Here is a 282610-nt window from a genome sequence, read left to right as displayed (position 1 = left end):
TCAGCCAGCAACGCCAAACCAGAGCTGCAATACATCAAAATAGGCTGGCTTTAGACTATTTACTGGCCGAAGAAGGCGGTGTGTGCAGGAAGTTCAATACATCGGACTGTTGTTTAAAAATTGATGACAATGGGGATGCCATTCTAGATATGGCCAACCAAATCAGAAAAATAGCCCATGTACCAGTCCAAAAATGGGAATCAATGATGTCTGCTAACTGGTGGGATGGCATATTGGGGAAAGAATGGTGGAAGAAGCTAGGTTTCTTCCTCTTATGTGCTACAGCTAGTCTAATATTTCTCCCTTGCTTGATCCCCTGCTTTATTCGGCTAATAACCAGCATAGTTCAAGGCATGCAAGTTGTGGCAATGCCTACTGACCCAAAGTTGGCTATGTCTGGAACAGCACAAAAAATTATGGTATTAAAAAGACAAAGTGATACAAAAGACCCTCTTGAAGAAGCCAAATTGATCTGTGAAAAGAACGAACAGACATTAGAAGCCAAGAAAAAAGAATTATTGCTCAAGCCAAATGATTTATAAAATAGAAAAGGGGGGATTGTTATAAACATATATTATATTAGCTTCTCGCAAAGTATAAAGTAGATATTATATAACGTTAGAAATGCTTTCTGCTGTGTGGATGTAGTTTTCTCTCTTTTTAGCAAGAATGTTAGCAAGTGTGAGCACGTAAGATAACCTCCAAACGAACAGAGGATGAGGCCCGAAAAGCTGCTAATCAACACTTTGTCTAGGGAGCAAAAGGGCCCAAAGGCTACTCCGCCCGGAGAACGGGCGGCCAGGAGAGTCCGGGAGATTTTATCACCACTCTGCCCGGAGAGACGAAGAGGCCCAAAGCTGCAATCCGCCCTGACTGTCTGGAGAATTAAGAAATCCACCCTACCATCGACTCTTGCCTAGCGGGCCCAACCCCAAGAATCAAGAGAAATAAAACCACAAGGCAGAAGACTAGGCACGCTCTAAAAAGGCGGAACCAAGGAGTGGCCATGCAGAACAGCTCCAGGAAAAGTTTTAATATGAATAAAGAACAGACAGTAAAAACGGTATAAAAAGGACTGACCTCTGGCATCAGGTGTGCTCTTGGCAGAGCGCCAAGGCAACTGGCTGTTACCCCGTTGCTTTATTTGATGTGTCTCTTATTGTCTTTATATTAAACCCCTTTAAATTCTCACAGGAGAGTGAACTTCGTTTTTCACAGAGAGAAGTTGTTCCCCCTGACAGCTAAGCTCCAACTACGGTGTCGCTTATGTCCTTCCCAGGACGGGCGGGAAAACGCCTCGGCGCAGCGCAGCGCTGGCCGGGAGCGGCCGGCACGGCACCGAGCGCGCTCCCCACTCCCTCCCGCCCGCGCCGCTGCGGAGACCCCGGGTTCGCCGGAATCGGCCACATGCTGCACGGAGGGCAGCGCGGCAAAGGCGGCCTCCCCTCGTCGCCCGGGGAAGGCCGGCCTCGGATCCCCGCTCTCTCCACCGGCACGGGCAGTGCCAGCAGCCTCTCGCTGTGGCCGCCGCTGGCCGAAAGCCTCGCCGCGCACCGCCCGGCCGGCCCCGCCGCTCCGCGGGGTCACACGGCACCTGCCGTGGGCGGCCGCCGAGCGACAGGAAGCAGAAGCGCTCACCGCCGCGCCGCTCGCCGCCCCGCCCGGGCGCTCCTCTCCTCGCGCTACCACGATGGCGCCGGCCCGCCCCGCCTTCCCCGTCGCCTGCGGCGCAACGCGGCTGCTCCGAGCCACGCAGCACGCGTGCGGCCGGGCCCTGCCGAGCTGCCGGCGGAGCCGGGGCACAGCCCGGGCGGGAGAGCTTCCGGCGAGGCTGGGCGGGCGGCGAGCGCGGCCGAGCGTGAGCGCGCCAGGCGGGCGGCGGGCGGCGGCGTGATGGAGAGCTAGATGGAGGCGGCAGCACCGCGCGGCATAAAATAGCTGATCGTCCGGCAGCCGCCCGCTCCGCAGCCCCTCGGCTGCTGTCGAGAAGGGCCCCGGCCCTGGCCGCGCCGGTGGCGAGGCGGCTCCGCAGCCCGCGGGCAGCCCTGGCGGGGCAGGGGAGCACTGCGGGCAGCCCCGGGGCCGCGCAGCCGTCTGCAACGCGCGGTGGGAGCCGCTGGGAACTATTTTACACGTCCCGGGGGGCTGGAGAGGAGCACGGAGACCACGCGGCAGGTCGCTGCCGTTAGGGAAAATTAATCCACGATGCCTGAGGTTTATATCCGAAAAGGAGACAGAGGAGTCCTGCAACATTCTTCGACTACAGGGAGAGTCCATGGGGCTTTTCCCATGGCGTCTGTCAAACGGTTGCGGGATGCAGCCCCCTTTTGATGCCAAGTTCCCGGCCACAGCACCCTCTTCCTTTTCCCCACTGGCTGAGGTATTCGGGAGATACAGACTTCCGGAACTGCCTACTCTATGCGCCCCCCTCTAATATGCACCCCCCTCTTGGCATCGAGAAGAAAGAAAAGAACCCCATTCCTAATGCTCTTAAGTCTTTGTTGCCTTGCTCTAGGTTCAGGAATTTAACACGGCCTTGATTAATCAACAGTCTCTGATGATTAGTAACAGTTCTAGAGAACTCCTAGTTTCTTCTGTTACTTCACTAGCCATAACTTCCTAGCCTTGTCTACAGGCCGATTCACACGGTCTCTTTGTAAAGACTCATCCATCTCATTCCTTTTAATCCCTCCTCTTTTTATTTGCTCTGTATTTGTCTTTACAAACCTTAATTACCATGGATTTAATTTTTTCTTCTGGAGTCTTCTTGGGTTTTGCTATTATTTGCAGTGACATTCTTTTCTGTCCTTTTGTAGTCATTTCTGGATCAGGTAGGCATGGCTGCTAGCGGCATCCCCTTGAGCACCTGCTGAAAGAGCTGCAGCCAGCATGGTGTCACGCATGGTAAAAAGATGAGAATTGCGATAGCATATAAGAGGAGAAATCGTATTCATTTAGCCCATAGCTGGCCAGTTAACTATGAAAATATGTCCCATTCCCATCCTTTCAACATTTGGACAGGTCCACGAGCTGACGTTATTTCCTTTGTTATTTGTTTGACCACTTTTCCGCTGTCATCTGCTTGCAAACAGCAGCTCGAGTCATTTAATTTCCCACAAACTCCTCCTTCTTCTGCCAACAGATAATCTAATACCATCCAATGTTGAAATACCGCTTTCCTCATTTAAGTGGGTTGCTCAGCAAAAAGGTCAAGCGCTGTGGCTGGCTGGTTGGTAATTATTTCCGAGACAGCTTGTAACCTAATTATCTCCTTCAAATGATAAATGGGTTCCCAGGCATCTGGGATTAATTCCTTAGGTTTCCAAGGGGCTGGTCCATCGTGTTGGGTAACTTGTTCTGTTGGCCGTTCATCATTTCCCCGTTTTGGGGTGCTCCCTCCAGCCAGGGCTGCATCAGCTGACTGCTTTTCTCTAATTAAATCATCACAGATTTTGATTCCTAAGCGATTTCCCAGAACTTGTAGTAGCAAAAAGAACAACAGTCTACTAAATATACCATATCCCTGACCAGTTTGGAGGTAACCTGAGCTAAGCATGTTGGCCACAAATCCAATACTGTCCTTTCAAAGCCCGTGTTCCATTAGCAAAGGAACCTACCCATGGTCATCAATTGGTGGCTCAAAATACAGCAGGATTCCCGGGCCTAACGGTCCTCCAACAAGAGTTGCCCCACCATAAGGGTCCCAGCATTTGCATTTCCAAGCTCCCGCACAGGGTTCCCACCTACATTTACATCTGCAAGCTGCTTGGTTGGATTTGGAGCAGAACTCACTAAAAGGCTTTGAGTTCCAATCCGGTGTGGCCATTCCCACTGATAATCACAAACAACATGTCTTCTACTTGTGGAATTTTTGTGGGGACTGCTCAAAAACAGGTGGTCAAAAAAACCCCTTGTCCCTCCCCATTGCTTTACAGGCTTCCAAATATTTTTGGTAAGTGTGATAAGAACGCCTTACGCAGCTACTGTTAGTGAGCCGAACAGGTATTTGATTGCATTTGCCTTGATATTTGGAACAATTGGAAGGAGGGCAATTGGGGGTCCAAACCCAGTTGTTCAAGCCCAGAGGGAAAGTCAATTGACAATTGCCTTTTCCTACATAGACACGCCCTATCCTATTAGGCAATAAGTGCCTGTTGGAGAAGAATGAAGTGGCCGTGAACTTCCTTCTTTGGCCCCAAATCCCATCCCACTGTGGGCCCTCACATTGACCCACCATTTAGGTTCAGCTGGGCTAGCCAACTATGGCCACTCTTCAGATCCTCCTGGCCTTCCACAGAGCCAGCAATTGCTAAGGTTAAAAACTTTTGCTACTTCTTCTCCTAAGGCTGCAAATTGATTCTCCCACTCCTGGCCTAAACTCAGCTGACCATATCAAAGTAGAATTAGTAAGGAAAATGTTTTAATAGTGTCATCTAATTAGCTAGTCTAATTTTCCCGTTGTCTTCTGCAGCACCTGTGGCAATTGAAGACACAGAAACCACTTAACGTAACAAAATGGCCACAAGTATTAGCCCCCAAGTGAGTGGAGATTCTAGAGGAGGGATGCCTTTACAGTCTATTTCAGCAGACGGTCTGAAGGTAGGACTGCGGGGCTTCTTCCGATGTCGAAGCACTGCCTACTGCTCCGGCCCACTCCTGCAGAGTGTCAGTCACGGCCTCCCGGCCTTCTCCTCCAGCTGAGATGTGCAAATCTCTGAGGCTTCAGAGACCTTGACCCGAGAGGGACGGGTTCACCTGTGTTCAGCTTACTTGACGGCTGTTTCTGTCGTCAGTGACACTTGGAATGGGCCACGCCATTTCACCAGCACTGGCGCTTCTTTCTACTCCTTAACTAGGACTCAATCTCCTGGTTGGATGTTAAAAGCAGCAAAGTCCAAAGGCCGGGCTTGCGCCAGCTGAGTTTCCTGTTGAAGGGGTTTCACAAGAAGCAGGATCCTGGCCACAGATAGTTTTAAAAATGCATCACTTGCCTCTACCCCCCCCACTGGGTGGAGACTTACCAGGAGGGCAATTGCAAACAACGATTGAAAGGGAGATAACTGAATCTCTCTTCTGGGTTGGGCCCTCATTCTCACCAAAGCCAATGTCCAAAGCCCTACCCATGGCATCTTGGTTTCTATTACCAGCTTCAAAAGGTGTTTATTTCTCTCTTCATTGTTTTCTACCCGAGCCGAGCTCTGGGGGTGCCAGGGCCTATGGAGGTTCCATTGTGTTCCTAAAGAAGCCAAAACCCCTTGAAGGATCTTTCCTGCAAAATGAGTTCCCCTATCTGAATCTATTGCTTCTACAATGCTGTATCTTGGAATGATTTGTTCCAAAAATGCCTTAAGAACTGATCCTGTCATTACTGAAGTAGTTGGAAATACTTCTGGCCACCTTGCTAGCTGACATACGATTACCAGAAGATATTAAGCCTTGCCACTTGGGGCATCTCCGGAAAATCCACCTGGCATCTTTGGAAGGGCCATGCAGCCCAAGGCCTCCCTCCTCTAGCAAGTTACTTTGTAACTTGGCTGTTGGCTTTAGCACAGATCAAGCAACCTTCAACAGCTCCTTTTGCCAGTCTAAAAAGACCCCCAGCAACATACATCATGAGATAGGCTTCTGCCAATCCTCAGGAAGTGCAAGAACTCTCTTAATGGAGTTGCTTTAATATTGGTAGGGCCAAAGGTTCTGGTATCTCTTGTTTGCCATCCCTTGGAAACCAATTCTTGCCTTTTTTCTCTGCCACACGACTTTTAACTGTATGTCAAACTGCTGTGGTAGAAAAGACAGCTTCCTGGGCAGTGATGGAGTCACGGGGAGCAAAGGGGGCATCTTGGAGAGTTCTGGCAGAAGTGTGGCTTTCTGAGTTTCTTCATCCACCAAAAAGGAGACAGAGGAGTCCTGTAACATTCTTCAACTCCAGGGAGAGGCCATGGGGCTTTTGCCATGGAGTCTCTCAAATGATTGCGGGAAGCAGCCCCCTTCTGATGTTAAGTTCCTGGCAACAGCACCCTCTGAGGTACTCGGGAATTACAGACTTCCGGAACTGCCTACTCTACGCCCCCCTCTAATATGCAGTCCCCTTTTGGAATGGAAAAGGAAGAAAACCAAACTATTCCTAATGCTGGGAAGTCTTTGCTGCCTTGCTCTAGGTTCAGGAATTTAGCAGGGCCTTGGCTGAGCAACAGTCTCTGTTGATTAGTAACAGTTTCTAGAACGAATACTTTCTTCTGTTACTTCCCTTCCTGTAAATTCCTAGCCTTGTCTAAGGAGAGATTCACACGGTCTCTTTGTAAAGACACATCTATCTTACTCCTTTCACTCCCACACCTTCCTTGCGGTGGAACGGCTCTCCCCGGCACAGCACCTGGCACAAAACCCCCGTATACGCACCCACACACCTGCAGTTACCCTGCACTCCACTGCACACACACACACACACACACCTCCCGCACACTAACACCCCCTCCACATCCCCACCATGCTACTTGCAGTGGCCCCGCCCCTGCCATCCCCACCGGCTGGCAGCACCCACTCCTCGCATGCTTCCCCATGCCTTGCATTTCCTTGCTGCCCCCTCTGTAGCCTTCCCTCAACCTGCCTTTTCTCCCCTGCCTTGCACTGACTTGCTCACCCATCCCCCACCTGACTTCCTTTCACATTCGTCTAGGTCTGGCCTCACCTTTCCTTTTCCTTCTAGGACCCTCATTGCCTTGCCTCGCCTCGCAAAGCCACCACTTGCCTTGCCTTGCTCTTGAACCCCTCCCTTGCCTTGCATGACCTTGCTCACCCCTCCCCCACCTGGAATTCAACACCCCTTTTCAATGACATTTCTGGGCCTTGCCCTGCCCTTTCTGCTCCTCCGAGGAATCTCAAAGCTCTCAAGCATCTCCGGTGTTTCAGGATCCCATGAGAGGAAGACCAGGGGAGGACGCATGTTGCCACACTCATCTCTGTGGGCAGCCTTTGTCTGGGAGCAATCCTTGCATGTCTTGAACCTTGGAGGGGCAATTCACATTTTGCCCTTGAGCTCGGGGACCAGAAAGAGAGTTCTTTTGCATACAAGGGAAAGCAGGTAGCTCAAGTCTTTTAGGTACAGAGGAGAGATGACCCACGCGGGATCAAGGCCACACAGAGCACTTGGTCCTGGCCACTTTTGTGTACCAGCAGTCCTTGAATGTACTTCTCACCTGCCTTGCCTGGCCTTGCCTTGGCAACACAACAGTTGCCTTGCCTTGCCCTGCTAGCCCTCTGGAGCCTTGCATTCCTTTGCACGGCCATGCCCAGCACATGACCTGCCTACTGTTTTCCTCCAGGGCCTTGGCTTGCTGAGCCCTTCCTGTTTCTGCCTGGCCTTCCCATCAGTGGCCCTTCCTTCCTACAGCCAGCCTTGCCTCTAACTTCTGGACCTTCTCTTGTCTACCACTCCATTTGCTTTCCCCTCACTGCTCTGGCCTTGCCTACCTCTCCCTTGACTTGCCCACAATTGCCTGCACTCGGTTTGCAGCGCCTTGCCTGCATGGAAGGCAAGGGAAAGAGTGGTAGGCCGGGCAAAGCAAAGCCAGCAAGTTGTAGGCAGTGCGAGGCAAGGCAGACGTAGGCAAAGGAAGCAGAGCAAGGGTACCTTAAGAAGAACTAGACAAGGCAAGGCCAAGAGACTCGGAGTGCCTTTCCTTGGGAAGGCAAGGACATAGTGCCAGTGTTGCTGGAGCAGATGTTAAGGTACTGTGGGGAGGAATAGTCCAGCAAGACATTTCTCTTCTGGCCCCTGTGCGTGTGGGGGCAATTGTTGGACATATTCAATACTGGAGGCGGATCAGTCGCTGGATGTGTTGTATTTTGGAGGAGGGGATGCCGTTTCTTTGGAGATGGGCTTGTAGTTGCTCTCTTTGGCAAGGAAGGCAGGTTTGGATGTGCACATCAGGTACTCCTAGGGATTTTAAAGGCTTTTCCCAACAGGCAGAGCTCTCTCTGGGTTCGAGCTGTTGAGCTGTCAGTGGGAATGCAAAGGCCAAGCTCTTAAGCTATTTGTCCTGGTGCCTTCAGTGTGTGAGCAGTCCCTGGTGCCGTTGCCTTTGGATCCTGACTCTGGGAGAGGGAAGGCTTAGGATGGTACCTAGAGCTGAGAAGGAGAGTGCTGAGAACAGCGTGTGTGCTGCTAGTTTGAGGGGTGCAGGTGAAGTTGTAGGCAGCAAGATCTTCCTCAGCTGGCACTGTTTTGAGCCCTGTTTTTGCCAGATGGTTTCAAGTTGGTGGGCGGAATCTGCGAGAGGGAAAAGATTTGTATGGGCCAAAGAGGTGTGGTGTAAAGAAGAGTGTGCTCTTGGAAGGGGAAGATGAGGGCAACCTTTTTGTCCTGACACCGTTGATTTGAGTGCAGGGCCGTTTGCAAGTTGCCTCTGTCTGCCCTTGGGGTGGTTTCGAGCTGGGCCAGGTGCTTGGCCTTCTTTTGCAAGTCTGCAGCGCCGTCGTGTGGTTGTTTCCATGAGCGCTGACAGTGCCCGGCAAAAAGCGCTTGGCTGGCGCGGCCCCAGTCGTGTGGAAGCAGTTGGTGGAAGAGCTCCGCTGTGCATCCTGCCTCTTGGAGACATAAAAGGATGTAACCCTGCGCGTAGCGGGGAAGCAAGACGAATCTTTTCATTGTTGGCTGAGCAGTTTCTAAGCGGCAAAAGTAAAGGCAGTTTCAGCACGGCCTCTTTCTTTCAGAACCTTTTCTGTGCCATCATGAACATGCTCAACATGCCACTCGCACCCGCTGAACTGCATCAAAGGCCCTGGAGATAGGCGCTTTCCTTCAAGCTCTCTGTAGCATCGTACCCTCCACCTCTGGCGGATCCCAAAGCCCTTCCAAACATCCAGCAGCTGCACGCAGAGAACAAGTGCTAAAACAAGGCGTTGGCCTTCCTAGTCCTTTTAAAGTCTGTGAACTAGGCGAAACATTCCAGTGAGCAGCACTTTCCTTCGCAACTATATCTAGAGCATCATCACATTCTCTCCAAGTGGGTAAGTCCACCCTTGCAGCGCAGCGTTTGCAGCCACAGTTCGGACTGAGAGATAGGCCAGGTGAGAAAGCATTTCTTGACTATCCCTCTTCTCTGGAAGACTTGATACTCGCAGCGCAACCACGTCCACACACCTTCAGTGTGGCCAGGTTCAAGCAGCTAGAGCTCCCAGAGATGGGAGAGTCAGGAGAGAAGACGTTCCAAAAGTACCGTGTACTTACAGCAGCATTAAAACTGTGCACAGCAGTCTGCAGCACTGTAGACTGCGGCTTCTCCGACAGACGAGCCATCCCATTGTTGCCTCTCGCAGCCTGCTTGCTAGCTGCTCTCCTGAAGAAAAGAACTAGAAGAAAAAGCCAATGCTGGGCTGCACCTTCCCCTTGCCTTACGTAAAGCCACCTAAACTCCCCGCTGCACTCTCTACTTCCCCTCTCCTTGGAAGCGACCACTGTGTTTGCTGCATCTCGAAGCCTAAAGTTAAGCGCCAAAGTTTCCAAGGATGGTTGGAAGAAGGATAAGTAGTAGCACAAGGAAGTAGTTGTCGTTGAACTTCCTCCTTCTCAATGCTAACGTGAATTGGGCAGGCAGGCGAGTGCTAGCCACGCTCCTTTCTCAGTTTGTACGCTGCGGACACGAGTCCGGTGCTCTGCGCCTTCGTTCGGCCTCTTTAGTACCCATGTCGCTCTTTCATTCAGCCGGAGTCGAAGCGTCGTCTACTTCTCGCCCAGAGAGCACGGTGCCGGCAGCGAAATGCCCCAGCCGACTGCTTCTGCCGACACACGCCTGGTCTATGCACTTTCCCTCGCAGCGACATACAGCAGCACTTTCGGTCTTTCTTGTCGTCCAAATGTAAAGGGAAAGATTCTCTGCTATGTCCCGCCCAGAGAACAGTTTTAGGTCAACCAGCACGCCCAGAGCTTGCCCTCGACGCGTGGAAACTTGTGTTTGCACCACATTCAAGTGGCTGCCGTCTTTCCTTTACAGCCTGCAGAGTACCGTCAGACCGCCGTGCTCTCTGCACCTGCCTTCTCAGTTCTAAGTACTACCGCGCCTCTTACAGCCTTGCAGGAAGCAAAGACACGGGTAGTCATCTCGCAGAGAAGAACGTGGAAGGACGAAAGGATGATCTTCCTTTCTCCTGCTTCTTGCCTGAATTGTGGTGCTGTATTGAAAGTCTTGGCTAGCGAAAAGCTCATCCAGCAAGTGCCTCATTCCTGACGCATCTCGCTGAGCGAGAGTTTCACGAAGAGTTTAGACTCTGGAAACAGCAAGAAAATGATTGTACGTCGAGCTGAGGAAAATCCGTGCACAGCACACTGTGGATGCGTGCAGTGTTCGCGCTGAAGAGCGCCAAAACGCAAAGCCATCGCTGGGCTTCAGTTTTGTCCAGACCGCAGAAGGCAAAGAACGAAGCAACTGGGCACCGCGTTAACGTACTCAGTGGACCGAATTTCAAATGTCCAGCCAAAAGCTGCTTCATAAGCAGATTCAGCTGAGAATGCTCTGGCTGCTTCACAAAGTAAGGCGCAGCCGTTTCCATTCATCACACTACCTGGCCAGAAGCAGTATCCTACACCTTCAATGCTGCAGCGTCCATGCAGCTGGAGCACACGCAGTAGGACGCGTCGAGATAGAAGGCGGTCTTCAAGTACCCCCCTCCTCCAAGCAGCCTTGAAACTGAGCACAACACACTGCGGCTCGGGAGCTTCCTTCTCAGATAGACGTGCCGTCACGTTATTCACTCTCGCAGCTCCGTTGCCCACTTGCAGCAGCTGCTACCAAAGCAAAATGCTCCAGAAGTAAAAAGCACTGCCGGGCTGCACTTTCCCTTGCCTCACGTAAAGCACCATAAACTGTCCGCTGTGCTCTGTATTTCCATTCTCCGCCGCATCTACCACTGTTATCTCTGCATCTCGAAGCATAAAGCTCGGCACAATTCCTCCCAGGGAACGCTGGAAGAGAAATAGGCAGCAGCACAAGTAGCTGCAAGTGGAACTTTCTGTTTTAAAACGCTAACGTGAATCCGGAAACAAGCGAGTGACAGCCAGGCTTCCTCTTGCAGCCTGTGCGATGCACACACCAGCTCGGTGCTCTGCCCTCATTCTTTAATGCTCTTCGTACCATGTCGCGCTTTCATTCTGCCGGAGTCGAAGCGTCGTCTACTTCTCGCCCAGAGAGCACGGTGCCAGCGGAGAAAGGCTCCAGAAAAACGCTCCAGGCTGCTGATTCTTCCCAAACACACCAGGGCTATGCACTTTCCTTCGCAGCGCTAAGTAGCATCACATTCTGTTTGCGTTGGAGCCGGAATGCAAAGGGAAAGATTCTCGGTTACGTCTCACTCAGCGCCCAGTTTTAGGTCACCAAGCTTACCCGGAGCTTACCCGCGACGCGTGGAAATTGGTATTTGCACCATATTCAAGTGGTAGCTTTCTTTCCTTTACAGCCTGCAGAGCGCCGTCAGATCGCGGTGCTCTCTGCACCTGCCTTCTCCCTTCCAAGTACCACCGCGCACCTTACAGCCTTGCAGGAAGCAAAGACGTGGAGAGATGTCTCGCAGAGAAGATCGTGCAAAGACGAAAAGATGTTCTTCTTTGCTTTTCCTCGTCGCCCAGATTGTGGTGCTCTACTGAAAGCGTGGGCTAACGAATGGCTAATCTAGCATGTGCTTCCCTTCTAATGCATTTCGCTGAGCGAGAGCTGAGGAAAATCCTTGCACTGTACACTATGGATGCGTGCAGTAGACACGCAGAAGAGCGGCACAGCTCATAACCATCGCACACTCCAGCCCAGAGCTCTGGGGCTGCGTTCTTCTCAATTTCCGGCGCTGGACAGAACTGAGACATTGAGCTTTGGCTCTCTTTAGTGTGTGTACTGCACGCATCCAGAGCGCGCTGTGCACAGATTCTCCTCAGCGCTACGTGCAAGCACAGACTTTCTGCTTCGCAGAGCCCAACTGTCCGCCGAAGCTCTCGCTCAGAGAAATGTGTCAGGAGAGAAGCACTTGCTGGATTAGCCTTACACTGGCCAACAGTTCCAAAGAAGCACCATAGTCTTCTTGCGAGAAAGAATAATAAAACACATGTATTGTCCCAGCAAAGTTCTCTGTGCTAGCCGAAGCCGAGAATCTTTCCCTTAAGATTAAGACCACAACGCAGACAGCATTTTGTGCTACTTAACGCTGAGAGGGATAGCCCAGGCGTGTTCCGGCAGAGGCAGAAGCCCGGAGCGTTTCTCTGCCGGCACCGTGCTCTCAGGCGAGAAGTAGACGACGCTTCGACTCCGGCAGAATGAAAAGCGCGACATGGTACGAAGAGCATACGAATGAGGGCGCAGAGCACCGAGCTGGTGTGCGCATCGCACAGGCTGCAAGAAGAAGCGTGGCTGCCGCTCGCTTCTTTGCGGATTCACGTCAGCAGTTGAAAACAAAAGTTCCACTTGCAGCTACTTGTGCTGCTACCTATTTCTCTTCCAGCTTTCCCTGGGAAGAATTGTGCTGCGAGAGTGAATAACGTGACGGCACGTCTATCTGAGAAGGAAGCTCCCGAGCCGCAGTGTGTTGTGCCCAGTTTCAAGGCTGCTTGGAGAAGGGGGTACTTGAAGACCGCCTTCTATCTGGACGCGTCCTACTGCGTGTGCTCCAGCTGCATGGACTCTGCAGCATTGAAGGTGTAGGATACTGCTTCTGGCCAGGTAGTGTGATGAATGGAAACGGCTGCGCCTTACTTTGTGAAGCAGCCAGAGCATTCTCAGCTGAATCTGCTTATGAAGCAGCTTTTGGCTGGACATTTGAAATTCGGTCCACTGAGTACGTTAACGCGGTGCCCAGCTGCTTCGTTCTTCGCCTTCTGCCGTCTGGACAGAACTGAAGCCCAGCGATTGCTTTGAGTTTTGCCGCTCTTCAGCATGTGTACTGCACGCATCCGCAGTGTGCTGTGCAAGGATTTTCCTCAGCTCTCCCTCAGCGAAATGCATCAGGTGAGAAACACTTGCTGGATTAGCCTTTCGCTGGCCATGGCTTTCAGTACAGCACCACAATCTGGGCGACGAGGAGGAGCAAAGAAGAACATCTTTTCGTCTTTGCACGTTCTTCTCTGCGAGACGACTATCCGCGTCATTGCTTCCTGCAAGGCTATATTCTGCGCAGTGGTACTTGAAAGGGAGAAGGCAGGTGCAGAGAGCACCGCGATCTGACGGCGCTCTGCAGGCTGTAAAGGAAAGAGGGCTGCCACTGGAATGTGTGCAAACACAAGTTTCCACGAGTCGCGGGCAAGCTCTGGGCATGCTTGTTGACCTAAAACTGTTCTCTGTGCCCGACATTGCTGAGAATCTTTCCCTTTACATTTGGACGACAAGAAAAGACCGAAAGTGCTGCTGTATGTCGCTGCGAGAAAAGTGCATAGCCCTGGTGTGTTTCGGAAGGGCAGTCGGCTGGGGCATTTCTCTTCCGGCACCGTGCTCTCCGGGCGAGAAGTAGACGACGCTTCGACTCCGGCAGAATGAAAAGCGCGACATGGTACGAAGAGCATACGAATGAGGGCGCAGAGCACCGAGCTGGTGTGCGCATCGCACAGGCTGCAAGAAGAAGCGTGGCTGCCGCTCGCTTCTTTGCGGATTCACGTTAGCAGTTGAAAACAAAAGTTCCACTTGCAGCTACTTGTGCTGCTACCTATTTCTCTTCCAGCTTTCCCTGGGAAGAATTGTGCCGAGCTTTATGCTTCGAGATGCAGAGATGACAGTGGTAGATGCAGCGGAGAATGGAAATAAAGAGTGCAGCGGACAGTTTACAGTGCTTTACGTGAGGCAAAGGAAAAGGTTTGCTCAGCAGTGCTTTTTACTTCTGGAGCATTTTGCTTTGGTAGCACCTGCTGCAAGTGGGCAACGGAGCTGCGAGAGTGAATAACGTGACGGCACGTCTATCTGAGAAGGAAGCTCCCGAGCCGCAGTGTGTTGTGCTCAGTTTCAAGGCTGCTTGGAGGAGGGGGGTACTTGAAGAACGCCGTCTATCTGGACGCGTCCTACTGCGTGTGCTCCAGCTGCATGGACTCTGCAGCATTGAAGGTGTAAGAAACTTCTTCTGGCCTGATAGTGTGATAGAGTGCAACGGCTACGCCTTACTTTGTGAACCATCCAGAGCATTCTCAGCTGAATCTGCTTGTGAAGCAGCTCTTGGCTGGACATTTGAAATTCGGTCCACTGAGTACGTTAACGCGGTGCCCAGCTGCTTCGTTCTTCGCCTTCTGCCGTCTGGACAGAACTGAAGCCCAGCGATGGCTTTGAGTTTTGCCGCTCTTCAGCATGTGTACTGCACGCATCCGCAGTGTGCTGCGCAAGGATTTTCCTCAGCTCTCCCTCAGCGAAATGCATCAGGTGAGAAACACTTGCTGGATTAGCCTTTCGCTGGCCATGGCTTTCAGTACAGCCCCACAATCTGGGCGACGAGGAGGAGCAAAGAAGAACATCTTTTCGTCTTTGCACGTTCTTCTCTGCGAGACGACTATCCGCGTCATTGCTTCCTGCAAGGCTATATTCTGCGCAGTGGTACTTGAAAGGGAGAAGGCAGGTGCAGAGAGCACCGCGATCTGACGGCGCTCTGCAGGCTGTAAAGGAAAGAGGGCTGCCACTGGAATGTGTGCAAACACAAGTTTCCACGAGTCGCGGGCAAGCTCTGGGCGTGCTTGTTGACCTAAAACTGTTCTCTGTGCCCGACATTGCTGAGAATCTTTCCCTTTACATTTGGACGACAAGAAAAGACCGAAAGTGCTGCTGTATGTCGCTGCGAGAAAAGTGCATAGCCCTGGTGTGTTTCGGAAGGGCAGTCGGCTGGGGCATTTCTCTTCCGGCACCGTGCTCTCCGGGCGAGAAGTAGACGACGCTTCGACTCCGGCTGAATGAAAAGCGCGACATGGTACGAAGAGCATACGAATGAGGGCGCAGAGCACCGAGCTGGTGTGCGCATCGCACAGGCTGCAAGAAGAAGCGTGGCTGCCGCTCGCTTCTTTGCGGATTCACGTTAGCAGTTGAAAACAAAAGTTCCACTTGCAGCTACTTGTGCTGCTACCTATTTCTCTTCCAGCTTTCCCTGGGAAGAATTGTGCCGAGCTTTATGCTTCGAGATGCAGAGATGACAGTGGTAGATGCAGCGGAGAATGGAAATAAAGAGTGCAGCGGACAGTTTACAGTGCTTTACGTGAGGCAAAGGAAAAGGTTTGCTCAGCAGTGCTTTTTACTTCTGGAGCATTTTGCTTTGGTAGCACCTGCTGCTAGTGGGCAACGGAGCTGCGAGAGTGAATAACGTGACGGCACGTCTATCTGAGAAGGAAGCTCCCGAGCCGCAGTGTGTTGTGCTCAGTTTCAAGGCTGCTTGGAGGAGGGGGGTACTTGAAGAACGCCGTCTATCTGGACGCGTCCTACTGCGTGTGCTCCAGCTGCATGGACTCTGCAGCATTGAAGGTGTAAGAAACTTCTTCTGGCCTGATAGTGTGATAGAGTGCAACGGCTACGCCTTACTTTGTGAACCATCCAGAGCATTCTCAGCTGAATCTGCTTGTGAAGCAGCTCTTGGCTGGACATTTGAAATTCGGTCCACTGAGTACGTTAACGCGGTGCCCAGCTGCTTCGTTCTTCGCCTTCTGCCGTCTGGACAGAACTGAAGCCCAGCGATTGCTTTTAGCTGTGGCTCTCTTCAGCATGTGTACTGCACGCATCCGCAGTGTGCTGTGCAAGGATTTTCCTCAGCTCTCCCTCAGCGAAATGCATCAGGTGAGAAACACTTGCTGGATTAGCCTTTCGCTGGCCAAGGCTTTTAATACAGCACCACAATATGGGCGACGAGGAGAAAGGAAGAACATCTTTTCGTCCTGGCACGTTCTTCTGAGCGACATGACTATCCGCGTGTTTGCTTCCTGCAAAGCTGTATTGTGCGCGGCGGTATTGGAACTGAGAAGGCAGGTGCAGAGAGCACCGGGATCTGACGGCGTTCTGCAGCCTGTAAAGGAAAGACGGCTACCACTTGAATGTGGTGCAAACACAAGTTTCCACGCGTCGAGGGCAAGCTCTGGGCGTGCTGGTTGACCTAAAACTGTTCTCTGGGCGGGACATAGCAGAGAATCTTTCCCTTTACATTTGGACGACAAGAAAGACCGAAAGTGCTGCTGTATGTCGCTGCGAGGGAAAGTTCATAGACCAGGCGTGTGTCGGCAGAAGCAGTCGGCTGGGGCATTTCGCTGCCGGCACCGTGCTCTCTGGGCGAGAAGTAGACGACGCTTCGACTCCGGCTGAATGAAAGAGCGACATGGGTACTAAAGAGGCCGAACGAAGGCGCAGAGCACCGGACTCGTGTCCGCAGCGTACAAACTGAGAAAGGAGCGTGGCTAGCACTCGCCTGCCTGCCCAATTCACGTTAGCATTGAGAAGGAGGAAGTTCAACGACAACTACTTCCTTGTGCTACTACTTATCCCTCTTCCAACCATCCCCAAAACCACTGGCGCTTAACTTTAGGCTTCGAGATGCAGCAAACACAGTGGTCGCTTCCAAGGAGAGGGGAAGTAGAGAGTGCAGCGGGGAGTTTAGGTGGCTTTACGTAAGGCAAGGGGAAGGTGCAGCCCAGCATTGGCTTTTTCTTCTAGTTCTTTTCTTCAGGAGAGCAGCTAGCAAGCAGGCTGCGAGAGGCAACAATGGGATGGCTCGTCTGTCGGAGAAGCCGCAGTCTACAGTGCTGCAGACTGCTGTGCACAGTTTTAATGCTGCTGTAAGTACACGGTACTTTTGGAACGTCTTCTCTCCTGACTCTCCCATCTCTGGGAGCTCTAGCTGCTTGAACCTGGCCACACTGAAGGTGTGTGGACGTGGTCGCGCTGCGAGTATCAAGTCTTCCAGAGAAGAGGGATAGTCAAGAAATGCTTTCTCACCTGGCCTATCTCTCAGTCCGAACTGTGGCTTCAAACGCTGCGCTGCAAGGGTGGACTTACCCACTTGGAGAGAATGTGATGATGCTCTAGATATAGTTGCGAAGGAAAGTGCTGCTCACTGGAATGTTTCGCCTAGTTCACAGACTTTAAAAGGACTAGGAAGGCCAACGCCTTGTTCTAGCACTTGTTCTCTGCGTGCAGCTGCTGGATGTTTGGAAGGGCTTTGGGATCCGCCAGAGGTGGAGGGTAGGATGCTACAGAGAGCTTGAAGGAAAGCGCCTATCTCCAGAGCCTTTGATGCAGTTCAGCGGGTGCGAGTGGCATGTTGAGCATGTTCATGATGGCACAGAAAAGGTTCTGAAAGAAAGAGGCCGTGCTGAAACTGCCTTTACTTTTGCCGCTTGGAAACTGCTCAGCCAACAATGAAAAGATTCGTCTTGCTTCCCCGCTACGCGCAGGGTTACATCCTTTTATGTCTCCAAGAGGCAGGATGCACAGCGGAGCTCTTCCACCAACTGCTTCCACACGACTGGGGCCGCGCCAGCCAAGAGCTTTTTGCCGGGCACTGTCAGCGCTCATGGAAACAACCACACGACGGCGCTGCAGACTTGCAAAAGAAGGCCAAGCACCTGGCCCAGCTCGAAACCACCCCAAGGGCAGACAGAGGCAACTTGCAAACGGCCCTGCACTCAAATCAACGGTGTCAGGACAAAAAGGTTGCCCTCATCTTCCCCTTCCAAGAGCACACTCTTCTTTACACCACACTCCAAGAGCCAGACCAAACAAATGGCCCAAACAAATCTTTTCCCTCTCGCAGATTCCGCCCACCAACTTGAAACCATCTGGCAAAAACAGGGCTCAAAACAGTGCCAGCTGAGGAAGATCTTGCTGCCTACAACTTCACCTGCACCCCTCAAACTAGCAGCACACACGCTGTTCTCAGCACTCTCCTTCTCAGCTCTAGGTACCATCCTAAGCCTTCCCTCTCCCAGAGTCAGGATCCAAAGGCAACGGCACCAGGGACTGCTCACACACTGAAGGCACCAGGACAAATAGCTTAAGAGCTTGGCCTTTGCATTCCCACTGACAGCTCAACAGCTCGAACCCAGAGAGAGCTCTGCCTGTTGGGAAAAGCCTTTAAAATCCCTAGGAGTACCTGATGTGCACATCCAAACCTGCCTTCCTTGCCAAAGAGAGCAACTACAAGCCCATCTCCAAAGAAATGGCATCCCCTCCTCCAAAATACAACACATCCAGCGACTGATCCACCTCCAGTATTGAATATGTCCAACAATTGCCCCCACACGCACAGGGGCCAGAAGAGAAATGTCTTGCTGGACTATTCCCCCCCACGGTACCTTAACATCTGCCCTAGCAACACTGGCACTATGTCCTTGCCTTCCCAAGGAAAGGCACTCCGAGTCTCTTGGCCTTGCCTTGTCTAGTTCTTCTTAAGGTACCCTTGCTCTGCTTCCTTTGCCTGCGTCTGCCTTGCCTCGCACTGCCTACAACTTGCTGGCTTTGCTTTGCCCGGCCTACCACTCTTTCCCTTGCCTTCCATGCAGGCAAGGCGCTGCAAACCGAGTGCAGGCAATTGTGGGCAAGTCAAGGGAGAGGTAGGCAAGGCCAGAGCAGTGAGGGGAAAGCAAATGGAGTGGTAGGCAAGAGAAGGTCCAGAAGTTAGAGGCAAGGCTGGCTGTAGGAAGGAAGGGCCACTGATGGGAAGGCCAGGCAGAAACAGGAAGGGCTCAGCAAGCCAAGGCCCTGGAGGAAAACAGTAGGCAGGTCATGTGCTGGGCATGGCCGTGCAAAGGAATGCAAGGCTCCAGAGGGCTAGCAGGGCAAGGCAAGGCAACTGTTGTGTTGCCAAGGCAAGGCCAGGCAAGGCAGGTGAGAAGTACATTCAAGGACTGCTGGTACACAAAAGTGGCCAGGACCAAGTGCTCTGTGTGGCCTTGATCCCGCGTGGGTCATCTCTCCTCTGTACCTAAAAGACTTGAGCTACCTGCTTTCCCTTGTATGCAAAAGAACTCTCTTTCTGGTCCCCGAGCTCAAGGGCAAAATGTGAATTGCCCCTCCAAGGTTCAAGACATGCAAGGATTGCTCCCAGACAAAGGCTGCCCACAGAGATGAGTGTGGCAACATGCGTCCTCCCCTGGTCTTCCTCTCATGGGATCCTGAAACACCGGAGATGCTTGAGAGCTTTGAGATTCCTCGGAGGAGCAGAAAGGGCAGGGCAAGGCCCAGAAATGTCATTGAAAAGGGGTGTTGAATTCCAGGTGGGGGAGGGGTGAGCAAGGTCATGCAAGGCAAGGGAGGGGTTCAAGGGCAAGGCAAGGCAAGTGGTGGCTTTGCGAGGCGAGGCAAGGCAATGAGGGTCCTAGAAGGAAAAGGAAAGGTGAGGCCAGACCTAGACGAATGTGAAAGGAAGTCAGGTGGGGGATGGGTGAGCAAGTCAGTGCAAGGCAGGGGAGAAAAGGCAGGTTGAGGGAAGGCTACAGAGGGGGCAGCAAGGAAATGCAAGGCATGGGGAAGCATGCGAGGAGTGGGTGCTGCCAGCCGGTGGGGATGGCAGGGGCGGGGCCACTGCAAGTAGCATGGTGGGGATGTGGAGGGGGTGTTAGTGTGCGGGAGGTGTGTGTGTGTGTGTGTGTGCAGTGGAGTGCAGGGTAAGTGCAGGTGTGTGTGTGCGTATACGGGGGTTTTGTGCCAGGTGCTGTGCCGGGGAGAGCCGTTCCACCGCAAGGAAGGTGTGGGAGTGAAAGGAGTAAGATAGATGTGTCTTTACAAAGAGACCGTGTGAATCTCTCCTTAGACAAGGCTAGGAATTTACAGGGAGGGAAGTAACAGAAGAAAGTATTCGTTCTAGAAACTGTTACTAATCAACAGAGACTGTTGCTCAGCCAAGGCCCTGCTAAATTCCCGAACCTAGAGCAAGGCAGCAAAGACTTCCCAGCATTAGGAATAGTTTGGTTTTCTTCCTTTTCCATTCCAAAAGGGGAGTGCATATTAGAGGGGGGCATAGAGTAGGCAGTTCCGGAAGTCTGTAATTCCCGAGTACCTCAGAGGGTGCTGTTGCCAGGAACTTAACATCAGAAGGGGGCTGCTTCCCGCAATCATTTGAGAGACTCCATGGCAAAAGCCCCATGGCCTCTCCCTGGAGTTGAAGAATGTTACAGGACTCCTCTGTCTCCTTTTTGGTGGATGAAGAAACTCAGAAAGCCACACTTCTGCCAGAACTCTCCAAGATGCCCCCTTTGCTCCCCGTGACTCCATCACTGCCCAGGAAGCTGTCTTTTCTACCACAGCAGTTTGACATACAGTTAAAAGTCGTGTGGCAGAGAAAAAAGGCAAGAATTGGTTTCCAAGGGATGGCAAACAAGAGATACCAGAACCTTTGGCCCTACCAATATTAAAGCAACTCCATTAAGAGAGTCCTTGCACTTCCTGAGGATTGGCAGAAGCCTATCTCATGATGTATGTTGCTGGGGGTCTTTTTAGACTGGCAAAAGGAGCTGTTGAAGGTTGCTTGATCTGTGCTAAAGCCAACAGCCAAGTTACAAAGTAACTTGCTAGAGGAGGGAGGCCTTGGGCTGCATGGCCCTTCCAAAGATGCCAGGTGGATTTTCCGGAGATGCCCCAAGTGGCAAGGCTTAATATCTTCTGGTAATCGTATGTCAGCTAGCAAGGTGGCCAGAAGTATTTCCAACTACTTCAGTAATGACAGGATCAGTTCTTAAGGCATTTTTGGAACAAATCATTCCAAGATACAGCATTGTAGAAGCAATAGATTCAGATAGGGGAACTCATTTTGCAGGAAAGATCCTTCAAGGGGTTTTGGCTTCTTTAGGAACACAATGGAACCTCCATAGGCCCTGGCACCCCCAGAGCTCGGCTCGGGTAGAAAACAATGAAGAGAGAAATAAACACCTTTTGAAGCTGGTAATAGAAACCAAGATGCCATGGGTAGGGCTTTGGACATTGGCTTTGGTGAGAATGAGGGCCCAACCCAGAAGAGAGATTCAGTTATCTCCCTTTCAATCGTTGTTTGCAATTGCCCTGGTAAGTCTCCACCTAGTGGGGGGGTAGAGGCAAGTGATGCATTTTTAAAACCATCTGTGGCCAGGATCCTGCTTCTTGTGAAACCCCTTCAACAGGAAGCTCAGCTGGCGCAAGCCCGGCCTTTGGACTTTGCTGCTTTTAACATCCAACCAGGAGATTGAGTCCTAGTTAAGGAGTAGAAAGAAGCGCCAGTGCTGGTGAAATGGTGTGGCCCATTCCAAGTGTCACTGACGACAGAAACAGCCGTCAAGTAAGCTGAACACAGGTGAACCCATCACTCTCGGGTCAAGGTCTCTGAAGCCTCAGAGATTTGCACATCTCAGCTGGAGGAGAAGGCCGGGAGGCCGTGACTGACACTCTGCAGGAGTGGGCCGGAGCAGTAGGCAGTGCTTCGACATCGGAAGAAGCCCCGCAGTCCTACCTTCAGACCGTCTGCTGAAATAGACTGTATAGGCATCCCTCCTCTAGAATCTCCACTCACTTGGGGGCTAATACTTGTGGCCATTTTGTTACGTTAAGTGGTTTCTGTGTCTTCAATTGGCATAGGTGCTGCAGAAGACAAGGGGAAAATTAGACTAGCTAATTAGATGACACTATTAAAACCTTTTCCTTACTAATTCTACTTTGATATGGTCAGCTGAGTTTAGGCCAGGAGTGGGAGAATCAATTTGCAGCCTTAGGAGAAGAAGTAGCAAAAGTTTTTAACCTTAGCAATTGCTGGCTCTGTGGAAGGCCAGGAGGATCTGAAGAGTGGCCATAGTTGGCTAGCCCAGCTGAACCTAAATGGTGGGTCAATGTGAGGGCCACAGTGGGATGGGATTTGGGGCCAAAGAAGGAAGTTCATGGCCACTTCATTCTTCTCCAACAGGCACTTATTGCCTAAATAGGATAGGGCGTGTCTTTGTAGGAAAAGGCAATTGTCAATTGACTTTCCCTCTGGGCTTGAACAACTGGGTTTGGACCCCCAATTGCCCTCCTTCCAATTGTTCCAAATATCAAGGCAAATGCAATCAAATACCTGTTCGGCTCACTAACAGTAGCTGCGTAAGGCGTTCTTATCACACTTACCAAAAATATTTGGAAGCCTGTAAAGCAATGGGGAGGGACAAGGGGTTTTTTTGACCACCTGTTTTTGAGCAGTCCCCACAAAAATTCCACAAGTAGAAGACATGTTGTTTGTGATTATCAGTGGGAATGGCCACACCGGATTGGAACTCAAAGCCTTTTAGTGAGTTCTGCTCCAAATCCAACCAAGCAGCTTGCAGATGTAAATGTAGGTGGGAACCCTGTGCGGGAGCTTGGAAATGCAAATGCTGGGACCCTTATGGTTGGGCAACTCTTGTTGGAGGACCGTTAGGCCCGGGAATCCTGCTGTATTTTGAGCCACCAATTGATGACCATGGGTAGGTTCCTTTGCTAATGGAACATGGGCTTTGAAAGGACAGTATTGGATTTGTGGCCAACATGCTTAGCTCAGGTTACCTCCAAACTGGTCAGGGATATGGTATATTTAGTAGACTGTTGTTCTTTTTGCTACTACAAGTTCTGGGAAATCGCTTAGGAATCAAAATCTGTGATGATTTAATTAGAGAAAAGCAGTCAGCTGATGCAGCCCTGGCTGGAGGGAGCACCCCAAAACGGGGAAATGATGAACGGCCAACAGAACAAGTTACCCAACACGATGGACCAGCCCCTTGGAAACCTAAGGAATTAATCCCAGATGCCTGGGAACCCATTTATCATTTGAAGGAGATAATTAGGTTACAAGCTGTCTCGGAAATAATTACCAACCAGCCAGCCACAGCGCTTGACCTTTTTGCTGAGCAACCCACTTAAATGAGGAAAGCGGTAATTCAACATTGGATGGTATTAGATTATCTGTTAGCAGAAGAAGGAGGAGTTTGTGGGAAATTAAATGACTCGAGCTGCTGTTTGCAAGCAGATGACAGCGGAAAAGTGGTCAAACAAATAACAAAGGAAATAACGTCAGCTCGTGGACCTGTCCAAATGTTGAAAGGATGGGGATGGGACATGTTTTCATGGTTAACTGGCCAGCTCTGGGCTAAATGAATACGATTCCTCCTCTTATATGCTATAGCAACTCTCATCTTTTTACCATGTGTGACACCATGCTGGCGGCAGCTCTTTCAGCAGGTGCTCAAGGGGATGCCGCTAGCAGCCATGCCTACCTGATCCAGAAATGACTACAAAAGGACAGAAAAGGATGTCACTGCAAATAATAGCAAAACCCAAGAAGACTCCAGAAGAAAAAAATTAAATCCATGGTAATTAAGGTTTGTAAAGGCAAATACAGAGCAAATAAAAAGAGGAGGGATTAAAAGGAATGAGATGGATGAGTCTTTACAAAGAGACCGTGTGAATCGGCCTGTAGACAAGGCTAGGAAGTTATGGCTAGTGAAGTAACAGAAGAAACTAGGAGTTCTCTAGAACTGTTACTAATCATCAGAGACTGTTGATTAATCAAGGCCGTGTTAAATTCCTGAACCTAGAGCAAGGCAACAAAGACTTAAGAGCATTAGGAATGGGGTTCTTTTCTTTCTTCTCGATGCCAAGAGGGGGGTGCATATTAGAGGGGGGCGCATAGAGTAGGCAGTTCCGGAAGTCTGTATCTCCCGAATACCTCAGCCAGTGGGGAAAAGGAAGAGGGTGCTGTGGCCGGGAACTTGGCATCAAAAGGGGGCTGCATCCCGCAACCGTTTGACAGACGCCATGGGAAAAGCCCCATGGACTCTCCCTGTAGTCGAAGAATGTTGCAGGACTCCTCTGTCTCCTTTTCGGATATAAACCTCAGGCATCGTGGATTAATTTTCCCTAACGGCAGCGACCTGCCGCGTGGTCTCCGTGCTCCTCTCCAGCCCCCCGGGACGTGTAAAATAGTTCCCAGCGGCTCCCACCGCGCGTTGCAGACGGCTGCGCGGCCCCGGGGCTGCCCGCAGTGCTCCCCTGCCCCGCCAGGGCTGCCCGCGGGCTGCGGAGCCGCCTCGCCACCGGCGCGGCCAGGGCCGGGGCCCTTCTCGACAGCAGCCGAGGGGCTGCGGAGCGGGCGGCTGCCGGACGATCAGCTATTTTATGCCGCGCGGTGCTGCCGCCTCCATCTAGCTCTCCATCACGCCGCCGCCCGCCGCCCGCCTGGCGCGCTCACGCTCGGCCGCGCTCGCCGCCCGCCCAGCCTCGCCGGAAGCTCTCCCGCCCGGGCTGTGCCCCGGCTCCGCCGGCAGCTCGGCAGGGCCCGGCCGCACGCGTGCTGCGTGGCTCGGAGCAGCCGCGTTGCGCCGCAGGCGACGGGGAAGGCGGGGCGGGCCGGCGCCATCGTGGTAGCGCGAGGAGAGGAGCGCCCGGGCGGGGCGGCGAGCGGCGCGGCGGTGAGCGCTTCTGCTTCCTGTCGCTCGGCGGCCGCCCACGGCAGGTGCCGTGTGACCCCGCGGAGCGGCGGGGCCGGCCGGGCGGTGCGCGGCGAGGCTTTCGGCCAGCGGCGGCCACAGCGAGAGGCTGTTGGCACTGCCCGTGCCGGTGGAGAGAGCGGGGATCCGAGGCCGGCCTTCCCCGGGCGACGAGGGGAGGCCGCCTTTGCCGCGCTGCCCTCCGTGCAGCATGTGGCCGATTCCGGCGAACCCGGGGTCTCCGCAGCGGCGCGGGCGGGAGGGAAGTGGGGAGCGCGCTCGGTGCCGTGCCGGCCGCTCCCGGCCAGCGCTGCGCTGCGCCGAGGCGTTTTCCCGCCCGTCCTGGGAAGGACATAAGCGACACCGTAGTTGGAGCTTAGCTGTCAGGGGGTACAACTTCCCTCCATTGGCGACCTCCTTTTCCCTCTGATTCAGCTACCTTGTGGTAGGTGCGATGGTGCTGAAGAAGGGTGGCGGCTTGGCACAGTTGCTGTCATAGGTGGTGCGAGAGCTCCACGCAAGGAGCTTTGAGTGGCATGTGTGAGGGTAGGAGGGTACGGCACCCATAGCTGAAGGCAAAAAAGGTCAGGGCATGTCATCAGCCGCAGTCGTGCTAAGTTGTTCATCTTTGCAAACTGCTTGCCGAGTTGTTCCTTTCTTAGGTAATGGGGTTTTGTATCAACCAGAACTGCAAATGGTCAGTATTTGCAGAGAAGGTTACTTGGACTGTTGTTGAAGTGAGTGTAGCAGTTTCTATGGCATTCTGCAAAAAAAGTGACAGGTCTCCCTGTGTTCCCCAGTTCTTAACAAAGATGAAGTTAACAAACCCCTGAAAAGAGGTTTTGCAAAACTTCAGGGATATTTTCCTACTAGTACTGTAGAGACAACCATAGTCACCTTGTCTTTCCAAAAGTGAAGGTTCCCTATTTTTGTCCAAGAGCATCAAGTGCTTTTGATCAGCGTTTGTGTGCATGCATTAGCCTTGTTCTTGCTCTTCCTTGGAGAACTTTTACAATACTCACATGATCTGTGTAGGCTGCAGACTGCAGTGGTGAACTTCAAGGCTTCCAGCAGAAGGGAGATGCTATCCACATTTTGGATTCTCCTTAGCCTGAACCTTCAACGTCCAAGGCTTCACTTTTCAAGCAGTTGGAAGAGCTCCAAATTAAGACATGAACAGGTCTTAATTGACCTTGCCACCGCCTCAGTTAGTCAAGTAATGCTGTGCATTGGATTTGACTAGTGCAACATGTGCTTAAAATATGTAGAGTAACTCCTCGATTACCCTCTCAGAAGGGTTGGAATGGAGAACAAGGAGTTCCCAAGACAAATATTTGGTGTACGAGGAGTAGAATTTAGGAGTTGATTGCAGAGCACTGCATGCACAAATGTCTAAGGAGAATCCATCTTTTGATGTCCCATCTATGCTTGTTCTCATTTGAAATCCTGCACATTCTGCAGGCTGGTTTTGTTAGGCTTGGGGCTGGGGAAGGAGTGATGGTGGGGGAGGAGTGGGTGTTGGTTTTGGGTTATTTTTTTGTTTCCAGAATAGTGTACACAGAACTTGTGCCCAAAACCAGCAGTAGGAAACAATGCAGGTATAAAAGAAGGTCACAGAAATGTCAGATAATACGAATCTGAAAGCGCTTCAGTATTTTACTCAGGAGTTTCACTCTAACAAGGTGATTTTCCTTCACAGAAATGTAGTGGCAGGCTTATGCCATGCTAGAAGTGATGACCTTTCTCTGCCCCAAATTGAGCAGCAAAAGGTTTTGGCTCTTAATTTGAACCCCTGAGCCAGCTGTGTTTCAGGCTGCAGAAGCTGCAGCTGTTGTGGCAGACGCGGGGTGCAGCCCTGCCTGCCAGTTCCGAGCTGGCCTGCGCTGGTGGCAGCCGTCAGCGCCCGGGGTCCCCTGTGCCACCCATGCCAGGGCTCTGCCTGCCTGCCTCGCAGCCCTGGTAGCCTCAGGGAAACATCGCACTACTCCATCTGCTTTAAAAACAAACAAGCAAACAAAAAGCTCTCTGTAAATATATGTAGAAGTCTTGAAACTAATTCTCAGCGCTTGCTCGGAGTTTGTTGATGGAGCAAATGGATTTTGGATAAACTGCTATTGCTAGTACTACTTAGGTTCCTAAACTTCAGAAGGGAGGCTATGGTGGTCACGTACCCCTGAGGAATGTTGGGAACAGTAAGACAGCTCAGTCATTTCAAGGTGGCCAGAAAATGGGTGTGGCAGTGGAGTGGACACTCTGTGAGTAGGTAGCCTTAAGTCATGTAACGACATGCACTTCAGTGGGAATTTTGCATCAACACCAAGAGATTGTGTCATGATGTGTTGCGTAACAACAAATTGGGCCAAAATTCTGCTGATTTTGACCAAGGTGGATGGGCCACCTTCACTTAAGCTGGCAAAGGGACATAAGTCAATGATGTTTGAAAAACAGCCATGAAACATAGCCCCTTTAGTTTGTTGCTCTGTTGCAAGTCTGCAAAGCTCTGTTGACAGGTCATTGGAAGTAGCTGTTGGAATCTAAGTGCAGTTGGACGCTTTGTCAGTCAGCATCAGCAGGAGGCTTAACGGTTTAGGTTGAGAGGTGGTGCATGGTTTTTTTTCAGAGGAATGGCCCAGTGAAGAGCAGTGTTCACTGCCATGACTACCGTTGTAGCCTTCAAGAGCAATGGTTCATTCAGAGAGAACTTCCTTGGTTCTGCTGGTTTGGTTTCGCAGCTGGAGCAAAGGTACAGCACTGGAAGCAATTCCTAGGGCAGAAGCGGGAGATATCCGAAGCTCTGGACTTCGTTGCCTAAGTGAGCGTAGTCTAATTGGAAGAGTGGTGAGCATCAGTGATATCAGATTTTTTACAAGTTCTTAATTCTGTCAAAACAAGAAAGAAGGAGAGTGATGAAGATGAAATCCTTTCCTCTTCAATCTGCCTACGCAACAACTTCAGCTGTAGTTGTAATGTGTATTCACCTATTTTGAATTGCCCAAAACCAGGCCTAGAGATGCTTCAGAGTCAGAGAAGCGGGTATTTGCTTTATTCGGCGCTGGGTGCATGGGGGATCACTCCTCCTAACACACACACACAGAGCACTCCATACAGTCCAGCATTATGTGTAAAAGTTATGAACATTCATCACAATTCTTGGGATAGGAGTGGTTCTAGAAATTACTTCTCGGAAGTCATTAATATCATTAGCATACGTGCCATGCATGCGCTGTGTACGCTGATGGGCGCACTGAGGAAGGCTCCTCTTCTTCCTCGAGGGTCTTTCTGATGAAGATCAGTAGTCTTTGTCACAATGCACTTTTTACCTTTCTTTCTGGAGCATGCGCAGTTCTTCGGTGGCTGATGCAGCGATCTCTGTGCCGGTTTTCAAAAGATCCTGTTCCTCTTATCTTGACAAGATTAAGGCGAATCCTGCTGCTTAGGTTTTGTGATTAACATTTGCTGTCTCCTAGTAGTTCACTCGTGTTTACATGAGTTAACTATGGATCAACCCCCTTCTCAATTTTAGCACTGAAAGGATATTAGAGTCATTTAAAGAGATGTCTCCTATGGAGTACTATAAAACTGCCATAATGGTAAGACGTTTTCATACAGTAGTTTTAGCACAGAAGTAATATATGTACAATCTTGGATGTTTCATCCTGCTGGCTCAGGAGCCAGTATTGAGCTTTTCTCCTTTAAATCCAGTCTTAGAGCTCTGCAAGGATCACTGCAGCATGACGTTGTGACAAGGGGATGCTGATTCATGCATAAACCTTTGACGCTTTCCTTCTATCTTCAAGCAGCTTTGAAAACCAGTGATTATCTGGCATGTTGCGACTTGAGAGTCATGGTAAAGGTTTCACCAAACACTTTGTAATATCAGGCTACAGCTTTCATTCCTAAGGAAAGAGCATTGAGCAGATTGCTGGCAAAATGCTGAAAGAATGAGCCAAAACCAAAATCCTTTAATGGGAAAGATGGAAAAAATTTAGATGTGTTTATTTGAACTAAAAATAATGTGGACCAAGCCTAAATGTATTTCACACTAAATTCTTAGAACTGATTTTAAGGGAAGAAGTGAGAAAGATGAATTCCCAAGCGGAATTTTCAGCAGCATAATATTGAGCATTTATTAGTAGAACAAAGGCATATCACAGTGCAGGAGCACTTAGCAATATTGCTAGAGGCGTGGCTCCATTCATTTTACTGTGAACTTTAGTACTTCTTTAAACATAGTCCTTAAGCCCAGAAAGTCATTTACACTTCACTCAACTTTCCCCCCTCCGTCTCTGCCCCCTTGCGCCAGCACACGCCAGCACACTGCCACCTCGGTCCTCTGAGTAGCTCCAGAATTGAAGGCAGGCACCCCCCTCCGGTGCCTCCTCAGTCTCCAACCTAATTTGTAGTTGATGGGTTCTTTGGGAGGTGTGAGTTTTGATGAGATAACAGACTTCCTGGGATGCATGCGGTTTATCTTCTTTGTTTCTTGAAGATGTCTTGGTTTCCACCTCTGTAATTTCTCAACTGAAAGGACATTTATTATCATGTGTTTCTTCCTACGTTTCCCAACATGTTACCACTCATTCGAAGTTACAATTTACTCTAGTCTTGTTTTTACTTACCTATATTTTACCTTAACACTATTTCTACATAGTACATTCTCACTTCTAAATGTTAAAGTGATAGATGCGAAAGACAAAATTTATCGTTCACTCATTTATCACAGGAGGAATGTGTTAGCTGCTTGTGTTGCAGTTCACTTGTAATTGTGGTCTATTACCGCAGGCCTGGGCCCTAGGGTGTATCACTGTGTCCCGCAGCCATAGGGAGGAGGAGGAGAGAAGATCCAGCAGGCAGGAATTGTGCACCAAGATTTATTCATTTAATTATTTCACAAACTCTTTTACAGACTTTTTTCTTCATAGTCTAATTGGACAAAGGATCAGCCCCCCCCCTTGGGGTGATTGGCTAAAATCCTAAACCATCCATTGTCAAAATATTTTTCTACTAGACCATAAACCAGACTTTTCAAGGTTGCAGGTGGCTTGGTTGTTTACATACTCTGCTACCTCTTCTGTGAGAGAGAAAAGTCTCTCACAGACTTAGAAAATAGCAAGAAAATCCTCGCTAGCAGCATTTTGGTATCTACAATTCCCCCTTTTTGTTTGATAAGATAACAACTCCACTATTAATCCTAAATAGAAATTTACATCAGTTATTAATTCTAAATATGTCCTTAAGGCTTTAACGATCTGACTCCATAACAAGAAATTTAAAGTTCAGTCTCTGCTTGTGGAAGGACCATCCCAGTCTCTGCTTGTAGAAGGACCATCTGCCTGATGGTCAGCATCTTGGTCATCATCAGAAGAGTCTGATGGCTGATGATCTACATTCTGGTGGCCACTTGGATGGTTGGTGTTCTGGTCATCATTTGGAGGTTGCCTGTTCTGCCTCTGGTGCCGTAGGGCAGGGCGAACACATTTTGCAGCTAGCCACCGTACCCCAGTATCTGTAGAAACGCAAGCATAGCCACGACCCCAAACTATAAGTTCCCGCAGGCCTTCCCACTGGTTAGTGAGTAAATTCCACACCCAGACTTTTGCCCAGGGCAGTTGTCTCTTGCCTGCAGATTGCAATGAGAGAAAGTGATTCAGAAGAACAGGATTCTTTGAATTTTGTGGTACCGTAAGGTGATTAATTGTATACGAGCTTTTGCTAGTCGGCTTCAGTAACCAAATTCAAAGGTTCCTGTGAGAATCGTTGAAAAGCCATGATAACAGCCCTTAATTCAACTAACTAAGCAGAGTCTGACTCGGATTGGTGTGTTAATCAACCACTGCAAAGGCAGTGTAGGATACTGTGCACCTTTGCGCACAGTGACCCCTGCTAAAAATTTGTCCCGATCCGTATGCCCCAGGCTGCCAACACATCCCGTCCCCAAAGGTTAAGGGAAGTGGTAGTAACATAAGGCCTAATTGTAGCTGTGTGCCCCTCTGAGTCCTTCACCGTCACAGGCCGTTCGCTTCAATAGCTCTGTGTGGTTCATCCTCATCCTGTGATGGCCGATCCCACTGGGGGTAAAGGCCATGAGGGAGGCCACGCAGAGAAGGAGATGATAGTTACATCAGCACCAGTATCAATCAAACCTTGAAGCTGAGTCCAGGGCGGACGGGCGTTCGGCAGGATCAGGGTACACGTCATCTGTGGCCTTTGGTCAGAGATGTCTGCAGTCCAGAAGGCCTGCAGAAGTCCTGTAGATCCACTGCTGTTATCTTTGTGAGTTTGTTGTTCTATCCTGGGGACACAAGACTTAAAAGGCACTAATTTAGCAAGGCAGGTCTTTTCAGGAATAGTTACAGGGGGTTTTCAAATTCCCTATAAAACTGAGGACAAGGCTCCGAGGAGCGGATTCCCATCAATCCGACCTCATCCTCATCCTATCGCATTAAACCTGTTAGAAGCCAGACCTGAACAGCCCCTCTCTTCCTTTGTCTCTGAGCTAACGTGAGCCGACATCAACGGCTCCTGCCGTGTTTCCCTCTGCAAAGAAGCCAGCTAGCTAGCCCAGCAAGCTCTTTTCCTGATCCCGAAGTCGCTTCAGCGACGCGTGGAGGTAACGCAGCTGGACTGTCTCTGACCAGGGGCACGCCAGAGTCAGTGCCTCGAGCACCAAACGCTGCGTTATTGGACATTGAAGGTTCAGGCTAAGGAGAATCCAAAACGTGGACAGCATCTCCCTTCTGCTGGAAGCCTTGAAGTTCACCACTGCAGTCTGCAGCCTACACAGATCATGTGAGTATTGTAAAAGTTCTCCAAGGAAGAGCAAGAACGAGGCTAATGCATGCACACAAACGCTGATCAAAAGCACTTGATGCTCTTGGACAAAAATAGGGAACCTTCACTTTTGGAAAGACAAGGTGACTATGGTTGTCTCTACAGTACTAGTAGGAAAATATCCCTGAAGTTTTGCAAAACCTCTTTTCAGGGGTTTGTTAACTTCATCTTTGTTAAGAACTGGGGAACACAGGGAGACCTGTCACTTTTTTTGCAGAATGCCATAGAAACTGCTACACTCACTTCAACAACAGTCCAAGTAACCTTGTCTGCAAATACTGACCATTTGCAGTTCTGGTTGATACAAGCCCCCATTACCTAAGAAAGGAACAACTCGGCAAGCAGTTTGCATAGATGAACAACTTAGCACGACTGCGGCTGATGACATGCCCTGACCTTTTTTGCCTTCAGCTATGGGTGCCGTACCCTCCTACCCTCACACATGCCACTCAAAGATCCACCTGTGACAGCAACTGTGCCAAGCCGCCACCCTTCTTCAGCACCATCGCACCTACCACAAGGTAGCTGAATCAGAGGGAAAAGGAGGTCGCCAATGGAGGTGTTATAAACATATATTATATTGGCTTCTCGCAAAGTATAAAGTAGATATTATATAATGTTAGAAATGCTTTTTGCTGTGTGGATGTAGTTTTCTCTCTTTTTAGCAAGAATGTTAACAAGTGTGAGCACGTAAGATAACCTCCAAACGAACAGAGGATGAGGCCCGAAAAGCTGCTAATCAACACTTTGTCTAGGGAGCAAAAGGGCCCAAATGCTACTCCGCCCGGAGAACAGGCGGCCAGGAGAGTCCAAGAGCCGTTATCACCACTCTGCCCGGAGAGACGAAGAGGCCCAAAGCTGCAATCAGCCCTGTCTGTCTGGAGAATTAAGAAATCTACCCTACCATCGACTCTTGCCTAGCGGGCCCAACCCCAAGAATCAAGAGAAATAAAACCACAAGGCAGAAGACTACGCATGCTCTAAAAAGGCGGAACCAAATAGTGGCCATGCAGAACAGCTCCAGGAAAAGTTTTAATATGAATAAAGAACAGACAGTAAAAATGGTATAAAAAAGACTCACCTCTGGCATCAGGTGTGCTCTTGGCAGAGCACCAAGGCACCCGGCCATTACCCCGTTGCTTTATTTGATGTGTCTCTTATTGTCTTTATATTAAACCCTTTAAATTCTCACAGGAGAGTGAACCTCGTTTTTCACAATTAAGGGCTCGTCCCGGAGCTACACCTCGCCTCTGAAAAGCGTGGGAGGATTCAAGAAGCAAGGGTAAGGCGCCTCCCGCCCAAGTTGGCAGGACCTTTGCTTAGCATCCTCTGGCGTGATTTGGTGGCAGCAGGGCAACACCCGGAGGACAAGAAAGACACAAAAATAAAGCAAATGAAAGAGAGCGCTCTCGACAAAAATCCCACAGACACTGGAAAAGAAACAGGACTGGGAAGTATTGTCCAAAGAAAAAGGGGGTGGTTACGGGAGATGAGCGTGTGTGAATGAGACGTGGGCTGGTTGCCCCCAGATCTGCGAAGCGAGTGTGGCAGTCTCTGAGTGCTGCCGTTCCGTCTTGTTCACGAGAACAGCGGCCAGCGAGGAGACAAAGCGAGAGATAAGCGGAGTGAAAGAATCTCCGGGGGTGACTGGGACGGGGTCCCAGAGAAGGGGTTGCAAAGTGGGAGCTACCCCCCCATATGCTGGGTTGAGGAAAACCCCAAGAGCACCCAGGGCCTAAAAGTACCCCAAGAGAGGTTGGGGTTTGGATGCTAGCAATGCTGGGTTGAGGGAAATCCAAGAGCACCCAGAATCCTGAGGATTATATCATACCCATGGGTGGATACTAACAAGTGACTTGAAAGAGGTACCTTATTATTCTGTTGTGAGTAGGAATGAGTGAGTGAACAAATATTAAAAAAGAGTGAATGTGTGAATGAAAAACTGTGTAATTCGAAGTTAACTTTGTTTTTGGGGAAGGTGGGCTCTAATAAATTTTTTGGTGTTTTTTGTACTGTGAAAGGGTGGGTAGTATTTTACAGCAGTGAAGATTGGTGTTTTAAAGGAATGAATTAGTATTTCAAAGGGGGGGATAAATTGGTATTTTGAGTAATAGAGAACTCCTGGAAAAATGGGACAACAACCTAGTAAATTAAGTTCAAATTATAAAAGGGTGCCAGAGGATATACCCCGAGACAGTCCCCTCGGGGTCAAACTCGCAAACTGGGAAACTGATCCTTCTACAAAAGGAAAAGAGAAAGTAAAAATGATTCAATTCTGCATGAAAGAGTGGGTAAAAAAGGAAATCAGATCTGATCATGTGTACTGGCCAAAATACGGGTCTGATGAGGCATGGATTTGCCAGGCTCTAAATGTATTTGTAAATTCAAAAGAGCCATCTCACCCTGAGGAGAGAGAATATGCTTCTTGCTGGACAGGAATTACAAAACCTCTGGGAACCAAAGTCTTCAAAATATCAGAAACCGCAGAGGAAAAGCAAACAGAAGAGAAAAAAGGCTGAGACCCTTTAGAAGTATTGCCTCCGCCGCCAGCACCAGAAGCTGCCCTCCTCCCCCTGGCTCCGGGGCTTCCCCCGCCAGCCCCCCCTCCGCCCGCACCGGGGGCCTTTCCCCCGGCAGCCCTCCCGCCCCAATGGAGCTGGGGGGGAGCCCTGCCCCCGCCCATGCCGGGGATCCCACCCTTCCCATATATCTCGGGAATCCCAGCACCCTCAGTTGCATCAAGGGAAAGGTCACACGTCCCGGCTTCAGCCCCTACCTCTCCTGCCTTGAGAAACCCGGCTTTAGCCCCGGTGCCCGCCTCCTGTGCTCCGGAATATCTGGCTTCACTGCCATACCCCACCCCCACCCTCTGCACCACAGAATATTCAGCTTCAGCGCCAGACTTTGAATCTGCCCCTCCTCCCCAGGGGAGTTCGGTGCTTTCTTCCCAAATCAACCCTCTTCTTAACGAAGGAGCACCATACCAGAATACAGGAGGTGCCATTAAGGCTCCGAGGCAGCCCAACAAGCCCTCCATTGCTAAACAAACAGAGGGAAGCCGAGAAATTCATTTCTTTCCGTTAAGAGAAGTACCTACGGGAGGAGGGGGAAGCGGCTTTGTGAGTGCTCCTCTAACCTCTACAGAGGTTAGGAATTTCAAAAAAGAAATTAAAGGATTATTAGAAGACCTCATAGGTACAGCTGAAATGTTGGACCAGTTCTTAGGTCCCAACATTTTCACTTGGGAAGAAATGCAATCAATAATGAAAATAATATTCTCCCAAGAAGAAAGAGAAATGATTAGAATTGCTGGAATAAAAATTTGGGGAAAAGAAAACCAACAAGGTCCACCCGGGGATCAGAAAATGCCCATTACACCTCCTAACTGGAACCAAAATGATGAAGCTGGGAGGGGACATATGAATGATTATTGTAATTTGATAATCAAGGGAATAAAAGAGGGGGCACTCTGAGGACAAAATGTCAGAAAGGCCTTTGAGGGGCAGCAAGGGAAGGAAGAAACCCTGACTGAGTGGCTGGAGAGGCTCCGAAAGAATATGAAACAATATTCTGGGAGAGACCCGGAGTCCCTAGCAGGGCAAGCCCTGCTAAGAGTTCACTTTGTCACTCATGCCTGGCCAGATATTAGAAAAAAATTGGAAAAAATAGAAGATTGGTATGAGAAACCTTTACAAGACCTAGTAAGGGAAGCTCAAAAGATATATATGTCCGGAGGGATGAAGAAAAAGCCAAAGTGGGAGCAAAGATCATGATAGCCACTATGCGAGAGAGTACCTTCCAAAAAAAATCTAAAGCCCTCAGGTAACACTCCTAAACATTCCAGATTTAGAAATGGTGGAAAAGAGAAAAATAAAACCTCAGCACAATCAAGATTCCAAGAACAACCCAGGGATGCCTGTTTCTATTGCAAGGAAGAAGGGCATTATCAAAGAGAATGCCCCCACCTGAGGAGGGATCTGAAAAGATTTCAAGAGACACACACAGAAGAAAAATAGGGAAATCATGGGCTCTATTTTTGGGGGGATAAATACCATCTGGAGCCTTTGATAACTTTAAAAGTAGGCCCCGAAGAGGAAGTATTGGAATTTATAGTTGACACTGGGGCAGAAAAGACTTGTGTGATGAATATTCCAAAAGGGTGGGATGTAAGTAATGATATGGTAAAAGTAACAGGAGCAAAGGTGTAGAGAGCTTATCTGAGGAATGGCTGCGCAGCAGAGGACATGATAAGATAGAGCCTTGCAGGATGTAGGAGTTAGCCTGTCGTGGGAAAAGGGGTTTCTTATCAACAAGGTGTCCAACAGGACACAAGCCAGAGCAGATTGGAATGAAGAAACCATCACCGCGGGGTGTGTTGTTCCCACGAGAGAAGATGACCAATCGTGAGCTCAGGTTTTGCAATATGTATGAGCTGTTTAAGTGTTGTATAAATAAGAGATGAAAAGACAATAAAATCGAGGCTTGCCGATCATGAAATCATGAGCTCGTCTCCCGCGCCTTTCCCGACATCTGACGCCCGAACAGAAGGCACGTCATGTACCCCCCCCTACCCCCACTTCCACAAGGAAAGGTGCGTTGGGTTCAGGTCCTGCAGCTAGAGGGACGGCAATAAGAGCGGAGGACAGCTGTGTTCCCGTCTCCGTGCCCGAACGACCACACCGGTGGGTTCGCTGATACGTGCTGCCGAAGCCTGGAGGGCTAGCAACGGTACCGTAAGTATGGATAGGCAAGCAGCACAGGATTTATTTAAAGTCTTTCTTCTTATGCTTTACTTTAAAGCCTTTAACTTAGAAAAAGACCTCCCTTCCCTACTAACTCACTCGCGTTCCTATGGCTCCTTTCCCGACCCTCACAGCATTCACGAATTAGCAGAATGGCGGAGGTACGGGGATGAACTTTTTAGCCTTGTTTTAGACGATGATAAGTCAGCCAACAAAATAAGCAAACTTTGGAAAGCAGTTCATAATGAGTTACTGTTAGTGCAGGCAGAGAAGCGAGCAGTCATAGGCATTAAGATAGCGCATTCCCGTAACCAAGATAATGACTCCTCGGTTTTCCCTACGGCCCCCAACCCCCCCGCCTTTGCCACTATTGAGATTCCGCCAGAGCCACCCCCCGCTGACAGTCAATCCCCCGCGCTGCCTAACCCCCTGCCTGCTCCTCCGCCTTCCGCTTCAATCGCCGCTTCTGCATTAACCCCCTCATGCCCGCCGCTGCCGCCCGACCCTTCTAATGCCACAAAGCCTGTCCCTGGGGCAGAATCTGACCCGGCGGAGGCTATGGCAGCAAGGAGGAGAGAGTTGTGGCAGGCGCTTGCCCGAGACGGCATGGAAAGGGGAGATTCCGAGCTCCTAGCAGCGGCACAAGAAGCGATGGCTTTCCCTGTTGTTTTCACTACTAATGCGCAAGGGGGTCAGAACGCGCAGTTTGCCCATCTCGACTGGAAACTCCTGTCCCAGCTGAGAGCAACAGTCAGTAACTTTGGGGTGTCTAGTGAACCAGCTAAGCAGATGTTAGATTATCTTTTTAATGCCCACATTCTTCTGCCTGCCGACATCCTGGCTATCACGAAACTCATTTACACCCCCTCTCAGAGATTGCTTTTTGAGGCAAGGTGGAGAGAGGAAGCGGCAAGTAGCACTAACCTCCCCAGACCCCAAGGGGACCCCTTAACAGACCTTACTGTAGACGAGCTTATGGGACAGGGCCCGTATCTCAGAGTTGAAGCTCAAGCTGGACTAGGGCCGCATAAACTTAGGGAGGCAATGGCAGTAGCTAAGAGAGCAATAGATAAAGTCAGGACATCGGGAGGGACCCCCCTATATATGAGCATCAAGCAGGGTCGTGATGAATCGTTAAGCTCCTTTGTTGATAAGGTTATGGATGCTATCTCTAGGGCAGGGATACCCGATCATATGCAAGATGCTATTTTAAAACAGTGCATTTTGCAAAATAGCAACCCTAGCACCAGATCTTTGATTACCTCTATACCTGGTGATTGGACCACTCAGGCATTACTAGATAAAGCTGCGACCTTGCCCACAGGTGCTCAAGCCTTTTTAGTCCACGCGTTAGAAAAGCTGGGGGAGGGATTGAAGGAACAAGCAGCTAGTGCTCAGATGCAGGTAATGGCCGCCCTTGCTCCCCTCCAAGCAGCAGCCACGCGCCCCCGGTTGCCTCCAGAGGGAAACAGAATGAGATGCTATCGATGTGGCCAGTCGGGTCACCTTCGTCGGGAGTGCTCAGCATCCGGAGTTTGGTGCAACAAATGCCAATCCAACACGCATAACTCGAATGCCTGCCGTAACAAGAAGCGGGGAAACTCCCGGAGCAGCGCGTCCAGCAGCCGCGCAGGGACACAAGTAGCAGCTGCAAACCCTTGCCCTGCCTCCAGCCAGCAACAAGTGGCAGCATCGGTCTGGACTTGGCAGCCTCAGTAGACTGTGATCTCCTGACGTCTGAAATCCATAACATCCCTACAGGACTCACAGGACCCATCTGCCTCAATGGTACACCAGTAGGAGGCTTGATTCTTGGCCAATCATCTGCCACTGCCCTAGGACTATTCGTTCAACCAGGCGTGGTGGACGCTGACTCACAAGGTGATATCTTCATACTGGCTTATACTGTTCATCCACCTGTAAGGATTCCTAAAGGCCAAAGACTAGCTCAATTTGTACCTTTGCCTCAAGCCACACAAGGCATGCAACCCTTGCAGGCTCAACCAAATGCTCATACAGGCTACGGCTCAACTGGGGAACTAACCTTGCTCACCATCGATCTTAATAGCCGTCCACGGAAGCCGTGTGCCCTAACCTATAAAGGAGAAACAATCACGTTACAGAGTCTCCTAGACACAGGGGCAGACTCCAGCATTGTCGATGTGAACACATGGCCCTCACATTGGCCTCTTCTGCCAGCAATGACAGCCATCACTGGTGTCGGAGGAATGAAACTAGCACACAAATCTCCGCTGATAACTGTAGAAATTGAGGGCAAGAAAACTACCGCAACCTTTTCTATCGCCCCTCTACCCCCCACAGTTGACTGCCTCATTGGAAGAGATGTATTGGCCCAAATGAGTTTTGTGCTTACCGATGATCGCCATTTCTGCTAAGGGCCGTTGCTTGGAATTTCCCGCTGCCACTAAGATGGACTGACAATAACCCTGTAGTGGTTAAGCAATGGCCTTTAAAACGGGAAAATCTGCTTCAAGCACACGCTCTAGTCAATGAGCAGCTTCAACAAGGACATCTCAAGCCGTCGACAAGCCCATGGAACACCCCAATTTTTGTCATCCAAAAGAAAAATGGCACGTTTCGTCTGCTACAAGACCTTCGAACTGTCAATGCTCGTATGGAGCCTATGGGAGCGCTGCAGCCAGGACTCCCTAATCCAGCAATGTTGCCACAAGATTGGCCTCTTCTTATTATCGACTTGAAAGATTGCTTTTTCACAATTCCACTACATCCAGATGATACGAAGCGATTTGCCTTTTCATTGCCTGCTCTTAATCGTGGTGAACCAGACAAACGTTTTGAGTGGACTGTATTGCCGCAGGGAATGCGCAACTCTCCCACCATATGTCAATTGTATGTCGATGCAGCGTTGCAACCGCTGCGACAAAAGTTACCTCAGACCATCATTTATCATTATATGGATGATATTTTGTTTGCGCAGAAGGAGCCTTTTGACCAAACAGAAATTCAGCTTATTACCTCCTCTCTTCAAGAATGGTCCTTAGTAATAGCTGCTAACAAAATTCAAATATCCTCCCCGTGGAAGTATTTAGGATGGGTCATCACCAATCAAAGAGTGAAGCCTCAAAAACTGCATATCCAAGCCTCAATCACCACTTTAAATGACGCTCAAAAACTGTTAGGTGATCTGCAGTGGTTAAAGCCAATAGTAGGAATCCCTAATGTTCTTTTAGACCAGCTCCGTCCCTTACTAAAAGGATCAGATCCATGCACACCGGTACACCTAACGCCGCAGCAGCGAGAAGCTCTACAACAAATCACCACCTGTATCACAGACGGTTTTGTTTCGCGTCTTAATCCAGACATCCCCCTCTCTCTTACTATTTGGAATTCTGAAACTCACCTCCTCGGCGCAATTACGCAGCTAAAGAAAACGGGGGAGCTGACGGTTTTAGAATGGATATCACCACAGTTGCAGCAACGAAAAACTATTACCACAAAACTTGAAAATTTGGCTAATTTAATTAAGAAAGGACGTTTGCGCATTCTGGAAATTGGAGGACAAGAACCTGAGTGCATCAATCTCCCAATGGAAAAACCTGCCTTGGACTGGTACTTGCTAAATTCTTCATCACTCACGGAAGCGCTGTTGTCCTCAGGAGCCAAAATTCAGACTGGTCCCCTGTTTCCCAAGGCATTACAGTGGATAGGAGCATGGAACTGGATTTCAAAACCCTTGCGAGAAGATAAGCCTATCCACAATGCCATTACTGCATTCACAGACGCCGGAAGAAAGACAAGGAAAGCAGCCGTCGTATGGAAACAAGACCAGCAATGGCATCAGCATTTAATAAACGCCTCGTCAGATGATACCCTGCAAACCTTAGAATTACTTGCAGTCGTTTGGGCAGTAACCCACCTCACAGGACCCTTAAACGTAGTTTTGGACTCGCTGTATGTAGTGGGCGTCGCCTCAAGAATTGAGGATGCAGTCATTAAGGAAGTACAAAACAAAAGGCTTTATGAACTCTTTCTGCAACTAAAACGCGCCCTAAGAGAACGGTCACACCCCTATTCCATTCTCCATATTCGCAGCCACATGTGGAATGAAGGCCTGGGTGAAGGAAACGAAAGAGCAGATAAACTTGTCTCGCTTGCCCAAAACATTCTCCCGAAACAAACAATGGCGCGAGAAAGCCATGCTATTTTTCATCAGAATTCCAAAGGCTTGTCAAGGGAATTCGGTATCCCAATCGAAGAGGCAAAAGCCATAGTTAAAGCGTGTCCCGTGTGCAGTTTCCACAATAAGGGGCTAGGTTTGGGAGCAGGTGTTAACCCCAGGGGCCTAAAGGCTAACGAAATTTGGCAAATGGATGTCACTCATGTCGCCAGCTTTGGACGGCTAAAATATGTTCATGTTACTATAGACACCTATAGTCATTTTATGTGGGCAACTGCACAAGCAGGAGAAACAGCCAAACATGTTGAACGCCATATGAATAGCTGTATTGCTATTATGGGAGTCCCTATAACAGTTAAGACAGACAATGGGCCCGCCTATTGCAGTATGCGAATAGCCAGATATATGACCCAATGGAATATTGTCCACAAAAGGGGAATTCCTCACTCCCCCACGGGTCAAGCAATTGTGGAAAGAGCACACGGTACATTAAAACAATATCTAGAAAAATATCCTGACATTCCTAATACCCAAGACAAGCTACTGAAATGCTTATTTGTTTTAAATCATCTTTGCATTTTTGGAGATAGACAGTCTCCTCCTGCCATAATCCATTTTACCCCACCTTCTAATCCGCAACCAGAAGTGTGGGTCAGATTTAAAGACCCCCAGTCAGGATTATGGCAGGATCCAGCCAAAGTTTTGTACTGGGGCAGAGGTTATGTTTGTGTTTCTACCCCGACAGGACCGCAGTGGATCCCTGCCAAATGGACTAAGCCAGCTTATACGCAGGGACAGTCCGCGACAGAGGAAGAAGAGACGACTCCAACAGGTGGTCTCACAAGTGCTACATAACACCGGAGAGGAATTCCATACTAAATTTCTAATAGACTCTGAACGGGAAATTGAAGAGTCCCTCATTCCCCGATTATACGCGGACTTTTTGCCACATTGCTAACGCTCATGCATTGTTTGTTATAATCGTTGCCATTTAGCTCGGGTTAGAATTCATTGCAGAGGTTGTAATTTACAGTGGTGGATCTTTCAGCGACAAGTGTCCACAGAGTTAAGGTGTCTCAATTGTGAGTTTCAGTGGAATCGAGCATCAGCTCAGGAAAATCTTGGTAAACTAACGGGAGTACCTCTAGATCAGAGTTTAGCGTTACTAGAAAATATTGAAGACCTCCACCTAAGAGAATTGCGGTGGGAATTAAAGCATATTGCAGAGAAAATACTAGCTAACAAACGTTCCGCTATCCTAGAAGCCCGTCGCAAGACAGGCCTTGATGTCCCAGAGCTGTGGCAGGTTAAACCCCGTGACTGGGACAATGTGTGCCGCCGGTATACTCGCCGTATTGGGTCTTCTAAGCGTCCCAGGCACTTTGGCCCTCAAGCATAGCTACCCTCCTAAGCTATTCGATCCAAGGCAAAATGTTTGGGTATCTTTGGCACACGAATTAAATACAACTACGTTCTGTGCCAGCTTAGCTACCCCAAGTACTCCTTTTCTTACGTGCCTAATAGGAGTCCCCCTAACATATACAACTTGGCTCCATTTCAGGTCAGCCGCCAATGATACAGGGTTCCGATCAGGCCGAATTACTGGCAATAACATCATTGAAAGTTTCGAGCAGTATGACGTTTGGGATGACCGCCTCCCATTTGGGCCTGAGCCGCAAGAGATTGAATTGATTGATTCTTTAAACGCCACTAGTTGCTTTTATATAGATAGCAGGAATTCACACTGCTCTGAAGGCACGCATACCAACTGCTGGAAAAATGTATCTACTCCTACTTGGTTGTCTCCCATAGGGAACAGTTTAGAATGGGAAAAATCGTGGTGCAACCACACTGGTAGGACACAGGAAAAACCTGCACCAGGCACAGTCATACCCAGAAGGCTGCCCCCTGGATATTTTCTAATTTGCGGAAATCGTGCTTGGTCCGGCATCCCTACCTTGCCCGTTGGCGGTCCGTGTACAATCGGACAGCTTAGTTTAGCCCTTCCACAACACCACCCAAATAAAACCCACCCCACCAGATGGCGCAGAGACCTATCCCAGACCCTCCAATCAAATTGTGATGATGAATTGACCTTGTGGAACAAGTGGGAGGTAATTTTTTCATCACTATTTTTGCCTGGAGGGGCAGCAGCTCGAGCTCATCGCAATATAGAGAGATTAAGCTGCTGGGTAGTGAAGCAAGCAAATGAAACAAGTAGAGTACTGTCCGCACTTGCAGATGATTTAAGCACAGTCCAACATGCTGTATTACAAAATAGAGCTGCTATTGATTTTCTGTTGTTAGCTCATGGACACGGGTGTGAAGAATTTGAGGGATTATGCTGCATGGATCTAAATGATCATTCTCGCTCTATTCATGCAGAGATTCAACAACTTATAAATCACTCTCAAAAAATTAAGGAAGATACAGGTTTCTTTGGCCTAGATGGGCTGGTCAGTGAACTGGGATTGGGTGGTTGGGTAAAAAGCATGGTAAAAACATTGTTTCTCTTATTGATCATGGTTTTGGTAGGATTAGTCCTGTTCAGCTGCGCTCTAACTTGTATCAAGAGGGTACTCCTAAAAACAACAACTCTGAGCATGATAGCACATAAAGAAAACGGGGGAAGTGTAGAGAGCTTATCTGAGGAATGGCTGCGCAGCAGAGGACATGATAAGATAGAGCCTTGCAGGATGTAGGAGTTAGCCTGTCGTGGGAAAAGGGGTTTCTTATCAACAGGGTGTCCAACAGGACACAAGCCAGAGCAGACTGGAATGAAGAAACCATCACCGCGGGGTGTGTTGTTCCCACGAGAGAAGATGACCAATCGTGAGCTCAGGTTTTGCAATATGTATGAGCTGTTTAAGTGTTGTATAAATAAGAGATGAAAAGACAATAAAATCGAGGCTTGCCGATCATGAAATCATGAGCTCGTCTCCCGCGCCTTTCCCGACACAAAGGGGGAAGGATTTAAGGTCCCTGTCATTAAAGATGTGGTTATTGAAGGGGAAACAAAAATAGGGATAGGGGATGCTTTGTTAGCTCCTGAGGCTGGCAGCAATTTATTGGGAAGGGATTTACAAATCCAACTGGGGATTGGAGTCATACCAGAAGAAGGGAAAATGACGGCCAAAGTGTTTAAACTTAGCCAAGAAGATGAAAGCAAAATTAACAGAGAGGTTTGGGCTAGGGAAGGGAATAGGGGTGGACTAGATCTTGACCCCATAAGGGTCACAATTGAAAAAGAAGAAGGTCCCATTTGTGTACATCAGTACCCTATATCTTTAGAAGGGAGAAAAGGCTTAAAACCAGTGATAGAAGAATTAATAAAGGATGGGACACTAGAACCTTGTAAATCCCCTCATAATAGCCCTATTCTCCCAGTAAAGAAATCTGATGGAAATTATAAATTAGTGCAAGATTTAAGAGAAGTAAACAAAAGAACACGGGCCTGCTACCCTATGGTTCCTAATCCCTGCACTCTTTTAAGCAAAATTCCACCTCAACATCAGTGGTTTAGTGTGGTAGATCTTAAAAATGCCTTTTGGGCCTGCCCACTGGCAGAGGAAAGCCGAAATATTTTTGCCTTTGAATGGGAAGATCCAAACACAGGGAAAAAGAACCAGTTGAGGTGGACTAAACTGCCACAGGGCTATTGTGAGGCCCCAAATTTATTTGGGCAAGCCTTGGGAGAAATACTACAAACCTTCCCCACTCCCCCAGGAATACAATTTATCCAATATGGAGATGACCTTCTAATATCAGGAGAAGATGAAATGAAAGTTAAAGGAGCTACCATAAAGCTTCTAAATTTTCTTGGGAAAAAGGGACTAAAGGCATCAAAAAGGAAATTACAGTTTGTGGAATCAGAAGTAAAATATCTCGGCCACCTGATAAGCAAAGGTAGCTGACAACTAAGTCCTGAAACAATTACAGGGATTTTATCCCTCCCTCCTCCCTCTTCAAAAAAGGAGGTTAGGAGACTGCTGGGGCTACTGGGATATTGCAGATTATGGATTGAAAGATATACACAAGCAGTAAAATTTTTATATGAAAAATTAACAGGGGGAGACAATATACAATGGACCAAAGATGATGATGATAATAAATTAGAAAAACTGAAGTTGAAACTAGCCTCGGTACCAGCCCTAAGCTTACCCTCACTAGAAAAACCCTTTCATTTATATGTGAATGCAGAAAATGGAGTAGCTCATGGTGTATTAGTCCAGGAATGGGGAGGGGTGAGAAGACCAATAGCTTATTTAGCTAAACTATTGGACCCAGTAAGCCGTGGCTGGCCAGTATGCATTCAAGCCATAGCAGCTACCGCTATTTTGGTAGAGGAGAGCCGTAAGCTCACCTTTGGAAGTAAACTGATTGTATACACACCCCATGCGGTCCGAAATGTGCTAAATCAAAAAGCTGAAAAATGGTTAACAGACTCCAGGCTATTAAAATATGAAGCAATTCTGATTGACAGTAATGATCTAACTATAGAAGCAAGCAAAAGCCTCAATCCGGCCCAATTCCTGTATGGAGAACCAAAAGATGACCTGGCACATGATTGCTTAGAAATTACTCAATACCAAACAAAAGTTCGAGAAGATCTAGCTGAACAAGCCCTCTTAGAAGAGGAAAGAATATATGTGGATGGTTCATCCAGATGCTTGCAAGGAAAAAGAATGTCAAGATATGCCTTAGTCGATGGGATAAATATGCAGGCCATCGAAAAAGGAAAACTACCTTCAAATTGGTCGGCGCAGTCTTGTGAATTATACGCTCTAAAGAGAGCACTGGAGCATTTAGCACACAAAAAGGGGACCGTCTATACTGATTCAAAGTACATACCTTTGGAAAGATCTGGGAAGAAAGGGGTTTACTAAATTCAAAGGGGAAAGAACTGATACATGAAGGCCTGATTTCAGAAGTGTTGGAAGCATTAAAATTGCCTGAAGAAATAGCCGTAGTGCATATCAAAGGACACCAAAAAGGGATGACCCCAGAAATAAGAGGGAATAACCTAGCAGACCAAGAAGCCAAAGATGCAGCAGAAAATGGGACTGAACCAATTCTGTTAATCCTGACCCCAGAAAGGGGAGAATTGGAAATCCCCAAATTTAGTAAAGAAGAAGAAAAAGAATTATTTAAGATAGGGGGAGAACAAGATCAATCTGGAAAACGGAAACTTCCTGATGGGAGACAGTTACTTAATAAGCCACTCACTAAGAGAATATTAGAAGATATGCATCAAAAAACTCATTGGGGTACTCAAGCTAGCTTGTGTGATCATTTTCTAAAAAATTATGGGTGTATTGGAATCTTTGGGGTAGCAAAACAAATAACTGGGAACTGTAGAACTTGCCAAAGAGTGACTAGGAAAATAATGAGAAAAACAACATTAGGAGGCCACGAGTTAGCTCTGCGACCATTCCAAAGTATCCAAGTAGATTTCACTAAACTTCCTCAAGTACAGAGATGGAAGTTCCTATTAGTAATAGCAGACCACCTAACTTGTTGGGTAGAAGCAGTTCCTGCTACTAGAGCTACAGCTAACATAGTATGCAAAACCCTTCTGGAACAAATTATTCCCAGATATGGAATGGTTAATAAAATAAACTCAGGTAGAAGAACACATTTTACATCCAAAGTCTTACAACAAATAACTCAAGCCTTGGGAATAAAATGGGAATTACATACCCCCTGGCACCCACAAAGTTCAGGCCAAGTAGAAAGAGTGAACCAGACTTTGAAAAAAACTTTAACAAAATTAATGATTGAAACTCAAATGTCATGGGTAAAATGCTTACCTTTGGCTCTGTTGAGAGGCCGAACACAGCCCAGGTCAGACCTGGGAGTGTCTCCTTATGAGATGATGTTCGGATTACCCTTCCTTACTGCTCAACATGAAACAGCCACTTATGAAGTAGGAGAAGTAAGTGTCAAAAAATATGTCACCGCAATTGCCAGAACACTTGAAAATTTGCGGCTGAAAGGAATGATCCCTCAAACCACAGCTTTGGAGTTCAAAATTCATAATATCCATTCAGGGGAATGGGTACTAGTAAAAACATGGAAAGAACAATCTTTGACTCCACAATGGGAGGGTCCTTTTCAGGTACTGCTGATGACTGAGGCCGCAATCCAGACCAAGGAACGAGGGTAGATCCATGCCAGCAGAATCAAAGGACCTGTAAAAGAACCTGAAGAGTGGACTGTAATATCCAAACCAGGTGATACCAAATTGATTCTTAAACGGAGACCAGGTGGCAATGAGCTAGAACAATCTAAATAATCCAAGGGATATGCAAAGAATCACACCTAACTGAGAAGTAAAAGCCAAATTTATATCAGTGGCCCCTGGACAAATTCTGGGACATCGTGGAGAAGAATATTCTCACTTCAAACAGGAAGGGTTGGGACTGGATCAAACAGGGAACTCTCATGTCCTGATTCTAGCCTGTGATTTGTATTAAGAAGGGGGAGAATCACAACTTCCATCAGTGCCACATCATATACCCTGTTTGAATCATTCTAACACGGGGCATGCCAACCACGTCAAATATAAGTAATTAATCTAGAGGGAAATTGGCATTTCACACCGTCGACACCCTAGTTGTAAAGGGTGTCAAGCACAAAATCGACCCCCTATCCAGACAAAATCATAAGCAACAAAAGCAATAACTTTGCTCTGCAGATGGGAATTACTAGTGCCTGTTGAATGGGAAACACCTAAGATACGATAAGATACTACAGTTAAAAAGGTGCCAAAAGAAATTTGCCTAAAAGCTACAAAGGAAGTGACAAGGAAATAGAGGGCAAGACCGGGTCGGCCACTGTACTCGCCACCGAGAAGATCCAATACACCTGCTATGGGTTGCAACCTCATAAGCCATGCCGGACCTCTGTTATTCCTTCTTTTGTCACTTCTCCTGGTCCCTTTTGGGACACCGGCAAGACCATGTTACAAATGCTATCGAAAGCTCTACATGGAAAGACACCGGGGCTTCTTTCTTATTACTCATACCCATATCAACAGTCACTGTTATGACTCATCCAAATTGGGTATTTGCATGCATAAGGGAGAAAAATATTGGATTACAGAAAATTAAGGAACAAGTGGAAACAGACTAAGAAGCAATTGTCCAAAAGGAGAAAAATAGATTTGCTCCACAGCTGCCACCAGGGGAACAGTCCAAGATTTGGTAAAAGAGCAAGTGGTAAGTAAAGATACAAAGCCAGCACAGCAACCTCGCCCTATATTCACCTCACCACGCCAGGACCTGTATGCAAAGCTCAAACAACAAAGAGGAAAAAACCCCAAGGTTAGGAAAAAACCTGTTTGTGGAATTGGGGGAGAGGATAGGTAAAGAACTTAACATAACCAACTGTTGGGTCTGTGGAGGAGCTTTAATGACAGAAGAATGGCCACGGAAAGGTAGCAGCGTAGGCCCGGTAGAACTCCTTAAATGGAACCGGACAAATATAAGAGGGGGGAACCGACCTGAGGGGTGGATTTTAAGTTCAACAGTGATAGGGGAAGAATGCCTCTGGCGAACTGGGATAAACTTTCTTAATGAAGTAGGAAACACTCCCTGTAAAAGCTATAAAGTGAGTAACAAAACTTCAAGGTGGTGGGTCCCAGAAAAACCAACTTGGTATTGAGCCCAGAAAAAAGGAAAAGACTGTGTATATGATCATGAAGTTGGACTCTTTCAGTGTAATGACACGAGGAAAAATCCTTATTTTGGAATCCCAGAAATAGCCAAATTTGGGGAGAATATAAATCAACAAGAAGGTGATTATTGGAAAGCACCAGATGGCTTCTTTTGGATATGTGGGAAAAGGGCATCCCCAAGACTCCCTTCACATTGGAAAGGGAGTTGTACACTAAGAATCATTCAACCAGGGTTTTTCCTTTTCTCAGAACCAGTGGGAGATCAATTAGGTATACCTCTCTATGAAGACTTCAAAAGAAAGAAAAGAGATTTAATTGGAGGATTCCAAAAATGGAAAGATGAGGAATGGCCCCCTGAACGAATATTAGAAACAGATGGGCCAGCTACCTAAGCACAAGATGGAAGTTGGGGATATCAGACCCCAATTTACATGCTGAATCGTATCATCAGACTCCAAGCTCTTGTAGAAATCATAACCAATGAAACAGCTGGGGCTATGGAATTAATAGTCAGCCAGCAACGCCAAACCAGAGCTGCAATACATCAAAATAGGCTGGCTTTAGACTATTTACTGGCCGAAGAAGGCGGTGTGTGCAGGAAGTTCAATACATCGGACTGTTGTTTAAAAATTGATGACAATGGGGATGCCGTTCTAGATATGGCCAACCAAATCAGAAAAATAGCCCATGTACCAGTCCAAAAATGGGAATCAATGATGTCTGCTAACTGGTGGGATGGCATATTGGGGAAAGAATGGTGGAAGAAGCTAGGTTTCTTCCTCTTATGTGCTACAGCTAGTCTAATATTTCTCCCTTGCTTGATCCCCTGCTTTATTCGGCTAATCACCAGCATAGTTCAAGGCATGCAAGTTGTGGCAATGCCTACTGACCCAAAGTTGGCTATGTCTGGAACAGCACAAAAAATTATGGTATTAAAAAGACAAAGTGATATAAAAGACCCTCTTGAAGAAGCCAAATTGATCTGTGAAAAGAACGAACAGACATTAGAAGCCAAGAAAAAAGAATTATTGCTCAAGCCAAATGATTTATAAAATAGAAAAGGGGGGATTGTTATAAACATATATTATATTAGCTTCTCGCAAAGTATAAAGTAGATATTATATAACGTTAGAAATGCTTTCTGCTGTGTGGATGTAGTTTTCTCTCTTTTTAGCAAGAATGTTAGCAAGTGTGAGCACGTAAGATAACCTCCAAACGAACAGAGGATGAGGCCCGAAAAGCTGCTAATCAACACTTTGTCTAGGGAGCAAAAGGGCCCAAAGGCTACTCCGCCCGGAGAACGGGCGGCCAGGAGAGTCCGGGAGATTTTATCACCACTCTGCCCGGAGAGACGAAGAGGCCCAAAGCTGCAATCAGCCCTGACTGTCTGGAGAATTAAGAAATCCACCCTACCATCGACTCTTGCCTAGCGGGCCCAACCCCAAGAATCAAGAGAAATAAAACCACAAGGCAGAAGACTAGGCACGCTCTAAAAAGGCGGAACCAAGGAGTGGCCATGCAGAACAGCTCCAGGAAAAGTTTTAATATGAATAAAGAACAGACAGTAAAAATGGTATAAAAAAGGACTGACCTCTGGCATCAGGTGTGCTCTTGGCAGAGCGCCAAGGCAACTGGCTGTTACCCCGTTGCTTTATTTGATGTGTCTCTTATTGTCTTTATATTAAACCCCTTTAAATTCTCACAGGAGAGTGAACTTCGTTTTTCACAGAGAGAAGTTGTTCCCCCTGACAGCTAAGCTCCAACTACGGTGTCGCTTATGTCCTTCCCAGGACGGGCGGGAAAACGCCTCGGCGCAGCGCAGCGCTGGCCGGGAGCGGCCGGCACGGCACCGAGCGCGCTCCCCACTCCCTCCCGCCCGCGCCGCTGCGGAGACCCCGGGTTCGCCGGAATCGGCCACATGCTGCACGGAGGGCAGCGCGGCAAAGGCGGCCTCCCCTCGTCGCCCGGGGAAGGCCGGCCTCGGATCCCCGCTCTCTCCACCGGCACGGGCAGTGCCAGCAGCCTCTCGCTGTGGCCGCCGCTGGCCGAAAGCCTCGCCGCGCACCGCCCGGCCGGCCCCGCCGCTCCGCGGGGTCACACGGCACCTGCCGTGGGCGGCCGCCGAGCGACAGGAAGCAGAAGCGCTCACCGCCGCGCCGCTCGCCGCCCCGCCCGGGCGCTCCTCTCCTCGCGCTACCACGATGGCGCCGGCCCGCCCCGCCTTCCCCGTCGCCTGCGGCGCAACGCGGCTGCTCCGAGCCACGCAGCACGCGTGCGGCCGGGCCCTGCCGAGCTGCCGGCGGAGCCGGGGCACAGCCCGGGCGGGAGAGCTTCCGGCGAGGCTGGGCGGGCGGCGAGCGCGGCCGAGCGTGAGCGCGCCAGGCGGGCGGCGGGCGGCGGCGCGATGGAGAGCTAGATGGAGGCGGCAGCACCGCGCGGCATAAAATAGCTGATCGTCCGGCAGCCGCCCGCTCCGCAGCCCCTCGGCTGCTGTCGAGAAGGGCCCCGGCCCTGGCCGCGCCGGTGGCGAGGCGGCTCCGCAGCCCGCGGGCAGCCCTGGCGGGGCAGGGGAGCACTGCGGGCAGCCCCGGGGCCGCGCAGCCGTCTGCAACGCGCGGTGGGAGCCGCTGGGAACTATTTTACACGTCCCGGGGGGCTGGAGAGGAGCACGGAGACCACGCGGCAGGTCGCTGCCGTTAGGGAAAATTAATCCACGATGCCTGAGGTTTATATCCGAAAAGGAGACAGAGGAGTCCTGCAACATTCTTCGACTACACGGAGAGTCCATGGGGCTTTTCCCATGGCGTCTGTCAAACGGTTGCGGGATGCAGCCCCCTTTTGATGCCAAGTTCCCGGCCACAGCACCCTCTTCCTTTTCCCCACTGGCTGAGGTATTCGGGAGATACAGACTTCCGGAACTGCCTACTCTATGCGCCCCCCTCTAATATGCACCCCCCTCTTGGCATCGAGAAGAAAGATAAGAACCCCATTCCTAATGCTCTTAAGTCTTTGTTGCCTTGCTCTAGGTTCAGGAATTTAACACGGCCTTGATTAATCAACAGTCTCTGATGATTAGTAACAGTTCTAGAGAACTCCTAGTTTCTTCTGTTACTTCACTAGCCATAACTTCCTAGCCTTGTCTACAGGCCGATTCACACGGTCTCTTTGTAAATACTCATCCATCTCATTCCTTTTAATCCCTCCTCTTTTTATTTGCTCTGTATTTGTCTTTACAAACCTTAATTACCATGGATTTAATTTTTTCTTCTGGAGTCTTCTTGGGTTTTGCTATTATTTGCAGTGACATTCTTTTCTGTCCTTTTGTAGTCATTTCTGGATCAGGTAGGCATGGCTGCTAGCGGCATCCCCTTGAGCACCTGCTGAAAGAGCTGCAGCCAGCATGGTGTCACGCATGGTAAAAAGATGAGAATTGCTATAGCATATAAGAGGAGAAATCGTATTCATTTAGCCCATAGCTGGCCAGTTAACTATGAAAATATGTCCCATTCCCATCCTTTCAACATTTGGACAGGTCCACGAGCTGACGTTATTTCCTTTGTTATTTGTTTGACCACTTTTCCGCTGTCATCTGCTTGCAAACAGCAGCTCGAGTCATTTAATTTCCCACAAACTCCTCCTTCTTCTGCCAACAGATAATCTAATACCATCCAATGTTGAAATACCGCTTTCCTCATTTAAGTGGGTTGGTCAGCAAAAAGGTCAAGAGCTGTGGCTGGCTGGTTGGTAATTATTTCCGAGACAGCTTGTAACCTAATTATCTCCTTCAAATGATAAGTGGGTTCCCAGGCATCTGGGATTAATTCCTTAGGTTTCCAAGGGGCTGGTCCATCGTGTTGGGTAACTTGTTCTGTTGGCCGTTCATCATTTCCCCGTTTTGGGGTGCTCCCTCCAGCCAGGGCTGCATCAGCTGACTGCTTTTCTCTAATTAAATCATCACAGATTTTGATTCCTAAGCGATTTCCCAGAACTTGTAGTAGCAAAAAGAACAACAGTCTACTAAATATACCATATCCCTGACCAGTTTGGAGGTAACCTGAGCTAAGCATGGCCACAAATCCAATACTGTCCTTTCAAAGCCCGTGTTCCATTAGCAAAGGAACCTACCCATGGTCATCAATTGGTGGCTCAAAATACAGTAGGATTCCCGGGCCTAACGGTCCCCCAACAAGAGTTGCCCCACCATAAGGGTCCCAGCATTTGCATTTCCAAGCTCCCGCACAGGGTTCCCACCTACATTTACATCTGCAAGCTGCTTGGTTGGATTTGGAGCAGAACTCACTAAAAGGCTTTGAGTTCCAATCCGGTGTGGCCATTCCCACTGATAATCACAAACAACATGTCTTCTACTTGTGGAATTTTTGTGGGGACTGCTCAAAAACAGGTGGTCAAAAAAACCCCTTGTCCCTCCCCATTGCTTTACAGGCTTCCAAATATTTTTGGCAAGTGTGATAAGAACGCCTTACGCAGCTACTGTTAGTGAGCCGAACAGGTATTTGATTGCATTTGCCTTGATATTTGGAACAATTGGAAGGAGGGCAATTGGGGGTCCAAACCCAGTTGTTCAAACCCAGAGGGAAAGTCAATTGACAATTGCCTTTTCCTACATAGACATGCCCTATCCTATTTAGGCAATAAGTGCCTGTTGGAGAAGAATGAAGTGGCCATGAACTTCCTTCTTTGGCCCCAAATCCCATCCCACTGTGGCCCTCACATTGACCCACCATTTAGGTTCAGCTGGGCTAGCCAACTATGGCCACTCTTCAGATCCTCCTGGCCCTCCACAGAGCCAGCAATTGCTAAGGTTAAAAACTTTTGCTACTTCTTCTCCTAAGGCTGCAAATTGATTCTCCCACTCCTGGCCTAAACTCAGCTGACCATATCAAAGTAGAATTAGTAAGGAAAATGTTTTAATAGTGTCATCTAATTAGCTAGTCTAATTTTCCCGTTGTCTTCTGCAGCACCTGTGGCAATTGAAGACACAGAAACCACTTAACGTAACAAAATGGCCACAAGTATTAGCCCCCAAGTGAGTGGAGATTCTAGAGGAGGGATGCCTATACAGTCTATTTCAGCAGACGGTCTGAAGGTAGGACTGCGGGGCTTCTTCCGATGTCGAAGCACTGCCTACTGCTCCGGCCCACTCCTGCAGAGTGTCAGTCACGGCCTCCCGGCCTTCTCCTCCAACTGAGATGTGCAAATCTCCGAGGCTTCAGAGACCTTGACCCGAGAGGGACGGGTTCACCTGTGTTCAGCTTACTTGACGGCTGTTTTCTGTCGTCAGTGACACTTGGAATGGGCCACGCCATTTCACCAGCACTGGCGCTTCTTTCTACTCCTTAACTAGGACTCAATCTCCTGGTTGGATGTTACAAGCAACAAAGTCCAAAGGCCGGACTTGTGCCGGCTGAGCTTCCTGTTGAAGGGGTTTCACAAGAAGCAGGATCCTGGCCACAGATGGTTTTAAATATACATCACTTGCCTCTACCCCCCCCCCCCACTAGGTGGAGACTTACCAGGGTAATTGCAAACAACGATTGAAAGGGAGATAACTGAATCTCTCTTCTGGGTTGGGCGCTCATTCTCACCAAAGCCAATGTCCAGAGCCCTACCCATGGCATCTTGGTTTCTATTACCAGCTTCAAAAGGTGTTTATTTCTCTCTTCATTGTTTTCTACCCGAGCCGAGCTCTGGGGGTGCCAGGGCCTATGGAGGTTCCATTGTGTTCCTAAAGAAGCCAAAACCCCTTGAAGGACCTTTCCTGCAAAATGAGTTCCCCTATCTGAGTCTATTGCTTCTACAATGCTGTATCTTGGAATGATTTGTTCCAAAAATGCCTTAAGAACTGATCCTGTCATTACTGAAGTAGTTGGAAATACTTCTGGCCACCTTGCTAGCTGACATACGATTACCAGAAGATATTAAGCCTTGCCACTTGGGGCATCTCCGGAAAATCCACCTGGCATCTTTGGAAGGGCCATGCAGCCCAAGGCCTCCCTCCCCTAGCAAGTTACTTTGTAACTTGGCTGTTGGCTTTAGCACAGATCAAGCAACCTTCAACAGCTCCTTTTGCCAGTCTAAAAAGACCCCCAGCAACATACGTCATAAGATAGGCTTCTGCCAATCCTCAGGAAGTGCAAGGACTCTCTTAATGGAGTTGCTTTAATATTGGTAGGGCCAAAGGTTCTGGTATCTCTTGTTTGCCATCCCTTGGAAACCAATTCTTGCCTTTTTTCTCTGCCACACGACTTTTAACTGTATGTCAAACTGCTGTGGTAGAAAAGACAGCTTCCTGGGCAGTGATGGAGTCACGGGGAGCAAAGGGGGCATCTTGGAGAGTTCTGGCAGAAGTGTGGCTTTCTGAGTTTCTTCATCCACCAAAAAGGAGACAGAGGAGTCCTGTAACATTCTTCAACTCCAGGGAGAGGCCATGGGGCTTTTGCCATGGAGTCTCTCAAATGATTGCGGGATGCAGCCCCCTTCTGATGCTAAGTTCCTGGCAACAGCACCCTCTGAGGTACTCGGGAATTACAGACTTCCGGAACTGCCTACTCTATGCCCCCCTCTAATATGCACTCCCCTTTTGGAATGGAAAAGGAAGAAAACCAAACTATTCCTAATGCTGGGAAGTCTTTGCTGCCTTGCTCTAGGTTCAGGAATTTAGCAGGGCCTTGGCTGAGCAACAGTCTCTGTTGATTAGTAACAGTTTCTAGAACGAATACTTTCTTCTGTTACTTCCCTCCCTGTAAATTCCTAGCCTCGTCTAAGGAGAGATTCACACGGTCTCTTTGTAAAGACACATCTATCTTACTCCTTTCACTCCCACACCTTCCTTGCGGTGGAATGGCTCTCCCCGGCACAGCACCTGGCACAAAACCCCCGTATACGCACACACACACCTGCACTTACCCTGCACTCCACTGCACACACACACACACACACACACACACACACACCTCCCGCACACTAACACCCCCTCCACATCCCCACCATGCTACTTGCAGTGGCCCCACCCCTGCCATCCCCGCCGGCTGGCAGCACCCACTCCTCGCATGCTTCCCCATGCCTTGCATTTCCTTGCTGCCCCCTCTGTAGCCTTCCCTCAACCTGCCTTTTCTCCCCTGCCTTGCACTGACTTGCTCACCCATCCCCCACCTGACTTCCTTTCACATTCGTCTAGGTCTGGCCTCATCTTTCCTTTTCCTTCTAGGACCCTCATTGCCTTGCCTCGCCTCGCAAAGCCACCACTTGCCTTGCCTTGCTCTTGAACCCCTCCCTTGCCTTGCATGACCTTGCTCACCCCTCCCCCACCTGGAATTCAACACCCCTTTTCAATGACATTTCTGGGCCTTGCCCTGCCCTTTCTGCTCCTCCGAGGAATCTCAAAGCTCTCAAGCATCTCCGGTGTTTCAGGATCCCATGAGAGGAAGACCAGGGGAGGACGCATGTTGCCACACTCATCTCTGTGGGCAGCCTTTGTCTGGGAGCAATCCTTGCATGTCTTGAACCTTGGAGGGGCAATTCACATTTTGCCCTTGAGCTCGGGGACCAGAAAGAGAGTTCTTTTGCATACAAGGGAAAGCAGGTAGCTCAAGTCTTTTAGGTACAGAGGAGAGATGACCCACGCGGGATCAAGGCCACACAGAGCACTTGGTCCTGGCCACTTTTGTGTACCAGCAGTCCTTGAATGTACTTCTCACCTGCCTTGCCTGGCCTTGCCTTGGCAACACAACAGTTGCCTTGCCTTGCCCTGTTAGCCCTCTGTAGCCTTGCATTCCTTTGCAGGGCCCTGCCCCGCATATGACCTGCCTACTGTTTTCCTCCAGGGCCTTGGCTTGCTGAGCCCTTCCTGTTTCTGCCTGGCCTTCCCATCAGTGGCCCTTCCTTCCTACAGCCAGCCTTGCCTCTAACTTCTGGGCCTTCTCTTGCCTACCACTCCATTTGCTTTCCCCTCACTGCTCTGGCCTTGCCTACCTCTCCCTTGACTTGCCCACAATTGCCTGCACTCGGTTTGCAGCGCCTTGCCTGCATGGAAGGCAAGGGAAAGAGTGGAAGGCCGGGCAAAGCAAAGCCAGCAAGTTGTAGGCAGTGCGAGGCAAGGCAGACGCAGGCAAAGGAAGCAGAGCAAGGGTACCTTAAGAAGAACTAGACAAGGCAAGGCCAAGAGACTCGGAGAGCCTTTCCTTGGGAAGGCAAGGACATAGTGCCAGTGTTGCTAGGGCAGATGTTAAGGTACTGTGGGGAGGAATAGTCCAGCAAGACATTTCTCTTCTGGCCCCTGTGCGTGTGGGGGCAATTGTTGGACATATTCAATACTGGAGGTGGATCAGTCGCTGGATGTGTTGTATTTTGGAGGAGGGGATGCCGTTTCTTTGGAGATGGGCTTGTAGTTGCTCTCTTTGGCAAGGAAGGCGGGTTTGGATGTGCACATCAGGTACTCCTAGGGATTTTAAAGGCTTTTCCCAACAGGCAGAGCTCTCTCTGGGTTCGAGCTGTTGAGCTGTCAGCGGGAATGCAAAGGCCAAGCTCTTAAGCTATTTGTCCTGGTGCCTTCAGTGTGTGAGCAGTCCCTGGTGCCGTTGCCTTTGGATCCTGACTCTGGGAGAGGGAAGGCTTAGGATGGTACCTAGAGCTGAGAAGGAGAGTGCTGAGAACAGCGTGTGTGCTGCTAGTTTGAGGGGTGCAGGTGAAGTTGTAGGCAGCAAGATCTTCCTCAGCTGGCACTGTTTTGAGCCCTGTTTTTGCCAGATGGTTTCAAGCTGGTGGGCGGAATCTGCGAGAGGGAAAAGATTTGTTTGGGCCAAAGAGGTGTGGTGTAAAGAAGAGTGTGCTCTTGGAAGGGGAAGATGAGGGCAATCTTTTTGTCCTGACACCGTTGATTTGAGTGCAGGGCCGTTTGCAAGTTGCCTCTGTCTGCCCTTGGGGTGGTTTCGAGCTGGGCCAGGTGCTTGGCCTTCTTTTGCAAGTCTGCAGCGCCATCGTGTGGTTGTTTCCATGAGCGCTGACAGTGCCCGGCAAAAAGCGCTTGGCTGGCGCGGCCCCAGTCGTGTGGAAGCAGTTGGTGGAAGAGCTCCGCTGTGCATCCTGCCTCTTGGAGACATAAAAGGATGTAACCCTGCGCGTAGCGGGGAAGCAAGACGAATCTTTTCATTGTTGGCTGAGCAGTTTCCAAGCGGCAAAAGTAAAGGCAGTTTCAGCACGGCCTCTTTCTTTCAGAACCTTTTCTGTGCCATCATGAACATGCTCAACATGCCACTCGCACCCGCTGAACTGCATCAAAGGCTCTGGAGATAGGCACTTTCCTTCAAGCTCTCTGTAGCATCGTACCCTCCACCTCTGGCGGATCCCAAAGCCCTTCCAAACATCCAGCAGCTGCACGCAGAGAACAAGTGCTAGAACAAGGCGTTGGCCTTCCTAGTCCTTTTAAAGTCTGTGAACTAGGCGAAACATTCCAGTGAGCAGCACTTTCCTTCGCAACTATATCTAGAGCATCATCACATTCTCTCCAAGTGGGTAAGTCCACCCTTGCAGCGCAGCGTTTGCAGCCACAGTTCGGACTGAGAGATAGGCCAGGTGAGAAAGCATTTCTTGACTATCCCTCTTCTCTGGAAGACTTGATACTCGCAGCGCGACCACGTCCACACACCTTCAGTGTGGCCAGGTTCAAGCAGCTAGAGCTCCCAGAGATGGGAGAGTCAGGAGAGAAGACGTTCCAAAAGTACCGTGTACTTACAGCAGCATTAAAACTGTGCACAGCAGTCTGCAGCACTGTAGACTGCGGCTTCTCCGACAGACGAGCCATCCCATTGTTGCCTCTCGCAGCCTGCTTGCTAGCTGCTCTCCTGAAGAAAAGAACTAGAAGAAAAAGCCAATGCTGGGCTGCACCTTCCCCTTGCCTTACGTAAAGCCACCTAAACTCCCCGCTGCACTCTCTATTTCCCCTCTCCTTGGAGGCGACCACTGTGTTTGCTGCATCTCGAAGCCTAAAGTTAAGCGCCAGTGGTTTTGGGGATGGTTGGAAGAGGGATAAGTAGTAGCACAAGTAAGTAGTTGTCGTTGAACTTCCTCCTTCTCAGTGCTAACGTGAATTGGGCAGGCAGGCGAGTGCCAGCAACGCTCCTTTCTCAGTTTGTACGCTGCGGACACCGCCCGGTGCTCTGCGCCTTCGTTCGGCCTCTTTAGTACCCATGTCGCTCTTTCATTCAGCCGGAGTCGAAGCGTGGTCTGCTTCTCGCCCAGAGAGCACGGTGCCGGCAGCGAAATGCCCCAGCCGACTGCTTCTGCCGACACACGCCTGGTCTATGCACTTTCCCTCGCAGCGACATACAGCAACACTTTCGGTCTTTTCTTGTCGTCCAAATGCAAAGGGAAAGAGTCTCAGCTCCGTCTGGCACAGTTTTAGGTCAACAAGCTTACCCGGAGCTTACCCGCGACGCGTGGAAACTTGTGTTTGCAACACATTCAAGTGGTTGCCGTCTTTCCTTTACAGCCTGCAGAGCACCGTCAGATCCCGGTGCTCTCTGCACCTGCCTTCTCAGTTCTAAGTACCCCCGCGCCCCTTAAAGCCTTGCAGGAAGCAAAGACACGGATAGTCATCTCGCAGAGAAGAACGTGGAAGGACGAAAGGATGATCTTCCTTTCTCCTGCTTCTTGCCTGAATTGTGGTGCTGTATTGAAAGTCTTGGCTAGCGAAAAGCTCATCCAGCAAGTGCCTCATTCCTGCCGCATCTCGCTGACGAGAGTTTCACGAAGAGTTTAGACTCTGGAAACAGCAAGAAAATGATTGTACGTCGAGCTGAGGAAAATCCGTGCACAGCACACTGTGGATGTGTGCAGTGTTCGCGCTGAAGAGCGCCAAAACTCAAAGCCATCGCTGGGCTCCAGTTTCGTCCAGACGGCAGAAGGCAAAGAACGAAGCAACTGGGCACCGCGTTAACGTACTCAGTGGACCGAATTTCAAATGTCCAGCCAAAAGCTGCTTCATAAGCAGATTCAGCTGAGAATGCTCTGGCTGCTTCACAAAGTAAGGCGCAGCCGTTTCCATTCATCACACTACCTGGCCAGAAGCAGTATCCTACACCTTCAATGCTGCAGCGTCCATGCAGCTGGAGCACATGCAGTAGGACGCGTCGAGATAGAAGGCGGTCTTCAAGTACCCCCTTCTCCAAGCAGCCTTGAAACTGAGCACAACACACTGCGGCTCGGGAGCTTCCTTCTCAGATAGACGTGCCGTCACGTTATTCACTCTCGCAGCTCCGTTGCCCACTTGCAGCAGCTGCTACCAAAGCAAAATGCTCCAGAAGTAAAAAGCACTGCCGGGCTGTACTTTCGCCTTGCCGCACGTGAAGCACCATAAACTGTCCGCTATACTCTTTATTTCCCTTCTCCGCCGCATCTACCACTGTCATCTCTGCATCTCGAAGCATAAAAGCTCGGCACAATTCCTCCCAGGGAAAGCTGGAAGAGAAATAGGTAGCAGCACAAGTAGCTGCAAGTGGAACTTTCTGTTTTAAAACGCTAACGTGAATCCGGAAACAAGCGAGTAACAGCCGGGCTTCCTCTTGCAGCCTGTGCGATGCGCACACCAGCTCGGTGCTCTGCCCTCATTCTTTAATGCTCTTCGTACCATGTCGCGCTTTCATTCTGCCGGAGTCGAAGCGTCGTCTACTTCTCGCCCAGAGAGCACGGTGCCAGCGGAGAAAGGCTCCAGAAAAACGCTCCAGGCTGCTGATCCTTCCCAAACACACCAGGGCTATGCACTTTCCTTCGCAGCGCTAAGTAGCATCGCATTCTGTTTGCATTGGAGCCGGAATGTAAAGGGATAGATTCTCGGCTACGTCTCACTCAGCGCCCAGTTTTAGGTCACCAAGCTTACCCGGAGCTTACCCGCGACGCGTGGAAATTGGTATTTGAACCACATTCAAGTGGTAGCTTTCTTTTCTTTAAGCCTGCAGAGCGCCGTCAGATCGCGGTGCTCTCTGCACCTGCCTTCTCCCTTCCAAGTACCACCGCGCACCTTACAGCCTTGCAGGGAGCAAAGACGTGGAGAGATGTCTCGCAGAGAAGATCGTGCAAAGACGAAAAGATGTTCTTCTTTGCTCTTCCTCGTCGCCCAGATTGTGGTGCTCTACTGAAAGCGTGGGCTAACGAATGGCTAATCTAGCATGTGCTTCCCTTCTAATGCATTTCGTTGAGCGAGAGCTGAGGAAAATCCTTGCACTGTACACTATGGATGCGTGCAGTAGACACGCAGAAGAGCGGCACAGCTCATAACCATCGCACACTCCAGCCCAGAGCTCTGGGGCTGCGTTCTTCTCAATTTCCGGCGCTGGACAGAACTGAGACATTGAGCTTTGGCTCTCTTTAGTGTGTGTACTGCACGCATCCAGAGCGCGCTGTGCACAGATTCTCCTCAGCGCTACGTGCAAGCACAGACTTTCTGCTTCGCAGAGCCCAACTGTCCGCCGAAGCTCTCGCTCAGAGAAATGTGTCAGGAGAGAAGCACTTGCTGGATTAGCCTTACACTGGCCAACAGTTCCAAAGAAGCACCATAGTCTTCTTGCGAGAAAGGATAATAAAACACATGTATTGTCCCAGCAAAGTTCTCTGTGCGAGCCGAAGCCGAGAATCTTTCCCTTAAGATTAGGACCATAACGCAGACAGCATTTTGTGCTACTTAACGCTGAGAGGGATAGCCCAGGTGTGTTTCGGCAGAGGCAGAAGCCCGGAGCGTTTCTCTGCCGGCACCGTGCTCTCAGGCGAGAAGTAGACGACGCTTCGACTCCGGCAGAATGAAAAGCGCGACATGGTACGAAGAGCATACGAATGAGGGCGCAGAGCACCGAGCTGGTGTGCGCATCGCACAGGCTGCAAGAAGAAGCGTGGCTGCCGCTCGCTTCTTTTCGGATTCACGTTAGCAGTTGAAAACAAAAGTTCCACTTGCAGCTACTTGTGCTGCTACCTATTTTTCTTCCAGCTTTCCCTGGGAGGAATTGTGCCGAGCTTTATGCTTCGAGATGCAGAGATGACAGTGGTAGATGCGGCGGAGAAGGGAAATAAAGAGTACAGCGGACAGTTTATGGTGCTTCACGTGCGGCAAGGCGAAAGTACAGCCCGGCAGTGCTTTTTACTTCTGGAGCATTTTGCTTTGGTAGCAGCTGCTGCAAGTGGGCAACGGAGCTGCGAGAGTGAATAACGTGACGGTACGTCTATCTGAGAAGGAAGCTCCCGAGCCGCAGTGTGTTGTGCTCAGTTTCAAGGCTGCTTGGAGAAGGGGGTACTTGAAGACCGCCTTCTATCTCGACGCGTCCTACTGCGTGTGCTCCAGCTGCATGGACGCTGCAGCATTGAAGGTGTAGGATACTGCTTCTGGCCAGGTAGTGTGATGAATGGAAACGGCTGCGCCTTACTTTGTGAAGCAGCCAGAGCATTCTCAGCTGAATCTGCTTATGAAGCAGCTTTTGGCTGGACATTTGAAATTCGGTCCACTGAGTACGTTAACGCGGTGCCCAGCTGCTTCGTTCTTCGCCTTCTGCGGTCTGGACAGAACTGAAGCCCAGCGATGGCTTTGAGTTTTGCCGCTCTTCAGCATGTGTACTGCACGCATCCGCAGTGTGCTGTGCAAGGATTTTCCTCAGCTCTCCCTCAGCGAAATGCATCAGGTGAGAAACACTTGCTGGATTAGCCTTTCGCTGGCCATGGCTTTCAGTACAGCCCCACAATCTGGGCGACAAGGAGGAGAAAGGAAGAACATCTTTTCGTCTTTGCACGTTCTTCTCTGCGAGACGACTATCCGCGCCTTTGCTTCCTGCAAGGCTATATTGTGCGCAGTGGTACCTGGAAGGGAGAAGGCAGGTGCAGAGAGCACCGCGATCTGACGGCGCTCTGCAGGCTGTAAAGGAAAGAGGGCTGCCACTGGAATGTGTGCAAACACAAGTTTCCACGAGTCGCGGGCAAGCTCTGGGCGTGCTTGTTGACCTAAAACTGTTCTCTGTGCCCGACATTGCTGAGAATCTTTCCCCTTACATTTGGACGACAAGAAAAGACCGAAAGTGCTGCTGTATGTCGCTGCGAGAAAAGTGCATAGCCCTGGTGTGTTTCGGAAGGGCGGTCGGCTGGGGCATTTCTCTTCCGGCACCGTGCTCTCCGGGCGAGAAGTAGACGACGCTTCGACTCCGGCAGAATGAAAAGCGCGACATGGTACGAAGAGCATACGAATGAGGGCGCAGAGCACCGAGCTGGTGTGCGCATCGCACAGGCTGCAAGAAGAAGCGTGGCTGCCGCTCGCTTCTTTGCGGATTCACGTTAGCAGTTGAAAACAAAAGTTCCACTTGCAGCTACTTGTGCTGCTACCTATTTCTCTTCCAGCTTTCCCTGGGAAGAATTGTGCCGAGCTTTATGCTTCGAGATGCAGAGATGACAGTGGTAGATGCGGCGGAGAAGGGAAATAAAGAGTACAGCGGACAATTTATGGTGCTTCACGTGCGGCAAGGCGAAAGTACAGCCCGGCAGTGCTTTTTACTTCTGGAGCATTTTGCTTTGGTAGCAGCTGCTGCAAGTGGGCAACGGAGCTGCGAGAGTGAATAACGTGACGGTACGTCTATCTGAGAAGGAAGCTCCCGAGCCGCAGTGTGTTGTGCCCAGTTTCAAGGCTGCTTGGAGGAGGGGGGTACTTGAAGAACGCCTTCTATCTCGACGCGTCCTACTGCGTGTGCTCCAGCTGCATGGACGCTGCAGCATTGAAGGTGTAGGATACTGCTTCTGGCCAGGTAGTGTGATGAATGGAAACGGCTGCGCCTTACTTTGTGAAGCAGCCAGAGCATTCTCAGCTGAATCTGCTTATGAAGCAGCTTTTGGCTGGACATTTGAAATTCGGTCCACTGAGTACGTTAACGCGGTGCCCAGCTGCTTCGTTCTTCGCCTTCTGCGGTCTGGACAGAACTGAAGCCCAGCGATGGCTTTGAGTTTTGCCGCTCTTCAGCATGTGTACTGCACGCATCCACAGTGTGTTGTGCAAGGATTTTCCTCAGCTCTCCCTCAGCGAAATGCATCAGGTGAGAAACACTTGCTGGATTAGCCTTTCGCTGGCCATGGCTTTCAGTACAGCACCACAATCTGGGCGACAAGGAGGAGAAAGGAAGAACATCTTTTCGTCTTTGCACGTTCTTCTCTGCGAGACGACTATCTGCGCCTTTGCTTCCTGCAAGGCTATATTGTGCGCAGTGGTACTTGGAAGGGAGAAGGCAGGTGCAGAGAGCACCGCGATCTGACGGCGCTCTGCAGGCTGTAAAGGAAAGAGGGCTGCCACTGGAATGTGTGCAAACACAAGTTTCCACGAGTCGCGGGCAAGCTCTGGGCGTGCTTGTTGACCTAAAACTGTTCTCTGTGCCCGACATTGCTGAGAATCTTTCCCCTTACATTTGGACGACAAGAAAAGACCGAAAGTGCTGCTGTATGTCGCTGCGAGAAAAGTGCATAGCCCTGGTGTGTTTCGGAAGGGCGGTCGGCTGGGGCATTTCTCTTCCGGCACCGTGCTCTCCGGGCGAGAAGTAGACGACGCTTCGACTCCGGCAGAATGAAAAGCGCGACATGGTACGAAGAGCATACGAATGAGGGCGCAGAGCACCGAGCTGGTGTGCGCATCGCACAGGCTGCAAGAAGAAGCGTGGCTGCCGCTCGCTTCTTTGCGGATTCACGTTAGCAGTTGAAAACAAAAGTTCCACTTGCAGCTACTTGTGCTGCTACCTATTTCTCTTCCAGCTTTCCCTGGGAAGAATTGTGCCGAGCTTTATGCTTCGAGATGCAGAGATGACAGTGGTAGATGCGGCGGAGAAGGGAAATAAAGAGTACAGCGGACAATTTATGGTGCTTCACGTGCGGCAAGGCGAAAGTACAGCCCGGCAGTGCTTTTTACTTCTGGAGCATTTTGCTTTGGTAGCAGCTGCTGCAAGTGGGCAACGGAGCTGCGAGAGTGAATAACGTGACGGCACGTCTATCTGAGAAGGAAGCTCCCGAGCCGCAGTGTGTTGTGCCCAGTTTCAAGGCTGCTTGGAGGAGGGGGGTACTTGAAGAACGCCTTCTATCTCGACGCGTCCTACTGCGTGTGCTCCAGCTGCATGGACGCTGCAGCATTGAAGGTGTAGGATACTGCTTCTGGCCAGGTAGTGTGATGAATGGAAACGGCTGCGCCTTACTTTGTGAAGCAGCCAGAGCATTCTCAGCTGAATCTGCTTATGAAGCAGCTTTTGGCTGGACATTTGAAATTCGGTCCACTGAGTACGTTAACGCGGTGCCCAGCTGCTTCGTTCTTCGCCTTCTGCCGTCTGGACAGAACTGACGCCCAGCGATGACTTTTAGCTGTGGCTCTCTTCAGCATGTGTACTGCACGCATCCGCAGTGTGCTGTGCAAGGATTTTCCTCAGCTCTCCCTCAGCGAAATGCATCAGGTGAGAAACACTTGCTGGATTAGCCTTTCGCTGGCCAAGGCTTTTAATACAGTACCACAATATGGGCGACGAGGAGAAAGGAAGAACATCTTTTCGTCCTGGCACTTTCTTCTGAGCGACATGACTATCCGCATGTTTGCTTCCTGCAAGGCTGTATTGTGCGCGGCGGTATTGGAACTGAGAAGGCAGGTGCAGAGAGCACCGGGATCTGACGGCGTTCTGCAGCCTGTCAAGGAAAGACGGCTACCACTTGAATGTGGTGCAAACACAAGTTTCCACGCGTCGAGGGCAAGCTCTGGGCGTGCTGGTTGACCTAAAACTGTTCTCTGGGCGGGACATAGCAGAGAATCTTTCCCTTTCCATTTGGACGACAAGAAAGACCGAAAGTGCTGCTGTATGTCGCAGCGAGGGAAAGTGCATAGACCAGGCGTGTGTCGGCAGAAGCAGTCGGCTGGGGCATTTCTCTTCCGGCACCGTGCTCTCTGGGCGAGAAGTAGACGACGCTTCGACTCCGGCTGAATGAAAGAGCGACATGGGTACTAAAGAGGCCGAACGAAGGCGCAGAGCACCGGACTCGTGTCCGCAGCGTACAAACTGAGAAAGGAGCGTGGCTAGCACTCGCCTGCCTGCCCAATTCACGTTAGCACTGAGAAGGAGGAAGTTCAACGACAACTACTTACTTGTGCTACTACTTATCCCTCTTCCAACCATCCCCAAAACCACTGGCGCTTAACTTTAGGCTTCGAGATGCAGCAAACACAGTGGTCGCTTCCAAGGAGAGGGGAAGTAGAGAGTGCAGCGGGGAGTTTAGGTGGCTTTACGTAAGGCAAGGGGAAGGTGCAGCCCAGCATTGGCTTTTTCTTCTAGTTCTTTTCTTCAGGAGAGCAGCTAGCAAGCAGGCTGCGAGAGGCAACAATGGGATGGCTCGTCTGTCGGAGAAGCCGCAGTCTACAGTGCTGCAGACTGCTGTGCAGTTTTAATGCTGCTGTAAGTACACGGTACTTTTGGAACGTCTTCTCTCCTGACTCTCCCATCTCTGGGAGCTCTAGCTGCTTGAACCTGGCCACACTGAAGGTGTGTGGACGTGGTCGCGCTGCGAGTATCAAGTCTTCCAGAGAAGAGGGATAGTCAAGAAATGCTTTCTCACCTGGCCTATCTCTCAGTCCGAACTGTGGCTGCAAACGCTGCGCTGCAAGGGTGGACTTACCCACTTGGAGAGAATGTGATGATGCTCTAGATATAGTTGCGAAGGAAAGTGCTGCTCACTGGAATGTTTCGCCTAGTTCACAGACTTTAAAAGGACTAGGAAGGCCAACGCCTTGTTCTAGCACTTGTTCTCTGCGTGCAGCTGCTGGATGTTTGGAAGGGCTTTGGGATCCGCCAGAGGTGGAGGGTACGATGCTACAGAGAGCTTGAAGGAAAGTGCCTATCTCCAGAGCCTTTGATGCAGTTCAGCGGGTGCGAGTGGCATGTTGAGCATGTTCATGATGGCACAGAAAAGGTTCTGAAAGAAAGAGGCCGTGCTGAAACTGCCTTTACTTTTGCCGCGTAGAAACTGCTCAGCCAACAATGAAAAGATTCGTCTTGCTTCCCCGCTACGCGCAGGGTTACATCCTTTTATGTCTCCAAGAGGCAGGATGCACAGCAGAGCTCTTCCACCAACTGCTTCCACACGACTGGGGCCGCGCCAGCCAAGCGCTTTTTGCCGGGCACTGTCAGCGCTCATGGAAACAACCACACGATGGCGCTGCAGACTTGCAAAAGAAGGCCAAGCACCTGGCCCAGCTCGAAACCACCCCAAGGGCAGACAGAGGCAACTTGCAAACGGCCCTGCACTCAAATCAACGGTGTCAGGACAAAAAGATTGCCCTCATCTTCCCCTTCCAAGAGCACACTCTTCTTTACACCACACCTCTTTGGCCCAAACAAATCTTTTCCCTCTCGCAGATTCCGCCCACCAACTTGAAACCATCTGGCAAAAACAGGGCTCAAAACAGTGCCAGCTGAGGAAGATCTTGCTGCCTACAACTTCACCTGCACCCCTCAAACTAGCAGCACACACGCTGTTCTCAGCACTCTCCTTCTCAGCTCTAGGTACCATCCTAAGCCTTCCCTCTCCCAGAGTCAGGATCCAAAGGCAACGGCACCAGGGACTGCTCACACACTGAAGGCACCAGGACAAATAGCTTAAGAGCTTGGCCTTTGCATTCCCACTGACAGCTCAACAGCTCGAACCCAGAGAGAGCTCTGCCTGTTGGGAAAAGCCTTTAAAATCCCTAGGAGTACCTGATGTGCACATCCAAACCTGCCTTCCTTGCCAAAGAGAGCAACTACAAGCCCATCTCCAAAGAAACGGCATCCCCTCCTCCAAAATACAACACATCCAGCGACTGATCCACCTCCAGTATTGAATATGTCCAACAATTGCCCCTACACGCACAGGGGCCAGAAGAGAAATGTCTTGCTGGACTATTCCCCCCCACGGTACCTTAACATCTGCTCCAGCAACACTGGCACTATGTCCTTGCCTTCCCAAGGAAAGGCTCTCCGAGTCTCTTGGCCTTGCCTTGTCTAGTTCTTCTTAAGGTACCCTTGCTCTGCTTCCTTTGCCTGCGTCTGCCTTGCCTCACACTGCCTACAACTTGCTGGCTTTGCTTTGCCCGGCCTTCCACTCTTTCCCTTGCCTTCCATGCAGGCAAGGCGCTGCAAACCGAGTGCAGGCAATTGTGGGCAAGTCAAGGGAGAGGTAGGCAAGGCCAGAGCAGTGAGGGGAAAGCAAATGGAGTGGTAGGCAAGAGAAGGCCCAGAAGTTAGAGGCAAGGCTGGCTGTAGGAAGGAAGGGCCACTGATGGGAAGGCCAGGCAGAAACAGGAAGGGCTCAGCAAGCCAAGGCCCTGGAGGAAAACAGTAGGCAGGTCATGTGCGGGGCAGGGCCCTGCAAAGGAATGCAAGGCTACAGAGGGCTAGCAGGGCAAGGCAAGGCAAGTGTTGTGTTGCCAAGGCAAGGCCAGGCAAGGCAGGTGAGAAGTACATTCAAGGACTGCTGGTGCACAAAAGTGGCCAGGACCAAGTGCTCTGTGTGGCCTTGATCCCGCGTGGGTCATCTCTCCTCTGTACCTAAAAGACTTGAGCTACCTGCTTTCCCTTGTATGCAAAAGAACTCTCTTTCTGGTCCCCGAGCTCAAGGGCAAAATGTGAATTGCCCCTCCAAGGTTCAAGACATGCAAGGATTGCTCCCAGACAAAGGCTGCCCACAGAGATGAGTGTGGCAACATGCGTCCTCCCCTGGTCTTCCTCTCATGGGATCCTGAAACACCGGAGATGCTTGAGAGCTTTGAGATTCCTCGGAGGAGCAGAAAGGGCAGGGCAAGGCCCAGAAATGTCATTGAAAAGGGGTGTTGAATTCCAGGTGGGGGAGGGGTGAGCAAGGTCATGCAAGGCAAGGGAGGGGTTCAAGGGCAAGGCAAGGCAAGTGGTGGCTTTGCGAGGCGAGGCAAGGCAATGAGGGTCCTAGAAGGAAAAGGAAAGATGAGGCCAGACCTAGACGAATGTGAAAGGAAGTCAGGTGGGGGATGGGTGAGCAAGTCAGTGCAAGGCAGGGGAGAAAAGGCAGGTTGAGGGAAGGCTACAGAGGGGGCAGCAAGGAAATGCAAGGCATGGGGAAGCATGCGAGGAGTGGGTGCTGCCAGCCGGTGGGGATGGCAGGGGCGGGGCCACTGCAAGTAGCATGGTGGGGATGTGGAGGGGGTGTTAGTGTGCGGGAGGGGCGTGTGTGTGTGTGTGTGCAGTGGAGTGCAGGGTAAGTGCAGGTGTGTGTGTGCGTATACGGGGGTTTTGTGCCAGGTGCTGTGCCGGGGAGAGCCGTTCCACCGCAAGGAAGGTGTGGGAGTGAAAGGAGTAAGATAGATGTGTCTTTACAAAGAGACCGTGTGAATCTCTCCTTAGACAAGGCTAGGAATTTACAGGGGGGGAAGTAACAGAAGAAAGTATTCGTTCTAGAAACTGTTACTAATCAACAGAGACTGTTGCTCAGCCAAGGCCCTGCTAAATTCCTGAACCTAGAGCAAGGCAGCAAAGACTTCCTAGCATTAGGAATAGTTTGGTTTTCTTCCTTTTCCATTCCAAAAGGGGAGTGCATATTAGAGGGGGGCATAGAGTAGGCAGTTCCGGAAGTCTGTAATTCCCGAGTACCTCAGAGGGTGCTGTTGCCAGGAACTTAGCATCAGAAGGGGGCTGCATCCTGCAATCATTTGAGAGACTCCATGGCAAAAGCCCCATGGCCTCTCCCTGGAGTTGAAGAATGTTACAGGACTCCTCTGTCTCCTTTTTGGTGGATGAAGAAACTCAGAAAGCCACACTTCTGCCAGAACTCTCCAAGATGCCCCCTTTGCTCCCCGTGACTCCATCACTGCCCAGGAAGCTGTCTTTTCTACCACAGCAGTTTGACATACAGTTAAAAGTCGTGTGGCAGAGAAAAAAGGCAAGAATTGGTTTCCAAGGGATGGCAAACAAGAGATACCAGAACCTTTGGCCCTACCAATATTAAAGCAACTCCATTAAGAGAGTCCTTGCACTTCCTGAGGATTGGCAGAAGCCTATCTCATGATGTATGTTGCTGGGGGTCTTTTTAGACTGGCAAAAGGAGCTGTTGAAGGTTGCTTGATCTGTGCTAAAGCCAACAGCCAAGTTACAAAGTAACTTGCTAGAGGAGGGAGGCCTTGGGCTGCATGGCCCTTCCAAAGATGCCAGGTGGATTTTCCGGAGATGCCCCAAGTGGCAAGGCTTAATATCTTCTGGTAATCGTATGTCAGCTAGCAAGGTGGCCAGAAGTATTTCCAACTACTTCAGTAATGACAGGATCAGTTCTTAAGGCATTTTTGGAACAAATCATTCCAAGATACAGCATTGTAGAAGCAATAGACTCAGATAGGGGAACTCATTTTGCAGGAAAGATCCTTCAAGGGGTTTTGGCTTCTTTAGGAACACAATGGAACCTCCATAGGCCCTGGCACCCCCAGAGCTCGGCTCGGGTAGAAAACAATGAAGAGAGAAATAAACACCTTTTGAAGCTGGTAGTAGAAACCAAGATGCCATGGGTAGGGCTTTGGACATTGGCTTTGGTGAGAATGAGGGCCCAAGCCAGAAGAGAGATTCAGTTATCTCCCTTTCAATCGTTGTTTGCAATTGCCCTGGTAAGTCTCCACCTAGTGGGGGGGTAGAGGCAAGTGATGCATTTTTAAAACCATCTGTGGCCAGGATCCTGCTTCTTGTGAAACCCCTTCAACAGGAAGCTCAGCTGGCGCAAGCCCGGCCTTTGGACTTTGTTGCTTGTAACATCCAACCAGGAGATTGAGTCCTAGTTAAGGAGTAGAAAGAAGCGCCAGTGCTGGTGAAATGGCGTGGCCCATTCCAAGTGTCACTGACGACAGAAACAGCCGTCAAGTAAGCTGAACACAGGTGAACCCGTCACTCTCGGGTCAAGGTCTCTGAAGCCTCAGAGATTTGCACATCTCAGCTGGAGGAGAAGGCCGGGAGGCCGTGACTGACACTCTGCAGGAGTGGGCCGGAGCAGTAGGCAGTGCTTCGACATCGGAAGAAGCCCCGCAGTCCTACCTTCAGACCGTCTGCTGAAATAGACTGTATAGGCATCCCTCCTCTAGAATCTCCACTCACTTGGGGGCTAATACTTGTGGCCATTTTGTTACGTTAAGTGGTTTCTGTGTCTTCAATTGGCATAGGTGCTGCAGAAGACAAGGGGAAAATTAGACTAGCTAATTAGATGACACTATTAAAACATTTTCCTTACTAATTTTACTTTGATATCGTCAGCTGAGTTTAGGCCAGGAGTGGGAGAATCAATTTGCAGCCTTAGGAGAAGAAGTAGCAAAAGTTTTTAACCTTAGCAATTGCTGGCTCTGTGGAGGGCCAGGAGGATCTGAAGAGTGGCCATAGTTGGCTAGCCCAGCTGAACCTAAATGGTGGGTCAATGTGAGGGCCACAGTGGGATGGGATTTGGGGCCAAAGAAGGAAGTTCATGGCCACTTCATTCTTCTCCAACAGGCACTTATTGCCTAAATAGGATAGGGCGTGTCTATGTAGGAAAAGGCAATTGTCAATTGACTTTCCCTCTGGGCTTGAACAACTGGGTTTGGACCCCCAATTGCCCTCCTTCCAATTGTTCCAAATATCAAGGCAAATGCAATCAAATACCTGTTCGGCTCACTAACAGTAGCTGCGTAAGGCGTTCTTATCACACTTGCCAAAAATATTTGGAAGCCTGTAAAGCAATGGGGAGGGACAAGGGGTTTTTTTGACCACCTGTTTTTGAGCAGTCCCCACAAAAATTCCACAAGTAGAAGACATGTTGTTTGTGATTATCAGTGGGAATGGCCACACCGGATTGGAACTCAAAGCCTTTTAGTGAGTTCTGCTCCAAATCCAACCAAGCAGCTTGCAGATGTAAATGTAGGTGGGAACCCTGTGCGGGAGCTTGGAAATGCAAATGCTGTGACCCTTATGGTGGGGCAACTCTTGTTGGAGGACCGTTAGGCCCGGGAATCCTGCTGTATTTTGAGCCACCAATTGATGACCATGGGTAGGTTCCTTTGCTAATGGAACACGGGCTTTGAAAGGACAGTATTGGATTTGTGGCCAACATGCTTAGCTCAGGTTACCTCCAAACTGGTCAGGGATATGGTATATTTAGTAGACTGTTGTTCTTTTTGCTACTACAAGTTCTGGGAAATCGCTTAGGAATCAAAATCTGTGATGATTTAATTAGAGAAAAGCAGTCAGCTGATGCAGCCCTGGCTGGAGGGAGCACCCCAAAACGGGGAAATGATGAACGGCCAACAGAACAAGTTACCCAACACGATGGACCAGCCCCTTGGAAACCTAAGGAATTAATCCCAGATGCCTGGGAACCCATTTATCATTTGAAGGAGATAATTAGGTTACAAGCTGTCTCGGAAATAATTACCAACCAGCCAGCCACAGCGCTTGACCTTTTTGCTGAGCAACCCACTTAAATGAGGAAAGCGGTATTTCAACATTGGATGGTATTAGATTATCTGTTGGCAGAAGAAGGAGGAGTTTGTGGGAAATTAAATGACTCGAGCTGCTGTTTGCAAGCAGATGACAGCAGAAAAGTGGTCAAACAAATAACAAAGGAAATAACGTCAGCTCGTGGACCTGTCCAAATGTTGAAAGGATGGGGATGGGACATGTTTTCATGGTTAACTGGCCAGCTCTGGGCTAAATGAATACGATTCCTCCTCTTACATGCTATAGCAACTCTCATCTTTTTACCATGTGTGACACCATGCTGGCGGCAGCTCTTTCAGCAGGTGCTCAAGGGGATGCCGCTAGCAGCCATGCCTACCTGATCCAGAAATGACTACAAAAGGACAGAAAAGGATGTCACTGCAAATAATAGCAAAACCCAAGAAGACTCCAGAAGAAAAAAATTAAATCCATGGTAATTAAGGTTTGTAAAGACAAATACAGAGCAAATAAAAAGAGGAGGGATTAAAAGGAATGAGATGGATGAGTCTTTACAAAGAGACCGTGTGAATCGGCCTGTAGACAAGGCTAGGAAGTTATGGCTAGTGAAGTAACAGAAGAAACTAGGAGTTCTCTAGAACTGTTACTAATCATCAGAGACTGTTGATTAATCAAGGCCGTGTTAAATTCCTGAACCTAGAGCAAGGCAACAAAGACTTAAGAGCATTAGGAATGGGGTTCTTTTCTTTCTTCTCGATGCCAAGAGGGGGGTGCATATTAGAGGGGGGCGCATAGAGTAGGCAGTTCCGGAAGTCTGTATCTCCCGAATACCTCAGCCAGTGGGGAAAAGGAAGAGGGTGCTGTGGCCGGGAACTTGGCATCAAAAGGGGGCTGCATCCCGCAACCGTTTGACAGACGCCATGGGAAAAGCCCCATGGACTCTCCCTGTAGTCGAAGAATGTTGCAGGACTCCTCTGTCTCCTTTTCGGATATAAACCTCAGGCATCGTGGATTAATTTTCCCTAACGGCAGCGACCTGCCGCGTGGTCTCCGTGCTCCTCTCCAGCCCCCCGGAACGTGTAAAATAGTTCCCAGCGGCTCCCACCGCGCGTTGCAGACGGCTGCGCGGCCCCGGGGCTGCCCGCAGTGCTCCCCTGCCCCGCCAGGGCTGCCCGCGGGCTGCGGAGCCGCCTCGCCACCGGCGCGGCCAGGGCTGGGGCCCTTCTCGACAGCAGCCGAGGGGCTGCGGAGCGGGCGGCTGCCGGACGATCAGCTATTTTATGCCGCGCGGTGCTGCCGCCTCCATCTAGCTCTCCATCGCGCCGCCGCCCGCCGCCCGCCTGGCGCGCTCACGCTCGGCCGCGCTCGCCGCCCGCCCAGCCTCGCCGGAAGCTCTCCCGCCCGGGCTGTGCCCCGGCTCCGCCGGCAGCTCGGCAGGGCCCGGCCGCACGCGTGCTGCGTGGCTCGGAGCAGCCGCGTTGCGCCGCAGGCGACGGGGAAGGCGGGGCGGGCCGGCGCCATCGTGGTAGCGCGAGGAGAGGAGCGCCCGGGCGGGGCGGCGAGCGGCGCGGCGGTGAGCGCTTCTGCTTCCTGTCGCTCGGCGGCCGCCCACGGCAGGTGCCGTGTGACCCCGCGGAGCGGCGGGGCCGGCCGGGCGGTGCGCGGCGAGGCTTTCGGCCAGCGGCGGCCACAGCGAGAGGCTGCTGGCACTGCCCGTGCCGGTGGAGAGAGCGGGGATCCGAGGCCGGCCTTCCCCGGGCGACGAGGGGAGGCCGCCTTTGCCGCGCTGCCCTCCGTGCAGCATGTGGCCGATTCCGGCGAACCCGGGGTCTCCGCAGCGGCGCGGGCGGGAGGGAGTGGGGAGCGCGCTCGGTGCCGTGCCGGCCGCTCCCGGCCAGCGCTGCGCTGCGCCGAGGCGTTTTCCCGCCCGTCCTGGGAAGGACATAAGCGACACCGTAGTTGGAGCTTAGCTGTCAGGGGGTACAACTTCCCTCCATTGGCGACCTCCTTTTCCCTCTGATTCAGCTACCTTGTGGTAGGTGCGATGGTGCTGAAGAAGGGTGGCGGCTTGGCACAGTTGCTGTCATAGGTGGTGCGAGAGCTCCACGCAAGGAGCTTTGAGTGGCATGTGTGAGGGTAGGAGGGTACGGCACCCATAGCTGAAGGCAAAAAAGGTCAGGGCATGTCATCAGCCGCAGTCGTGCTAAGTTGTTCATCTTTGCAAACTGCTTGCCGAGTTGTTCCTTTCTTAGGTAATGGGGGCTTGTATCAACCAGAACTGCAAATGGTCAGTATTTGCAGAGAAGGTTACTTGGACTGTTGTTGAAGTGAGTGTAGCAGTTTCTATGGCATTCTGCAAAAAAAGTGACAGGTCTCCCTGTGTTCCCCAGTTCTTAACAAAGATGAAGTTAACAAACCCCTGAAAAGAGGTTTTGCAAAACTTCAGGGATATTTTCCTACTAGTACTGTAGAGACAACCATAGTCACCTTGTCTTTCCAAAAGTGAAGGTTCCCTATTTTTGTCCAAGAGCATCAAGTGCTTTTGATCAGCGTTTGTGTGCATGCATTAGCCTTGTTCTTGCTCTTCCTTGGAGAACTTTTACAATACTCACATGATCTGTGTAGGCTGCAGACTGCAGTGGTGAACTTCAAGGCTTCCAGCAGAAGGGAGATGCTATCCACATTTTGGATTCTCCTTAGCCTGAACCTTCAACGTCCAAGGCTTCACTTTTCAAGCAGTTGGAAGAGCTCCAAATTAAGACATGAACAGGTCTTAATTGACCTTGCCACCGCCTCAGTTAGTCAAGTAATGCTGTGCATTGGATTTGACTAGTGCAACATGTGCTTAAAATATGTAGAGTAACTCCTCGATTACCCTCTCAGAAGGGTTGGAATGGAGAACAAGGAGTTCCCAAGACAAATATTTGGTGTACGAGGAGTAGAATTTAGGAGTTGATTGCAGAGCACTGCATGCACAAATGTCTAAGGAGAATCCATCTTTTGATGTCCCATCTATGCTTGTTCTCATTTGAAATCCTGCACATTCTGCAGGCTGGTTTTGTTAGGCTTGGGGCTGGGGAAGGAGTGATGGTGGGGGAGGAGTGGGTGTTGGTTTTGGGTTATTTTTTTGTTTCCAGAATAGTGTACACAGAACTTGTGCCCAAAACCAGCAGTAGGAAACAATGCAGGTATAAAAGAAGGTCACAGAAATGTCAGATAATACGAATCTGAAAGCGCTTCAGTATTTTACTCAGGAGTTTCACTCTAACAAGGTGATTTTCCTTCACAGAAATGTAGTGGCAGGCTTATGCCATGCTAGAAGTGATGACCTTTCTCTGCCCCAAATTGAGCAGCAAAAGGTTTTGGCTCTTAATTTGAACCCCTGAGCCAGCTGTGTTTCAGGCTGCAGAAGCTGCAGCTGTTGTGGCAGACGCGGGGTGCAGCCCTGCCTGCCAGTTCCGAGCTGGCCTGCGCTGGTGGCAGCCGTCAGCGCCCGGGGTCCCCTGTGCCACCCATGCCAGGGCTCTGCCTGCCTGCCTCGCAGCCCTGGTAGCCTCAGGGAAACATCGCACTACTCCATCTGCTTTAAAAACAAACAAGCAAACAAAAAGCTCTCTGTAAATATATGTAGAAGTCTTGAAACTAATTCTCAGCGCTTGCTCGGAGTTTGTTGATGGAGCAAATGGATTTTGGATAAACTGCTATTGCTAGTACTACTTAGGTTCCTAAACTTCAGAAGGGAGGCTATGGTGGTCACGTACCCCTGAGGAATGTTGGGAACAGTAAGACAGCTCAGTCATTTCAAGGTGGCCAGAAAATGGGTGTGGCAGTGGAGTGGACACTCTGTGAGTAGGTAGCCTTAAGTCATGTAACGACATGCACTTCAGTGGGAATTTTGCATCAACACCAAGAGATTGTGTCATGATGTGTTGCGTAACAACAAATTGGGCCAAAATTCTGCTGATTTTGACCAAGGTGGATGGGCCACCTTCACTTAAGCTGGCAAAGGGACATAAGTCAATGATGTTTGAAAAACAGCCATGAAACATAGCCCCTTTAGTTTGTTGCTCTGTTGCAAGTCTGCAAAGCTCTGTTGACAGGTCATTGGAAGTAGCTGTTGGAATCTAAGTGCAGTTGGACGCTTTGTCAGTCAGCATCAGCAGGAGGCTTAACGGTTTAGGTTGAGAGGTGGTGCATGGTTTTTTTTCAGAGGAATGGCCCAGTGAAGAGCAGTGTTCACTGCCATGACTACCGTTGTAGCCTTCAAGAGCAATGGTTCATTCAGAGAGAACTTCCTTGGTTCTGCTGGTTTGGTTTCGCAGCTGGAGCAAAGGTACAGCACTGGAAGCAATTCCTAGGGCAGAAGCGGGAGATATCCGAAGCTCTGGACTTCGTTGCCTAAGTGAGCGTAGTCTAATTGGAAGAGTGGTGAGCATCAGTGATATCAGATTTTTTACAAGTTCTTAATTCTGTCAAAACAAGAAAGAAGGAGAGTGATGAAGATGAAATCCTTTCCTCTTCAATCTGCCTATGCAACAACTTCAGCTGTAGTTGTAATGTGTATTCACCTATTTTGAATTGCCCAAAACCAGGCCTAGAGATGCTTCAGAGTCAGAGAAGCGGGTATTTGCTTTATTCGGCGCTGGGTGCATGGGGGATCACTCCTCCTAACACACACACACAGAGCACTCCATACAGTCCAGCATTATGTGTAAAATTTATGAACATTCATCACAATTCTTGGGATAGGAGTGGTTCTAGAAATTACTTCTCGGAAGTCATTAATATCATTAGCATACGTGCCATGCATGCGCTGTGTACGCTGATGGGCGCACTGAGGAAGGCTCCTCTTCTTCCTCGAGGGTCTTTCTGATGAAGATCAGTAGTCTTTGTCACAATGCACTTTTTACCTTTCTTTCTGGAGCATGCACAGTTCTTCGGTGGCTGATGCAGCGATCTCTGTGCCGGTTTTCAAAAGATCCTGTTCCTCTTATCTTGACAAGATTAAGGCGAATCCTGCTGCTTAGGTTTTGTGATTAACATTTGCTGTCTCTTAGTAGTTCACTCGTGTTTACATGAGTTAACTATGGATCAACCCCCTTCTCAATTTTAGCACTGAAAGGATATTAGAGTCATTTAAAGAGATGTCTCCTATGGAGTACTATAAAACTGCCATAATGGTAAGACGTTTTCATACAGTAGTTTTAGCACAGAAGTAATATATGTACAATCTTGGATGTTTCATCCTGCTGGCTCAGGAGCCAGTATTGAGCTTTTCTCCTTTAAATCCAGTCTTAGAGCTCTGCAAGGATCACTGCAGCATGACGTTGTGACAAGGGGATGCTGATTCATGCATAAACCTTTGACGCTTTCCTTCTATCTTCAAGCAGCTTTGAAAACCAGTGATTATCTGGCATGTTGCGACTTGAGAGTCATGGTAAAGGTTTCACCAAACACTTTGTAATATCAGGCTACAGCTTTCATTCCTAAGGAAAGAGCATTGAGCAGATTGCTGGCAAAATGCTGAAAGAATGAGCCAAAACCAAAATCCTTTAATGGGAAAGATGGAAAAAATTTAGATGTGTTTATTTGAACTAAAAATAATGTGGACCAAGCCTAAATGTATTTCACACTAAATTCTTAGAACTGATTTTAAGGGAAGAAGTGAGAAAGATGAATTCCCAAGCGGAATTTTCAGCAGCATAATATTGAGCATTTATTAGTAGAACAAAGGCATATCACAGTGCAGGAGCACTTAGCAATATTGCTAGAGGCGTGGCTCCATTCATTTTACTGTGAACTTTAGTACTTCTTTAAACATAGTCCTTAAGCCCAGAAAGTCATTTACACTTCACTCAACTTTCCCCCCTCCGTCTCTGCCCCCTTGCGCCAGCACACGCCAGCACACTGCCACCTCGGTCCTCTGAGTAGCTCCAGAATTGAAGGCAGGCACCCCCCTCCGGTGCCTCCTCAGTCTCCAACCTAATTTGTAGTTGATGGGTTCTTTGGGAGGTGTGAGTTTTGATGAGATAACAGACTTCCTGGGATGCATGCGGTTTATCTTCTTTGTTTCTTGAAGATGTCTTGGTTTCCACCTCTGTAATTTCTCAACTTAAAGGACATTTATTATCATGTGTTTCTTCCTACGTTTCCCAACATGTTACCACTCATTCGAAGTTACAATTTACTCTAGTCTTGTTTTTACTTACCTATATTTTACCTTAACACTATTTCTACATAGTACATTCTCACTTCTAAATGTTAAAGTGATAGATGCGAAAGACAAAATTTATCGTTCACTCATTTATCACAGGAGGAATGTGTTAGCTGCTTGTGTTGCAGTTCACTTGTAATTGTGGTCTATTACCGCAGGCCTGGGCCCTAGGGTGTATCACTGTGTCCCGCAGCCATAGGGAGGAGGAGGAGAGAAGATCCAGCAGGCAGGAATTGTGCACCAAGATTTATTCATTTAATTATTTCACAAACTCTTTTACAGACTTTTTTCTTCATAGTCTAATTGGACAAAGGATCAGCCCCCCCCCTTGGGGTGATTGGCTAAAATCCTAAACCATCCATTGTCAAAATATTTTTCTACTAGACCATAAACCAGACTTTTCAAGGTTGCAGGTGGCTTGGTTGTTTACATACTCTGCTACCTCTTCTGTGAGAGAGAAAAGTCTCTCACAGACTTAGAAAATAGCAAGAAAATCCTCGCTAGCAGCATTTTGGTATCTACAATTCCCCCTTTTTGTTTGATAAGATAACAACTCCACTATTAATCCTAAATAGAAATTTACATCAGTTATTAATTCTAAATATGTCCTTAAGGCTTTAACGATCTGACTCCATAACAAGAAATTTAAAGTTCAGTCTCTGCTTGTGGAAGGACCATCCCAGTCTCTGCTTGTAGAAGGACCATCTGCCTGATGGTCAACATCTTGGTCATCATCAGAAGAGTCTGATGGCTGATGATCTACATTCTGGTGGCCACTTGGATGGTTGGTGTTCTGGTCATCATTTGGAGGTTGCCTGTTCTGCCTCTGGTGCCGTAGGGCAGGGCGAACACATTTTGCAGCTAGCCACCGTACCCCAGTATCTGTAGAAACGCAAGCATAGCCACGACCCCAAACCATAAGTTCCCGCAGGCCTTCCCACTGGTTAGTGAGTAAATTCCACACCCAGACTTTTGCCCAGGGCAGTTGTCTCTTGCCTGCAGATTGCAATGAGAGAAAGTGATTCAGAAGAACAGGATTCTTTGAATTTTGTGGTACCGTAAGGTGATTAATTGTATACGAGCTTTTGCTAGTCGGCTTCAGTAACCAAATTCAAAGGTTCCTGTGAGAATCGTTGAAAAGCCATGATAACAGCCCTTAATTCAACTAACTAAGCAGAGTCTGACTCGGATTGGTGTGTTAATCAACCACTGCAAAGGCAGTGTAGGATACTGTGCACCTTTGCGCACAGTGACCCCTGCTAAAAATTTGTCCCGATCCGTATGCCCCAGGCTGCCAACACATCCCGTCCCCAAAGGTTAAGGGAAGTGGTAGTAACATAAGGCCTAATTGTAGCTGTGTGCCCCTCTGAGTCCTTCACCGTCACAGGCCGTTCGCTTCAATAGCTCTGTGTGGTTCATCCTCATCCTGTGATGGCCGATCCCACTGGGGGTAAAGGCCATGAGGGAGGCCACGCAGAGAAGGAGATGATAGTTACATCAGCACCAGTATCAATCAAACCTTGAAGCTGAGTCCAGGGCGGACGGGCGTTCGGCAGGATCAGGGTACACGTCATCTGTGGCCTTTGGTCAGAGATGTCTGCAGTCCAGAAGGCCTGCAGAAGTCCTGTAGATCCACTGCTGTTATCTTTGTGAGTTTGTTGTTCTATCCTGGGGACACAAGACTTAAAAGGCACTAATTTAGCAAGGCAGGTCTTTTCAGGAATAGTTACAGGGGGTTTTCAAATTCCCTATAAAACTGAGGACAAGGCTCCGAGGAGCGGATTCCCATCAATCCGACCTCATCCTCATCCTATCGCATTAAACCTGTTAGAAGCCAGACCTGAACAGCCCCTCTCTTCCTTTGTCTCTGAGCTAACGTGAGCCGACATCAACGGCTCCTGCCGTGTTTCCCTCTGCAAAGAAGCCAGCTAGCTAGCCCAGCAAGCTCTTTTCCTGATCCCGAAGTCGCTTCAGCGACGCGTGGAGGTAACGCAGCTGGACTGTCTCTGACCAGGGGCACGCCAGAGTCAGTGCCTCGAGCACCAAACGCTGCGTTATTGGACATTGAAGGTTCAGGCTAAGGAGAATCCAAAACGTGGACAGCATCTCCCTTCTGCTGGAAGCCTTGAAGTTCACCACTGCAGTCTGCAGCCTACACAGATCATGTGAGTATTGTAAAAGTTCTCCAAGGAAGAGCAAGAACGAGGCTAATGCATGCACACAAACGCTGATCAAAAGCACTTGATGCTCTTGGACAAAAATAGGGAACCTTCACTTTTGGAAAGACAAGGTGACTATGGTTGTCTCTACAGTACTAGTAGGAAAATATCCCTGAAGTTTTGCAAAACCTCTTTTCAGGGGTTTGTTAACTTCATCTTTGTTAAGAACTGGGGAACACAGGGAGACCTGTCACTTTTTTTGCAGAATGCCATAGAAACTGCTACACTCACTTCAACAACAGTCCAAGTAACCTTCTCTGCAAATACTGACCATTTGCAGTTCTGGTTGATACAAGCCCCCATTACCTAAGAAAGGAACAACTCGGCAAGCAGTTTGCATAGATGAACAACTTAGCACGACTGCGGCTGATGACATGCCCTGACCTTTTTTGCCTTCAGCTATGGGTGCCGTACCCTCCTACCCTCACACATGCCACTCAAAGATCCACCTGTGACAGCAACTGTGCCAAGCCGCCACCCTTCTTCAGCACCATCGCACCTACCACAAGGTAGCTGAATCAGAGGGAAAAGGAGGTCGCCAATGGAGGTGTTATAAACATATATTATATTGGCTTCTCGCAAAGTATAAAGTAGATATTATATAATGTTAGAAATGCTTTTGGCTGTGTGGATGTAGTTTTCTCTCTTTTTAGCAAGAATGTTAACAAGTGTGAGCACGTAAGATAACCTCCAAACGAACAGAGGATGAGGCCCGAAAAGCTGCTAATCAACACTTTGTCTAGGGAGCAAAAGGGCCCAAAGGCTACTCCGCCCGGAGAACAGGCGGCCAGGAGAGTCCAAGAGCCGTTATCACCACTCTGCCCGGAGAGACGAAGAGGCCCAAAGCTGCAATCAGCCCTGTCTGTCTGGAGAATTAAGAAATCCACCCTACCATCGACTCTTGCCTAGCGGGCCCAACCCCAAGAATCAAGAGAAATAAAACCACAAGGCAGAAGACTACGCATGCTCTAAAAAGGCGGAACCAAGGAGTGGCCATGCAGAACAGCTCCAGGAAAAGTTTTAATATGAATAAAGAACAGACAGTAAAAATGGTATAAAAAAGACTCACCTCTGGCATCAGGTGTGCTCTTGGCAGAGCACCAAGGCACCCGGCCATTACCCCGTTGCTTTATTTGATGTGTCTCTTATTGTCTTTATATTAAACCCTTTAAATTCTCACAGGAGAGTGAACCTCGTTTTTCACAATTAAGGGCTCGTCCCGGAGCTACACCTCGCCTCTGAAAAGCGTGGGAGGATTCAAGAAGCAAGGGTAAGGCGCCTCCCGCCCAAGTTGGCAGGACCTTTGCTTAGCATCCTCTGGCCTGATTTGGTGGCAGCAGGGCAACACCCGGAGGACAAGAAAGACACAAAAATAAAGCAAATGAAAGAGAGCGCTCTCGACAAAAATCCCACAGACACTGGAAAAGAAACAGGACTGGGAAGTATTGTCCAAAGAAAAAGGGGGTGGTTACGGGAGATGAGCGTGTGTGAATGAGACGTGGGCTGGTTGCCCCCAGATCTGCGAAGCGAGTGTGGCAGTCTCTGAGTGCTGCCGTTCCGTCTTGTTCACGAGAACAGCGGCCAGCGAGGAGACAAAGCGAGAGATAAGCGGAGTGAAAGAATCTCCGGGGGTGACTGGGACGGGGTCCCAGAGAAGGGGTTGCAAAGTGGGAGCTACCCCCCCATATGCTGGGTTGAGGAAAACTCCAAGAGCACCCAGGGCCTAAAAGTACCCCAAGAGAGGTTGGGGTTTGGATGCTAGCAATGCTGGGTTGAGGGAAATCCAAGAGCACCCAGAATCCTAAGGATTATATCATACCCATGGGTGGATACTAACAAGTGACTTGAAAGAGGTACCTTATTATTCTGTTGTGAGTAGGAATGAGTGAGTGAACAAATATTAAAAAAGAGTGAATGTGTGAATGAAAAACTGTGTAATTCGAAGTTAACTTTGTTTTTGGGGAAGGTGGGCTCTAATAAATTTTTTGGTGTTTTTTGTACTGTGAAAGGGTGGGTAGTATTTTACAGCAGTGAAGATTGGTGTTTTAAAGGAATGAATTAGTATTTCAAAGGGGGGGATAAATTGGTATTTTGAGTAATAGAGAACTCCTGGGAAAATGGGACAACAACCTAGTAAATTAAGTTCAAATTATAAAAGGGTGCCAGAGGATATACCCCGAGACAGTCCCCTCGGGGTCAAACTCGCAAACTGGGAAACTGATCCTTCTACAAAAGGAAAAGAGAAAGTAAAAATGATTCAATTCTGCATGAAAGAGTGGGTAAAAAAGGAAATCAGATCTGATCATGTGTACTGGCCAAAATACGGGTCTGATGAGGCATGGATTTGCCAGGCTCTAAATGTATTTGTAAATTCAAAAGAGCCATCTCACCCTGAGGAGAGAGAATATGCTTCTTGCTGGACAGGAATTACAAAACCTCTGGGAACCAAAGTCTTCAAAATATCAGAAACCGCAGAGGAAAAGCAAACAGAAGAGAAAAAAGGCTGAGACCCTTTAGAAGTATTGCCTCCGCCGCCAGCACCAGAAGCTGCCCTCCTCCCCCTGGCTCCGGGGCTTCCCCCGCCAGCCCCCCCTCCGCCCGCACCGGGGGCCTTTCCCCCGGCAGCCCTCCCGCCCCAATGGAGCTGGGGGGGAGCCCTGCCCCCGCCCATGCCGGGGATCCCACCCTTCCCATATATCTCGGGAATCCCAGCACCCTCAATTGCATCAAGGGAAAGGTCACACGTCCCGGCTTCAGCCCCTACCTCTCCTGCCTTGAGAAACCCGGCTTTAGCCCCGGTGCCCGCCTCCTGTGCTCCGGAATATCTGGCTTCACTGCCATACCCCACCCCCACCCTCTGCACCACAGAATATTCAGCTTCAGCGCCAGACTTTGAATCTGCCCCTCCTCCCCAGGGGAGTTCGGTGCTTTCTTCCCAAATCAACCCTCTTCTTAACGAAGGAGCACCATACCAGAATACAGGAGGTGCCATTAAGGCTCCGAGGCAGCCCAACAAGCCCTCCATTGCTAAACAAACAGAGGGAAGCCGAGAAATTCATTTCTTTCCGTTAAGAGAAGTACCTACGGGAGGAGGGGGAAGCGGCTTTGTGAGTGCTCCTCTAACCTCTACAGAGGTTAGGAATTTCAAAAAAGAAATTAAAGGATTATTAGAAGACCCCATAGGTACAGCTGAAATGTTGGACCAGTTCTTAGGTCCCAACATTTTCACTTGGGAAGAAATGCAATCAATAATGAAAATAATATTCTCCCAAGAAGAAAGAGAAATGATTAGAATTGCTGGAATAAAAATTTGGGGAAAAGAAAACCAACAAGGTCCACCCGGGGATCAGAAAATGCCCATTACACCTCCTAACTGGAACCAAAATGATGAAGCTGGGAGGGGACATAAGAATGATTATTGTAATTTGATAATCAAGGGAATAAAAGAGGGGGCACTCTGAGGACAAAATGTCAGAAAGGCCTTTGAGGGGCAGCAAGGGAAGGAAGAAACCCTGACTGAGTGGCTGGAGAGGCTCCGAAAGAATATGAAACAATATTCTGGGAGAGACCCGGAGTCCCTAGCAGGGCAAGCCCTGCTAAGAGTTCACTTTGTCACTCATGCCTGGCCAGATATTAGAAAAAAATTGGAAAAAATAGAAGATTGGTATGAGAAACCATTACAAGACCTAGTAAGGGAAGCTCAAAAGATATATATGTCCGGAGGGATGAAGAAAAAGCCAAAGTGGGAGCAAAGATCATGATAGCCACTATGGGAGAGAGTACCTTCCAAAAAAAATCTAAAGCCCTCAGGTAACACTCCTAAACATTCCAGATTCAGAAATGGTGGAAAAGAGAAAAATAAAACCTCAGCACAATCAAGATTCCAAGAACAACCCAGGGATGCCTGTTTCTATTGCAAGGAAGAAGGGCATTATCAAAGAGAATGCCCCCACCTGAGGAGGGATCTGAAAAGATTTCAAGAGACACGCACAGAAGAAAAATAGGGAAATCATGGGCTCTATTTTTGGGGGGATAAATACCATCTGGAGCCTTTGATAACTTTAAAAGTAGGCCCCGAAGAGGAAGTATTGGAATTTATAGTTGACACTGAGGCAGAAAAGACTTGTGTGATGAATATTCCAAAAGGGTGGGATGTAAGTAATGATATGGTAAAAGTAACAGGAGCAAAGGGGGAAGGATTTAAGGTCCCTGTCATTAAAGATGTGGTTATTGAAGGGGAAACAAAAATAGGGATAGGGGATGCTTTGTTAGCTCCTGAGGCTGGCAGCAATTTATTGGGAAGGGATTTACAAATCCAACTGGGGATTGGAGTCATACCAGAAGAAGGGAAAATGACGGCCAAAGTGTTTAAACTTAGCCAAGAAGATGAAAGCAAAATTAACAGAGAGGTTTGGGCTAGGGAAGGGAATAGGGGTGGACTAGATCTTGACCCCATAAGGGTCACAATTGAAAAAGAAGAAGGTCCCATTTGTGTACATCAGTACCCTATATCTTTAGAAGGGAGAAAAGGCTTAAAACCAGTGATAGAAGAATTAATAAAGGATGGGACACTAGAACCTTGTAAATCCCCTCATAATAGCCCTATTCTCCCAGTAAAGAAATCTGATGGAAATTATAAATTAGTGCAAGATTTAAGAGAAGTAAACAAAAGAACACGGGCCTGCTACCCTATGGTTCCTAATCCCTGCACTCTTTTAAGCAAAATTCCACCTCAACATCAGTGGTTTAGTGTGGTAGATCTTAAAAATGCCTTTTGGGCCTGCCCACTGGCAGAGGAAAGCCGAAATATTTTTGCCTTTGAATGGGAAGATCCAAACACAGGGAAAAAGAACCAGTTGAGGTGGACTAAACTGCCACAGGGCTATTGTGAGGCCCCAAATTTATTTGGGCAAGCCTTGGGAGAAATACTACAAACCTTCCCCACTCCCCCAGGAATACAATTTATCCAATATGGAGATGACCTTCTAATATCAGGAGAAGATGAAATGAAAGTTAAAGGAGCTACCATAAAGCTTCTAAATTTTCTTGGGAAAAAGGGACTAAAGGCATCAAAAAGGAAATTACAGTTTGTGGAATCAGAAGTAAAATATCTCGGCCACCTGATAAGCAAAGGTAGCTGACAACTAAGTCCTGAAACAATTACAGGGATTTTATCCCTCCCTCCTCCCTCTTCAAAAAAGGAGGTTAGGAGACTGCTGGGGCTACTGGGATATTGCAGATTATGGATTGAAAGATATACACAAGCAGTAAAATTTTTATATGAAAAATTAACAGGGGGAGACAATATACAATGGACCAAAGATGATGATGATAATAAATTAGAAAAACTGAAGTTGAAACTAGCCTCGGTACCAGCCCTAAGCTTACCCTCACTAGAAAAACCCTTTCATTTATATGTGAATGCAGAAAATGGAGTAGCTCATGGTGTATTAGTCCAGGAATGGGGAGGGGTGAGAAGACCAATAGCTTATTTAGCTAAACTATTGGACCCAGTAAGCCGTGGCTGGCCAGTATGCATTCAAGCCATAGCAGCTACCGCTATTTTGGTGGAGGAGAGCCGTAAGCTCACCTTTGGAAGTAAACTGATTGTATACACACCCCATGCGGTCCGAAATGTGCTAAATCAAAAAGCTGAAAAATGGTTAACAGACTCCAGGCTATTAAAATATGAAGCAATTCTGATTGACAGTAATGATCTAACTATAGAAGCAAGCAAAAGCCTCAATCTGGCCCAATTCCTGTATGGAGAACCAAAAGATGACCTGGCACATGATTGCTTAGAAATTACTCAATACCAAACAAAAGTTCGAGAAGATCTAGCTGAACAAGCCCTCTTAGAAGAGGAAAGAATATATGTGGATGGTTCATCCAGATGCTTGCAAGGAAAAAGAATGTCAAGATATGCCTTAGTCGATGGGATAAATATGCAGGCCATCGAAACAGGAAAACTACCTTCAAATTGGTCGGCGCAGTCTTGTGAATTATACGCTCTAAAGAGAGCACTGGAGCATTTAGCACACAAAAAGGGGACCGTCTATACTGATTCAAAGTACATACCTTTGGAAAGATCTGGGAAGAAAGGGGTTTACTAAATTCAAAGGGGAAAGAACTGATACATGAAGGCCTGATTTCAGAAGTGTTGGAAGCATTAAAATTGCCTGAAGAAATAGCCGTAGTGCATATCAAAGGACACCAAGAAGGGATGACCCCAGAAATAAGAGGGAATAACCTAGCAGACCAAGAAGCCAAAGATGCAGCAGAAAATGGGACTGAACCAATTCTGTTAATCCTGACCCCAGAAAGGGGAGAATTGGAAATCCCCAAATTTAGTAAAGAAGAAGAAAAAGAATTATTTAAGATAGGGGGAGAACAAGATCAATCTGGAAAACGGAAACTTCCTGATGGGAGACAGTTACTTAATAAGCCACTCACTAAGAGAATATTAGAAGATATGCATCAAAAAACTCATTGGGGTACTCAAGCTAGCTTGTGTGATCATTTTCTAAAAAATTATGGGTGTATTGGAATCTTTGGGGTAGCAAAACAAATAACTGGGAACTGTAGAACTTGCCAAAGAGTGACTAGGAAAATAATGAGAAAAACAACATTAGGAGGCCACGAGTTAGCTCTGCGACCATTCCAAAGTATCCAAGTAGATTTCACTAAACTTCCTCAAGTACAGAGATGGAAGTTCCTATTAGTAATAGCAGACCACCTAACTTGTTGGGTAGAAGCAGTTCCTGCTACTAGAGCTACAGCTAACATAGTATGCAAAACCCTTCTGGAACAAATTATTCCCAGATATGGAATGGTTAATAAAATAAACTCAGATAGAAGAACACATTTTACATCCAAAGTCTTACAACAAATAACTCAAGCCTTGGGAATAAAATGGGAATTACATACCCCCTGGCACCCACAAAGTTCAGGCCAAGTAGAAAGAGTGAACCAGACTTTGAAAAAAACTTTAACAAAATTAATGATTGAAACTCAAATGTCATGGGTAAAATGCTTACCTTTGGCTCTGTTGAGAGGCCGAACACAGCCCAGGTCAGACCTGGGAGTGTCTCCTTATGAGATGATGTTCGGATTACCCTTCCTTACTGCTCAACATGAAACAGCCACTTATGAAGTAGGAGAAGTAAGTGTCAAAAAATATGTCACCGCAATTGCCAGAACACTTGAAAATTTGCGGCTGAAAGGAATGATCCCTCAAACCACAGCTTTGGAGTTCAAAATTCATAATATCCATTCAGGGGAATGGGTACTAGTAAAAACATGGAAAGAACAATCTTTGACTCCACAATGGGAGGGTCCTTTTCAGGTACTGCTGATGACTGAGGCCGCAATCCAGACCAAGGAACGAGGGTAGATCCATGCCAGCAGAATCAAAGGACCTGTAAAAGAACCTGAAGAGTGGACTGTAATATCCAAACCAGGTGATACCAAATTGATTCTTAAACGGAGACCAGGTGGCAATGAACTAGAACAATCTAAATAATCCAAGGGATATGCAAAGAATCACACCTAACTGAGAAGTAAAAGCCAAATTTATATCAGTGGCCCCTGGACAAATTCTGGGACATCGTGGAGAAGAATATTCTCACTTCAAACAGGAAGGGTTGGGACTGGATCAAACAGGGAACTCTCATGTTCTGATTCTAGCCTGTGATTTGTATTAAGAAGGGGGAGAATCACAACTTCCATCAGTGCCACATCATATACCCTGTTTGAATCATTCTAACACGGGGCATGCCAACCACGTCAAATATAAGTAATTAATCTAGAGGGAAATTGGCATTTCACACCGTTGACACCCTAGTTGTAAAGGGTGTCAAGCACAAAATCGACCCCCTATCCAGACAAAATCATAAGCAACAAAAGCAATAACTTTGCTCTGCAGATGGGAATTACTAGTGCCTGTTGAATGGGAAACACCTAAGATACGATAAGATACTACAGTTAAAAAGGTGCCAAAAGAAATTTGCCTAAAAGCTACAAAGGAAGTGACAAGGAAATAGAGGGCAAGACCGGGTCGGCCACTGTACTCGCCACCGAGAAGATCCAATACACCTGCTATGGGTTGCAACCTCATAAGCCATGCCGGACCTCTGTTATTCCTTCTTTTGTCACTTCTCCTGGTCCCTTTTGGGACACCGGCAAGACCATGTTACAAATGCTATCGAAAGCTCTACATGGAAAGACACCGGGGCTTCTTTCTTATTACTCATACCCATATCAACAGTCACTGTTATGACTCATCCAAATTGGGTATTTGCATGCATAAGGGAGAAAAATATTGGATTACAGAAAATTTAGGAACAAGTGGAAACAGACTAAGAAGCAATTGTCCAAAAGGAGAAAAATAGATTTGCTCCACAGCTGCCACCAGGGGAACAGTCCAAGATTTGGTAAAAGAGCAAGTGGTAAGTAAAGATACAAAGCCAGCACAGCAACCTCGCCCTATATTCACCTCACCATGCCAGGACCTGTATGCAAAGCTCAAACAACAAAGAGGAAAAAAACCCAAGGTTAGGAAAAAACCTGTTTGTGGAATTGGGGGAGAGGATAGGTAAAGAACTTAACATAACCAACTGTTGGGTCTGTGGAGGAGCTTTAATGACAGAAGAATGGCCACGGAAAGGTAGCAGCGTAGGCCCGGTAGAACTCCTTAAATGGAACCGGACAAATATAAGAGGGGGGAACCGACCTGAGGGGTGGATTTTAAGTTCAACAGTGATAGGGGAAGAATGCCTCTGGCGAACTGGGATAAACTTTCTTAATGAAGTAGGAAACACTCCCTGTAAAAGCTATAAAGTGAGTAACAAAACTTCAAGGTGGTGGGTCCCAGAAAAACCAACTTGGTATTGAGCCCAGAAAAAAGGAAAAGACTGTGTATATGATCATGAAGTTGGACTCTTTCAGTGTAATGACACGAGGAAAAATCCTTATTTTGGAATCCCAGAAATAGCCAAATTTGGGGAGAATATAAATCAACAAGAAGGTGATTATTGGAAAGCACCAGATGGCTTCTTTTGGATATGTGGGAAAAGGGCATCCCCAAGACTCCCTTCACATTGGAAAGGGAGTTGTACACTAAGAATCATTCAACCAGGGTTTTTCCTTTTCCCAGAACCAGTGGGAGATCAATTAGGTATACCTCTCTATGAAGACTTCAAAAGAAAGAAAAGAGATTTAATTGGAGGATTCCAAAAATGGAAAGATGAGGAATGGCCCCCTGAACGAATATTAGAAACAGATGGGCCAGCTACCTAAGCACAAGATGGAAGTTGGGGATATCAGACCCCAATTTACATGCTGAATCGTATCATCAGACTCCAAGCTCTTGTAGAAATCATAACCAATGAAACAGCTGGGGCTATGGAATTAATAGTCAGCCAGCAACGCCAAACCAGAGCTGCAATACATCAAAATAGGCTGGCTTTAGACTATTTACTGGCCGAAGAAGGCGGTGTGTGCAGGAAGTTCAATACATCGGACTGTTGTTTAAAAATTGATGACAATGGGGATGCCGTTCTAGATATGGCCAACCAAATCAGAAAAATAGCCCATGTACCAGTCCAAAAATGGGAATCAATGATGTCTGCTAACTGGTGGGATGGCATATTGGGGAAAGAATGGTGGAAGAATCTAGGTTTCTTCCTCTTATGTGCTACAGCTAGTCTAATATTTCTCCCTTGCTTGATCCCCTGCTTTATTCGGCTAATCACCAGCATAGTTCAAGGCATGCAAGTTGTGGCAATGCCTACTGACCCAAAGTTGGCTATGTCTGGAACAGCACAAAAAATTATGGTATTAAAAAGACAAAGTGATATAAAAGACCCTCTTGAAGAAGCCAAATTGATCTGTGAAAAGAACGAACAGACATTAGAAGCCAAGAAAAAAGAATTATTGCTCAAGCCAAATGATTTATAAAATAGAAAAGGGGGGATTGTTATAAACATATATTATATTAGCTTCTCGCAAAGTATAAAGTAGATATTATATAATGTTAGAAATGCTTTTGGCTGTGTGGATGTAGTTTTCTCTCTTTTTAGCAAGAATGTTAGCAAGTGTGAGCACGTAAGATAACCTCCAAACGAACAGAGGATGAGGCCCGAAAAGCTGCTAATCAACACTTTGTCTAGGGAGCAAAAGGGCCCAAAGGCTACTCCGCCCGGAGAACAGGCGGCCAGGAGAGTCCAAGAGCCGTTATCACCACTCTGCCCGGAGAGACGAAGAGGCCCAAAGCTGCAATCAGCCCTGTCTGTCTGGAGAATTAAGAAATCCACCCTACCATCGACTCTTGCCTAGCGGGCCCAACCCCAAGAATCAAGAGAAATAAAACCACAAGGCAGAAGACTAGGCACGCTCTAAAAAGGCGGAACCAAGGAGTGGCCATGCAGAACAGCTCCAGGAAAAGTTTTAATATGAATAAAGAACAGACAGTAAAAACGGTATAAAAAGGACTGACCTCTGGCATCAGGTGTGCTCTTGGCAGAGCGCCAAGGCAACTGGCTGTTACCCCGTTGCTTTATTTGATGTGTCTCTTATTGTCTTTATATTAAACCCCTTTAAATTCTCACAGGAGAGTGAACTTCGTTTTTCACAGAGAGAAGTTGTTCCCCCTGACAGCTAAGCTCCAACTACGGTGTCGCTTATGTCCTTCCCAGGACGGGCGGGAAAACGCCTCGGCGCAGCGCAGCGCTGGCCGGGAGCGGCCGGCACGGCACCGAGCGCGCTCCCCACTCCCTCCCGCCCGCGCCGCTGCGGAGACCCCGGGTTCGCCGGAATCGGCCACATGCTGCACGGAGGGCAGCGCGGCAAAGGCGGCCTCCCCTCGTCGCCCGGGGAAGGCCGGCCTCGGATCCCCGCTCTCTCCACCGGCACGGGCAGTGCCAGCAGCCTCTCGCTGTGGCCGCCGCTGGCCGAAAGCCTCGCCGCGCACCGCCCGGCCGGCCCCGCCGCTCCGCGGGGTCACACGGCACCTGCCGTGGGCGGCCGCCGAGCGACAGGAAGCAGAAGCGCTCACCGCCGCGCCGCTCGCCGCCCCGCCCGGGCGCTCCTCTCCTCGCGCTACCACGATGGCGCCGGCCCGCCCCGCCTTCCCCGTCGCCTGCGGCGCAACGCGGCTGCTCCGAGCCACGCAGCACGCGTGCGGCCGGGCCCTGCCGAGCTGCCGGCGGAGCCGGGGCACAGCCCGGGCGGGAGAGCTTCCGGCGAGGCTAGGCGGGCGGCGAGCGCGGCCGAGCGTGAGCGCGCCAGGCGGGCGGCGGGCGGCGGCGCGATGGAGAGCTAGATGGAGGCGGCAGCACCGCGCGGCATAAAATAGCTGATCGTCCGGCAGCCGCCCGCTCCGCAGCCCCTCGGCTGCTGTCGAGAAGGGCCCCGGCCCTGGCCGCGCCGGTGGCGAGGCGGCTCCGCAGCCCGCGGGCAGCCCTGGCGGGGCAGGGGAGCACTGCGGGCAGCCCCGGGGCCGCGCAGCCGTCTGCAACGCGCGGTGGGAGCCGCTGGGAACTATTTTACACGTCCCGGGGGGCTGGAGAGGAGCATGGAGACCACGCGGCAGGTCGCTGCCGTTAGGGAAAATTAATCCACGATGCCTGAGGTTTATATCCGAAAAGGAGACAGAGGAGTCCTGCAACATTCTTCGACTACAGGGAGAGTCCATGGGGCTTTTCCCATGGCGTCTGTCAAACGGTTGCGGGATGCAGCCCCCTTTTGATGCCAAGTTCCCGGCCACAGCACCCTCTTCCTTTTCCCCACTGGCTGAGGTATTCGGGAGATACAGACTTCCGGAACTGCCTACTCTATGCGCCCCCCTCTAATATGCACCCCCTTCTTGGCACCGAAAAGAACGAAAAAGAAACCATTCCTAATGCTCTTAAGTCTTTGTTGCCTTGCTCTAGGTTCAGGAATTTAACATGGCCTTGATTAATCAACAGTCTCTGATGATTAGTAACAGTTCTAGAGAACTCCTAGTTTCTTCTGTTACTTCACTAGCCATAACTTCCTAGCCTTGTCTACAGGCCGATTCACACGGTCTCTTTGTAAAGACTCATCCATCTCATTCCTTTTAATCCCTCCTCTTTTTATTTGCTCTGTATTTGTCTTTACAAACCTTAATTACCATGGATTTAATTTTTTCTTCTGGAGTCTTCTTGGGTTTTGCTATTATTTGCAGTGACATTCTTTTCTGTCCTTTTGTAGTCATTTCTGGATCAGGTAGGCATGGCTGCTAGCGGCATCCCCTTGAGCACCTGCTGAAAGAGCTGCAGCCAGCATGGTGTCACGCATGGTAAAAAGATGAGAATTGCTATAGCATATAAGAGGAGAAATCGTATTCATTTAGCCCATAGCTGGCCAGTTAACTATGAAAATATGTCCCATTCCCATCCTTTCAACATTTGGACAGGTCCACGAGCTGACGTTATTTCCTTTGTTATTTGTTTGACCACTTTTCCGCTGTCATCTGCTTGCAAACAGCAGCTCGAGTCATTTAATTTCCCACAAACTCCTCCTTCTTCTGCCAACAGATAATCTAATACCATCCAATGTTGAAATACCGCTTTCCTCATTTAAGTGGGTTGGTCAGCAAAAAGGTCAAGAGCTGTGGCTGGCTGGTTGGTAATTATTTCCGAGACAGCTTGTAACCTAATTATCTCCTTCAAATGATAAGTGGGTTCCCAGGCATCTGGGATTAATTCCTTAGGTTTCCAAGGGGCTGGTCCATCGTGTTGGGTAACTTGTTCTGTTGGCCGTTCATCATTTCCCCGTTTTGGGGTGCTCCCTCCAGCCAGGGCTGCATCAGCTGACTGCTTTTCTCTAATTAAATCATCACAGATTTTGATTCCTAAGCGATTTCCCAGAACTTGTAGTAGCAAAAAGAACAACAGTCTACTAAATATACCATATCCCTGACCAGTTTGGAGGTAACCTGAGCTAAGCATGGCCACAAATCCAATACTGTCCTTTCAAAGCCCGTGTTCCATTAGCAAAGGAACCTACCCATGGTCATCAATTGGTGGCTCAAAATACAGCAGGATTCCCGGGCCTAACGGTCCCCCAACAAGAGTTGCCCCACCATAAGGGTCCCAGCATTTGCATTTCCAAGCTCCCGCACAGGGTTCCCACCTACATTTACATCTGCAAGCTGCTTGGTTGGATTTGGAGCAGAACTCACTAAAAGGCTTTGAGTTCCAATCCGGTGTGGCCATTCCCACTGATAATCACAAACAACATGTCTTCTACTTGTGGAATTTTTGTGGGGACTGCTCAAAAACAGGTGGTCAAAAAAACCCCTTGTCCCTCCCCATTGCTTTACAGGCTTCCAAATATTTTTGGCAAGTGTGATAAGAACGCCTTACGCAGCTACTGTTAGTGAGCCGAACAGGTATTTGATTGCATTTGCCTTGATATTTGGAACAATTGGAAGGAGGGCAATTGGGGGTCCAAACCCAGTTGTTCAAACCCAGAGGGAAAGTCAATTGACAATTGCCTTTTCCTACATAGACATGCCCTATCCTATTTAGGCAATAAGTGCCTGTTGGAGAAGAATGAAGTGGCCATGAACTTCCTTCTTTGGCCCCAAATCCCATCCCACTGTGGCCCTCACATTGACCCACCATTTAGGTTCAGCTGGGCTAGCCAACTATGGCCACTCTTCAGATCCTCCTGGCCCTCCACAGAGCCAGCAATTGCTAAGGTTAAAAACTTTTGCTACTTCTTCTCCTAAGGCTGCAAATTGATTCTCCCACTCCTGGCCTAAACTCAGCTGACCATATCAAAGTAGAATTAGTAAGGAAAATGTTTTAATAGTGTCATCTAATTAGCTAGTCTAATTTTCCCGTTGTCTTCTGCAGCACCTGTGGCAATTGAAGACACAGAAACCACTTAACGTAACAAAATGGCCACAAGTATTAGCCCCCAAGTGAGTGGAGATTCTAGAGGAGGGATGCCTATACAGTCTATTTCAGCAGACGGTCTGAAGGTAGGACTGCGGGGCTTCTTCCGATGTCGAAGCACTGCCTACTGCTCCGGCCCACTCCTGCAGAGTGTCAGTCACGGCCTCCCGGCCTTCTCCTCCAGCTGAGATGTGCAAATCTCCGAGGCTTCAGAGACCTTGACCCGAGAGGGACGGGTTCACCTGTGTTCAGCTTACTTGACGGCTGTTTTCTGTCGTCAGTGACACTTGGAATGGGCCACGCCATTTCACCAGCACTGGCGCTTCTTTCTACTCCTTAACTAGGACTCAATCTCCTGGTTGGATGTTACAAGCAACAAAGTCCAAAGGCCGGACTTGTGCCGGCTGAGCTTCCTGTTGAAGGGGTTTCACAAGAAGCAGGATCCTGGCCACAGATGGTTTTAAAAATGCATCACTTGCCTCTACCCCCCCCCCCCCCCCCCACTAGGTGGAGACTTACCAGGGTAATTGCAAACAACGATTGAAAGGGAGATAACTGAATCTCTCTTCTGGGTTGGGCCCTCATTCTCACCAAAGCCAATGTCCAGAGCCCTACCCATGGCATCTTGGTTTCTATTACCAGCTTCAAAAGGTGTTTATTTCTCTCTTCATTGTTTTCTACCCGAGCCGAGCTCTGGGGGTGCCAGGGCCTATGGAGGTTCCATTGTGTTCCTAAAGAAGCCAAAACCCCTTGAAGGACCTTTCCTGCAAAATGAGTTCCCCTATCTGAGTCTATTGCTTCTACAATGCTGTATCTTGGAATGATTTGTTCCAAAAATGCCTTAAGAACTGATCCTGTCATTACTGAAGTAGTTGGAAATACTTCTGGCCACCTTGCTAGCTGACATACGATTACCAGAAGATATTAAGCCTTGCCACTTGGGGCATCTCCGGAAAATCCACCTGGCATCTTTGGAAGGGCCATGCAGCCCAAGGCCTCCCTCCCCTAGCAAGTTACTTTGTAACTTGGCTGTTGGCTTTAGCACAGATCAAGCAACCTTCAACAGCTCCTTTTGCCAGTCTAAAAAGACCCCCAGCAACATACATCATGAGATAGGCTTCTGCCAATCCTCAGGAAGTGCAAGGACTCTCTTAATGGAGTTGCTTTAATATTGGTAGGGCCAAAGGTTCTGGTATCTCTTGTTTGCCATCCCTTGGAAACCAATTCTTGCCTTTTTTCTCTGCCACACGACTTTTAACTGTATGTCAAACTGCTGTGGTAGAAAAGACAGCTTCCTGGGCAGTGATGGAGTCACGGGGAGCAAAGGGGGCATCTTGGAGAGTTCTGGCAGAAGTGTGGCTTTCTGAGTTTCTTCATCCACCAAAAAGGAGACAGAGGAGTCCTGTAACATTCTTCAACTCCAGGGAGAGGCCATGGGGCTTTTGCCATGGAGTCTCTCAAATGATTGCGGGATGCAGCCCCCTTCTGATGCTAAGTTCCTGGCAACAGCACCCTCTGAGGTACTCGGGAATTACAGACTTCCGGAACTGCCTACTCTATGCCCCCCTCTAATATGCACTCCCCTTTTGGAATGGAAAAGGAAGAAAACCAAACTATTCCTAATGCTGGGAAGTCTTTGCTGCCTTGCTCTAGGTTCAGGAATTTAGCAGGGCCTTGGCTGAGCAACAGTCTCTGTTGATTAGTAACAGTTTCTAGAACGAATACTTTCTTCTGTTACTTCCCTCCCTGTAAATTCCTAGCCTTGTCTAAGGAGAGATTCACACGGTCTCTTTGTAAAGACACATCTATCTTACTCCTTTCACTCCCACACCTTCCTTGCGGTGGAATGGCTCTCCCCGGCACAGCACCTGGCACAAAACCCCCGTATACGCACACACACACCTGCACTTACCCTGCACTCCCCTGCACACACACACACACACACACACACACACCTCCCGCACACTAACACCCCCTCCACATCCCCACCATGCTACTTGCAGTGGCCCCGCCCCTGCCATCCCCGCCGGCTGGCAGCACCCACTCCTCGCATGCTTCCCCATGCCTTGCATTTCCTTGCTGCCCCCTCTGTAGCCTTCCCTCAACCTGCCTTTTCTCCCCTGCCTTGCACTGACTTGCTCACCCATCCCCCACCTGACTTCCTTTCACATTCGTCTAGGTCTGGCCTCATCTTTCCTTTTCCTTCTAGGACCCTCATTGCCTTGCCTCACCTCGCAAAGCCACCACTTGCCTTGCCTTGCTCTTGAACCCCTCCCTTGCCTTGCATGACCTTGCTCACCCCTCCCCCACCTGGAATTCAACACCCCTTTTCAATGACATTTCTGGGCCTTGCCCTGCCCTTTCTGCTCCTCTGAGGAATCTCAAAGCTCTCAAGCATCTCCGGTGTTTCAGGATCCCATGAGAGGAAGACCAGGGGAGGACGCATGTTGCCACACTCATCTCTGTGGGCAGCCTTTGTCTGGGAGCAATCCTTGCATGTCTTGAACCTTGGAGGGGCAATTCACATTTTGCCCTTGAGCTCGGGGACCAGAAAGAGAGTTCTTTTGCATACAAGGGAAAGCAGGTAGCTCAAGTCTTTTAGGTACAGAGGAGAGATGACCCACGCGGGATCAAGGCCACACAGAGCACTTGGTCCTGGCCACTTTTGTGCACCAGCAGTCCTTGAATGTACTTCTCACCTGCCTTGCCTGGCCTTGCCTTGGCAACACAACAGTTGCCTTGCCTTGCCCTGCTAGCCCTCTGGAGCCTTGCATTCCTTTGCACGGCCATGCCCAGCACATGACCTGCCTACTGTTTTCCTCCAGGGCCTTGGCTTGCTGAGCCCTTCCTGTTTCTGCCTGGCCTTCCCATCAGTGGCCCTTCCTTCCTACAGCCAGCCTTGCCTCTAACTTCTGGACCTTCTCTTGTCTACCACTCCATTTGCTTTCCCCTCACTGCTCTGGCCTTGCCTACCTCTCCCTTGACTTGCCCACAATTGCCTGCACTCGGTTTGCAGCGCCTTGCCTGCATGGAAGGCAAGGGAAAGAGTGGTAGGCTGGGCAAAGCAAAGCCAGCAAGTTGTAGGCAGTGCGAGGCAAGGCAGACGTAGGCGAAGGAAGCAGAGCAAGGGTACCTTAAGAAGAACTAGACAAGGCAAGGCGAAGAGACTCGGAGTGCCTTTCCTTGGGAAGGCAAGGACATAGTGCCAGTGTTGCTGGAGCAGATGTTAAGGTACTGTGGGGAGGAATAGTCCAGCAAGACATTTCTCTTCTGGCCCCTGTGCGTGTGGGGGCAATTGTTGGACATATTCAATACTGGAGGCGGATCAGTCGCTGGATGTGTTGTATTTTGGAGGAGGGGATGCTGTTTCTTTGGAGATGGGCTTGTAGTTGCTCTCTTTGGCAAGGAAGGCAGGTTTGGATGTGCACATCAGGTACTCCTAGGGATTTTAAAGGCTTTTCCCAACAGGCAGAGCTCTCTCTGGGTTCGAGCTGTTGAGCTGTCAGCGGGAATGCAAAGGCCAAGCTCTTAAGCTATTTGTCCTGGTGCCTTCAGTGTGTGAGCAGTCCCTGGTGCCGTTGCCTTTGGATCCTGACTCTGGGAGAGGGAAGGCTTAGGATGGTACCTAGAGCTGAGAAGGAGAGTGCTGAGAACAGCGTGTGTGCTGCTAGTTTGAGGGGTGCAGGTGAAGTTGTAGGCAGCAAGATCTTCCTCAGCTGGCACTGTTTTGAGCCCTGTTTTTGCCAGATGGTTTCAAGCTGGTGGGCGGAATCTGCGAGAGGGAAAAGATTTGTTTGGGCCAAAGAGGTGTGGTGTAAAGAAGAGTGTGCTCTTGGAAGGGGAAGATGAGGGCAATCTTTTTGTCCTGACACCGTTGATTTGAGTGCAGGGCCGTTTGCAAGTTGCCTCTGTCTGCCCTTGGGGTGGTTTCGAGCTGGGCCAGGTGCTTGGCCTTCTTTTGCAAGTCTGCAGCGCCATCGTGTGGTTGTTTCCATGAGCGCTGACAGTGCCCGGCAAAAAGCGCTTGGCTGGCGCGGCCCCAGTCGTGTGGAAGCAGTTGGTGGAAGAGCTCCGCTGTGCATCCTGCCTCTTGGAGACAAAAAAGGATGTAACCCTGCGCGTAGCGGGGAAGCAAGACGAATCTTTTCATTGTTGGCTGAGCAGTTTCTACGCGGCAAAAGTAAAGGCAGTTTCAGCACGGCCTCTTTCTTTCAGAACCTTTTCTGTGCCATCATGAACATGCTCAACATGCCACTCGCACCCGCTGAACTGCATCAAAGGCTCTGGAGATAGGCACTTTCCTTCAAGCTCTCTGTAGCATCGTACCCTCCACCTCTGGCGGATCCCAAAGCCCTTCCAAACATCCAGCAGCTGCACGCAGAGAACAAGTGCTAGAACAAGGCGTTGGCCTTCCTAGTCCTTTTAAAGTCTGTGAACTAGGCGAAACATTCCAGTGAGCAGCACTTTCCTTCGCAACTATATCTAGAGCATCATCACATTCTCTCCAAGTGGGTAAGTCCACCCTTGCAGCGCAGCGTTTGCAGCCACAGTTCGGACTGAGAGATAGGCCAGGTGAGAAAGCATTTCTTGACTATCCCTCTTCTCTGGAAGACTTGATACTCGCAGCGCGACCACGTCCACACACCTTCAGTGTGGCCAGGTTCAAGCAGCTAGAGCTCCCAGAGATGGGAGAGTCAGGAGAGAAGACGTTCCAAAAGTACCGTGTACTTACAGCAGCATTAAAACTGTGCACAGCAGTCTGCAGCACTGTAGACTGCGGCTTCTCCGACAGACGAGCCATCCCATTGTTGCCTCTCGCAGCCTGCTTGCTAGCTGCTCTCCTGAAGAAAAGAACTAGAAGAAAAAGCCAATGCTGGGCTGCACCTTCCCCTTGCCTTACGTAAAGCCACCTAAACTCCCCGCTGCACTCTCTATTTCCCCTCTCCTTGGAAGCGACCACTGTGTTTGCTGCATCTCGAAGCCTAAAGTTAAGCGCCAGTGGTTTTGGGGATGGTTGGAAGAGGGATAAGTAGTAGCACAAGTAAGTAGTTGTCGTTGAACTTCCTCCTTCTCAGTGCTAACGTGAATTGGGCAGGCAGGCGAGTGCCAGCAACGCTCCTTTCTCAGTTTGTACGCTGCGGACACCAGCCCGGTGCTATGCGCCTTCGTTCGGCCTCTTTAGTACCCATGTCGCTCTTTCATTCAGCCGGAGTCGAAGCGTGGTCTGCTTCTCGCCCAGAGAGCACGGTGCCGGCAGCGAAATGCCCCAGCCGACTGCTTCTGCCGACACACGCCTGGTCTATGCACTTTCCCTCGCAGCGACATACAGCAACACTTTCGGTCTTTTCTTGTCGTCCAAATGCAAAGGGAAAGAGTCTCAGCTCCGTCTGGCACAGTTTTAGGTCAACAAGCTTACCCGGAGCTTACCCGCGACGCGTGGAAACTTGTGTTTGCACCACATTCAAGTGGTTGCCGTCTTTCCTTTACAGCCTGCAGAGCACCGTCAGACCGCGGTGCTCTCTGCACCTGCCTTCTCAGTTCTAAGTACCACCGCGCCCCTTAAAGCCTTGCAGGAAGCAAAGACACGGATAGTCATCTCGCAGAGAAGAACGTGGAAGGACGAAAGGATGATCTTCCTTTCTCCTGCTTCTTGCCTGAATTGTGGTGCTGTATTGAAAGTCTTGGCTAGCGAAAAGCTCATCCAGCAAGTGCCTCATTCCTGACGCATCTCGCTGAGCGAGAGTTTCACGAAGAGTTTAGACTCTGGAAACAGCAAGAAAATGATTGTACGTCGAGCTGAGGAAAATCCGTGCACAGCACACTGTGGATGCGTGCAGTGTTCGCGCTGAAGAGCGCCAAAACGCAAAGCCATCGCTGGGCTTCAGTTTCGTCCAGACCGCAGAAGGCAAAGAACGAAGCAACTGGGCACCGCGTTAACGTACTCAGTGGACCGAATTTCAAATGTCCAGCCAAAAGCTGCTTCATAAGCAGATTCAGCTGAGAATGCTCTGGCTGCTTCACAAAGTAAGGCGCAGCCGTTTCCATTCATCACACTACCTGGCCAGAAGCAGTATCCTACACCTTCAATGCTGCAGAGTCCATGCAGCTGGAGCACACGCAGTAGGACGCGTCGAGATAGAAGGCGGTCTTCAAGTACCCCCCTTCTCCAAGCAGCCTTGAAACTGAGCACAACACACTGCGGCTCGGGAGCTTCCTTCTCAGATAGACGTACCGTCACGTTATTCACTCTCGCAGCTCCGTTGCCCACTTGCAGCAGCTGCTACCAAAGCAAAATGCTCCAGAAGTAAAAAGCACTGCCGGGCTGTACTTTCGCCTTGCCGCACGTGAAGCACCATAAACTGTCCGCTGTACTCTTTATTTCCCTTCTCCGCCGCATCTACCACTGTCATCTCTGCATCTCGAAGCATAAAGCTCGGCACAATTCCTCCCAGGGAAAGCTGGAAGAGAAATAGGTAGCAGCACAAGTAGCTGCAAGTGGAACTTTCTGTTTTAAAACGCTAATGTGAATCCGGAAACAAGCGAGTAACAGCCGGGCTTCCTCTTGCAGCCTGTGCGATGCACACACCAGCTCGGTGCTCTGCCCTCATTCTTTAATGCTCTTCGTACCATGTCGCGCTTTCATTCTGCCGGAGTCGAAGCGTCGTCTACTTCTCGCCCAGAGAGCACGGTGCCAGCGGAGAAAGGCTCCAGAAAAACGCTCCAGGCTGCTGATCCTTCCCAAACACACCAGGGCTATGCACTTTCCTTCGCAGCGCTAAGTAGCATCGCATTCTGTTTGCATTGGAGCCGGAATGTAAAGGGAAAGATTCTCGGCTACGTCTCACTCAGCGCCCAGTTTTAGGTCACCAAGCTTACCCGGAGCTTACCCGCGACGCGTGGAAATTGGTATTTGAACCACATTCAAGTGGTAGCTTTCTTTTCTTTAAGCCTGCAGAGCGCCGTCAGATCGCGGTGCTCTCTGCACCTGCCTTCTCCCTTCCAAGTACCACCGCGCACCTTACAGCCTTGCAGGGAGCAAAGACGTGGAGAGATGTCTCGCAGAGAAGATCGTGCAAAGACGAAAAGATGTTCTTCTTTGCTCTTCCTCGTCGCCCAGATTGTGGTGCTCTACTGAAAGCGTGGGCTAACGAATGGCTAATCTAGCATGTGCTTCCCTTCTAATGCATTTCGTTGAGCGAGAGCTGAGGAAAATCCTTGCACTGTACACTATGGATGCGTGCAGTAGACACGCAGAAGAGCGGCACAGCTCATAACCATCGCACACTCCAGCCCAGAGCTCTGGGGCTGCGTTCTTCTCAATTTCCGGCGCTGGACAGAACTGAGACATTGAGCTTTGGCTCTCTTTAGTGTGTGTACTGCACGCATCCAGAGCGCGCTGTGCACAGATTCTCCTCAGCGCTACGTGCAAGCACAGACTTTCTGCTTCGCAGAGCCCAACTGTCCGCCGAAGCTCTCGCTCAGAGAAATGTGTCAGGAGAGAAGCACTTGCTGGATTAGCCTTACACTGGCCAACAGTTCCAAAGAAGCACCATAGTCTTCTTGCGAGAAAGGATAATAAAACACATGTATTGTCCCAGCAAAGTTCTCTGTGCGAGCTGAAGCCGAGAATCTTTCCCTTAAGATTAAGACCATAACGCAGACAGCATTTTGTGCTACTTTACGCTGAGAGGGATAGCCCAGGTGTGTTTCGGCAGAGGCAGAAGCCCGGAGCGTTTCTCTGCCGGCACCATGCTCTCAGGCGAGAAGTAGACGACGCTGCGACTCCGGCAGAATGAAAAGCGCGACATGGTACGAAGAGCATACGAATGAGGGCGCAGAGCACCGAGCTGGTGTGCGCATCGCACAGGCTGCAAGAAGAAGCGTGGCTGCCGCTCGCTTCTTTTCGGATTCACGTTAGCAGTTGAAAACAAAAGTTCCACTTGCAGCTACTTGTGCTGCTACCTATTTCTCTTCCAGCTTTCCCTGGGAGGAATTGTGCCGAGCTTTATGCTTCGAGATGCAGAGATGACAGTGGTAGATGCGGCGGAGAAGGGAAATAAAGAGTACAGCGGACAGTTTATGGTGCTTCACGTGCGGCAAGGCGAAAGTACAGCCCGGCAGTGCTTTTTACTTCTGGAGCATTTTGCTTTGGTAGCAGCTGCTGCAAGTGGGCAACGGAGCTGCGAGAGTGAATAACGTGACGGCACGTCTATCTGAGAAGGAAGCTCCCGAGCCGCAGTGTGTTGTGCTCAGTTTCAAGGCTGCTTGGAGGAGGGGGGTACTTGAAGAACGCCTTCTATCTCGACGCGTCCTACTGCGTGTGCTCCAGCTGCATGGACGCTGCAGCATTGAAGGTGTAGGATACTGCTTCTGGCCAGGTAGTGTGATGAATGGAAACGGCTGCGCCTTACTTTGTGAAGCAGCCAGAGCATTCTCAGCTGAATCTGCTTATGAAGCAGCTTTTGGCTGGACATTTGAAATTCGGTCCACTGAGTACGTTAACGCGGTGCCCAGCTGCTTCGTTCTTCGCCTTCTGCAGTCTGGACAGAACTGAAGCCCAGCGATGGCTTTGAGTTTGGCCGCTCTTCAGCATGTGTACTGCACGCATCCACAGTGTGCTGTGCAAGGATTTTCCTCAGCTCTCCCTCAGCGAAATGCATCAGGTGAGAAACACTTGCTGGATTAGCCTTTCGCTGGCCATGGCTTTCAGTACAGCCCCACAATCTGGGCGACAAGGAGGAGAAAGGAAGAACATCTTTTCGTCTTTGCACGTTCTTCTCTGCGAGACGACTATCCGCGCCTTTGCTTCCTGCAAGGCTATATTGTGCGCAGTGGTACTTGGAAGGGAGAAGGCAGGTGCAGAGAGCACCGCGATCTGACGTCGCTCTGCAGGCTGTAAAGGAAAGAGGGCTGCCACTGGAATGTGTGCAAACACAAGTTTCCACGAGTCGCGGGCAAGCTCTGGGCGTGCTTGTTGACCTAAAACTGTTCTCTGTGCCCGACATTGCTGAGAATCTTTCCCCTTACATTTGGACGACAAGAAAAGACCGAAAGTGCTGCTGTATGTCGCTGCGAGAAAAGTGCATAGCCCTGGTGTGTTTCGGAAGGGCGGTCGGCTGGGGCATTTCTCTTCCGGCACCGTGCTCTCCGGGCGAGAAGTAGACGACGCTTCGACTCCGGCAGAATGAAAAGCGCGACATGGTACGAAGAGCATACGAATGAGGGCGCAGAGCACCGAGCTGGTGTGCGCATCGCACAGGCTGCAAGAAGAAGCGTGGCTGCCGCTCGCTTCTTTTCGGATTCACGTTAGCAGTTGAAAACAAAAGTTCCACTTGCAGCTACTTGTGCTGCTACCTATTTCTCTTCCAGCTTTCCCTGGGAAGAATTGTGCCGAGCTTTATGCTTCGAGATGCAGAGATGACAGTGGTAGATGCGGCGGAGAAGGGAAATAAAGAGTACAGCGGACAGTTTATGGTGCTTCACGTGCGGCAAGGCGAAAGTACAGCCCGGCAGTGCTTTTTACTTCTGGAGCATTTTGCTTTGGTAGCAGCTGCTGCAAGTGGGCAACGGAGCTGCGAGAGTGAATAACGTGACGGCACGTCTATCTGAGAAGGAAGCTCCCGAGCCGCAGTGTGTTGTGCTCAGTTTCAAGGCTGCTTGGAGGAGGGGGGTACTTGAAGAACGCCTTCTATCTCGACGCATCCTACTGCGTGTGCTCCAGCTGCATGGACGCTGCAGCATTGAAGGTGTAGGATACTGCTTCTGGCCAGGTAGTGTGATGAATGGAAACGGCTGCGCCTTACTTTGTGAAGCAGCCAGAGCATTCTCAGCTGAATCTGCTTATGAAGCAGCTTTTGGCTGGACATTTGAAATTCGGTCCACTGAGTACGTTAACGCGGTGCCCAGCTGCTTCGTTCTTCGCCTTCTGCGGTCTGGACAGAACTGAAGCCCAGCGATGGCTTTGAGTTTTGCCGCTCTTCAGCATGTGTACTGCACGCATCCACAGTGTGCTGTGCAAGGATTTTCCTCAGCTCTCCCTCAGCGAAATGCATCAGGTGAGAAACACTTGCTGGATCAGCCTTTCGCTGGCCAAGGCTTTTAATACAGCACCACAATCTGGGCGACAAGGAGGAGAAAGGAAGAACATCTTTTCGTCTTTGCACGTTCTTCTCTGCGAGACGACTATCCGCGCCTTTGCTTCCTGCAAGGCTATATTGTGCGCAGTGGTACTTGGAAGGGAGAAGGCAGGTGCAGAGAGCACCGCGATTTGACGTCGCTCTGCAGGCTGTAAAGGAAAGAGGGCTGCCACTGGAATGTGTGCAAACACAAGTTTCCACGAGTCGCGGGCAAGCTCTGGGCGTGCTTGTTGACCTAAAACTGTTCTCTGTGCCCGACATTGCTGAGAATCTTTCCCCTTACATTTGGACGACAAGAAAAGACCGAAAGTGCTGCTGTATGTCGCTGCGAGAAAAGTGCATAGCCCTGGTGTGTTTCGGAAGGGCGGTCGGCTGGGGCATTTCTCTTCCGGCACCGTGCTCTCCGGGCGAGAAGTAGACGACGCTTCGACTCCGGCAGAATGAAAAGCGCGACATGGTACGAAGAGCATACGAATGAGGGCGCAGAGCACCGAGCTGGTGTGCGCATCGCACAGGCTGCAAGAAGAAGCGTGGCTGCCGCTCGCTTCTTTGCGGATTCACGTTAGCAGTTGAAAACAAAAGTTCCACTTGCAGCTACTTGTGCTGCTACCTATTTCTCTTCCAGCTTTCCCTGGGAAGAATTGTGCCGAGCTTTATGCTTCGAGATGCAGAGATGACAGTGGTAGATGCGGCGGAGAAGGGAAATAAAGAGTACAGCGGACAGTTTATGGTGCTTCACGTGCGGCAAGGCGAAAGTACAGCCCGGCAGTGCTTTTTACTTCTGGAGCATTTTGCTTTGGTAGCAGCTGCTGCAAGTGGGCAACGGAGCTGCGAGAGTGAATAACGTGACGGCACGTCTATCTGAGAAGGAAGCTCCCGAGCCGCAGTGTGTTGTGCCCAGTTTCAAGGCTGCTTGGAGGAGGGGGGTACTTGAAGAACGCCTTCTATCTCGACGCGTCCTACTGCGTGTGCTCCAGCTGCATGGACGCTGCAGCATTGAAGGTGTAGGATACTGCTTCTGGCCAGGTAGTGTGATGAATGGAAACGGCTGCGCCTTACTTTGTGAAGCAGCCAGAGCATTCTCAGCTGAATCTGCTTATGAAGCAGCTTTTGGCTGGACATTTGAAATTCGGTCCACTGAGTACGTTAACGCGGTGCCCAGCTGCTTCGTTCTTCGCCTTCTGCGGTCTGGACAGAACTGAAGCCCAGCGATGGCTTTGAGTTTTGCCGCTCTTCAGCATGTGTACTGCACGCATCCGCAGTGTGCTGTGCAAGGATTTTCCTCAGCTCTCCCTCAGCGAAATGCATCAGGTGAGAAACACTTGCTGGATTAGCCTTTCGCTGGCCAAGGCTTTTAATACAGCACCACAATATGGGCGACGAGGAGAAAGGAAGAACATCTTTTCGTCCTGGCACGTTCTTCTGAGCGACATGACTATCCGCATGTTTGCTTCCTGCAAGGCTGTATTGTGCGCGGCGGTATTGGAACTGAGAAGGCAGGTGCAGAGAGCACCATGATGTGACGGCGCTCTGCAGCCTGTAAAGGAAAGACGGCTACCACTTGAATGTGGTGCAAACACTGGCGTGCTTGTTGACCTAAAACTGTTCTCTGGGCGGGACATAGCAGAGAATCTTTCCCTTTACATTTGGACGACAAGAAAAGACCGAAAGTGCTGCTGTATGTCGCTTCGAGGGAAAGTGCATAGACCAGGCACGTGTGGGCAGAAGCAGTCGGCTGGGGCATTTCGCTGCCGGCACCGTGCTCTCTGGGCGAGAAGTAGACGACGCTTCGACTCCGGCACAATGAAAGCGCGACATGGGTACTTAAGAGGCCGAACGAAGGCGCAGAGCACCGGGCTGGTGTCCGCAGCGTACAAACTGAGAAAGGAGCGTGGCTGGCACTCGCCTGCCTGCCCAATTCACGTTAGCACTGAGAAGGAGGAAGTTCAACGACAACTACTTACTTGTGCTACTACTTATCCCTCTTCCAACCATCCTTGGAAACACTGGCGCCTAAGTTTAGGCTTTGAGATGCAGCAAACACAGTGGTCGCTTCCAAGGAGAGGGGAAGTAGAGAGTACAGCGGGGAGTTTAGGTGGCTTTACGTAAGGCAAGGGGAAGGTGCAGCCCAGCATTGGCTTTTTCTTCTAGTTCTTTTCTTCAGGAGAGCAGCTAGCAAGCAGGCTGCGAGAGGCAACAATGGGATGGCTCGTCTGTCGGAGAAGCCGCAGTCTACAGTGCTGCAGACTGCTATGCACAGTTTTAATGCTGCTGTAAGCACACGGTACTTTTGGAACGTCTTCTCTCCTGACTCTCCCATCTCTGGGAGCTCTAGCTGCTTGAACCTGGCCACACTGAAGGTGTGTGGACGTGGTCGCGCTGCGAGTATCAAGTCTTCCAGAGAAGAGGGATAGTCAAGAAATGCTTTCTCACCTGGCCTATCTCTCAGTCCGAACTGTGGCTGCAAACGCTGCGCTGCAAGGGTGGACTTACCCACTTGGAGAGAATGTGATGATGCTCTAGATATAGTTGCGAAGGAAAGTGCTGCTCACTGGAATGTTTCGCCTAGTTCACAGACTTTAAAAGGACTAGGAAGGCCAACGCCTTGTTCTAGCACTTGTTCTCTGCGTGCAGCTGCTGGATGTTTGGAAGGGCTTTGGGATCCGCCAGAGGTGGAGGGTACGATGCTACAGAGAGCTTGAAGGAAAGTGCCTATCTCCAGAGCCTTTGATGCAGTTCAGCGGGTGCGAGTGGCATGTTGAGCATGTTCATGATGGCACAGAAAAGGTTCTGAAAGAAAGAGGCCTTGCTGAAAGTGCCTTTACTTTTGCCGCTTGGAAACTGCTCAGCCAACAATGAAAAGATTCGTCTTGCTTCCCCGCTACGCGCAGGGTTACATCCTTTTATGTCTCCAAGAGGCAGGATGCACAGCAGAGCTCTTCCACCAACTGCTTCCACACGACTGGGGCCGCGCCAGCCAAGCGCTTTTTGCCGGGCACTGTCAGCGCTCATGGAAACAACCACACGATGGCGCTGCAGACTTGCAAAAGAAGGCCAAGCACCTGGCCCAGCTCGAAACCACCCCAAGGGCAGACAGAGGCAACTTGCAAACGGCCCTGCACTCAAATCAACGGTGTCAGGACAAAAAGATTGCCCTCATCTTCCCCTTCCAAGAGCACACTCTTCTTTACACCACACCTCTTTGGCCCAAACAAATCTTTTCCCTCTCGCAGATTCCGCCCACCAACTTGAAACCATCTGGCAAAAACAGGGCTCAAAACAGTGCCAGCTGAGGAAGATCTTGCTGCCTACAACTTCACCTGCACCCCTCAAACTAGCAGCACACACGCTGTTCTCAGCACTCTCCTTCTCAGCTCTAGGTACCATCCTAAGCCTTCCCTCTCCCAGAGTCAGGATCCAAAGGCAACGGCACCAGGGACTGCTCACACACTGAAGGCACCAGGACAAATAGCTTAAGAGCTTGGCCTTTGCATTCCCACTGACAGCTCAACAGCTCGAACCCAGGGAGAGCTCTGCCTGTTGGGAAAAGCCTTTAAAATCCCTAGGAGTACCTGATGTGCACATCCAAACCTGCCTTCCTTGCCAAAGAGAGCAACTACAAGCCCATCTCCAAAGAAACGGCATCCCCTCCTCCAAAATACAACACATCCAGTGACTGATCCACCTCCAGTATTGAATATGTCCAACAATTGCCCCCACACGCACAGGGGCCAGAAGAGAAATGTCTTGCTGGACTATTCCTCCCCACAGTACCTTAACATCTGCTCCAGCAACACTGGCACTATGTCCTTGCCTTCCCAAGGAAAGGCACTCCAAGTCTCTTGGCCTTGCCTTGTCTAGTTCTTCTTAAGGTACCCTTGCTCTGCTTCCTTTGCCTACGTCTGCCTTGCCTCGCACTGCCTACAACTTGCTGGCTTTGCTTTGCCCGGCCTACCACTCTTTCCCTTGCCTTCCATGCAGGCAAGGCGCTGCAAACCGAGTGCAGGCAATTGTGGGCAAGTCAAGGGAGAGGTAGGCAAGGCCAGAGCAGTGGGGGGAAAGCAAATGGAGTGGTAGGCAAGAGAAGGCCCAGAAGTTAGAGGCAAGGCTGGCTGTCGGAAGGAAGGGCCACTGATGGGAGGGCCAGGCAGAAACAGGAAGGGCTCAGCAAGCCAAGGCCCTGGAGGAAAACAGTAGGCAGGTCATGTGCTGGGCATGGCCGTGCAAAGGAATGCAAGGCTCCAGAGGGCTAGCAGGGCAAGGCAAGGCAAGTGTTGTGTTGCCAAGGCAAGGCCAGGCAAGGCAGGTGAGAAGTACATTCAAGGACTGCTGGTGCACAAAAGTGGCCAGGACCAAGTGCTCTGTGTGGCCTTGATCCCGCGTGGGTCATCTCTCCTCTGTACCTAAAAGACTTGAGCTACCTGCTTTCCCTTGTATGCAAAAGAACTCTCTTTCTGGTCCCCGAGCTCAAGGGCAAAATGTGAATTGCCCCTCCAAGGTTCAAGACATGCAAGGATTGCTCCCAGACAAAGGCTGCCCACAGAGATGAGTGTGGCAACATGCGTCCTCCCCTGGTCTTCCTCTCATGGGATCCTGAAACACCGGAGATGCTTGAGAGCTTTGAGATTCCTCGGAGGAGCAGAAAGGGCAGGGCAAGGCCCAGAAATGTCATTGAAAAGGGGTGTTGAATTCCAGGTGGGGGAGGGGTGAGCAAGGTCATGCAAGGCAAGGGAGGGGTTCAAGGGCAAGGCAAGGCAAGTGGTGGCTTTGCGAGGCGAGGCAAGGCAATGAGGGTCCTAGAAGGAAAAGGAAAGATGAGGCCAGACCTAGACGAATGTGAAAGGAAGTCAGGTGGGGGATGGGTGAGCAAGTCAGTGCAAGGCAGGGGAGAAAAGGCAGGTTGAGGGAAGGCTACAGAGGGGGCAGCAAGGAAATGCAAGGCATGGGGACGCATGCGAGGAGTGGGTGCTGCCAGCCGGCGGGGATGGCAGGGGCGGGGCCACTGCAAGTAGCATGGTGGGGATGTGGAGGGGGTGTTAGTGTGCGGGAGGGGCGTGTGTGTGTGTGTGTGTGTGTGCAGTGGAGTGCAGGGTAAGTGCAGGTGTGTGTGTGCGTATACGGGGGTTTTGTGCCAGGTGCTGTGCCGGGGAGAGCCGTTCCACCGCAAGGAAGGTGTGGGAGTGAAAGGAGTAAGATAGATGTGTCTTTACAAAGAGACCGTGTGAATCTCTCCTTAGACAAGGCTAGGAATTTACAGGGAGGGAAGTAACAGAAGAAAGTATTCGTTCTAGAAACTGTTACAAATCAACAGAGACTGTTGCTCAGCCAAGGCCCTGCTAAATTCCTGAACCTAGAGCAAGGCAGCAAAGACTTCCCAGCATTAGGAATAGTTTGGTTTTCTTCCTTTTCCATTCCAAAAGGGGAGTGCATATTAGAGGGGGGCATAGAGTAGGCAGTTCTGGAAGTCTGTAATTCCCGAGTACCTCAGAGGGTGCTGTTGCCAGGAACTTAGCATCAGAAGGGGGCTGCATCCCGCAATCATTTGAGAGACTCCATGGCAAAAGCCCCATGGCCTCTCCCTGGAGTTGAAGAATGTTACAGGACTCCTCTGTCTCCTTTTTGGTGGATGAAGAAACTCAGAAAGCCACACTTCTGCCAGAACTCTCCAAGATGCCCCCTTTGCTCCCAGTGACTCCATCACTGCCCAGGAAGCTGTCTTTTCTACCACAGCAGTTTGACATACAGTTAAAAGTCGTGTGGCAGAGAAAAAAGGCAAGAATTGGTTTCCAAGGGATGGCAAACAAGAGATACCAGAACCTTTGGCCCTACCAATATTAAAGCAACTCCATTAAGAGAGTCCTTGCACTTCCTGAGGATTGGCAGAAGCCTATCTCATGATGTATGTTGCTGGGGGTCTTTTTAGACTGGCAAAAGGAGCTGTTGAAGGTTGCTTGATCTGTGCTAAAGCCAACAGCCAAGTTACAAAGTAACTTGCTAGGGGAGGGAGGCCTTGGGCTGCATGGCCCTTCCAAAGATGCCAGGTGGATTTTCCGGAGATGCCCCAAGTGGCAAGGCTTAATATCTTCTGGTAATCGTATGTCAGCTAGCAAGGTGGCCAGAAGTATTTCCAACTACTTCAGTAATGACAGGATCAGTTCTTAAGGCATTTTTGGAACAAATCATTCCAAGATACAGCATTGTAGAAGCAATAGACTCAGATAGGGGAACTCATTTTGCAGGAAAGATCCTTCAAGGGGTTTTGGCTTCTTTAGGAACACAATGGAACCTCCATAGGCCCTGGCACCCCCAGAGCTCGGCTCGGGTAGAAAACAATGAAGAGAGAAATAAACACCTTTTGAAGCTGGTAATAGAAACCAAGATGCCATGGGTAGGGCTCTGGACATTGGCTTTGGTGAGAATGAGGGCCCAAGCCAGAAGAGAGATTCAGTTATCTCCCTTTCAATCGTTGTTTGCAATTACCCTGGTAAGTCTCCACCTAGTGGGGGGGGGGGTATAGGCAAGTGATGTATATTTAAAACCATCTGTGGCCAGGATCCTGCTTCTTGTGAAACCCCTTCAACAGGAAGCTCAGCCGGCACAAGTCCGGCCTTTGGACTTTGTTGCTTGTAACATCCAACCAGGAGATTGAGTCCTAGTTAAGGAGTAGAAAGAAGCGCCAGTGCTGGTGAAATGGTGTGGCCCATTCCAAGTGTCACTGATGACAGAAACAGCCGTCAAGTAAGCTGAACACAGGTGAACCCGTCCCTCTCGGGTCAAGGTCTCTGAAGCCTCAGAGATTTGCACATCTCAGCTGGAGGAGAAGGCCGGGAGGCCGTGACTGCCACTCTGCAGGAGTGGGCCGGAGCAGTAGCCAGTGCTTCGACATCGGAAGAAGCCCCGCAGTCCTACCTTCAGACCGTCTGCTGAAATAGACTGTATAGGCATCCCTCCTCTAGAATCTCCACTCACTTGGGGGCTAATACTTGTGGCCATTTTGTTACGTTAAGTGGTTTCTGTGTCTTCAATTGCCACAGGTGCTGCAGAAGACAACGGGAAAATTAGACTAGCTAATTAGATGACACTATTAAAACATTTTCCTTACTAATTCTACTTTGATATGGTCAGCTGAGTTTAGGCCAGGAGTGGGAGAATCAATTTGCAGCCTTAGGAGAAGAAGTAGCAAAAGTTTTTAACCTTAGCAATTGCTGGCTCTGTGGAGGGCCAGGAGGATCTGAAGAGTGGCCATAGTTGGCTAGCCCAGCTGAACCTAAATGGTGGGTCAATGTGAGGGCCACAGTGGGATGGGATTTGGGGCCAAAGAAGGAAGTTCATGGCCACTTCATTCTTCTCCAACAGGCACTTATTGCCTAAATAGGATAGGGCATGTCTATGTAGGAAAAGGCAATTGTCAATTGACTTTCCCTCTGGGTTTGAACAACTGGGTTTGGACCCCCAATTGCCCTCCTTCCAATTGTTCCAAATATCAAGGCAAATGCAATCAAATACCTGTTCGGCTCACTAACAGTAGCTGCGTAAGGCGTTCTTATCACACTTGCCAAAAATATTTGGAAGCCTGTAAAGCAATGGGGAGGGACAAGGGGTTTTTTTGACCACCTGTTTTTGAGCAGTCCCCACAAAAATTCCACAAGTAGAAGACATGTTGTTTGTGATTATCAGTGGGAATGGCCACACCGGATTGGAACTCAAAGCCTTTTAGTGAGTTCTGCTCCAAATCCAACCAAGCAGCTTGCAGATGTAAATGTAGGTGGGAACCCTGTGCGGGAGCTTGGAAATGCAAATGCTGGGACCCTTATGGTGGGGCAACTCTTGTTGGAGGACTGTTAGGCCCGGGAATCCTGCTGTATTTTGAGCCACCAATTGATGACCATGGGTAGGTTCCTTTGCTAATGGAACACGGGCTTTGAAAGGACAGTATTGGATTTGTGGCCATGCTTAGCTCAGGTTACCTCCAAACTGGTCAGGGATGTGGTATATTTAGTAGACTGTTGTTCTTTTTGCTACTACAAGTTCTGGGAAATCGCTTAGGAATCAAAATCTGTGATGATTTAATTAGAGAAAAGCAGTCAGCTGATGCAGCCCTGGCTGGAGGGAGCACCCCAAAACGGGGAAATGATGAATGGCCACCAGAACAAGTTACCCAACACGATGGACCAGTCCCTTGGAAACCTAAGGAATTAATCCCAGATGCCTGGGAACTCACTTATCATTTGAATGAGATAATTAGGTTACAAGCTGTCTCGGAAATAATTACCAACCAGCCAGCCACAGCTCTTGACCTTTTTGCTGACCAACCCACTTAAATGAGGAAAGCGGTAATTCAACATTGGATGGTGGTGGGGTTTTTAATTTTGTCCTAGTTTTTTTTTCTGTTAGAGGAATTTTCTCCCATATGCATGTTGCTAGGGGAGAAATGACTATACTTAAGAAAGACAAAAGCAGAAGAGCAGCCCATTTTGGGGGTGGGGTGGGCCTGGCTACTCTTTGTTTCACCTGGGCGTGTTGGGAGTTCGCTCTCAGCGTCTGGAGAGAGAAGCCGCAGAGAGAAGAGCTGCTGGTTCCCGTTTTCGGCGTCTTTCCTTTCTGCTGGAAACAACACCGGGATCCCAAGGCTGCTTTCCCTGCCCTGCTGGAGGCTGGGGCTGTGGCCGCCCTGCCCCGCTGCTGTTTCGAGCCTTCGCTACGCTGTAGCCATGCTCACCCTGCCTGCCTGGAGCCCGGGGGGTTCCCCTTTTGGATACATCTCGTCTGCCACCCGGGATTTGTGTTTGTGCCTGCCGCTCCGGCCTGCCATTCCAGCCTGCTGTTCCGGGAGTCCAGGATCGGCTGCCCAGCGGTTTGTGAAGCTCCTTTGTTCCACCCTTCCCCGGGATCCCAGGGCCCCATTGCCGCGTGTTCCCCGAGCTCGCTCCGGAGCGCCCCCTGCAGCCGCGGGGGAACCATCGCACCTGCCCTGCTCACCAGGAGCCGCCAGCGATCCCTGCCGGCTGCGAGCGGAACTGCACCCGAGGGGAAAGGGCCTGACAGCCGAGAAGGCTGGGACTGGGTTTGGGATTGGTGTTACTGTCATAGTTGTTGTTGTTTTGTTCTACTGGTTATCTATCTATCTATCTATCTATCTAGTAAAGAACTGTTATTCCTATTTCCCACATCTTTGCCAAAGACCCTTGATTTCAAAATCATAATAACTCAGAGGAAAAGGGGTTGTATCTGCCACTTCAAGGGGGGCTTCTGCCTTCCTTAGCACACACCTGTCTTTCAAACCGAGACAGATGGTATTAGATTATCTGTTGGCAGAAGAAGGAGGAGTTTGTGGGAAATTAAACGACTCAAGCTGCTGTTTGCAAGCAAATGACAGCGGAAAAGTGGTCAAACAAATAACAAAGGAAATAATGTCAGCTCGTGGACCTGTCCAAATGTTGAAAGGATGGTAATGGGACATATTTTCATAGTTAACTGGCCAGCTATGGGCTAAATGAATACGATTTCTCCTCTTATATGCTATAGATATGCTATAGCAATTCTCATCTTTTTACCATGCGTGACACCATGCTGGCTGCAGCTCTTTCAGCAGGTGCTCAAGGGGATGCCGCTAGCAGCCATGCCTACCTGATCCAGAAATGACTACAAAAGGACAGAAAAGAATGTCACTGCAAATAATAGCAAAACCCAAGAAGACTCCAGAAGAAAAAATTAAATCCATGGTAATTAAGGTTTGTAAAGACAAATACAGAGCAAATAAAAAGAGGAGGGATTAAAAGGAATGAGATGGATGAGTCTTTACAAACAGACCGTGTGAATCGGCCTGTAGACAAGGCTAGGAAGTTATGGCTAGTGAAGTAACAGAAGAAACGATGGGTTCTCTAGAACTGTTACTAATCATCAGAGACTGTTGATTAATCAAGGCCGTGTTAAATTCCTGAACCTAGAGCAAGGCAACAAAGACTTAAGAGCATTAGGAATGGTTTCTTTTTCTTTCTTTTCGGTGCCAAGAGGGGGGTGCATATTAGAGAGGGGGCGCATAGAGTAGACAGTTCCGGAAGTCTGTATCTCCCGAATACCTCAGCCAGTGGGGAAAAGAGGGCGTTGTGCCCAGGAACTTGGCATCAAAAGGGGGCTGCATCCCGCAACCGTTTGACAGATGCCATGGGAAAAGCCCCATGGACTCTCCCTGTAGTCGAAGAATGTTGCAGGACTCCTCTGTCTCCTTTTCGGATATAAACCTCAGGCATCGTGGATTAATTTTCCCTAACGGCAGCGACCTGCCGCGTGGTCTCCGTGCTCCTCTCCAGCCACCCGGGAGGTGTAAAATAGTTGCCAGCGGCTCCCACCGCGCGTTACAGACGGCTGCGCGGCCCCGGGGCTGCCCGCAGTGCTCCCCTGCCCCGCCAGGGCTGCCCGCGGGCTGCGGAGCCGCCTCGCCACCGGCGCGGCCAGGGCCGGGGCCCTTCTCGACAGCAGCCGAGGGGCTGCGGAGCGGGCGGCTGCCGGACGATCAGCTATTTTATGCCGCGCGGTGCTGCCGCCTCCATCTAGCTCTCCATCGCGCCGCCACCCGTCCCCCGCCTGGCGCGCTCACGCTCGGCCGCGCTCGCCGCCCGCCCAGCCTCGCCGGAAGCTCTCCCGCCCGGGCCGTGGCCCGGCTCCGCTGGCAGCTCGGCAGGGCCCGGCCGCACGCGTGCTGCGTGGCTCGGAGCAGCCGCGTTGCGCCGCAGGCGACGGGGAAGGCGGGGCGGGCCGGCGCCATCGTGGTAGCGCGAGGAGAGGAGCGCCCGGGCGGGGCGGCGAGCGGCGTGGCGGTGGGCGCTTCTGTTTCCTATCGCTCGGCGGCCGCCCACGGCAGGTGCCGTGTGACCCCGCGGAGCGGCGGGGCCGGCCGGGCGGTGCGTGGCGAGGCTTTTGGCCAGCGGCGGCCACAGCGAGAGGCTGCTGGCACTGCCTGTGCCGGTGGAGAGGGCCGGCCTTCCCAGGGCGACGCGGGGTGGCCGCCTTTGCCGGGCTGCACTCCATGCAGCACGTGGCCGATTCCGGCGAACCCGGGGTCTCCGCAGCGGCGCGGGCGGGAGGGAGTGGGGAGCGTGCTCGGTGCCGTGCTGGCCGCTCCCGGCCAGCGCTGTGCTCCGCCGAGGCGTTTTCCCGCCCGTCCTAGGAAGGACATAAGGGACACTGGACTTGGAGCTTAGCTGTGAGAGGGAGCAACTCCCCTCCATTGTCGATGTCTTTTTCCTGCCCTCCGATTCAGCTACCTTGCGGTAGGTGCAATGGTGCTGAAGAAGGGTGGCGGCTTGGCACAGTTGCTGTCATAGGTGGTGCGAGAGCTCCACGCAAGGAGCTTTGAGTGGCATGTGTGAGGGTAGGAGGGTACGGCACCCATAGCTGAAGGCAAAAAAGGTCAGGGCATGTCATCAGCCGCAGTCGTGCTAAGTTGTTCATCTATGCAAACTGCTTGCCGAGTTGTTCCTTTCTTAGGTAATGGGGTTTTGTATCAACCAGAACTGCAAATGGTCAGTATTTGCAGAGAAGGTTACTTGGACTGTTGTTGAAGTGAGTGTAGCAGTTTCTATGGCATTCTGCAAAAAAAGTGACAGGTCTCTCTGTGTTCCCCAATTCTTAACAAAAATGAAGTTAACAAACCCCTGAAAAGAGGTTTTGCAAAACTTCAGGGATTTTTTCCTACTAGTACTGTAGAGACAACCATAGTCACCTTGTCTTTCCAAAAGTGAAGGTTCCCTATTTTTGTCCAAGAGCATCAAGTGCTTTTGATCAGCGTTTGTGTGCATGCATTAGCCTCGTTCTTGCTCTTCCTTGGAGAACTTTTGCAGTACTCACATGATCTGTGTAGGCTGCAGACTGCAGTGGTGAACTTCAAGGCTTCCAGCAGAAGGGAGATGCTGTCCACATTTTGGATTCTCCTTAGTCTGAACCTTCAATGTCCAATAACGTAGCGTTTGATGCTCGAGGCACTGACTCTGGCTTGCCCCTGGTCAGAGACAGTCCAGCTGCGTTACCTCCACGCGTCGCTGAAGCGACTTCGGGATCAGGAAAAGAGCTGCTTGCTGGGCTAACTAGCTGGCTTCTTTGCAGCGGGAAACACAGCAGGAGCCGATGATGTCGGCTCACGTTAGCTCAGAGACAAAGGAAGAGAGAGGCTGTTCAGGTCTGGCTTCTAACAGGTTTAATGCGATAGGATGAGGATGAGGTCGGATTGATGGGAATCCGCTCCTCGGAGCCTTGTCCTCAGTTTTATAGGGAATTTGAAAACCGCGGTGAAAGGGGAAAACAACCATGAGTTACAAGCCAGGGGGAGGATACAATGAAACAAGAACCACTGTGGTAAACCGAGAGGCGGGAGGTATAACAGAACCAATGAACGACCGAGTAACCGAAATTTTTCCCCAACCGGGGGAGGTGGCTTGTACCCGGGTGTGGCTTAGGCTTCTGAGCCGCCCGCTGAGTCTGAGTCTTGGGGGAACTCGATCCAGGGGAGGGGCTGGGATTGATTGGCATTACCCAGCTTCAGCCCTGCAGTGGGCTGGGTCACCCCAACAGTCCAAGGCTTCACTTTTCAAGCTGTTGGAAGAGCTCCAAATTAAGATATGAAGAGGTCTTAATTGACCTTGTCACCGCCTCAGTCAAGTAATGCTGCGCATTGGATTTAATTGACTAGTGCAACATGTGCTTAAAATATGTAGAGTATCTCCTCGATTACCCTCTCAGAAGGGTTGGAATGGAGAACAAGGAGTTCCGAAGACAAATATTTGGTGTACGAGAAGTAGAATTTAGGAGTTGATTGCAGGGCACTGCATGCACAAATGTCTAAGGAGGATCCATCTTTTGATGTCCCATCTATGCTTGTTCTCATTTGAAATCCTGCACATTCTGCAGGTTGGTTTTGTTAGGGTTGTAGCTGGGGAAGGGGCAGTGGTGGGGGAGGGGTGGATGTTGTTTCTGATTTTTTAAATTTCCAGAATAGTGTACACAGAACTTGTGCCCAAAACCAGCAGTATGAAACAACGCAGGTATAAAAGAAGGTCACAGAAATGTAGGATAATATGAATCTGAAAGCGCTTCAGTATTTTACCCAGGAGTTTCACTCCAACAAGGTGATTTTCCTTCACAGAAATGTAGTGGCAGGCTTACGCCATGCTAGAAGTGATGACCTTTCTCTGCCCCAAATTGAGCAGCAAACGATTTTGGCTCTTGATTTGAACCCCTGAGCCAGCTGTGTTTCAGGCTGCAGAAGCTGCAGCTGTTGTGGCAGACGCGGGGTGCAGCCCTGCCTGCCAGTTCCGAGCTGGCCTGCGCTGGTGGCAGCCGTCAGCGCCCGGGGTCCCCTGTGCCACCCATGCCAGGGCTCTGCCTGCCTGCCTCGCAGCCCTGGTAGCCTCAGGGAAACATCGCACTACTCCATCTGCTTTAAAAACAAACAAGCAAACAAAAAGCTTCCTGTAAATATTTGTAGAAGTCTTGAAACTAATTCTCAGCGCTTGCTCGGAGTTTGTTGATGGAGCAAATGGATTTTGGATAAACTGGTACTGCTAGTGCTACTTTTAAATTAGGTTCCTAAACTTCAGAAAGGAGGCCATGGTGGTCACGTACCCCTGAGGAATGTTTGAAAAAGTAAGACAGCTCAGTCATTTCAAGGTGGCCAGAAAATGGGTGTGGCAGTGGAGTGGACACTCGGTGAGTAGGTAGCCTTAAGTCATGTAACGACATGCACTTCAGTGGGAATTTTGCATCAACACCAAGAGATCGTGTCATGATGTGTTGCATAACAGCAAATTGGGCCAAAATTCTACTGACTTTGATCAAGGTGGACGGGCCACCTTCACTTAGCCCAGCATAGAGACATAAGTCAATGATGTTTGAAAAACAGCCATGAAACATAGCCCCTTTAGTTTGTTGCTCTGTTGCAAGTCTGCAAAGCTCTGTTGACAGGTCATTGGAAGTAGCTGTTGGAATCTAAGTGCAGTTGGACGCTTTGTCAGTCAGCATCAGCAGGAGGCTTAACGGTTTAGGTTGAGAGGTGGTGCATGTTTTTTTCAGAGGAATGGCCCAGTGAAGAGCAGTGTTCACTGCCTTGACTGCCGTTGTAGCCTTCAAGAGAAATGGGGTAGGCTTAGAACTGTGTGGGAATTCTTGGTCCATTCAGAGAGAACGTCCTTGGTTCTGTTGGTTTGGTTTCACAGCTGGAGCAAAGGTACAGCACTGGAAGCAATTCCTAGGGCAGAAGCGGAAGATATCCAAAGCTCTGTACTTCATTGTCCTCAGCACAGTGTAAGTGAGCGTAGTCTAATTGGAGGAGTGGTGAGCATCAGTGATATCAGATTTTTTACAAGTTCCTAATTCTGTCAAAACAAGAAAGAAGGAAAGTGATGAAGATGAAATTCTTTCCTCTTAAATCTGCCTACGCAACAGCTTCAGGAGTAGTTGTAATATGTATTAACCTATTCTGAATGGCCCAAAACCAGGCCTAGAGAAGCTTCAGAGACAGAGTCAGAGAAGCAGGTATTTGCTTTATTTGGCGCTGGATGCGTGGGGGATCACTCCTCCTAACACTCACACACACAGAGCACTCCATACAGTCCAGCATTATGTGTAAAATTTATGAACATTCATCACAATTCTTGGGATAGGAGTGGTTCTAGAAATTACTTCTCGGAAGTCATTAATATCATTAGCATACGTGCCATGCATGCGCTGTGTACGCTGATGGGCGCACTGAGGAAGGCTCCTCTTCTTCCTCGAGGGTCTTTCTGATGAAGATCAGTAGTCTTTGTCACAATGCCCTTTTTACCTTTCTTTCTGGAGCATGCGCAGTTCTTCGGTGGCTGATGCAGCGATCTCTGTGCCAGTTTTCAAAAGATCCTGTTCCTCTTATCTTGACAAGATTAAGGCGAATCCTGCTGCTTAGGTTTTGTGATTAACATTTGCTGTCTCTTTATAGTTTATTCGTGCTTACATGAGTTAACTATGGATCATCCCCCTTCTCAATCCTCCCTTTTCCTTGATCGTTTGTAATTCTTTACAAACCTTGCATGTCTTGAATGTAAGTACTGTTCTCTATCTTGTTTCTATGTTTGTGCTTTTGCCATTGTGTATACGCATTGAGTTACTAAGCACCTAATATCATATAACAATAACTACTAATACAATCAGTAAATAAGAACGTCACGAGACATATAGCTATTACAAACAATTGTTTAAGCCAGGATAAGTTGGGTAACCATGCTGTGAGTTTATCTTCTATCTCTTTAAACTTGCAAGAAGCGTTATCTAATGTAATCTGATGCAGCGTTCGCGTTTTGTCCCAAATTGTAAGGTCCTTCCCGTTTTTCCTGGAGTGGATTTCCGGAAAGAGACTTAATATAAACCGAGTCTTTTGGATTCATATTATGGAAGGGTTTATCAGGTGGTGGTGGTTGACAATGAACAACTGTAGCGCATATTGATTGTAATTCTGGACGTAAATTCTTAGCAAAGCCATGGGCAGAGCCTGATACCAATAGAAATTAGTTTTTTTACAAATTTTGGCTCATTGTTGCTTTATTAAGAGACTCATCCTTTTTGCTTGTCTACTTGCTTGTGGCCTATATGGTGTATGTAGTTGCCACTGAATACTTAGTAGATGACTCACTCCTTGCACTACCTAGGCTACAAAGTGTGATCTCCTATCAGAATTCATTTCCCTCGGTACCCCAAATTGTGGAAGAATTTCTTGTACTAAAGCTTTAATAATTTCTCTAGCCTTATTTGTTCTACAAGGGAAAGCTTCTGGCCAACCTGAAAAAGTATTTGTGAGGACTAAGAAGTACTTGTATGTCCCTTTTCTAGGGAATTCAGAGAAGTCAATTTGCCACACATCTCTTGGTAAAATTCTTTTAGGGATAGTCTCTGTGTTTAGCCTAACAGTGGTATATTAGGGTTGTTTTTCCTCCTTTGTCTCCTTTAATTTCAGTGCTATTACTTTTTCTTCTCAGTGGTTATGTAAGGCGTCAACTCCCTAATGTGTTTTAGAATGTTTGCTTTGGATAAATAATTTTAACAGTTTTCTGGGTATGACTATGAGATCTTTTATTTTAGCCCACCTGTCTGTTCTTACTTGTCACATTTCTTCCTGTATCCAATTTAAATCATCAGTGTTGTATGGTGGGGGTTTTTTATTCCTAAGGATGCTAGAAGGGATTCAAGCTAGGGCTTGAACTTGAACCTTACTAGCCACTGCCTTTGCTGTTTTGTCTGCCATAGCATTTGTCAGTTCAGGGATGGTGTTACCTTGGGAGTGTCTTTTACAATGCATTATAGTCACTTTTGAAGGTTTTGACAGTGCTTCCAGCAAGTGTAAAATTTCAATAGCATGCTTGATTTGTTTCTTCTGTGGGGTCAATAAACTTATTTTTTTTCAAATAGCCCTGGGAGCATGTACTACTCCAAAAGCATACTTTGAACCAGTCCAAGTGTTGATAGGTTTTCCTTCAGCTGATACTAAGGCTCCATTTAGGGCTGTTATTTCAGCCTTATGAGCTATGTCCGCACAGGTAACAGATCTGCTTCAATGACAGCATCTGTGCTTGTAATTGCATAGCCAGCAAACTGCTTACCATTCTTGACATAGCTGCTTTCATCAGTGAACCAGTTGTCTGCATTTTCTAGTGGAGAGTCCTTCAAGTCTGGGTGGCTAGAGTAAACTGCCTCCATGGTTTCAGTGCAGTCATGCTGTACAGGCTCCTCAGCGGCCTTGCCCTGGAGGTAAGCTGCTGGATTGAAGATGTTAGTTACTTGGATACTCACGTCCTCCGATTCTGTTAGGACCGCTTGGTGTTTGAGAAAGCGAGATGGGGTTAACCAGTGATTTCCTTTCTGTATGAGCACTGCTGACACTGTATGTGAGACAAAAATGGTTAGCTGCTGGCCCATTGTGAACTTGAGGGCTTCCTCTATGTTCAGTACCGCGTCTCCCGCGGGTGGCACGGGCCCAGCGCACCCCACACAGCGGGGTGCCTCTGGCATCTGCAGCAGGTGCTTTTGCAAGCTGAGCAGTTCCAATAGCTGTCGTGATATATGCGGCAGTTCCGTCAACAAAGGCAAATGACATAATAGAAGGTCGACTGCTTGGGTCTGCGACTGCGCAGAACAGTCTGGCACTACGGAGGGTGATGGGCCGCACCCGGGCATTCTCGGTGCAGCAGACGCATGCGCAACATTGCCCAGGGCTACGCGGGGCAAGAAGGTACATCCAGGCATTCTCAGCGCAGTAGACGCATGCGCAGACTGGCTAGAAGCTGCCATGGGGGTCCAAGAGGCTAGACCGCTGACCCGCAGCCCTGGATAAGCCGTGGCCACCGCTAAGCCAAACGGCAAGGTGGGCTGCACGCCCTCTTGCTGCCCCAATACCCCCACCAGTTCATCTGTTGGCGCGGAGTCCTTGGGGGGCGTGGAGCCCTGTGACTGTGCAGGGTGACCCGGTGCAGGCTCCAGGGCAGGCTCCGCCCGTGGACCCGGAGAGGATTTTTCATATCCACCACCACGCGCCCCTGGAGCCCGGTCAGTGGGGTCCACGTCAGATATCTCTCCTTCACTCTCCACCAAGACAGGCAAGCCAGCTCTGCTGCCACAGTTAAGGTCTGTCAGCAGAATAAACATTGAATGCCAAGTCTGGAATAATTCCAACACTGCCAGGTCCCCAAACGAGAGCTCGTGCCATATAGCACAGCCGAGTTCCTGCCACAGCCCAAAGTCCAGGGCAGTGTCTCTGTCCATGGGAATGCCATGCAGGGCAGCCCAGTCTAATAACTCACAAAGTGAGTTTTCAGGAATGGAGGTGTGCATTATACTGAAAACACCTTTCCAGACCGTTACCACAGCATCGGTTTATGAGCCGCTCTTCACCATTTTCTCAGTCCTGTCGGACCTCCCGGTCCCGGGGGGGGGGAAAAGTGTAGCTCTAGAGAAATTCGGCTTGGCTTGCAGCAGCAGGACACTTCGCAACGTGCAGATCACGTCGGCGTACACCAAATATTAGTGCAGTAAATATTACCGTACCCTGTCACGACGGAGGGAAGGCCTGGACACTCAAATATGAGGGATCAGCAGGATTCCATTTATTAATCATACTAAAGTTTCTTATATACTATCGATAATAGGTTTATGAATATTCGTAAAGGCGCATTCTATGTGGTTCACGTAGTCTTAGCTGACTTCTTAACCCCTCCTAGCTCCTCTTCTGTGGTCAGCAATTCTCTTTCTTCTTTGTCTTTTCTAACCAACAGTATTTTATTGTTTTACTGCCAAAGACTAACCTTGTTAACTCTGCAATAAAACACTTAGCTCAGCAATAAGAACTCAATGGAAGCCCAGTTGTTAAGCAGGAAAACTGTAGCTTTTTGCAACTTCATTTGTTACACAAGATGCGTGCGATCAAACCGCAGGGGTTTTATGTGCCCTTTTTTACGTAGCCAATCTTCCACAATATTCCCTTTCCCACAATCTTCCTCAATATTTCCCCCGATAGTACCCCGCAGCTGCAGGGAGGAGGAGAGAAGATCCAGCAGGCAGGAATTATGCAGCAGGATTGATTTCTTTAATTATTTTACAAACTCTTTTATAGACTTTTTTCTTCATAGTCTAATTGGACAAAGGGTCAGCCACCCCTTGGGGGTGATTGGCTAGAATCCTAAAACATCCATTGTCAAAATATTTTTCTACTGTACTATAAACAAAGCTTTTTCAAGGTCGCAGATGTTCATGGTTTACAAACTCTGTGAATATCTTCTCTGAGAGAGAAAAGTATCCCACGACTTAGAAAATAGCAAGAGAAATTCTTGTTAGCAGCAATATCGTATGCATACAGATGCGTACCATAGAGTGCCGGCAGGCGCGCATCACATTGTGCGTATCCACTTCACCCCTGACGAGAACAAGGTGAGACTGGAGGAGCGTTACCTCCAAAGCCATGGTTTCCATTGCACTCTGGGTACAGCCCGTTCCATTCGCTTCAGGCCCTGGGCAGGCAGCCTGCAGCCAGTCACACCTTGGCATGTGCTGTCAGGCACTGCATGCAGGCCTGGCAGGCTCTGCTTCCCCTCCCTGCACATGGCTGAGCATTCCCAAGGGCAGATGCACAGGGAACAGTATGAAAATGACAGAGGAGTGTTGATATGTGTTCAGCCATCTCTAGGCACAGTGGAAGGGGTTTAATTATTGTGGAGAATACCAGAGGAACAAAAAGGTCAGAGAGCTTTCCTCCTTCCCAACTGGCAACAGCTTCCCTGCCTCACCCTGGACTGGAGCACAGACAGTGCTTTTTCACACCCTCTGTTCTCCAGCCTTGCAGCTGTGCTGTCCCAGATGCATGATACTGACCATGATACTACTGCAGGGCCAGGGCAGAGGATGTGCCATGCCTGTGGCAGGGAGCCAGCCTGGCACAGGCACACTGATCTCTAGGTGCCCTTAGTCAGCAGAAGGTTGGTGAGCTGCAGGTGACTTAGACACCTGCCTGAAAGAGCTCGTGTAGGGCAGGTACAACCTGCAGGCAGACAGACCTGTGACCCCAGAGCCTGTGGCAGTGACACTGCTGTGGCTCTGTCTTCATGCCTGTCACTGTGGTTGCTCTGTCAACTAGCACCCATTCTGTGCCAGACGTGCTTTTCCTTGGAGGTTTGAACAGCAGTGCTGAGGCCCTGGCAAGTCTGATCTCAGTGCTGTGATTTGAAGGGTTGATGCTGTGATCTGGGACTCGTTCATACAGAAGGGTTTAGGACATGGCGTGGAAGGGAGGATGCCTTGCAGGGAAACAAAGAGAGGCTCTTTCCAACAGCATCCTGCTACCTCTTAGCACTGTTCTTCTCCTGATTTGGTTGGACAGGCAAAGTTAGAGGAAAGCTCTGAGACAACTGATGTTTCTACGCCAGGCCAGAGGTGCAGGATCTCTTTGGGTGCAGCTGTTTTCTCATCTTCCTTTTGCTGCTTAGAGTCAGTTTAACACTTTGTCCTATTCTCAAACAGCAGGAATATAGAAACCTAAAGAGGAATGTCCTGTGTTCCCTAGCTCCATGTACCTTTGAAGAGACTTAGGAATTATTTAACATCATTAAAATTTAGAGTAAAAATTATGGTGGCGTAGGGCAGTTCTCTGTATGACACAAGAGCTTAATGCCACCGAGACAGGTTTTGCAAAGTGCACTGGTGCCTTTAAAATGCGACATATTAGTAGGACTTAATGTTGATTTTGGGGGTGGAAGTGGTAAATTGATGCCCTTGAAGGGTTATAGGAAATGGTTTTTCTTCTGCCATGGAGATGGCACTAAATGCCCTGTGCTGAGCCAGTTTCTTTTCCTGCAGGATTATTCCCATGAGCTCTCCTGCACCAGTGGAAAGGAAAGGATAGTTGTGCCAATTCAGGCCATTGGTGGCCGACCTATCCTGGACTTCCCTGACCAGCTGGACTTCCCAGTCTGTATAGTCAAATGCAGCAGTGAGAAGACTCTGCTGGAAAACACTGGAAACCTGGAAGCTCATTAGGAGATGAGCACCAAGAGGTGAGGCAGCTCATCCATTCTTATGCAACACACCTTTGGGTGAAAACAGAGTTGGGAAAGAGTAACAAAAGGAAGCAGAGCATCGGAGCTGCTGCCCTGAAGCCCTGGCTGGAAGTGAGCAGGATGGGTGGCATCTGCTCTTGTTTCCAGTGTTCTTAGCAGGATGCAACCTTTGAGCTTTCTCTGTCCCAGGTTTCCTGGAGGGTGCTGGAACATGTTAGTAGCTGGCTTGCACCCTCCTGAGCACAAGCAGCTTCTGAAATGGTTACTCAGCACTGTCAGCCAAATAGACAGGAGTAGGTAACCAAATTCTCTGGGAAGACACAGGCATGTGGCATTCCAGCAGTCCCCACATTTGATGCCCAACATGAGCTATGTTGTGGGCAGCCTGTGCAGTTCCTGTTACTTAAAGCTGATCTGATTTCCCTTGTCAGCTGAGGGCATCAGTCACCTCTTCTGTTCCATGATGAACCTTTGAAAGCCAGTTTAAAATTTCGAACAGATGATTTAAATCTCTGAATAAGGTCGGGCCCCCTTTCATTGAGATTTCTTTGTAAATACTCTGAAGTTCCTGTGTTTCTGCTCTGTTTTTCAATTTTGTTTTGTGTTAAATGTTTGCCATAATTTCATGAATTCTTCATTGGGAACTTTCATAAAGGTCGAGCTCCTCTAATGCCTGTCAGTATAGCACGTGCCCATAGGTATATGCACAGGTGTGTAGGAAATATGACACATTTAGAGAATATGTGAAAAGCAATTGGGCTGATTTAGAAGAAAAAAATATAGAATAACTTTTGCTGGAAGGGACCTCTGGAAATCATTTGAGCAAACACACTGCTCAAAGCAAGACCAGTGTCTGGGGCTTGCAAGGTGCCCGTGGGAGATCTGGATGTGTCTTTGGATGCCATACAAGAAAACAAACATCCAAATGGATCTAGTTAAAAAGCCGAAGAAAGCAAGCCATTAGAACCCCCTTCATACCTTACCTTTTCTGCCTGTCAGGTGCAGTAGTGATTCATGGAAAGGGTAGATCTAACAGGATGAGAACTATCTCAAGGAACAGCTCACAATGAACAGATAAAAGGCCGAAATGTAGCCTGCCAGCCCCATCTCTTGGCAGTGGTTTTCATTTGGTTATTACAGTGACAGGGATGTCTCCTTCACAGCTCTTCGTATGTGTGGGCTCAGGGAAGAGCTTAGTGATGTTGGCTGAAATTCAGAGGAGTTAAGTTTAACTGCAGAGCTTGTGTCCTTGGGTCTTGGGGAGCCAAGTCTATATGTGAGAGACGACTGCTACAGCAGTAACAGAGGAGTCTGGTGGGTACAGCCTAGGTTGGGATGTAGGAGATGCAGGGGTTGATTTGCACTCAGTTTTTCAGTCCTGACAGCTGAGTTCTGAGCTTGGATGGATCCTCTTCTGAAAATTTGGAAATGAGAAGATACCTTCTTTCTCAGGCAACCCCTGAAGTCACCCCCAGGAGTGTTATTTCCCATCCTGCTAACTGAGGGCAGGAGTATGTAGACATGGGACAGGAGTGGGAAAGGGATGGGATGGAAGGCAGCGCTGAAGTGTGGCCAGAGATTCCCTTAACTTGCAGCTTCTCTGTTCTGGTGCAATCTCTGGAAAAAGAATAAGAAAAAAATCCTGTGCCTTGCCCACACCAGGCACTGATCCCCCCTAGCCTCAGCAGAGACCTGCAGCAGTCCTGGCACCACCCCTGGGGCAGATGCAGAAACACGTACAGTAATCCAGCTCTGGGGCTGGTGGGGCCTTGTCTTTCCTCCCCTCTCTCCAAAGTCTCAGGTCCAGCACATAAACATTTCTGGCCCAAGGCTTCTCCATCAGCCAGTAGTGATGCTCTCACTACTGGTAATGGGAACAGGCCAGGCCCATAATTGCAGCAATACGTCCTTAATGAGCAGAACCTGAAGCACCTTCATCAGCTGTCACTACTGACATGAATAAAGTTCAGCTTGCCAGATGTTCTCCTTATTTTTGTGTGTGATGCATTCATCACCAAACTCCCCAGAACACACTTTTAAGGTGACAGATTGACCACTAGCAAAGCACCAAGGCCAGGAACTTTTATTTCCTCAGTGACGCTCTGCAGGAGCACAAAGCCCAGCAGCTGCTGGGCAGAAGCACATTTCACCTGACCTGTCCCTGTGCATCAAAGCACGGAGTCTTGTGTCTATCAGGCAAGAGCTGTTTACCTGGTGACCAATCTTAATTGCTCCTGTTAAATCAAAGTGCACCAACACATTTGCATAATTATTTCCAACACATTGCACAGAGTTTGTCTGGGGGGCCAAGCAAACAGTTAACCAGCCTGGATGACAACCCAGAGTCCCAGACTGCATTGCTGGTAAATACACAGAAACCTTCTGTTCTGTTTCCTTGATGTGCTCCTGGTAATGGTGCTTCATTTAACTGGGACTGGATCCTTCAGATTGTAAATGGCATCCTCCTTTTGGGTCTTGTTTCCATGCCACTGTAGTCCTCTAATGTGCATTTGTACTCTTTCAGAGTGTTGATTGCTCCTTTTCTTAAAACAGCTTTCATTGAAATGCTGATAAAATGTGCCCTTTTTAGGCTAAATCAGGTAGAAGAAACCTTTCTTCAAGGTAGAAGAAATCAAAGAACCACACTGCAAATTCAACAGTAATTATTCCTTGGTCTTCAAGGAGGAGCTCCTTTTCCCTGTCTGATTCCTAGGCTGTAATCTCACAGGGCAGGTAGTGCCCTAACATTTGCATCTCTTGAGATGAGGTTTATAGGCAGCAGGAAAAAAGAAATTCCTGAGGCAGTCAGTGTCAAATTGTGCATGCAGATAGTTCTTAACCCTCTCTGTGCTTTTCACAAACCATTCTCTGATGGGATTGCTGACGGTCAGACCCTTGATTCTCCACTACTGTGTGGCTATATCTGGGTGAAGTTTTATTTTATTCCTGGGCAGTGCCGTGTGTGAGGTGTCCATCAGACTCACTCCAATGCAACGTATTTCTTGCACGCTTCTGTCCTGTATGCTGCTTCTCCATTGTCTTGTCACGGATGCTTTTTCTATGTTGCCCTCTACACGTGTGTAATTTCTGTCTCATAACATTTTCAGGCCCTCGAGTTCCTATTTGATAACAAATCAAGACAAATTTTTCCTCATCCCCATTCCCCAGGCCACTCATGCTGTTGCAAACCTCTCCCATCTATCTCCCATTTGATTTCCAGACTGAGGAATCCCATTCAGTCTTCATATAGAAGCTGCTCTCTACTTATTAATCTTTCCTTTGTCCCTTTTTTATTTAATTTGAAATGCTCCAGCTTGGTTTTTGAGATGAGAACAATATCAAATATTTCAAGACTGATGTGGCTGTGCATTTGGACAGAGAGATGATGATTTTCATGGTGTTCATTTTGTAGTTGTTTGTCATATTGCAGAGCACTGGCTTGTGTTTCCTTGCTCGTGTCCCCTCCTGCTGTGGGCTGTCACTTCACTTGTTCCTCTGGGCCTTCCTTTTCTGCCCACATGCCCCCAAGCATATTTTCTTGTCAGCAACAAGGGATCAGGAGAGACAGGAGTCTCGCAGGACGCCCAGGGAAGACCCTGGGCAAGCCAGGACTGAACAGGGCTCCTCAGCGTCACCTGAAGGACTTTGATGCAGAATTCCCAGTGATCAGCATGGGTCACCTGAGCACATCTGACAAATCCCACTGTAAATACTGTCACCTTGGGGCCAAATCTCTACAAACACACTCGGAAATAAAGCGTTTAAAGAGGTGCCCAGGACATCCTCACTCTGTACACACAGAGCTGTCAGGATGTGATAAATGTACTGATCCATAGAACTGCTTATTCAGCTAAAAGCTGTGACACTTTCTTCTGTCACCTGTGGCTTGCTCTGTTCCTTGTGCTTCCATCAGTGCCTGAGCTGAGCAAAGACTCCTCTTTGCTTTGTTCCAGATGAAACTATCCAGACAGAACTTCATGGAGAAGCTATAGATCTCAACGTTGGGTTGAGCACATACTCCGTGGAGCTTGAGAAGTCTTACATCACCATGTTGTGCCACACAACCATGGTCATCGAAAACAGGAGTGACACCACAGCCCATTTCCAGTGGAGGACTTATCCTAATGAGGAAGAAGAGAATCAAAAGAAGATGAGGTGGGTTTGAAAGATGCATTTCAGTGAAATACGTGGCCCAAGACTAAAACTAATGTATGGCCTTAGGGGTTTGTTGGTGCTTTTGAATGGTTTAGGTCAAGTAAACCATCTCTGAAATTAGGGTGTGTGTCCCTGGGCTTCAGGAGCTCAGCACTTTGCATTCCAGTTCCATTTATACTCCAGCCAAGGATGGCGTTTTGGGGAGGAAAGGTTGATCTCAATGACTGGATTTCCTCAAGTTCTAATTGGGCTTTTGCCTCTCTAATTTTCTTCCTACGTGACCTGGCAACATCCTTAAACATTTCCTGAGTTGCCTGCCCCTCTTTCCAAAGGTCATACACCCTCTTTTTTTCCCTTAGATCCTTCAAAAGCTCCTTGCCTATCTGGGCTGGTTGTCTTCCCCATCAGCTCGTCTTTCAGCACATTGGGACAGTCTGTTCCTGTGCCTTCAAGACTTCTTTCTTGAAGAATGTCTATCCTTCCTGGACCCCTTTGTTTTTAAAGGCTGTTTCCCAAGGTACTCTCCAAATCAGCCTCTTGAACAGGCCGAAGTCTGCCCTCCAGAAGTCCAGAGGAGAAGTTTAGTTGATGCCTCTCCTTGTTTCACTGAATATTGAGAACTCTATTATTTCACAGTCACTGTACCCCAGATGGCCTCCGACCACATCTCCCACCAGCCCTTCTCTGTTTAGGAACAGCAGGTCCAGCAGAGCTCCACCCCTTGTAGGATCACTCACCGGCTGTGATAAGAATCTCTCCTCCATATACTCTAAGAACCTCCTAGATTGCCTCTTCTCTGCTGTGTTGAGTTCCCAGCAGACATCTGTCAGGTTAAAGTCACCTACAAGAACAAGTGCTGGCAATCTTGAAACATCCTTCAGCTGCTTGTAGAATAACACATCCACCTCTTGGTCCTGGTTGGGTGTTCTATAACAGACTCCCCCCCTGGGATGTCAGCCTTGTTGTCCTTCCTCTGATTCTCACGCACAGGCACTCAACTTTATCATCATTAATCTCAAGTTCCATGGCGTCAAGAGCCTCCCTAATATACAGAGCCACCCCTCCACCTCTTCTCCCTCTCCCATCTCTTCTGAAGAGCTTGTAGCCATCCACTGCAGCACTCCAGTCATGCAAGTCGTCCCACCATGTTTCCACGATGGCGACTACATCATAGCTTTTCTGCTCTACCATGACTTCCAGCTTCTCCTGTTTGTTACGTGTGTCACTAATGCGTGCATTAGTGTACGTGCACTTCAGCTGGGCTGCTGACTTCACCCCTAACTCTGGCATACCGCCCTTAGGCTCCTCTCTGGAGAGTGTGGTTTCATCCCCTTTCCCTTCAAATCTAGTTCAAAGCCCTCTCAATCAGACCTGCCAGCTCAGGGGCTCTAGCAGGCCAGGTGCCGTAAAAGTTGCCCCCGATCAAAAAACCCAAAATTTCACCGATGGTACCAGTCCTTAAACCACCTATTGATGATGTTTTCTTGTTCCTTTCATCATTCATCCCTGCTCCTGAAAGAACTGAGAACACCACCTGTGCTCCTGCCCCATCAACCAGTTGACTCAGAACCTTGAAGTTCTTTTTAATTACCCTGGTGCCTTTCCTGTCAGCCTCATCACTGCCAGCCTGGACAACCAACAGAGTAATAATCAGAGAGCTGATTTAGTTCATTTAGTTATTAGGGAATCTTCTGGTGATATCTACTACCTGTATCCCAGGGAGGCAGCAGACTTCCCTGTGGAATGTATCCGGTCAACATACAGGGCCCTCAGCTCCTCTTAGAAGGGAGTCACATACTGCAGCTACTCTTCTTAACACTTGAGATTGTGATTTGTCTGACAGACAAAGTGTAACTGAAAGACTCTCCAGACAGAATTTTTTCTTTAGTGTCATCTGCCTGACCCTCTGGATCCAGGGCCTCGTACCTCTTCTGTCAGGGCATCTGGGTAGGTGATGGGGGTCAGGATGGAATTTTATTACCTCCCCAGAAGGGACCCATTTCCATTCCCCACCATCTCCTAGGTCTTCTCCTTCTGCCTGGTGGCAGGAAGGGCAGGGCTCCTCTGACTGCTGCTGAGCTTCTCTCAGGGTTGGAAGGGTATAACTCCACCAGCCTTTTTCCCTTTCCCTCTCCCTAATACTCCCTCAGCCTTTCCACTTCTTCCTTAAGCTCTGCCACCGGACAGAACAGATCATCCACCTGCTCACACCACACACAGGTGTCTTGTGCGCTGTCCTCTGGCACTAATGCCAGGCTCAGACCCTCCCTGCAGCCAGGGGCCTGCACAGCTGCATCCTTCCTGGGGGTTCTGTTTGGGTTAGTACACTCTTGCTGGCAGCAGCAGCAATGGCTTTTGATAATTTGTAAGCCATTCCTGGGGAGAGGGGGAAATGCAAGCTCCTCAGAACCAGCAAAAAGACACGAGCCACTACCAGGAGGGTAGGTGGCTGCACCCTTTCTGTTCAGCCTGCTTGCGTGAATGGCCACGCAAAAACCGACAAACTGCGTGCCAAAACTGCCGTGCCAAAACTGCCATAGCAAGCCCCTGTTTGCTGCGGTCTGGGTCACTCCCACTCCCCAGCGCCATTTTAAATTGTCTGCCAAGGACCAGGCGATCGACCCTTGCCAAGCTTGAATGGATGGCAAGAGGGTCCTTTAGTGCCCTGGGCTTCTTGGTTTTCTACTGTTCTCTATCTACTTACACAGTATCTGACTTCCATGCAAGCTCTGTGTGTTAAAAGAAAACCCCCTGACATTCTCTGGCTACTTCCCTGGACTGTTTATTTCCATTTTTTCCCACTTGCCTGCCTCAGCCTGGACCCCAAGTGATCCACTTTCCCCTCAGAAGCAACTAGGTTTCCCCACAGTTAACTTCAGCCTGGTTTTGGTTTTGTGGGTTTTTTTCCAATTACATTTGTTTTCATGCCATTTTGTGTCCTAGACTTTGACCATGACGTTTTGTTCTTCCTTACTTCCAGTCTTAGGGATGGTTTTAGCTCCAAGGCTACTGTCCTGCTGTGAGATCTCAGAGCAGAGAGGACATTTTTATGAGAGGAGACAGTGCACGATCCTTTCCCTCTCAGCACATTCTATGAACATGCACTGGGATGGGACCCAAAAAGCCCTGGATCATGAAAAAGTCTCTCCAGGAGTTTGCTGTCTCCCTCCTGCACAACAAAAGTCCCTTCCCTTCTCAGGGCCTCTGTTTTCATGCATATAAAACCTTGAATGTCACTGAAGGGATGCAATGTCTGAATTCATCAATTGCCTTTGGAAGTGCTCTGGGATGCTCTCATGGAAGGCAGAATAGGGAACAGGGCAGGTTGAAAATGAAAGAAACAAAGAGTGATGCTGGTGACCTGTAGCTGCAACCCAGCTTAGTTTCCTCTTCCCAGAGAAGTCCTGCAATGGATACTCCTTGATCTTGATCTGCCTCCCCTGAGTAGCTTAGCTTATGGAAAAGCCATTTGGGGTGGCTGGTGGATTCCCCTCAGCTGTGGCAGAGGTTTTGAGCCAGAAGGTTCTCTTGAGGGCTGCTGGCTTTCGAAACCTCTCCTGAGCTTGTAAGTGTGGAGTAAAACTGCATGCCATGCCAGTGAACAACAAGTGATCCTCTGATCCATTTGGGACCCCGTGGGTCGGAGTCAGCCCCTTGCTGAGGAGCTGCTGCTGCTACTCTCCAGGTGCTTTGCTCTCCTGCACTTACACTGATCTCTGCAAATATGTGGCTTATTAAATGATCTGCTGGGTTCGTCTCTCCCTGCGGCTGCAGGCTCTATCATTTGCTTAGTCTGGAGAAAGGGGTCTGGCTGGAAAATTTACTGGAGGAGAAAAAAGTAATGGAGGAGCTGGGCACTCGTGAAGATCGCACTGCCATCCTGAGCGACATGGTCGATGAGGAGATGGCAAAGGTGCAACAAGACTCCATACTGTTCTCCGATGAAATTTTTTTCATTGAGCCACTGCTGAGTAATAGCTGAGAACCTCATCTCCTCTTCCTCCTCCCTCCCCCCTTCCCGTCACCTCCCCCCCCATGTGGTCACTCAGCAGATCCTCAGCTGGCTTGATGTGCTGACAGGGAAGACATCCATTTTCTGATGAGGCTAGAGAGCTCACTACTAAAAGCATTTCTGCCCTGCGGGCTCAAGGCAGGGGTGGGAGCCTGAAAAAGCCAAGGCCTGTCCTTGCCGTGTCCACAGGGACCAGTTATTGTAGGTAGGGGCTACCCCGTGGTGTGTGGGGTTTAGCAGGGGTGCTGGAGCACTGCCAGTTCACATATTGACCTGAAGCATGCAATGGTTCACTGGGAAAAGGAGGCCAAATTCAGCCCAAGGTTAATCATAGAAATGCCAATCCCTTCGTATAACCACGACTTGCACTAAGTTTCTGAGTCTCCCTTCCAGTGTCATCTGCGAGCCTGGACACAAGGCTGGCAGGTTCAAATGGGCTTTTTGGGTTCTGCTGCACACAGGGACAGAAAACCTTTTCCTTTTCTGTTTATGCAAACAAAGCCCCACCTCCTGCCATCAGCCAGAGCCCTGATTCTGAGTACTGGCACAGTGAGAGATGATGAATGCCTAATGTCTGCACAGTGCAAAATCCCTTCTCATCTTGGAGTAAACCCTAGAATAACCCCAACCACCTCTGCTTTCTTTCAAAACAGGTTAAACTAATATTTTTATTTCCAAGGAAGGTGTTAGGATCAGAGTTAGGAAAAGTTGGCTTTCACAAAGTTGTTGGTTAATTGTTGAAATAAAAATTGGTAATTAGGGGATAAAGAAAGTTGTTAATGAGTTGGTTGAGGGTTTCCACAGTTGAGCAATTGTGCATTGATCAGGTTTTAATTGTTGTAATTTATTCAAGGTTAAAAGTCATTAGTTACTGTGTTAATTATATTTATTGTTAATAAAAATCATTATAGGGATTGTGGTACAAAATGGGGAACAGGAGAATGTTCCAGAACCTCTATGAGGTAACCAAAGAGGGAGGTCCCCCGAACCTATGAGGTAATCAAAAGGGAGGGCTTCAGCCGTTATCTACATAAGGGTGGAAAAGAAGGACTTTTACTGGATGTACCCCGGAGCAGTCAGAAGACCCCAGACAACAGCCAAAGGACAAGGAGCCAACCAAAGGACTCTAGACATGGGATAGGCAAGCAGGATGCTCTGGCTGGGCGGGGAAAGGGGCAGCCGGGAGGCGGGCACTAGGGGGATAAAATGTGTCACCTGAGGCTGGGAGAGGAGCCTTTTATTTGCCCCGGCCTGCGTCAAGCTTTCAGTGCTGCTCCCTTTGTCTTGTGTGAGGCAACTAGCCACAAGTGGTCTCTTACTGTCTTTTATTTCTTGTTAATAAGTTTATTTTAAAGCTCAATCCTGAGCCCATTTTTAACAAAGGAGATCGTGTTCTCTTCTTGGTTACTCCTGTGGCCCATCTAAGGCCAAGAGCTGCCAGTGCACAATGGCAGTTACACACCACTGTAGCTGACAGCAGCGTGAAATCACCAAGAGCTTGTGTAAGAGCAGTAGGAATATTGTGGAGAGTGGGAGCTCATCGGCTGAGCATTAAGAGCTCCCAGCGGTGTGTTGAGCTTGGTTTGGTTTCCGCGGGCTCCTTGTGTTGTTCACTCCTGCCTCAACATTGATGCTCTAAATAAAGGTTTACAGGACTGTGGGTAAAAACAAGAAACGTGATATTATAATATAAGTGGTTTGCTGTCTCTTTCTTGTTTTAGGAGGGAGAGATCGGGCCAAATTGTTCGGCCAAAGTCAAGGTGACCTTTAAACCCCAAGAAGTGCTAGAGTATCAAAGTGTGGCTTACTGCAACATATCAGGTACAGCTCCTTTCCCCTGCTCCTCTCGCCCACAGTGAAGCCATGGTGCAAGCCCGAGCCTGTTGGGCTCCCACGTAACTGCTGGGAAGAGTCCGTGGTCAGCGGGGCAGTGCTGGCACATCCCCACTGTCCCTGCAGCTTCCAGGGAGTCTCCTGTGCAAGGCCAGGGCTCAGAGCACCTGTGTCTGGATTACTGATCCCAGAACAACCCAGGCAGTGCAGGGAGAAGCTTTCATGCCATGGCTTTGCCAGCATTTCCTCAAAGGCCAAAGAGCTACAGAGCAGAAGAGCTTTAGTGAATGAGCACTAAGTCCTTCTAGACCACTGACCTCCAGGATGGGTCCATTTTACATGGATCCATCATCAGGCAGTGGGAGCTGAGTTAGAAATGTGCTCCCTGACCCTGGATCACCTCCCACTGCCCAGACATCACCAGACCAGAGGTGGCTGAGGCCCGCAGAGCCTCGGGTGTTTGTGGAAGGACCACCCTTGGCCAGCACCTGCTTCTCTCCTGTGTGGGAATTGTCACCTTACAGCTCTCAGTCTGTGGAAATAGAACACAGTGCTGAGTGTCAGAAGTTGAGGGCTTTGGCAACAGAGTCCTGTGCTGCTGGGCCACCTACAAAACCCAATGTGCCAGGTAGCAATTGCCAAACTCTTTATGAGCTTTGTGCCTTCACTGGATGGATTTCAAAGCTCCTCTAAGTGCATGGGAAGGAACCCATAGAATCACGTTAAGTATGTTAAGGATGGAATGGACTTTAAAGATCCCCTAGTCCCAAGCCTCCTGCCATGGGCAGGGCTATCTGCCACTAGACCAGGTAGCTCCAAGCCCCATCCAGCCTGGCTTTGAACACTTTTGGGGCTGGAACCTCCACAAAGTCCCTGGGCAGCCTGTTCTAGTGTCTCACCACCCTCACAGTAAAAATTTCTTCCTAGTATCTAACCTAAATTTCCTTTTTTTTCAGTCTGTACCCATTACTCCTTGTCCTGTCACTACAGGACATCAGAGATGTTTTAAACTCAGCAAACTGGTGGCTAAATTAGAAACCAGCCCAAGGAATGGGTTAGAAATTGGAAGTCAGCCCTAAGGGATATCTCCTGAGGGAAGAAAAGGGTCCATATCTTCTCTTGGAGCATCAGGAGCTGGTTGCATCCAGCTCAGAGTCAGGGACTACCATTGAGGCAGCCTGGAAAATACAGGATAACAGAGAGAATTATTGTACTGAAATGGACATCCTTCCACAGGCTGTGAGACCAGGCTGCCCTTGAAGCTCAGATGGGAAGGCAAAGGACCCTGGGTTGAAGTCAGCTATCATACACTGAACCTTGGGAACATATATGTCAACACACCCCACGCTCATAGAGGTGAGTAGCAGGGTTGGGGTGGATCCTGATGCCTCCTGAGGCAGCAGCGAGCCTGGTGGACCTGTGGAATTCCTGGCAACTTGGGCAGTTGTGAGCAGGGAATATTTGATGTACTGCTCAAATCTGGAGGGGTCAGGAAGGCATGTCTGCTGTTCATGAAGCCCCAAACCCTGCTTTTTGGCAGCCTTCCTTGGCCATCAGCTGGGGAAAGCCTTGCCCCATGAAAGCAACACTGGGTCAAAAAGCTGCATGTGCAGAGGCTTTTGTTCCAGTCCCAGACACAAATCAGCTTTGTGCTCAGGCTGTCCAAAAGCAGCTGGAACAAACTGGCTGCATTTGAGTTCGAGTCCATTGAAAACAGTCCAGTGCCTCCTGCCTATTCCTGGCAGTCGGAGGAAAGCCATCCACTCTCCTGGCTCAGCACTGGTCAAGGGGGCTTGGGAGTGCTTTCTCTTGCTGAACAGTCCCTCACCACACTTCAGCCTTGGTGCATCTCTGGCTTTAGAAAAAGTGTTCCTGGAAATAAAGTAAAGGAATTTTCTACCTATTTGCCTCCACCCCAATATTGTCAAGTTTGCAAAACAAAAAAACAAAAAAACCAAAGAGAGCAACTGAAATAGGTAGGAAATGAGGTACTACATCATGCCAGACACTTTCAAAAGCTTGGCTGTGGAAGGAAAAGGTGGTGATGGTCTATACAGTTTCATGCTGGTGCCTCATTGTTTATCAACGAATTGTTTCCGTGATCTGAGAAAAGGCGAATGAGTAGATGGTACTGTTGGAGCTGTGCTAACCGGGGCAGCAGCAGCAGCTCTGTGGTGATTCACTACGCAGCTGCAATCACCTCACGTTGCTCCCAGGGCCAGGTCTGAATGAGCTTGGTGATGCTGACCAGAGGCGGACTGCTCTGGGATAACCCCAGGGTGACTCTGGTTATGTGAAGTTACCATTGCTTTGCATGAAAACCCAAAGGCAGAACTTGTCCTGTTGTATTTTTTTGTCTTCTGTCGTTCAGCAGCAGAAAGCATCTTCTGCCCTTTCCAGGTGTCAGTTGCTTCATTAGAAAATAACTCCCAAGAAGGGAAGATTCCACATGTAGTTCCATTTTGCTTTCTTGCTGCTGCAGGTGGATCTGATTAACAAGGGCCCTACTGATGCTCACTTCACCTTCATGCCTCCAACTGCACACGTGGCCTACTGCTTCGAGCTTGCGCCCAGGAAGGACATCATTGCACCAGACGAGAGACAGACTATTCAGATCTCCTTAAAAGCCACCCTGTTGGGGATGTTTGATGAAGAATTCGAGTTCAGTGTGGCTGGATCTCCTATGCCTGCAGCACTGAGAATCAAGTAAGGAGTCTGGGAGCTTGGTGGGCACATCTGTAGCTGACTCTGGGACATCCCCCACTTACCTCATTTTGGGGTGGAGCAGAGAAAAAAGGTGTTTCCTGAGGTCATAATCTCTGCTCTGATCCTGACATTGCCTTAGTGTGAGGATGCCTGCTGCCCTGTGTGGGTACCCAGGAGCTGGAGTGACTCCTCCCTGCAGGGATCTCCCTCTGCCTTGAACCATGGCAGGCAGTGGGATGGATCAGCTTTGGGCAGTAGCTGCTCCGGCATGTCCCACCTGAATAACAGCCAGCAAGGCCTCCAGGGCTTTGGAGATGGGCCAGCCTGGGTGATTGTGCGCCAGAAGCAGCATTTTAAAATCCTCTGATAATAATTGGTCCTAATGGGGCAGCAGCAGCCTCACCTCAGCTCTCATGCTCATGCATGGAGACAGGCTGAGCTCCCAACTCGTGTGCAGAGAGTGCTCTGGTACCTCCTTTCCACAGCCAGGAAAGGGCTGGTGTGGGACAGGGAACTCTGCAGCAGGGACTGTCACAAGAACTTGGCCTTCATTCCATGGGCTGGTGCCATTGCAAGAGATAATCCTTGCCTAGCAAAAGGGAGAAGGGGTGATAATAGGGGAGGCAGAGCTCACGTCTCAGAACCACAGCAGTGTGAGGGCTTGTCCCTGCTAGCCTGAGCCATGTGCGGGTGGGATAATGTAGTGTAAGCAGGAAAGCTGATGCTGGCTGCTCTGGAGCTTTGGAGCTAGGCTGCTGCTGTTGGGGGGCACTGGGTTAAGGCAGTAAAGAAATGAAAGCAATCTGCAGTTGATTGTACCTTGTATCGATAAGGGAAAATGGATGAAAGAGAACAAGAAGGTTATTACTAAGCGAGAGACAAGTGGTAAGTAGGTCTGCCCATAGTAGAGAAACAATTCTGCTGGCTTTGTTTTTGGAGGAAAAGTGCTGGGTTTTTATTTTGGAAATCAAGAGGGAACCTTTTAACATCAAATAATTGATTCTCCTCTGTCCCTCCCCCAAACAGGTCATGGGCTGTTATTGCATAAGCAGCTTTCTCCTTGAGCAAGGCGTCTCTTGTTGACATGTGTAGAGCAGAGCCAATGGCAGTCCTGTGAATACAATAGAAGGCACAGTTCACTGGTGCTTGATTTTTAACCAGAAGCTAGAGTGGGCATTGATTGGCATCAACCATGAAATAAACTTGTGAGTGTTGCTTCAAGTGCTGATTTCAATGGGTGTTGGTGACTTTTGGAGCCTGTGTCTGCTGAGTTCAAGGGCAGGTGAGGTGGTGTGGTAGATTGAGGACACCCATGTTTGGTTGTTTAAACCATTGCTCTTGGCTGTGTCAGCTGATGCACTGGGGACAAGCTGGTCCTTTCCTCTTAAGATTCATCTGTTCACTGTGTAGGATTGCTGCTGCTCTTTTCAGAAGATGTTTGGGGCTCCCCTGGCTTCATGTCTCAAAACTCTGTCTGTAATTACTGTGTGGGTCCTGAGAAAGCTCCATGGAAACACCAGTTACAGCTAAGAAGTGGCAAATCAGGGAAGCTGTGGCTGGAAAGGCTGGTTACAGAAGTCCATCACATTTCAGATGGGGAAACTGGCACAGAGCCATGTCTGGGTGTGTGTTCAGGGTCCTTCGTGGGACCAGCAGCAACTCCAGGGCACTTCCTGCCTGCCCTGTGCCCAAAGCCCCATCAGGGGCTGTTGGCTGCTGACCACTTGGCTTTGGCTGCCTCCTGTCCACATGGACACTGTGCTGAGCAAATGGTGGTGTGTTGGTTTGAAACCCATGGTGCCCCTGACACCAGGTTTTCTGCCCCTGAGCCACGACAGGCGGATGCTTTGCAATTCCCTTTAACCAAGCCATTGCCTCCTCTGTCCTTGTTATTGCAGGGGGTGCATTGATGGACCGAATTTACACTTGGACGTCAAAGAGATCGACTTTGGTGACATTGCCTTTGGTGAGTGTTCCCTGGGCTTGGATGCAGTGTGAGGGGTCTGTGCATTCCAAAATTGAGCACGTAAGAGCATCCATCACTCACGTTCTGCCTCTTCAGGGTGTGAACTGCAGGGCTGCTGGTGCCTCAGGTAGCATTTTGCCATCGTCAGATCAAATAGAACCAAGGAATAGAATGTCGGTATGTTCTGGTGTGTCTCTGTCCTGGTTTAAAAGACAGATGTCTGCCAAGAAAGGCAGGAATCTTCATGGAATGGAAAGATGACCCCCTCCCTCCAAATTATTGTACCTTTGAAATTACAGGGCTTCCAGGCAAACATCTGGGAAAAGGAATAACAGGTCTTTACTAGAATAGATCAGGACAGCACAAACAACAACACAATAACAGAAGATTCCAACCCACCGAGTACTGTGTTTTCCTTTGGGTGTGATTATGATCCCAGGCAGGAGGAGCTGTTGATTCTGGTAGGGCAGTGATCCTCTCCCAGCTGGCATCGGCAGGGAAGGAAGCGGGGAAATCACTCCTTTTGCAAACTCAGGGGCAGCAGGCGATCTCGGCACTGCTGAACAGCAGCAGGCAGGAGGGGGGAAGGCAGGCAGGTTCGATCGTAGTGCCGAGTTGCAGCGTAGCGGAGTCCCGGGGCCGAGCACACAAGCTCCTGCAGCACCACGTGGCCGACCTTCCCGATCCCTGAGAGGAAGGAACGAAAGGTCCGCTCCCTGCGAAATCTCAGGTCCGAGTTCACAACCGCTCGTGGCATCACACCACAATTCCTGAAAAACCCCGAACGCAAAAGCCCACCCCCACAGCCAAAATCCTCCAAAACCTCTATCCCCCTTCCCAGACCAAGGGAAAAATTTGCTACGAAGCCTGAACTCATAACAATGAAGTTCATGAACTTTTTAAAGAAAATTCATTGCCTTCCTGAGCTGCTTCTTCCCCTCCCTGCATCAGCACTGAGGCACTTGTTAAGCTGCCTTTTGAATAAATGAAACAAGAAAGGCAGCAGGTAGAAACATGTTTCTGTAATAGGAGATTCATCCTGCTTGATCCAATTTCATTCCTAAGGTCCCTTCAGCTGAAGGCAGCTGTTGTGTCTTTGCTTCTTTTCAACTGTTGTCTGCATGTGGTGACCTCAGCCTCGTTTGAGGTTGTGACATCTGTGTTTGTCCTTTTTGTGCCCCTCTGCCTGTGTGCTGGAGTCACTGCTGGAGCCGGCAATGGTCACTGTTGATGGGCACGGAGGAGCTCTGGGCTGTGCCTGCTGTTGGTTTTTCCCCCCCACCTGTGTTCAAATGACTCTTGGTGAGAAGCCCGGGGAGAAGTCTCCTCTCCACAGAGCTGGCCAGCCAAGCCAGATGTCCACTGCAGAGCAGGTTGTGGCTGGTGTTTGCGCTCTGGGGGGCCACCCCCACCATGCATGGCTGTATCTCTGGCTTTCCAGTATGGAAAGCAAATCTCAGAGCTGAAGTGGGGTAAACCCTTGCAGGCAGCAATCACAGTGAGCAGCATGGGTGTGATGTCCCCATTTGTTGGGTAAGGTGCGATATGGTTCCTAACTGCGAATCTTGAAGAAAGGCTCAGGTTTGTCTCCAGTGGAGTGGGCCTGAGCTGTCACGTGCTCAGGCCCAAACCAAGAGATGCCTTAAGGATCCTGCAGAGAGAAACTGCATTAGGGTGCTTTGCAACACGTTCTGTTTCCTGATTCCATCCTCACTTTCTTTTGCTGTAGCTTCTTCTCAATGACAGCTCATTGCTGATACATCTTGATAACAGTGGCAGTGTTGGCAGACTTAGCAGGGAATTTTACAGCTTGAATTTTCAGAGGTAAGTGCTCAGTCTGGGTGCACACTCATCAGTGAGAAATAACTGGTGCTGGTTTGGAGCAGGTGAGGGAGCTTCTCCCCATGTGAAAGAGAGAAACTTGTGGTGTTCAGCAGGGCTAAGAGTGGGCATTTTCAAGGCAGCAGTCTGGGATCAGTGTCAAAGGGAACTAAGTGACGATTAATTCCTCATGCAGCTGCTCGGTGAGCTGTAGTTCAGATAACAAAAAGCTGAACTCAATAGCCAGAGATCTGCCAGGATGAACCACGCTTCTCATAGAGATATGATGGAACTCCTTTTATTCTATTGTCAGTCCCATAGTTATACTCTAATTCCCCAAGCACGCATAAGCAAGCTCCATACTATTGGATTACAGCTACTGTTCACATGGCCTTTAATAGCAAGCGATTGGTTAGAGATTAATATGCACGCGACTAACTAACATAAGTCTTCCTCTCTCTGTGGTCAGCATCGCCCTCCCCAACATCCTGTTGGCTTGCCACATCAGCATTGCTCCTCTCTTTTTTCCTTAGTCAAGGACAGTTCACTAATATAGCTTGGATTGTGCACGTATACATGTCCCTGTTCACTCAGCCATTTCTCTACAATTCCCCCTTTTTCTTCTTGCACAAGCCAAGCTCGATGAACAACTTTCTCTAAAGCTTTCCATATGCACCCCAAAACACAGCAAATTATTATTGCCACAATTACTAGTGTAGCTAGCAGACGTAATCCTTCTTGAACCAGATTTCCTAACCATCCTGTCAGACTGAGTGAGGACAGCCACTCAGAGAAGCTGTCTGTATGGATCTGTATCTTCTGAAAAGCATCTTGCAGTTCTGAGAGCTGTCGATGGATACTCTGGGAATGGTCTGATAGGTTCATACAACACATACCTTCAAACTCTTTGCAACCATGGCCGCGAGCTAGCAATAAAAAATCAATCACAGCTTGATTTTGTAGTACAGCATGCCTAATGCTATCTACATCAGTTGAAAGCTCATTTAATATATGGGAAGTCCTATTAAATTCCTTTTCTGACCAACAGGCCAACTTTTTCAGATTGTTATAGCCATGAGCTACAGCACCCCCTGGGTTAAAAATAGCCAATGGTATAAACGCACTCAAACTCATAATGTTTACCTTATCATTACAATCTTTATCAAATGTGGAAACACTACGCTGGTATCTATTCCACATCCTACTTTTCCAACTTTTCGATGCCGTAATGTTTTTCCGTGCTCGTATAGAAGGGGCAAACATAGTTAGCTTTCCCAGGTAGGAAGGACCCCCAATCAGACTATGTGGAATCCCATTCCATGCTCTATCTCTGCATATCAAAAACACTCCAGGAGGTAAAATCTTTCCTCCAGTTGTGTCAATAGACTCAGCTCCTCCCAATGTGGCCGGCACGTTCCAGCCTGGATGGAGTGTCCTGATACATTCTGTTTCCATGGAAAGGAGCCTATGCCCTGTCGTGCCTGGTAGTCCTCTGTCCGTTTCTCGCGCTTTCACTTGTCGGAGGAAAATAACTTTAAGGGATGGGACTATGCAACTGCACGAATTTATTGTTTAAAATAACAAACGCATCAGTCGAGGCGTGAGATTTTACAACACCTCCGAGTAATGGCGACTAGTCACAAGATTTAGGGTTACATCGTAATTTATAACTTTCTAATCCAATAGATACTTAAAACGACATTTTGTTTTAGATTAATGACCTATCACCTGTGGCACTCCTCACTGCATTGCAGCTATGTCTTGACCAATAACTTCTCATGTCACGTACACACAGTTGTCTCTCTTGTACCATCTACATTCTTAACTTAAGCTATATAAAATCACACTATTATATTTTAAAACCCTTCCCCAAAACACCCAGTGTACAATTTTACTTATAATGAGAGGAACACAAGTTTGTAATCCTTTTGCTTAAAGTCCACAAATCTCTGTCAATTAAGCCAGACCTAGTCTCTTCCAGGGTTGTAAATCAAAGCCTCCTTTAATTGCAGGAGTTTCTACTCGTCTGTCTCCCACAGTCCTCCCAAGGATCTCCATAGGAGAAAACCCCAGACCCATTGGCATATTGCATTGGAGGCACCACATTGGAACAGTTGGTCCATGGTGTTACGTTAACAAGAGTACTGGGAAGAAGGGATCCATAAAGCTGTAGCTCTTGAAGAGGCAAGTTTGCATTTTTTGTTAAATTGGCAATAATACGGGTTTGCTGCAAGGAGTGCCAATAACTAGACCAACAGCCTAAGCACTCACCCCAGTTTCTTTTGTTTTGCATTTGTTGCTCCACTTCTTCATTGATTTTCCCTATATCTGTCACCCATTTTTGAAATGTGTCCTCGAGTGAGATCCATGGCATGCCAATTAGACGTGCGAAATGGATCTGCTGCCGATGCCACGGCCAGACAGAAGTCTGTCTGGTTCGCCTGGTGAGCCCATGTTACCCACACATTTTCTCTTTCTGACACTGAAGTTATCACAGCTTTACTCAGGGTGAAAGTACTTGAGAGGAGGAGCCATGTAGGGCACCATGCCTGGGTTACAGTGGTCTTTTTACTCACTTACAGACGTCTGATGGCTTCCTTCCCTGCCCACACTTCCAAGCTTCATACAAACTCATGTGGATCCCTGAATGAGCTAACTCTTATCTGTTGTGGTGGAATTCCAAACACAATAGATGCACACTGCCTAAAACTTCTTGTCTCAGGCACTTGATAACATTCTCCGCATAAACTACCTCGCTCATCTACATTCCAAGTTCCCCTAGTAAGCTCTTCCCCACAGCCCCCACAGCACAAGTGCAAGCACAAGCTATTATAACAGCATAAACAATTTTTGCAGCGATTAGCATGCACACTTGCTGACTGTTCCCAGACTCCGAGTGGTCGTACAAATGTGAGGTCGTCGGCCACCAAGCAAAGGTTCACTTCCCAAAGGTTGGGAACATCTGCTGTACATGCCACGTCCTGGCTCAGTTGCTCATGCACTCGCTGGAGCCGCTTTTGTCGACAGCGGGACTGGGAGCAGGCTTGGTCCATCTGCTAGGAACCCATATTGGTCCGGTATCTGTAGAAACACAGCTATAACCTCGATCGTTAAATAACAATGGAGCTGCCCCCCCCCATTGTCCCATCCATGGGTCTTTATAACAAATTTGTACCCCTGGGGTGGCTTGTAACCTAATACGTGCGACTACGGGGGGGCTGTTCGGCATCTCCTGCCAAACTCAAAAAATTTAGAGTGAACAGTACCTGTTGCAGCCTAATTACAGGATCCGTTTGCTCGGTACCCTTCTGTTTAGCTAAATACTCCTTGATTGTCCGATGGGCCCGTTCTTCAATAGCCTGTCCTGTAGACACATGAGGAATGCCGGTACTATGCTTTAACACCCCATAGCTGTAAAAACTTTCGCACTCGATCCCCCACGTAAGCAGGCCCATGATCAGTTTTTAAGGAGTCTGGTATACCCATGATGGCAAAACATGCAGTTAGGTGGCGAATCACATGGATTGCCTTCTCTCCTGCCTGTGCAGTAGCCCATTATCATTTTAGAAAAGGGATCTACAGTGACATGCATGTATTTTAAACGCCCGAATTCAGGCACGTTTGACATCCATCTGCCACAGTTCGCACGCCTGCAGCCCTCTTGGGTTCACTCCGAGGCCTAAACTTGAGCCGTGCTGGCTGCACTGTGGGCAGGCCCTCACAATCCTGTGTGCATCAGTGTTGGTAACGCGGAACTGTCTTTGCAAGGCCTTTGTGGATTGGTGGAACATAGCATGACTGTTATGGGCTGCTGCAAAAGAGTCCTGAGGTGCCTTCAATAGTGGGCTAACCAAGGCATTGGCTCAGGTATTGCCTTCGCCTAATCCTCAGTCAGAGAGGTGACTTCTGATGTGCAGTATACTGCATGGCTCAGTCCGATCATACTTGCCACACTTCAAAGAACAACTGTCCAAGTTGTGGGTTGCTGGGTGGTTTAATCAAAGCATCCTTGATTCTCATCACTACATCCACCACGTATAATGAATTGGATACCACATTCAATGGTTCTGTTCTCCACTGTATTAGTGCCCACGCTACTGCAGCTAATTCAAGTGTCTGTAAAGAGTCCTGATCAGTTCCATACACCAGGTGATGCTTCCATGTGGTCCCCTCTAGCCACATGCAGGCAGCTTTTCTACTTTGTTTGCCTGCATCAGTAAATACCGTACGTCCCTCTACAGGACGCTTGGACACCTTTGCAGTCTCAAGCCATAGTTGTTTTCCTAACATTTGGAGTCGTGCATCCTTTGGGTACCGATCAATAACATCTCCGGGGTAGGCCAGTAACGCCACTTGTAGCGGTTCAGAGTGTTGTAACATCCATTCTTTCGACTCTGCTTTCAGAGGTAAAGCTATGAATGCAGGTTCCATAGCACCAATTTTAAGAGTCCTAGTCCTGGCTTTGCAAATCAAGTGGGCAATTGCCGCTGTTCTGGCCCAAATGCTCATTGGAGGTGTGTGCGACGTAAACACCCATTCCAATAGGGCAAATTTGTCATCTGGAGTTTTCAGTCGCTTTGTTGTTGCTTTGTCGGGTGCTTGTGTTTGTTGCTGTTGTCGCTGCAGCCTGGCACTACAGATTGTGTTATCAACAGGGTCATTTCCCCCCTTTTCCTTTTGCCAGGCCGGCCACTGACAGAGCATTGCAAAAGGGGAAGCCTCTTGGTTAAATACAAGCACCCCTATGGGTTCATCTGGGAAGCAGTGATCAGCAAAGGCACCTGTTATCTTGTTCCCAAGATGCTGCAAACAGCAGCGCTGGTCGTCGCTAAGCTGGACAGGGCATTGAGGAGAGGTACCGTGTAATAGGGGCATTAGTGGAGCTATTTCATCATTCCGGAGCCCTGTTATGTTGCAGACCCATTGTAAGTCACCAGTTACGGTCTGAGCATCGTGTAGGCTGGTGACATCAGTGGCAAGAGTAACTTTTTGAGGGTGTACAGAGCTAGAGGTAAGCACCCATCCAAAATACTTCCAGGGGCTTGATTGTTTCACTTTTTCTGGTGCCACTATAAGATCTCTGTTCTGTAGCAACTGAGTGATGTAAGAAACATCTTCATCAGTAAAGGGTTGTTGCCGACAAAACAGAATATCGTCCATATAATGGTAGATGATGGTGGCAGAAAAGTGCTCTCAAACTGGTTCCAATGCCCAATGCACGTATAACTGACACATAGTGGGAGAGTTTTTCATGCCTTGAGGCAGGACAATCCATTCATATCTTTCCGTTGGGGCGCTTTTATTGACAGAGGGCACTGTGAAAGCAAAGTGCACAGTATCTTCGGATCGTAAGGAAATAGTGAAAAACCAGTCCTTAAGATCAAAAACCAAAATTTCCCAGTCTCGAGGCAACATAGTAGGAGATGGCATGCCAGGCTGGAGGGCGCCCATAGGCCACATTTGTTCATTTACTGCTCGTAGATCATGCAAAAGGCGCCACCTTCCGGATTTTTTGGGAATTACAAAGATGGGTGTATTCCATGGACTGATGGAGGGCTTTATGTGGCCTGCTTGCAATTGTTCATGTATCAGGTGCTTAGCAATCTGGAGCCACTCTTCATTTAACGGCCACTGCTCTACCCATACAAATTTATCAGTTTTCCATGGAATTCTTGGGGTAGATGGCTGTTCTGCAGTGGCTGCACCTAAAAAGGTGTTGGCACATTTAATGTGGCCCCTATCTGGCTGAGGATGTCTCGTCCAATGAGACCTCCCAAGCCCCCTGGAAGGGTCATGACATATGGGCAAAGAGTAATTTCTTGCCCTTCTGGCAACTTTATTTTATTGCTTGCAAACTGTGCATGGGGGTGGTTTCTCCCCCTACACCTTGTACTGCATCAATTGCAGGGCACAGAGACCACCATCGAGACCACTTGTCTCTGCTGATGTTTGTAACATCAGTGCCTGTATCCATCATTGCAGTAATTTGATGTGCCTTGGTGTCATTTAACATGGTAATAGTGACCATGGTCCAAAGTTTCATTTGCTGTACAAAATTGATGACTGTTTCCCCGGTGGACCCAAAGCCACGGTCTTTGCGATAAGGACGAGTATGAATTTCTTCTCCTGCGGGCTTGTCTATAAACATGAGCTTGTTGTCCGCTTTAACGGACAACAATCCGTTGTCCCGCTTTAACGGTAAGAGGGGGAAACAAGGTATAAGCGCAAATCATAATTTCTCCAGTGTAATCAGCATCAATGACTCCTGGTAAGACTATTAGTACAGCAAGTCCTGTTGATGATCTCCCTGATAGCAATGCTCCAAATGAACTGTCCACTTCTACCACAGGGCCAAAAACACCTGTGGGAATTTTGTGGACAGTGCTGTCCTTTAAGGTGATATTCACTGCTGCTGCCAAATCGACTCCCAGGCTTCCCCTGGTGGTGGGGGGGGGAAGGTCTTGAACACTGATGCCTGACCGACTACTTGTGTCGGAGTGTGGTAAGGCCTCACACTGGATTTCCTGTTTTTTGACCTCTTGCATACGGTTGTAGAATGGGTATCCTTTTGGCATTGGTCACACCATACAGCCACCTTGCAAATGCGATGAAAATGTCCTTTTTGGCCACAGTGAAAGCAAATTCCTGACTCTTCTCCTTGTGATTTAATGCCCATCTTTGTAACTGCAGTGGCCAGGAGCTTCGTAGCAGGTTTTATGGCCTCTGCTACCATACTGGCCATAACTTGTCCTTGTTGTTGTTGCACTGCTCGACTGGCTAGCTTGAGCATATCACTTACTTCCGCACCCCTTGGAAGGGTGGTGAGGACACGTTTCGTATTTGGATTTGCTCCTTCAAAGACCAACAACTTAAACATACTCTGCTTTGCGTCCTCTGTCATGTCTGATTGGCTGGCCAGAGCTTGCCAAAGCCTATCGATGAAATGCGAGTATCCTTCAGAATGGCCTTGTTGGATGGTGGCGAAGCTGGGTTGAGGCCGGGAATCAGGTACTGCGTTGAAGGCTTGGCGGGCAAGCTATGCTGACAGATGATGTACGAGCAACGGGTATTGAAGCGGCACTTGTAAATGTCCATATACTCCAGACCCGGTCAACATGTCTGGGTTAATACCGTATAGAGGTTCATTCTGCTGTTGCGGACGATTGGCCTCCATCTGTGCTAGTCTTTTCCACTCTCGCTCCCAGTGAAGGAACTGGGAAGGTGTCAACAGAAACCTTGCCAGGTTAGTGCTGTCTATAGGAGAGTTGGTATCTGCTGTAAAAATCCAATCCAAGGCCATGCGGGTGGCCTCAGATTTTATTCCATGATCTGTTACAGACTTCTTGGCTTGTTGTAAAATTTTCCAGCAATGCTGCTCATATCGTCATTCACCATTCTGGAATATGATGGGGCAGGCAATTTGCTCTGCCGCTTCCCAGTCTCCCTCCAGGATAGCACCTTTTATAATTCCAGACCACCTCTGTCCCAATTGAGAAGTAGTGGAAGCGCCTGTGACACAGGGTGGAGGTGGTGTGTTATCAAAGTCGGGAGGTGGAGTGGAGGGCTCTACTTGAGCCCATTCCTGTAGTTGCAGGGCTGTCTGGGCCACACCCTTTCGGGACACAGTGGGACCCTGTTGTGGCTCGTGCTTCCGATGGAGCTTTTCTTCCATAGAAGACAGAGCACAATCAAAGTGTGGTTTCATTTGATGCATTGCCTCTTCTACTTGATGAGCCCATCTTTCCAATGCTTGTGGGTTCTCACAAGATCCTGGGGGATGAGCAGGTAGCTCATTTGTCGCCTCTGTCATTGGTATGTCATCATCTGGCAGAGGAACAGTCTGTGGCTCTGGCCGAAAAACAGTCTGTGGCAGAGAAGCAGTCTGTGGTCCGGGATGAATCTCTGCTGGCAGCGGAGGTGGAGGGGGTGGGCAAGCAGGGTAGAGGCGCGCTTGACAAGAAGGACCGCCCGTTGCTCTGCCCATTGACTGGTTGACTGTAACTTCCGCGTTTGCCTTCAGTTTGCTCTGAGGCGCGGTGGCGGTAACTTCCTCTTTTGGCTCTGATTGCAAGAGCTCTTTCTCCTGCTCCCGCAGGAGCTCACTGACAGTCTCAAAGTGCTTCTCTGCTTTCTGCCCTTTTATCGCGCTTGGGCTTTTAAACAGTCCACTCAGCCCCCTGCGCTGCATAGCTCGGGCAGGAGTGACAACCCCAGCCGGTGTTGCAATTGCCTCCACCGCAGCTGCAGCTACTTTTGACTCGGCTTGCATATTTTTCAAGGCATTTATAACAGTTCTCCAGGTGGGCCCTAAGTTTGTCATTTCTTTCCCTTTTCCCTGGATTGTACAGTCTCACAGGTGATCCCCTACTTCCCTCCACTTGGCTGCATCGAAGAGGAGGGGGGGACTCGCAAATGTCCATGCTCCCGTGTAGGTACAAAAATGCTGTTAGCGAGGATTTTCTTTCTATTTTCTAAGTCCATGAGAGACTTTTCTCTCTCACAGAAGAGGTAGCAGGGAATGTAAACAACCAAGCCACCTGCAACCTTGAAAAGTCTTGTTTATGGTACAGTAGAAAAATATTTTGACAATGGATGTTTTAGGATTTTAGCCAATCACCCCCAAGGGGTGGCTAGTCTCTTGTCCAATTAGACTATGAAGAAAAAAGTCTATAAAAGAGTTTGTAAAATAATTAAAGAAATCAATCCTGCTGCACAATTCCTGCCTGCTGGATCTTCTCCTCCTCCCTATGGCTGCAGGACACGGTGATATACCGTAGGAACCAGGCCGGCGGTAATACTCCCGCGCCCATAAAACGAGCTTATTTAGATCCTTTTCCTTGACCTCCTCCCCTCGCTTAGTGAGGATACTGAGGAGTAATTCCTGTGCTGCTGCAAACTCTAAATCCATGCTAGCAGGGTATCATGGAGGGAAGGTAGCGACCCTTCTTACTGGCCTGACCGACGTCCTTTGATTCGCGGTTGACACTCTCTGCCTGCAGCGTCTCTGTCGCTCGTCATCGTCACCCTTCTTTCAGTGATCAGCGAGCATATCTTCCTCTGAGGAACGGTCCCTGGTCGGACGCCAGAAATAGCCAGAGATCTGCCAGGATGAACCACGCTTCTCATAGAGATATGATGGAACTCCGTTTATTCTATTGTCAGTCCCATAGTTATACCCTAATTCTCCAAGCATGCATAAGCAAGCTCCATACTATTGGATTACAGCTACTGTTCACGCGGCCTTTAATAGCAAGTGATTGGTTAGAGATTAATATGCACGCGACTAACTAACGTAAGTCTTTCTATGGTCAGCATCGCCCTCCCCAACATCCTGTTGGCTTGCCACATCAGCATTGCCCCTCTCTTTTTTCCCTAGTCAAGAACAGTTCACTAATATAGCTTGGATTGTGCACGTATACATGTCCCTGTTCACTCAGCCATTTCTCTACAAAACTCCAAGCACACTTTCATCCTACCAAGATATTCACACCAGGAGTCACGATGTAATTGGTGCCTGAATGGATATTTGTGTCCTTTTCGTAGGCCTTCCCTACACCAAAAACTTTTGCCTCACTAACACCTCTTCGGCGTCCCTGACATTCAAGCTCTGCATTCCGGACGATGGTTCAGGGCCTGTTGTTACCTGCTATGACCAAATGCACAACAATACTGACCCATCCTGGAGGAAGGGAATTCATTTTTATGTGGAGCCAAAGGAGTTTACAATGACTCCCAGCCAAGGGACCATCCTCCCCCAGGGACACCAGGATACTGAGGTATGGGAAGAGTCCAGCTGGTGGGGCTGAAACTTCACTGGAGTGTGGGAGTGCTTTAGCTCTGCCAGCTTTGAGCATCGTGTGCGTGAGAGACCTGTGTGGATACAAAAATGCTGCTAGCAAGAATTTTCTTGCTATTTTCTAAGTCTGTGAGAGACTTTTCTCTCTCACAGAAGATAGTAGCAGAGTTCTATAAACAATGAAACACCTGCAACTTTGAGAAGCCTTGTTTATACTATAGTAGAAAAATATTTTGACAATGGATGTTTTAGGATTCTAGCCAATCATCCTCCACCAAGGGGTGGCTGATCTCTTGTCCAATTAGACTATGAAGAAAAAAGTCTATAAAAGGGTTTGTAAAATAATTAAAGAAATCAATCTTGCTGCACAATTCCTGCCTGCTGGATTTTCTCTCCTCCTCCCTACGGCTGCAGGACACAGTAATATTTTACGGCATTAATAGACCTGCACCGATGTGAGGCCTCTGTTAGCTGGGTTACTGGGGATGCTCCTGAAGGAGCTGTTTTGTCTCCAAAATCACAAGCTGAAACCGTGTACCAGATGATCAGTACAGAAGCCGTTCTTGTACTTTTGAGAGAGATTTCTTTGATTGAAAGTGGGTAGAGGAAGGATGAGGACAGGAGGTGGCTATTAGAGAGATGTTACTGTATAAAGCAGTTTGCTTTTCTTCCTGGTCTCATTTCTCCTCTCCTGGAGCAGATGAGCAGATGAGTTGTGTTCACTGCAAGGATCTCCAGGGGAGACAGAAAAAACTGCAGCCATGAACTGCCCAGCACCTGCTGGGCCACACTTTGCCTTCAATTTCTTGCTGTAAAGCTGGACTAGTTCTGTTCAAGTCAGCAGACTTCCTCTGCGTTTATGTCATTGCAGTCAGATGAAAAATTGGCCCCTTAATTTGAATACAGTGGTGCACAGAGCTTTACTCTAATGTTTCAATTTAGCTGACCTATGCCCTGATAGAAGGGTGTGTTTAACAAATCCGGTATTGCCAGAAGGCTTGTGTTACTCCCAGAGACTGTGCTCTACACATGGACCAGCAGAAGAATTAAGGCAAAATCCTCCCCTTCCATGCCATGAAACAAGAACTGGAGGACACCACACATGGGCAATGAGCTTTTGCAAGGAGGAATTTACTGCTCTTCTCTTCCACCAGGTGACCCTGTGTTCCAACACTGTGATGGAATACTACCAGTGTATCCTGGTGGTCATGGAGGGTGTTGGTGAGGGAGTGTTGGCACTGAACGTCATGGGCAGGTATCAGCATTTCCCTGGTCTCCCCCAGTGCCTTGGGGTGACCTTATGATGTGTATCCCATATCGCTGCCTATGCCCCGAAATAAATTCCTGTGCCTTTCTATGCCTCTAAACTGAGCCTGAGAGAGGGAAGGAAAAAAACTGAGCAAAACTTTTTCAAAGCAGTTTGCAGCTTGTTCAAGGTCACACACAGATAGCAATTTGTTTCCCAGCTGCAGCAGGGAAGGGAGGAAGCACCCGGCTTGCTGCGCCCAAGGCAGTTTTTTTTTGGCGAGTTGTTCAGCTGCTTTGTTCTCCGGAGAGAGACCGAAGTTGAATTTTTCCTTCCCTGGAATTTCGGATTTTCTCCCTTTTCTACTGGACTGCTTGATTGCTTTAACATCAGAGCACATCGGGAGGACTTTCCACCGGGCACAGAGGGCCTGGCCCTGGGCCAAGCCGCAGCTCCGAGGAGACCAAAGGCAGGACTCTAACACTTTCCCAGGTTTTTCCTCCACAGCAAAAGATTTTATTATTTAGCATTATTTTCCTTTCTCGTGTGTTTGTTAAATAAATAGTTTTATCTCCTTCACTTTCCTTCGAGGAAAATTTATTTTTTCCCGACCCTGGTGGGGGAGGGGTGATTGTGCCTTCTCTCAGAGGATATATTTCTAAATTTGGCCAAACCGGAACACCCAGCACACTGCCATGCACAGGCTTCGCTGGCTGCAGCTCCCAAGGAGAAGTGTTGCTTAATGACCTTGTGTTCTGTCCAGCTGGACATGAGAACAGCAGTACTTGGAAAGCAGCCTGTGGTGAAAAGCACCCCTGCTTCCACCCCAGCATGACCCTGGGCCTTTTTCTAAAAGGAACAGGAATGGTATAATTTATTGGCCTGGTTTTTGGTGCTTGAGGTGGAACAAATTTCCCGAGGGCCTCTTCTCCTTTTTCCTGCAAGAGGTGGAGTTGTGCTGGGTTGTGAGCACCCTGCAGCATTGGTTTGGGGAGCAGCTTGCCGAGAGTCAGGGTCTGGTTCTGTTAATGAGGGCACTTGCCAGTGGGGAAGTGGCTCACAGCGAGGGTGGTTGAGGGCAAGATCTTATGAAGGGAAAACAGCCCTTAATGTGGCAGGTCAGCTCTAGTTTTTCTCCTTCCCTCTGCTTCCCATTTTGAGCTTTACTGTTCTCAGGCTTAACCCAGAAGTTGTTCTTGCTGCAGCCAAATTCCATCCTGCTATGCTGCTGTGGACATCAGTTTAATGACAAGAGGGATGCAGCTCCCTCTCCCAGGCAGAGCCGTCTGGTCAGTGCCTGGGCAGCAGTTTTGTCAAGCAAGTGCAAATGGGGACAGTCAGTGTAGAGAGCCGTGGGGTGAAGGACCAAGGGAGCTGTAGGAGGTGGGAGAGGGTGATCACCCACTCTGTAGGGCAGGTGGTGGCTTGTGCCCTCCAAGGCTGGGGCAAGCCAGCTGACTTCTCAGGCCAGGGCAACAGCGCCATGGGAGAGAAGGGAGTTCTTTTTACTGAGACACTGTAGTCTTGTGTTCTTTGAGCCTTGGTGAGCACTGGTCCTTGTTGGCAAGGCTCCCCCAGAGCTCATGGATCACTGGGACTGTTACAGGAGTCCTTTCAAGCCTTCTTGGGTAAAGGAGGGGCTGAGGCAGCTGTGGGACAAGTGCTCTGCCTGGGGCACTTGGCAGCCTCTGGGTGCTGCCTTTCAGGGTTTGCCCTTCCTTGACAAGACATGTTTGAGTGGGAAGACTTTGAAGGCAATTTATCACTGTAGGGCTGTTAAATGTTGATTTGACAGAGACAAATGTGTTACGCTCCATTTCACAACCTTCAGGGGTAAACGTTCTCCATTCTCAGTATCTCTGATTCCCTTGGGGTCATCTCTTTCCCCAGATGCATCGTTCCTAAGCTGACAGCGTGCCCCTACATCCTGTGCTACGATGAGTGCCATCTGAAGGAGCCATACGAGAGGAAGTTCCTCATTGTGAATAACAGCCACATTCCTGGCTGCTACGGGCTTATTGCCCAGGTTTGGCATCGCATCCACCTCCTCCTCTCCAATATTATTGAGGAGATTATTGGGGGAAAAAAAGGGTTTGGTTTGCTGGTTTCTATTCAGTCTTAAAGATCTGCTGAGAACAAGATCCTACCTGAATGTAAACTTTAGGGTGCAGTTTAACCTCCTGAGGAAGCAGTTCATGTTCTAGTCTTCGGGATGTGGGAGATCTTAGAGGGTTGTGAAAAGCTGCTGCATTCACAGACACCAACGCCTGTGCTGGCAGCCTCCTTGCAGGACCCCCTGAGAATGCTAAACCTACAATTCTTGCATCTTGTTTGTGCCTTTCACCTTTTTCCTGGGGATTTTTAGAAGTGTGTGTGAGTTGCCATTGTGGTGGATGTTAAGGACTTTAAAGTTTCTTCAGAGGTCCCTCTGAAGTTGCATTTGATTCTGTCCCTTCTAGAAACGCAAGGAAGATACTCCTGTGTTCTACTCCAGCTCCGAGCCCTGTGGGATTGTCCAGCCTTTCAGCATAGCAGAGATTCCAGTTACAATCGAAGCCCAAAAATTGGGCAAGTATGACACCAGTGTCCTTATTGGCGTGTTCGGGGATGAAGGAAACTTGCTGGTGAGTGCAAGGGGAGACGTGTGCCTTTGTGCAACTCATCCTGGCAGGGTGCAAAGCGTACAGGGATTCTTCCAGAGAAAACAGGCACAGGCTGGTATGGAGAAGGACAGAAGGGATTGGTGGCATACACAGCTCATGCCTTATAGGTGGTAATCTCAGTGTCTGACACAGCATATAGTTCATCTAAGCTGGAATCAAGGATAATTTTAGTTAATTAATCTTTAAAATGCCATTAACTTTGGAAACATCTGTTTAAAAATGTCATGTCATCTCTCTGAGCACAAAAGAGAATGTCAGAAGATTTCTGGAAACCTTGAGCTTTCTGTAAAAGAAAGGAAAGCTGGCATTTGGAAAGTAGTTGCAAGGATCCAAACATATTAAGACATACGGAAATGATGATGCCAAATCCCCTGGATGGCACCATCACACTGGGCCAGTATTACAGCTGGTGGTGGGGTCCGTGGCTCTGACCCAGGAAGAGGTGACTGGTCCGGAGAGATGGTCCCGAAAGGGATCGCCGTCCCGAGGCCCAGTGTCTTCCCTCAGCTGCTGGCAGGAGGGCCCTTGCAGGGGCTGTCAGCTCTTTAGTGATTGTCAGCTCGTGACTTCAGCTCAGCTCTGCAGGGCAGCCTCCAGGCCAAACCAAACCAGAGAGAGACGAGAAGGCCCGTGTGGCTGGTTCCGCACAGAGGTAGCTTTATTGTTGGTTCCCTCTGGCGAAGGGGAAAGCCAGGGACGAGCTCTCTCCCCCACAGAGCCAGGGGGCTTCCTTTTATAGGGATACAGGGGATCAGCAGGGGACCAATGGGTTACAGAGGGTCTGGGACAGACCAATGGGTTACAGAAAGATCTGCATAGTGTCTCCCAAAGGATTGTGGGTCCACTTTTCCTCGCCATGACCAAGAAGTGGCTGCCTTTTCAGGGAGTCCTGCTGGGCAATTGCAAAATCTCTTGTCTCAGCAGAGATCCCTCCAGGGCAAGGGCTGGGCATATCCCACAGGCCAGTGTGGCACTGCATGTAAGTCAGTCAACAGGAGGGCCAGGCAGTGCAGGCTGTGGCAGGGAGCCTGAAGTTTGACAAAACAGTTGCTTTTAACTATCACGCTCCTTACCTTAAAGAGGAGGGTTTCTCCCCACTAGAATAACCAGTTGTTTAACTGTCAGCCTGGTCTTAATTACAGATTTCTTGAAAAGCTTTTACCTTTGGGCCAATAATTTGTAGTTTGAAGCTTTCTCTTACCTTAATCCTTTTTAATTTGGAGGTGAATGTATAGGGATTCCTTGTGGAACAGGGGCGTATGATAGCCCAGGAGAGTTGGGGCAACCCAGGACTGCTGCAGAAGCACCCCTGAAGGGGCCTCAGGCTGCAGATAGGCCAGAAAGACACCTGGCAGCAGGCAGCCTTGAACAGCCTTGGGAAAAGTTACATGCTGGTCGGCTCCCCTGCTGCTTAGAGGCTGTCCTGTGGAAATAGTGCGTGAAGCTTTGTAGATATAAGTGAGTGTAAGTAAACAATAAAGGAAGCACGATGCTCAAATAGTATTGGTGTTCGTATCGTGACTTTGGCCGGCTCCCCTGCGCTCGGAACCACCCCCCCCCCCCCGCTAAAGGTGAATGTGTCTTTTTTTTTTCCCCCAAAAGCCCAGTATTTCAGCTGGAGAGTGGTAGTTGTCCCTAAAGAAATAACTTGAGCAGGATTGAGCTGTTTAAGCTTTTTAGCTTTCCCTGTTGTGGTTTGGTTTGGTTTTTTTTTCAAATCTTTCTTGCCTACTTTCTGGAACAGAGACAGGTGTTACGGAGCACTGGAACGCGGGCGGATATCTACCCAAGTCCAAGACTGATAGAATTTGTCATGATCCCAGCGCTACGTTGTAGTACACAAACCTTTCACCTCGTCAATGAGGGTTTTGTTGCTGCAGACTTCAGGATGGCGGTCGTACCCCCCCTACAGGGTCCCCAAGTGCAGGATCTCAAAGATTGAGTAATAGTTTTAGGCGCAGATTAATGCAAAATACAGTAACAGGATGAATCACCCCAGAACAAACATTTTGGAGGAAAACACCAGGTCCTGTCAGCATCTCCTGGAAAATGCTACATTGCCGTTATAAACATATTTTTCTTTGCAATGATGACATCAGAAGGGCAGATTATCAGACACTGTTTCTGGTCCACATTAAGACCTGGAAATGAAGACAGTCTCCAAGCTATTAACACCTCAAATTGTTCATTGGGAGCAATCTGATGACCAGGGAAATATAGCTACTCCCATACTGTTTTCCATCTTGTCTTCTCTTCTAGCCTCATTCCCTGCTTTTGTTGGTTCAAATTCACAAACGGGGGCTACCGTTTCCATTGGCTCTACTGGACCATGGAATGTTACAGACCACCTGAGGAGGAGGGCCAGAGCCTCACATCTGTCAGTAGCTCCAAGGACGAAGAGGATTCCCAGAGCCCCTGTTTCAGCTGCAGCCACGGTCAATGGAGCTGCAGCCAGACGAGTCAGCTCACATGGTGGTGCAAGGCTTCTCCAGCGTTCGGCAGGTGAGGTCCCCACCAAGGGCTGAGCCTGGGGAACCATCAGATCCCCTCCCCTGGGCTTGTTCCACAGTCCCTTGACATTTGCCTGAGGGAATGAGCAGGGGCCTTCAAGAAACTGGCTTAAGGCCACACGTTTCCATGGCAGCACCAGTTGCTTTCCTTGCTGGCCACCATCAGGCCAGCTACGGCTTTATCGTGATTTCACATCTACCAAAACCCAGTGCTGATCCCAAAATAGGGGTGGAAGGAAATACTGCTCTTTTGGGCAAACAGTGTTGCATGCTGAGTCAGCAAGGAAAGACAGAGAAATAAGTTACACTTAGACTAGGAGCCCAAGAAGAAAGTGAATTAAACAAGTGCCAAGTGGTTTATCTGGGGTATGCACAGAGTAAGACAAAAGCTGTGTGAGAAGGGAGGGAGGGTCTCCCAAGTGCCTTTTGTGGCTGTTGGGGTGCAGTGTTAGAGACAATTGAGTGCAGAATAAATAAGCTGGAAGAAAAGGGGGCAGTGACCATAACTCTGGGGCAGGAATAGGGCCCGTGGTGGGTGGTGAGCCAATTTGCTGGATGCCAGCAGCCACTGGTGACAAGTGTCTCTTGCAGGCAGGAGGTGCAGGATTACGTGCTGTGTGAAGCCACCATTGGGGAAAGCACAACCGCAGAGCCAATAACAGAAACAGTCCTTACTTGTGAGTTTATTGATCTCTCTATAGAAGTATCAGCCAAAGAATTCCCTTTCTGAGTGGAGAAGGTAAGTCTCTGGACTGCAACCTGGCATTTAACAGCACAGCTGAGGAGGGTGTGTGCTTGTGTTAAAGCCCCTCTTTTTACCCTTCCTGAGGCACTTTGTAAAGTGAGTGAGGATGCTTTTAGAGATGAGACTGGTGTTTAACTTCCCCAAAGTAAAACTGCAGTAACAGCTGCACTGCCAAGGGGGATTGTGGCCACTTACAGAGAAATACCAGTTTCTCTGCTCACTATAAAGGGAGATTTTTGAAGATCCTCTAAGGCAGGGTGATGTCTAAACACTGATACTGTAGGGAAGCTGGGGAAAATGGGAATTCCTGTGAATTCCTCAGGCTTACAAGGAAAAACCCATCATCTCCTGTGTCTCTTTGCCTTCTCTGCTGTTGGCATGAATTCTTTATGGTATAGCTATATGGTATAGCTCTGTGCCCCCAAGCCTCACCTGCCTCAAAGGACCCCCAGACATCCTGCAGCTGCAGTGATGATAACACTGGGGCAGAGCAGGTGCCCTTTAGTCTCTGGATCCCAACTCCTGCATCATCTTTCCCTCTCCTGCAAGTTGTCTGAAAAAGAGATGTTTCATTATTTGGTTTCTGTAGTTTCAGGCCTCTCCTCTGGTTCCCAGGCTTCCACTGAATCACAGAATCCCTTGAACAGGCAGTTCAGATGTAATTAGAAGCTTTTCAGCTCTCCCTGATTCTGCCTGGCTTCTGCTCAATGCCACACACATTGATTTATCACATACTATAGCACAGCACCTGTTTGGTATCAGTACATCCAGAACTAGTTTCCCAAACTCTCTGGTTTCTTTAAACCATGCAGGAAGCCCAGCACAATGCATAGACAGGAAAGAAGAGCCTAGGCTGATCAGAGCTTTGAAGCCACAGACACCTTGTCCCTGTAGCAAGGGCAGCAGGACACATGTTGCAGATGAACTGCTTTTATGAGGCTGCTAGAGCCAATAAGGTTGTAAGAAATGACTGTACGTGAGTGAAGATCATCTAGTGCTGTTCTGCTCAATAGAGAGACAAAACTAGAGACAAATGCTCTGGATTCCCTTTCTGCTTTAGATCTTGTTCAAGCAGCTGCCTCCTCTCAGGGGCCTATTCCCTCATCTGTATGTGGGAGTGTTTCCCTGTCCCCCAGAGGATGCTGTGGTTTCTAAACATGAAAAGCATCTGCTATAAAGAAAAATCTCCTGGAAGGGTAGAAGCAAATAGAAAGGGTAATAGAGATGGATGAACTTCTGGGGCTGAAAAATGTGAAATGCAGCAGAAGCAGGAGGAGGTCTGTGGCCACTTGAGGTTGTTTTTCCTTGTCTCCCTCCCTTGCTGGACAGGAGGTGCTATGAGCATTCAGGGATTCTTTGTTGGCATAGCAAAGTCTCCAGAAGGCAGCTGGGGAGAAATACCACTCCTTCCACCCAGTGTTCTAAAGCTCTGGGCTACATGGTACAACAAAGTTATCAAGAGTTGCTCTGTTACATAACACAACTCCCGAATGTGAGATGGGGTTAGAGGCTGGTAACACCAGGGGGGTTCCCTTGGAGTCCCTAGGGATCACTTTCTCTGCCGCTCCTTCCTCGGCAGCGGGGGTCTCCTCATGCTCTTTCCCTGCCCCAGTGTGGGAGGCTGAGCCTGCTGGAGCGTGTCTATCTGCCGTAGAGTCTCTTTCAGCATCTGTGCATCCCTGCACAGCTCCTTTAGATGCTGCTGTCCCCTAAATCCAGGCAGACCGGGCTGCATTTGCCTGCTGCCAGTGTGAGGGGAAGAAAGAGCAAGAGTTCATTAGGGCTTGACCTGAAATGATGTTTTGGCGTTTCTGCTTCTTCTCACAGCTTTGGCAGGTGAGCAGCATCTCTGTCCCTGCCGCCTGCTGGCCCTTGGAATGCACACATGAGCCCAGGTATCACTTCTGGTGAACCCAAGTGGCCGCGTCAGTTTGAAAGGGCGGCTGTTGTTTCACTGTTACCTTTCTAGGCTGGTTACAGCTCCTCCTGCCTGTACTACAGCCTGTGCTTGAAGACACAGAACTACCGTCCTGGAGAAAAGGCATCAAAAGCTTGACAAAGGCTGAAGAGAACACTCTGATTACCCCTTTTCCCAAGAGGGTTCTTTAGCTGAAGTTGCTAAACAGGACCAGACTTGACACCCCGGCATGGGTTTGTGGTTGTTTTATTTCTCGAGCCCTCAGTCCTGCATGGGACTCGGTAATCGGGTGCTGCAGAGGCTCTGGCAAGGCATCAAAGACGCCTGCCCCGCACCCAAGGGTGGCGCAAGATCTCCTCCAGCGCTGGCCTGTCCGCAGGGTGCTTGGACAAACACCAGCGGATCAGATGTTGGCACTCTGGGGAGAGAAACCAGAAAGCGCCGGTCACTTGCAGAAGGCTCCTGCCCAGCTGCTCCCGGCGCCTCCAGGGCCCGGGCTATGCTGCGTGTGCTCAGAGCTGTGCCAGCCTCCCGGCTGACTCTGCCCTTTGCGGGACAGTGGCACGGCAGGACACGCGCCACCTCCTTCAGCCAAGCAGGCCACACCGACCACGTCGTCACGGGCTGCCTCCTGCGGCCAGCTCTTGAGGGCAGATGGGCCTCCCGCGCAGCTGCGTGAGGGCCACGCTGGGCTGCGCGGTGCCATCTGCCAAAGCCTGCCTTCTTGAGGCCAGACACCAACCTGGAGAGACCTGCTGCCAGAAGAAGAGCTGCCCCGACACGATGTCACGGTCCTCCTGGAAGGGCATGTTCCCGCAGACCATGACGTACAGCAGCACACCCAGGGACCAGATGGTTGCCGAATGGCCGTGGTAGCAGCCAAGGCAGATCCACTCGGGTGGGCTGTACATGTGTGTTCCTAGGGGAGACAGGTGGCGCTGTCCAGGTGCAGGCTGCTGGCTTCCAGAGCCTGGTGCCAGCCTCCTGGCGGAAGCAGGGGCTGCACCGGTGGCCACAACTTCCCCCCGAGGCCACCGGGCGTTCCCCAGCCAATTGGCCAAAGCCAAGAAACCGTTCTGCAAGGCAAACAAGGCCAGCGGAGCAGCCCAAGCCCTTGCGGGCCTGCCAAGCCGAGCGGCCGGGGCCTGGCTTTGTGGGCAGGGCTGGCAGCTGGCTCCTGGGGCACAGCATCTGCCCCGTGCCAAAGGGCAGGCGGCAGCCGGCTGAATGCCGCAGCCCACAGCCCAGGAGGGAATGGGGCCGTGCAGTGCCTGGCACTGGGAGCAGGGCCTCGCCTGTGGGCTCACCGGCAAATCGCGTGAAGGCCTGCTCCTGGAGGAAGGTGCCGCAACCGAAGTCGATGAGCTTCAGGTCGCCGCTCTCCGGGTCCACGAGGAGATTCTCTGGCTTGATGTCCCGGTGCAGGACGCCGCAGGCGGTGCAGTGCCGCACGGCCTCCAGCACCTGGCAGAAAAGCCAGCGCGCCATCTCCTCGCACAGGAACCCCTGCTCCAGCAGGAAGGCCAGGAGATCCTGCGATGGCTCCAGACGCTCCATCACCAGCAGGAAGCTGTCAGGCAGCTCAAACCAGTCGAGGAGCTGGATGATGTTGTGGCAGCCAGAGCCCACCTTCTCCATGAGCACGATCTCCATGGGAACACGGGTGCCGTCGGGCTGTGAGGAGGAGACAGTGCCTCCAGCAGGCCTGATACTGCCCTGTGGCTCCGCTGCCTCGTGCCTGGGATGCCCCAGTGCCCCCTTGGGCAGCCTCCCTGGTGCTTGGGCTTCCTCCCGCCCAGGGGATGCTTCGGGGGTGCCCCCCTGCCCGGCCCCATCACCAGTGTTTGGCATCCCCGGGCCCGCGATGCTCCGGCTCGCACGCTGAGCCCACGCCCGCTCCCCCCGCCCTGCGCCGCCTCCCGCCCTGGGGCCCTGGCCTTATCCCTGCCCGCCACGCCCCGCTCTGTCGCGGTGGCCCCGCTCACTCACCAGCTCGTACCACCGCAGGACGCTCTCCCGGGCCACGCGTTTGATGGCCACCTGCAAGCCCACGAGAGACGGGGCTGAGCTCAAGCCCTGCCCCGCCCCGCCCCTGGCCCTCCTCCCGCGCCCCGCCGTCTCGGCCACTTTACCGGACTCCCGTCTGAGAGGCGGATGCCCGAGAAAACGGTGCCGAAGCCACCGCTGCCCAGCTGAGGGCCCAGCTGGTACAGCTCCTGCAGCTTCTTCTTTTGCCCTGCGACCGAGACCGAGCCATCAGCCTTGCGCCCAGGGCCCCCCCGGCCAAGTGCCCGCGAGTAAAGCGAGCCGAGCCACCGCGGGCCACGTTGCTCTGACCTGCTTCCTGCTGCGCGCCGGGCAGCGGCCACCGCCTTGCAGCCGTCGGGCAGGGGAGCGGCAGAGCTGGGGCAGGGGAGCGCGCAGAGGCGGCTGCAGGAGCCGGAGGGCAGCGGGGCAGGGCGTCACCGTCGCTGTCCCCGGCGTCGTGGGCTGGACTCTGCTGTTGAGGACTGCCGGGGCTACAGCCCGAGGACTCGCACAGGGGGGTGTCAGGAGCAGCTGCAAACCAGGGAGGGGTTTTTTGAAGCCGTGGCATCAGAAGCACTGGAAACAGCCAGAGACTCTGCTGCTCTCAAGGGCCCTGGCCTGGCCTGTGGATGCCCCTCAAGAGCCCCGAGGGAGCCTCAGACAGCTCCTCAGAAGATCTCACCTGCTACCAGAAAGGCCTTCCTGGTAGTCGGTGGCCGTCTTGGAGCAGCTTCCTGGAGATGGAGGAACCTCCTGGGTCTCTTGAGGGTCATCTCTGCCACCAGGCACGGGCTGTTGCCAGCTGGCACAGCCGGCACAGCGTCCTGGGAGCTGTGGGCCGGCAACTGCTGGCTCCAGCTCACTTGCTGCTCCGCCACCTGCTCCTGAGAAGGCTCCCCTGGATCGGGCTGGGCTCCCACTTGGACTTCTGGGCTTTCCCTGGCCACGTCAGTTGTCAGGGTTGCGCCCGTATTGTTGAAGTCCGTGAGTCCAAGGGAGCTGGGAGACCTGTCCACAGGCTCTGCACCTTCTGCAGGCTGACAGGTCTCACTGAGCGTCTGCGGGGGATAGAAGCTGTCAGAGATAGCGGAGGCTCGTGGCAGGATGGAGGATCTCTGACAGCCTGAGCTTCTTGCCTGGATGGTGGGTCCCTCATGGTGTGCCGTCCTTGCAAGGGTTGAGGCTCTCCCAGGGATGGATAATCTTGCTGGGAGCGGCCTCTTGAAGGGATGGAGGCTCCTGGAGGAGCTGGACGAGCCACAGCAGGGCAGGTGGCCTCGCTTCACCAGCTCCTCCAGTTCTTTCCACAATGCCTGCCACATCCCAGAGCAGAGCGGCACCCATGTCCCATTGCGAGCCCAGAGCAGCAGCATCAGTTCCTGCAGCTCCTGGGCCACTGCCACGCAGGGGCCGCAGCTGCAGGGGCTGTCCAGAGGGCTCGCGGGAGCACGTGGCCGCTTGCGAGGGGTCACCCGAGGCCTGGAGGACCTGGGAGCCACAGGGGCTCCTCGCTTCCTCCGTGAGCCTCTGGGCTGCACCCCCGGGCGCTTGCGCCTCTTCGATGTCCGTGCCTGCCGCCTCCGTGGTTGCCAGTGGCCAACGGCCCACCAGACAGCCACAGTGGCCAGCAGCAGGACAAGCACAATCACCAGGACGCCACCGTCACACATGGCTCCGGCGCGTCCCATCGCGACTGCACTGGCAGCTGCAGGTGCTGGCAGTGTTACATAGCGACTGCGCGGTGATGTCACAGTGCTGTGGGCCAGGACAGCCGGGTGACATCCCAGCCCTGCCTCTCGCCAGCGCTCAGCCCCTTTGTGCCGTCACAGCCCTGTGCCCACCTCAGGGATCAGCAGAACCAGCGCATCTCTAAAGATGCACATGGCCAGAAAAAGCCTGGCAGTAAGAACAGCTCAGCCTGCTGCAGTGAGTCATTCCCTGCAGCAAGTGGCACATCAGGAAGAGTGCTGCTGCCACCAGTGTCAAGCCCATGGCTCCCAGGACACTGCAGCAGTACCAACTGGAAACACTCTCTGTGCCTGAGAAATCTTCCAGAGACAAAGGGAGTTGAAGTTCCTGTGTCTCTGGGGAGCTCTCCTGAACTGGCTGTCGATGGCAGGAAGAGTTTTCTGTAACAGCTCACCGACTTCTGCGTTGCCTCTGTTCTAAATAAGTCAGGATTTCCCAAGGAGTGCTCATAGTGCTCCCACTGCTCTGGTTTTGACGGGCATAGGGCTCCTTTTTTCCCAATTGCTGGCACACGCTGGGTTCAGATTCATGATGGGAATGCTGTGGATCAAACATGAGTGGTTTGGTTTCTGCTGAGCAGGGCTTGCCCTCTTCAAGGATTTTGCAGTGTCCCTTGGTACAGTGCATGTTTTCCACTGGGAAGGGAGGGAGGAGTGTTGAAGACAGAGGCAAAGAATGCATTAAACACCTGTGCTGTGTCCCTGTCCCTGTTTGTGAGGTGACCATCCACATCCTGGAAGGGGACAATGTTATTTCTACAATGTTTTTTTCCATTAATATATTTAAAAACACTCTTTATTGTGCCCCACACTTCTGGCCACCTTCCTCTCCAGCTGAGCTTTCACTGCACCAAAGTTCTCCCTACAGTGGCAAGAGACATCTCTGTGGAAGGAATGAGGAGGAGGTGTCTTTACAAACTATCTGTGGGCATGATGGTAGATAAAGCCAGATACTGATAGGTGAAAGAAGCAAAGGGAGGAACCATAAATTCCATAGGAATTCCACTAATTGACACAGACTGTTACTCACTCAAGACTCTGCTAATCCCTGGATTTAGAGAAAAAGAACAGAGACACAAGGAAAAGAATGAGGGTGGGGGGTGCACATTAGAAAGGGGGTTTGTATTAAGCCATTCGGGAAGTCTGTACCTGTCAAGTACCTCAGCCACTGGGGAAGGAGAGAGGAAAATGCAGCCGGGAAATCAGGAGAAAAAGGAAGCTGCGTCCTCTAACAATTTGAGAGATCCCATGGGAAATGCCCATGGCCTCTCCCTTTATTCGAATAAAGTAACAGGATTGCTCTGTCTCTTGTTTGGACATAAACCTGTGGTGTTTGTGGATTAATTTTCCTGACATCTGTATTCTTCTGCTGACCTTGCTTCCACTGGGCACACAGCTTTCTTTTCCATCCTCTTTCCCAGAGAAGATGCCTTCTGCCTCGTCTGCTTGGATTCCGACATTTGGGACTCTCCTACTCCTGTGCCCTTAGGAGGTGATGTTTCAAAATTGACCAGCACTGATGGACCCCAGCACCTGCAAAAGCATTGTCCCTGGAGACCCTGCTTACCAGTTCCCTGAGCAGTCTGAAGTCTGCTCTCCTCATGCCCCGAACTGAGGTTTTGCTGGCCCTTTTCCTCTTGTCAGAGGTTGGAAAGTCGATTTATCTGTGGTCACTGTGGCCAAGACGGCCACCAGTCCCCACTTGGCTCAGGGCACGTGGGACTCAGACGGCGGCCTGGCTCCAGGGGGGCTGAGCTGGAGAGTCCTGGGCTGTGGGGGGCTCCCCCCTTACCTGGGAGGAGGCTCCCTGGGGAGGAAGAAGGGTCTGGCATGAGCCACAAGGCCCCTGGCCAAAGGACAGTAGCAGGGGACATGTCCGTAGCAGATGCTGTCTGGGAGGAGCTGTGGCAAGGAGTGGGTGTGGGGCTGGGGCTGTCACAGAGCTCAGAGAGGGTGTTCCCCCAGCCCAGCAGGCAGAAAGCCGCTGGCTCACAGCAGGAGCCAAGTTCCAGGTCACCAGAAACAGCCCCCTCCCTCACCAGTGCTCCCAGCCTCCCAGAAAGGTTGGTTATGCTCATGGGTGCCCAAGGTTCCCCATGAGAACAGGGCTGGACACCCTAAAAAGGGGGGTGAGCACCCCAGGGGCAAAGTCAGGGCAGGGGGGAATGAGTGGGATGAGTGTGAGAGGACCACCTCTACCCCTCCCATCCTGCGCCAGGGAGCAGGGACCTTCCTGGGACAGCTCCAAGAGGATATTCAGTACCATCCTTGCCTGGGACAGGGGTGCCAAGGAGATCCAGGAGGGATCAGTGTCCAGCTCTGTGTCCTGGGACACCCTGCACCCTGTTCCCCACAGCCCTGATTTTCAGGAAGGAGCCACAGGAGTCTCCTGGCCATTGATGGATTTTTCTTTCAGGAATTCACTGTGGAGCTCGTTTCTCTTTTTTTTTCCTCTTTCTGAGCTCCTGTAAACACGGCATACAGCTGGAAGGGGCGGGGCGGAGAAGACCCAGCTGGGGAAGTCTTGAGGGGTTCTGTGTCTCTGGCACCCTGCTTTCCTCCTCTCCCTTTCGTGGAGGTGTGGGCTGGCAACGGAGCATCTTCCCCGGGTGGCCGCGGTGCCCCGAATCCCTGCCCTGAGTGGAGGGACAACACTGGGCGTCTCTGGTCTGCCCCACGCAGCCAGGGTGTCCCACAGAGCTCCTCCAAACCCCTGCTCTTGGCCGCCAGGGGCCTAATTAGTGACGTATTAACGAGGGACGAACTAAGGGCGCTAATTAGGGAAGGGAGGGCGGGGAGCCGGTCCCACCAGGACGGTGGGCGTGGCCAAGGCCTCAGCGGCGCCGAGGGGGCGTGGTCTGAGCGGGGGCGGGGCCAGCGCTGAGGGGAAAAAGGGCGGGGAAAAGGCTCGGTGCTGCTGAGGGGAAGCGTCGGGAAGGAGGGGATGGAGGGATATTGTTGGGAAAAAGGGAGACACAAGAGCTCTTGGGGGCCTGAAACCACTAACAGTGGTGGAGGGGAGCCCAACACACTCCTCCTATGTATCCCTATCCTTTACACAGGGGAAGCCGTGGCTGAAATCCAGGAAAAACAGCGCTGTGGATCCAAGGAATCAGAAGCAGGATCTGTGTGGAGGGTGTCCCTCACGGGAGGCACATGAATCGAATTGAGCGAGGCTGAGGCAGGAGGGTCACGCCGAGCAGAGAAGGGCGTCCATGCCAAGGCCCAGGGCAGCCCTGTCCCGGGAAGTGCGCAGGGAGCGGATCCTTGAGCTGCTGCACGTTCGCGCTGCCCTCGCTCAGCCGGGAGCCCCCTCGTTGCCCAGGGGGAGCTGGTGGCAGTGGGGAGTGGGAGAGGGAAAGATCTGTCCTACACCTCCATGGACTCTGATGCCGCATTCCTGGACTGCGCCAAATGGCTGCCCTGTTGGGAACAGAACCAGAGACTTCCCATCAACATCCTGATTTACTGCTCCAGAAAAAGAAAAATCCCAAACATTAATTCCAAGGGGGATAATTTAATATCTCCTCGGCATCTGGAGATCTATTACCTGAATCCAGTCATGAGTTTCCTTCAGGTCTCCTCCCTCGGGACCAGTTAAACAGGAGGTGGGGTTAAACCCTTCCCCCCTACTTAATTCTAAATCCTCCTGTTCCATGAGAGGCTCTTTTGGTCAACAAAGCCTTAACTTGATGTGAAGCTTAAGGGTTAGAGAGCCTCCTGCCGTCCTCAGTTACCATGAAAACCGTGGCTGCACAATTTTGCAAACGATGGGGCCACCCCTCGCCGAGGGGTCTAACATTTCAGAAGAACGGGCCATCGGTCTTCAAGTACCGCCCCGTGGTGTTCTTGCACTAGAACTCCTCTGGCGTGGTCCTGTTCAACATCCACATAAAATGCAAATACTTCTTCCCTGTTTGGAAGGGCTAGGGCAGGAGCCTCAGTTCATCTGCTTTTTAACACTTTAAAATTCTGCCAGGTTCTCACCTTGAAGGATAGCAGTGTTATAGGGAAACATCCGTGGCTCCAAAAGACCTGCCTTTAACAGGGACTCAGTAAAAGGCTGTAACCCCTTCCTTCCCTCCTGAAAGAGGGTATTGCTTTTTAAACACCACTTGTCCTGGTGGCTTCAAAGTGATTTGGAGAGGTTCCATATCTAATTTTCCACATTTCCCTGGGTCTACTTCAGCATAGGTCTTCTCAGGCATTTGACAGACAGTTACAGCAGTGGTAGCTTCCTTATCACCTTTCACAATAGTAATTTACATTCCCAGTTTAGCCATCAAATCCCTTCCCAGTAAATTACAATCACAATCAGGAAGAAACAGAAATTCATGCCTTTCAAACCTATCCCCCACATTTACCAATAGTGGTTGAATAAAATGCAGCTGCTTCTCTATCCCACTTGGTCCCTGAATAATCAAAGAACTTCTTGACACTTTCCCCCCTTAGGCCTAAAGTTGCAAGTGGATCGAGAGGTCCCGTGTGTCCCAGGGAACTGACTTGCTCTCTGTCTGCACCAACCCTGCCTGTTAGCAAGGGCCCCAGTGTGGTGAGTCCCTGGTACGATGGGAGCCCCTGACACCCCTACCAATCCATTTCCATCAAACGGTGGCTCTGCGGTCACTCCCGCGTCCAGTGTCCTTCTGCCCTGCAGATGGCACTGATCCCTTCCCCATCGCGGTTTCGATCGGCTCTGCTCTGTGCTGCCCACCCCGTCCCCTGGATCCTGGGGGTCCCCTTGATCCCTGAGGTTTATAACCCAAATCCTCCACCCTGGCCCCACAAGCCAATCTGGTGCAGGGTCATCTGCTGGATCCCTGCCACCTGTGTCCTAGGGGCTCTTGGTGTCTTGTACTGGCTTCCCCCTCCAGTTAGGCCAGGGTGGGACTGTAGGAACAATACCTCCTTGTTTTCCCTGCCCTGGAAGCTGGGGATACAAGGGACCTCCTACTTTGTGGCACTGTCTGCCACTCCCAGGGTCACACAGAGATACCCAGGGACATGCTGGAATGACACTTCCTTGCTCCATGGCGGCTCCCAGTGTCTTTCAGTGGCATCAGTAGGAGCTGAAGATGGCCTGGATACGCTCCCCAGCTGGTGGCCACCCTGGGCCACCCATCTTCATCGAGGGTGTCCCCAGCACTGTGGCACTGCCAGTATGTCCTGTCATCCATGCTGGAAGCCAGCTCGTGGATGGAGACCACAACCATGGGGCCCCAGGACGTTTGGAAGTAGCCAGGAAGATGGAGTGGGCTCCAGGCTGGGTGGTGGGATGCCCAACCCCACTGCCACAGCCCCTCTGGCTCTCACCTAAAGGTTTCAGGGTTCTCCTCTGCCACCACCTCCAGCACCCTGAGCAGCATGGAGCCACCTGGGACCCTTACTGAGGTGGAGTAGTGGAAGTATTTTCCCTGAACTGTGTTGGCAGAAGAGGAGGACAAGGATGTGCAGAGCCATCTGTCCCAAGGTCATGGCTGTGAGGACAAGAGAACAGCCGGGGAACATGGTGGGATGGCACCTGGCACCACCTTGCCCATCCAGGGCACCCTGAGAGCCAGCAGTGCCGAGCCTGCAGTGCCTGGTCCTCTGAGACCAAGTGCGTGGTCCTCCCTTTCCCTTCCCAGCCCCTCATCTCCTCCCCTCCCTGCCTTGCTGGGCTCTCCTCACTGCCTCCTCTTTGACCTCCTGGAGCAGCTGCTTATGGATGGACTCTCAGTGGAGACCCCCAGACAGGTCCATGGCAGGACGCTGGGGTTTGGCACCTTGTCGGGATTGAGGGGTCCCTCCAGGCACTGAAGCAACTGGAAGACCAGTTGTTACGGGGCCACTGGAAGGACAGGTGTGGCCACCATGTTTGCACTGGGGGCGGGAGGTCACTGGGATCCCACGTCCTGTCCGCAGTCTTTCTCCCAGCTTTTCGTGGGTGGCGGACACTCAGCTCAGCCCTCCACGGCTGTGCAGCCCACCAGGGCCAGCAGGACTGCAATGCCCAAAGCCATGGCAAGCATCTTCTCAGGACAGGCTGACCCCCTCAAGATGGCAGAATCCTGTGGGAATTGGGCTCTCTGGGCATCCTCTCTGCTTTTAGCTGTTGCCAGTGTCCTTGTCCCACAGACCCTGGCTCTGCCAAGTACCACCAGCTTCTCTGGGTGCTGAAGGGTGTCCAATGGAGGAGGCAGAGTGGTGCGAGGGACAGTGATCTTCCATTTGGGATTGCTGGGGACAGCTTGGACCAGAACAATATCCATGAGGCTGTGGCATTGGATGGGATTCATCCCAGTATGTCCCAGAAGGAACCCCCTAAATCATCTACCCAAGCTCCTGAAAGCCCAAGGAGGTCCATGCTGGCTCAATGCTCTCCAGCTGTATGCGACTTGACAGCAAGTGCTTGGACTTTCCAGGAAACTCCAGCCCTCTTAATCTAATCTTGATAGCAGGAAAAATGGTGGAGAAGGTCATGCTTGGCACTACTGGGAAGTGATGGGAAGGACAGTGCCAGTGTCAGCCGTGGGCAGCGTGAGATAACAGAGGGAAATTCTGGTCTAACTGATTGATTATCCTGCTGCCATAAGGTCACCTGTCTCATGGGTGATGGGAAGGCATTGCAGGTTGTATTTCAGGATTTTAAGAGGAGTTTTGATCCTGTCCCTCACAGAATCCTTCTGGAGCAGGTGTCCAGATGTGAGATGAGCAGGGACAGGGTGTGCTGGGTGAAGAACTGGCTGATGTACTGGTTTTCAATGGGATAGGATCCATTTTCTTCCCAGGAAGTGGGACAGAGTTGGATTTGGATTCAGGATGGGAATGCGGTGGATAGCATGTGGGTGGTTTGGATGTTGCTGAGCAGGGCTTGCTCTCCCCAAGGACTTTACAGTGTCCCATTGGGCAATCCATGTCCCATGCTCTGCAAGCAAGGAGGTGACACCACCATTGTTCCCTCCTCATCCCTATGTCCTACTTATACAAGAATCTTCCACCCACTCTGCTCCAGAGGGCCCTCAAGTGCCCACAGGGAGTCCCTTTCTTCCTCCTGTGGCACTAGAGAGCGCTGAGGTGGGCACAGGGCTGTGACGGCACAAAGGGGCTGAGCGCTGGCGAGAGGCAGGGCTGGGATGTCACCTGGCTGTCCTGGCCCACAGCACTGTGACATCACCGCGCAGTCGCTATGTAACACTGCCAGCACCTGCAGCTGCCAGTGCAGTCGCGATGGGATGCGCCGGAGCCATGTGTGACGGTGGCGTCCTGGTGATTGTGCTTGTCCTGCTGCTGGCCACTGTGGCTGTCTGGTGGGCCGTTGGCCACTGGCAACCACGGAGGCGGCAGGCACGGACATCGAAGAGGCGCAAGCGCCCGGGGGTGCAGCCCAGAGGCTCACGGAGGAAGCGAGGAGCCCCTGTGGCTCCCAGGTCCTCCAGGCCTCGGGTGACCCCTCGCAAGCGGCCACGTGCTCCCGCGAGCCCTCTGGACAGCCCCTGCAGCTGCGGCCCCTGCGTGGCAGTGGCCCAGGAGCTGCAGGAACTGATGCTGCTGCTCTGGGCTCGCAATGGGACATGGGTGCCGCTCTGCTCTGGGATGTGGCAGGCATTGTGGAAAGAACTGGAGGAGCTGGTGAAGCGAGGCCACCTGCCCTGCTGTGGCTCGTCCAGCTCCTCCAGGAGCCTCCATCCCTTCAAGAGGCCGCTCCCAGCAAGATTATCCATCCCTGGGAGAGCCTCAACCCTTGCAAGGACGGCACACCATGAGGGACCCACCATCCAGGCAAGAAGCTCAGGCTGTCAGAGATCCTCCATCCTGCCACGAGCCTCCGCTATCTCTGACAGCTTCTATCCCCCGCAGACGCTCAGTGAGACCTGTCAGCCTGCAGAAGGTGCAGAGCCTGTGGACAGGTCTCCCAGCTCCCTTGGACTCACGGACTTCAACAATACGGGCGCAACCCTGACAACTGACGTGGCCAGGGAAAGCCCAGAAGTCCAAGTGGGAGCCCAGCCCGATCCAGGGGAGCCTTCTCAGGAGCAGGTGGCGGAGCAGCAAGTGAGCTGGAGCCAGCAGTTGCCGGCCCACAGCTCCCAGGACGCTGTGCCGGCTGTGCCAGCTGGCAACAGCCCGTGCCTGGTGGCAGAGATGACCCTCAAGAGACCCAGGAGGTTCCTCCATCTCCAGGAAGCTGCTCCAAGACGGCCACCGACTACCAGGAAGGCCTTTCTGGTAGCAGGTGAGATCTTCTGAGGAGCTGTCTGAGGCTCCCTCGGGGCTCTTGAGGGGCATCCACAGGCCAGGCCAGGGCCCTTGAGAGCAGCAGAGTCTCTGGCTGTTTCCAGTGCTTCTGATGCCACGGCTTCAAAAAACCCCTCCCTGGTTTGCAGCTGCTCCTGACACCCCCCTGTGCGAGTCCTCGGGCTGTAGCCCCGGCAGTCCTCAACAGCAGAGTCCAGCCCACGACGCCGGGGACAGCGACGGTGACGCCCTGCCCCGCTGCCCTCCGGCTCCTGCAGCCGCCTCTGCGCGCTCCCCTGCCCCAGCTCTGCCGCTCCCCTGCCCGACGGCTGCAAGGCGGTGGCCGCTGCCCGGCGCGCAGCAGGAAGCAGGTCAGAGCAACGTGGCCCGCGGTGGCTCGGCTCGCTTTACTCGCGGGCACTTGGCCGGGGGGGCCCTGGGCGCAAGGCTGATGGCTCGGTCTCGGTCGCAGGGCAAAAGAAGAAGCTGCAGGAGCTGTACCAGCTGGGCCCTCAGCTGGGCAGCGGTGGCTTCGGCACCGTTTTCTCGGGCATCCGCCTCTCAGACGGGAGTCCGGTAAAGTGGCCGAGACGGCGGGGCGCGGGAGGAGGGCCAGGGGCGGGGCGGGGCAGGGCTTGAGCTCAGCCCCGTCTCTCGTGGGCTTGCAGGTGGCCATCAAACGCGTGGCCCGGGAGAGCGTCCTGCGGTGGTACGAGCTGGTGAGTGAGCGGGGCCACCTCGACAGAGCGGGGCGTGGCGGGCAGGGATAAGGCCGGGGCCCCAGGGCGGGAGGCGGCGCAGGGCGGGGGGAGCGGGCGTGGGCTCAGCGTGCGAGCCGGAGCATCGCGGGCCCGGGGATGCCAAACACTGGTGATGGGGCCGGGCAGGGGGGCACCGCCCAAGCATCCCCTGGGCGGGAGGAAGCCCAAGCACCAGGGAGGCTGCCCAAGGGGGCACTGGGGCATCCCAGGCACGAGGCAGCGGAGCCACAGGGCAGTATCAGGCCTGCTGGAGGCACTGTCTCCTCCTCACAGCCCGACGGCACCCGTGTTCCCATGGAGATCGTGCTCATGGAGAAGGTGGGCTCTGGCTGCCACAACATCATCCAGCTCCTCGACTGGTTTGAGCTGCCTGACAGCTTCCTGCTGGTGATGGAGCGTCCGGAGCCATCGCAGGATCTCCTGGCCTTCCTGCTGGAGCAGGGGTTCCTGTGCGAGGAGATGGCGCGCTGGCTTTTCTGCCAGGTGCTGGAGGCCGTGCGGCACTGCACCGCCTGCGGCGTCCTGCACCGGGACATCAAGCCAGAGAATCTCCTCGTGGACCCGGAGAGCGGCGACCTGAAGCTCATCGACTTCGGTTGCGGCACCTTCCTCCAGGAGCAGGCCTTCACGCGATTTGCCGGTGAGCCCACAGGCCAGGCCCTGCTCCCAGTGCCAGGCACTGCACGGCCCCATTCCCTCCTGGGCTGTGGGCTGCGGCATTCAGCCGGCTGCCGCCTGCCCTTTGGCACGGGGCAGATGCTGTGCCCCAGGAGCCAGCTGCCAGCCCTGCCCACAGAGGGGGGCTGCCAAAGCCAGGCCCCGGCCGCTCGGCTTGGCAGGCCCGCAAGGGCTTGGGCTGCTCCGCTGGCCTTGTTTGCCTTGCAGAACGGTTTCTTGGCTTTGGCCAATTGGCTGGGGAACGCCCGGTGGCCTCGGGGGGAAGTTGTGGCCACCGGTGCAGCCCCTGCTTCCGCCAGGAGGCTGGCACCAGGCTCTGGAAGCCAGCAGCCTGCACCTGGACAGCGCCACCTGTCTCCCCTAGGAACACACATGTACAGCCCACCCGAGTGGATCTGCCTTGGCTGCTACCACGGCCATTCGGCAACCATCTGGTCCCTGGGTGTGCTGCTGTACGTCATGGTCTGCGGGAACATGCCCTTCCAGGAGGACCGTGACATCGTGTCGGGGCAGCTCTTCTTCTGGCAGCAGGTCTCTCCAGGTTGGTGTCTGGCCTCAAGAAGGCAGGCTTTGGCAGATGGCACCGCGCAGCCCAGCGTGGCCCTCACGCAGCTGCGCGGGAGGCCCATCTGCCCTCAAGAGCTGGCCGCAGGAGGCAGCCCGTGACGACGTGGTCGGTGTGGCCTGCTTGGCTGAAGGAGGTGGCGCGTGTCCTGCCGTGCCACTGTCCCGCAAAGGGCAGAGTCAGCCGGGAGGCTGGCACAGCTCTGAGCACACGCAGCATAGCCCGGGCCCTGGAGGTGCCGGGAGCAGCTGGGCAGGAGCCTTCTGCAAGTGACCGGCGCTTTCTGGTTTCTCTCCCCAGAGTGCCAACATCTGATCCGCTGGTGTTTGTCCAAGCACCCTGCGGACAGGCCAGCGCTGGAGGAGATCTTGCGCCACCCTTGGGTGCGGGGCAGGCGTCTTTGATGCCTTGCCAGAGCCTCTGCAGCACCCGATTACCGAGTCCCATGCAGGACTGAGGGCTCGAGAAATAAAACAATCACAAACCCATGCCGGGGTGTCAAGTCTGGTCCTGTTTAGCAACTTCAGCTAAAGAACCCTCTTGGGAAAAGGGGTAATCAGAGTGTTCCCTTCAGCCTTTGTCAAGCTTTTGATGCCTTTTCTCCAGGACGGTAGTTCTGTGTCTTCAAGCACAGGCTGTAGTACATGCAGGAGGAGCTGTAACCAGCCTAGAAAGGTAACAGTGAAACAACAGCCGCCCTTTCAAACTGACGCAGCCATTTGGGTTCACCAGAAGTGATACCTGGGCTCATGTGTGCATTCCAAGGGCCAGCAGGCGGCAGGGACAGAGATGCTGCTCACCTGCCAAAGCTGTGAGAAGAAGCAGAAACGCCAAAACATCATTTCAGGTCAAGCCCTAATGAACTCTTGCTCTTTCTTCCCCTCACACTGGCAGCAGGCAAATGCAGCCCGGTCTGCCTGGATTTAGGGGACAGCAGCATCTAAAGGAGCTGTGCAGGGATGCACAGATGCTGAAAGAGACTCTACGGCAGATAGACACGCTCCAGCAGGCTCAGCCTCCCACACTGGGGCAGGGAAAGAGCATGAGGAGACCCCCGCTGCCGAGGAAGGAGCGGCAGAGAAAGTGATCCCTAGGGACTCCAAGGGAACCCCCCTGGTGTTACCAGCCTCTAACCCCATCTCACATTCGGGAGTTGTGTTATGTAACAGAGCAACTCTTGATAACTTTGTTGTACCATGTAGCCCAGAGCTTTAGAACACTGGGTGGAAGGAGTGGTATTTCTCCCCAGCTGCCTTCTGGAGACTTTGCTATGCCAACAAAGAATCCCTGAATGCTCATAGCACCTCCTGTCCAGCAAGGGAGGGAGACAAGGAAAAACAACCTCAAGTGGCCACAGACCTCCTCCTGCTTCTGCTGCATTTCACATTTTTCAGCCCCAGAAGTTCATCCATCTCTATTACCCTTTCTATTTGCTTCTACCCTTCCAGGAGATTTTTCTTTATAGCAGATGCTTTTCATGTTTAGAAACCACAGCATCCTCTGGGGGACAGGGAAACACTCCCACATACAGATGAGGGAATAGGCCCCTGAGAGGAGGCAGCTGCTTGAACAAGATCTAAAGCAGAAAGGGAATCCAGAGCATTTGTCTCTAGTTTTGTCTCTCTATTGAGCAGAACAGCACTAGATGATCTTCACTCACGTACAGTCATTTCTTACAACCTTATTGGCTCTAGCAGCCTCATAAAAGCAGTTCATCTGCAACATGTGTCCTGCTGCCCTTGCTACAGGGACAAGGTGTCTGTGGCTTCAAAGCTCTGATCAGCCTAGGCTCTTCTTTCCTGTCTATGCATTGTGCTGGGCTTCCTGCATGGTTTAAAGAAACCAGAGAGTTTGGGAAACTAGTTCTGGATGTACTGATACCAAACAGGTGCTGTGCTATAGTATGTGATAAATCAATGTGTGTGGCATTGAGCAGAAGCCAGGCAGAATCAGGGAGAGCTGAAAAGCTTCTAATTACATCTGAACTGCCTGTTCAAGGGATTCTGTGATTCAGTGGAAGCCTGGGAACCAGAGGAGAGGCCTGAAACTACAGAAACCAAATAATGAAACATCTCTTTTTCAGACAACTTGCAGGAGAGGGAAAGATGATGCAGGAGTTGGGATCCAGAGACTAAAGGGCACCTGCTCTGCCCCAGTGTTATCATCACTGCAGCTGCAGGATGTCTGGGGGTCCTTTGAGGCAGGTGAGGCTTGGGGGCACAGAGCTATACCATATAGCTATACCATAAAGCATTCATGCCAACAGCAGAGAAGGCAAAGAGACACAGGAGATGATGGGTTTTTCCTTGTAAGCCTGAGGAATTCACAGGAATTCCCATTTTCCCCAGCTTCCCTACAGTATCAGTGTTTAGACATCACCCTGCCTTAGAGGATCTTCAAAAATCTCCCTTTATAGTGAGCAGAGAAACTGGTATTTCTCTGTAAGTGGCCACGATCCCCCTTGGCAGTGCAGCTGTTACTGCAATTTTACTTTGGGGAAGTTAAACACCAGTCTCATCTCTAAAAGCATCCTCACTCACTTTACAAAGTGCCTCAGGAAGGGTAAAAAGAGGGGCTTTAACACAAGCACACACCCTCCTCAGCTGTGCTGTTAAATGCCAGGTTGCAGTCCAGAGACTTACCTTCTCCACTCAGAAAGGGAATTCTTTGGCTGATACTTCTATAGAGAGATCAATAAACTCACAAGTAAGGACTGTTTCTGTTATTGGCTCTGCGGTTGTGCTTTCCCCAATGGTGGCTTCACACAGCACGTAATCCTGCACCTCCTGCCTGCAAGAGACACTTGTCACCAGTGGCTGCTGGCATCCAGCAAATTGGCTCACCACCCACCACGGGCCCTATTCCTGCCCCAGAGTTATGGTCACTGCCCCCTTTTCTTCCAGCTTATTTATTCTGCACTCAATTGTCTCTAACACTGCACCCCAACAGCCACAAAAGGCACTTGGGAGACCCTCCCTCCCTTCTCACACAGCTTTTGTCTTACTCTGTGCATACCCCAGATAAACCACTTGGCACTTGTTTAATTCACTTTCTTCTTGGGCTCCTAGTCTAAGTGTAACTTATTTCTCTGTCTTTCCTTGCTGACTCAGCATGCAACACTGTTTGCCCAAAAGAGCAGTATTTCCTTCCACCCCTATTTTGGGATCAGCACTGGGTTTTGGTAGATGTGAAATCACGATAAAGCCGTAGCTGGCCTGATGGTGGCCAGCAAGGAAAGCAACTGGTGCTGCCATGGAAACGTGTGGCCTTAAGCCAGTTTCTTGAAGGCCCCTGCTCATTCCCTCAGGCAAATGTCAAGGGACTGTGGAACAAGCCCAGGGGAGGGGATCTGATGGTTCCCCAGGCTCAGCCCTTGGTGGGGACCTCACCTGCCGAACGCTGGAGAAGCCTTGCACCACCATGTGAGCTGACTCGTCTGGCTGCAGCTCCATTGACCGTGGCTGCAGCTGAAACAGGGGCTCTGGGAATCCTCTTCGTCCTTGGAGCTACTGACAGATGTGAGGCTCTGGCCCTCCTCCTCAGGTGGTCTGTAACATTCCATGGTCCAGTAGAGCCAATGGAAACGGTAGCCCCCGTTTGTGAATTTGAACCAACAAAAGCAGGGAATGAGGCTAGAAGAGAAGACAAGATGGAAAACAGTATGGGAGTAGCTATATTTCCCTGGTCATCAGATTGCTCCCAATGAACAATTTGAGGTGTTAATAGCTTGGAGACTGTCTTCATTTCCAGGTCTTAATGTGGACCAGAAACAGTGTCTGATAATCTGCCCTTCTGATGTCATCATTGCAAAGAAAAATATGTTTATAACGGCAATGTAGCATTTTCCAGGAGATGCTGACAGGACCTGGTGTTTTCCTCCAAAATGTTTGTTCTGGGGTGATTCATCCTGTTACTGTATTTTGCATTAATCTGCGCCCAAAACTATTACTCAATCTTTGAGATCCTGCACTTGGGGACCCTGTAGGGGGGGTACGACCGCCATCCTGAAGTCTGCAGCAACAAAACCCTCATTGACGAGGTGAAAGGTTTGTGTACTACAACGTAGCGCTGGGATCATGACAAATTCTATCAGTCTTGGACTTGGGTAGATATCCGCCCGCGTTCCAGTGCTCCGTAACACCTGTCTCTGTTCCAGAAAGTAGGCAAGAAAGATTTGAAAAAAAAACCAAACCAAACCACAACAGGGAAAGCTAAAAAGCTTAAACAGCTCAATCCTGCTCAAGTTATTTCTTTAGGGACAACTACCACTCTCCAGCTGAAATACTGGGCTTTTGGGGGAAAAAAAAAAGACACATTCACCTTTAGCGGGGGGGGGGGGGGTGGTTCCGAGCGCAGGGGAGCCGGCCAAAGTCACGATACGAACACCAATACTATTTGAGCATCGTGCTTCCTTTATTGTTTACTTACACTCACTTATATCTACAAAGCTTCACGCACTATTTCCACAGGACAGCCTCTAAGCAGCAGGGGAGCCGACCAGCATGTAACTTTTCCCAAGGCTGTTCAAGGCTGCCTGCTGCCAGGTGTCTTTCTGGCCTATCTGCAGCCTGAGGCCCCTTCAGGGGTGCTTCTGCAGCAGTCCTGGGTTGCCCCAACTCTCCTGGGCTATCATACGCCCCTGTTCCACAAGGAATCCCTATACATTCACCTCCAAATTAAAAAGGATTAAGGTAAGAGAAAGCTTCAAACTACAAATTATTGGCCCAAAGGTAAAAGCTTTTCAAGAAATCTGTAATTAAGACCAGGCTGACAGTTAAACAACTGGTTATTCTAGTGGGGAGAAACCCTCCTCTTTAAGGTAAGGAGCGTGATAGTTAAAAGCAACTGTTTTGTCAAACTTCAGGCTCCCTGCCACAGCCTGCACTGCCTGGCCCTCCTGTTGACTGACTTACATGCAGTGCCACACTGGCCTGTGGGATATGCCCAGCCCTTGCCCTGGAGGGATCTCTGCTGAGACAAGAGATTTTGCAATTGCCCAGCAGGACTCCCTGAAAAGGCAGCCACTTCTTGGTCATGGCGAGGAAAAGTGGACCCACAATCCTTTGGGAGACACTATGCAGATCTTTCTGTAACCCATTGGTCTGTCCCAGACCCTCTGTAACCCATTGGTCCCCTGCTGATCCCCTGTATCCCTATAAAAGGAAGCCCCCTGGCTCTGTGGGGGAGAGAGCTCGTCCCTGGCTTTCCCCTTCGCCAGAGGGAACCAACAATAAAGCTACCTCTGTGCGGAACCAGCCACACGGGCCTTCTCGTCTCTCTCTGGTCTGGTTTGGCCTGGAGGCTGCCCTGCAGAGCTGAGCTGAAGTCACGAGCTGACAATCACTAAAGAGCTGACAGCCCCTGCAAGGGCCCTCCTGCCAGCAGCTGAGGGAAGACACTGGGCCTCGGGACGGCGATCCCTTTCGGGACCATCTCTCCGGACCAGTCACCTCTTCCTGGGTCAGAGCCACGGACCCCACCACCAGCTGTAATACTGGCCCAGTGTGATGGTGCCATCCAGGGGATTTGGCATCATCATTTCCGTATGTCTTAATATGTTTGGATCCTTGCAACTACTTTCCAAATGCCAGCTTTCCTTTCTTTTACAGAAAGCTCAAGGTTTCCAGAAATCTTCTGACATTCTCTTTTGTGCTCAGAGAGATGACATGACATTTTTAAACAGATGTTTCCAAAGTTAATGGCATTTTAAAGATTAATTAACTAAAATTATCCTTGATTCCAGCTTAGATGAACTATATGCTGTGTCAGACACTGAGATTACCACCTATAAGGCATGAGCTGTGTATGCCACCAATCCCTTCTGTCCTTCTCCATACCAGCCTGTGCCTGTTTTCTCTGGAAGAATCCCTGTACGCTTTGCACCCTGCCAGGATGAGTTGCACAAAGGCACACGTCTCCCCTTGCACTCACCAGCAAGTTTCCTTCATCCCCGAACACGCCAATAAGGACACTGGTGTCATACTTGCCCAATTTTTGGGCTTCGATTGTAACTGGAATCTCTGCTATGCTGAAAGGCTGGACAATCCCACAGGGCTCGGAGCTGGAGTAGAACACAGGAGTATCTTCCTTGCGTTTCTAGAAGGGACAGAATCAAATGCAACTTCAGAGGGACCTCTGAAGAAACTTTAAAGTCCTTAACATCCACCACAATGGCAACTCACACACACTTCTAAAAATCCCCAGGAAAAAGGTGAAAGGCACAAACAAGATGCAAGAATTGTAGGTTTAGCATTCTCAGGGGGTCCTGCAAGGAGGCTGCCAGCACAGGCGTTGGTGTCTGTGAATGCAGCAGCTTTTCACAACCCTCTAAGATCTCCCACATCCCGAAGACTAGAACATGAACTGCTTCCTCAGGAGGTTAAACTGCACCCTAAAGTTTACATTCAGGTAGGATCTTGTTCTCAGCAGATCTTTAAGACTGAATAGAAACCAGCAAACCAAACCCTTTTTTTCCCCCAATAATCTCCTCAATAATATTGGAGAGGAGGAGGTGGATGCGATGCCAAACCTGGGCAATAAGCCCGTAGCAGCCAGGAATGTGGCTGTTATTCACAATGAGGAACTTCCTCTCGTATGGCTCCTTCAGATGGCACTCATCGTAGCACAGGATGTAGGGGCACGCTGTCAGCTTAGGAACGATGCATCTGGGGAAAGAGATGACCCCAAGGGAATCAGAGATACTGAGAATGGAGAACGTTTACCCCTGAAGGTTGTGAAATGGAGCGTAACACATTTGTCTCTGTCAAATCAACATTTAACAGCCCTACAGTGATAAATTGCCTTCAAAGTCTTCCCACTCAAACATGTCTTGTCAAGGAGGGGCAAACCCTGAAAGGCAGCACCCAGAGGCTGCCAAGTGCCCCAGGCAGAGCACTTGTCCCACAGCTGCCTCAGCCCCTCCTTTACCCAAGAAGGCTTGAAAGGACTCCTGTAACAGTCCCAGTGATCCATGAGCTCTGGGGGAGCCTTGCCAACAAGGACCAGTGCTCACCAAGGCTCAAAGAACACAAGACTACAGTGTCTCAGTAAAAAGAACTCCCTTCTCTCCCATGGCGCTGTTGCCCTGGCCTGAGAAGTCAGCTGGCTTGCCCCAGCCTTGGAGGGCACAAGCCACCACCTGCCCTACAGAGTGGGTGATCACCCTCTCCCACCTCCTACAGCTCCCTTGGTCCTTCACCCCACGGCTCTCTACACTGACTGTCCCCATTTGCACTTGCTTGACAAAACTGCTGCCCAGGCACTGACCAGACGGCTCTGCCTGGGAGAGGGAGCTGCATCCCTCTTGTCATTAAACTGATGTCCACAGCAGCATAGCAGGATGGAATTTGGCTGCAGCAAGAACAACTTCTGGGTTAAGCCTGAGAACAGTAAAGCTCAAAATGGGAAGCAGAGGGAAGGAGAAAAACTAGAGCTGACCTGCCACATTAAGGGCTGTTTTCCCTTCATAAGATCTTGCCCTCACCACCCTCGCTGTGAGCCACTTCCCCACTGGCAAGTGCCCTCATTAACAGAACCAGACCCTGACTCTCGGCAAGCTGCTCCCCAAACCAATGCTGCAGGGTGCTCACAACCCAGCACAACTCCACCTCTTGCGGGAAAAAGGAGAAGAGGCCCTCGGGAAATTTGTTCCACCTCAAGCACCAAAAACCAGGCCAATAAATTATACCATTCCTGTTCCTTTTAGAAAAAGGCCCAGGGTCATGCTGGGGTGGAAGCAGGGGTGCTTTTCACCACAGGCTGCTTTCTAAGTACTGCTGTTCTCATGTCCAGCTGGGCAGAACACAAGGTCATTAAGCAACACTTCTCCTTGGGAGCTGCAGCCAGCGAAGCCTGTGCATGGCAGTGTGCTGGGTGTTCCGGTTTGGCCAAATTTAGAAATATATCCTCTGAGAGAAGGCACAATCACCCCTCCCCCACCAGGGTCGGGAAAAAATAAATTTTCCTCGAAGGAAAGTGAAGGAGATAAAACTATTTATTTAACAAACACACGGGAAAGGAAAATAATGCTAAATAATAAAATCTTTTGCTGTGGAGGAAAAACCTGGGAAAGTGTTAGAGTCCTGCCTTTGGTCTCCTCGGAGCTGCGGCTTGGCCCAGGGCCAGGCCCTCTGTGCCCGGTGGAAAGTCCTCCCGATGTGCTCTGATGTTAAAGCAATCAAGCAGTCCAGTAGAAAAGGGAGAAAATCCGAAATTCCAGGGAAGGAAAAATTCAACTCTCGGTCTCTCTCCGGAGAACAAAGCAGCTGAACAACTGGCCAGAAGTGATACCTGGGCTCATGTGTGCATTCCAAGGGCCAGCAGGCGGCAGGGACAGAGATGCTGCTCACCTGCCAAAGCTGTGAGAAGAAGCAGAAACGCCAAAACATCATTTCAGGTCAAGCCCTAATGAACTCTTGCTCTTTCTTCCCCTCACACTGGCAGCAGGCAAATGCAGCCCGGTCTGCCTGGATTTAGGGGACAGCAGCATCTAAAGGAGCTGTGCAGGGGTACGCAGATGCCAAAAGAGACTCTAGGACAGATGGACACGCTCCAGCAGGCTCAGCCTCCCAAGCTGGGGCAGGGAAAGAGCGGGAGGGGACCCCCGCTGCCGAGGAAGGAGCGGCAGAGAAAGTGATCCCTAGGGACTCCAAGGGAACCCCCCTGGTGTTACCAGCCTCTAACCCCATCTCACATTCGGGAGTTGTGTTATGTAACAGAGCAACTCTTGATAACTTTGTTGTACCATGTAGCCCAGAGCTTTAGAACACTGGGTGGAAGGAGTGGTATTTCTCCCCAGCTGCCTTCTGGAGACTTTGCTATGCCAACAAAGAATCCCTGAATGCTCATAGCACCTCCTGTCCAGCAAGGGAGGGTTCTCCCTGCACTTGTGCACCCCAATACGGTATATTTTTGTCAGCTCTGAATTTTCCCTTCTCCCCCTTCAGGATGAGAAAAAAGCCTGACTTTGTCTCTTAGCTTTCCTGCTCATTCACAACTGAAAGCTGTTGACATCCTGGACTTGCTCCCATGGTGTTGGGCCCATTGTGCCCCTCCCAAATATCTTCCTCTACCGTAAAAACAACTGATGGAGATGGAAAGTGCAGTAACGAGTCTAGTTACAGGAATAGGCCCGGGTGCCAGCTACAAATCTGTGCTACCTTCTGTCTACTGCCCTGACCTACTGAAACAGGGGTCGGTAAAAAAAAGGGTTTTTTCATAAATGCGCCTGCTCTTTCATTTTTCTTTTCTTTTCTGAGGGCTGCCAACCCTCTTGTGCCCTGAGTGGCTCTCCAAGTCTCTACCCAAAGTCCTGACCCGAGCTGTGATGCTTCCAGCCAGGATCCCACCGTGAGGGGATGGCGAGAGTCCTATGTGTCAGCCCTGGTCTGGAGGGTGAGCTGGGGGTGACAATTATCCCTTTTCCGATGGCCTGTGAGCAGTGACTGCCAATTCTCCAAGGGCCGTGGCACGTTTCCTCCGGGAGCGGGAGGTCCATTGTTACAAAGCTTCCATTTTTACAGAGGAAACATCTTCAGTTTCATTTTCTCCCTGTAGTGGAAGAAGAAACATCACTTACAGCTACTATTGTAAATAAACCAAAAGCATTTCAGACAGATTTGTTAAGTAGAAGTTTCTACTCCTCAAGGCACAGCCCCACTCTTTTTACAAGGTTTCCATTGAATGCAATGTGGAATCTGCTCAAGTAGGAACTGCTGGGTGATGCTTATTGAGATGTATTTTTTCTTTAGGATGCGACTGTCTCCAAACTGGAGGATATTTAACAAACGGTAAGTAAATCGGTGTTGTCTCATTTAAGGTATGGAATGGCAGAGCGATGCAAAGAACTGGTAGAAGCAGGATATGATGTTTGCCAACCAGACAAAGAAAATGTGACTCTTCTTCACTGGGCAGCAACAAACAACAGATAGGAGCTGGTGAAGTAAGCCGGGAGTCCCTGTGACAGTAACACAGCGTATTCTGCCACTGTTACCTATAATCGCTTTGTTGCTTTTGTACTTGAAGACAGAGGAACGCACTGCCTGAGAAGAAAAGGGCAGACAGCCCGGTTTCTTTAGATGTGAAATCATGTAGTACATGAAATCATGAAATGTTCCCGGGTTTGTTTTTTTTTAACAAAGTGTCCTGTTTTAAAAGTTAAATGTCTGCTAAGGAAGTGGGAACCTTCCTGGAATGGCAAGAAGACTGCTCTCTCCAAATCATTATAACTTCGAAAATTATGGGGCTTAAAAAATATAGGAAAGGAGTAGCAGTTCTTTAGTACAGAACATGCCCGGAACAAAGCCCAGCACAAACCCAGGAGGTTCCCCCGCCGAGGGTCGTGGTTGCCCTTTGCTGTAGTTCCGGCCACGCCCGGCAGGGGCCGCTGGCGGCTGCGGCGGGCGCGGGGCGGGGCCGGGATCCCGCGCGGCCGGCGGGGGGCGGGGCTAAGGCCGCTGCGGCCGGCGGGGGGCGGGGCCAGGGGCACGCGCGGCCGGCAGGGGGCGCTCCGCTGCACGCTCGGACCCTCAGCGGGGCGGGGGCAGCGGCGGCTCGGACACAACGGAGCCGAGGGAGCGATTCCCCGGGCACTCAGGGCACGGCGGGCACAGCCCGGCTCCAGGCGGAACACCGTGCACCGTCTGTGCATTCCCGAGCGGCAGGGAGGCAGGGAAAGCAGGCACATTCGATCACATTGCCGAATTGCAGCGTAGCAAAGTCCCGAAGCCGAATGCACAAAAGCTCCCTCAGCAACCACGCAAGCGACTGCCGTGATCCGGAAGGGAAGCAGGCAGTTTTACACCCCAGTCACTAAATTCCAGGATTCCCGTAAGTCTCGGGCAGAGCGTACACCTTTTGCACGATGTGCGACTGCCTGGGCAGCCTTTAAAAACACGTGCCCTAAAGCAAAGCCCTCCATCCTCCCCAAGGTTTCCCGGCTGCCAAATCCTAAAGTTACAGCGACAATCTTCTTGGTGCAAAAGATCATGGGATAGATACCTTATGGTTAGGAATCCCCACCCAAGCCGGTGTCCTTCCAGGGAGTTGGAGAGAGAGGGAAAGTCCTCCCCGAGCCTCCTTTTCTCCAGGCTGAGCCCCCCCATCTGCCTCAGCCGCTTCTCCTCAGACTTGTGCTCCAGAGCCTGCCCCAGCTCAATTCCCTTCTCTGGACACGCTCCAGCACCTCAAAATTTTTCTTGCAGTGAGGGACCCAAAACTGACCCCACGATTCGAGGTGGGGCCTCAGCGGTGCCCAAAACAGGGGGACGGACAGTCATTGCCCTGGTCCTGCTGGCCGCACTGTTGCTGACCCAGGCCAGGATGCCAATGTCCTTCTTGGCCACGTGGGCACACCTGGGCTCGTGTTCAGCAGCTCTTGGCCAGCACCCCCAGGTCTTTTTCTGCGGGGCCATTGGAAATTGCACAGAACGGTCAGCGCAATGTGGGGAGTTTAGTAACAACTCCAGGCAACCCAGTCTGATTTAGGGACTCTGTGGCCGCTTTGCTTACAAGTCAAGGCGGCCCAGTTCCCTTTAAGGGCTCTGTGGCCGCCTAAAGAAACCAGCCCGTAGCGCTGCAGGGGGATGTTGTGAGCCAAGCGCAGGTGCAAACGATGTCCTTGGACACCAATTCCCACTCTTCCAGAACGTTTGGGTTTATGTAGTGATCCCTCCTGCCCGGTGGCCGAAGCGCCTTCTGCGCGCCCGCGTTGCCGGCCGTGCTGGCGGCGCAGCCACGGAGAAACGGCCGCTCCGCGCGGGCCCCGCGGCCGCCGCTCCCCAGGGCACGACCGAACGCTCCCCGCGCGCAGCGGGACAGGGGGCAGAGCCTGCGCCGCTCGCGCCGCTCGGGCCGCGGGCGCAGCGCGCGCCACCAATGGGGAGCCGCGGGACGGGCGGGGCTCGGCGGGGATTGGCCGGGGCCGCGGGGCGGGGGCGGAGCCCGCAGGGGCCGGGGCCGCTGAGGGGCCGTTGGTGCGACAGAACGGGAGCGGCGGCGGCGGGGTGGGTGCGGGAGGGGGTTCTGGTTCTTGTTCTGGTTCTGGTGGGGGAGTGATCCCCCGGTGAGGGAGTGACCGGCCCCCGGCGGGGGACTGACAGAGCCCCGGTGAAGGATTGGCCCCAGGCGTCTGGGTGGGTGCGTTCCTTCCTTACCGTGTGTGGGATCGGGCCTGGAAGGGAGCCAGCCGTGTGGGTAAAGGGGAGCGGCGAGCCGCCTTCCCCTCACATCGCTTCTGAAAGAAGCCTACGGGCTACTAGAGGGAGTGGCCTTCAAATGGGACAGTGGGGATTCGGATTACATATTAGATTTTTTTTTTTTGCTGTTGGGGTGGTCAGGCGTTGGAACAGGTTGCCCAGGGAGGTGGTGGTTGCAGAGGGTACGGTCAGGCTCAGTCAATGTGCAGAGAATGGATCAGGTTGGCGGCGATGAGGCACGTCGGGCCAGGAAGTCAGTCCGTAGTCCAGATTATAGGATGATGATCTTTACCATAAGAAGTGTTTGATCAGACCAAAAGAAAGCTGTAGTGCATGTTGCACAGAGAGATGTGCCGAGTAAGGTGTTGCCGAGTAAGTAATTCTCGATTCCCACTGAATTTTTGCTCGGATAGGATTCTGTCTTGTTTTCTGTGGTGTAAATGACATATATAGAGCAAAGAGTCTGGGCAAAAGCATCCAATTGACAAGGTGCAGTACAGGTAATGTTATAGCAGTATCAATTTGTCAAATTGAGAAAGGCAGTTAAGTTTATAGGACTTTATTTCCAGAGGTTTATGAGAATGTGGTGAAACTTGCTTTTTTCTTTTGCCTGTATGTGTAAGTAATGAGCTGTATATTATCTATGCATCTCAAAAGAAATTTCCAGTTAGCAGCAAGTTTAATGGATTACTTTGATATCATTGCAGTGCTCCAAGCAGTGTCCCACTAATGTCACCCTTGAAAACTGGAATGTGAGGGACCAAGAGCTTGCTCATCTTCATGCCTCGGTCCCTTTATTGCATGCATGGCAGTGCTGTTAAATTTGTTTCTTCCAGAATAAAAAAAAATAATAAAAAATTGGAGGATTGTTGGGGGTGTGTATTGGATTAACTTTTGTTCTGATATTTCCTATTTATTGCTACTCTGTGGTCAATATCACCTCTCAAGTTTGAAGATCACCTATGAAATCTCTGTAATATGTTGGGAATTTCAAATATAGAAGTGTCAATATTTACAAAATATTGGGTTAACTAAAATCGAATGGGAAACCACAGCCAAAGCTTATGGTAATTACTTGGAGCAGTAACCAAGTTGTTTGGTTGGATGATTGTAGGAAGAAAAGTTACAAATGCTCCCTTGAGGAGGGCACAAGAGGCTGAGCAACTCCCAGACTGCCTTAGATCTGCCTAAGGAAAAGAATCCATGCCAGTGCTGTGGTGTCTAACCTTTATGGATTGTCAGCATTCCATTTATGGATGGAATGGAGTGGGGAGAGGGGAACTTGCAATACCTCTGGGAAGGGAGGATGCCTTCCCACCTGGGAAAGCTCTGTCACAAATGGCATTTCTGAGCTCAGGGCTCCATCTCTGCAGCATAAGGGTGGTTGCAAAGGAATGGGATTGCTCGGTTCCAGTTTCACTCTGACCGTGAGAATGTCAACAGGAGAATGTGCTGTTGCCTCGTGGTGGCAGCCAAACTATTTCCTGCTCTTCCTTAGCAGTCTGAGGTTCTGATCATGTGTTAACCGAGAGCTGCACTGCCTCAATTGGTTCTATTCAATAATGCAGAGCCTTCACTCAAGGTTAGAAGTGATGTGCAGTTGAAGATAAAACTGTAATAGCATCTTTTTTCTGCTTTATTTCCTACAAGATAAAGTCTCAATGTGTGTATCAAATCAAAAACTGGCTTTACTTTTAGATGATGGATACAGATCTATGTTATGGCTACTGGACAGGTAATGAAACTATTTATTTTAAATTATGCTATCCAAACTTTAAAAATATATTTTCCATTAAAAATGCAAAAAATTTTTGCCATCCGAGGTAATGTAAAATACGTGTTTTATCATCTTCCTGTATTATAAATCAAAACAACAAAAACTATCTAATAAGTATATGTTGCACCAGCTACATCTCTATAAAGTAGCCTGGAAAGATTGGAGAATAAGTACAAGAATAAACCAAAGGAGAGGTCTTCTGAGTAGAGGAAGTGAAAACAGGAAACAGATGAGTTCCGAAGGGAAAAATATTAAAGAGAGAAACAATTGCCAATGTTTCTGCAAAAATAAAAAAGGACAAAGATGTGTGGTTACATCTTGTAGCTAGACGATATTGAGAATTGTTTTGTATATATTAAAATACTAATCTGGACAGAGACGATGTGTAAGCCAGGTTATGAACTAGTAAGAGTTGTAAGAGTTGTGAGGCATAGTCATGATAAAAGTTGTGAGAATAAGCTTAAACAAACTCTGTGTCCACTATAAAAGAGTTACAAAAGATATGATGTATTCATAGCTGGCATAGAGCAGTCAAGTTATGAAGCCTTTCTTGTTTAAGCAGGATATAGAAAAGAGAAGGCCTCCAGTAAGGCAATCCCACAAGCCAGAGGCAGAGCAGAGATTGTCCTGGAGCCACCAGTCCCCCAACCAAGGTTCCAAGAAGGATGTGGCAGTACCATAGGAGAAGACTTTTGGTGTGGTGCTGGAAAAATTGCTCCAGCAGCAAAGGAAGCTGTTCCCATCTGCCGGGCACTTAGAGCCATCAGCAATGGAGAAGAAGGATGAAGAAGAATTCCACACGTCAGATACTCCTGGAAGGAGACTTGACCATATCTGGTGCCTCTGTGAGAGGTGCAGGACTAGAGATGCAGGAAGCCCTTTGGACAGGACTCGCTGCTCCCTCAGAGCCGCAGCTCTCAGAAGAACCGTCTCATTGCTGAGGATGCACCTGTCCAGGAAGAGCCTTGCAGAGGAATAGGAGTCCAGCTCATTGCAGTAAGGGAATGGCTGAGGGATGTTTCCCAGGAGCAACTTTGCTGGAGGTGCCAGTTCCAGTCCGTGACTTGCAGGATGCTGCAGCGCTGCCATAGGAGAAGGCCTTTGGCATGGTGCTAGAGAAGGTCCTTGAGCAGCAAAGGCAGATGGTTGCAGCTCCAGGGAATTCCAGGTCGTCAGCAGTGGAGGAGCAGGATGAGGAAGACGTCCACGCTTGGGCTACTTGTGGCAAGAGCCTCCATCCCTGCCCGAGCGTGGGTGAGAGTTGCCGGAGCGCAGACGGAGGAAGGCCTTTGGACAGATGCAAGGTAAGAATGATGCATGGTCCCCAGTCGTGGTGTAAACAGAAACATCTCTTCGAAGCATCTCTAGCTTTTGAAATAGTTTCACATTCCGGTTTGAATAGCGTGAGCCTGGAAAGCCAATAGTCTAAATGTTCAGATGTCTGGTACCCAATAGTAGACATGAACTCAAGTCTCTCATAGAAACATCAGGCTTTTTCCTTAAGCCAAGTGCTGGGAGGGGAATTTCTTCTGCAATACTGCTCTGCTTCTGCTGCTTGTTCCATTTTAGAAAGTTTCCTCCCTTGGCCCTGCCTTGATTGAATAATCCTTTCTCTTCTAACTAGAAGCTCCAGGTTTTCTTCTTACAAGTTGTCTTTGTTTTCTTTGTCCACAGGCAGGAGTCCCTGCTCTCCCAGAGCCATGTCAATCATCACAAGCTGCTTGTGGCCGCGGATGTAGATGGCCATGAAAGGCCTAGAAGTAAAATCTGCAGCAAGGTTGTGTGCAAGAAGATTTTCCCAGAGAAAAGCATCCTAGGAGCAGCAAGTGTCCTGTAGCTGCCAGTTTCCAGAATATGACTCCTAGGATGCTGTTACGCTTCCAAAGTGTAAGAGGCTCAGAGAGCTGCCAGACAGGATCCTCCAGCAGGAAAGGCAGATTTTAGGAGCTCCAGGGAATTCCCTGACGTCAGCAGTGGAGGAGCAGGATGAGGACGATGTCCACGCTTGGGCTACTTGTGGCAAGAGTGTCCAAGGCTCCCAGTGCCTCCGTGGGAGCTGCAGGACTGGTGACGGAGGAAGGCCTTTGGGCAGGACTGGCTGCTCCCTCAGAGCCGCGGCTCTCAGCAGAACCGTCTCATTGCTGAGGATGCACCTGTCCAGGAAGAGCCTTGCAGAGGAGTAGGAGTCCAGCTCATTGCAGTAAGGGAATGGCTGAGGGATGTTTCCGAGGAGCAACTTTGCTGAAGGTGCCAGTTCCAGTCCCTGGCTCGCAGGATGCTGCAGCGCTGCCATAGGAGAAGGCATTTGGCAAGGTGCTCGAGAAGATAATCGAGCAGCAAAGGCAGGTGTTTACAGCTCCAGGGAATTCCCTGATGGCAGCAGTGGCGGAGCAGGATGAGGAAGATGTCCACGCTTGGGCTACTTGTGGCAAGAGCCTCCAAGGCTCCCAGTGTCTCCGTGGGAGCTGCAGGACTGGAGACACAGGAAGGCCTTTGGACAGGTGCAAGGTAAGAATGATGCATGGTCCCCAGTCTAGTGTGTGCGGAAACATTTCTTCCAAGCATCTCTAGCTTTTAGAATAGTTTCAGTTTCCGGTTTGAATAGCGTGAGCCTGGAAAGCCAATAGTCTAAATGTTCAGATGTCTGCTACCCAATAGTAGACATGAGCTCATGTCTCTCATAGAAACATCAGGCTTTTTCCTTAAGCCAAGTGCTGGGAGGGGAATTTCTTCTGCAAAACTACTGTGCTTCTGCTGCTTGTTCCATTTTAGAAAGTTTCCTGCTTTGGCCCTGCCTTGATTGAATAGTCCTTTCTCTTCTAACTAGAAGCTCCAGGTTTTCTTCTTACAAGTTGTTTTTGTTTTCTTTGTCCACAGACAGGAGTCCCTGCTCTCCCAGAGCCATGTCGATCATCAGAACCTGCTTGTGGCTGAGGATGCAGATCACCACGAAAGGCCTAGAAGTAAAATCGGCAGCAAGGTCGTATGCAAGAAGATTTTCCCAGAGAAAAGCATCCTAGGAGCAGCAAGTGTCCTGGAGGTGCCAGTTGCCAGTATATGACTCCTAGGATGCTGTGGCGCTGCCAAAGATGAAGAGGCTCAGACAGCTGCTGGACACGATCCTGCAGCAGAAAAGGCAGATGGTTGCAGCTCCAGGGAATTCCCTGATGTCAGCAGTGGCGGAGCAGGATGAGGAAGATCTCGACGCTTGGGCTACTTGTGGCAAGAGTGTCCAAGGCTCCCAGTGCCTCCGTGGGAGCTGCAGGAGTGGTGACGGAGGACAACCATTGGGCAGGACTGGCTGTTCCCTCAGAGCCGTGGCTCTCAGCAGAACCGTCTCATTGCTGAGGATGCACCTGTCCAGGAAGAGCATTGCAGAGGAGTAGGAGTCTAGCTCATTGCAGTAAGGGAATGGCTGAGGGATGTTTCCCAGGAGCAACTATGCTGAAGGTGCCAGTTCCAGTCCGTGGCTCGAAGGATGCTGCAGCACTGCCATAGGAGAAGGCGTTTGGCATGGTGCTAGAGAAGATAATCAAGCAGTAAAGGCAGGTGTTTGCAGCTCCAGGGAATTCCCTGCCGTCAGCAGTGGAGGAGCAGGATGAGGAAGATGTCCACGCTTGGGCTACTTGTGGCAAGAGCCTCCATCCCTGCCCTTGCCTGGGTGAGAGTTGCCAGAGCGCAGACGGAGGAAGGCCTTTGGACAGGTGCCAGGTAAGAATGATGGATGGTCGGCAGTCGTGGTGTAAACAGAAACATTTCTTGCAATCAGCGCAACTGTTAGAGTAGTTTCACTTTCAGGTTTGAATAGCGTGAGCCTGGAATGCCAATCGTCTAAACGTTAAGATGTCTGTTACGCAGTAGTAGACATGAACTCAAGTCTCTCATAGAAACATCAGGCGTTTTCCTTAAGCCAAGTGCTGGGAGGGGAATTTCTTCTGCAATACTGCTGTGCTTCTGCTGCTTGTTCCATTTTAGAAAGTTTCCTCCCTTGGCTCTGCCTTGATTGAATAGTCCTTTCTCTTCTAACTAGAAGCTCCAGGTTTTCTTCTTACAAGTTGTCTTTGTTTTCTTTGTCCACAGACAGGAGTCCCTGCTCTCCCAGAGCCATGTCGATCATCAGAACCTGCTTGTGGCTGAGGATGCAGATGGCCACGAAAGGCCTAGAAGTAAAAACTGGAGCAATGTCGTGTCCAAGAAGATTTTCCCAGAGAAAAGCATCCTAGGAGCAGCAAGTGTCCTGGAGCTGCCAGTTGCCAGTATATGACTCCTAGGATGCTGTGGCGCTGCCAAAGGCAAAGAGGCTCAGAGAGCTGCCGGACACGATCCTCCAGAAGAAAAGGCAGATGGTTGGAGCTCCAGGGAATTCCCTGACGTCAGCAGTGGAGGAGCAGGATGAGGAAGATGTCCACGCTTGGGCTACTTGTGGCAAGCGTGTCCAAGGCTCCCAGTGCCTCCGTGGGAGCTGCGAGACTGGAGACGGAGGAAGGCGTTTGGGCAGGACTGGCTGCTCCCTCAGAGCCGCGGCTCTCAGCAGAACCGTCTCATTGCTGAGGATGCACCTGTCCAGGAAGAGCCTTGCAGAGGAGTAGGAGTCCAGCTCATTGCAGTAAGGGAATGGCTGAGGGATGTTTCCCAGGAGCAACTTTGCTGGAGGTGCCAGTTCCAGTCCGTGGCTCGCAGGATGCTGCAGCGCTGCCATAGGAGAAGGCGTTTGGCATGGTGCTAGAGAAGATAATCAAGCAGTAAAGGCAGGTGTTTGCAGCTCCAGGGAATTCCCTGCCGTCAGCAGTGGAGTAGCAGGATGAGGAAGATGTCCACGCTTGGGCTACTTGTGGCAAGCGCCTCCATCTCTGCCCTTGCCTGGGTGAGAGCTGCAGGAGTGGAGACGGAGGAAGGCCTTTGGACAGGTGCAAGGTAAGAATGATGCATGGTCAGCAGTCGTGGTGTGAGCAGAAACATTTCTTCCAAGCATCTCTCGCTTTTAGAATAGTTTCACTTTCCGGTTTGAATAGCGTGAGCCTGGAAAGCCAATAGTCTAAATGTTCAGATGTCTGGTACCCAATAGTAGACATGAACTCATGTCTCTCATAGAAACATCAGGCTTTTTCCTTAAGCCAAGTGCTGGGAGGGGAATTTCTTCTGCAAAACGACTGTGCTTCTGCTGCTTGTTCCATTTTAGAAAGTTTCCTGCTTTGGCCCTGCCTTGATTGAATAGTCCTTTGTCTTCTAATTAGAAGCTCCAGGTTTTAATCTTACAAGTTGTCTTTGTTTTCTTTGTCCACAGACAGGGGTCCCTGCTCTCCCAGAGCCATGTCGATCATCAGAAGCTGCTTGTGGCTGCGGATGCAGATGGCCACAAAAGGCCTAGAAGTAAAATCTGCAGCAAGGTTGTGTGCAAGAAGATTTTCCCAGAGAAAAGCATCCTAGGAGCAGCAAGTGTCCTGGAGGTGCCAGTTGCCAGTATATGACTCCTAGGATGCTGTTGCGCTTCCAAAGTGTAAGAGGCTCAGAGAGCTGCCAGACACGATCCTCGAGCAGGAAAGGCAGATGTTGGGAGCTCCAGGGAATTCCCTGATGTCAGCAGTGGAGGAGCAGGATGAGGAAGATGTCCACGCTTGGGCTACTTGTGGCAAGAGTGTCCAAGGCTCCCAGTGCCTCCGTGGGAGCTGCAGGAGTGGAGACGGAGGAAGGCCTTTGGGCAGGACTGGCTGCTCCCTCAGAGCCGTGGCTCTCAGCAGAACCGTCTCATTGCTGAGGATGCACCTATCCAGGAAGAGCCTTGCAAAGGAGTAGGAGTCCAGCTCATTGCAGTAAGGGAATGGCTGAAGGATGTTTCCCAGGAGCAACTATGCTGACGGTGCCAGTTCCAGTCCATGGCTTGCAGGATGCTGCAGCACTGCCATAGGAGAAGGCATTTGGCATGGTGCTAGAGAAGATCCTCGAGCAGCAAAGGCAGGTGTTTGCAGCTCCAGGGAATTCCTAGATGTCGGCAGTGGAAGATCAGGATGAGGAATATCTCCAGGCTTGGGCTACTTGTGGCAAGAGCCTCCATCCCTGCCCGAGCTTGGGTGAGAGTTGCCAGAGCGCAGACGGAGGAAGGCCTTTGGACAGGTGCAAGGTAAGAATGATGCATGGTCGGCAGTCGTGGTGTAAACAGAAACATTTCTTGCAATCATCCCTACTGTTAGAGTAGTTTCACTTTCCGGTTTGAATAGCGTGAGCCTGGAAAGCCGATAGTCTAAATGTTCAGATGTCTGGTACCCAATAGTAGACATGAACTCATGTCTCTCATAGAAACATCAGGCTTTTTCCTTAAGCCAAGTGCTGGGAGGGGAATTTCTTCTGCAAAAGTACTGTGCTTCTGCTGCTTGTTCCATTTTAGAAAGTTTCCTCCTTTGGCCCTGCCTTGATTGAATAGTCCTTTCTCTTCTAACTAGAAGCTCCAGGTTTTCTTCTTACAAGTTGTCTTTGTTTTCTTTGTCCACAGACCGGGGTCCCTGCTCTCCCAGAGCCATGTCGATCATCAGAACCTGCTTGTGGCTGAGGATGCAGATGGCCACGAAAGGCCTAGAAGTAAAATCTGCAGCAAGTTTGTATGCAAGAAGATTTTCCCAGAGAAAAGCATCCTAGGAGCAGCAAGTGTCCTGGAGGTGCCAGTTGCCAGTATATGACTCCTAGGATGCTGTGGCGCTGCCAAAGATGAAGAGGCTCAGAGAGCTGCCAGACACGATCCTGCAGCAGAAAAGGCAGATGGTTGCAGCTCCAGGGAATTCCCTGATGTCAGCAGTGGCGGAGCAGGATGAGGAAGATGTCCACGCTTGGGCTACTTGTGGCAAGAGTGTCCAAGGCTCCCAGTGCCTCCGTGGGAGCTGCAGGACTGGTGACGGAGGACAACCATTGGGCAGGACTGGCTGCTCCCTCAGAGCCATGGCTCTCAGCAGAACCGTCTCATTGCTGAGGATGCACCTGTCCAGGAAGAGCATTGCAGAGGAGTAGGAGTCCAGCTCATTGCAGTAAGGGAATGGCTGAGGGATGTTTCCCAGGAGCAACTTTGCTGGAGGTGCCAGTTCCAGTCCGTGGCTCGCAGGATGCTGCAGCGCTGCCATAGGAGACGGGGTTTGGCATGGTGCTAGAGAAGATAATCGAGTAGCAAAGGCAGGTGTTTGCAGCTCCAGGGAATTACCTGCCGTCAGCAGTGGAGGAGCAGGATGAGGAATATCTCCAGGCTTGGGCTACTTGTGGCAAGATCCTCCATCCCTGCCTGAGCTTGGGTGAGAGTTGCCAGAGCGCAGACGGAGGAAGGCCTTTGGACAGGTGCAAGGTAAGAATGATGCATGGTCGGCAGTCGTGGTGCGAGCAGAAACATTTCTTGCAATTGCCTCTAGCTTTTAGAGTAGTTTCACTTTCAGGTTTGAATAGCGTGAGCCTGGAAAGCCAATAGTCTAAATGTTCAGATGTCTGGTACCCAATAGTAGACATGAACTCATTTCTGTCATAGAAACATCAGGCTTTTTCCTTAAGCCAAGTGCTGGGAGGGGAATTTCTTCTGCAAAACTGCTCTGCTTCTGCTGCTTGTTCCATTTTAGAAAGTTTCCTCCCTTGGCCCTGCCTTGATTGAATAGTCCTTTGTCTTCTAATTAGAAGCTCCAGGTTTTCTTCTTACAAGTTGTCTTTGTTTTCTTTGTCCACAGACAGGGGTCCCTGCTCTCCCAGAGCCCTGTTGATCATCAGAACCTGCTTGTGGCTGAGGATGCAGATGGCCACGAAAGGCCTAGAAGTAAAAACTGGAGCAAGTTTGTATGCAAGAAGATTTTCCCAAAGAAAAGCATCCTAGGAGCAGCAAGTGTCCTGGAGGTGCCAGTTGCCAGTATATGACTCCTAGGATGCTGTGGCGCTGCCAAAGGTGAAGAGGCTCAGAGAGCTGCCAGACATGATCCTCTAGCTGGAAAGGCAGATGTTTGGAGCTCCAGGGAATTCCCTGACGTCAGCAGTGGAGGAGCAGGATGAGGAAGATGTCCACGCTTGGGCTACTTGTGGCAAGAGTGTCCAAGGCTCCCAGTGCCTCCGTGAGAGCGGCAGGACTGGAGACGGAGGAAGGCCTTTGGACAGGTGCAAGGTAAGAATGATGCATGGTCCCCAGTTGTGGTGAGTACAGAAACATTTCTTCGAAGCATCTCTAGCTTTTGAAACCGTTTGACATTCCGGTTTGAATTGCGTGAGCCTGGAAAGCCAGTAGTCTAAATGTTCAGATGTCTGCTATCCAATAGTAGACATGAACTCAAGTCTCTCATAGAAACATCAGGCTTTTTCCTTAAGCCAAGTGCTGGGAGGGGAATTTCTTCTGCAAAAGTACTGTGCTTCTGCTGCTTGTTCCATTTTAGAAAGTTTCCTCCCTTGGCCCTGCCTTGATTGAATAGTCCTTTCTCTTCTAACTAGAAGCTCCAGGTTTTAATCTTACAAGTTGTCTTTGTTTTCTTTGTCCACAGACAGGAGTCCCTGCTCTCCCAGAGCCATGTCGATCATCAGAAGCTGCTTGTGGCTGCGGATGCAGATGGCCACAAAAGGCCTAGAAGTAAAATCTGGAGCAAGGTCGTGTGCAAGATTTTCCCAGAGAAAAGCATCCTAGGAGCAGCAAGTGTACTGGAGGTGCCAGTTGCCAGTATATGACTCCAAGGATGCTGTGGCGCAGCCAAAGGTGAAGAGGCTCAGAGAGCTGCCAGACACGATCCTCGAGCAGCAAAGGCAGGTGTTTGCAGCTCCAGGGAATTCCCTGCCGTCAGCAGTGGAGGAGCAGGATGAGGAAGATCTCGACGCTTGGGCTACTTGTGGCAAGAGTGTCCAAGGCTCCCAGTGCCTCCGTGGGAGCTGCGGGACTGGAGGCGGAGGAAGGCCTTTGGGCAGGACTGGCTGCTCCCTCAGAGCCGCGGCTCTCAGCAGAACCGTCTCATTGCTGAGGATGCACCTGTCCAGGAAGAGCATTGCAGAGGAGTAGGAGTCCAGCTCATTGCAGTAAGGGAATGGCTGAGGGATGTTTCCCAGGAGCAACTTTGCTGGAGGTGCCAGTTCCAGTCCGTGACTTGCAGGATGCTGCAGCACTGCCATAGGAGAAGGCGTTTGGCATGATGCTAGAGAAGATCCTCGAGCAGCAAAGGCAAGTGTTTGCAGCTCCAGGGAATTCCTAGATGTCAGCAGTGGAAGATCAGGATGAGGAATATCTCCAGGCTTGGGCTACTTGTGGCAAGAGCCTCCATCCCTGCCCGAGCTTGGGTGAGAGTTGCCAGAGCGCAGACGGAGGAAGGCCTTTGGACAGGTGCAAGGTAAGAATGATGCATGGTCGGCAGTCGTGGTGTGAGCAGAAACATTTCTTGCAATCGCCTCTAGCTTTTAGAGTAGTTTCACTTTCCGGTTTGAATAGTGTGAGCCTGGAAAGCCAATAGTCTAAATGTTCAGATGTCTGGAACCCAATAGTAGACATGAACTCAAGTCTCTCATAGAAACATCAGGCTTTTTCCTTAAGCCAAGTGCTGGGAGGGGAATTTCTTCTGCAAAACTGCTCTGCTTCTGCTGCTTGTTCCATTTTAGAAAGTTTCCTGCTTTGGCCCTGCCTTGATTGAATAGTCCTTTCTCTTCTATCTAGAAGCTCCAGGTTTTCTTCTTACAAGTTGTCTTTGTTTTCTTTGTCCACAGACAGGAGTCCCTGCTCTCCCAGAGCCCTGTTGATCATCAGAAGCTGCTTGTGGCTGCGGATGCAGATGGCCACGAAAGGCCTAGAAGTAAAATCGGCAGCAATGTCGTGTGCAAGAAGATTTTCCCAGAGAAAAGCATCCTAGGAGCAGCAAGTGTCCTGGAGGTGCCAGTTGCCAGTATATGACTCCTAGGATGCTGTGGCGCTACCAGAGGTGAAGAGGCTCAGAGAGCTGCCAGACATGATCCTCCAGCTGGAAAGGCAGATGTTTGGAGCACCAGGGAATTCCCTGACGTCAGCAGTGGAGGAGCAGGATGAGGAAGATGTCCACGCTTGGGCTACTTGTGGCAAGAGTGTCCAAGGCTCCCAGTGCCTCCGTGGGAGCTGCAGGACTGGTGACAGAGGGCAACCATTGGGCAGGACTGGCTGCTCCCTCAGAGCTGTGGCTCTCAGCAGAACCGTCTCATTGCTGAGGATGCACCTGTCCAGGAAGAGCATTGCAGAGGAGTAGGAGTCCAGCTCATTGCAGTAAGGGAATGGCTGAGGGATGTTTCCCAGGAGCAACTTTGCTGGAGGTGCCAGTTCCAGTCCGTGGCTCGCAGGATGCTGCAGCACTGCCATAGGAGAAGGGGTTTTGCATGATGCTAGAGAAGATCCTCGAGCAGCAAAGGCAGGTGTTTGCAGCTCCAGGGAATACCCTGACGTCAGCAGTGGAGTAGCAGGATGAGGAAGATGTCTACGCTTGGGCTACTTGTGGCAAGAGCCTCCATCCCTGCCCTTGCCTGGGTGAGAGTTGCCGGAGCGCAGATGGAGGAAGGCTTTTGGACAGGTGGAAGGTAAGAATGATGCATGGTCGGCAGTCGTGGTGTAAACAGAAACATTTCTTGCAATCATCCTTACTGTTAGAGTAGTTTCACTTTCCGGTTTGAATAGCGTGAGCCTGGAAAGCCAATAGTCTAAATGTTCAGATGTCTGGTACCCAGTAGTAGACATGAACTCAAGTCTCTCATAGAAACATGAGGTTTTTTCCTTAAGCCAAGTGCTGGGAAGGGAATTTCTTCTGCAAAACTACTGTGCTTCTGCTGCTTGTTCCATTTTAGAAAGTTTCCTCCCTTGGCCCTGCCTTGATTGAATAGTCCTTTGTCTTCTATCTAGAAGCTCCAGGTTTTCTTCTTACAAGTTGTCTTTGTTTTCTTTGTCCACAGACAGGAGTCCCTGTTTTCCCAGAGCCATGTCGATCATCAGAAGCTGCTTGTGGCTGCGGATGCAGATGGCCACGAAAGGCCTAGAAGTAAAAACTGGAGCAATGTCGTGTCCAAGAAGATTTTCCCAGAGAAAAGCATCCTAGGAGCAGCAAGTGTCCTGTAGCTGCCAGTTTCCAGTATATGACTCTCAGGATGCTGTGGCGCTGCCAAAGGCGAAGAGGCTCAGAGAGCTGCCAGACACGATCCTCGAGCAGGAAAGGCAGATTTTAGGAGCTCCAGGGAATTCCCTGACGTCAGCAGTGGAGGAGCAGGATGAGGAAGATGTCCACGCTTGGGCTACTTGTGGCAAGAGTGTCCAAGGCTCCCAGTGCCTCCGTGGGAGCTGCAGGAGTGGAGTCAGAGGAAGGCCTTTTGACAGGACTGGCTGCTCCCTCAGAGCCATGGCTCTCAGCAGAACCGTCTCATTGCTGAGGATGCACCTGTCCAGGAAGAGCCTTGCAGAGGAGTAGGAGTCCAGCTCATTGCAGTAAGGGAATGGCTGAATGATGTTTCCCAGGAGCAACTATGCTGAAGGTGCCAGTTCCAGTCCATGGCTCGCAGGATGCTGCAGCACTGCCATAGGAGAAGGGGTTTGGCATGGTGCTAGAGAAGGTCCTCGAGCAGCAAAGGCAGGTGTTTGCAGCTCCAGGGAATACCCTGACGTCAGCAGTGGAGTAGCAGGATGAGGAAGATGTCCACGCTTGGGCTACTTGTGGCAAGGGCCTCCATCCTTGCCCTTGCCTGGGTGAGAGTTGCCGGAGCGCAGACGGAGGAAGGCCTTTGGACAGGTGCAAGGTAAGAATGATGCATGGTCGGCAGTCGTGGTGCGAGCAGAAACATTTCTTGCAATCATCCCTACTGTTAGAGTAGTTTCACTTTCCGGTTTGAATAGCGTGAGCCTGGAAAGCCAATAGTCCAAATATTCAGATGTCTGGTACCCAATAGTAGACATGAACTCAAGTCTCTCATAGAAACATCAGGCGTTTTCCTTAAGCCAAGTGCTGGGAGGGGAATTTCTTCTGCAATACTGCTGTGCTTCTGCTGCTTGTTCCATTTTAGAAAGTTTCCTCCCTTGGCTCTGCCTTGATTGAATAGTCCTTTCTCTTCTAACTAGAAGCTCCAGGTTTTCTTCTTACAAGTTGTCTTTGTTTTCTTTGTCCACAGACAGGAGTCCCTGCTCTCCCAGAGCCATGTCGATCATCAGAAGCTGCTTGTGGCTGCGGATGCAGATGGCCACAAAAGGCCTAGAAGTAAAATCTGCAGCAAGGTTGTGTGCAAGAAGATTTTCCCAGAGAAAAGCATCCTAGGAGCAGCAAGTGTCCTGGAGGTGCCAGTTGCCAGTATATGACTCCTAGGATGCTGTTGCGCTTCCAAAGTGTAAGAGGCTCAGAGAGCTGCCAGACACGATCCTCGAGCAGGAAAGGCAGATGTTGGGAGCTCCAGGGAATTCCCTGATGTCAGCAGTGGAGGAGCAGGATGAGGAAGATCTCGACGCTTGGGCTACTTGTGGCAAGAGTGTCCAAGGCTCCCAGTGCCTCCGTGGGAGCTGCAGGACTGGAGGACTGCAGGACGGAGGAAGGCCTTTGGGCAGGACTGGCTACTCCCTCAGAGCCGTGGCTCTCAGCAGAACCGTCTCATTGCTGAGGATGCACCTATCCAGGAAGAGCCTTGCAAAGGTGTAGGAGTCCAGCTCATTGCAGTAAGGGAATGGCTGAAGGATGTTTCCCAGGAGCAACTATGCTGAAGGTGCCAGTTCCAGTCCATGGCTCGCAGGATGCTGCAGCACTGCCATAGGAGAAGGCATTTGGCATGGTGCTAGAGAAGATCCTCGAGCAGCAAAGGCAGGTGTTTGCAGCTCCAGGGAATTCCTAGATGTCAGCAGTGGAAGATCAGGATGAGGAATATCTCCAGGCTTGGGCTACTTGTGGCAAGAGCCTCCATCCCTGCCCGAGCTTGGGTGAGAGTTGCCAGAGCGCAGACGGAGGAAGGCCTTTGGACAGGTGCAAGGTAAGAATGATGCATGGTCGGCAGTCGTGGTGCGAGCAGAAACATTTCTTGCAATCGCCTCTAGCTTTTAGAGTAGTTTCACTTTCCGGTTTGAATAGCGTGAGCCTGGAAAGCCGATAGTCTAAATGTTCAGATGTCTGCTACCCTATAGTAGACATGAACTCAAGTCTCTCATAGAAACATGAGGTTTTTTCCTTAAGCCAAGTGCTGGGAGGGGAATTTCTTCTGCAAATCTACTGTGCTTCTGCTGCTTGTTCCATTTTAGAAAGTTTCCTCCCTTGGCCCTGCCTTGATTGAATAGTCCTTTCTCTTCTAACTAGAAGCTCCAGGTTTTAATCTTACAAGTTGTCTTTGTTTTCTTTGTCCACAGACAGGAGTCCCTGCTCTCCCAGAGCCCTGTTGATCATCAGAACCTGCTTGTGGCTGAGAATGCAGATGGCCACGAAAGGCCTAGAAGTAAAAACTGGAGCAAGGTTGTATGCAAGAAGATTTTCCCAGAGAAAAGCATCCTAGGAGCAGCAAGTGTCCTGGAGGTGCCAGTTGCCAGTATATGACTCCTAGGATGCTGTGGCGCTGCCAAAGTTGAAGAGGCTCAGAGAGCTGCCAGACATGATCCTCCAGCTGGAAAGGCAGATGTTGGGAGCTCCAGGGAATTCCCTGACGTCAGCAGTGGAGGAGCAGGATGAGGAAGATGTCCCCGCTTGGGCTACTTGTGGCAAGAGTGTCCGAGGCTCCCAGTGCCTCCGTGAGAGCGGCAGGACTGGAGACGGAGGAAGGCCTTTGGACAGGTGCAAGGTAAGAATGATGCATGGTCCCCAGTTGTGGTGAGTACAGAAACATTTCTTCCAAGCATCTCTAGCTTTTGAAATAGTTTGACATTCCGGTTTGAATTGCGTGAGCCTGGAAAGCCAGTAGTCTAAATGTTCAGATGTCTGCTATCCAATAGTAGACATGAACTCAAGTCTCTCATAGAAACATCAGACTTTTTCCTTAAGCCAAGTGCTGGGAGGGGAATTTCTTCTGCAAAACTACTGTGCTTCTGCTGCTTGTTCCATTTTAGAAAGTTTCCTGCTTTGGCCCTGCCTTGATTGAATAGTCCTTTCTCTTCTATCTAGAAGCTCCAGGTTTTCTTCTTACTAGTTGTCTTTGTTTTCTTTGTCCACAGACAGGAGTCCCTGCTCTCCCAGAGCCATGTCGATCATCAGAAGCTGCTTGTGGCTGCGGATGCACATGGCCACGAAAGACCTAGAAGTAAAATCTGGAGCAAGGTCGTATGCAAGAAGATTTTCCCAGAGAAAAGCATCCTAGGAGCAGCAAGTGTCCTGGAGGTGCCAGTTGCCAGTATATGACTCCTAGGATGCTGTTGCGCTTCCAAAGATGAAGAGGCTCAGAGAGCTGCCAGACATGATCCTCCAGCAGCAAAGGCAGGTGTTTGCAGCTCCAGGGAATTCCCTGACGTCAGCAGTGGAGGAGCAGGATGAGGAAGATGTCCACGCTTGGGCTACTTGTGGCAAGAGTGTCCAAGGCTCCCAGTGCCTCCGTGGGAGCTGCAGGAGTGGAGTCAGAGGAAGGCCTTTGGACAGGACTCGCTGCTCCCTCAGAGCCATGGCTCTCAGCAGAACCGTCTCATTACTGAGGATGCACCTGTCCAGGAAGAGCCTTGCAAAGGAGTAGGAGTCCAGCTCATTGCAGTAAGGGAATGGCTGAGGGATGTTTCCCAGGAGCAACTTTGCTGGAGGTGCCAGTTCCAGTCCGTGAGTCGCAGGATGCTGCAGCGCTGCCATAGGAGAAGGCATTTGGCATGGTGCTAGAGAAGATCCTTGAGCAGCAAAGGCAAGTGTTTGCAGCTCCAGGGAATTCCTAGATGTCAGCAGTGGAAGATCAGGATGAGGAAGATGTCCGCGCTTGGGCTACTTGTGGCACGAGCCTCCATCCCTGCCCGACCTTGGGTGAGAGTTGCCAGAGCGCAGACGGAGGAAGGCCTTTGGACAGGTGCAAGGTAAGAATGATGCATGGTCGGCAGTCGTGGTGTAAACAGAAACATTTCTTGCAATCATCCCTACTGTTAGAGTAGTTTCACTTTCCGGTTTGAATAGCGTGAGCATGGAAAGCCAATAGTCTAAATGTTCAGATGTCTGGTACCCAGTAGTAGACATGAACTCAAGTCTCTCATAGAAACATCAGGCTTTTTCCTTAAGCCAAGTGCTGGCAGGGGAATTTCTTCTGCAAAACTGCTCTGCTTCTGCTGCTTGTTCCATTTTAGAAAGTTTCCTCCCTTGGCCCTTCCTTGATTGAATAGTCCTTTGTCTTCTATCTAGAAGCTCCAGGTTTTCTTCTTACAAGTTGTCTTTGTTTTCTTTGTCCACAGACAGGAGTCCCTGCTCTCCCAGAGCCATGTCGATCATCAGAAGCTGCTTGTGGCTGCGCATGCAGATGGCCACGAAAGGCCTAGAAGTAAAAACTGGAGCAATGTCGTGTCCAAGAAGATTTTCCCAGAGAAAAGCATCCTAGGAGCAGCAAGTGTCCTGGAGGTGCCAGTTGCCAGTATATGACTCCTAGGATGCTGTGGCGCTGCCAAAGGCAAAGAGGCTCAGAGAGCTGCCAGACACGATCCTCGAGCAGGAAAGGCAGATGTTGGGAGCACCAGGGAATTCCCTGACGTCAGCAGTGGAGGAGCAGGATGAGGAAGATGTCCACGCTTGGGCTACTTGTGGCAAGAGTGTCCAAGGCTCCCAGTGCCTCCGTGGGAGCTGCAGGACTGGTGACGGAGGACAACCATTGGGCAGGACTGGCTGCTCTCTCAGAGCCGTGGCTCTCAGCAGAACCGTCTCATTGCTGAGGATGCACCTGTCCAGGAAGAGCATTGCAGAGGAGTAGGAGTCCAGCTCATTGCAGTAAGGGAATGGCTGAGGGATGTTTCCCAGGAGCAACTTTGCTGGAGGTGCCAGTTCCAGTCCGTGGCTCGCAGGATGCTGCAGCACTGCCATAGGAGAAGGGGTTTTGCATGGTGCTAGAGAAGGTCCTCGAGCAGCAAAGGCAGGTTTTTGCAGCTCCAGGGAATACCCTGACGTCAGCAGTGGAGTAGCAGGATGAGGAAGATGTCCACGCTTGGGCTACTTGTGGCAAGAGCCTCCATCCCTGCCCTTGCCTGGGTGAGAGTTGCCGGAGCGCAGATGGAGGAAGGCCTTTGGACAGGTGCAAGGTAAGAATGATGGATGGTCGGCAGTCGTGGTGTAAACAGAAACATTTCTTGCAATCATCCTTACTGTTAGAGTAGTTTCACTTTCAGGTTTGAATAGCGTGAGCCTGGAAAGCCAATAGTCTAAATGTTCAGATGTCTGGTACCCAGTAGTAGACATGAACTCAAGTCTCTCATAGGAACATGAGGTTTTTTCCTTAAGCCAAGTGCTGGGAAGGGAATTTCTTCTGCAAAACTACTGTGCTTCTGCTGCTTGTTCCATTTTAGAAAGTTTCCTCCCTTGGCCCTGCCTTGATTGAATAGTCCTTTGTCTTCTATCTAGAAGCTCCAGGTTTTCTTCTTACAAGTTGTCTTTGTTTTCTTTGTCCACAGACAGGAGTCCCTGCTCTCCCAGAGCCATGTCGATCATCAGAAGCTGCTTGTGGCCGTGGATGCAGATGGCCACGAAAGGCCTAGAAGTAAAATCTGCAGCAAGGTTGTGTGCAAGAAGATTTTCCCAGAGAAAAGCATCCTAGGAGCAGCAAGTGTCCTGGAGCTGCCAGTTGCCAGTATAGGACTCCTAGGATGCTGTTGCGCTTCCAAAATGTAAGAGGCTCAGAGAGCTGCCAGACACGATCCTCGAGCAGGAAAGGCACATGTTGGGAGCTCCAGGGAATTCCCTGATGTCAGCAGTGGCGGAGCAGGATGAGGAAGATGTCCACGCTTGGGCTACTTGTGGCAAGCGTGTCCAAGGCTCCCAGTGCCTCCGTGGGAGCTGCAGGAGTGGAGTCAGAGGAAGGCCTTTGGGCAGGACTGGCTGCTCCCTCAGAGCCGTGGCTCTCAGCAGAACCGTCTCATTGCTGAGGATGCACCTATCCAGGAAGAGCCTTGCAAAGGAGTAGGAGTCCAGCTCATTGCAGTAAGGGAATGGCTGAAGGATGTTTCCCAGGAGCAACTATGCTGAAGGTGCCAGTTCCAGTCCATGGCTCGCAGGATGCTGCAGCACTGCCATAGGAGAAGGCATTTGGCATGGTGCTAGAGAAGATCCTCGAGCAGCAAAGGCAGGTGTTTGCAGCTCCAGGGAATTCCTAGATGTCAGCAGTGGAAGATCAGGATGAGGAATATCTCCAGGCTTGGGCTACTTGTGGCAAGAGCCTCCATCCCTGCCCGAGCTTGGGTGAGAGTTGCCAGAGCGCAGACGGAGGAAGGCCTTTGGACAGGTGCAAGGTAAGAATGATGCATGGTCGGCAGTCGTGGTGTAAACAGAAACATTTCTTGCAATCATCCCTACTGTTAGAGTAGTTTCACTTTCCGGTTTGAATAGCGTGAGCCTGGAAAGCCAATAGTCTAAATGTTCAGATGTCTGGTACCCAATAGTAGACATGAACTCAAGTCTCTCATAGAAACATCAGGCTTTTTCCTTAAGCCAAGTGCTGGGAGGGGAATTTCTTCTGCAAAACTGCTCTGCTTCTGCTGCTTGTTCCATTTTAGAAAGTTTCCTGCTTTGGCCCTGCCTTGATTGAATAGTCCTTTGTCTTCTAACTAGAAGCTCCAGGTTTTCTTCTTACAAGTTGTCTTTGTTTTCTTTGTCCACAGACAGGAGTCCCTGCTCTCCCAGAGCCCTGTTGATCATCAGAACCTGCTTGTGGCTGAGGATGCAGATGGCCACGAAAGGCCTAGAAGTAAAATCGGCAGCAAGGTCGTGTGCAAGAAAATTTTCCCAGAGAAAAGCATCCTAGGAGCAGCAAGTGTCCTGGAGGTGCCAGTTGCCAGTATATGACTCCTAGGATGCTGTGGCGCTGCCAAAGATGAAGAGGCTCAGAGAGCTGCCAGACATGATCCTCTAGCTGGAAAGGCAGATGTTTGGAGCTCCAGGGAATTCCCTGACGTCAGCAGTGGAGGAGCAGGATGAGGAAGATGTCCATGCTTGGGCTACTTGTGGCAAGAGTGTCCAAGGCTCCCAGTGCCTCCGTGAGAGCGGCAGGACTGGAGACGGAGGAAGGCCTTTGGACAGGTGCAAGGTAAGAATGATGCATGGTCCCCAGTTGTGGTGAGTACAGAAACATTTCTTCGAAGCATCTCTAGCTTTTGAAATAGTTTGACATTCCGGTTTGAATTGCATGAGCCTGGAAAGCCAGTAGTCTAAATGTTCAGATGTCTGCTATCCAATAGTAGACATGAACTCAAGTCTCTCATAGAAACATCATGCTTTTTCCTTAAGCCAAGTGCTGGGAGGGGAATTTCTTCTGCAAAAGTACTGTGCTTCTGCTGCTTGTTCCATTTTAGAAAGTTTCCTCCCTTGGCCCTGCCTTGATTGAATAGTCCTTTCTCTTCTAACTAGAAGCTCCAGGTTTTAATCTTACAAGTTGTCTTTGTTTTCTTTGTCCACAGACAGGAGTCCCTGCTCTCCCAGAGCCATGTCGATCATCAGAAGCTGCTTGTGGCTGCGGATGCAGATGGCCACAAAAGGCCTAGAAGTAAAATCTGGAGCAAGGTCGTGTGCAAGATTTTCCCAGAGAAAAGCATCCTAGGAGCAGCAAGTGTACTGGAGGTGCCAGTTGCCAGTATATGACTCCTAGGATGCTGTGGCGCAGCCAAAGGTGAAGAGGCTCAGAGAGCTGCCAGACACGATCCTCGAGCAGCAAAGGCAGGTGTTTGCAGCTCCAGGGAATTCCCTGCCGTCAGCAGTGGAGGAGCAGGATGAGGAAGATCTCGACGCTTGGGCTACTTGTGGCAAGAGTGTCCAAGGCTCCCAGTGCCTCCGTGGGAGCTGCGGGACTGGAGGCGGAGGAAGGCCTTTGGGCAGGACTGGCTGCTCCCTCAGAGCCGCGGCTCTCAGCAGAACCGTCTCATTGCTGAGGATGCACCTGTCCAGGAAGAGCATTGCAGAGGAGTAGGAGTCCAGCTCATTGCAGTAAGGGAATGGCTGAGGGATGTTTCCCAGGAGCAACTTTGCTGGAGGTGCCAGTTCCAGTCCGTGACTTGCAGGATGCTGCAGCACTGCCATAGGAGAAGGCGTTTGGCATGATGCTAGAGAAGATCCTCGAGCAGCAAAGGCAGGTGTTTGCAGCTCCAGGGAATTCCTAGATGTCAGCAGTGGAAGATCAGGATGAGGAATATCTCCAGGCTTGGGCTACTTGTGGCAAGAGCCTCCATCCCTGCCCGAGCTTGGGTGAGAGTTGCCAGAGCGCAGACGGAGGAAGGCCTTTGGACAGGTGCAAGGTAAGAATGATGCATGGTCGGCAGTCGTGGTGTAAACAGAAACATTTCTTGCAATCATCCCTACTGTTAGAGTAGTTTCACTTTCCGGTTTGAATAGCGTGAGCCTGGAAAGCCAATAGTCTAAGTGTTCAGATGTCTGGTACCCAATAGTAGACATGAACTCATGTCTCTCATAGAAACATCAGGCTTTTTCCTTAAGCCAAGTGCTGGGAGGGGAATTTCTTCTGCAAAACTACTGTGCTTCTGCTGCTTGTTCCATTTTAGGAAGTTTCCTCCTTTGGCCCTGCCTTGATTGAATAGTCCTTTTTCTTCTAACTAGAAGCTCCAGGTTTTCTTCTTACAAGTTGTCTTTGTTTTCTTTGTCCACAGACAGGAGTCCCTGCTCTCCCAGAGCCCTGTTGATCATCAGAACCTGCTTGTGGCTGAGGATGCAGATGGCCACGAAAGGCCTAGAAGTAAAATCGGCAGCAAGGTCGTGTGCAAGAAGATTTTCCCAGAGAAAAGCATCCTAGGAGCAGCAAGTGTCCTGGAGGTGCCAGTTGCCAGTATATGACTCCTAGGATGCTGTGGCGCTGCCAAAGGCAAAGAGGCTCAGAGATCTGCCAGACACGATCCTCCAGCAGGAAAGGCAGATGTTTGGAGCACCAGGGAATTCCCTGCCGTCAGCAGTGGAGGAGCAGGATGAGGAAGATGTCCACGCTTGGGCTACTTGTGGCAAGAGTGTCCAAGGCTCCCAGTGCCTCCGTGGGAGCTGCAGGACTGGTGACAGAGGGCAACCATTGGGCAGGACTGGCTGCTCCCTCAGAGCTGTGGCTCTCAGCAGAACCGTCTCATTGCTGAGGATGCACCTGTCCAGGAAGAGCATTGCAGAGGAGTAGGAGTCCAGCTCATTGCAGTAAGGGAATGGCTGAGGGATGTTTCCCAGGAGCAACTTTGCTGGAGGTGCCAGTTCCAGTCCGTGGCTCGCAGGATGCTGCAGCGCTGCCATAGGAGAAGGGGTTTTGCATGATGCTAGAGAAGATCCTCGAGCAGCAAAGGCAGGTGTTTGCAGCTCCAGGGAATACCCTGACGTCAGCAGTGGAGTAGCAGGATGAGGAAGATGTCTACGCTTGGGCTACTTGTGGCAAGAGCCTCCATCCCTGCCCTTGCCTGGGTGAGAGTTGCCGGAGCGCAGATGGAGGAAGGCTTTTGGACAGGTGGAAGGTAAGAATGATGCATGGTCGGCAGTCGTGGTGTAAACAGAAACATTTCTTGCAATCATCCTTACTGTTAGAGTAGTTTCACTTTCCGGTTTGAATAGCGTGAGCCTGGAAAGCCAATAGTCTAAATGTTCAGATGTCTGGTACCCAGTAGTAGACATGAACTCAAGTCTCTCATAGAAACATGAGGTTTTTTCCTTAAGCCAAGTGCTGGGAAGGGAATTTCTTCTGCAAAACTACTGTGCTTCTGCTGCTTGTTCCATTTTAGAAAGTTTCCTCCCTTGGCCCTGCCTTGATTGAATAGTCCTTTGTCTTCTATCTAGAAGCTCCAGGTTTTCTTCTTACAAGTTGTCTTTGTTTTCTTTGTCCACAGACAGGAGTCCCTGTTTTCCCAGAGCCATGTCGATCATCAGAAGCTGCTTGTGGCTGCGGATGCAGATGGCCACGAAAGGCCTAGAAGTAAAAACTGGAGCAATGTCGTGTCCAAAAAGATTTTCCCAGAGAAAAGCATCCTAGGAGCAGCAAGTGTCCTGTAGCTGCCAGTTTCCAGTATATGACTCTCAGGATGCTGTGGCGCTGCCAAAGGCGAAGAGGCTCAGAGAGCTGCCAGACACGATCCTCGAGCAGGAAAGGCAGATTTTAGGAGCTCCAGGGAATTCCCTGACGTCAGCAGTGGAGGAGCAGGATGAGGAAGATGTCCACGCTTGGGCTACTTGTGGCAAGAGTGTCCAAGGCTCCCAGTGCCTCCGTGGGAGCTGCAGGAGTGGAGTCAGAGGAAGGCCTTTTGACAGGACTGGCTGCTCCCTCAGAGCCATGGCTCTCAGCAGAACCGTCTCATTGCTGAGGATGCACCTGTCCAGGAAGAGCCTTGCAGAGGAGTAGGAGTCCAGCTCATTGCAGTAAGGGAATGGCTGAATGATGTTTCCCAGGAGCAACTATGCTGAAGGTGCCAGTTCCAGTCCATGGCTCGCAGGATGCTGCAGCACTGCCATAGGAGAAGGGGTTTGGCATGGTGCTAGAGAAGGTCCTCGAGCAGCAAAGGCAGGTGTTTGCAGCTCCAGGGAATACCCTGACGTCAGCAGTGGAGTAGCAGGATGAGGAAGATGTCCACGCTTGGGCTACTTGTGGCAAGGGCCTCCATCCTTGCCCTTGCCTGGGTGAGAGTTGCCGGAGCGCAGACGGAGGAAGGCCTTTGGACAGGTGCAAGGTAAGAATGATGCATGGTCGGCAGTCGTGGTGCGAGCAGAAACATTTCTTGCAATCATCCCTACTGTTAGAGTAGTTTCACTTTCCGGTTTGAATAGCGTGAGCCTGGAAAGCCAATAGTCCAAATATTCAGATGTCTGGTACCCAATAGTAGACATGAACTCAAGTCTCTCATAGAAACATCAGGCGTTTTCCTTAAGCCAAGTGCTGGGAGGGGAATTTCTTCTGCAATACTGCTGTGCTTCTGCTGCTTGTTCCATTTTAGAAAGTTTCCTCCCTTGGCTCTGCCTTGATTGAATAGTCCTTTCTCTTCTAACTAGAAGCTCCAGGTTTTCTTCTTACAAGTTGTCTTTGTTTTCTTTGTCCACAGACAGGAGTCCCTGCTCTCCCAGAGCCATGTCGATCATCAGAAGCTGCTTGTGGCTGCGGATGCAGATGGCCACAAAAGGCCTAGAAGTAAAATCTGCAGCAAGGTTGTGTGCAAGAAGATTTTCCCAGAGAAAAGCATCCTAGGAGCAGCAAGTGTCCTGGAGGTGCCAGTTGCCAGTATATGACTCCTAGGATGCTGTTGCGCTTCCAAAGTGTAAGAGGCTCAGAGAGCTGCCAGACACGATCCTCGAGCAGGAAAGGCAGATGTTGGGAGCTCCAGGGAATTCCCTGATGTCAGCAGTGGAGGAGCAGGATGAGGAAGATCTCGACGCTTGGGCTACTTGTGGCAAGAGTGTCCAAGGCTCCCAGTGCCTCCGTGGGAGCTGCAGGACTGGTGACGGAGGAAGGCCTTTGGGCAGGACTGGCTGCTCCCTCAGAGCCGTGGCTCTCAGCAGAACCGTCTCATTGCTGAGGATGCACCTATCCAGGAAGAGCCTTGCAAAGGTGTAGGAGTCCAGCTCATTGCAGTAAGGGAATGGCTGAAGGATGTTTCCCAGGAGCAACTATGCTGAAGGTGCCAGTTCCAGTCCATGGCTCGCAGGATGCTGCAGCACTGCCATAGGAGAAGGCATTTGGCATGGTGCTAGAGAAGATCCTCGAGCAGCAAAGGCAAGTGTTTGCAGCTCCAGGGAATTCCTAGATGTCAGCAGTGGAAGATCAGGATGAGGAATATCTCCAGGCTTGGGCTACTTGTGGCAAGAGCCTCCATCCCTGCCCGAGCTTGGGTGAGAGTTGCCAGAGCGCAGACGGAGGAAGGCCTTTGGACAGGTGCAAGGTAAGAATGATGCATGGTCGGCAGTCGTGGTGTGAGCAGAAACATTTCTTGCAATCGCCTCTAGCTTTTAGAGTAGTTTCACTTTCCGGTTTGAATAGTGTGAGCCTGGAAAGCCAATAGTCTAAATGTTCAGATGTCTGGAACCCAATAGTAGACATGAACTCAAGTCTCTCATAGAAACATCAGGCTTTTTCCTTAAGCCAAGTGCTGGGAGGGGAATTTCTTCTGCAAAACTGCTCTGCTTCTGCTGCTTGTTCCATTTTAGAAAGTTTCCTCCCTTGGCCCTGCCTTGATTGAATAGTCCTTTCTCTTCTATCTAGAAGCTCCAGGTTTTCTTCTTACAAGTTGTCTTTGTTTTCTTTGTCCACAGACAGGAGTCCCTGCTCTCCCAGAGCCCTGTTGATCATCAGAAGCTGCTTGTGGCTGAGGATGCAGATGGCCACGAAAGGCCTAGAAGTAAAATCGGCAGCAATGTCGTGTGCAAGAAGATTTTCCCAGAGAAAAGCATCCTAGGAGCAGCAAGTGTCCTGGAGGTGCCAGTTGCCAGTATATGACTCCTAGGATGCTGTGGCGCTACCAGAGGTGAAGAGGCTCAGAGAGCTGCCAGACATGATCCTCCAGCTGGAAAGGCAGATGTTTGGAGCTCCAGGGAATTCCCTGACGTCAGCAGTGGAGGAGCAGGATGAGGAAGATGTCCACGCTTGGGCTACTTGTGGCAAGAGTGTCCAAGGCTCCCAGTGCCTCCGTGAGAGCGGCAGGACTGGAGACGGAGGAAGGCCTTTGGACAGGTGCAAGGTAAGAATGATGCATGGTCCCCAGTTGTGGTGAATACAGAAACATTTCTTCGAAGCATCTCTAGCTTTTGAAATAGTTTGACATTCCGGTTTGAATTGCGTGAGCCTGGAAAGCCAGTAGTCTAAATGTTCAGATGTCTGCTATCCAATAGTAGACATGAACTCAAGTCTCTCATAGAAACATCATGCTTTTTCCTTAAGCCAAGTGCTGGGAGGGGAATTTCTTCTGCAAAACTACTGTGCTTCTGCTGCTTGTTCCATTTTAGAAAGTTTCCTCCCTTGGCCCTGCCTTGATTGAATAGTCCTTTCTCTTCTAACTAGAAGCTCCAGGTTTTAATCTTACAAGTTGTCTTTGTTTTCTTTGTCCACAGACAGGAGTCCCTGCTCTCCCAGAGCCATGTCGATCATCAGAAGCTTCTTGTGGCTGAGAATGCAGATGGCCACGAAAGGCCTAGGAGTAAAATCGGCAGCAAGGTCGTGTGCAAGAAGATTTTCCCAGAGAAAAGCATCCTAGGAGCAGCAAGTGTCCTGGAGGTGCCAGTTGCCAGTATATGACTCCTAGGATGCTGTGGCGCTGCCAAAGGCAAAGAGGCTCAGAGATCTGCCAGACACGATCCTCCAGCAGGAAAGGCAGATGTTGGGAGCACCAGGGAATTCCCTGCCGTCAGCAGTGGAGGAGCAGGATGAGGAAGATGTCCACGCTTGGGCTACTTGTGGCAAGAGTGTCCAAGGCTCCCAGTGCCTCCGTGGGAGCTGCAGGACTGGTGACAGAGGGCAACCATTGGGCAGGACTGGCTGCTCCCTCAGAGCTGTGGCTCTCAGCAGAACCGTCTCATTGCTGAGGATGCACCTGTCCAGGAAGAGCATTGCAGAGGAGTAGGAGTCCAGCTCATTGCAGTAAGGGAATGGCTGAGGGATGTTTCCCAGGAGCAACTTTGCTGGAGGTGCCAGTTCCAGTCCGTGGCTCGCAGGATGCTGCAGCGCTGCCATAGGAGAAGGGGTTTTGCATGATGCTAGAGAAGATCCTCGAGCAGCAAAGGCAGGTGTTTGCAGCTCCAGGGAATACCCTGACGTCAGCAGTGGAGTAGCAGGATGAGGAAGATGTCTACGCTTGGGCTACTTGTGGCAAGAGCCTCCATCCCTGCCCTTGCCTGGGTGAGAGTTGCCGGAGCGCAGATGGAGGAAGGCTTTTGGACAGGTGGAAGGTAAGAATGATGCATGGTCGGCAGTCGTGGTGTAAACAGAAACATTTCTTGCAATCATCCTTACTGTTAGAGTAGTTTCACTTTCCGGTTTGAATAGCGTGAGCCTGGAAAGCCAATAGTCTAAATGTTCAGATGTCTGGTACCCAGTAGTAGACATGAACTCAAGTCTCTCATAGAAACATGAGGTTTTTTCCTTAAGCCAAGTGCTGGGAAGGGAATTTCTTCTGCAAAACTACTGTGCTTCTGCTGCTTGTTCCATTTTAGAAAGTTTCCTCCCTTGGCCCTGCCTTGATTGAATAGTCCTTTGTCTTCTATCTAGAAGCTCCAGGTTTTCTTCTTACAAGTTGTCTTTGTTTTCTTTGTCCACAGACAGGAGTCCCTGTTTTCCCAGAGCCATGTCGATCATCAGAAGCTGCTTGTGGCTGCGGATGCAGATGGCCACGAAAGGCCTAGAAGTAAAAACTGGAGCAATGTCGTGTCCAAAAAGATTTTCCCAGAGAAAAGCATCCTAGGAGCAGCAAGTGTCCTGTAGCTGCCAGTTTCCAGTATATGACTCTCAGGATGCTGTGGCGCTGCCAAAGGCGAAGAGGCTCAGAGAGCTGCCAGACACGATCCTCGAGCAGGAAAGGCAGATTTTAGGAGCTCCAGGGAATTCCCTGACGTCAGCAGTGGAGGAGCAGGATGAGGAAGATGTCCACGCTTGGGCTACTTGTGGCAAGAGTGTCCAAGGCTCCCAGTGCCTCCGTGGGAGCTGCAGGAGTGGAGTCAGAGGAAGGCCTTTTGACAGGACTGGCTGCTCCCTCAGAGCCATGGCTCTCAGCAGAACCGTCTCATTGCTGAGGATGCACCTGTCCAGGAAGAGCCTTGCAGAGGAGTAGGAGTCCAGCTCATTGCAGTAAGGGAATGGCTGAATGATGTTTCCCAGGAGCAACTATGCTGAAGGTGCCAGTTCCAGTCCATGGCTCGCAGGATGCTGCAGCACTGCCATAGGAGAAGGGGTTTGGCATGGTGCTAGAGAAGGTCCTCGAGCAGCAAAGGCAGGTGTTTGCAGCTCCAGGGAATACCCTGACGTCAGCAGTGGAGTAGCAGGATGAGGAAGATGTCCACGCTTGGGCTACTTGTGGCAAGGGCCTCCATCCTTGCCCTTGCCTGGGTGAGAGTTGCCGGAGCGCAGACGGAGGAAGGCCTTTGGACAGGTGCAAGGTAAGAATGATGCATGGTCGGCAGTCGTGGTGCGAGCAGAAACATTTCTTGCAATCATCCCTACTGTTAGAGTAGTTTCACTTTCCGGTTTGAATAGCGTGAGCCTGGAAAGCCAATAGTCCAAATATTCAGATGTCTGGTACCCAATAGTAGACATGAACTCAAGTCTCTCATAGAAACATCAGGCGTTTTCCTTAAGCCAAGTGCTGGGAGGGGAATTTCTTCTGCAATACTGCTGTGCTTCTGCTGCTTGTTCCATTTTAGAAAGTTTCCTCCCTTGGCTCTGCCTTGATTGAATAGTCCTTTCTCTTCTAACTAGAAGCTCCAGGTTTTCTTCTTACAAGTTGTCTTTGTTTTCTTTGTCCACAGACAGGAGTCCCTGCTCTCCCAGAGCCATGTCGATCATCAGAAGCTGCTTGTGGCTGCGGATGCAGATGGCCACAAAAGGCCTAGAAGTAAAATCTGCAGCAAGGTTGTGTGCAAGAAGATTTTCCCAGAGAAAAGCATCCTAGGAGCAGCAAGTGTCCTGGAGGTGCCAGTTGCCAGTATATGACTCCTAGGATGCTGTTGCGCTTCCAAAGTGTAAGAGGCTCAGAGAGCTGCCAGACACGATCCTCGAGCAGGAAAGGCAGATGTTGGGAGCTCCAGGGAATTCCCTGATGTCAGCAGTGGAGGAGCAGGATGAGGAAGATCTCGACGCTTGGGCTACTTGTGGCAAGAGTGTCCAAGGCTCCCAGTGCCTCCGTGGGAGCTGCAGGACTGGAGGACTGCAGGACGGAGGAAGGCCTTTGGGCAGGACTGGCTGCTCCCTCAGAGCCGTGGCTCTCAGCAGAACCGTCTCATTGCTGAGGATGCACCTATCCAGGAAGAGCCTTGCAAAGGTGTAGGAGTCCAGCTCATTGCAGTAAGGGAATGGCTGAAGGATGTTTCCCAGGAGCAACTATGCTGAAGGTGCCAGTTCCAGTCCATGGCTCGCAGGATGCTGCAGCACTGCCATAGGAGAAGGCATTTGGCATGGTGCTAGAGAAGATCCTCGAGCAGCAAAGGCAAGTGTTTGCAGCTCCAGGGAATTCCTAGATGTCAGCAGTGGAAGATCAGGATGAGGAATATCTCCAGGCTTGGGCTACTTGTGGCAAGAGCCTCCATCCCTGCCCGAGCTTGGGTGAGAGTTGCCAGAGCGCAGACGGAGGAAGGCCTTTGGACAGGTGCAAGGTAAGAATGATGCATGGTCGGCAGTCGTGGTGTGAGCAGAAACATTTCTTGCAATCGCCTCTAGCTTTTAGAGTAGTTTCACTTTCCGGTTTGAATAGTGTGAGCCTGGAAAGCCAATAGTCTAAATGTTCAGATGTCTGGAACCCAATAGTAGACATGAACTCAAGTCTCTCATAGAAACATCAGGCTTTTTCCTTAAGCCAAGTGCTGGGAGGGGAAATTCTTCTGCAAAACTGCTCTGCTTCTGCTGCTTGTTCCATTTTAGAAAGTTTCCTGCTTTGGCCCTGCCTTGATTGAATAGTCCTTTCTCTTCTATCTAGAAGCTCCAGGTTTTCTTCTTACAAGTTGTCTTTGTTTTCTTTGTCCACAGACAGGAGTCCCTGCTCTCCCAGAGCCCTGTTGATCATCAGAAGCTGCTTGTGGCTGAGGATGCAGATGGCCACGAAAGGCCTAGAAGTAAAATCGGCAGCAATGTCGTGTGCAAGAAGATTTTCCCAGAGAAAAGCATCCTAGGAGCAGCAAGTGTCCTGGAGGTGCCAGTTGCCAGTATATGACTCCTAGGATGCTGTGGCGCTACCAGAGGTGAAGAGGCTCAGAGAGCTGCCAGACATGATCCTCCAGCTGGAAAGGCAGATGTTTGGAGCTCCAGGGAATTCCCTGACGTCAGCAGTGGAGGAGCAGGATGAGGAAGATGTCCACGCTTGGGCTACTTGTGGCAAGAGTGTCCAAGGCTCCCAGTGCCTCCGTGAGAGCGGCAGGACTGGAGACGGAGGAAGGCCTTTGGACAGGTGCAAGGTAAGAATGATGCATGGTCCCCAGTTGTGGTGAATACAGAAACATTTCTTCGAAGCATCTCTAGCTTTTGAAATAGTTTGACATTCCGGTTTGAATTGCGTGAGCCTGGAAAGCCAGTAGTCTAAATGTTCAGATGTCTGCTATCCAATAGTAGACATGAACTCAAGTCTCTCATAGAAACATCATGCTTTTTCCTTAAGCCAAGTGCGGGGAGGGGAATTTCTTCTGCAAAACTACTGTGCTTCTGCTGCTTGTTCCATTTTAGAAAGTTTCCTCCCTTGGCCCTGCCTTGATTGAATAGTCCTTTCTCTTCTAACTAGAAGCTCCAGGTTTTAATCTTACAAGTTGTCTTTGTTTTCTTTGTCCACAGACAGGAGTCCCTGCTCTCCCAGAGCCATGTCGATCATCAGAAGCTTCTTGTGGCTGAGAATGCAGATGGCCACGAAAGGCCTAGGAGTAAAATCGGCAGCAAGGTCGTGTGCAAGAAGATTTTCCCAGAGAAAAGCATCCTAGGAGCAGCAAGTGTCCTGGAGGTGCCAGTTGCCAGTATATGACTCCTAGGATGCTGTGGCGCTGCCAAAGGCAAAGAGGCTCAGAGATCTGCCAGACACGATCCTCCAGCAGGAAAGGCAGATGTTGGGAGCACCAGGGAATTCCCTGCCGTCAGCAGTGGAGGAGCAGGATGAGGAAGATGTCCACGCTTGGGCTACTTGTGGCAAGAGTGTCCAAGGCTCCCAGTGCCTCCGTGGGAGCTGCAGGACTGGTGACAGAGGGCAACCATTGGGCAGGACTGGCTGCTCCCTCAGAGCTGTGGCTCTCAGCAGAACCGTCTCATTGCTGAGGATGCACCTGTCCAGGAAGAGCATTGCAGAGGAGTAGGAGTCCAGCTCATTGCAGTAAGGGAATGGCTGAGGGATGTTTCCCAGGAGCAACTTTGCTGGAGGTGCCAGTTCCAGTCCGTGGCTCGCAGGATGCTGCAGCGCTGCCATAGGAGAAGGGGTTTTGCATGATGCTAGAGAAGATCCTCGAGCAGCAAAGGCAGGTGTTTGCAGCTCCAGGGAATACCCTGACGTCAGCAGTGGAGTAGCAGGATGAGGAAGATGTCTACGCTTGGGCTACTTGTGGCAAGAGCCTCCATCCCTGCCCTTGCCTGGGTGAGAGTTGCCGGAGCGCAGATGGAGGAAGGCTTTTGGACAGGTGGAAGGTAAGAATGATGCATGGTCGGCAGTCGTGGTGTAAACAGAAACATTTCTTGCAATCATCCTTACTGTTAGAGTAGTTTCACTTTCCGGTTTGAATAGCGTGAGCCTGGAAAGCCAATAGTCTAAATGTTCAGATGTCTGGTACCCAGTAGTAGACATGAACTCAAGTCTCTCATAGAAACATGAGGTTTTTTCCTTAAGCCAAGTGCTGGGAAGGGAATTTCTTCTGCAAAACTACTGTGCTTCTGCTGCTTGTTCCATTTTAGAAAGTTTCCTCCCTTGGCCCTGCCTTGATTGAATAGTCCTTTGTCTTCTATCTAGAAGCTCCAGGTTTTCTTCTTACAAGTTGTCTTTGTTTTCTTTGTCCACAGACAGGAGTCCCTGTTTTCCCAGAGCCATGTCGATCATCAGAAGCTGCTTGTGGCTGCGGATGCAGATGGCCACGAAAGGCCTAGAAGTAAAAACTGGAGCAATGTCGTGTCCAAAAAGATTTTCCCAGAGAAAAGCATCCTAGGAGCAGCAAGTGTCCTGTAGCTGCCAGTTTCCAGTATATGACTCTCAGGATGCTGTGGCGCTGCCAAAGGCGAAGAGGCTCAGAGAGCTGCCAGACACGATCCTCGAGCAGGAAAGGCAGATTTTAGGAGCTCCAGGGAATTCCCTGACGTCAGCAGTGGAGGAGCAGGATGAGGAAGATGTCCACGCTTGGGCTACTTGTGGCAAGAGTGTCCAAGGCTCCCAGTGCCTCCGTGGGAGCTGCAGGAGTGGAGTCAGAGGAAGGCCTTTTGACAGGACTGGCTGCTCCCTCAGAGCCATGGCTCTCAGCAGAACCGTCTCATTGCTGAGGATGCACCTGTCCAGGAAGAGCCTTGCAGAGGAGTAGGAGTCCAGCTCATTGCAGTAAGGGAATGGCTGAATGATGTTTCCCAGGAGCAACTATGCTGAAGGTGCCAGTTCCAGTCCATGGCTCGCAGGATGCTGCAGCACTGCCATAGGAGAAGGGGTTTGGCATGGTGCTAGAGAAGGTCCTCGAGCAGCAAAGGCAGGTGTTTGCAGCTCCAGGGAATACCCTGACGTCAGCAGTGGAGTAGCAGGATGAGGAAGATGTCCACGCTTGGGCTACTTGTGGCAAGGGCCTCCATCCTTGCCCTTGCCTGGGTGAGAGTTGCCGGAGCGCAGACGGAGGAAGGCCTTTGGACAGGTGCAAGGTAAGAATGATGCATGGTCGGCAGTCGTGGTGCGAGCAGAAACATTTCTTGCAATCATCCCTACTGTTAGAGTAGTTTCACTTTCCGGTTTGAATAGCGTGAGCCTGGAAAGCCAATAGTCCAAATATTCAGATGTCTGGTACCCAATAGTAGACATGAACTCAAGTCTCTCATAGAAACATCAGGCGTTTTCCTTAAGCCAAGTGCTGGGAGGGGAATTTCTTCTGCAATACTGCTGTGCTTCTGCTGCTTGTTCCATTTTAGAAAGTTTCCTCCCTTGGCTCTGCCTTGATTGAATAGTCCTTTCTCTTCTAACTAGAAGCTCCAGGTTTTCTTCTTACAAGTTGTCTTTGTTTTCTTTGTCCACAGACAGGAGTCCCTGCTCTCCCAGAGCCATGTCGATCATCAGAAGCTGCTTGTGGCTGCGGATGCAGATGGCCACAAAAGGCCTAGAAGTAAAATCTGCAGCAAGGTTGTGTGCAAGAAGATTTTCCCAGAGAAAAGCATCCTAGGAGCAGCAAGTGTCCTGGAGGTGCCAGTTGCCAGTATATGACTCCTAGGATGCTGTTGCGCTTCCAAAGTGTAAGAGGCTCAGAGAGCTGCCAGACACGATCCTCGAGCAGGAAAGGCAGATGTTGGGAGCTCCAGGGAATTCCCTGATGTCAGCAGTGGAGGAGCAGGATGAGGAAGATCTCGACGCTTGGGCTACTTGTGGCAAGAGTGTCCAAGGCTCCCAGTGCCTCCGTGGGAGCTGCAGGACTGGAGGACTGCAGGACGGAGGAAGGCCTTTGGGCAGGACTGGCTGCTCCCTCAGAGCCGTGGCTCTCAGCAGAACCGTCTCATTGCTGAGGATGCACCTATCCAGGAAGAGCCTTGCAAAGGTGTAGGAGTCCAGCTCATTGCAGTAAGGGAATGGCTGAAGGATGTTTCCCAGGAGCAACTATGCTGAAGGTGCCAGTTCCAGTCCATGGCTCGCAGGATGCTGCAGCACTGCCATAGGAGAAGGCATTTGGCATGGTGCTAGAGAAGATCCTCGAGCAGCAAAGGCAAGTGTTTGCAGCTCCAGGGAATTCCTAGATGTCAGCAGTGGAAGATCAGGATGAGGAATATCTCCAGGCTTGGGCTACTTGTGGCAAGAGCCTCCATCCCTGCCCGAGCTTGGGTGAGAGTTGCCAGAGCGCAGACGGAGGAAGGCCTTTGGACAGGTGCAAGGTAAGAATGATGCATGGTCGGCAGTCGTGGTGTGAGCAGAAACATTTCTTGCAATCGCCTCTAGCTTTTAGAGTAGTTTCACTTTCCGGTTTGAATAGTGTGAGCCTGGAAAGCCAATAGTCTAAATGTTCAGATGTCTGGAACCCAATAGTAGACATGAACTCAAGTCTCTCATAGAAACATCAGGCTTTTTCCTTAAGCCAAGTGCTGGGAGGGGAAATTCTTCTGCAAAACTGCTCTGCTTCTGCTGCTTGTTCCATTTTAGAAAGTTTCCTGCTTTGGCCCTGCCTTGATTGAATAGTCCTTTCTCTTCTATCTAGAAGCTCCAGGTTTTCTTCTTACAAGTTGTCTTTGTTTTCTTTGTCCACAGACAGGAGTCCCTGCTCTCCCAGAGCCCTGTTGATCATCAGAAGCTGCTTGTGGCTGAGGATGCAGATGGCCACGAAAGGCCTAGAAGTAAAATCGGCAGCAATGTCGTGTGCAAGAAGATTTTCCCAGAGAAAAGCATCCTAGGAGCAGCAAGTGTCCTGGAGGTGCCAGTTGCCAGTATATGACTCCTAGGATGCTGTGGCGCTACCAGAGGTGAAGAGGCTCAGAGAGCTGCCAGACATGATCCTCCAGCTGGAAAGGCAGATGTTTGGAGCTCCAGGGAATTCCCTGACGTCAGCAGTGGAGGAGCAGGATGAGGAAGATGTCCACGCTTGGGCTACTTGTGGCAAGAGTGTCCAAGGCTCCCAGTGCCTCCGTGAGAGCGGCAGGACTGGAGACGGAGGAAGGCCTTTGGACAGGTGCAAGGTAAGAATGATGCATGGTCCCCAGTTGTGGTGAATACAGAAACATTTCTTCGAAGCATCTCTAGCTTTTGAAATAGTTTGACATTCCGGTTTGAATTGCGTGAGCCTGGAAAGCCAGTAGTCTAAATGTTCAGATGTCTGCTATCCAATAGTAGACATGAACTCAAGTCTCTCATAGAAACATCATGCTTTTTCCTTAAGCCAAGTGCGGGGAGGGGAATTTCTTCTGCAAAACTACTGTGCTTCTGCTGCTTGTTCCATTTTAGAAAGTTTCCTCCCTTGGCCCTGCCTTGATTGAATAGTCCTTTCTCTTCTAACTAGAAGCTCCAGGTTTTAATCTTACAAGTTGTCTTTGTTTTCTTTGTCCACAGACAGGGGTCCCTGCTCTCCCAGAGCCATGTCGATCATCAGAAGCTTCTTGTGGCTGAGAATGCAGATGGCCACGAAAGGCCTAGGAGTAAAATCGGCAGCAAGGTCGTGTGCAAGAAGATTTTCCCAGAGAAAAGCATCCTAGGAGCAGCAAGTGTCCTGGAGGTGCCAGTTGCCAGTATATGACTCCTAGGATGCTGTGGCGCTGCCAAAGGCAAAGAGGCTCAGAGATCTGCCAGACACGATCCTCCAGCAGGAAAGGCAGATGTTTGGAGCACCAGGGAATTCCCTGCCGTCAGCAGTGGAGGAGCAGGATGAGGAAGATGTCCACGCTTGGGCTACTTGTGGCAAGAGTGTCCAAGGCTCCCAGTGCCTCCGTGGGAGCTGCAGGACTGGTGACAGAGGGCAACCATTGGGCAGGACTGGCTGCTCCCTCAGAGCTGTGGCTCTCAGCAGAACCGTCTCATTGCTGAGGATGCACCTGTCCAGGAAGAGCATTGCAGAGGAGTAGGAGTCCAGCTCATTGCAGTAAGGGAATGGCTGAGGGATGTTTCCCAGGAGCAACTTTGCTGGAGGTGCCAGTTCCAGTCCGTGGCTCGCAGGATGCTGCAGCGCTGCCATAGGAGAAGGGGTTTTGCATGATGCTAGAGAAGATCCTCGAGCAGCAAAGGCAGGTGTTTGCAGCTCCAGGGAATACCCTGACGTCAGCAGTGGAGTAGCAGGATGAGGAAGATGTCTACGCTTGGGCTACTTGTGGCAAGAGCCTCCATCCCTGCCCTTGCCTGGGTGAGAGTTGCCGGAGCGCAGATGGAGGAAGGCTTTTGGACAGGTGGAAGGTAAGAATGATGCATGGTCGGCAGTCGTGGTGTAAACAGAAACATTTCTTGCAATCATCCTTACTGTTAGAGTAGTTTCACTTTCCGGTTTGAATAGCGTGAGCCTGGAAAGCCAATAGTCTAAATGTTCAGATGTCTGGTACCCAGTAGTAGACATGAACTCAAGTCTCTCATAGAAACATGAGGTTTTTTCCTTAAGCCAAGTGCTGGGAAGGGAATTTCTTCTGCAAAACTACTGTGCTTCTGCTGCTTGTTCCATTTTAGAAAGTTTCCTCCCTTGGCCCTGCCTTGATTGAATAGTCCTTTGTCTTCTATCTAGAAGCTCCAGGTTTTCTTCTTACAAGTTGTCTTTGTTTTCTTTGTCCACAGACAGGAGTCCCTGTTTTCCCAGAGCCATGTCGATCATCAGAAGCTGCTTGTGGCTGCGGATGCAGATGGCCACGAAAGGCCTAGAAGTAAAAACTGGAGCAATGTCGTGTCCAAAAAGATTTTCCCAGAGAAAAGCATCCTAGGAGCAGCAAGTGTCCTGTAGCTGCCAGTTTCCAGTATATGACTCTCAGGATGCTGTGGCGCTGCCAAAGGCGAAGAGGCTCAGAGAGCTGCCAGACACGATCCTCGAGCAGGAAAGGCAGATTTTAGGAGCTCCAGGGAATTCCCTGACGTCAGCAGTGGAGGAGCAGGATGAGGAAGATGTCCACGCTTGGGCTACTTGTGGCAAGAGTGTCCAAGGCTCCCAGTGCCTCCGTGGGAGCTGCAGGAGTGGAGTCAGAGGAAGGCCTTTTGACAGGACTGGCTGCTCCCTCAGAGCCATGGCTCTCAGCAGAACCGTCTCATTGCTGAGGATGCACCTGTCCAGGAAGAGCCTTGCAGAGGAGTAGGAGTCCAGCTCATTGCAGTAAGGGAATGGCTGAATGATGTTTCCCAGGAGCAACTATGCTGAAGGTGCCAGTTCCAGTCCATGGCTCGCAGGATGCTGCAGCACTGCCATAGGAGAAGGGGTTTGGCATGGTGCTAGAGAAGGTCCTCGAGCAGCAAAGGCAGGTGTTTGCAGCTCCAGGGAATACCCTGACGTCAGCAGTGGAGTAGCAGGATGAGGAAGATGTCCACGCTTGGGCTACTTGTGGCAAGGGCCTCCATCCTTGCCCTTGCCTGGGTGAGAGTTGCCGGAGCGCAGACGGAGGAAGGCCTTTGGACAGGTGCAAGGTAAGAATGATGCATGGTCGGCAGTCGTGGTGCGAGCAGAAACATTTCTTGCAATCATCCCTACTGTTAGAGTAGTTTCACTTTCCGGTTTGAATAGCGTGAGCCTGGAAAGCCAATAGTCCAAATATTCAGATGTCTGGTACCCAATAGTAGACATGAACTCAAGTCTCTCATAGAAACATCAGGCGTTTTCCTTAAGCCAAGTGCTGGGAGGGGAATTTCTTCTGCAATACTGCTGTGCTTCTGCTGCTTGTTCCATTTTAGAAAGTTTCCTCCCTTGGCTCTGCCTTGATTGAATAGTCCTTTCTCTTCTAACTAGAAGCTCCAGGTTTTCTTCTTACAAGTTGTCTTTGTTTTCTTTGTCCACAGACAGGAGTCCCTGCTCTCCCAGAGCCATGTCGATCATCAGAAGCTGCTTGTGGCTGCGGATGCAGATGGCCACAAAAGGCCTAGAAGTAAAATCTGCAGCAAGGTTGTGTGCAAGAAGATTTTCCCAGAGAAAAGCATCCTAGGAGCAGCAAGTGTCCTGGAGGTGCCAGTTGCCAGTATATGACTCCTAGGATGCTGTTGCGCTTCCAAAGTGTAAGAGGCTCAGAGAGCTGCCAGACACGATCCTCGAGCAGGAAAGGCAGATGTTGGGAGCTCCAGGGAATTCCCTGATGTCAGCAGTGGAGGAGCAGGATGAGGAAGATCTCGACGCTTGGGCTACTTGTGGCAAGAGTGTCCAAGGCTCCCAGTGCCTCCGTGGGAGCTGCAGGACTGGTGACGGAGGAAGGCCTTTGGGCAGGACTGGCTGCTCCCTCAGAGCCGTGGCTCTCAGCAGAACCGTCTCATTGCTGAGGATGCACCTATCCAGGAAGAGCCTTGCAAAGGTGTAGGAGTCCAGCTCATTGCAGTAAGGGAATGGCTGAAGGATGTTTCCCAGGAGCAACTATGCTGAAGGTGCCAGTTCCAGTCCATGGCTCGCAGGATGCTGCAGCACTGCCATAGGAGAAGGCATTTGGCATGGTGCTAGAGAAGATCCTCGAGCAGCAAAGGCAAGTGTTTGCAGCTCCAGGGAATTCCTAGATGTCAGCAGTGGAAGATCAGGATGAGGAATATCTCCAGGCTTGGGCTACTTGTGGCAAGAGCCTCCATCCCTGCCCGAGCTTGGGTGAGAGTTGCCAGAGCGCAGACGGAGGAAGGCCTTTGGACAGGTGCAAGGTAAGAATGATGCATGGTCGGCAGTCGTGGTGTGAGCAGAAACATTTCTTGCAATCGCCTCTAGCTTTTAGAGTAGTTTCACTTTCCGGTTTGAATAGTGTGAGCCTGGAAAGCCAATAGTCTAAATGTTCAGATGTCTGGAACCCAATAGTAGACATGAACTCAAGTCTCTCATAGAAACATCAGGCTTTTTCCTTAAGCCAAGTGCTGGGAGGGGAATTTCTTCTGCAAAACTGCTCTGCTTCTGCTGCTTGTTCCATTTTAGAAAGTTTCCTCCCTTGGCCCTGCCTTGATTGAATAGTCCTTTCTCTTCTATCTAGAAGCTCCAGGTTTTCTTCTTACAAGTTGTCTTTGTTTTCTTTGTCCACAGACAGGAGTCCCTGCTCTCCCAGAGCCCTGTTGATCATCAGAAGCTGCTTGTGGCTGAGGATGCAGATGGCCACGAAAGGCCTAGAAGTAAAATCGGCAGCAATGTCGTGTGCAAGAAGATTTTCCCAGAGAAAAGCATCCTAGGAGCAGCAAGTGTCCTGGAGGTGCCAGTTGCCAGTATATGACTCCTAGGATGCTGTGGCGCTACCAGAGGTGAAGAGGCTCAGAGAGCTGCCAGACATGATCCTCCAGCTGGAAAGGCAGATGTTTGGAGCTCCAGGGAATTCCCTGACGTCAGCAGTGGAGGAGCAGGATGAGGAAGATGTCCACGCTTGGGCTACTTGTGGCAAGAGTGTCCAAGGCTCCCAGTGCCTCCGTGAGAGCGGCAGGACTGGAGACGGAGGAAGGCCTTTGGACAGGTGCAAGGTAAGAATGATGCATGGTCCCCAGTTGTGGTGAATACAGAAACATTTCTTCGAAGCATCTCTAGCTTTTGAAATAGTTTGACATTCCGGTTTGAATTGCGTGAGCCTGGAAAGCCAGTAGTCTAAATGTTCAGATGTCTGCTATCCAATAGTAGACATGAACTCAAGTCTCTCATAGAAACATCATGCTTTTTCCTTAAGCCAAGTGCTGGGAGGGGAATTTCTTCTGCAAAACTACTGTGCTTCTGCTGCTTGTTCCATTTTAGAAAGTTTCCTCCCTTGGCCCTGCCTTGATTGAATAGTCCTTTCTCTTCTAACTAGAAGCTCCAGGTTTTAATCTTACAAGTTGTCTTTGTTTTCTTTGTCCACAGACAGGAGTCCCTGCTCTCCCAGAGCCATGTCGATCATCAGAAGCTTCTTGTGGCTGAGAATGCAGATGGCCACGAAAGGCCTAGGAGTAAAATCGGCAGCAAGGTCGTGTGCAAGAAGATTTTCCCAGAGAAAAGCATCCTAGGAGCAGCAAGTGTCCTGGAGGTGCCAGTTGCCAGTATATGACTCCTAGGATGCTGTGGCGCTGCCAAAGGCAAAGAGGCTCAGAGATCTGCCAGACACGATCCTCCAGCAGGAAAGGCAGATGTTGGGAGCACCAGGGAATTCCCTGCCGTCAGCAGTGGAGGAGCAGGATGAGGAAGATGTCCACGCTTGGGCTACTTGTGGCAAGAGTGTCCAAGGCTCCCAGTGCCTCCGTGGGAGCTGCAGGACTGGTGACAGAGGGCAACCATTGGGCAGGACTGGCTGCTCCCTCAGAGCTGTGGCTCTCAGCAGAACCGTCTCATTGCTGAGGATGCACCTGTCCAGGAAGAGCATTGCAGAGGAGTAGGAGTCCAGCTCATTGCAGTAAGGGAATGGCTGAGGGATGTTTCCCAGGAGCAACTTTGCTGGAGGTGCCAGTTCCAGTCCGTGGCTCGCAGGATGCTGCAGCGCTGCCATAGGAGAAGGGGTTTTGCATGATGCTAGAGAAGATCCTCGAGCAGCAAAGGCAGGTGTTTGCAGCTCCAGGGAATACCCTGACGTCAGCAGTGGAGTAGCAGGATGAGGAAGATGTCTATGCTTGGGCTACTTGTGGCAAGAGCCTCCATCCCTGCCCTTGCCTGGGTGAGAGTTGCCGGAGCGCAGATGGAGGAAGGCTTTTGGACAGGTGGAAGGTAAGAATGATGCATGGTCGGCAGTCGTGGTGTAAACAGAAACATTTCTTGCAATCATCCTTACTGTTAGAGTAGTTTCACTTTCCGGTTTGAATAGCGTGAGCCTGGAAAGCCAATAGTCTAAATGTTCAGATGTCTGGTACCCAGTAGTAGACATGAACTCAAGTCTCTCATAGAAACATGAGGTTTTTTCCTTAAGCCAAGTGCTGGGAAGGGAATTTCTTCTGCAAAACTACTGTGCTTCTGCTGCTTGTTCCATTTTAGAAAGTTTCCTCCCTTGGCCCTGCCTTGATTGAATAGTCCTTTGTCTTCTAACTAGAAGCTCCAGGTTTTCTTCTTACAAGTTGTCTTTGTTTTCTTTGTCCACAGACAGGAGTCCCTGTTTTCCCAGAGCCATGTCGATCATCAGAAGCTGCTTGTGGCTGCGGATGCAGATGGCCACGAAAGGCCTAGAAGTAAAAACTGGAGCAATGTCGTGTCCAAAAAGATTTTCCCAGAGAAAAGCATCCTAGGAGCAGCAAGTGTCCTGTAGCTGCCAGTTTCCAGTATATGACTCTCAGGATGCTGTGGCGCTGCCAAAGGCGAAGAGGCTCAGAGAGCTGCCAGACACGATCCTCGAGCAGGAAAGGCAGATTTTAGGAGCTCCAGGGAATTCCCTGACGTCAGCAGTGGAGGAGCAGGATGAGGAAGATGTCCACGCTTGGGCTACTTGTGGCAAGAGTGTCCAAGGCTCCCAGTGCCTCCGTGGGAGCTGCAGGAGTGGAGTCAGAGGAAGGCCTTTTGACAGGACTGGCTGCTCCCTCAGAGCCATGGCTCTCAGCAGAACCGTCTCATTGCTGAGGATGCACCTGTCCAGGAAGAGCCTTGCAGAGGAGTAGGAGTCCAGCTCATTGCAGTAAGGGAATGGCTGAATGATGTTTCCCAGGAGCAACTATGCTGAAGGTGCCAGTTCCAGTCCATGGCTCGCAGGATGCTGCAGCACTGCCATAGGAGAAGGGGTTTGGCATGGTGCTAGAGAAGGTCCTCGAGCAGCAAAGGCAGGTGTTTGCAGCTCCAGGGAATACCCTGACGTCAGCAGTGGAGTAGCAGGATGAGGAAGATGTCCACGCTTGGGCTACTTGTGGCAAGGGCCTCCATCCTTGCCCTTGCCTGGGTGAGAGTTGCCGGAGCGCAGACGGAGGAAGGCCTTTGGACAGGTGCAAGGTAAGAATGATGCATGGTCGGCAGTCGTGGTGCGAGCAGAAACATTTCTTGCAATCATCCCTACTGTTAGAGTAGTTTCACTTTCCGGTTTGAATAGCGTGAGCCTGGAAAGCCAATAGTCCAAATATTCAGATGTCTGGTACCCAATAGTAGACATGAACTCAAGTCTCTCATAGAAACATCAGGCGTTTTCCTTAAGCCAAGTGCTGGGAGGGGAATTTCTTCTGCAATACTGCTGTGCTTCTGCTGCTTGTTCCATTTTAGAAAGTTTCCTCCCTTGGCTCTGCCTTGATTGAATAGTCCTTTCTCTTCTAACTAGAAGCTCCAGGTTTTCTTCTTACAAGTTGTCTTTGTTTTCTTTGTCCACAGACAGGAGTCCCTGCTCTCCCAGAGCCATGTCGATCATCAGAAGCTGCTTGTGGCTGCGGATGCAGATGGCCACAAAAGGCCTAGAAGTAAAATCTGCAGCAAGGTTGTGTGCAAGAAGATTTTCCCAGAGAAAAGCATCCTAGGAGCAGCAAGTGTCCTGGAGGTGCCAGTTGCCAGTATATGACTCCTAGGATGCTGTTGCGCTTCCAAAGTGTAAGAGGCTCAGAGAGCTGCCAGACACGATCCTCGAGCAGGAAAGGCAGATGTTGGGAGCTCCAGGGAATTCCCTGATGTCAGCAGTGGAGGAGCAGGATGAGGAAGATCTCGACGCTTGGGCTACTTGTGGCAAGAGTGTCCAAGGCTCCCAGTGCCTCCGTGGGAGCTGCAGGACTGGAGGACTGCAGGACGGAGGAAGGCCTTTGGGCAGGACTGGCTGCTCCCTCAGAGCCGTGGCTCTCAGCAGAACCGTCTCATTGCTGAGGATGCACCTATCCAGGAAGAGCCTTGCAAAGGTGTAGGAGTCCAGCTCATTGCAGTAAGGGAATGGCTGAAGGATGTTTCCCAGGAGCAACTATGCTGAAGGTGCCAGTTCCAGTCCATGGCTCGCAGGATGCTGCAGCACTGCCATAGGAGAAGGCATTTGGCATGGTGCTAGAGAAGATCCTCGAGCAGCAAAGGCAAGTGTTTGCAGCTCCAGGGAATTCCTAGATGTCAGCAGTGGAAGATCAGGATGAGGAATATCTCCAGGCTTGGGCTACTTGTGGCAAGAGCCTCCATCCCTGCCCGAGCTTGGGTGAGAGTTGCCAGAGCGCAGACGGAGGAAGGCCTTTGGACAGGTGCAAGGTAAGAATGATGCATGGTCGGCAGTCGTGGTGTGAGCAGAAACATTTCTTGCAATCGCCTCTAGCTTTTAGAGTAGTTTCACTTTCCGGTTTGAATAGTGTGAGCCTGGAAAGCCAATAGTCTAAATGTTCAGATGTCTGGAACCCAATAGTAGACATGAACTCAAGTCTCTCATAGAAACATCAGGCTTTTTCCTTAAGCCAAGTGCTGGGAGGGGAATTTCTTCTGCAAAACTGCTCTGCTTCTGCTGCTTGTTCCATTTTAGAAAGTTTCCTGCTTTGGCCCTGCCTTGATTGAATAGTCCTTTCTCTTCTATCTAGAAGCTCCAGGTTTTCTTCTTACAAGTTGTCTTTGTTTTCTTTGTCCACAGACAGGAGTCCCTGCTCTCCCAGAGCCCTGTTGATCATCAGAAGCTGCTTGTGGCTGAGGATGCAGATGGCCACGAAAGGCCTAGAAGTAAAATCGGCAGCAATGTCGTGTGCAAGAAGATTTTCCCAGAGAAAAGCATCCTAGGAGCAGCAAGTGTCCTGGAGGTGCCAGTTGCCAGTATATGACTCCTAGGATGCTGTGGCGCTACCAGAGGTGAAGAGGCTCAGAGAGCTGCCAGACATGATCCTCCAGCTGGAAAGGCAGATGTTTGGAGCTCCAGGGAATTCCCTGACGTCAGCAGTGGAGGAGCAGGATGAGGAAGATGTCCACGCTTGGGCTACTTGTGGCAAGAGTGTCCAAGGCTCCCAGTGCCTCCGTGAGAGCGGCAGGACTGGAGACGGAGGAAGGCCTTTGGACAGGTGCAAGGTAAGAATGATGCATGGTCCCCAGTTGTGGTGAATACAGAAACATTTCTTCGAAGCATCTCTAGCTTTTGAAATAGTTTGACATTCCGGTTTGAATTGCGTGAGCCTGGAAAGCCAGTAGTCTAAATGTTCAGATGTCTGCTATCCAATAGTAGACATGAACTCAAGTCTCTCATAGAAACATCATGCTTTTTCCTTAAGCCAAGTGCGGGGAGGGGAATTTCTTCTGCAAAACTACTGTGCTTCTGCTGCTTGTTCCATTTTAGAAAGTTTCCTCCCTTGGCCCTGCCTTGATTGAATAGTCCTTTCTCTTCTAACTAGAAGCTCCAGGTTTTAATCTTACAAGTTGTCTTTGTTTTCTTTGTCCACAGACAGGGGTCCCTGCTCTCCCAGAGCCATGTCGATCATCAGAAGCTTCTTGTGGCTGAGAATGCAGATGGCCACGAAAGGCCTAGGAGTAAAATCGGCAGCAAGGTCGTGTGCAAGAAGATTTTCCCAGAGAAAAGCATCCTAGGAGCAGCAAGTGTCCTGGAGGTGCCAGTTGCCAGTATATGACTCCTAGGATGCTGTGGCGCTGCCAAAGGCAAAGAGGCTCAGAGATCTGCCAGACACGATCCTCCAGCAGGAAAGGCAGATGTTTGGAGCACCAGGGAATTCCCTGCCGTCAGCAGTGGAGGAGCAGGATGAGGAAGATGTCCACGCTTGGGCTACTTGTGGCAAGAGTGTCCAAGGCTCCCAGTGCCTCCGTGGGAGCTGCAGGACTGGTGACAGAGGGCAACCATTGGGCAGGACTGGCTGCTCCCTCAGAGCCATGGCTCTCAGCAGAACCGTCTCATTGCTGAGGATGCACCTGTCCAGGAAGAGCATTGCAGAGGAGTAGGAGTCCAGCTCATTGCAGTAAGGGAATGGCTGAGGGATGTTTCCCAGGAGCAACTTTGCTGGAGGTGCCAGTTCCAGTCCGTGGCTCGCAGGATGCTGCAGCGCTGCCATAGGAGAATGGGTTTTGCATGATGCTAGAGAAGATCCTCGAGCAGCAAAGGCAGGTGTTTGCAGCTCCAGGGAATACCCTGACGTCAGCAGTGGAGTAGCAGGATGAGGAAGATGTCTACGCTTGGGCTACTTGTGGCAAGAGCCTCCATCCCTGCCCTTGCCTGGGTGAGAGTTGCCGGAGCGCAGATGGAGGAAGGCTTTTGGACAGGTGGAAGGTAAGAATGATGCATGGTCGGCAGTCGTGGTGTAAACAGAAACATTTCTTGCAATCATCCTTACTGTTAGAGTAGTTTCACTTTCCGGTTTGAATAGCGTGAGCCTGGAAAGCCAATAGTCTAAATGTTCAGATGTCTGGTACCCAGTAGTAGACATGAACTCAAGTCTCTCATAGAAACATGAGGTTTTTTCCTTAAGCCAAGTGCTGGGAAGGGAATTTCTTCTGCAAAACTACTGTGCTTCTGCTGCTTGTTCCATTTTAGAAAGTTTCCTCCCTTGGCCCTGCCTTGATTGAATAGTCCTTTGTCTTCTATCTAGAAGCTCCAGGTTTTCTTCTTACAAGTTGTCTTTGTTTTCTTTGTCCACAGACAGGAGTCCCTGTTTTCCCAGAGCCATGTCGATCATCAGAAGCTGCTTGTGGCTGCGGATGCAGATGGCCACGAAAGGCCTAGAAGTAAAAACTGGAGCAATGTCGTGTCCAAAAAGATTTTCCCAGAGAAAAGCATCCTAGGAGCAGCAAGTGTCCTGTAGCTGCCAGTTTCCAGTATATGACTCTCAGGATGCTGTGGCGCTGCCAAAGGCGAAGAGGCTCAGAGAGCTGCCAGACACGATCCTCGAGCAGGAAAGGCAGATTTTAGGAGCTCCAGGGAATTCCCTGACGTCAGCAGTGGAGGAGCAGGATGAGGAAGATGTCCACGCTTGGGCTACTTGTGGCAAGAGTGTCCAAGGCTCCCAGTGCCTCCGTGGGAGCTGCAGGAGTGGAGTCAGAGGAAGGCCTTTTGACAGGACTGGCTGCTCCCTCAGAGCCATGGCTCTCAGCAGAACCGTCTCATTGCTGAGGATGCACCTGTCCAGGAAGAGCCTTGCAGAGGAGTAGGAGTCCAGCTCATTGCAGTAAGGGAATGGCTGAATGATGTTTCCCAGGAGCAACTATGCTGAAGGTGCCAGTTCCAGTCCATGGCTCGCAGGATGCTGCAGCACTGCCATAGGAGAAGGGGTTTGGCATGGTGCTAGAGAAGGTCCTCGAGCAGCAAAGGCAGGTGTTTGCAGCTCCAGGGAATACCCTGACGTCAGCAGTGGAGTAGCAGGATGAGGAAGATGTCCACGCTTGGGCTACTTGTGGCAAGGGCCTCCATCCTTGCCCTTGCCTGGGTGAGAGTTGCCGGAGCGCAGACGGAGGAAGGCCTTTGGACAGGTGCAAGGTAAGAATGATGCATGGTCGGCAGTCGTGGTGCGAGCAGAAACATTTCTTGCAATCATCCCTACTGTTAGAGTAGTTTCACTTTCCGGTTTGAATAGCGTGAGCCTGGAAAGCCAATAGTCCAAATATTCAGATGTCTGGTACCCAATAGTAGACATGAACTCAAGTCTCTCATAGAAACATCAGGCGTTTTCCTTAAGCCAAGTGCTGGGAGGGGAATTTCTTCTGCAATACTGCTGTGCTTCTGCTGCTTGTTCCATTTTAGAAAGTTTCCTCCCTTGGCTCTGCCTTGATTGAATAGTCCTTTCTCTTCTAACTAGAAGCTCCAGGTTTTCTTCTTACAAGTTGTCTTTGTTTTCTTTGTCCACAGACAGGAGTCCCTGCTCTCCCAGAGCCATGTCGATCATCAGAAGCTGCTTGTGGCTGCGGATGCAGATGGCCACAAAAGGCCTAGAAGTAAAATCTGCAGCAAAGTTGTGTGCAAGAAGATTTTCCCAGAGAAAAGCATCCTAGGAGCAGCAAGTGTCCTGGAGGTGCCAGTTGCCAGTATATGACTCCTAGGATGCTGTTGCGCTTCCAAAGTGTAAGAGGCTCAGAGAGCTGCCAGACATGATCCTCCAGCTGGAAAGGCAGATGTTTGGAGCTCCAGGGAATTCCCTGACGTCAGCAGTGGAGGAGCAGGATGAGGAAGATGTCCACGCTTGGGCTACTTGTGGCAAGAGTGTCCAAGGCTCCCAGTGCCTCCGTGAGAGCGGCAGGACTGGAGACGGAGGAAGGCCTTTGGACAGGTGCAAGGTAAGAATGATGCATGGTCCCCAGTTGTGGTGAATACAGAAACATTTCTTCGAAGCATCTCTAGCTTTTGAAATAGTTTGACATTCCGGTTTGAATTGCGTGAGCCTGGAAAGCCAGTAGTCTAAATGTTCAGATGTCTGCTATCCAATAGTAGACATGAACTCAAGTCTCTCATAGAAACATCATGCTTTTTCCTTAAGCCAAGTGCGGGGAGGGGAATTTCTTCTGCAAAACTACTGTGCTTCTGCTGCTTGTTCCATTTTAGAAAGTTTCCTCCCTTGGCCCTGCCTTGATTGAATAGTCCTTTCTCTTCTAACTAGAAGCTCCAGGTTTTAATCTTACAAGTTGTCTTTGTTTTCTTTGTCCACAGACAGGGGTCCCTGCTCTCCCAGAGCCATGTCGATCATCAGAAGCTTCTTGTGGCTGAGAATGCAGATGGCCACGAAAGGCCTAGGAGTAAAATCGGCAGCAAGGTCGTGTGCAAGAAGATTTTCCCAGAGAAAAGCATCCTAGGAGCAGCAAGTGTCCTGGAGGTGCCAGTTGCCAGTATATGACTCCTAGGATGCTGTGGCGCTGCCAAAGGCAAAGAGGCTCAGAGATCTGCCAGACACAATCCTCCAGCAGGAAAGGCAGATGTTTGGAGCACCAGGGAATTCCCTGCCGTCAGCAGTGGAGGAGCAGGATGAGGAAGATGTCCACGCTTGGGCTACTTGTGGCAAGAGTGTCCAAGGCTCCCAGTGCCTCCGTGGGAGCTGCAGGACTGGTGACAGAGGGCAACCATTGGGCAGGACTGGCTGCTCCCTCAGAGCTGTGGCTCTCAGCAGAACCGTCTCATTGCTGAGGATGCACCTGTCCAGGAAGAGCATTGCAGAGGAGTAGGAGTCCAGCTCATTGCAGTAAGGGAATGGCTGAGGGATGTTTCCCAGGAGCAACTTTGCTGGAGGTGCCAGTTCCAGTCCGTGGCTCGCAGGATGCTGCAGCGCTGCCATAGGAGAAGGGGTTTTGCATGATGCTAGAGAAGATCCTCGAGCAGCAAAGGCAGGTGTTTGCAGCTCCAGGGAATACCCTGACGTCAGCAGTGGAGTAGCAGGATGAGGAAGATGTCTACGCTTGGGCTACTTGTGGCAAGAGCCTCCATCCCTGCCCTTGCCTGGGTGAGAGTTGCCGGAGCGCAGATGGAGGAAGGCTTTTGGACAGGTGGAAGGTAAGAATGATGCATGGTCGGCAGTCGTGGTGTAAACAGAAACATTTCTTGCAATCATCCTTACTGTTAGAGTAGTTTCACTTTCCGGTTTGAATAGCGTGAGCCTGGAAAGCCAATAGTCTAAATGTTCAGATGTCTGGTACCCAGTAGTAGACATGAACTCAAGTCTCTCATAGAAACATGAGGTTTTTTCCTTAAGCCAAGTGCTGGGAAGGGAATTTCTTCTGCAAAACTACTGTGCTTCTGCTGCTTGTTCCATTTTAGAAAGTTTCCTCCCTTGGCCCTGCCTTGATTGAATAGTCCTTTGTCTTCTATCTAGAAGCTCCAGGTTTTCTTCTTACAAGTTGTCTTTGTTTTCTTTGTCCACAGACAGGAGTCCCTGTTTTCCCAGAGCCATGTCGATCATCAGAAGCTGCTTGTGGCTGCGGATGCAGATGGCCACGAAAGGCCTAGAAGTAAAAACTGGAGCAATGTCGTGTCCAAAAAGATTTTCCCAGAGAAAAGCATCCTAGGAGCAGCAAGTGTCCTGTAGCTGCCAGTTTCCAGTATATGACTCTCAGGATGCTGTGGCGCTGCCAAAGGCGAAGAGGCTCAGAGAGCTGCCAGACACGATCCTCGAGCAGGAAAGGCAGATTTTAGGAGCTCCAGGGAATTCCCTGACGTCAGCAGTGGAGGAGCAGGATGAGGAAGATGTCCACGCTTGGGCTACTTGTGGCAAGAGTGTCCAAGGCTCCCAGTGCCTCCGTGGGAGCTGCAGGAGTGGAGTCAGAGGAAGGCCTTTTGACAGGACTGGCTGCTCCCTCAGAGCCATGGCTCTCAGCAGAACCGTCTCATTGCTGAGGATGCACCTGTCCAGGAAGAGCCTTGCAGAGGAGTAGGAGTCCAGCTCATTGCAGTAAGGGAATGGCTGAATGATGTTTCCCAGGAGCAACTATGCTGAAGGTGCCAGTTCCAGTCCATGGCTCGCAGGATGCTGCAGCACTGCCATAGGAGAAGGGGTTTGGCATGGTGCTAGAGAAGGTCCTCGAGCAGCAAAGGCAGGTGTTTGCAGCTCCAGGGAATACCCTGACGTCAGCAGTGGAGTAGCAGGATGAGGAAGATGTCCACGCTTGGGCTACTTGTGGCAAGGGCCTCCATCCTTGCCCTTGCCTGGGTGAGAGTTGCCGGAGCGCAGACGGAGGAAGGCCTTTGGACAGGTGCAAGGTAAGAATGATGCATGGTCGGCAGTCGTGGTGCGAGCAGAAACATTTCTTGCAATCATCCCTACTGTTAGAGTAGTTTCACTTTCCGGTTTGAATAGCGTGAGCCTGGAAAGCCAATAGTCCAAATATTCAGATGTCTGGTACCCAATAGTAGACATGAACTCAAGTCTCTCATAGAAACATCAGGCGTTTTCCTTAAGCCAAGTGCTGGGAGGGGAATTTCTTCTGCAATACTGCTGTGCTTCTGCTGCTTGTTCCATTTTAGAAAGTTTCCTCCCTTGGCTCTGCCTTGATTGAATAGTCCTTTCTCTTCTAACTAGAAGCTCCAGGTTTTCTTCTTACAAGTTGTCTTTGTTTTCTTTGTCCACAGACAGGAGTCCCTGCTCTCCCAGAGCCATGTCGATCATCAGAAGCTGCTTGTGGCTGCGGATGCAGATGGCCACAAAAGGCCTAGAAGTAAAATCTGCAGCAAGGTTGTGTGCAAGAAGATTTTCCCAGAGAAAAGCATCCTAGGAGCAGCAAGTGTCCTGGAGGTGCCAGTTGCCAGTATATGACTCCTAGGATGCTGTTGCGCTTCCAAAGTGTAAGAGGCTCAGAGAGCTGCCAGACACGATCCTCGAGCAGGAAAGGCAGATGTTGGGAGCTCCAGGGAATTCCCTGACGTCAGCAGTGGAGGAGCAGGATGAGGAAGATCTCGACGCTTGGGCTACTTGTGGCAAGAGTGTCCAAGGCTCCCAGTGCCTCCGTGGGAGCTGCAGGACTGGAGGACTGCAGGACGGAGGAAGGCCTTTGGGCAGGACTGGCTGCTCCCTCAGAGCCGTGGCTCTCAGCAGAACCGTATCATTGCTGAGGATGCACCTATCCAGGAAGAGCCTTGCAAAGGTGTAGGAGTCCAGCTCATTGCAGTAAGGGAATGGCTGAAGGATGTTTCCCAGGAGCAACTATGCTGAAGGTGCCAGTTCCAGTCCATGGCTCGCAGGATGCTGCAGCACTGCCATAGGAGAAGGCATTTGGCATGGTGCTAGAGAAGATCCTCGAGCAGCAAAGGCAAGTGTTTGCAGCTCCAGGGAATTCCTAGATGTCAGCAGTGGAAGATCAGGATGAGGAATATCTCCAGGCTTGGGCTACTTGTGGCAAGAGCCTCCATCCCTGCCCGAGCTTGGGTGAGAGTTGCCAGAGCGCAGACGGAGGAAGGCCTTTGGACAGGTGCAAGGTAAGAATGATGCATGGTCGGCAGTCGTGGTGTAAACAGAAACATTTCTTGCAATCATCCCTACTGTTAGAGTAGTTTCACTTTCCGGTTTGAATAGCGTGAGCCTGGAAAGCCAATAGTCTAAATGTTCAGATGTCTGGTACCCAATAGTAGACATGAACTCAAGTCTCTCATAGAAACATCAGGCTTTTTCCTTAAGCCAAGTGCTGGGAGGGGAATTTCTTCTGCAAAACTACTGTGCTTCTGCTGCTTGTTCCATTTTAGAAAGTTTCCTCCCTTGGCCCTGCCTTGATTGAATAGTCCTTTTTTTTCTAACTAGAAGCTCCAGGTTTTCTTCTTACAAGTTGTCTTTGTTTTCTTTGTCCACAGACAGGAGTCCCTGCTCTCCCAGAGCCCTGTTGATCATCAGAAGCTGCTTGTGGCTGAGGATGCAGATGGCCACGAAAGGCCTAGAAGTAAAATCGGCAGCAATGTCGTGTGCAAGAAGATTTTCCCAGAGAAAAGCATCCTAGGAGCAGCAAGTGTCCTGGAGCTGCCAGTTGCCAGTATAGGACTCCTAGGATGCTGTGGCGCTACCAGAGGTGAAGAGGCTCAGAGAGCTGCCAGACATGATCCTCCAGCTGGAAAGGCAGATGTTTGGAGCTCCAGGGAATTCCCTGACGTCAGCAGTGGAGGAGCAGGATGAGGAAGATGTCCACGCTTGGGCTACTTGTGGCAAGAGTGTCCAAGGCTCCCAGTGCCTCCGTGAGAGCGGCAGGACTGGAGACGGAGGAAGGCCTTTGGACAGGTGCAAGGTAAGAATGATGCATGGTCCCCAGTTGTGGTGAATACAGAAACATTTCTTCGAAGCATCTCTAGCTTTTGAAACAGTTTGACATTCCGGTTTGAATTGCGTGAGCCTGGAAAGCCAGTAGTCTAAATGTTCAGATGTCTGCTATCCAATAGTAGACATGAACTCAAGTCTCTCATAGAAACATCATGCTTTTTCCTTAAGCCAAGTGCGGGGAGGGGAATTTCTTCTGCAAAACTACTGTGCTTCTGCTGCTTGTTCCATTTTAGAAAGTTTCCTCCCTTGGCCCTGCCTTGATTGAATAGTCCTTTCTCTTCTAACTAGAAGCTCCAGGTTTTAATCTTACAAGTTGTCTTTGTTTTCTTTGTCCACAGACAGGGGTCCCTGCTCTCCCAGAGCCATGTCGATCATCAGAAGCTTCTTGTGGCTGAGAATGCAGATGGCCACGAAAGGCCTAGGAGTAAAAACTGGAGCAAGGACGTGTGCAAGAAGTTTTTCCTAGAGGAAAGCATCCTAGGAGCAGCAAGTGTCCTGGAGGTGCCAGTTGCCAGTATATGACTCCTAGGATGCTGTGGCGCTGCCAAAGGCAAAGAGGCTCAGAGATCTGCCAGACACGATCCTCCAGCAGGAAAGGCAGATGTTGGGAGCACCAGGGAATTCCCTGACGTCAGCAGTGGAGGAGCAGGATGAGGAAGATGTCCACGCTTGGGCTACTTGTGGCAAGAGTGTCCAAGGCTCCCAGTGCCTCCGTGGGAGCTGCAGGACTGGTGACAGAGGGCAACCATTGGGCAGGACTGGCTGCTTCCTCAGAGCTGTGGCTCTCAGCAGAACTGTCTCATTGCTGAGGATGCACCTGTCCAGGAAGAGCATTGCAGAGGAGTAGGAGTCCAGCTCATTGCAGTAAGGGAATGGCTGAGGGATGTTTCCCAGGAGCAACTTTGCTGGAGGTGCCAGTTCCAGTCCGTGGCTCGCAGGATGCTGCAGCTCTGCCTTAGGAGAAGGGGTTTTGCATGGTGCTAGAGAAGATCCTCGAGCAGCAAAGGCAGGTGTTTGCAGCTCCAGGGAATACCCTGACGTCAGCAGTGGAGTAGCAGGATGAGGAAGATGTCCACGCTTGGGCTACTTGTGGCAAGAGCCTCCATCCCTGCCCTTGCCTGGGTGAGAGTTGCCGGAGCGCAGATGGAGGAAGGCCTTTGGACAGGTGCAAGGTAAGAATGATGCATGGTCGGCAGTCGTGGTGTAAACAGAAACATTTCTTGCAATCATCCTTACTGTTAGAGTAGTTTCACTTTCCGGTTTGAATAGCGTGAGCCTGGAAAGCCAATAGTCTAAATGTTCAGATGTCTGGTTCCCAGTAGTAGACATGAACTCAAGTCTCTCATAGAAACATGAGGTTTTTTCCTTAAGCCAAGTGCTGGGAAGGGAATTTCTTCTGCAATACTGCTGTGCTTCTGCTGCTTGTTCCATTTTAGAAAGTTTCCTCCCTTGGCCCTGCCTTGATTGAATAGTCCTTTGTCTTCTATCTAGAAGCTCCAGGTTTTCTTCTTACAAGTTGTCTTTGTTTTCTTTGTCCACAGACAGGAGTCCCTGCTCTCCCAGAGCCATGTCGATCATCAGAAGCTGCTTGTGGCTGCGGATGCAGATGGCCACGAAAGGCCTAGAAGTAAAAACTGGAGCAATGTCGTGTCCAAGAAGATTTTCCCAGAGAAAAGCATCCTAGGAGCAGCAAGTGTCCTGTAGCTGCCAGTTTCCAGTATATGACTCTCAGGATGCTGTGGCGCTGCCAAAGGCGAAGAGGCTCAGAGAGCTGCCAGACACGATCCTCGAGCAGGAAAGGCAGATGTTGGGAGCACCAGGGAATTCCCTGCCGTCAGCAGTGGAGGAGCAGGATGAGGAAGATGTCCACGCTTGGGCTACTTGTGGCAAGAGTGTCCAAGGCTCCCAGTGTTTCCGTGGGAGCTGCAGGAGTGGTGACGGAGGACAACCATTGGGCAGGACTGGCTGCTCCCTCAGAGCCGTGGCTCTCAGCAGAACCGTCTCATTGCTGAGGATGCACCTGTCCAGGAAGAGCATTGCAGAGGAGTAGGAGTCCAGCTCATTGCAGTAAGGGAATGGCTGAGGGATGTTTCCCAGGAGCAACTTTGCTGGAGGTGCCAGTTCCAGTCCATGGCTCGCAGGATGCTGCAGCACTGCCATAGGAGAAGGGGTTTTGCATGGTGCTAGAGAAGATCCTCGAGCAGCAAAGGCAGGTGTTTGCAGCTCCAGGGAATACCCTGACGTCAGCAGTGGAGTAGCAGGATGAGGAAGATGTCTACGCTTGGGCTACTTGTGGCAAGAGCCTCCATCCCTGCCCTTGCCTGGGTGAGAGTTGCCGGAGCGCAGATGGAGGAAGGCCTTTGGACAGGTGCAAGGTAAGAATGATGGATGGTCGGCAGTCGTGGTGTAAACAGAAACATTTCTTGCAATCATCCCTTCTGTTAGAATAGTTTCACTTTCCGGTTTGAATAGCGTGAGCCTGGAAAGCCAATAGTCTAAATGTTCAGATGTCTGGTACCCAGTAGTAGACATGAACTCAAGTCTCTCATAGAAACATGAGGTTTTTTCCTTAAGCCAAGTGCTGGGAAGGGAATTTCTTCTGCAAAAGTACTGTGCTTCTGCTGCTTGTTCCATTTTAGAAAGTTTCCTCCCTTGGCCCTGCCTTGTTTGAATAGTCCTTTCTCTTCTAACTAGAAGCTCCAGGTTTTCTTCTTACAAGTTGTCTTTGTTTTCTTTGTCCACAGACAGGAGTCCCTGCTCTCCCAGAGCCATGTCGATCATCAGAACCTGCTTGTGGCTGAGAATGCAGATGGCCACGAAAGGCCTAGAAGTAAAAACTGGAGCAATGTCGTGTCCAAGAAGATTTTCCCAGAGAAAAGCATCCTAGGAGCGGCAAGTGTCATGTAGCTGCCAGTTTCCAGTATATGACTCTCAGGATGCTGTGGCGCTGCCAAAGGCGAAGAGGATCAGAGAGCTGCCAGACACGATCCTCGAGCAGGAAAGGCAGATTTTAGGAGCTCCAGGGAATTCCCTGATGTCAGCAGTGGAGGAGCAGGATGAGGAAGATGTCCACGCTTGGGCTACTTGTGGCAAGAGTGTCCAAGGCTCCCAGTGCCTCCGTGAGAGCTGCAGGAGTGGAGTCAGAGGAAGGCCTTTGGACAGGACTGCCTCCTCCCTCAGAGCCATGGCTCTCAGCAGAACCGTCTCATTGCTGAGGATGCACCTGTCCAGGAAGAGCCTTGCAAAGGAGTAGGAGTCCAGCTCATTGCAGTAAGGGAATGGCTGAATGATGTTTCCCAGGAGCAACTATGCTGAAGGTGCCAGTTCTAGTCCATGGCTCGCAGGATGCTGCAGCACTGCCATAGGAGAAGGGGTTTGGCATGGTGCTAGAGAAGGTCCTCGAGCAGCAAAGGCAGGTGTTTGCAGCTCCAGGGAATACCCTGACGTCAGCAGTGGAGTAGCAGGATGAGGAAGATGTGCACGCTTGGGCTACTTGTGGCAAGAGCCTCTATCCCTGCCCTTGCCTGGGTGAGAGTTGCCGGAGCGCAGATGGAGGAAGGCCTTTGGACAGGTGCAAGGTAAGAATGATGCATGGTCGGCAGTCGTGGTGTAAACAGAAACATTTCTTGCAATCATCCCTACTGTTAGAGTAGTTTCACTTTCCGGTTTGAATAGCGTGAGCCTGGAAAGCCAATAGTCTAAATGTTCAGATGTCTGGTACCCAATAGTAGACATGAACTCATGTCTCTCACAGAAACATCAGGTGTTTTCCTTAAGCCAAGTGCTGGGAGGGGAATTTCTTCTGCAATACTGCTGTGCTTCTGCTGCTTGTTCCATTTTAGAAAGTTTCCTCCCTTGGCTCTGCCTTGATTGAATAGTCCTTTCTCTTCTAACTAGAAGCTCCAGGTTTTAATCTTACAAGTTGTCTTTGTTTTCTTTGTCCACAGACAGGAGTCCCTGCTCTCCCAGAGCCATGTCGATCATCAGAAGCTGCTTGTGGCCGTGGATGCAGATGGCCACGAAAGGCCTAGAAGTAAAATCTGCAGCAAGGTTGTGTGCAAGAAGATTTTCCCAGAGAAAAGCATCCTAGGAGCAGCAAGTGTCCTGGAGCTGCCAGTTGCCAGTATAGGACTCCTAGGATGCTGTTGCGCTTCCAAAATGTAAGAGGCTCAGAGAGCTGCCAGACACGATCCTCGAGCAGGAAAGGCAGATGTTGGGAGCTCCAGGGAATTCTCTGATGTCAGCAGTGGCGGAGCAATATGAGGAAGATGTCCACGCTTGGGCTACTTGTGGCAAGCGTGTCCAAGGCTCCCAGTGCCTCCGTGGGAGCTGCAGGAGTGGAGACGGAGGAAGGCCTTTGGGCAGGACTGGCTGCTCCCTCAGAGCCGTGGCTCTCAGCAGAACCGTCTCATTGCTGAGGATGCACCTATCCAGGAAGAGCCTTGCAAAGGAGTAGGAGTCCAGCTCATTGCAGTAAGGGAATGGCTGAAGGATGTTTCCCAGGAGCAACTATGCTGAAGGTGCCAGTTCCAGTCCATGGCTCGCAGGATGCTGCAGCACTGCCATAGGAGAAGGCATTTGGCATGGTGCTAGAGAAGATCCTCGAGCAGCAAAGGCAGGTGTTTGCAGCTCCAGGGAATTCCTAGATGTCAGCAGTGGAAGATCAGGATGAGGAATATCTCCAGGCTTGGGCTACTTGTGGCAAGAGCCTCCATCCCTGCCCGAGCTTGGGTGAGAGTTGCCAGAGCGCAGACAGAGGAAGGCCTTTGGACAGGTGCAAGGTAAGAATGATGCATGGTCGGCAGTCGTGGTGCGAGCAGAAACATTTCTTGCAATCGCCTCTAGCTTTTAGAGTAGTTTCACTTTCCGGTTTGAATAGCGTGAGCCTGGAAAGCCGATAGTCTAAATGTTCAGATGTCTGCTACCCTATAGTAGACATGAACTCAAGTCTCTCATAGAAACATGAGGTTTTTTCCTTAAGCCAAGTGCTGGGAGGGGAATTTCTTCTGCAAATCTACTGTGCTTCTGCTGCTTGTTCCATTTTAGAAAGTTTCCTCCCTTGGCCCTGCCTTGATTGAATAGTCCTTTCTCTTCTAACTAGAAGCTCCAGGTTTTAATCTTACAAGTTGTCTTTGTTTTCTTTGTCCACAGACAGGAGTCCCTGCTCTCCCAGAGCCCTGTTGATCATCAGAACCTGCTTGTGGCTGAGAATGCAGATGGCCACGAAAGGCCTAGAAGTAAAAACTGGAGCAAGGTTGTATGCAAGAAGATTTTCCCAGAGAAAAGCATCCTAGGAGCAGCAAGTGTCCTGGAGGTGCCAGTTGCCAGTATATGACTCCTAGGATGCTGTGGCGCTGCCAAAGTTGAAGAGGCTCAGAGAGCTGCCAGACATGATCCTCCAGCTGGAAAGGCAGATGTTGGGAGCTCCAGGGAATTCCCTGACGTCAGCAGTGGAGGAGCAGGATGAGGAAGATGTCCCCGCTTGGGCTACTTGTGGCAAGAGTGTCCGAGGCTCCCAGTGCCTCCGTGAGAGCGGCAGGACTGGAGACGGAGGAAGGCCTTTGGACAGGTGCAAGGTAAGAATGATGCATGGTCCCCAGTTGTGGTGAGTACAGAAACATTTCTTCGAAGCATCTCTAGCTTTTGAAATAGTTTGACATTCCGGTTTGAATTGCGTGAGCCTGGAAAGCCAGTAGTCTAAATGTTCAGATGTCTGCTATCCAATAGTAGACATGAACTCAAGTCTCTCATAGAAACATCAGACTTTTTCCTTAAGCCAAGTGCTGGGAGGGGAATTTCTTCTGCAAAACTACTGTGCTTCTGCTGCTTGTTCCATTTTAGAAAGTTTCCTGCTTTGGCCCTGCCTTGATTGAATAGTCCTTTCTCTTCTATCTAGAAGCTCCAGGTTTTCTTCTTACAAGTTGTCTTTGTTTTCTTTGTCCACAGACAGGAGTCCCTGCTCTCCCAGAGCCATGTCGATCATCAGAAGCTGCTTGTGGCTGCGGATGCACATGGCCACGAAAGACCTAGAAGTAAAATCTGGAGCAAGGTCGTATGCAAGAAGATTTTCCCAGAGAAAAGCATCCTAGGAGCAGCAAGTGTCCTGGAGGTGCCAGTTTCCAGTATATGACTCTCAGGATGCTGTGGCGCTGCCAAAGGCGAAGAGGCTCAGAGAGCTGCCAGACACGATCCTCGAGCAGGAAAGGCAGATGTTGGGAGCACCAGGGAATTCCCTGCCGTCAGCAGTGGAGGAGCAGGATGAGGAAGATGTCCACGCTTGGGCTACTTGTGGCAAGAGTGTCCAAGGCTCCCAGTGCCTCCGTGGGAGCTGCAGGAGTGGTGACGGAGGACAACCATTGGGCAGGACTGGCTGCTCCCTCAGAGCCGTGGCTCTCAGCAGAACCGTCTCATTGCTGAGGATTCACCTGTCCAGGAAGAGCATTGCAGAGGAGTAGGAGTCCAGCTCATTGCAGTAAGGGAATGGCTGAGGGATGTTTCCCAGGAGCAACTTTGCTGGAGGTGCCAGTTCCAGTCCATGGCTCGCAGGATGCTGCAGCACTGCCATAGGAGAAGGGGTTTTGCATGGTGCTAGAGAAGATCCTCGAGCAGCAAAGGCAGGTGTTTGCAGCTCCAGGGAATACCCTGACGTCAGCAGTGGAGTAGCAGGATGAAGAAGATGTCTACGCTTGGGCTACTTGTGGCAAGAGCCTCCATCCCTGCCCTTGCCTGGGTGAGAGTTGCCGGAGCGCAGATGGAGGAAGGCGTTTGGACAGGTGCAAGGTAAGAATGATGGATGGTCGGCAGTCGTGGTGTAAACAGAAACATTTCTTGCAATCATCCCTTCTGTTAGAATAGTTTCACTTTCCGGTTTGAATAGCGTGAGCCTGGAAAGCCAATAGTCTAAATGTTCAGATGTCTGGTACCCAGTAGTAGACATGAACTCAAGTCTCTCATAGAAACATGAGGTTTTTTCCTTAAGCCAAGTGCTGGGAAGGGAATTTCTTCTGCAAAAGTACTGTGCTTCTGCTGCTTGTTCCATTTTAGAAAGTTTCCTCCCTTGGCCCTGCCTTGATTGAATAGTCCTTTCTCTTCTAACTAGAAGCTCCAGGTTTTCTTCTTACAAGTTGTCTTTGTTTTCTTTGTCCACAGACAGGAGTCCCTGCTCTCCCAGAGCCATGTCGATCATCAGAACCTGCTTGTGGCTGAGAATGCAGATGGCCACGAAAGGCCTAGAAGTAAAAACTGGAGCAATGTCGTGTCCAAGAAGATTTTCCCAGAGAAAAGCATCCTAGGAGCGGCAAGTGTCATGTAGCTGCCAGTTTCCAGTATATGACTCTCAGGATGCTGTGGCGCTGCCAAAGGCGAAGAGGATCAGAGAGCTGCCAGACACGATCCTCGAGCAGGAAAGGCAGATTTTAGGAGCTCCAGGGAATTCCCTGATGTCAGCAGTGGAGAAGCAGGATGAGGAAGATGTCCACGCTTGGGCTACTTGTGGCAAGAGTGTCCAAGGCTCCCAGTGCCTCCGTGAGAGCTGCAGGAGTGGAGTCAGAGGAAGGCCTTTGGACAGGACTGCCTCCTCCCTCAGAGCCATGGCTCTCAGCAGAACCGTCTCATTGCTGAGGATGCACCTGTCCAGGAAGAGCCTTGCAAAGGAGTAGGAGTCCAGCTCATTGCAGTAAGGGAATGGCTGAATGATGTTTCCCAGGAGCAACTATGCTGAAGGTGCCAGTTCTAGTCCATGGCTCGCAGGATGCTGCAGCACTGCCATAGGAGAAGGGGTTTGGCATGGTGCTAGAGAAGGTCCTCGAGCAGCAAAGGCAGGTGTTTGCAGCTCCAGGGAATACCCTGACGTCAGCAGTGGAGTAGCAGGATGAGGAAGATGTGCACGCTTGGGCTACTTGTGGCAAGAGCCTCTATCCCTGCCCTTGCCTGGGTGAGAGTTGCCGGAGCGCAGATGGAGGAAGGCCTTTGGACAGGTGCAAGGTAAGAATGATGCATGGTCGGCAGTCGTGGTGTAAACAGAAACATTTCTTGCAATCATCCCTACTGTTAGAGTAGTTTCACTTTCCGGTTTGAATAGCGTGAGCCTGGAAAGCCAATAGTCTAAATGTTCAGATGTCTGGTACCCAATAGTAGACATGAACTCATGTCTCTCACAGAAACATCAGGTGTTTTCCTTAAGCCAAGTGCTGGGAGGGGAATTTCTTCTGCAATACTGCTGTGCTTCTGCTGCTTGTTCCATTTTAGAAAGTTTCCTCCCTTGGCTCTGCCTTGATTGAATAGTCCTTTCTCTTCTAACTAGAAGCTCCAGGTTTTAATCTTACAAGTTGTCTTTGTTTTCTTTGTCCACAGACAGGAGTCCCTGCTCTCCCAGAGCCATGTCGATCATCAGAAGCTGCTTGTGGCCGTGGATGCAGATGGCCACGAAAGGCCTAGAAGTAAAATCTGCAGCAAGGTTGTGTGCAAGAAGATTTTCCCAGAGAAAAGCATCCTAGGAGCAGCAAGTGTCCTGGAGCTGCCAGTTGCCAGTATAGGACTCCTAGGATGCTGTTGCGCTTCCAAAATGTAAGAGGCTCAGAGAGCTGCCAGACACGATCCTCGAGCAGGAAAGGCAGATGTTGGGAGCTCCAGGGAATTCCCTGATGTCAGCAGTGGCGGAGCAATATGAGGAAGATGTCCACGCTTGGGCTACTTGTGGCAAGCGTGTCCAAGGCTCCCAGTGCCTCCGTGGGAGCTGCAGGAGTGGAGACGGAGGAAGGCCTTTGGGCAGGACTGGCTGCTCCCTCAGAGCCGTGGCTCTCAGCAGAACCGTCTCATTGCTGAGGATGCACCTATCCAGGAAGAGCCTTGCAAAGGAGTAGGAGTCCAGCTCATTGCAGTAAGGGAATGGCTGAAGGATGTTTCCCAGGAGCAACTATGCTGAAGGTGCCAGTTCCAGTCCATGGCTCGCAGGATGCTGCAGCACTGCCATAGGAGAAGGGGTTTGGCATGGTGCTAGAGAAGGTCCTCGAGCAGCAAAGGCAGGTGTTTGCAGCTCCAGGGAATTCCTAGATGTCAGCAGTGGAAGATCAGGATGAGGAATATCTCCAGGCTTGGGCTACTTGTGGCAAGAGCCTCCATCCCTGCCCGAGCTTGGGTGAGAGTTGCCAGAGCGCAGACAGAGGAAGGCCTTTGGACAGGTGCAAGGTAAGAATGATGCATGGTCGGCAGTCGTGGTGCGAGCAGAAACATTTCTTGCAATCGCCTCTAGCTTTTAGAGTAGTTTCACTTTCCGGTTTGAATAGCGTGAGCCTGGAAAGCCGATAGTCTAAATGTTCAGATGTCTGCTACCCTATAGTAGACATGAACTCAAGTCTCTCATAGAAACATGAGGTTTTTTCCTTAAGCCAAGTGCTGGGAGGGGAATTTCTTCTGCAAATCTACTGTGCTTCTGCTGCTTGTTCCATTTTAGAAAGTTTCCTCCCTTGGCCCTGCCTTGATTGAATAGTCCTTTCTCTTCTAACTAGAAGCTCCAGGTTTTAATCTTACAAGTTGTCTTTGTTTTCTTTGTCCACAGACAGGAGTCCCTGCTCTCCCAGAGCCCTGTTGATCATCAGAACCTGCTTGTGGCTGAGAATGCAGATGGCCACGAAAGGCCTAGAAGTAAAAACTGGAGCAAGGTTGTATGCAAGAAGATTTTCCCAGAGAAAAGCATCCTAGGAGCAGCAAGTGTCCTGGAGGTGCCAGTTGCCAGTATATGACTCCTAGGATGCTGTGGCGCTGCCAAAGTTGAAGAGGCTCAGAGAGCTGCCAGACATGATCCTCCAGCTGGAAAGGCAGATGTTGGGAGCTCCAGGGAATTCCCTGACGTCAGCAGTGGAGGAGCAGGATGAGGAAGATGTCCCCGCTTGGGCTACTTGTGGCAAGAGTGTCCGAGGCTCCCAGTGCCTCCGTGAGAGCGGCAGGACTGGAGACGGAGGAAGGCCTTTGGACAGGTGCAAGGTAAGAATGATGCATGGTCCCCAGTTGTGGTGAGTACAGAAACATTTCTTCCAAGCATCTCTAGCTTTTGAAATAGTTTGACATTCCGGTTTGAATTGCGTGAGCCTGGAAAGCCAGTAGTCTAAATGTTCAGATGTCTGCTATCCAATAGTAGACATGAACTCAAGTCTCTCATAGAAACATCAGACTTTTTCCTTAAGCCAAGTGCTGGGAGGGGAATTTCTTCTGCAAAACTACTGTGCTTCTGCTGCTTGTTCCATTTTAGAAAGTTTCCTGCTTTGGCCCTGCCTTGATTGAATAGTCCTTTCTCTTCTATCTAGAAGCTCCAGGTTTTCTTCTTACAAGTTGTCTTTGTTTTCTTTGTCCACAGACAGGAGTCCCTGCTCTCCCAGAGCCATGTCGATCATCAGAAGCTGCTTGTGGCTGCGGATGCACATGGCCACGAAAGACCTAGAAGTAAAATCTGGAGCAAGGTCGTATGCAAGAAGATTTTCCCAGAGAAAAGCATCCTAGGAGCAGCAAGTGTCCTGGAGGTGCCAGTTTCCAGTATATGACTCTCAGGATGCTGTGGCGCAGCCAAAGATGAAGAGGCTCAGAGAGCTGCCAGACATGATCCTCCAGCAGCAAAGGCAGGTGTTTGCAGCTCCAGGGAATTCCCTGACATCAGCAGTGGAGGAGCAGGATGAGGAAGATGTCCACGCTTGGGCTACTTGTGGCAAGAGTGTCCAAGGCTCCCAGTGCCTCCGTGGGAGCTGCAGGAGTGGAGTCAGATGAAGGCCTTTGGACAGGACTCGCTGCTCCCTCAGAGCCATGGCTCTCAGCAGAACCGTCTCATTGCTGAGGATGCACCTGTCCAGGAAGAGCCTTGCAAAGGAGTAGGAGTCCAGCTCATTGCAGTAAGGGAATGGCTGAGGGATGTTTCCCAGGAGCAACTTTGCTGGAGGTGCCAGTTCCAGTCCGTGAGTCGCAGGATGCTGCAGCGCTGCCATAGGAGAAGGCATTTGGCATGGTGCTAGAGAAGATCCTTGAGCAGCAAAGGCAAGTGTTTGCAGCTCCAGGGAATTCCTAGATGTCAGCAGTGGAAGATCAGGATGAGGAAGATGTCCGCGCTTGGGCTACTTGTGGCACGAGCCTCCATCCCTGCCCGAGCTTGGGTGAGAGTTGCCAGAGCGCAGACGGAGGAAGGCCTTTTGACAGGTGCAAGGTAAGAATGATGCATGGTCGGCAGTCGTGGTGTAAACAGAAACATTTCTTGCAATCATCCCTACTGTTAGAGTAGTTTCACTTTCCGGTTTGAATAGCGTGAGCATGGAAAGCCAATAGTCTAAATGTTCAGATGTCTGGTACCCAGTAGTAGACATGAACTCAAGTCTCTCATAGAAACATCAGGCTTTTTCCTTAAGCCAAGTGCTGGCAGGGGAATTTCTTCTGCAAAACTAATGTGCTTCTGCTGCTTGTTCCATTTTAGAAAGTTTCCTCCCTTGGCCCTTCCTTGATTGAATAGTCCTTTGTCTTCTATCTAGAAGCTCCAGGTTTTCTTCTTACAAGTTGTCTTTGTTTTCTTTGTCCACAGACAGGAGTCCCTGCTCTCCCAGAGCCATGTCGATCATCAGAAGCTGCTTGTGGCTGCGCATGCAGATGGCCACGAAAGGCCTAGAAGTAAAAACTGGAGCAATGTCGTGTCCAAGAAGATTTTCCCAGAGAAAAGCATCCTAGGAGCAGCAAGTGTCCTGGAGGTGCCAGTTGCCAGTATATGACTCCTAGGATGCTGTGGCGCTGCCAAAGGCAAAGAGGCTCAGAGAGCTGCCAGACACGATCCTCGAGCAGGAAAGGCAGATGTTGGGAGCACCAGGGAATTCCCTGCCGTCAGCAGTGGAGGAGCAGGATGAGGAAGATCTCCACGCTTGGGCTACTTGTGGCAAGAGTGTCCAAGGCTCCCAGTGCCTCCGTGGGAGCTGCAGGACTGGTGACGGAGGACAACCATTGGGCAGGACTGGCTGCTCCCTCAGAGCCGTGGCTCTCAGCAGAACCGTCTCATTGCTGAGGATGCACCTGTCCAGGAAGAGCATTGCAGAGGAGTAGGAGTCCAGCTCATTGCAGTAAGGGAATGGCTGAGGGATGTTTCCCAGGAGCAACTTTGCTGGAGGTGCCAGTTCCGTGGCTCGCAGGATGCTGCAGCACTGCCATAGGAGAAGGGGTTTTGCATGGTGCTAGAGAAGGTCCTCGAGCAGCAAAGGCAGGTTTTTGCAGCTCCAGGGAATACCCTGACGTCAGCAGTGGAGTAGCAGGATGAGGAAGATGTCCACGCTTGGGCTACTTGTGGCAAGAGCCTCCATCCCTGCCCTTGCCTGGGTGAGAGTTGCCGGAGCGCAGATGGAGGAAGGCCTTTGGACAGGTGCAAGGTAAGAATGATGGATGGTCGGCAGTCGTGGTGTAAACAGAAACATTTCTTGCAATCATCCTTACTGTTAGAGTAGTTTCACTTTCCGGTTTGAATAGTGTGAGCCTGGAAAGCCAATAGTCTAAATGTTCAGATGTCTGGTACCCAGTAGTAGACATGAACTCAAGTCTCTCATAGGAACATGAGGTTTTTTCCTTAAGCCAAGTGCTGGGAAGGGAATTTCTTCTGCAAAAGTACTGTGCTTCTGCTGCTTGTTCCATTTTAGAAAGTTTCCTCCCTTGGCCCTGCCTTGATTGAATAGTCCTTTGTCTTCTATCTAGAAGCTCCAGGTTTTCTTCTTACAAGTTGTCTTTGTTTTCTTTGTCCACAGACAGGAGTCCCTGCTCTCCCAGAGCCATGTCGATCATCAGAAGCTGCTTGTGGCCGTGGATGCAGATGGCCACGAAAGGCCTAGAAGTAAAATCTGCAGCAAGGTTGTGTGCAAGAAGATTTTCCCAGAGAAAAGCATCCTAGGAGCAGCAAGTGTCCTGGAGCTGCCAGTTGCCAGTATAGGACTCCTAGGATGCTGTTGCGCTTCCAAAATGTAAGAGGCTCAGAGAGCTGCCAGACACGATCCTCGAGCAGGAAAGGCACATGTTGGGAGCTCCAGGGAATTCCCTGATGTCAGCAGTGGCGGAGCAGGATGAGGAAGATGTCCACGCTTGGGCTACTTGTGGCAAGCGTGTCCAAGGCTCCCAGTGCCTCCGTGGGAGCTGCAGGAGTGGAGACGGAGGAAGGCCTTTGGGCAGGACTGGCTGCTCCCTCAGAGCCGTGGCTCTCAGCAGAACCGTCTCATTGCTGAGGATGCACCTATCCAGGAAGAGCCTTGCAAAGGAGTAGGAGTCCAGCTCATTGCAGTAAGGGAATGGCTGAATGATGTTTCCCAGGAGCAACTATGCTGAAGGTGCCAGTTCCAGTCCATGGCTCGCAGGATGCTGCAGCACTGCCATAGGAGAAGGCATTTGGCATGGTGCTAGAGAAGATCCTCGAGCAGCAAAGGCAGGTGTTTGCAGCTCCAGGGAATTCCTAGATGTCAGCAGTGGAAGATCAGGATGAGGAATATCTCCAGGCTTGGGCTACTTGTGGCAAGAGCCTCCATCCCTGCCGGAGCTTGGGTGAGAGTTGCCAGAGCGCAGACGGAGGAAGGCCTTTGGACAGGTGCAAGGTAAGAATGATGCATGGTCGGCAGTCGTGGTGTAAACAGAAACATTTCTTGCAATCATCCCTACTGTTAGAGTAGTTTCACTTTCCGGTTTGAATAGCGTGAGCCTGGAAAGCCAATAGTCTAAATGTTCAGATGTCTGGTACCCAATAGTAGACATGAACTCAAGTCTCTCATAGAAACATCAGGCTTTTTCCTTAAGCCAAGTGCTGGGAGGGGAATTTCTTCTGCAAAACTGCTCTGCTTCTGCTGCTTGTTCCATTTTAGAAAGTTTCCTGCTTTGGCCCTGCCTTGATTGAATAGTCCTTTGTCTTCTAACTAGAAGCTCCAGGTTTTCTTCTTACAAGTTGTCTTTGTTTTCTTTGTCCACAGACAGGAGTCCCTGCTCTCCCAGAGCCCTGTTGATCATCAGAACCTGCTTGTGGCTGAGGATGCAGATGGCCACGAAAGGCCTAGAAGTAAAATCGGCAGCAAGGTCGTGTGCAAGAAAATTTTCCCAGAGAAAAGCATCCTAGGAGCAGCAAGTGTCCTGGAGGTGCCAGTTGCCAGTATATGACTCCTAGGATGCTGTGGCGCTGCCAAAGATGAAGAGGCTCAGAGAGCTGCCAGACATGATCCTCTAGCTGGAAAGGCAGATGTTTGGAGCTCCAGGGAATTCCCTGACGTCAGCAGTGGAGGAGCAGGATGAGGAAGATGTCCATGCTTGGGCTACTTGTGGCAAGAGTGTCCAAGGCTCCCAGTGCCTCCGTGAGAGCGGCAGGACTGGAGACGGAGGAAGGCCTTTGGACAGGTGCAAGGTAAGAATGATGCATGGTCCCCAGTTGTGGTGAGTACAGAAACATTTCTTCCAAGCATCTCTAGCTTTTGAAATAGTTTGACATTCCGGTTTGAATTGCGTGAGCCTGGAAAGCCAGTAGTCTAAATGTTCAGATGTCTGCTATCCAATAGTAGACATGAACTCAAGTCTCTCATAGAAACATCATGCTTTTTCCTTAAGCCAAGTGCTGGGAGGGGAATTTCTTCTGCAAAAGTACTGTGCTTCTGCTGCTTGTTCCATTTTAGAAAGTTTCCTCCCTTGGCCCTGCCTTGATTGAATAGTCCTTTCTCTTCTAACTAGAAGCTCCAGGTTTTGATCTTACAAGTTGTCTTTGTTTTCTTTGTCCACAGACAGGAGTCCCTGCTCTCCCAGAGCCATGTCGATCATCAGAAGCTGCTTGTGGCTGCGGATGCAGATGGCCACAAAAGGCCTAGAAGTAAAATCTGGAGCAAGGTCGTGTGCAAGATTTTCCCAGAGAAAAGCATCCTAGGAGCAGCAAGTGTACTGGAGGTGCCAGTTGCCAGTATATGACTCCTAGGATGCTGTGGCGCAGCCAAAGGTGAAGAGGCTCAGAGAGCTGCCAGACACGATCCTCGAGCAGCAAAGGCAGGTGTTTGCAGCTCCAGGGAATTCCCTGCCGTCAGCAGTGGAGGAGCAGGATGAGGAAGATCTCGACGCTTGGGCTACTTGTGGCAAGAGTGTCCAAGGCTCCCAGTGCCTCCGTGGGAGCTGCGGGACTGGAGGCGGAGGAAGGCCTTTGGGCAGGACTGGCTGCTCCCTCAGAGCCGCGGCTCTCAGCAGAACCGTCTCATTGCTGAGGATGCACCTGTCCAGGAAGAGCATTGCAGAGGAGTAGGAGTCCAGCTCATTGCAGTAAGGGAATGGCTGAGGGATGTTTCCCAGGAGCAACTTTGCTGGAGGTGCCAGTTCCAGTCCGTGACTTGCAGGATGCTGCAGCACTGCCATAGGAGAAGGCGTTTGGCATGATGCTAGAGAAGATCCTCGAGCAGCAAATGCAAGTGTTTGCAGCTCCAGGGAATTCCTAGATGTCAGCAGTGGAAGATCAGGATGAGGAATATCTCCAGGCTTGGGCTACTTGTGGCAAGAGCCTCCATCCCTGCCCGAGCTTGGGTGAGAGTTGCCAGAGCGCAGACGGAGGAAGGCCTTTGGACAGGTGCAAGGTAAGAATGATGCATGGTCGGCAGTCGTGGTGTAAACAGAAACATTTCTTGCAATCATCCCTACTGTTAGAGTAGTTTCACTTTCCGGTTTGAATAGCGTGAGCCTGGAAAGCCAATAGTCTAAGTGTTCAGATGTCTGGTACCCAATAGTAGACATGAACTCATGTCTCTCATAGAAACATCAGGCTTTTTCCTTAAGCCAAGTGCTGGGAGGGGAATTTCTTCTGCAAAACTACTGTGCTTCTGCTGCTTGTTCCATTTTAGGAAGTTTCCTCCTTTGGCCCTGCCTTGATTGAATAGTCCTTTTTCTTCTAACTAGAAGCTCCAGGTTTTCTTCTTACAAGTTGTCTTTGTTTTCTTTGTCCACAGACAGGAGTCCCTGCTCTCCCAGAGCCCTGTTGATCATCAGAACCTGCTTGTGGCTGAGGATGCAGATGGCCACGAAAGGCCTAGAAGTAAAATCGGCAGCAAGGTCGTGTGCAAGAAGATTTTCCCAGAGAAAAGCATCCTAGGAGCAGCAAGTGTCCTGGAGGTGCCAGTTGCCAGTATATGACTCCTAGGATGCTGTGGCGCTGCCAAAGGCAAAGAGGCTCAGAGATCTGCCAGACACGATCCTCCAGCAGGAAAGGCAGATGTTTGGAGCACCAGGGAATTCCCTGCCGTCAGCAGTGGAGGAGCAGGATGAGGAAGATGTCCACGCTTGGGCTACTTGTGGCAAGAGTGTCCAAGGCTCCCAGTGCCTCCGTGGGAGCTGCAGGACTGGTGACAGAGGGCAACCATTGGGCAGGACTGGCTGCTCCCTCAGAGCTGTGGCTCTCAGCAGAACCGTCTCATTGCTGAGGATGCACCTGTCCAGGAAGAGCATTGCAGAGGAGTAGGAGTCCAGCTCATTGCAGTAAGGGAATGGCTGAGGGATGTTTCCCAGGAGCAACTTTGCTGGAGGTGCCAGTTCCAGTCCGTGGCTCGCAGGATGCTGCAGCGCTGCCATAGGAGAAGGGGTTTTGCATGATGCTAGAGAAGATCCTCGAGCAGCAAAGGCAGGTGTTTGCAGCTCCAGGGAATACCCTGACGTCAGCAGTGGAGTAGCAGGATGAGGAAGATGTCTACGCTTGGGCTACTTGTGGCAAGAGCCTCCATCCCTGCCCTTGCCTGGGTGAGAGTTGCCGGAGCGCAGATGGAGGAAGGCTTTTGGACAGGTGGAAGGTAAGAATGATGCATGGTCGGCAGTCGTGGTGTAAACAGAAACATTTCTTGCAATCATCCTTACTGTTAGAGTAGTTTCACTTTCCGGTTTGAATAGCGTGAGCCTGGAAAGCCAATAGTCTAAATGTTCAGATGTCTGGTACCCAGTAGTAGACATGAACTCAAGTCTCTCATAGAAACATGAGGTTTTTTCCTTAAGCCAAGTGCTGGGAAGGGAATTTCTTCTGCAAAACTACTGTGCTTCTGCTGCTTGTTCCATTTTAGAAAGTTTCCTCCCTTGGCCCTGCCTTGATTGAATAGTCCTTTGTCTTCTATCTAGAAGCTCCAGGTTTTCTTCTTACAAGTTGTCTTTGTTTTCTTTGTCCACAGACAGGAGTCCCTGTTTTCCCAGAGCCATGTCGATCATCAGAAGCTGCTTGTGGCTGCGGATGCAGATGGCCACGAAAGGCCTAGAAGTAAAAACTGGAGCAATGTCGTGTCCAAAAAGATTTTCCCAGAGAAAAGCATCCTAGGAGCAGCAAGTGTCCTGTAGCTGCCAGTTTCCAGTATATGACTCTCAGGATGCTGTGGCGCTGCCAAAGGCGAAGAGGCTCAGAGAGCTGCCAGACATGATCCTCGAGCAGGAAAGGCAGATTTTAGGAGCTCCAGGGAATTCCCTGACGTCAGCAGTTGAGGAGCAGGATGAGGAAGATGTCCACGCTTGGGCTACTTGTGGCAAGAGTGTCCAAGGCTCCCAGTGCCTCCGTGGGAGCTGCAGGAGTGGAGTCAGAGGAAGGCCTTTTGACAGGACTGGCTGCTCCCTCAGAGCCATGGCTCTCAGCAGAACCGTCTCATTGCTGAGGATGCACCTGTCCAGGAAGAGCCTTGCAGAGGAGTAGGAGTCCAGCTCATTGCAGTAAGGGAATGGCTGAATGATGTTTCCCAGGAGCAACTATGCTGAAGGTGCCAGTTCCAGTCCATGGCTCGCAGGATGCTGCAGCACTGCCATAGGAGAAGGGGTTTGGCATGGTGCTAGAGAAGGTCCTCGAGCAGCAAAGGCAGGTGTTTGCAGCTCCAGGGAATACCCTGACGTCAGCAGTGGAGTAGCAGGATGAGGAAGATGTCCACGCTTGGGCTACTTGTGGCAAGGGCCTCCATCCTTGCCCTTGCCTGGGTGAGAGTTGCCGGAGCGCAGACGGAGGAAGGCCTTTGGACAGGTGCAAGGTAAGAATGATGCATGGTCGGCAGTCGTGGTGCGAGCAGAAACATTTCTTGCAATCATCCCTACTGTTAGAGTAGTTTCACTTTCCGGTTTGAATAGCGTGAGCCTGGAAAGCCAATAGTCCAAATATTCAGATGTCTGGTACCCAATAGTAGACATGAACTCAAGTCTCTCATAGAAACATCAGGCGTTTTCCTTAAGCCAAGTGCTGGGAGGGGAATTTCTTCTGCAATACTGCTGTGCTTCTGCTGCTTGTTCCATTTTAGAAAGTTTCCTCCCTTGGCTCTGCCTTGATTGAATAGTCCTTTCTCTTCTAACTAGAAGCTCCAGGTTTTCTTCTTACAAGTTGTCTTTGTTTTCTTTGTCCACAGACAGGAGTCCCTGCTCTCCCAGAGCCATGTCGATCATCAGAAGCTGCTTGTGGCTGCGGATGCAGATGGCCACAAAAGGCCTAGAAGTAAAATCTGCAGCAAGGTTGTGTGCAAGAAGATTTTCCCAGAGAAAAGCATCCTAGGAGCAGCAAGTGTCCTGGAGGTGCCAGTTGCCAGTATATGACTCCTAGGATGCTGTTGCGCTTCCAAAGTGTAAGAGGCTCAGAGAGCTGCCAGACACGATCCTCGAGCAGGAAAGGCAGATGTTGGGAGCTCCAGGGAATTCCCTGATGTCAGCAGTGGAGGAGCAGGATGAGGAAGATCTCGACGCTTGGGCTACTTGTGGCAAGAGTGTCCAAGGCTCCCAGTGCCTCCGTGGGAGCTGCAGGACTGGAGGACTGCAGGACGGAGGAAGGCCTTTGGGCAGGACTGGCTGCTCCCTCAGAGCCGTGGCTCTCAGCAGAACCGTCTCATTGCTGAGGATGCACCTATCCAGGAAGAGCCTTGCAAAGGTGTAGGAGTCCAGCTCATTGCAGTAAGGGAATGGCTGAAGGATGTTTCCCAGGAGCAACTATGCTGAAGGTGCCAGTTCCAGTCCATGGCTCGCAGGATGCTGCAGCACTGCCATAGGAGAAGGCATTTGGCATGGTGCTAGAGAAGATCCTCGAGCAGCAAAGGCAAGTGTTTGCAGCTCCAGGGAATTCCTAGATGTCAGCAGTGGAAGATCAGGATGAGGAATATCTCCAGGCTTGGGCTACTTGTGGCAAGAGCCTCCATCCCTGCCCGAGCTTGGGTGAGAGTTGCCAGAGCGCAGACGGAGGAAGGCCTTTGGACAGGTGCAAGGTAAGAATGATGCATGGTCGGCAGTCGTGGTGTGAGCAGAAACATTTCTTGCAATCGCCTCTAGCTTTTAGAGTAGTTTCACTTTCCGGTTTGAATAGTGTGAGCCTGGAAAGCCAATAGTCTAAATGTTCAGATGTCTGGAACCCAATAGTAGACATGAACTCAAGTCTCTCATAGAAACATCAGGCTTTTTCCTTAAGCCAAGTGCTGGGAGGGGAATTTCTTCTGCAAAACTGCTCTGCTTCTGCTGCTTGTTCCATTTTAGAAAGTTTCCTGCTTTGGCCCTGCCTTGATTGAATAGTCCTTTCTCTTCTATCTAGAAGGTCCAGGTTTTCTTCTTACAAGTTGTCTTTGTTTTCTTTGTCCACAGACAGGAGTCCCTGCTCTCCCAGAGCCCTGTTGATCATCAGAAGCTGCTTGTGGCTGAGGATGCAGATGGCCACGAAAGGCCTAGAAGTAAAATCGGCAGCAATGTCGTGTGCAAGAAGATTTTCCCAGAGAAAAGCATCCTAGGAGCAGCAAGTGTCCTGGAGGTGCCAGTTGCCAGTATATGACTCCTAGGATGCTGTGGCGCTACCAGAGGTGAAGAGGCTCAGAGAGCTGCCAGACATGATCCTCCAGCTGGAAAGGCAGATGTTTGGAGCTCCAGGGAATTCCCTGACGTCAGCAGTGGAGGAGCAGGATGAGGAAGATGTCCACGCTTGGGCTACTTGTGGCAAGAGTGTCCAAGGCTCCCAGTGCCTCCGTGAGAGCGGCAGGACTGGAGACGGAGGAAGGCCTTTGGACAGGTGCAAGGTAAGAATGATGCATGGTCCCCAGTTGTGGTGAATACAGAAACATTTCTTCGAAGCATCTCTAGCTTTTGAAATAGTTTGACATTCCGGTTTGAATTGCGTGAGCCTGGAAAGCCAGTAGTCTAAATGTTCAGATGTCTGCTATCCAATAGTAGACATGAACTCAAGTCTCTCATAGAAACATCATGCTTTTTCCTTAAGCCAAGTGCGGGGAGGGGAATTTCTTCTGCAAAACTACTGTGCTTCTGCTGCTTGTTCCATTTTAGAAAGTTTCCTCCCTTGGCCCTGCCTTGATTGAATAGTCCTTTCTCTTCTAACTAGAAGCTCCAGGTTTTAATCTTACAAGTTGTCTTTGTTTTCTTTGTCCACAGACAGGGGTCCCTGCTCTCCCAGAGCCATGTCGATCATCAGAAGCTTCTTGTGGCTGAGAATGCAGATGGCCACGAAAGGCCTAGGAGTAAAAACTGGAGCAAGGACGTGTGCAAGAAGTTTTTCCTAGAGGAAAGCATCCTAGGAGCAGCAAGTGTCCTGGAGGTGCCAGTTGCCAGTATATGACTCCTAGGATGCTGTGGCGCTGCCAAAGGCAAAGAGGCTCAGAGATCTGCCAGACACGATCCTCCAGCAGGAAAGGCAGATGTTGGGAGCACCAGGGAATTCCCTGACGTCAGCAGTGGAGGAGCAGGATGAGGAAGATGTCCACGCTTGGGCTACTTGTGGCAAGAGTGTCCAAGGCTCCCAGTGCCTCCGTGGGAGCTGCAGGACTGGTGACAGAGGGCAACCATTGGGCAGGACTGGCTGCTTCCTCAGAGCTGTGGCTCTCAGCAGAACTGTCTCATTGCTGAGGATGCACCTGTCCAGGAAGAGCATTGCAGAGGAGTAGGAGTCCAGCTCATTGCAGTAAGGGAATGGCTGAGGGATGTTTCCCAGGAGCAACTTTGCTGGAGGTGCCAGTTCCAGTCCGTGGCTCGCAGGATGCTGCAGCTCTGCCTTAGGAGAAGGGGTTTTGCATGGTGCTAGAGAAGATCCTCGAGCAGCAAAGGCAGGTGTTTGCAGCTCCAGGGAATACCCTGACGTCAGCAGTGGAGTAGCAGGATGAGGAAGATGTCCACGCTTGGGCTACTTGTGGCAAGAGCCTCCATCCCTGCCCTTGCCTGGGTGAGAGTTGCCGGAGCGCAGATGGAGGAAGGCCTTTGGACAGGTGCAAGGTAAGAATGATGCATGGTCGGCAGTCGTGGTGTAAACAGAAACATTTCTTGCAATCATCCTTACTGTTAGAGTAGTTTCACTTTCCGGTTTGAATAGCGTGAGCCTGGAAAGCCAATAGTCTAAATGTTCAGATGTCTGGTTCCCAGTAGTAGACATGAACTCAAGTCTCTCATAGAAACATGAGGTTTTTTCCTTAAGCCAAGTGCTGGGAAGGGAATTTCTTCTGCAATACTGCTGTGCTTCTGCTGCTTGTTCCATTTTAGAAAGTTTCCTCCATTGGCCCTGCCTTGATTGAATAGTCCTTTCTCTTCTATCTAGAAGCTCCAGGTTTTCTTCTTACAAGTTGTCTTTGTTTTCTTTGTCCACAGACAGGAGTCCCTGTTTTCCCAGAGCCATGTCGATCATCAGAAGCTGCTTGTGGCTGCGGATGCAGATGGCCACGAAAGGCCTAGAAGTAAAAACTGGAGCAATGTCGTGTCCAAAAAGATTTTCCCAGAGAAAAGCATCCTAGGAGCAGCAAGTGTCCTGTAGCTGCCAGTTTCCAGTATATGACTCTCAGGATGCTGTGGCGCTGCCAAAGGCGAAGAGGCTCAGAGAGCTGCCAGACACGATCCTCGAGCAGGAAAGGCAGATGTTGGGAGCACCAGGGAATTCCCTGATGTCAGCAGTGGAGGAGCAGGATGAGGAAGATCTCGACGCTTGGGCTACTTGTGGCAAGAGTGTCCAAGGCTCCCAGTGCCTCCGTGGGAGCTGCAGGAGTGGAGTCAGAGGAAGGCCTTTGGACAGGACTGGCTGCTCCCTCAGAGCCATGGCTCTCAGCAGAACCGTCTCATTGCTGAGGATGCACCTGTCCAGGAAGAGCCTTGCAAAGGAGTAGGAGTCCAGCTCATTGCAGTAAGGGAATGGCTGAAGGATGTTTCCCAGGAGCAACTATGCTGAAGGTGCCAGTTCCAGTCCATGGCTCGCAGGATGCTGCAGCACTGCCATAGGAGAAGGGGTTTGGCATGGTGCTAGAGAAGATCCTCGAGCCGCAAAGGCAGGTGTTTGCAGCTCCAGGGAATACCCTGACGTCAGCAGTGGAGTAGCAGGATGAGGAAGATGTCCACGCTTGGGCTACTTGTGGCAAGAGCCTCCATCCTTGCCCTTGCCTGGGTGAGAGTTGCCAGAGCGCAGACGGAGGAAGGCCTTTGGACAGGTGCAAGGTAAGAATGATGCATGGTCGGCAGTCGTGGTGTAAACAGAAACATTTCTTGCAATCATCCCTACTGTTAGAGTAGTTTCACTTTCCGGTTTGAATAGCGTGAGCCTGGAAAGCCAATAGTCTAAATGTTCAGATGTCTGGTACCCAATAGTAGACATGAACTCAGGTCTCTCATAGAAACATCAGGCTTTTTCCTTAAGCCAAGTGCTGGGAGGGGAATTTCTTCTGCAAAACTACTGTGCTTCTGCTGCTTGTTCCATTTTAGAAAGTTTCCTCCCTTGGCCCTGCCTTGATTGAATAGTCCTTTTTTTTCTAACTAGAAGCTCCAGGTTTTCTTCTTACAAGTTGTCTTTGTTTTCTTTGTCCACAGACAGGAGTCCCTGCTCTCCCAGAGCCATGTCGATCATCAGAAGCTGCTTGTGGCTGCGGATGCACATGGCCACGAAAGACCTAGAAGTAAAATCTGGAGCAAGGTCGTATGCAAGAAGATTTTCCCAGAGAAAAGCATCCTAGGAGCAGCAAGTGTCCTGGAGGTGCCAGTTGCCAGTATATGACTCCTAGGATGCTGTGGCGCAGCCAAAGATGAAGAGGCTCAGAGAGCTGCCAGACATGATCCTCCAGCAGCAAAGGCAGGTGTTTGCAGCTCCAGGGAATTCCCTGACGTCAGCAGTGGAGGAGCAGGATGAGGAAGATGTCCACGCTTGGGCTACTTGTGGCAAGAGTGTCCAAGGCTCCCAGTGCCTCCGTGGGAGCTGCAGGAGTGGAGTCAGAGGAAGGCCTTTGGACAGGACTGGCTGCTCCCTCAGAGCCATGGCTCTCAGCAGAACCGTCTCATTGCTGAGGATGCACCTGTCCAGGAAGAGCCTTGCAAAGGAGTAGGAGTCCAGCTCATTGCAGTAAGGGAATGGCTGAGGGATGTTTCCCAGGAGCAACTTTGCTGGAGGTGCCAGTTCCAGTCCATGGCTCGCAGGATGCTGCAGCGCTGCCATAGGAGAAGGCATTTGGCATGGTGCTAGAGAAGATCCTTGAGCAGCAAAGGCAAGTGTTTGCAGCTCCAGGGAATTCCTAGATGTCAGCAGTGGAAGATCAGGATGAGGAAGATGTCCGCGCTTGGGCTACTTGTGGCACGAGCCTCCATCCCTGCCCGAGCTTGGGTGAGAGTTGCCAGAGCGCAGACGGAGGAAGGCCTTTGGACAGGTGCAAGGTAAGAATGATGCATGGTCGGCAGTCGTGGTGTAAACAGAAACATTTCTTGCAATCATCCCTACTGTTAGAGTAGTTTCACTTTCCGGTTTGAATAGCGTGAGCATGGAAAGCCAATAGTCTAAATGTTCAGATGTCTGGTACCCAGTAGTAGACATGAACTCAAGTCTCTCATAGAAACATCAGGCTTTTTCCTTAAGCCAAGTGCTGGCAGGGGAATTTCTTCTGCAAAACTGCTCTGCTTCTTCTGCTTGTTCCATTTTAGAAAGTTTCCTCCCTTGGCCCTGCCTTGATTGAATAGTCCTTTCTCTTCTAACTAGAAGCTCCAGGTTTTCTTCTTACAAGTTGTCTTTGTTTTCTTTGTCCACAGACAGGAGTCCCTGCTCTCCCAGAGCCATGTCGATCATCAGAAGCTGCTTGTGGCTGCGGATGCAGATGGCTACGAAAGGCCTAGGAGTAAAAACTGCAGCAATGTCGTGTGCAAGAAGATTTTCCCAGGGAAAAGCATCCTAGGAGCAGCAAGTGTCCTGGAGGTGCCAGTTGCCAGTATATGACTCCTAGGATGCTGTGGTGCAGCCAAAGGCGAAGAGGGTCAGAGAGCTGAAAGACACAATCCTCGAGGAGGAAAGGCAGATGTTGGGAGCTCCAGGGAATTCCCTGACGTCAGCAGTGGAGGAGCAGGATGAGGAAGATGTCCACGCTTGGGCTACTTGTGGCAAGAGTGTCCAAGGCTCCCAGTGCCTCCGTGGGAGCTGCAGGACTGGTGACGGAGGACAACCATTGGGCAGGACTGGCTGCTCCCTCAGAGCCATGGCTCTCAGCAGAACCGTCTCATTGCTGAGGATGCACCTGTCCAGGAAGAGCATTGCAGAGGAGTAGGAGTCCAGCTCATTGCAGTAAGGGAATGGCTGAGGGATGTTTCCCAGGAGCAACTTTGCTGGAGGTGCCAGTTCCAGTCCGTGGCTCGCAGGATGCTGCAGCTCTGCCATAGGAGAAGGAGTTTGGCATGGTGCTAGAGAAGATCCTCGAGCAGCAAAGGCAGGTGTTTGCAGCTCCAGGGAATTCCCTGATGTCAGCAGTGGAGGAGCAGGATGAGGAAGATCTCGACGCTTGGGCTACTTGTGGCAAGAGTGTCCAAGGCTCCCAGTGCCTCCGTGGGAGCTGCAGGAGTGGAGTCAGAGGAAGGCCTTTGGACAGGACTCGCTGCTCCCTCAGAGCCATGGCTCTCAGCAGAACCGTCTCATTGCTGAGGATGCACCTGTCCAGGAAGAGCCTTGCAAAGGAGTAGGAGTCCAGCTCATTGCAGTAAGGGAATGGCTGAAGGATGTTTCCCAGGAGCAACTATGCTGAAGGTGCCAGTTCCAGTCCATGGCTCGCAGGATGCTGCAGCACTGCCATAGGAGAAGGGGTTTTGCATGGTGCTAGAGAAGGTCCTCGAGCCGCAAAGGCAGGTGTTTGCAGCTCCAGGGAATACCCTGACGTCAGCAGTGGAGTAGCAGGATGAGGAAGATGTCCACGCTTGGGCTACTTGTGGCAAGAGCCTCCATCCTTGCCCTTGCCTGGGTGAGAGTTGCCGGAGCGCAGACGGATTAAGGCCTTTGGACAGGTGCAAGGTAAGAATGATGGATGGTCGGCAGTCGTGGTGTAAACAGAAACATTTCTTGCGATCATCCCTACTGTTAGAGTAGTTTCACTTTCCGGTTTGAATAGCGTGAGCATGGATAGCCAATGGTCTAAATGTTCAGATGTCTGCTACCCTATAGTAGACATGAACTCAAGTCTCTCATAGAAACATCAGGCTTTTTCCTTAAGCCAAGTGCTGGGAGGGGAATTTCTTCTGCAAAAGTACTGTGCTTCTGCTGCTTGTTCCATTTTAGAAAGTTTCCTCCCTTGGCCCTGCCTTGATTGAATAGTCCTTTCTCTTCTAACTAGAAGCTCCAGGTTTTCTTCTTACAAGTTGTCTTTGTTTTCTTTGTCCACAGACAGGGGTCCCTGTTTTCCCAGAGCCATGTCGATCATCAGAAGCTGCTTGTGGCTGCGGATGCAGATGGCCACGAAAGGCCTAGAAGTAAAAACTGGAGCAATGTCGTGTCCAAGAAGATTTTCCCAGAGAAAAGCATCCTAGGAGCAGAGAGTGTCCTGTAGCTGCCAGTTTCCAGTATATGACTCTCAGGATGCTGTGGCGCTGCCAAAGGCGAAGAGGCTCAGAGAGCTGCCAGACACGATCCTCGAGCAGGAAAGGCAGATTTTAGGAGCTCCAGGGAATTCCCTGACGTCAGCAGTGGAGGAGCAGGATGAGGAAGATGTCCACGCTTGGGCTACTTGTGGCAAGAGTGTCCAAGGCTCCCAGTGCCTCCGTGGGAGCTGCAGGAGTGGAGTCAGAGGAAGGCCTTTTGACAGGACTGGCTGCTCCCTCAGAGCCATGGCTCTCAGCAGAACCGTCTCATTGCTGAGGATGCACCTGTCCAGGAAGAGCCTTGCAGAGGAGTAGGAGTCCAGCTCATTGCAGTAAGGGAATGGCTGAATGATGTTTCCCAGGAGCAACTATGCTGAAGGTGCCAGTTCCAGTCCATGGCTCGCAGGATGCTGCAGCACTGCCATAGGAGAATAGGTTTGGCATGGTGCTAGAGAAGGTCCTCGAGCAGCAAAGGCAGGTGTTTGCAGCTCCAGGGAATACCCTGACGTCAGCAGTGGAGTAGCAGGATGAGGAAGATGTGCACGCTTGGGCTACTTGTGGCAAGAGCCTCCATCCCTGCCCTTGCCTGGGTGAGAGTTGCCGGAGCGCAGATGGAGGAAGGCCTTTGGACAGGTGCAAGGTAAGAATGATGGATGGTCGGCAGTCGTGGTGTAAACAGAAACATTTCTTGCAATCATCCTTACTGTTAGAGTAGTTTCACTTTCCGGTTTGAATAGCGTGAGCCTGGAAAGCCAATAGTCTAAATGTTCAGATGTCTGGTACCCAGTAGTAGACATGAACTCAAGTCTCTCATAGGAACATGAGGTTTTTTCCTTAAGCCAAGTGCTGGGAAGGGAATTTCTTCTGCAAAAGTACTGTGCTTCTGCTGCTTGTTCCATTTTAGAAAGTTTCCTCCCTTGGCCCTGCCTTGATTGAATAGTCCTTTGTCTTCTATCTAGAAGCTCCAGGTTTTCTTCTTACAAGTTGTCTTTGTTTTCTTTGTCCACAGACAGGAGTCCCTGCTCTCCCAGAGCCATGTCGATCATCAGAAGCTGCTTGTGGCTGCGGATGCAGATGGCCACGAAAGGCCTAGAAGTAAAAACTGGAGCAATGTCGTGTCCAAGAAGATTTTCCCAGAGAAAAGCATCCTAGGAGCAGCAAGTGTCCTGTAGCTGCCAGTTTCCAGTATATGACTCTCAGGATGCTGTGGCGCTGCCAAAGGCGAAGAGGCTCAGAGAGCTGCCAGACACGATCCTCGAGCAGGAAAGGCAGATTTTAGGAGCTCCAGGGAATTCCCTGATGTCAGCAGTGGAGGAGCAGGATGAGGAAGATCTCGACGCTTGGGCTACTTGTGGCAAGAGTGTCCAAGGCTCCCAGTGCCTCCGTGGGAGCTGCAGGAGTGGAGTCAGAGGAAGGCCTTTGGACAGGACTCGCTGCTCCCTCAGAGCCATGGCTCTCAGCAGAACCGTCTCATTGCTGAGGATGCACCTGTCCAGGAAGAGCCTTGCAAAGGAGTAGGAGTCCAGCTCATTGCAGTAAGGGAATGGCTGAAGGATGTTTCCCAGGAGCAACTATGCTGAAGGTGCCAGTTCCAGTCCATGGCTCGCAGGATGCTGCAGCACTGCCATAGGAGAAGGGGTTTGGCATGGTGCTAGAGAAGGTCCTCGAGCCGCAAAGGCAGGTGTTTGCAGCTCCAGGGAATACCCTGATGTCAGCAGTGGAGTAGCAGGATGAGGAAGATGTCCACGCTTGGGCTACTTGTGGCAAGAGCCTCCATCCTTGCCCTTGCCTGGGTGAGAGTTGCCGGAGCGCAGACGGAGGAAGGCCTTTGGACAGGTGCAAGGTAAGAATGATGCATGGTCGGCAGTCGTGGTGTAAACAGAAACATTTCTTGCAATCATCCCTACTGTTAGAGTAGTTTCACTTTCCGGTTTGAATAGCGTGAGCATGGAAAGCCAATAGTCTAAATGTTCAGATGTCTGGTACCCAGTAGTAGACATGAACTCAAGTCTCTCATAGAAACATGAGGTTTTTTCCTTAAGCCAAGTGCTGGGAGGGGAATTTCTTCTGCAAAACTACTGTGCTTCTGCTGCTTGTTCCATTTTAGAAAGTTTCCTCCCTTGGCCCTGCCTTGATTGAATAGTCCTTTCTCTTCTAACTAGAAGCTCCAGGTTTTCTTCTTACAAGTTGTCTTTGTTTTCTTTGTCCACAGACAGGGGTCCCTGTTTTCCCAGAGCCATGTCGATCATCAGAAGCTGCTTGTGGCTGCGGATGCAGATGGCCACGAAAGGCCTAGAAGTAAAAACTGGAGCAATGTCGTGTCCAAGAAGATTTTCCTAGAGAAAAGCATCCTAGGAGCAGAGAGTGTCCTGTAGCTGCCAGTTTCCAGTATATGACTCTCAGGATGCTGTGGCGCTGCCAAAGGCGAAGAGGCTCAGAGAGCTGCCAGACACGATCCTCGAGCAGGAAAGGCAGATTTTAGGAGCTCCAGGGAATTCCCTGACGTCAGCAGTGGAGGAGCAGGATGAGGAAGATGTCCACGCTTGGGCTACTTGTGGCAAGAGTGTCCAAGGCTCCCAGTGCCTCCGTGGGAGCTGCAGGAGTGGAGTCAGAGGAAGGCCTTTTGACAGGACTGGCTGCTCCCTCAGAGCCATGGCTCTCAGCAGAACCGTCTCATTGCTGAGGATGCACCTGTCCAGGAAGAGCCTTGCAAAGGAGTAGGAGTCCAGCTCATTGCAGTAAGGGAATGGCTGAATGATGTTTCCCAGGAGCAACTATGCTGAAGGTGCCAGTTCCAGTCCATGGCTCGCAGGATGCTGCAGCACTGCCATAGGAGAAGGGGTTTGGCATGGTGCTAGAGAAGGTCCTCGAGCAGCAAAGGCAGGTGTTTGCAGCTCCAGGGAATACCCTGATGTCAGCAGTGGAGTAGCAGGATGAGGAAGATGTGCACGCTTGGGCTACTTGTGGCAAGAGCCTCTATCCCTGCCCTTGCCTGGGTGAGAGTTGCCAGAGCGCAGACGGAGGAAGGCCTTTGGACAGGTGCAAGGTAAGAATGATGGATGGTCGGCAGTCGTGGTGTAAACAGAAACATTTCTTGCAATCATCCCTACTGTTAGAGTAGTTTCACTTTCCGGTTTGAATAGTGTGAGCCTGGAAAGCCAATAGTCTAAATGTTCAGATGTCTGCTACCCTATAGTAGACATGAACTCAAGTCTCTCATAGAAACATGAGGTTTTTTCTTAAGCCAAGTGCTGGGAGGGGAATTTCTTCTGCAAAACTACTGTGCTTCTGCTGCTTGTTCCATTTTAGAAAGTTTCCTCCCTTTGCTCTGCCTTGATTGAATAGTCCTTTCTCTTCTAACTAGAAGCTCCAGGTTTTAATCTTACAAGTTGTCTTTGTTTTCTTTGTCCACAGACAGGGGTCCCTGTTTTCCCAGAGCCATGTCGATCATCAGAAGCTGCTTGTGGCTGCGGATGCAGATGGCCACGAAAGGCCTAGAAGTAAAAACTGGAGCAATGTCGTGTCCAAGAAGATTTTCCTAGAGAAAAGCATCCTAGGAGCAGAGAGTGTCCTGTAGCTGCCAGTTTCCAGTATATGACTCTCAGGATGCTGTGGCGCTGCCAAAGGCGAAGAGGCTCAGAGAGCTGCCAGACACGATCCTCGAGCAGGAAAGGCAGATTTTAGGAGCTCCAGGGAATTCCCTGACGTCAGCAGTGGAGGAGCAGGATGAGGAAGATGTCCACGCTTGGGCTACTTGTGGCAAGAGTGTCCAAGGCTCCCAGTGCCTCCGTGGGAGCTGCAGGAGTGGAGTCAGAGGAAGGCCTTTTGACAGGACTGGCTGCTCCCTCAGAGCCATGGCTCTCAGCAGAACCGTCTCATTGCTGAGGATGCACCTGTCCAGGAAGAGCCTTGCAGAGGAGTAGGAGTCCAGCTCATTGCAGTAAGGGAATGGCTGAATGATGTTTCCCAGGAGCAACTATGCTGAAGGTGCCAGTTCCAGTCCATGGCTCGCAGGATGCTGCAGCACTGCCATAGGAGAAGGGGTTTGGCATGGTGCTAGAGAAGGTCCTCGAGCAGCAAAGGCAGGTGTTTGCAGCTCCAGGGAATACCCTGATGTCAGCAGTGGAGTAGCAGGATGAGGAAGATGTGCACGCTTGGGCTACTTGTGGCAAGAGCCTCTATCCCTGCCCTTGCCTGGGTGAGAGTTGCCAGAGCGCAGACGGAGGAAGGCCTTTGGACAGGTGCAAGGTAAGAATGATGGATGGTCGGCAGTCGTGGTGTAAACAGAAACATTTCTTGCAATCATCCCTACTGTTAGAGTAGTTTCACTTTCCGGTTTGAATAGTGTGAGCCTGGAAAGCCAATAGTCTAAATGTTCAGATGTCTGCTACCCTATAGTAGACATGAACTCAAGTCTCTCATAGAAACATGAGGTTTTTTCTTAAGCCAAGTGCTGGGAGGGGAATTTCTTCTGCAAAACTACTGTGCTTCTGCTGCTTGTTCCATTTTAGAAAGTTTCCTCCCTTTGCTCTGCCTTGATTGAATAGTCCTTTCTCTTCTAACTAGAAGCTCCAGGTTTTAATCTTACAAGTTGTCTTTGTTTTCTTTGTCCACAGACAGGAGTCCCTGCTCTCCCAGAGCCATGTCGATCATCAGAAGCTGCTTGTGGCTGCGGATGCAGATGGCCACAAAAGGCCTAGAAGTAAAATCTGCAGCAAGGTTGTGTGCAAGAAGATTTTCCCAGAGAAAAGCATCCTAGGAGCAGCAAGTGTCCTGGAGGTGCCAGTTGCCAGTATATGACTCCTAGGATGTTGTTGCGCTTCCAAAGTGTAAGAGGCTCAGAGAGCTGCCAGACACGATCCTCGAGCAGGAAAGGAAGATGTTGGGAGCTCCAGGGAATTCCCTGATGTCAGCAGTGGAGGAGCAGGATGAGGAAGATCTCGACGCTTGGGCTACTTGTGGCAAGAGTGTCCAAGGCTCCCAGTGCCTCCGTGGGAGCTGCATGACTGGTGACGGAGGAAGGCCTTTGGGCAGGACTGGCTGCTCCCTCAGAGCTGTGGCTCTCAGCAGAACCGTCTCATTGCTGAGGATGCACCTGTCCAGGAAGAGCATTGCAGAGGAGTAGGAGTCCAGCTCATTGCAGTAAGGGAATGGCTGAGGGATGTTTCCCAGGAGCAACTTTGCTGGAGGTGCCAGTTCCAGTCCGTGGCTCGCAGGATGCTGCAGCACTGCCATAGGAGAAGGGGTTTTGCATGGTGCTAGAGAAGATCCTCGAGCAGCAAAGGCAGGTGTTTGCAGCTCCAGGGAATACCCTGACGTCAGCAGTGGAGTAGCAGGATGAGGAAGATGTGCACGCTTGGGCTACTTGTGGCAAGAGCCTCCATCCCTGCCCTTGCCTGGGTGAGAGTTGCCGGAGCGCAGATGGAGGAAGGCCTTTGGACAGGTGCAAGGTAAGAATGATGCATGGTCGGCAGTCGTGGTGTAAACAGAAACATTTCTTGCAATCATCCTTACTGTTAGAGTAGTTTCACTTTCAGGTTTGAATAGCGTGAGCCTGGAAAGCCAATAGTCTAAATGTTCAGATGTCTGGTTCCCAGTAGTAGACATGAACTCAAGTCTCTCATAGAAACATGAGGTTTTTTCCTTAAGCCAAGTGCTGGGAAGGGAATTTCTTCTGCAAAACTACTGTGCTTCTGCTGCTTGTTCCATTTTAGAAAGTTTCCTCCCTTGGCCCTGCCTTGATTGAATAGTCCTTTGTCTTCTATCTAGAAGCTCCAGGTTTTCTTCTTACAAGTTGTCTTTGTTTTCTTTGTCCACAGACAGGAGTCCCTGCTCTCCCAGAGCCATGTCGATCATCAGAAGCTGCTTGTGGCTGCGGATGCAGATGGCCACGAAAGGCCTAGAAGTAAAAACTGGAGCAATGTCGTGTCCAAGAAGATTTTCCCAGAGAAAAGCATCCTAGGAGCAGCAAGTGTCCTGGAGGTGCCAGTTTCCAGTATATGACTCTCAGGATGCTGTGGCGCTGCCAAAGGCGAAGAGGCTCAGAGAGCTGCCAGACACGATCCTCCAGCAGGAAAGGCAGATTTTAGGAGCTCCAGGGAATTCCCTGATGTCAGCAGTGGAGGAGCAGGATGAGGAAGATCTCGATGCTTGGGCTACTTGTGGCAAGAGTGTCCGAGGCTCCCAGTGCCTCCGTGGGAGCTGCAGGAGTGGAGTCAGAGGAAGGCCTTTGGACAGGACTCGCTGCTCCCTCAGAGCCATGGCTCTCAGCAGAACCGTCTCATTGCTGAGGATGCACCTGTCCAGGAAGAGCCTTGCAAAGGAGTAGGAGTCCAGCTCATTGCAGTAAGGGAATGGCTGAAGGATGTTTCCCAGGAGCAACTATGCTGAAGGTGCCAGTTCCAGTCCATGGCTCGCAGGATGCTGCAGCACTGCCATAGGAGAAGGCATTTGGCATGGTGCTAGAGAAGATCCTCGAGCCGCAAAGGCAGGTGTTTGCAGCTCCAGGGAATTCCTAGATGTCAGCAGTGGAAGATCAGGATGAGGAATATCTCCAGGCTTGGGCTACTTGTGGCAAGAGCCTCCATCCCTGCCCGAGCTTGGGTGAGAGTTGCCAGAGCGCAGACGGAGGAAGGCCTTTGGACAGGTGCAAGGTAAGAATGATGCATGGTCGGCAGTCGTGGTGCGAGCAGAAACATTTCTTGCAATCGCCTCTAGCTTTTAGAGTAGTTTCACTTTCCGGTTTGAATAGTGTGAGCCTGGAAAGCCAATAGTCTAAATGTTCAGATGTCTGGTACCCAATAGTAGACATGAACTCAAGTCTCTCATAGAAACATGAGGTTTTTTCCTTAAGCCAAGTGCTGGGAGGGGAATTTCTTCTGCAAATCTACTGTGCTTCTGCTGCTTGTTCCATTTTAGAAAGTTTCCTCCCTTGGCCCTGCCTTGATTGAATAGTCCTTTCTCTTCTAACTAGAAGCTCCAGGTTTTAATCTTACAAGTTGTCTTTGTTTTCTTTGTCCACAGACAGGAGTCCCTGCTCTCCCAGAGCCCTGTTGATCATCAGAACCTGCTTGTGGCTGAGAATGCAGATGGCCACGAAAGGCCTAGAAGTAAAAACTGGAGCAAGGTTGTATGCAAGAAGATTTTCCCAGAGAAAAGCATCCTAGGAGCAGCAAGTGTCCTGGAGGTGCCAGTTGCCAGTATATGACTCCTAGGATGCTGTGGCGCTGCCAAAGGTGAAGAGGCTCAGAGAGCTGCCAGACATGATCCTCCAGCTGGAAAGGCAGATGTTGGGAGCTCCAGGGAATTCCCTGACGTCAGCAGTGGAGGAGCAGGATGAGGAAGATGTCCACGCTTGGGCTACTTGTGGCAAGAGTGTCCGAGGCTCCCAGTGCCTCCGTGAGAGCGGCAGGACTGGAGACGGAGGAAGGCCTTTGGACAGGTGCAAGGTAAGAATGATGCATGGTCCCCAGTTGTGGTGAGTACAGAAACATTTCTTCCAAGCATCTCTAGCTTTTGAAATAGTTTGACATTCCGGTTTGAATTGCGTGAGCCTGGAAAGCCAGTAGTCTAAATGTTCAGATGTCTGCTATCCAATAGTAGACATGAACTCAAGTCTCTCATAGAAACATCAGACTTTTTCCTTAAGCCAAGTGCTGGGAGGGGAATTTCTTCTGCAAAACTACTGTGCTTCTGCTGCTTGTTCCATTTTAGAAAGTTTCCTGCTTTGGCCCTGCCTTGATTGAATAGTCCTTTCTCTTCTATCTAGAAGCTCCAGGTTTTCTTCTTACAAGTTGTCTTTGTTTTCTTTGTCCACAGACAGGAGTCCCTGCTCTCCCAGAGCCATGTCGATCATCAGAAGCTGCTCGTGGCCGCGGATGCACATGGCCACGAAAGACCTAGAAGTAAAATCTGGAGCAAGGTCGTATGCAAGAAGATTTTCCCAGAGAAAAGCATCCTAGGAGCAGCAAGTGTCCTGGAGGTGCCAGTTGCCAGTATATGACTCCTAGGATGCTGTGGCGCAGCCAAAGATGAAGAGGCTCAGAGAGCTGCCAGACACGATCCTCGAGCAGGAAAGGCAGATGTTGGGAGCTCCAGGGAATTCCCTGATGTCAGCAGTGGCGGAGCAGGATGAGGAAGATGTCCACGCTTGGGCTACTTGTGGCAAGAGCCTCCATCCTTGCCCTTGCCTGGGTGAGAGTTGCCAGAGCGCAGACGGAGGAAGGCCTTTGGACAGGTGCAAGGTAAGAATGATGCATGGTCGGCAGTCGTGGTGTAAACAGAAACATTTCTTGCAATCATCCCTACTGTTAGAGTAGTTTCACTTTCCGGTTTGAATAGCGTGAGCATGGAAAGCCAATAGTCTAAATGTTCAGATGTCTGGTACCCAATAGTAGACATGAACTCAAGTCTCTCATAGAAACATCAGGCGTTTTCCTTAAGCCAAGTGCTGGGAGGGGAATTTCTTCTGCAAAACTACTGTGCTTCTGCTGCTTGTTCCATTTTAGAAAGTTTCCTCCCTTGGCCCTGCCTTGATTGAATAGTCCTTTTTTTTCTAACTAGAAGCTCCAGGTTTTCTTCTTACAAGTTGTCTTTGTTTTCTTTGTCCACAGACAGGAGTCCCTGCTCTCCCAGAGCCATGTCGATCATCAGAAGCTGCTTGTGGCTGAGAATGCAGATGGCCACGAAAGGCCTAGGAGTAAAAACTGGAGCAAGGACGTGTGCAAGAAGATTTTCCCAGAGGAAAGCATCCTAGGAGCAGCAAGTGTCCTGGAGGTTCCAGTTGCCAGTATATGACTCCTAGGATGCTGTGGCGCTGCCAAAGTTGAAGAGGCTCAGAGAGCTGCCAGACACGATCCTCGAGCAGGAAAGGCAGATGTTGGGAGCACCAGGGAATTCCCTGCCGTCAGCAGTGGAGGAGCAGGATGAGGAAGATGTCCACGCTTGGGCTACTTGTGGCAAGAGTGTCCAAGGCTCCCAGTGCCTCCGTGGGAGCTGCAGGACTGGTGACGGAGGACAACCATTGGGCAGGACTGGCTGCTCCCTCAGAGCCGTGGCTCTCAGCAGAACCGTCTCATTGCTGAGGATGCACCTGTCCAGGAAGAGCATTGCAGAGGAGTAGGAGTCCAGCTCATTGCAGTAAGGGAATGGCTGAGGGATGTTTCCCAGGAGCAACTTTGCTGGAGGTGCCAGTTCCAGTCCGTGGCTCGCAGGATGCTGCAGCACTGCCATAGGAGAAGGGGTTTTGCATGGTGCTAGAGAAGATCCTCGAGCAGCAAAGGCAGGTGTTTGCAGCTCCAGGGAATACCCTGACGTCAGCAGTGGAGTAGCAGGATGAGGAAGATGTCCACGCTTGGGCTACTTGTGGCAAGAGCCTCCATCCCTGCCCTTGCCTGGGTGAGAGTTGCCGGAGCGCAGATGGAGGAAGGCCTTTGGACAGGTGCAAGGTAAGAATGATGGATGGTCGGCAGTCGTGGTGTAAACAGAAACATTTCTTGCAATCATCCCTTCTGTTAGAATAGTTTCACTTTCCGGTTTGAATAGCGTGAGCCTGGAAAGCCAATAGTCTAAATGTTCAGATGTCTGGTACCCAGTAGTAGACATGAACTCAAGTCTCTCATAGAAACATGAGGTTTTTTCCTTAAGCCAAGTGCTGGGAAGGGAATTTCTTCTGCAATACTGCTGTGCTTCTGCTGCTTGTTCCATTTTAGAAAGTTTCCTCCCTTGGCCCTGCCTTGATTGAATAGTCCTTTGTCTTCTAACTAGAAGCTCCAGGTTTTCTTCTTACAAGTTGTCTTTGTTTTCTTTGTCCACAGACAGGAGTCCCTGCTCTCCCAGAGCCATGTCGATCATCAGAAGCTGCTTGTGGCTGCGGATGCAGATGGCCACGAAAGGCCTAGAAGTAAAAACTGGAGCAATGTCGTGTCCAAGAAGATTTTCCCAGAGAAAAGCATCCTAGGAGCAGCAAGTGTCCTGTAGCTGCCAGTTTCCAGTATATGACTCTCAGGATGCTGTGGCGCTGCCAAAGGCGAAGAGGCTCAGAGAGCTGCCAGACACGATCCTCCAGCAGGAAAGGCAGATTTTAGGAGCTCCAGGGAATTCCCTGATGTCAGCAGTGGAGGAGCAGGATGAGGAAGATCTCGATGCTTGGGCTACTTGTGGCAAGAGTGTCCGAGGCTCCCAGTGCCTCCGTGGGAGCTGCAGGAGTGGAGTCAGAGGAAGGCCTTTGGACAGGACTGGCTGCTCCCTCAGAGCCATGGCTCTCAGCAGAACCGTCTCATTGCTGAGGATGCACCTGTCCAGGAAGAGCCTTGCAAAGGAGTAGGAGTCCAGCTCATTGCAGTAAGGGAATGGCTGAGGGATGTTTCCCAGGAGCAACTTTGCTGGAGGTGCCAGTTCCAGTCCGTGGCTCGCAGGATGCTGCAGCACTGCCATAGGAGAAGGGGTTTGGCATGGTGCTAGAGAAGGTCCTCGAGCAGCAAAGGCAGGTGTTTGCAGCTCCAGGGAATACCCTGACGTCAGCAGTGGAGTAGCAGGATGAGGAAGATGTGCACGCTTGGGCTACTTGTGGCAAGAGCCTCCATCCCTGCCCTTGCCTGGGTGAGAGTTGCCGGAGCGCAGATGGAGGAAGGCCTTTGGACAGGTGCAAGGTAAGAATGATGCATGGTCGGCAGTCGTGGTGTAAACAGAAACATTTCTTGCAATCATCCTTACTGTTAGAGTAGTTTCACTTTCAGGTTTGAATAGCGTGAGCCTGGAAAGCCAATAGTCTAAATGTTCAGATGTCTGGTTCCCAGTAGTAGACATGAACTCAAGTCTCTCATAGAAACATGAGGTTTTTTCCTTAAGCCAAGTGCTGGGAAGGGAATTTCTTCTGCAAAACTACTGTGCTTCTGCTGCTTGTTCCATTTTAGAAAGTTTCCTCCCTTGGCCCTGCCTTGATTGAATAGTCCTTTGTCTTCTATCTAGAAGCTCCAGGTTTTCTTCTTACAAGTTGTCTTTGTTTTCTTTGTCCACAGACAGGAGTCCCTGCTCTCCCAGAGCCATGTCGATCATCAGAAGCTGCTTGTGGCTGCGGATGCAGATGGCCACGAAAGGCCTAGAAGTAAAAACTGGAGCAATGTCGTGTCCAAGAAGATTTTCCCAGAGAAAAGCATCCTAGGAGCAGCAAGTGTCCTGTAGCTGCCAGTTTCCAGTATATGACTCTCAGGATGCTGTGGCGCTGCCAAAGGCGAAGAGGCTCAGAGAGCTGCCAGACACGATCCTCCAGCAGGAAAGGCAGATTTTAGGAGCTCCAGGGAATTCCCTGATGTCAGCAGTGGAGGAGCAGGATGAGGAAGATCTCGATGCTTGGGCTACTTGTGGCAAGAGTGTCCGAGGCTCCCAGTGCCTCCGTGGGAGCTGCAGGAGTGGAGTCAGAGGAAGGCCTTTGGACAGGACTCGCTGCTCCCTCAGAGCCATGGCTCTCAGCAGAACCGTCTCATTGCTGAGGATGCACCTGTCCAGGAAGAGCCTTGCAAAGGAGTAGGAGTCCAGCTCATTGCAGTAAGGGAATGGCTGAATGATGTTTCCCAGGAGCAACTATGCTGAAGGTGCCAGTTCCAGTCCATGGCTCGCAGGATGCTGCAGCACTGCCATAGGAGAAGGGGTTTGGCATGGTGCTAGAGAAGGTCCTCGAGCCGCAAAGGCAGGTGTTTGCAGCTCCAGGGAATACCCTGACGTAAGCAGTGGAGTAGCAGGATGAGGAAGATGTTCATGCTTGGGCTACTTGTGGCAAGAGCCTCTATCCCTGCCCTTGCCTGGGTGAGAGTTGCCGGAGCGCAGACAGAGGAAGGCCTTTGGACAGGTGCAAGGTAAGAATGATGCATGGTCGGCAGTCGTGGTGTAAACAGAAACATTTCTTGCAATCATCCTTACTGTTAGAGTAGTTTCACTTTCAGGTTTGAATAGCGTGAGCCTGGAAAGCCAATAGTCTAAATGTTCAGATGTCTGGTACCCAATAGTAGACATGAACTCATGTCTCTCACAGAAACATCAGGCGTTTTCCTTAAGCCAAGTGCTGGGAGGGGAATTTCTTCTGCAATACTGCTGTGCTTCTGCTGCTTGTTCCATTTTAGAAAGTTTCCTCCCTTGGCTCTGCCTTGATTGAATAGTCCTTTGTCTTCTAACTAGAAGCTCCAGGTTTTCTTCTTACAAGTTGTCTTTGTTTTCTTTGTCCACAGACAGGAGTCCCTGCTCTCCCAGAGCCATGTCGATCATCAGAAGCTGCTTGTGGCCGTGGATGCAGATGGCCACGAAAGGCCTAGAAGTAAAATCTGCAGCAAGGTTGTGTGCAAGAAGATTTTCCCAGAGAAAAGCATCCTAGGAGCAGCAAGTGTCCTGGAGCTGCCAGTTGCCAGTATATGACTCCTAGGATGCTGTTGCGCTTCCAAAATGTAAGAGGCTCAGAGAGCTGCCAGACACGATCCTCGAGCAGGAAAGGCACATGTCGGGAGCTCCAGGGAATTCCCTGATGTCAGCAGTGGCGGAGCAGGATGAGGAAGATGTCCACGCTTGGGCTACTTGTGGCAAGCGTGTCCAAGGCTCCCAGTGCCTCTGTGGGAGCTGCAGGAGTGGAGACGGAGGAAGGCCTTTGGGCAGGACTGGCTGCTCCCTCAGAGCCGTGGCTCTCAGCAGAACCGTCTCATTGCTGAGGATGCACCTATCCAGGAAGAGCCTTGCAAAGGAGTAGGAGTCCAGCTCATTGCAGTAAGGGAATGGCTGAAGGATGTTTCCCAGGAGCAACTATGCTGAAGGTGCCAGTTCCAGTCCATGGCTCGCAGGATGCTGCAGCACTGCCACAGGAGAAGGCATTTGGCATGGTGCTAGAGAAGATCCTCGAGCAGCAAAGGCAGGTGTTTGCAGCTCCAGGGAATTCCTAGATGTCAGCAGTGGAAGATCAGGATGAGGAATATCTCCAGGCTTGGGCTACTTGTGGCAAGAGCCTCCATCCCTGCCCGAGCTTGGGTGAGAGTTGCCAGAGCGCAGACGGAGGAAGGCCTTTGGACAGGTGCAAGGTAAGAATGATGCATGGTCGGCAGTCGTGGTGCGAGCAGAAACATTTTTTGCAATCGCCTCTAGCTTTTAGAGTAGTTTCACTTTCCGGTTTGAATAGTGTGAGCCTGGAAAGCCAATAGTCTAAATGTTCAGATGTCTGCTACCCAGTAGTAAACATGAACTCAAGTCTCTCATAGAAACATGAGGTTTTTTCCTTAAGCCAAGTGCTGGGAGGGGAATTTCTTCTGCAAATCTACTGTGCTTCTGCTGCTTGTTCCATTTTAGAAAGTTTCCTCCCTTGGCCCTGCCTTGATTGAATAGTCCTTTCTCTTCTAACTAGAAGCTCCAGGTTTTCTTCTTACAAGTTGTCTTTGTTTTCTTTGTCCACAGACAGGAGTCCCTGCTCTCCAAGAGCCCTGTTGATCATCAGAACCTGCTTGTGGCTGAGAATGCAGATGGCCACTAATGGCCTAGAAGTAAAAACTGGAGCAAGGTTGTATGCAAGAAGATTTTACTAGAGAAAAGCATCCTAGGAGCAGCAAGTGTCCTGGAGGTGCCAGTTGCCAGTATATGACTCCTAGGATGCTGTGGCGCTGCCAAAGTTGAAGAGGCTCAGAGAGCTGCCAGACATGATCCTCCAGCTGGAAAGGCAGATGTTGGGAGCTCCAGGGAATTCCCTGACGTCAGCAGTGGAGGAGCAGGATGAGGAAGATGTCCCCGCTTGGGCTACTTGTGGCAAGAGTGTCCGAGGCTCCCAGTGCCTCCGTGAGAGCGGCAGGACTGGAGACGGAGGAAGGCCTTTGGACAGGTGCAAGGTAAGAATGATGCATGGTCCCCAGTTGTGGTGAGTACAGAAACATTTCTTCGAAGCATCTCTAGCTTTTGAAATAGTTTGACATTCCGGTTTGAATTGCGTGAGCCTGGAAAGCCAGTAGTCTAAATGTTCAGATGTCTGCTATCCAATAGTAGACATGAACTCAAGTCTCTCATAGAAACATCAGACTTTTTCCTTAAGCCAAGTGCTGGGAGGGGAATTTCTTCTGCAAAACTACTGTGCTTCTGCTGCTTGTTCCATTTTAGAAAGTTTCCTGCTTTGGCCCTGCCTTGATTGAATAGTCCTTTCTCTTCTATCTAGAAGCTCCAGGTTTTCTTCTTACAAGTTGTCTTTGTTTTCTTTGTCCACAGACAGGAGTCCCTGCTCTCCCAGAGCCATGTCGATCATCAGAAGCTGCTTGTGGCTGCGGATGCACATGGCCACGAAAGACCTAGAAGTAAAATCTGGAGCAAGGTCGTATGCAAGAAGATTTTCCCAGAGAAAAGCATCCTAGGAGCAGCAAGTGTCCTGGAGGTGCCAGTTTCCAGTATATGACTCTCAGGATGCTGTGGCGCTGCCAAAGGCGAAGAGGCTCAGAGAGCTGCCAGACACGATCCTCGAGCAGGAAAGGCAGATGTTGGGAGCACCAGGGAATTCCCTGCCGTCAGCAGTGGAGGAGCAGGATGAGGAAGATGTCCACGCTTGGGCTACTTGTGGCAAGAGTGTCCAAGGCTCCCAGTGCCTCCGTGGGAGCTGCAGGAGTGGTGACGGAGGACAACCATTGGGCAGGACTGGCTGCTCCCTCAGAGCCGTGGCTCTCAGCAGAACCGTCTCATTGCTGAGGATTCACCTGTCCAGGAAGAGCATTGCAGAGGAGTAGGAGTCCAGCTCATTGCAGTAAGGGAATGGCTGAGGGATGTTTCCCAGGAGCAACTTTGCTGGAGGTGCCAGTTCCAGTCCATGGCTCGCAGGATGCTGCAGCACTGCCATAGGAGAAGGGGTTTTGCATGGTGCTAGAGAAGATCCTCGAGCAGCAAAGGCAGGTGTTTGCAGCTCCAGGGAATACCCTGACGTCAGCAGTGGAGTAGCAGGATGAAGAAGATGTCTACGCTTGGGCTACTTGTGGCAAGAGCCTCCATCCCTGCCCTTGCCTGGGTGAGAGTTGCCGGAGCGCAGATGGAGGAAGGCGTTTGGACAGGTGCAAGGTAAGAATGATGGATGGTCGGCAGTCGTGGTGTAAACAGAAACATTTCTTGCAATCATCCCTTCTGTTAGAATAGTTTCACTTTCCGGTTTGAATAGCGTGAGCCTGGAAAGCCAATAGTCTAAATGTTCAGATGTCTGGTACCCAGTAGTAGACATGAACTCAAGTCTCTCATAGAAACATGAGGTTTTTTCCTTAAGCCAAGTGCTGGGAAGGGAATTTCTTCTGCAAAAGTACTGTGCTTCTGCTGCTTGTTCCATTTTAGAAAGTTTCCTCCCTTGGCCCTGCCTTGATTGAATAGTCCTTTCTCTTCTAACTAGAAGCTCCAGGTTTTCTTCTTACAAGTTGTCTTTGTTTTCTTTGTCCACAGACAGGAGTCCCTGCTCTCCCAGAGCCATGTCGATCATCAGAACCTGCTTGTGGCTGAGAATGCAGATGGCCACGAAAGGCCTAGAAGTAAAAACTGGAGCAATGTCGTGTCCAAGAAGATTTTCCCAGAGAAAAGCATCCTAGGAGCGGCAAGTGTCATGTAGCTGCCAGTTTCCAGTATATGACTCTCAGGATGCTGTGGCGCTGCCAAAGGCGAAGAGGATCAGAGAGCTGCCAGACACGATCCTCGAGCAGGAAAGGCAGATTTTAGGAGCTCCAGGGAATTCCCTGATGTCAGCAGTGGAGAAGCAGGATGAGGAAGATGTCCACGCTTGGGCTACTTGTGGCAAGAGTGTCCAAGGCTCCCAGTGCCTCCGTGAGAGCTGCAGGAGTGGAGTCAGAGGAAGGCCTTTGGACAGGACTGCCTCCTCCCTCAGAGCCATGGCTCTCAGCAGAACCGTCTCATTGCTGAGGATGCACCTGTCCAGGAAGAGCCTTGCAAAGGAGTAGGAGTCCAGCTCATTGCAGTAAGGGAATGGCTGAATGATGTTTCCCAGGAGCAACTATGCTGAAGGTGCCAGTTCTAGTCCATGGCTCGCAGGATGCTGCAGCACTGCCATAGGAGAAGGGGTTTGGCATGGTGCTAGAGAAGGTCCTCGAGCAGCAAAGGCAGGTGTTTGCAGCTCCAGGGAATACCCTGACGTCAGCAGTGGAGTAGCAGGATGAGGAAGATGTGCACGCTTGGGCTACTTGTGGCAAGAGCCTCTATCCCTGCCCTTGCCTGGGTGAGAGTTGCCGGAGCGCAGATGGAGGAAGGCCTTTGGACAGGTGCAAGGTAAGAATGATGCATGGTCGGCAGTCGTGGTGTAAACAGAAACATTTCTTGCAATCATCCCTACTGTTAGAGTAGTTTCACTTTCCGGTTTGAATAGCGTGAGCCTGGAAAGCCAATAGTCTAAATGTTCAGATGTCTGGTACCCAATAGTAGACATGAACTCATGTCTCTCACAGAAACATCAGGTGTTTTCCTTAAGCCAAGTGCTGGGAGGGGAATTTCTTCTGCAATACTGCTGTGCTTCTGCTGCTTGTTCCATTTTAGAAAGTTTCCTCCCTTGGCTCTGCCTTGATTGAATAGTCCTTTCTCTTCTAACTAGAAGCTCCAGGTTTTAATCTTACAAGTTGTCTTTGTTTTCTTTGTCCACAGACAGGAGTCCCTGCTCTCCCAGAGCCATGTCGATCATCAGAAGCTGCTTGTGGCCGTGGATGCAGATGGCCACGAAAGGCCTAGAAGTAAAATCTGCAGCAAGGTTGTGTGCAAGAAGATTTTCCCAGAGAAAAGCATCCTAGGAGCAGCAAGTGTCCTGGAGCTGCCAGTTGCCAGTATAGGACTCCTAGGATGCTGTTGCGCTTCCAAAATGTAAGAGGCTCAGAGAGCTGCCAGACACGATCCTCGAGCAGGAAAGGCAGATGTTGGGAGCTCCAGGGAATTCCCTGATGTCAGCAGTGGCGGAGCAATATGAGGAAGATGTCCACGCTTGGGCTACTTGTGGCAAGCGTGTCCAAGGCTCCCAGTGCCTCCGTGGGAGCTGCAGGAGTGGAGACGGAGGAAGGCCTTTGGGCAGGACTGGCTGCTCCCTCAGAGCCGTGGCTCTCAGCAGAACCGTCTCATTGCTGAGGATGCACCTATCCAGGAAGAGCCTTGCAAAGGAGTAGGAGTCCAGCTCATTGCAGTAAGGGAATGGCTGAAGGATGTTTCCCAGGAGCAACTATGCTGAAGGTGCCAGTTCCAGTCCATGGCTCGCAGGATGCTGCAGCACTGCCATAGGAGAAGGGGTTTGGCATGGTGCTAGAGAAGGTCCTCGAGCAGCAAAGGCAGGTGTTTGCAGCTCCAGGGAATTCCTAGATGTCAGCAGTGGAAGATCAGGATGAGGAATATCTCCAGGCTTGGGCTACTTGTGGCAAGAGCCTCCATCCCTGCCCGAGCTTGGGTGAGAGTTGCCAGAGCGCAGACAGAGGAAGGCCTTTGGACAGGTGCAAGGTAAGAATGATGCATGGTCGGCAGTCGTGGTGCGAGCAGAAACATTTCTTGCAATCGCCTCTAGCTTTTAGAGTAGTTTCACTTTCCGGTTTGAATAGCGTGAGCCTGGAAAGCCGATAGTCTAAATGTTCAGATGTCTGCTACCCTATAGTAGACATGAACTCAAGTCTCTCATAGAAACATGAGGTTTTTTCCTTAAGCCAAGTGCTGGGAGGGGAATTTCTTCTGCAAATCTACTGTGCTTCTGCTGCTTGTTCCATTTTAGAAAGTTTCCTCCCTTGGCCCTGCCTTGATTGAATAGTCCTTTCTCTTCTAACTAGAAGCTCCAGGTTTTAATCTTACAAGTTGTCTTTGTTTTCTTTGTCCACAGACAGGAGTCCCTGCTCTCCCAGAGCCCTGTTGATCATCAGAACCTGCTTGTGGCTGAGAATGCAGATGGCCACGAAAGGCCTAGAAGTAAAAACTGGAGCAAGGTTGTATGCAAGAAGATTTTCCCAGAGAAAAGCATCCTAGGAGCAGCAAGTGTCCTGGAGGTGCCAGTTGCCAGTATATGACTCCTAGGATGCTGTGGCGCTGCCAAAGTTGAAGAGGCTCAGAGAGCTGCCAGACATGATCCTCCAGCTGGAAAGGCAGATGTTGGGAGCTCCAGGGAATTCCCTGACGTCAGCAGTGGAGGAGCAGGATGAGGAAGATGTCCCCGCTTGGGCTACTTGTGGCAAGAGTGTCCGAGGCTCCCAGTGCCTCCGTGAGAGCGGCAGGACTGGAGACGGAGGAAGGCCTTTGGACAGGTGCAAGGTAAGAATGATGCATGGTCCCCAGTTGTGGTGAGTACAGAAACATTTCTTCCAAGCATCTCTAGCTTTTGAAATAGTTTGACATTCCGGTTTGAATTGCGTGAGCCTGGAAAGCCAGTAGTCTAAATGTTCAGATGTCTGCTATCCAATAGTAGACATGAACTCAAGTCTCTCATAGAAACATCAGACTTTTTCCTTAAGCCAAGTGCTGGGAGGGGAATTTCTTCTGCAAAACTACTGTGCTTCTGCTGCTTGTTCCATTTTAGAAAGTTTCCTGCTTTGGCCCTGCCTTGATTGAATAGTCCTTTCTCTTCTATCTAGAAGCTCCAGGTTTTCTTCTTACAAGTTGTCTTTGTTTTCTTTGTCCACAGACAGGAGTCCCTGCTCTCCCAGAGCCATGTCGATCATCAGAAGCTGCTTGTGGCTGCGGATGCACATGGCCACGAAAGACCTAGAAGTAAAATCTGGAGCAAGGTCGTATGCAAGAAGATTTTCCCAGAGAAAAGCATCCTAGGAGCAGCAAGTGTCCTGGAGGTGCCAGTTTCCAGTATATGACTCTCAGGATGCTGTGGCGCAGCCAAAGATGAAGAGGCTCAGAGAGCTGCCAGACATGATCCTCCAGCAGCAAAGGCAGGTGTTTGCAGCTCCAGGGAATTCCCTGACATCAGCAGTGGAGGAGCAGGATGAGGAAGATGTCCACGCTTGGGCTACTTGTGGCAAGAGTGTCCAAGGCTCCCAGTGCCTCCGTGGGAGCTGCAGGAGTGGAGTCAGATGAAGGCCTTTGGACAGGACTCGCTGCTCCCTCAGAGCCATGGCTCTCAGCAGAACCGTCTCATTGCTGAGGATGCACCTGTCCAGGAAGAGCCTTGCAAAGGAGTAGGAGTCCAGCTCATTGCAGTAAGGGAATGGCTGAGGGATGTTTCCCAGGAGCAACTTTGCTGGAGGTGCCAGTTCCAGTCCGTGAGTCGCAGGATGCTGCAGCGCTGCCATAGGAGAAGGCATTTGGCATGGTGCTAGAGAAGATCCTTGAGCAGCAAAGGCAAGTGTTTGCAGCTCCAGGGAATTCCTAGATGTCAGCAGTGGAAGATCAGGATGAGGAAGATGTCCGCGCTTGGGCTACTTGTGGCACGAGCCTCCATCCCTGCCCGAGCTTGGGTGAGAGTTGCCAGAGCGCAGACGGAGGAAGGCCTTTTGACAGGTGCAAGGTAAGAATGATGCATGGTCGGCAGTCGTGGTGTAAACAGAAACATTTCTTGCAATCATCCCTACTGTTAGAGTAGTTTCACTTTCCGGTTTGAATAGCGTGAGCATGGAAAGCCAATAGTCTAAATGTTCAGATGTCTGGTACCCAGTAGTAGACATGAACTCAAGTCTCTCATAGAAACATCAGGCTTTTTCCTTAAGCCAAGTGCTGGCAGGGGAATTTCTTCTGCAAAACTAATGTGCTTCTGCTGCTTGTTCCATTTTAGAAAGTTTCCTCCCTTGGCCCTTCCTTGATTGAATAGTCCTTTGTCTTCTATCTAGAAGCTCCAGGTTTTCTTCTTACAAGTTGTCTTTGTTTTCTTTGTCCACAGACAGGAGTCCCTGCTCTCCCAGAGCCATGTCGATCATCAGAAGCTGCTTGTGGCTGCGCATGCAGATGGCCACGAAAGGCCTAGAAGTAAAAACTGGAGCAATGTCGTGTCCAAGAAGATTTTCCCAGAGAAAAGCATCCTAGGAGCAGCAAGTGTCCTGGAGGTGCCAGTTGCCAGTATATGACTCCTAGGATGCTGTGGCGCTGCCAAAGGCAAAGAGGCTCAGAGAGCTGCCAGACACGATCCTCGAGCAGGAAAGGCAGATGTTGGGAGCACCAGGGAATTCCCTGCCGTCAGCAGTGGAGGAGCAGGATGAGGAAGA

The 282610-nt window shown here is 50.5% G+C and overlaps 2 protein-coding genes across 2 annotated transcripts; one reads left to right on the top strand and one right to left on the bottom strand.

Moving 5' to 3' along the window:
• Positions 1-159994: 159994 nt before the first annotated feature.
• On the bottom strand, positions 159995-168669 carry LOC138102117 (serine/threonine-protein kinase pim-1-like). Its single transcript, XM_068999872.1, has 7 exons — positions 168565-168669; positions 162572-162766; positions 161813-161896; positions 161693-161720; positions 160988-161374; positions 160423-160599; positions 159995-160098 (listed from the first exon to the last, which is right to left on the bottom strand). Exons 1-7 carry the CDS (start codon positions 168667-168669, stop codon positions 159995-159997), a joined length of 1080 nt encoding a protein of 359 aa, XP_068855973.1.
• Positions 168670-172355: 3686 nt separating this feature from the next.
• Positions 172356-174081, top strand: LOC138102115 (serine/threonine-protein kinase pim-1-like). Its single transcript, XM_068999871.1, has 4 exons — positions 172356-172392; positions 172708-173074; positions 173477-173653; positions 173978-174081. Exons 2-4 carry the CDS (start codon positions 172729-172731, stop codon positions 174079-174081), a joined length of 627 nt encoding a protein of 208 aa, XP_068855972.1. The 5' UTR covers positions 172356-172392; positions 172708-172728.
• Positions 174082-282610: the final 108529 nt, after the last annotated feature.

This window comes from Aphelocoma coerulescens, unplaced genomic scaffold (genome assembly GCF_041296385.1).
Source record: "Aphelocoma coerulescens isolate FSJ_1873_10779 unplaced genomic scaffold, UR_Acoe_1.0 HiC_scaffold_61, whole genome shotgun sequence".
NCBI classification, from domain to species: Eukaryota; Metazoa; Chordata; class Aves; order Passeriformes; family Corvidae; genus Aphelocoma; species Aphelocoma coerulescens.
The sequence above is the reverse complement of the archived record's forward strand: the minus strand, read 5'-3'. Positions and strand labels throughout refer to the sequence as shown.

Coding starts and splice junctions, on each gene's coding strand:
- LOC138102117 (XM_068999872.1), bottom strand. CDS start 168,669: ATGGTTGTGGTCTCCATCCACGAGCTGGCTTCCAGCATGGATGACAGG. Junction 160,600..160,987: donor GGCCTTCACGCGATTTGCCG/GTGAGCCCACAG, acceptor TGTCTCCCCTAG/GAACACACATGTACAGCCCA. Junction 160,099..160,422: donor CTGGCAGCAGGTCTCTCCAG/GTTGGTGTCTGG, acceptor TTCTCTCCCCAG/AGTGCCAACATCTGATCCGC.
- LOC138102115 (XM_068999871.1), top strand. CDS start 172,729: ATGGAGATCGTGCTCATGGAGAAGGTGGGCTCTGGCTGCCACAACATC. Junction 173,075..173,476: donor GGCCTTCACGCGATTTGCCG/GTGAGCCCACAG, acceptor TGTCTCCCCTAG/GAACACACATGTACAGCCCA. Junction 173,654..173,977: donor CTGGCAGCAGGTCTCTCCAG/GTTGGTGTCTGG, acceptor TTCTCTCCCCAG/AGTGCCAACATCTGATCCGC.